Genomic DNA, 251513 nt, shown 5'->3' with positions numbered 1-251513 from the left:
GGATCTCATCAGCATTAATATCTACACCTTGGCCAGCTGCAGTGGCTCGTGCCTGTAATCCCAGCACTCTGGGAGGCTGAGGCAGGTGGATCGCCTGAGGTCAGGAGTTTGAGACCAGCCTGGCCAACATGGTGAAAACCCATCTCCAGTAAAAATAAAAAAAAATTAGCTAGGCATGATGGCACGTGCCTATAGTCCCAGCTATTTGGGATGCTGAGGCAGGAGAATCACTTGAACCTGGGAGGTTGAGGTTACAGTGAGCTGAGATCTTGTCACTGTCCTCCAGACTGGACAACAGAGCAAGACTACATCTTCAAAAAAACCCTATACCTCATTAACCTCTACCTGTTGGCTTTCCCATCAGAAGTCCGCTTTCCTTCAGGTCTTCTTGGGAATTCCCAGTGAGTATCTTGGGACTGCCACATGAGTGGAGTGGCCTCCCGCCCGTGCTGGGCTGTGGCCCCCGGAGCTGCAGCCTGTGGCTGGAGCCTGATGCTCACAGCTCTGCCTGGCTGGCTGTTCAGCCGGCATTCTCGGATCAAGGCGGTGCTTCTCCCAGGCCTCAGTTTTACAAGTACCTGTGTCGTCTGTGAAGGAAGACAACAGGAGGGTCTCCCAGCAACGCTGTTGGGATCTCGAGGGGTGATAGCAAATGAAGCCACTCCTGCAGTTCACCCACACCCTTTCTCCTAGGGGGCTGCCAACATGCCCCCATCAGCTGGACTTGGGGAAAAGTCCTACCACTCCTCGCTACCGCTTAGTTCTGGACCTGTGCCAAGTTCAGCTCATCTTGTCTAAACTTGTAATCATTCGTTTCTCTAGGGTAACAGAATGAAGTTTCTGAGGAGTCAGAGACGGATGGATGGATGGATGGATTGGAATTAGCTTACGTGATTAGGGAAACTAAGAAGTCACAGGATCTGTGGTCAGAAAGATGAAGACCCAGGAGAGCTGATGGTTTAGTTCTAGTGCAGGTCTGAAGGTATGAGAAGCAGGAGAGCTGATGGTGTAAATCCTGCAAATTCTAGTCCAGTGGCTGGAGAAGACTCAGGTCCCGGTTCAAGCAGTCAGGGAGAGAGATAGAGAGAGAGAGAGAGAGAGAGAGAGAGAGAGAGATTCTCTGTTTCCTACTTTTTCTTCCACTGAGACCCTCGGTGGCTTGGATGACGCTCCCACGACGGGGAGAGCTGTCCACTCCAGCTGGTCTTCTGACTCAAGTGTTCATGTCATCCAGAAACATCTTCACAGACACACCCAGAGTAATGGTTAACCAAATATCTGGGTGTCCTGTGGCCCAGGCAAGTTGACACATAAAATTAACCCTCACACAGCTCTTTAGGGACGACATCTCTGTCTGGCCCTGAAGTCTCTCCGCTCCCCCAAAAGTTGCCTTCAGTCAAGCCACTGTATTTCTCTAGACATGTTTATATATATTTGAATCTAAATCACTAGTAACTTGTTGTTTTGACATCTGTCCTTGAGCACGCTTCTGTGTCACGCCTGACACCATGTGCTGGGGATGGGATAGGTACTATGAGAGTGAGCTCCGTTGCTGCCAGGAGACCCTCATGGTGACAGAGGGTGCCAGTGAGCAAGTATAAGGATAAATAACAATAGAATCCGAGTGTGATTGATGTCAAGAAGGGAATAAATAGAGGTGGGAGGGGAGTGGTGGTGGGGCACTCACTCTACAGCTGTGGGCTAGGTGGGACGTTCTGGAAAGGAGGTGGCCATAGGACAGCAGGGGCACCCCACTTGCAGGAACTGGATCATACAGGGTCCTTGTATTCATCCACCTGGCCACCATCACAAAGTACCGCAGACTGGGCAGCTTCACCAACAATTTCCTTTCTTACTGTTCTGGAGGCTGGAAGATCAAGATCAAGGCACCAGCAGGGTCGGTTTCTCCTGAGGCTTCTCTCCTTGGCTTGTGGATGGCCGTCTTCTCCCCATGTCCACACTTGGCCTTTCCTCTATGCGTGTCTGTGTCTTCTTAGGAGGACACCAGTCCTATTGGGTAAAGATCCACCTTAACAGCCTCATTGTAACTTAATCACCTCTTTCAAGATCCTATGTGAAAAATGGTAGGTTAGATAGATGGGCCATAGCCTCTCTTAAAGAAGAAAGAACTTGCCAAATACGAGGAGAATACAAACCACCTAACAGTGCAAACCACAACCAGGGCTCCGTTTCCAGCAATGGTGTTGTGATCTCAAGGGGTGACAGCTAGAACGTCCTGCAGCAAGGAGGGAGAAGGGCAGAGGGGGAAATCCCCTAATCGATTGATTGATTGATACCATCTTGCTCTGTTGCCCAGGCTGAAGTGCAATGGTGCAATCTCAGCTCACTGCAACCTCCACCTCCAGGTTCAAATGATTCTTTCACCTCAGCCTCCCAAATAGCTAGGATTACAGGTACCCACCACCAAGCCCAGCTAATTTTTCTTTTTTGAGTACAGATGGGGTTTCACTGCGTTCACCAGGCTGGTCTTGAACTCCTGACCTCAGGTGATCCGCCTGCCTCGCCTCCCAAAGTGCTGGGATTACAGATGTGAGCCACCGCACCTGGCCTAAAATCCCCAAATTCACGTAAGCACAGAAACCCACGCTTAATGTCCTTAGGCTGACTTATGCTCGTTATAATAGTAACAAACACACCCCTAGGTGGAGAGTTAAGATGCTAATGAGAAGTGATGTATGTACTAGCATGTGTGCATGTACACGTGTGCATTTGGGGACCACCTAAAACACACTTCACAGCAATGCCTGTTCCTGCCCGGTCATCAGTAACCTTGTAAGCCTCCCATAAAGGGATTTCCCTGTGTCAGTTGGTGCTGTCTCGCATTTAAGGGGCCGGCTGTGATCAGCTGTCAGAGGGAACTTTCGTTTGGCAAGAAACTGTCTTTCCGACTTTGACTTTGGTCTTGTTTTCAAATTCTTTCGTGCGGTGAAGTCAGGAACCTGAGCTGACCCACTGGGAACACAAATACTGTCCCATTCTGAGGTCTTGGGGTTAGGGTTTCAGCATAGAAATATTCCAGAAAACACAGTTTCCTATAGGGCTTGGTTTAGACAGTGTTGGAATTCATCCTAGGTGTAAACTGATCTGAGAAAAATTGAGTTCTGTAGATTGACTGAGCTATGTGGAGTAAAGGCGAGGCTGTGTAACAAGGTGACCCAATGACATTTAGTGGCTTTAAGAACACAGAAGTTTATTCTTTTTTTTGAGACAGGGTCTTGCTCTGTTGTCCAGGCCAGAGTGCCATCATAACTCACCGCAGCTTCCACTTCCCAGTTTCAAGTAATCCTCCCACCTCAGCCTCCTGAGTGCCTGGGATTACAGGTGCACATCGCCACATCTGGCTAATTTTTTTTTGTATTTGTCTGTACAGACAAGGTTTCACCATGTTGCCCAGGCTGGCCTTGAACTCCTGAGCTCAAGTGATCCGCTTTGGCCTCTCAGTGCTCGGATTACAGGTGTGAGCCACCGCGCCTGGCCAGAATTTTCTTCTTCTCTCAAGTTTCGGTCCAGGTTTCTGTCTTAAAGCCTCACCCAGGAGCCCAGGCTAGTGGGTGCCATCCTCAACAAATGACATGAGAGTTACACATGTCGCTTTCCTCTACAACCCATAGGTGACAGCCGAGCCCCATGGGCATACCGGTTGCAGGAAAAATTGGGAGATTTTTGTCTCTAGCCATCCAACCCTGCATCCAAAAAAGCGGGAAGGAATAACTGGAGGCCACCTGGCTTGGCAGAGTCTGCCCCATCTGATTCTTTAGTAATCCGAGAGAAAAATACGCAGGTTAAGCTCCATATGATTTCCTCTGCTAATTTATTAACTTTTTCATGTGCTCCCAGGAGTCATCCGTGAAAGATAAATGTATTCCTGTTCGTCCAGGAAAGCCTTGGTTGGAGATTGAGGCTCTTGATGGGAGGGGATTTGCCAGGAGACAGAGCTTAAGACCCCAGCTCTGCTATGGAGGGCTGGAAGCTAATTGAGCAGAAACATGAGTTAGTCAATTGTCATTCGAGTCAGACCATGTGGCGGCCACACTATATCATCAAAGCTGAGGCATTCTGGGAAAGACTATGATTACCCCCATTCATTATGCTGGGAGTCTTTAGACACTTCAAACACGCTAGATTACAAAGTTGCTGGGGCGGAACCTGGAAAAGATAAAGTTATAATTGAAAGCTACTTACGTGGTATATTTTAAATGACTTCGACTTTCTACTTCTAGGCATGTAAAGAAATCTCAAATAATTGTTTCTGGCCAGAGCTAAATTTAGACCCTCTGAGATGGATGGCTGTGTCACGCTCTTGCTTAAGTCACGTTAATGGTTTCCTGTTGTTTTCTAAGCTGTCGCTTAGAAAACACGGTGCCTACTGTGTGTGTGCCTCTGACAGCCCCTTGAAATCATTTTCTTTAATTCCCATGATACCCTCGGATAAGGTTGTCAGATTTAGCAAATAAAATACAGGATGCTCCATTAGATTTGAATTTCATGTAAATAATAAAATTTTTAAAGTAAAAGTAATCCCAGTGCTTTGGGAGGCTGAGATAGGAGGATCACTTGAGGCCAGGAGTTTGAGACCTACCTGGGCATCACAGCAAGAGCCCATCTCTACAACAGTAAAATAAAATAAAATAACATTAGCCAGGCATGGTGGCAGGCGCTTGTAATCCCAGCTGCTCAGGAGGCTGAGGGTGGAGGATTCCATAAGCCTGAGAGGTGGAGGCTGCAGTGAGCTGTGATCATGCCACTGTACTTTAGCCTGGGCGACAGAGCGAGACCCTGCTTCTCTAAAGAAAATAACAACAAAAAGTAAAAGTGTGCACTAAATATTGCGTTCGACTGGCTTGCGCTAAAACAAAATTTGTCTGAAATTCCAACGCCTCTGGGCACCCTGCATTTCATCTGGCAACCCTACCTGGGAAGTAGGTGGTACCATCCCTGTTTTTCCGATGAGGAAATGGAGACTCAGGGAGTCTTATCTGGGGTTACGCAGCCAGTAAGAACGCAGCAGGGCGAAACAGCTTTTTGGATTTGGAAGGGCGTGGTCTCGCCAGCACGCCGTGCTGCCACTCAGTGACATGTGCAGCCCATGCCATCATCGCCAGCCTGCCCCTCTCAACCCTCCGGACCTGGCCCTAACACCCCCCGCCCCCGTTTCCTCTCCTCTGCTCTGCTTACATCCTCCAGGACCCTGTGCTGGCAGTGAAGGGGACATTCCAGTTCTCCAGAAGCTCCTGACCCACACATTGGGTCCTGACCCAATGTGGCAACACCGTTCACCAACGCTAAGCCTTGCCAAGTGCCTGCTGTATACCTACAGCCAGCTCAGCCTTTCCCACGTGGTCTCTGGCCACCAGCAGGTGATGCAAAAAACGATTTTAGGTGGAACAAGGTTCAATGTTTTTAAAATAGCAGTGTGTTTAATGAGTCACAGGAAAATCATAAGTTCCCTACTGGCTTGCATGCATCAGGATTCATGGCTGATTGCTCAGGAGGAGTAACGCATTGAGTCTGGCAAAATTGGACGGGTGGCCCACAGGTGACCCAAGCTGGAAGAAAATCCTGCATTCCTGCCCCAGAGCCCTCCAGACCTCAGCATCATCCTCTCTATCATAAGTGGGATGAACTCACAGTAACAAGGCTCCTGGCTCATGTTTATGGAGCATTTGTGTGGCTCCAGACACTCTTAAGGACACTCATGTACCCATTTTGCAGCAGAGAAAACTGAGGCTGGATGGGTATAGCAGCAAGCACAACCTTCTTGATTCGGTCTCGCTCTGTTTGATCTCACGCCTCCCACTCCAAAACAGTGCCTCTCACTGGAGGGGGATCCTGGGTAATGTTTCAAGATATTTTTGGTGTTCAAAACCGGGAGGTGCCATTGGCATCAAATGTGTGGCAGCCAGGAATGCTGTTTAATGTCCTGCAATGCCTGGAACAGCCCCCACCACCGAGAATAATCCAGCCCCAGATGTTGTTAGCAAAAGGCAGAGAAAGCCCTCTCTAAACCTGGGAGAGGAAGAGGGGCCACTGCCCCAGCACAGTGTCTTCCAGCACCCACCACTCTGCTCTCACATACCCATGCCCTGCTCAAGAACACTCAGTGGCTCCCAAGTACCCATGGTCTGACCTTATGTTCAAATCCAGTGACTGGTGCTGTCCCATAGGCCAGAAACACTGGGCTTGAGCTTCCTATTCCCATCACTCCTGACCTCCAGATCACCTTAAGAAATTAAAAATCTACTTTTCATTAAAAAAGCACAAGGTCCTGTTCAGTAGAGATCAGACAGGTATTGCAAGTTCTTCTAGCTGCATATATATCAAGTGATAAGTGTGGGGAGTTGAAGAAATCGTTTATTCTTCCTGCGAGGCTGGCAGTGCCTCATGGGGCAGATGACAGTCAAGCTGGGTCCAGAAAAACAAGCAGGGATCAGCAGAGGAGGAAGGGGGGTTCTTCTAGGCAGAGGATGGGAAACGGCGGGCTCCGTGGAGGGCTGCTGAGACTCTAGCCGCTCTGAAGCTGTGGTGCTCGGGCTTTTGTGAACCTGAGCATCACCTGGGGAATGTGTTTTCAATTCTGTCTGGATCTGTGTGTGGGTTCGGAAGTCTGCACTTAAATCAGTATGCAGGGTGGTCTTCTTTCTCTCTTTGTTTCTCTCTTTCTCCCGCTCTCCTCCCTCCCTCCCTCCCTCTCTCCCTCTCTCCTTTCCTCCCTTCCTTCCTTCTCCTCCCGCTCCCCTCCCCTCCCCTCCCCTCCTTCCTTATTTCTCCTCTCTCTCCTTTTTAAAGGCAGGCTCTCATTCTGTTGCCCAGGCTGGAGTGTGGTGGCATGATCATGGCTCACTGAGGCCTCAATCTTCTGGGCTCAGTTGATCCTCCCACCTTAGCCTCCTGGGTAGCTGGGACTACAGGCTCACACCATCATGCCTCGTGAATTTTTAAATTTTTGGTAGAGATGGGATTTTGCCATGTTGCCCAGGCTGGTCTGTGAACTACTGGGCTCAAGCAATCTTCCTGACTTGTCTTCCCAAAGTGCTGGGATTACAGGTGTGAGCCACTGCGTCCGACCCTTAGGTGATTCTGATGCGGGTGGTATACTCACAGCTCTGAGAATCAGGCTTCCAGGGAACTCCCAGGGAAGCTGAAAGTGCAGACTAGAGCAGGGGAAGGATTTGTATGCTCGGCTGAGGAGTTATGAGCTTATTTTAACGTAAAGACAAGTTTAGACTCTCTTAACGAAAGGTCAAAACATGGTCTCCCCAAATTAAAATAGAGGTGTTTCTGGAAGTTTAGCTTTGAAAAGATTTAAAATAATGAAATTAGAGCGATTTTAGCTGGATCGCTTGAACCCAGGGGTTTGAGACCAGCCTGGGAAGCATGGCGAAACCCCATCTCTACAAAAAAAAAAAAAAATAGCTGGGTGTGGTGGCACATACCTATGGTCCCAGCTATTTGAGGGGCTGGGGCAGGAAGATTGCTTGAGCCCAGGTGTTCGAGGCTGCAATGAGCTGTGATTGTACCACTGCACTCCACCCTGGGCGACAGAGCAAGACCCTGTCAAAGAGAACAAAATTAGAGTCATTTAGACAATTCAACTAGATAGGGTGTGATGGGAGCATTTCATCTATAAATCTGGGACTGAGATTAAATCCTAAGGATCAGCTGGAGACAAGGAAGCTGGCCAGCCGGACGTGTGGGTTGATGGGCTTTCAGAGGCTTCACGTCTGCCTATCACAGAGCTGGACCAAGCGCCATTTTTCTCTCTCTGGTGGAATACTTAGCTGATAGCATCGGAAAATTGGTGGATGATTCTTTCAGGCTGAAGAAACAAGTATGCTGCCTTCATAGCACTTTGAAAGGAGTTATCCAGTGGACATATTATCATAAGTGATAATATAGTTTCTGTTTTCTGAGTTACTCCTGTAAAAGTTTATTTTTGTTATAAAATGAATGCACATTTATTTACAAAATACAGGCAAACACTGAAGAGTAGAAGGGAAAACATCATTCCTGTTCTTATTTTCCAAACAAAATCCATTCCTTTTCTAGTTTTGAAATAGAAAATTATTTGTCATTTGATGTAGCTTTCATTTTGGACTGACTTGATACGCAAATAACCTCAGCTTATCTCAGAAAAGGTGACTTTTTTTTTTTTTCTTGGCACAGACCTGAATGAATGACCTTGTTGAAATTACATTCAGTTTGACAAATGCCACTGAATGCCTGCCATGTGCGTGCTACTGAGTTAGAGCCTGTGGTGATTACAAAGATTAATAAGACACAGCACTTCACGCGAGCAGGTTATACACTAGCAAGAGAGGCGGACCTGTGTGGAGCAAGATAGGGGGATAACCCCAAGGTCAGCAAAGACAGGAGCTTATTCCATGGGCTGTTGATGTGGAGGGTGGAAGTGCGAAGCATGAAAAAAAATGTTTTGAGAATGTGGCATTTGAGCTGGAACAGAAAGGGCTCCTTGGCTTTGGACTGTAGAATCTGCCGGGAAAGAAATTGAAGAGGTGAAATACATGGAACTTGACAAGGGTGGCTATTGCGGCTTGAGTATGCAATAAATGGAGAATTGATTCATCAGAAGTCGAAGTAGCTGCTCTCCTCAGTAGAAGAGGACTTGAAGAAGAGAGGGCTTTAGAAAGTAAGGAGAGTCACTGCCACACAAATGACAGCCAGTGATGGAAGAGGAAGTGCCAGTAAAGCAACATGGCAGGGAGGTAGGGAACTGTGTGTGTGTGCATGCATGCCCGTGTGTGTGTGTATGTGTGCATTTGTCTACGTGTGAACAGGTGTGTAGGCACGTCTGTGTGTGTGTGCGCAAGTGCATTTGTATATGTGTGATACGGTTTGGTTATCCGTTCCCCCAAATCTCATGTTGAAATGTAATCCCCAGTGTTGGAGGCAGGGCCTGGTGGGAGGTGATCGGCTCATGGGGTGGATTTCTCATGGGTGGCTTAGCACCACCTTCTTGGTGCCGTCTTTGCGGTAGTGAGTTCTCATGAGATCGGGTTGTTAAAAAGTCTGCAGCATGCCCCCCGCCCACCTTCTTGCTCTTGCTCTGGTCGTGTGAAGTGCCTGCTCCCACTTTACCTTCCACCATGAGTTCAAGCTCCCGGAGGCCTCCCCAAAAGCTGAGCAGATACCTGTACTGCTTGCTGTAGGGCCTGCAGAACCACGAGCCAATTCAACCTCTTTTCTTTATAAATTAACCAGTCGCAGGTATTTCCACATAGCAATGCAAGAACAGCCTCATACAATGTCCGTACATGTGTGTACATGTATATATATGTGTGCCTGTGTGCTGTGCATGTGTGTATATGTGTGAAGACAGGGAAGGGGAGAGACTGACTTTTGGCAGTTGCTGTAACTGAAAAGTAATTGATAAAGAGAGAGTCCAAAGAGGATTCTAGAAAGCCTTTTGTATGACACACTTAATAAAATTCGCTCCTTCTCATCTTTTAGATTGTCCTTCAAGAGTTTGCTGTCGGGTTTTGGATGAGTTGACAGGCAGAGTAAGATGGCCCAGTTATGGTCTGACTTCTATCTAATTTTTAGTAGTGGGTCCTGCAAACTTTTCAATTAATGAGATGAATTTTTATATCCTCATTCTATCACCCTGTATCAGTTACCTGTTGCTGGGTCCAAAGCACCCGGAACTCTGGCTAATCAGAACTATTTGATAGCTTATGACTCTATGGGTCAAGTATTAGGTTGGGCTCAGTGGGTTCAGCCCTCTGCTCCAAGCGCTGTCACCAGGATCACCTGGGCTAGAGGACCTAGTGTGACCTCCCTCGCATAGATGGAAGCTCGGTTTTGGCTGTCCGCTGTGACATCTTGGGTCTCTTTCCTGCGGCGTCTTCCTCCCCAGGGTCTCTCATCCTTCAGGGTCTCACTGTCCATGTAGCTCGTCCATCTAACAGGAGAGCTTGGACCTCTTTACATGGTGGTTGGGCAAAAAAAAAAAAAAAAAGGCCGGGCGCGGTGGCTCAAGCCTGTAATCCCAGCACTTTGGGAGGCCGAGGCGGGTGGATCACGAGGTCGAGAGATCGAGACCATCCTGGTCAACATGGTGAAACCCCGTCTCTACTAAAAATACAAAAAAAATTAGCTGGGCGTGGTGGCGCGTGCCTGTAATCCCAGCTACTCAGGAGGCTGAGGCAGGAGAATTGCCTGAGCCCAGGAGGCGGAGGTTGCAGTGAGCCGAGATTGCGCCATTGCACTCCAGCCTGGGTAACAAGAGCGAAACTCCGTCTCAAAAAAAAAAAAAAAAAAAAAAAAAAAAAAAAAAAGAGGAAATGGAAGCTGCAGGCCTCTTAGTGCTGGAACACACACAGTGCTGCTTGTACCACATTCGGGGGACCACAGCAAGTACCAAGCCCAGTGCAGATTACAGAGGCCGAGAACCAGATACCTCCTCCTGGCAGGAGATGCTTGAAAACGTTATGGCCATGATTTCCAATCCACCAAACATCCCAATGACATTCCTGGGTTCTTTCTGGTCCCAGGCCCTGCCCTCTCTGGGAAAGTCTCCCTGCCCGAAAGCACCCAGCCTCTCTCAGCTCCACGGCTGCGCCACAGCCAGCCTGAGCCGCCTGTGGTTGGGACAGGGCATGGGGCTGGGGCGGTCCCTCATCAGTCTCCACGGACTGCCTCTCTCCACCTAGGGAAAAATTCAATTTCCCAGAGAATTGGGATATCCACTCAATTTAGTTCAACACTAACTTCCTTCCAGTCTGGGACCGGAAACGAGAGAAGTGCTTCAAGTAGGTGAAACACTGGAGGAGGACAGGCTGAAAGCCAACACTGCAGAAGGGTCTCTGAACGTATCAGCAGAAAACCAGCCACGACTTGCTTCTCCTTAAATGGGAAAGATCTTCACGTTTCCATTTGTAATTTGCCACTATACGTTTTTCTCATATATTTTACAAAGTTTATGTTTTCTGATTCTAGAAATAATCGGTTATTTTTTTTAAAAGAACTTAGACCATTCAGAGACTTATATGGGAGAAGGAAATCACGTCTAAATCTTACTACCTTGAACTGGCCGCTGTTACTATCGAAACTATCAGAGGGAGTATTGGATCATACAAAATGATATTTTTAACTACATATTGGCTATGACATATAATAAAACAAACACTTGTGAGTCTGCCACACAACTTAACAACTGGGGCGTTGTCACATCATGTCCTCTATGTTAGGGGTCCCCTGCCCCGTTGGGAACCAGGCCGCACTGCAAGAGGAGAGCGCCAAGCACGTGAGCCAAGCTTCGTGTGTATGAACAGCCGCTCCCCATCCCCAAAGCGCCACCTCCTGTCTGATGAGCAGTGGCATTTGATTCTCATAGGAGTGCAAAGCCTATTGGGAGCTGTGTGTGCGAGGGAGCTAGGTTTCAAGCTCCTTCTGAGAATCTAACTAGTGCCTGATGGTCTGGCCGTGTCTCTCGTCACCCCCGCATGGGACCATCCAGTTGCAGAAAAACAAGCTCAGGGCTCCCACTGAGTCTACGTTATGGTGAGTTGTAGAATTATTTCATTATATATTACAATGCGATAGTAATAGAAATAAAGTGCGTAATAAATGTAACGTGCTTGAATCATCTGGAAACCATCACACTCTTCTGTTCATAGAAAAACTCTTTTGGCCGGCTGCCGTGGCTGACGCCTGTAATCCCGGCACTTTGGGAGGTTGGGGTGGGTGGATCACCTGAAGTCAGGAGCTCGAGACTAGCCTGGCCAACACGGTGAAACCCTGTCTCTACTAAAAATACAAAACATTGGGCTGGGTGTGGTGGCTCACACCTGTAATCCCAGCACTTTGGGAGGCCAAGGTGGGCAGGTGGCCAAGAGATCAAGACCCTCCTGGCCAACATGGTAAAATCTGGTCTCTACTAAAAATACAAAAATTAGCTGGGTGTGGTGGCACGTGCCTGTAATCCTAGCTACTTCACCCACCCTGAGTGAATCCCAGCAGTACCAGCTGGTGGAAGCACGCTGCAGCAGTAGGAGCCACCTGCATGGGTGTTCAGAGGCACAGGGAGCGTGGTGGGTGTGGGAGCTGAGAGGCTGGTGGGTCCAGAAAACAGCAAGCTGGGGAAGAAAGAGGCTTGAGGCCTTGCAGCCGTGGCGAGCAGTCTGGGTTTTGTTGTGAGCGGGTATGGAAGGGTTTCAGGCAGGGGAGTGAACAGTCCGATTTGCATTTTTGTCAGGTTCACTTTGCTGCCCACGCAGAAGGGATTGGAGGGGCTTTGGAAATCATTGACAAGTCTCTGCCGTTTCTAATTGAATTTTTAATCTGTTCATTCAATCTGACATCAGATGGGCTTTGACTTCCGTTTTGCTCAGAATTAAAACTGACTTTTAAATGTTATCGCGGGTCTGTCTGTAGCTTCTAATAGAAGCACATCGCTTTTACTTATCTCCCTCTACTCTTCTTGGGCACTTACGTGAACTCCTTCTGGTTGGTTCAGAGAGGTGCAAAGACCCCAGCCAAGGTGGGGGCTGCAGATTCCTTCGGGATGGAGAGGAAAAGGAAGGAAGTGACAGCTGAGCAATTTGGACTTCCCCATGGACTTCCCCGTGGTATGCAGGTCGCCACCCGAGGGAACTGGAGTTGGCATTCAGCTTGAAAGCTGTGTCAAGCAGGTAGCCTCTGGGGAAAAGAGCCAATGCTCTCAGGCTTTGAAATCAAGCAGACTGAAGTCAGTGTGCCTGGACCCTACACATTTGCTTTGAGGGCTTGGTTTGGATCAGACCTATAGGCTTTGTGGCGGATGAAGGTGAACAAGTCATTATGGGGCCAGTCCCAAGCTGGGGATTTCTTGGAGGGCTCCCATTGAACTAAAAATATGTACAGATTTCCACACTTTGAGCCATAGCACATCCGCGTTTTGTTTTCATATCCGCATGCTTTAAGCTGGGTCTCTGGAGCACAGCTGGTCCTGTTGGCCTTTGACTTTGTGTACGTGGACTCAGAGGCGTGTATGCCCTGGCCTGGACTTCCGTCAGTTCTCGGCTTAACCTCACATCCTCCTTGAAGCCTTTGCTTCGCCCCACCCCACTCCTGCCCCTCACGAGTTCCTCTGATCTCCTGCACTACTTCCTAAGACGACACAGTCATGCTGGTTTATCTTCTATTTTATTTGATTATTGTTTTCAGGGGTTGGCGGTAGGTGGAAATTGTGCTGTTGGAACGTCTGTCTTCCTCTGCAGGAAAAGCTCCAGGAGGATGGGCGGTTTGTTCATCTTGATCATTCGCTGAAGGTTCCCTTTCCTAAAACAGAAGCATCGACCTGTTTATGTTTATCTTTGTTCATTCGTCTTAGGACCTGGTCTGTCTCATTGATCTTCAGACCCCAGGGGAGAGTCATCACCTCATGACCTTGTGAGCGAGGGCACAGGTGTCATGAAAGGGGCAGGTGACAGTGACAGGTTCACGTGCCTATGCATGGGTCTCAGCTCCCCCCTCACAATATGGGGACCTTGACCAAGTCTCTTGGAGCCCTAGTTTCTTTATGTGTAAAAAAAAATAATAATAAAGATAGTCTAATGACGCTTTGGGGATCCCTGTGGGAGTCGGGAGAGTTAGTCATTGTAAAGTGTGTGCTTATTTTTGATGTCCTGCAGCAGCCGATGCTCCCGTCTCCCGTCTTACGGTGTGTGGGCTCCTTGTTGGGAGGGTGTTATGGCGACGCTTCTGTCCTCATCCTGCGGAGAGGCTTCACCTGCCAGAATCCGATCTCTTCTTCCCCAGGGACTTCACAGTTGGCCAGTCTCTCCACCCATCTTTTCCCCTAAGGGGGCTAATTTTCATATCCTTCAAAGACGTGAAAATTACGTCCCTACGAATTGGGGGACCCCTACATGAAGTCTTGTGTTGTCACAACCTAAGGGGAGTATTTCCCCTGTGGGAGGTGTCCTAGCAGCTGTCTTAAAAATAGCTCTGAGCTGGCCCAGTGCAGTGGCTCATGCCTGTAATCACAGCACTTTGGGAGGCTGAAGGGGGCGGATCCATTGAGGTCAGGTGTTTGAGACCAGCCTGGCCAACATGACAAAACCCTATCTCTACTAAAAATACAAAAATTAGCTGGGCATGGTGGTGCAGGCCTGTAGCCCCAGCAGTTTATGAGGCTGAGGCAGGAGAATCGCTTGAACCTGGTGGGGCAGAGGTTGCAGTGAGCCGAGATCACACCATTACACTCCAGCCTGAGAGACAGTAAGACTGTCTTAGAAAGGAAGGGGAGGGGAGGGGAAGGGAGCGAAGGGGAGGAAAGAAAAGGAAAGAAAAGAACAGAAAATAGCACTGAGGTGTGAGGAGTGACTGGCTTCAGTTTCTATTTGTTGAGTATTTTGGCTCAGGAAGCACATGCTGGTGAGTCTAGTGCTCTCAGTCGCTCTGTGAGCCTGGGGTCAAACTTATCTTCATTTTACAAATGAGAACACAGGTTGCCCTTGTCCTTTCCAGGGGTCAGGAATCGATAGAGCCCGGTCCTCCGCTCCCAAAGCCCTGACTCTGCGCTACGCACGTGGTTGATCGTGAAGCATTGGCCTGAGGGACCTGGGGCTCGCCAAGGTGAACTGGCCTTATTCCCAAGTTCATCTGATTGAGCCACACAAAGCATCCGTGGTTTCATTCTGGACTTTTGACACCCTGCCGCTTTTTGCTGATAGTTTGCTTGGGCAGTGATTCTGCGTGGGTGGCTCTTTTTTCTGAAAAGCCCGGTGTTCAGGGTTGTCCCACGAACTCAGAAGGCTCCTATTGTCTTTGGGAAAGTGAGGTAGGGATGGAGTGAACTGGAGATCTCGGCCACGCTTTTCCTCATCTGTTGCAGCTTCTCTGCCATCCAGGCCACTCTATGCACAATTTGTTCCTTCTTGGCTCAAGATACAAGAAGATTGTATCAGTTAGGGTTCTCTGAAGAAACAGCCAACAAAGGATACTTATCTTTCTCTCTCTCCCTTTTCCTCCCTCATCTATCCATCTATCATCGGTCTAGCTATCCATCTGTCATCCATCTCTCTACCTACCTACCTATCTACCTGACTACATTGATTGTAAGGAATTGGCTCCCACAGTGTGGGCGCTGGCAAGTCTGAAGCCGCAGGGGAGATTGACCGGCTGCAAATTCAGGTGAGTTGATGTTGCAGTCTTGAGTGTGCATTCTGCAAAACAGGCTGGCAACTCAGGTGAGGTTTCTAGGCTGCAACCTTCAGGAGAGTTTCTTCCTCTCTGGGAAGAGATTGGTCTTTGCTCTTAAGGTCTTCAGCTGATTGGCTGAGGCCCACCCACATTACCACAGGTAGACTGCTTCACTGGACGTTGCTGATTTAAATGGAATCATATCTACGAAATAACTTCATGGCAACATCTAGACCGGTGTCTGGTCAAACAACTGGCTGACATACCAAAGTAACCATCTCACAGTGAATGTGGGACTCAGCCACCCCAGTGTCTGCGGCCACCTCCCGTGTGGGTCTTCCTCGCTCCCTGCCACCTGCCAAAAAATTCACTCATGTTTGGATGACTCTTAACTTTGTCTTCTCGTTCCACAATAATTCTGGGCACTGTCTCAGGCTTCCACGCTCTTCTTGTCACCTCCACTTGCCCACCTGTCCCCTACGAGGCTGAGGCTGCTCTAAGTTGGACCAAGTATTCGAAGATGAATCCCTCTCTTGGCCATACTTATTCAAACTTTCTCTATGGACTTTTTTTTTAGAAAACCTGAACCAAGCAAATCATCTTCCCAAAACTTGTCCAAATGCCAAGAAGGCAAGGAAAATTTAGTATTGATTTGACGTTTATGATTATGGCCAATGTATTCATGGTAGATAACATTTATGATACAGCAGAATTGTACATCCATGTATTCATATCTAATGGAACCTCTCTTTTAATTAGCACATATAGTATATTTATAGTATATTTATTCCAAGTCTTGCATAGATTGTTCTGGTAAGGAATTTAAGAACTGTTTTATAGATGGCGATATGGTTTGGATTTGTGTCACCGCCCAGATCTCCTGTTGAATGGGAAGAGGGGCCTGGTGTTGGTACCTCTTGGAAGGTCTTGAGTGTGAGCTGAGCAAGTTCTTGGGGTGTTGAATGAAGAATTGAACAAAACACACAAAGCAACAAAAGAACGAAGCAACAAAATCACAGATTTATTGACATGGAAGTGCACTCCACACAGAGGGAACATGCTGAAACAAGCAGCTCCAGAGCCCCAGTTGCAGCATTCTTTAGGGTTTGCATTAGGCTAAAACAATCTGGTAACACTCCGACGTGCCCTTGAGAGGCCTCGGTTGGTTACACCCTATGAAGGACGGGTCCGTGACCAATCAGAGGCTGAGGTGGAGACCAGGCCTGTGGTCAAGAGACCTTCAATCAGAGACTGAAGTGGAAACTTCTGTCTTGCTATCACAGGAGCCAGGAAGTGGCCTGTGTGCGGCTCACTCTTGCCTGGAACTGGCTGCACCTGCCCTTCTGCCACGTGTGCGTTAACCCTTGGTTACCCTAATTCCCTATTCTCCTGCCTCAGTGGGAGGTGATGGGATCGTAGGAGCGGAGCTCCCCCTTGCTGTTCATGCACTAGTGAGTGAGTTCTCGGGAGATCTGGGTATTTAGCCGTATGTGGCGCCTCCTGCTTCTCTCTCCTGCTGCCGTAGGAAGATAGATGTGCTTGCTTCTCTTTTGCCTTCTGCTGTGACTGTGAGTTTCCTCAGGCCTCCTGGTCACGCTTCCTGTTAAGCCTGCAGAACTGTGAGTCAATTAAACCTCTTTTCTTTATCAATTACTCAGTCTCAGGTAGCTGTTTATAGCAGTATGAAAATGGACTAATACAGATGGGATGTCTTCGCTTTCAGTATATTTACGGTGCTGAATCAATTTCCAGTTACAATGTTATTTCCACGAGGAAACGACAGGCTGTTTTATGACCTGCTTTATGAAATAGTTTTCCAGAGTTCATCTTGGCCAGTGTGACAGTGTCTAGTGGCCTTTGACCCCTGACCTTCTCCCTCCCCTCCTCCTCCTTCTGCTCTGCTGTGCCCCAGTGTGCTGGAGGGTGGCACCCAGTTACCTGTGGTGTTGAGAGGGAAGTACACATGTCTATTTTTAGGTCTGTATCCTGAGAATCAGGTTAAATCTATTAAAATGGAATGTTTGCTTTGTAAGAAGGAATTTGGGTGTATGTCTGTCTTGAACTAACATCCCTGCTTATTTTTGAATGAAAAAGAGTCTTCAAACAAATCCTCTAATTTGATTTTCCAGCAAAAGCCCCAGGTACTGGTTTACTGATTTATTTGTCAAGTTTTCCAGTGGGAACGCTTTGTGGCAGGGTGGGAGCTAAATCTTGGGGGTGGGAGTGGGGCGGGGGACCAGCTGAGGCCAATTGATTAATGACACGAGGGCCCAGAGGGTTTTGAGGCACAGAGTTAGAAAATGGGAGAGTCGCAGTTGTCTGGGAGGCTTCAGAGTGGAATAAATTGGCCTTAAATAGGCAAGCTGGTTACAGAACTGAGCTCCCCGGGTCCGCTTGCCCGTGCAGAAAGTCCGGAAATCCCCACTGAGGTCGCAGGGGTAGAAAGGAAGGCGTTTATTTGCAGGGCACCAAGCAAGGCAGACGGAGTATCTATTGCTCAAACCCTGACCTTCCCCAGGGCTCCCAGGTGCTGCAGGATAACAAAAGCTGTAGGCAGAATCGCAAATCAGCACGTGGAGTTGACAGTGCTTTTGGCCTAAATGGATGCAGTATCTTAAGGTGGGGGCTTTCCGGTTATGGGTAGAGTCAAAGATTTTCTGATTTGAAATTGGTTAAGGAAGAGAAGTTTTGTCTGGAAACTTGGGACCTGGTGAAAAAAAATGTTAACTGGCTCCGAATGTGACTCTGTCCAAGCCCCTCAGGAAGAAATTAGAGCAAAGAATGGAGAGAACCAGAGTTGAGTCCTCCGTTTCCTCTTACCTGAGGTCTACGTGCCAGTGCGTCCATACGTAAGTGGGGTTTCTCTAGGGGAAGCAGACATCTCTAAATTCTAACTTCCTTGGCTATTGTTTTAGGATACTGTGATCTTGTTAGAAAGCTGTGTATTTGCCTGTCTGGGCCAGGGAGCTGCCTGGAGTTTCCTTTGAAGAAACTCAGAATTTTTCTTTCTTTCCATGCTTGGGGCAGTGGAGGTTGGGGCATGGGCCCTTAAAAAGGGGGTTCCTGCTGGTCCCGAGCTGAGTTTGCCTGGAGAGGAGGGGAAGGGAGGGAGGGCTGGAGCTGAAGCTGGAAGGCAGACACAAGGTGGCGGCGGCAGAGCTGGGAAGTGAGCCCGGGGAGGCGGAGGGGGATTGTGGGAAACGCTCCACAAGGAGCCACAGGCTGACCATGCAGAGAGGTGATGGTCAGATGGCACGAGCTGGACACGATTTCTTTCCAGCATCAGGGAAGAGGAATCAGAGAAGGTTCTTAGATAGCGAAGAAACGGAATGAAATTCGTGTTTGGGAAGAATGAGTCTGGATGGATGGCGGAGGGGTGGGGGTGGAGGGGGGCCAGGAATACCCTTTATTTAAATTAGAAAAATTACCTCTGTCCCTTCGATACATATTGTTGATGAAAGGAGTCACATTCTGTAAAATATTTGAAGTGATTTATTCTGAGCCAAATATAAGTGACCGTGGCCTGTGACGCACGCAGCGTCCAACAGGAGAAATTCTCGCCCTGTGCAGGGTTAGCCTCGTTCCACCCTGGGAGCTTCCGTCTTTCTAGTCAAAGAAAAGCCAGGAAGCCTGGATTTTGGACTCTTCTATCATTTAGCTCTGTATTTTGTCCAAATTATTTAGATTTCTTTCTGTTTTCTATTTTTTTTTTTTTTTTTTAAGACAGAGTCTGGCTCTGTCGCCTAGGCTGGAGTCCAGTGGAACAATCACAGCTCACTGCAGCCTTTACCCCCAGGGCCAAGCTATCCTTGCAGCTGAGCTACCCGAGTAGCTGGGGCCACAGCCATGCCTGGCCACTTTTTTTTTTTTTTGGTGGAGAAGGGGTCTCACTGTGTTGTCCAGGCTGGTGTTGAGTTCCTGGGCTCAAGCGATCCTCCTGCCTTGGTTTCCCAGAATGCTGGGATTGCAGGCATGAGCCACAGCACTCAGCCCAGCCCACTCTTCCTATCTTAACTGAAGACTGGTTAAGTTAACAATCATATGAAAGTGCAAAGACATGCTAAAGTACCAAGGACTCTGTGAGTGAAGATGGTATCAATTTATCTGGGGATACACAATCCTTAAGGAAGGGAAGCTAATACACACAGGGCCTCGAATGCATCCGGCCTTCATAAGCATCCGCTCATTTAATCCAGTCTGACTGCATCCTTATTTAACCCTGGGAGGAAGGAACCACCTTTAATACATGATGAACCTAAGGTCCAGAGGTAGAAGTCATTTTCCCAAGTCACACAGCTGGCAAGTAGAAGACACAGAATTGTAGCCAGGGGTGAGTTGATGCTGAGGCCAAGCGACATGCATGTTAGTACCCTGTGGGGCCCTTCGTTGGACCTAGCTTGCTAACAGTCAAACCTTTAATGGGGGATTCAAGTTCAATAGAGGTTGGAAACAGTTGCTCAATGCCACAAAGAAAAACTGGCACTGAGCTAAGGATTTTTTTTAGCAATGCAATTTTTACTTCCTGGACTACAGGAAGGGTACTCTCACTAATGATTTTGCCGCGAGAGTACAGCGAACAAAGGAAAGCAGATATGTTTATTCCTTACGCATTTGGGATCGTCCTTACTGCTGTGTCTGATCTCCATTGCCTGGAGCCAGACCTCACAAACTAAAACCTGACTGGCTAACAACTTAAAACTTTTCTAAACAGGTAAAAGCAGTGGAAAGCTGGGACATGCCTGTGAGTATGTCCAGCACAGATATCTTGGTTAAAGTACAAGGACATAGAATGTATTAGGTGCCTGTAAGCATGGCGTATCTAACAGCTACATAGGATAGGGCTTAACAAAGAGTTATTAGCACACTTATGATTTATTCTTTAACAAGAAAGGAAACTTTAAAGGGGAACTTTTCTACTTCCCACAATGTATTAGTTTGCTCGGCTGCCATCACAAAGTGCCACATACTGGATAGCTTCAACAATGGATATTTATGTTTGCATGGCTCTGGAGACTGGAAGTCAAAGGTCAGTGAGCCAGGAGGGTTGGTTTCTCCTGAGGCCTCTCTATTTGGCTTGGAGATGGCTGTCTCCTCCCTGTGACCTTACTTGGCTGTGCATGTCTATGTCCTAATCTTCCTAGAAGGACCACCCTAGTAATTTCATTTAACTTCAGTTACCTCTTTAAGATGCCTACAAACACAATCCCATTCTGAGGAACTGAGGATGAGGGCTTAAACATATGAATTTCAGGGAAACACAGGTGGGCCCGTAACACTAGATAAATTTAATTCCTTGCTTCAATCAGTTTCAGTTGCTGCAATTCTGCACACTGGCTATCTAAAGCGGGGGACTACTTTGGCTTTACAGTGGCTTTTCAGATTGCAAGCACCTTACCATCTTGAGCCTCATTTAACAATGCGGTGAGGCAGATGGAAGAGATGTTAGTGATCTTCTAAAGAAATTGAGGCTTAGAGATTTTATATGACTCATTGATGGGCAGATTAAGTCGGGTGTATTTTTTGCTCCTCTGGCAACAAAAACTGAAACCTGGTATTTGCACATGGTGATAAAAAATATTGAAACAGTTGGCACAATGCTGTCCTAAAGGCCTTAGGCAAATTATGAAAGACACAGTGAAAAAATAATGGTTTTTAATTTTAGGAAACTAAGTTCTCTATAATTATACTCCAAATAGTTCTTTTCAGTTGTGTATGCTCTTTCCCTACTGTGCCCACATTTTCACATAGTTGTAATTACTGTATATATCCTCTCGTGTTCTGTGTTCCACCACATTTTGATTTTGAGATAACTGTGATTGACAGGCAATTGTAAATAATACAGAGAGATCCCATGTTCTCTTTACTGAGTTTTCCCCAATGGTCTCATCTTATGGAACTACATTGTTACAATGCAATATTAGAAGTGCAGTATTACAACCAGAATATTGACATTGAAATAGTCCAGATACAGAATATTTCCATCACTACAAGGATCCCTCACGTACCCCTTTTGTAACCGCCCCCATCCTCACTAATCTTCATTCCTATAGTTATTTTCATTTCAAAATATATAAATACATAAATGGAACCATACAGTGTGTAAACCTTTGAGTTAGCTTTTTTTTCCACTCATCATCATTCTCTGAAGATGTATCCAGGCTGTTATTGACATCTATCCATTGTTTTTTCCTTTTTAGGAACAAACAATTTGTTAGTTCCTTTTTATTGTTTCTAGTTTGTTCCTTTTGATTGCTGAGTAGAATTCCATTGTATAGATGTATCATAGTGTGTTTAACCATTCACCTGGTAAAAGACATTTGAGTTGTTTGAAATTTTGTGTCATTACAAATGCAGCTGCTATAAACATTGTATGCAAATTTTTGTGCACATGTAAGTTTCATTTCTGTGAGATAAGTGCCCAGGAATGTAGCTGTTGAGTTGTATGATGGTCATGTGTTTAGTTTTTTAAGAAACTTCCAAGCTGTCTGCTAGAATAGCTGTGTTATTTTACTTTCCCACCAGTAATGTATGAATGATCCAATTTCTCTGCATCCTTGTTAGCGTTTGGGGTTGCGACTACTATTTTTAAGTCATTCTCATAGTTGTGTAGGGCTCTCTCACTGTGGTTTTAGTTTGCGTTTCCCCAGTGACTAACGGTGATGAACATCTTTTCATGTGCATATTTGCCGTGTGTATATCTGCTTCAGTGAAATGTCATTTTATGCCTTAACCATTTTCTAATTGAATTGGTTGGTTTTTACCGTTGAGTTTTAAGAATTCTTTATATATTCTAGTTACTAGTCCTTTGTTAGATATATGGTTTGCAAACATTTTCTCCCACTCTATAGCTTGTTTTTTCATCCTCTTAATGGGGTCTTTTGCAAAGCAAAAATTTTCCATTTTGATGAAATTCAGTTTACAATTTTTACAAATAGATTGTGGTTTTGGTGTCAAGCCTAAAAACTCTTTGTCTAGATCCTGATGATTTTCTCCTCTATTTTTCTAAAAGTTTAATAATTTTATGTCTTTTAAGTCTGTGATCCATTTTGAATAAATTTTGTATGAAATGTGAGGCTTTGGTCAAGATTCTTTTTTTTTTTTTTTTTAAACCTATGGCTGTTTAATTGCTCCAGCACTGTTTGTTGAAAAAGCTGTCCTTTCTCCATTAGATTGATTTTGCACTATTGTCAAAAAATTGTTGGGCATATGGGGGCTTATTTCTGAGTTCTCTATTCTGTTTCATTCATCTGCATTTCTGTTCCTCCACCAATATCACACAGACTTGATTATTGTCGCTAAATAATAAGCTAATTCCTCCAAATTTATTCTTGTTTTTCCAAATTGTTTTAGCTGTTCTAGTTCTTTTGTCTTTCATATAAATTTTTGATTGTTCTCTAAAATTTCTTGCTGAGACTTTAATAGGAAGTACATTAAACCTGTATATTAATTTGGGGATAATTGATAATTTTATTATGTTGAGTCCTCCAATCCATGAACATGGTATTCTTGAATTATTGGTATGTATTTTTGTTTATTTAGATTTTTTTTTTTAGCATTTTGTAATTTCAGCATATAAGATCTGCATGTGTTTCATTAAATTTATACCTAAGCCTTTCCTTTCTTTGAATGATTGCAAATGGTGTTGTAATGCAAATTTTTGTGATCCTGTATTTATTGCTGGCCATGGGCAAAAGGAATAGAAAGAGGGAGGCAGACAGGGCAGCCAGCTGGAGAGGGCTAGGCTACAACTGTATATTTAGCATGTGGGCAGAGCACTGGTGGTACCAATCCAGAGGCAGGTATAGCATGAGCTCTACAGCTCCGGGATACTTTTGCCTTGATTTCTGCAGGTGCTCCTCATCCAGGTCTTGGATGAACTAGTGTCTATGACGTGGGCAAGGATGCTGAAGGAAACTGACTGGCCTGTCCCAGGCCATGGTGTCCAGTCCTTGGTATTCTCCATCAACCACTGCTTGGTGGCATCTGGGACCAGCAGTTGGAGCAGCTGTCCATTCTGCTGTGGTGCACTGCCAGCGGGTGGGGGTGCCCTAAAGGGCCAGGCCATCTTGTTGAGGAAGGTGCTGGACATAAGCATGAACTGCAGGGGGCTTGTGGCAGGAGCTAGGACTTCCTGTGGTTTGTTCTGAACTGGCTGAGACCCAGGCTGAGGCACTTTATGCAGGCTCAGATCTTGTTCTGGGCTTTGATATAGGTGAACTTTCCTGCCTTCTCACCTTTGATGCTGAGCACCCAGTCACCCACAGCTACACCAGCCTGCACTGATTTGTCTCCAGGAGTGAGCCAGGAAATGGAGAAGGGTACATTGAGGTCCTTGCCCCTTGCAGCCAGAAGCCTCAAGGTGCTGACCCCTCCAGCAATGCTTTGAAGAAATCAATGATGCTAGCCCCTGCTTAGCCCACTGGGGAGCTGCTTGACATCAGACTCCAGGGAGCCACATCAGGATTGGGCACCCATGTTCTTAAATTTTTTAAAAATTTGCTGAAGTTTGTTTTATGGCCCACGATATGATCTATCTTGGTATATGTTCCATGGGCATGTGAAAAGAATGTGTACTCTATTGTTGAATATAGTGTTCTACAAACGCTAGATCCTGTATTGTCAGGTATTTCTGTCTCCTTCCTGCTTTTCTATATAGTTCTATCAATTTTTGAGAGAAGGGTGTAATTATAAGTTACTTCAATTTTCAGTTTTTGCTTCATACATTTTGAAGCTGTTGTTAGGTACATTCAGTTCAATGTGCTTTGTGTTCTTGGTAGACTGACATTAGGTAACATTTCTTTCTGTATCTGGTAATTATCTTGTTCTAAAGCCTATTTTATCTGATGTTAATATAGCAACTCTAGCTTTCTTTTTATTAATGTGTGCTTTATATTGTTTTTCATCTTTTTACTTTTGATCTGCTTACATCATATATATATATATATATATATATATATATATATATATATATATACACCCCTTTTTTTGTTTTTTTTGTTTGTTTGTTTTTTCAGATGGAGTCTTGCTGTCACCCAGGCTGGAGTGCAGTGATCTTGGCTCACTGCAACCTCTGCCTCCTGGGTTCAAGCAATTCTCCCTGCCTCAGGCTCCTCAGTAGCTAGGATTACAGGGGCCTGCCACCATGCCTGGCTAATTTTTGTATACTGTATTTAGTAGAGCTGGGGTTTCACCATTACATCATTATATTTGATGTGAGTGTCCCGTAGACATCATACAGTTGGGTCATTTTTCTAATTGACTGTGACAATCCCTGTCTTTTGTTTGGTATATCTAGATCATTTATATTTAATGTAATTATTGTGTTAATTAGGGCTTACATCTTTCATTTTATTTTTTGTTTTGTGTTCTGTTTTTGGTTTCTCTGTTATCTTTTTCCTTCATGTGGTCACTTGAACATTTTTTAGAATTTCATTTTGATTTATCTATATCATTTTGAGTATATATCATTTCTTTAGTGATTGCTTAACTATTATATTGTCTATATATAACTTACCACCATCTTCTGGTATCCACATTTTACCAGTTTATGAACTGTAGAAACTTTCTCTATATAGGCCTTTACTCTCTATTTACAATATAATTGTCTTTAATATTTCTTCTACATACATGTAGAACCACATCAGATAGTATTATTATTTTTGCTTCAGCCACACTGAACGTAATTTAGAAAACTTAAGTAGAGGAAGGTCGATTATATTTAACCCCATTTTTGTTTATCATGTTCTTTCTTACTTCCTGATGTTCCCAATTTTCTTTTAGGTTGTTTCCTTTCTGTCTGGAGAATTTCATTTAGCTATGATAAATCCCTTGTAATTTGAATTGTTTCTCATTAAAAGTAAGGTGTTATATTTTTCTTGATGTCTTAAAGATTTTAAGTTCTAGAAATTTGACTATGATGTGCCTGGGTGAGGATTCTTCTGAGTTTATCTTAATTGGGGTTTCTTATGTTCTTGAATCTGTAGACCATCATTTGCTTTTCAGCTATTATTTCTTCAAGTAGTTTTTTAATCCAATATTTTTTCTCTTCTCCTTCTGGGACCCCAGTGATACAAATGGTTAGATAATTTTAGTTCCATAGGTTCCTGAGGCTCTGTTTGTTTTTATTTTCAGTTTAATGTCTCTTTGTTGTTCAGATTGGGTCGCTTCGACTGTTCGATCTTCAAGTTCGCAGATTCTTTCCTCTGTCCTCTCTCTTCTGTTGTTGAGTCCATCCAGTGAATTTTAAATTGGGTTATTTCATTTTAAGTTCTATAAGTTTCGTTTTTATTTTTGTTTATATCTTCTATTTTTTGCTGTGATTTCCTAGATTTTCATTTGTCTAATATGTATTCGTACTTGCTACTGGAATCATTTTCACCATGATTGTTTCAAAATCTTTGTCAGATAGTTGTCACATTTCTGTTATTTCTGTGTGGTTATCTATTGATTTTTGCTGGCTTGGTCCAACACCCCTCCAGCAGGAGAAGGGAGGATACGGTGTTGCTCTATTACCAGGTGAAGGGGAAGGTCCAGGTTCCCTTCTCAGCCTCTGTCGATACCTCAGTGGGGAGTGGAAGGGGTTCCTTGTACTGCTGGATAGATACAAGAATGACTAAGCTTCCACTAATGCCAACTGGACTGGGAGGGGATTGAGTAGCCTGTTACTGCTCCTCATGTAGCCATCACGAACACTTACTATTTTCTGGGGAGAGGAAGCTGCTCTTGTTGCTGCTGTCTGGTGCTGAAAATTTTGACTTTCCATCAGGCAACCTCTGACACCACCCCACTGGGGTGAGGAAAGGGTACCTCATGGCTGCACCAGGGTGGGGTAGAAGTCCAGGCTTCCGGTGTGGTCTCCACTGACACCATAGGGAGGTGGTGGTGATTAAAAAATCATTAACACCTGGAACATGCTTAAAGTCTTGGTCTGTCCTCAGCTTTCTCTGGCACTGCCTGGTTTGCAGGGCATTGGGGTACCTTGCTGTAGCTGTAGCGAGGGGCGAAATCTAAGCTCTGCCCTTGGCCCTGGCTGGCATGGGTGGGGATGGGGTCACAGTTTCTTTGGTATCTGGCTGGAGTAGAGTGGTTGCTGTCTTCTCGGCTGTCCCTTTCCTGTTGTTTGGCTGGAGAGCAGGATTTGATTGGGGCTTTCCTGGTTGGCATCCATTTGTGTTTCTGGGTTGGCAGCTTCTTCAGTCCCAGGTTAGCAACGTGTGGAGCAAAAAGAAAACCCAAGGAGCTCACCAGCAGGTTACTTGGAGACCACAGTTCCTACGTACTTGGTCTTTTCTCCACCTCTTAGTGTCTTCTGTTTATTTTACCTTCACTGTCCAGGGTTTAGTAGTACCTAGCGGAGGGATAGAGAAAAGTGTCTACTCCCTCAACACAGAAGGATAGGTGCCCACTGTGGATTGTACCACACAGTACTTTATCTTTCCATGTAGTCTTCGTAACCTGAACTTACCTCTTCCCTAATTTTTAGTTTCCGTTATACTTATTACAATGTAATTGTTTCTGTATACTAAACGAATGCATTACATACCATATGACAGTTACAATGTACTGAACAAATGCACTACATGCCGTGTGACAGTAACAATGTACTGAACAAATGCATTACATGCCGTGTGACAGTTACAATGTCCTGACGAATGCATTACATACCGTGTGACAGTTACAATGTCCTGAACGAATGCATTACATACCATATGACAGTAACAATGTACTGAACCAATGCATTACATGCCGTATGACAGTTACAATGTTCTGAACGGATGTATTACATGCCATATGACAGTAACAATGTACTGAACCAATGCATTACATGCCGTATGACAGTTACAACGTCCTGAATGAATGTATTACATGCCATATGACAGTAACAATGTACTGAACCAATGCATTACATGCCGTATGACAGTTACAATGTCCTGAACGAATGTATTACATGCCATATGACAGTAACAATGTACTGAACCAATGCATTACATGCCGTCTGACAGTTACAACGTCCTGAATGAATGCATTACATGCCGTGTGAAAGTTACAATGTCCTGAACGAATGCATTACATACTGTGTGACAGTTACAATGTACTGAACGAACGCATTACATACCGTGTGACAGTTACAATGTACTGAACGAATGCATTACATACCATATGACAGTTACAATGTACTGAACGAATGCATTACATACCATATGACAGTAACAATGTACTGAACCAATGCATTACATGCCATATGACAGTTACAATGTCCTGAACGAATGCATTACATAGCATCTGACAGTTACAATGTCCTGAACGTATGAATTACATGCCGTGTGACAGTTACAATGTCCTGAACGAATGCATTACATACCATATGACAGTAACAATGTACTGAACCAATGCATTACATGCCGTATGACAGTTACAATGTCCTGAACGAATGTATCACATGCCATATGACAGTAACAATGTACTGAACCAATGCATTACATGCCGTATGACAGTTACAACGTCCTGAATGAATGTATTACATGCCATATGACAGTAATAATGTACTGAACCAATGCATTACATGCCGTATGACAGTTACAATGTCCTGAACGAATGTATTACATGCCATATGACAGTAACAATGTACTGAACCAATGCATTACATGCCGTCTGACAGTTACAACGTCCTGAATGAATGCATTACATGCCGTGTGAAAGTTACAATGTCCTGAACGAATGCATTACATACTGTGTGACAGTTACAATGTACTGAACGAACGCATTACATACCGTGTGACAGTTACAATGTACTGAACGAATGCATTACATACCATATGACAGTTACAATGTACTGAATGAATGCATTACATACCATATGACAGTTACAATGTACTGAACGAATGCATTACATACCATATGACAGTAACAATGTACTGAACCAATGCATTACATGCCATATGACAGTTACAATGTCCTGAACGAATGCATTACATAGCATCTGACAGTTACAATGTCCTGAACGAATGAATTACATGCCGTGTGACAGTTACAATGTACTGAACGAATGCATTACATACCGTGTGACAGTTACAATGTGCTGAATGAATGCATTACATACCATGTGACAGTTACAATACTGAACGAATGCATTACATACCGTGTGACGGTTACAATGTACTGAACGAATGCATTACATACCATATTACAGTAGTTCCCCCTTGTCTTCATTTTTGGTGTTTGTCATTTCAGTTATTCATAGTCAACTTCAGTCTGAAAGCAGAAGTGGAAAATTCTAGAAATAATTGATAAGGTTTTTCTTTGAGATGGAGTCTAAAAACATGTACTTGAGCCTGTCACCCAGACTGGAGTGCAATGGCACAGTCTCGGCTCACCACAACCTCCACTTCCCGGATTCAAGTCATTCTCCTGCCTGAGCCTCCCAAGTAGCTGGGACTACAGGCACGTGCCACCATGCCTGGCTAATTTTTGTATTTTTAGTAGAGACAGGGTTTTACTATGTTGGCCAGGCTGGTCTTGAACTCCTGACCTCGTGATCCACCCACCTCGGCCTCCCAGCGTGCTGGGATCACAGGTGTGAGCCACCACGCCAGGCCCATAATTCATAAGTTTTAAGTTTCACACTGTTCTGAGTAGCATGATGAAATCTATGCCATCCTGCTTTGCCCCTTATTCCTCACAGAAAGAACAGTGACTACTGTACAATAAGATAGTTTGAGAGGGGGAGAAGAGATAGAGACCACATTCACGTAAATTTTATTACAGTATATCGTTGTAATTGTCCGTTTTATTAGTATTGCTAATCTCTTACTGTGCCTAATTTATAAATTACACATGATCACAGATGTGTATTGATAGGGAAAAAGTAGTATATACGAGGGTTTGGTGCTATCTGCGGTTTCAGGTACCCGCTGGAAGTCTTAGCACGTATCCCCCATGGATAAGAGGAACTGCTGTAATGAAAACTCAGTTCTAATGTAGCAGGAGCGGCCGCGGGAAACGGATCTCACGGACGCCAAATATTGGAGGAAGGAGTTTATTCGGCCGGGAGCCAGGTGGCATATTTGCCTAATATCCAAGCTCTCCTAACAAAGGAAGGTTCCTTCTTTATATAGGCTTGTACTTCAGATGCTACACTTGGAAGAATCTTAGGTTGATAACTTAACATATGAAAAGGGTCTCTGTTGACAGTCTTAGGAATTACATATGAAAAGGGTTTCAGTTTACAGTCTTAGGAGTGAAAAGGGGAAGTTTACAGTCTTAGGAAAAGGGAAGTTGATCTGAGATGCCTGGGTCTCCCTCTTCACTAACATAGTTAGGGTTCTAAAGAATCCTTTTCAATGTCAGATTTCTAACGGTCTGAGGGGCTGAGAAAAGTTAATTCGTTCTGGGGACTGACCCTGGATGTTACAAAAGCTGGAGTCTGTCCAGTGAGAATTTCCGTATGAACTTCTCTTCAAATAATTTTTTACATTTTATACATTTTTAAAGCGTTTTTGTAGCCCATCTTGCCTCTCTTTGTGTATGCTTTCTTTAGCATGAAAGTTCCTTTCACACAATGGGGTTAAGTTTCTCCTGCCACCTGTCCCTGGAAGCCGCCTCTCCCTGCTGGGCTTCCGCGAGGGTCTGCACCTGTGTCTGTTTGCTCACACTGTTCCTGCTTTGTCATTTCTGTAATTCACATTTCTCCTGCTAGACTTCATGCCTTCATGCCCCTTCAAGGTAGAGACCACTGTGCCCTGTTCGTCTCCTTGTGCCCCGTATATATTACTGGTTAAACATAGAAATAACCTAATTTTTTTTTTTTTTTTTTTTTTTTGAGATGGAGTCCTGCTCTGCCACCCAAGCTGGAGTGCAGTGGTGCAATCTCGGCTCACTGCAACCTCCGCCTCCCGGGTTCAAGCAATTCTTCTACCTCAGTCTCCCAAGTAGCTGGATTACAGGCACCTGCCATCATGCCCAGCAAATTTTTGTATTTTTAGTAGAGATGAGGTTTTGCCACCTTGGCCAGGCTGATCTCGATCTCCTGACCTCAGGTGATCCACCCTCTTCAGCATCCCAAAATGCTGGGATTACAAGTGTGAGCCACTGCGCCTGGCCTAACCTGATACATGACTAAATTATTTTATTTGACCCCTCCATATCTCATGGCTTGTGATGTATACACCTTTCTTTCCCAAAGGGCTACCCACACACCCCTTATCTATTTGACTTTGGGGAAATGTCATGGGGTCGAAGGACCAGGGCATTTGGAGTCAGAGACGTTTGTGTTCCAGTCCTTGCTGTGTGTCTTACTGTGACCTCAGGTACTTTAACTTACTGGAACCTCATTTGCCTCATCTGCAAAATAGAAACAGTAACATTCAACTCTGAGGATTGTTCAGCGGGTTAAGTGGTATATCATTTATTACTTTCTGTTCACTTTGAAGCCTTCACACTGCATACTTTGCCATCACTTGGGAGATTTCTTGAAGACTTAAAAAAAAAACTAATTCTTTATTCATTTCTTCCACTCTCCCCCAAACTCCCCAGAGAGAAGATGCTGAGATTTGGTGCTCCTAAATAGCCCCTGTGAGGTTCCTGAGCCTCCACAGATAAGGCAGAGTCTCTCTGTATATTCCCAGAGGGCAGAGGTAACAATAGGTTCTATTCACGATGCTACTGTCAAAATGCTATGTTGTAAAATGAATTTCCTTGTTACTCTAAGACAAAGAACAGTATCTCTCCTTGACTTTCTAAGTGTCCCCTTCCCTCTTCAGCCATCCTCGCCAGTGTGTGAACACTTTTTTACAGTGGAAAATGGGCTTTCTTCTCTTTAGTGTATCTGATTCCCAGCTTGGCGTTAGTTAACCAGTTGGATGTCGTCCTGATAAGTGGTTTACTTTTTATTTTATTAGGAAAATGCAAGCGAGATCAGTTCTTTGGCTCTAAGACTGTCTATTGGTTTTTAAGTTGTCTGACCTTGAGCATAGCTCTGGCTGAAATGAGCTCGTGATGTTGAAATCCACACACTCGCTACCGCACTCTCTGAGGAGATGAGCTGTAATTTACACCCACAGGCCACAGGAGAACTGATCTGATCGGTATGCTCTGTGTCTATAGCCGCGGGCCATGTTTCTGCAACACGGTCCCTACAGTGCTTCTACGTGGGGAAGTCTGGTTATTGCCACTGTCTCTTTGAGAAGTTGAGGATTGTAAAGCTGTATACTTCCCAAACAGTCACGGATGTGTTCTGTTGCCAAAAGTGTGATGATATATTAATGTGTTGTGGCTGCTGCCACCAATGATCATAAACTTGGTGGCTTAACACAGCCGAAGTTTATCCATCAACAGTTCTGGGGGCCAGAGGTCTGAGATCCAGCAGCCTGCACTCCCTGTGGGGGCTTCAGGGGAGAACTCATTCCCTGCCTCTTCTAGCATCTCCTGCTGGCATTCCCTTTGTCACTGAATTTAGGGCCGACCTGGATAATCCTCCTCTCAAGACCATTATAACTCAGTCACCCTCTGCAAAAAGCCTTCTGCAAATAAGGTCACACCTGCAGGTTCCAGAGATTTGATGGGGATATGTTTTTTGGAGGAGGGTGCTTTTTGGTCTACCAGAGAGGAATAAGAATGACTTCTAGTGGAGCAACTTGCAGATATGTTCTCTCTAGTTTCATGCCTTGATGTTTGGAAACACAGAAAGGTTTTTGTAGACTGGGTATACTAGATGGTTCCTAGGGGAAAATGTCGAATTGGCTATGTGCCTCTATCAGTGCTATAATTCTGGTTTTTTCTTTAATTTCAAAAGTGAAATCTCCAATAGTTGAAATTCTAATAGTTAAATATTTTGTAGTGGATATGATTTCTAAGGCTCAGATATGCAAAAACAAAACCCTTAATTGTTTCCCTACAATTTCCATCTCAAGCTTCATTTGCCTGAGAGTAAAAACTCGAGTCCCTTTTTTTTTTATTTGAGACAGAATCTCACTCTGTCACCCAGGCTGGAGTGCAGTGGCATGATCTCAGCTCACTGCAACCTCCACCTCCTGGGTTCAAGTGATTCTCCTGCCTCAGCCTCCCAAATAGCTGGGACTACAGGCATGCTCCACCACACCTGGCTAATTTTTTGTTTCTAGTAGAGATGGGGTTCCGCCGTATTGGCGAGGCTGGTCTCGAATTTCTGACCTCGGGTGATTCACCTGCCTCGGCGTCCCAAAGTGCTGGGATTATGGGCATGAGCCACCGTGCCTGGTCTCAAGTCACTTTTAAGCAGTCTTCAATAATTGGAGTCCTTTTCCGTTTAGAGTCAGAGGTTTCCTCTCTTCTCCTATGCCTCGACCTTTGCCATGGAGTTCTACAGTCCCGGTCCAAGTGGACTGCATAGTACAGTGGTTATAAGCGAGCCCTCTAACCTACACAGCTTGCATTGAAAACCACCTCCTCTACTTTTTACTTCCTAATGGGGGATCTTAGTGTTGCGGGTTGCCTTCTTGGGAAGCTGAGTATGGAATGCAGGATGTTGGCCAAGGAATGTCCTTGGGATCAACTCCGCAGAAGGAGCAGGAAGGTGTCCGACCGTGATGCAGGCCCAGGGACAGCCTTGGCCCAACCCACGGGCGCTCTGGGGCTAGGATGGCCCTTCGGAGTTGTCCCGCATCAGGTTGCCCTGAGAAGTGATGTGATCTTGGTGAGGCAGCTCTCTGCCTCGAGGCAATCCCTCAAAGGGCTGACAACCCGTGGCCGTCTGCTGACAGCTCCTGGCAGCAGCGGGTCTGGGCGGCGCACCCAGCGTCCACTACACTGCACCGTCGTGCTGTTTGGATTCGCTTCTTCATCTGTGTTCTGGGAGCAGCTACTCCGGGATGCTAGTGCCCCTGTGCTTCCTGGGGGGAAATGTAGAAGAGGAGGATCGTGGGAAGAGCTGTCGTGCTCGCCTCTGCAGTGGGTCTCCTGGCTACCTGAGGACTGATCATCTTCCACCTCCATCCTCCATGCGGGATCCCTTTCCACCTTGGCTAGCAACTTTGCTGGTCCCAGTGGCTAACGTGTGGCCTAACGCAGGCTGTCACCTCTAATGTGGTCTGAACGCTGAGCACCATGCCCTGCTCAGGCTGGGACTCTTGTTATTCCTGGTCCATTTTCTGTCAAACTGGATAAGGGAGTGTGGAGAGGTGACCAAGCGGACCCCTCCTACTCCCACTTTGTCACAGCAGCCCTACTTCCTCCTGATGACCAGGGTCAACGAGCCCTGCTGGGTCGCTATCTCTTCCCTTTGGGTCTAGTGCCATGTAACAGTTTCCATTCAAAATGGAAATGCACGGTGGTATCCTTCACTGGAAAGGGTCCTTGTCAAGCTTTGGTGTCTAAGTTGTTATTGATCTGGCACTATTGCCAGCCCTATATCATCGTGGCTTCTGCTCCTACTAATCCTTTCAGTGTGTCTTCCCCCAGCCCTGGGTGATTTCATCACACGTGTGTATTGACCAGTGTGTGCTGAGTACTTGAGGGGACGCTACGCAGAAATCCAGAGTTCTCCTCCCGTGCAGTTCTCTCCTTCAAGCTCTGGCCTCCTTGGTCCCTCCAGAGCAGGCGTCCCCAAACTATGGCCCACGGGCCGCATGCGGCCCCCTGAGGCCATTTATCCGGCCCCCCCACTGCACTTCAGGAAGGGGCACCTCTTTCATTGGTGGTCAGTGAGAGGAGCACAGTATGTGGCGGCCCTCCAACGGTCTGAGGGACAGTGAACTGGCCCCCTGTGTAAAAAGTTTGGGGATGCCTGTTCCAGAGTCTGGGATCTGTCTCCCCAGCTTACAGAGTTGACCAGGTTCCTCCTGGGGCCCTGTCTCTCTCCTGGAAACCCTCCCCAGGCCTTGCCCGAGGCCATCAAAGCCCGGCTCTTGTTTGCTTCTCATCTCTCGGGGATCAACTCCGTCTCTGCTTTACTGCCCCTCTCATGAAAACCACTTCACATCCATGTTGTCCGGCTGTTGATTCTTTCAGCATAGAAGGTAAATCCCCGTGGACGCAGCATTTGACTGGGGCTTTTGAAACCCAAAGGTGGTTTTTGTTTTTTTTTTTCCCTCCTTAGTTTCTGCTTGACCTCTCTCCCTTTGGGGCAATGTCATCCTCGAATTTCCTGGCCTGAAAAGCAAAGGGTCACAGGTTGAAGCAACGACAGGAAAAGCAAAACCAGAAATAAATATTCCTTCACAATGTCCCTTTCATTCTGCCAGAATTGCGAGCCATACCATTTCTTTCACCTTGATCAAGTTTTATGGTCTTCACTGAGGAAGAGACACAGAGGGTTCCGTTGGTGTCTGAAGTTTATTCTTGGTTTTATTTTGTGGGGGAAGTTGCCGACCTAAGCACGGGAGTCCCCTGAGAAACAAAAGTGTCCCATTTCAGAAACTTGAAGAGCTGCCTAAGCCAAGTCCATGTGCCCCGCAGAATTCTCCCCATGGTGGCTAAGATCATTTCTGCTCGCTTTAGTGCTGACGGGCTTGGCTTTGGTCGGCGTGTCTGGATCTCTGGCCTGGCTCGGGTTCTTGGCCGACATACCTTGCTGGTTGCGGCGGAGAGAGAAACACGGCCCCTCCCTGCAGGAGGCCCGTAGATTCTGTTCTCTGCGGTACCCTGGGGAAAGTGGAGGGAGAACTTGGATTTAGACCCCTGTTAGTGTCCAGCTCTGTAGTGTCTGATAGGCTTAGGAAGGAAGCATTAACTTTGGAGGCGCGTGGGGACTTGGGTTAAGTGGTCTTCACTGAGGTCCATGGAATGTTCGTTGCAGTTTGATCTCTAAATGGCTAAATGTTAACATTTAACATTCAGCTCAAGCTGAGGCCACGGCCAATTATCACCATCAAAGAAAAAACTTTCCAGATACAAGAGTGAATCTGACATTTTAGTAAGAATCGAATCTGTTACTGTTGCTTACAGTGGAAAACATACATTTACTATGCGTATCCTCCAACACAGCCATATGCAAAGTCTTGGCATCTTGGTTAGACATATTTATACCTCCTACACAATTACAATTGTGTAGAACATAATTTAGCTTTCGAGAGTACATTTAAAAAAAAATCAGTATGAGTAAGACTGTATAGAATTCAGCAGTCTAAATCAGGTAAAACAGTACTTAATTTAGGTACAATAGTAAAAATTAAAAAGTAATCCAGCTCGTAGTGAAAGATATTTCTATTTTGTCCTTTCATACTATGATCATCCAGGGCTGCTTTTTTTGGCGGTGCAATTTTAAAGCAAAATCATCTCAGCAACCCAGGTATCTCCTGCTGTAAAGACAAAGACAAAAACACGATAAATACTATCATTGTGATTAATAGCTTAGTTTATTCACTGTGTTAATAAAGTAAAACTTTATAGTGAAAATAATGTACTGGAAGCAGCTTTTTTATTTTTGATGACGTGCTTACAAAATGACAGGTGTAGGCGAAACAAATCCTCAGTAATGACAATACAATGAGCCAGTCTACGGGAAGCGAAGCTGAACACCACGGAGACAGGCTGGCCGCTTCAAGTCAGATTAGCTTCTTAGTACCATGGAGGTCGTACTTGGAAATCATTCCAAGGTAGTTTCTAAGTATCACTGGCCTCAGTTTAATAATGCAAAAATTTCACCTTATCAGCTATTTTACACTTTCGGAGAAGAATTCTACCCCCGCTTTTTGATGGCTCTTCCTTCTCAGGGAGGGTCTTATTATATCACCCAATGTAAAATCATACGGTTCTTTTATCCAGGAATTGTCATGGAGGAAGTTGTCATCTTCCTCACTAGTACAAGGCTCTTCCCAGGAATGTTGGGGAAATCTTAATGTTCATTATGAGAGCCCACGTGGAGGTTAAATAAATTCAGGGGCCCACAATACAAGTATGTTTCATGTGATGCAGGATTTTTCTTGGTTACTTTGTCAGCCAGGGACCTCTGGCCGCCAGTGCTTCTACCTGGGCCTTGCTGGGGCATGCTACCTGCCGTAGGAGGCCCCCCTACCCCAACTCAGACCACCCAGACTGGGTCTGGCTCATGCACTGGCTTAGCCCATGGCTGGACCTGGTGTGGTGGCCCAGGCCACCTGTGTTGTAGCTGGTACCTGCATCCAGCAGGTCCCGAGCTCTTGTACCACATCCAAGAAGGAGGAGGATGTGCTGACAATGGAAGGGTGAGGAGGGTGGGGAAGAAATTGATTGAACAGCGGATCAGCTCTCAGCAGAGAGGGGATGTGGGAATGGTCCCCTATCCCCACAATCGCATGGTTTCTTCCTCCGTGTGACTGAGTCTGGGGCTTTTACGGGCTCAGAATACAGGAGTGCATGCTGATTGGTTTATGAGTGTGCAAAGAAAGGCTGAAGCAAAGGCTCACCACTCAGAGGTGGGCACAGCAGCATGGAAAACCAATTAGAAAAGGGTAGGGATCCGCTGGAGAAAAGCATACCAAATGTGAAGACACGTTTTCAGTCCGGTCTGTAGATTTGACTTGTAGCTTGGTTTTCAGGCTTGAAACAGTGTCTTCAGCTTGGAGTTGGGGTTTTCCCCAGAAATCTGCCCCATCTTCCCAGGCGCGTGGCTACCTCCTGTTGCTCCCAGTGTCCCTCTAAGAACATGTAAAGTTCAGCTAGAAGATGTCCAGAAACTGGATGCAAATCTGGAATAGGTAAGGTACTAGTATTGCATAAACCAAAGATTGAATTCCCAAACGTAGTACATTGTGTCAAAAGTGACCTGAGTCACAGTATTGATAATTTGTAGATAAGAGATTGGTTTGGGGTTCAAGAACAGAAGTTGAAAGGCATAAGAGAGAGGTGGAAGAATAACCCATATGATCTTTCTGAAAATGGTACAAATGGCCGTCCTTCAAAATCAGTAGGAATATCCACAGCGGTACCATCACTTCTGAGCTATCAGTGATCGTTCCATGTGATACCTCTTAATGGGAATCAAATGTAGAACCCCAATAGGAAAACTAGCAAACATTTTAAACCACAATTCCATATAGCTTTGTAGTGGCCAAAGGTATTATTTCAGGAAACCTTATGAATAGCCAGAGTCATAGAGTGGTTAACGCAGCTACCAAAAGCACTTGCCCAAAATCCGACCCATTTCCAGTCCAAATCTTCTACTAAATAAACGCAACCAACTGGGTGGGAGCCATTGTAGTTACAGTTCACACCAAGTTGGGATCAGGTTTCACTTAAGATTTTGTCTCTGGCTACCTTGCCAGGATCTCCTGGTACCAATTAACGTGGGCTGATGGGTACAGAACCTGTAGAAGTCTTCTGTATGACATGGTTCCCCATGGAAGTGGTGGCTCACGGCTTCGGATTGGATGTTGTTTATTTAGATGCATCGTGAGTTCTATTAAACATAAGTGTGCATTTTCAAATCCAGCATTTGAGATGTACAGTGTCCCTGTACACAGCTGAGCTGATGATGCCAAGATGGGCTTTCGTAAAAGGTGTGAGCAGAACTGCTGCCAAAGTCCTGGATTTTGTGCAGTGGTTCCATCTTCTACTTTGATGACATCTACAAAACCCTTAAGGCACAGAAATTTATGGAGTAAAGGCCAGGTCACATTCATTTAGCGGCTGAATCAGACGTGTAATACCACGATAGTACAAAAAACCTGTAAGTGATTATTCCAAAATGTGTCCCAATACAGAATGTTCCAGGCTTGGGAACAAAAAGGAGAAAGATGCCTGCTGGGAATATTTGTTTCTCTTTGTGAGTTTTATATGAGGAAAATCACTAAATTACTTTGCCTGCTTTCCCTAATGATGATAATTTCAGAAAGCCCACAAATAAACAGAGCTTCCCAGTTAGTGGCTCCAGGTGATGTTTGATGCTCGTGGGTGCTGGCTCAGGCTATGTGTAGTGGCAGCAACATGGATCTTTGTGCAAAACACATTTGTGTGCCCTGATTAAGGTCTTCCAGACAAGCTCTACTGGGCATTTACAAACACATTTTTGGCTACATTTCATTCCAAAAAGATATTTTGGCCAGCTCACGCCTGTAATCCCAGTAGTTTGGGAGACCAAGGGGGGAGGATGGCTTGAACTCAGAAGTTCAAGACCAGCCTGAGAAACATAGTGAGACCTTGTCTCTACTAAAAGAAAAAAAACATAGTGGGATGTGGTGCATCTTTGTAGTTGCAGCCACTCAGGAAGCTGAGGCAGGAGATCACTTGAGCCGGGTGACGGAGGCTGCAGTGAGCTATTATCTTGCATTGCACTCCAGCCTGCATGACAGAGTGAGACCTTGTCACAAAAACAAACACCAAAAGTAACCCCAAAGAGATTTTATGTGACTGCAGCTTTAAATTATACTTAGTAGTAAAATAAATTCTACTCCTGCAGCTAAATACCTGATCAAAACACCTCTTTCAATTATTTGAATAAACTATAGGATAAAAATGAAAGTGATTTCTGTGAAAATATCTGGGTGGCAAAGAAAATAATCAGACTATATTCCCAAATAAAAATTTTAAAGAGAAACAAGTTGACCAACCTCTGAAGGTCAGACAACATTTGCTAGCTATAATCCTGTTCCCCACCAGGCTGCAGTTGAGTCACATCGTTTTTGTTTTGTTGTTAGCATCTGTCAGGATATTCCTCACGGGCCGAGGGTTTTGTCTTGTTCTGATGAGAGAAGGATTTCCACAGAGACCCAGATTGCTAGTGTGTTAATCTGCTAGGGTTGCCTTAACCAAGTATAGAGACTGTAACAAGTATAGAGACTTTAAACAACAGAGTATATTGTTTCACCATTCGAAAGGCTACAAGTCTAAGATCAAGGTGTCAGCAGGTTTGGTTTCTTCTGAGGGCTCTCCTTGTCTTGAGACAGCCACCTTCTCCCTGAGTCCTCCCATGATCTCCCCTGTGTGTGTCCCAAGACAGTAGAATATACATTCTTCTTATCTGCACATGGCACATACTATAAAACCAACCACACAATTGTCCAGAAAACATTCCTCAGCTAATTCCAAGAACCCGAATCACACCAAACACACTCTCAGACCACAGCATAATAAAAATAGAAATTAATACTAAGAAAATCATTCAAAATCAGACAACTACATGGTAGTTAAATAACCTGCTCCTGAATGACTTTTGGGTAAACAATGAAATTAAGGCAGAAATCAAGACATTATTTGAAATGAATGAGAACAAAGATACAACATACCAGAATCTCTGTGACACAGCTAAAGCAGCATTAAGAGGAAAGTTTATAGCACTAAATACCCACATCAGAAAGTTAGAAATACCTCAGATTAACAAACAGTACATCTAGAGGAACTATAGAAACAAATGCAAATCAACCCCAAAGCTAGCAGAAGACAAGAAATAACCAAAATCAGAGCTGAACGGAAGGAAACTGAAATGCAAAAAAACCATGCAAAAGATCAACAAATCCAGGAGTTTGTTCTTTGAGGGAATACGATTGATAGACCACTAGCTAGACTAATAAAAAGAAAATCCAAATACAATCAGAAATGATAAAGGGGTTATTATTACTGACCCCTTAGAAATAAAACCATCAGAGACTACTACAGACACCTCTGTGCCCACAAACTAGAAAACCTAGAAGAAATGGACAAATTTCTGGAAACATACAACCTCCCAAGATTAAACCAGGGAGAAATTGAATCCCTGAACAGACCAATAATGACTTCTGAAATATAATCAGGAACAAAAGCCACCCAACCAGAAAAAGTCTAGGACCAGACAGATTCACAGCTAAATTCTGCCAGTTATATATATATATATAAAAAGCTGATACCATTCCTACTGAAACTATTCCAAAAAATGGAGAAGGAGGGACTCCTCCCTAACTCATTCTACAAGGCCAGAATTATCCTGATACCAAAACCTGGCAGAGACAAAAAAAAAAAAAAGCCTTAACTCCAATATCCTTGATGAACATAGATGCAAACATTCTCAGTAAAATACCAGCAATCATATCCAGCAGTGCGTCAATAAGCTAATTCACCATAATCAAGTAGGCTTTATTCCTGGAATGCCAGGTTGGTTCACCATACGCAGATCAATAACTGGGATTTAGCACATAAACAGAACTAAAAAAAAAAAAATCATCTTAATAGATGCAGAAAAGACTGTATAAAATTCAGTATCTGTTCATGTTAATCCTCAACAAACTAAGCGTTGAAGGAACATACTTCAAAATAATAGTACCTATGACAAACCCCTGGCCAACATCATACTGAACGGACAAAACTGGAAGCGTTCCCCTCGAGAACTGGAATAAGAATGAGGATGCCCACTCTCACCACTCCTATTCAACAGTGTGTTAGAAGTCCTAGCCAGACCAATCAAGCAAAGAGAAATAAAAGGTATTCAAATAGGAAGATAGGTCAAACTACTCTCTCTCTTTGCAGATGATTCTATACCTAGAAAACTCTGTAAACTCTGCCCAACAGCTCCTAGAATTGATAACCTTAGCAAAGTTTCAAGATACAAAATCAATGTACAGAAATGAGTAGCATTTCTATATACCATTAACATCCAAGCTGAGAGTCAAATCAAGAACACAATCCTGTTCACCATAGTCACACACAAAAAATAAAACACCCAGGAACACAGCTAACCAAGCAGGTGAAAGATCTCTGCAGTGAGATTACAAAACACTGCTCCAAGACCTCAGATGACAGAAATCCACATGAAGAATCAACGTTGTTAAAATGGCCATACTGCCCAAAGCAGTCTACAGATTCAGGGCTTTGCTAGCTAACTACCAGTGGCATTCTTCACATTCTTCACAGAATAAGAAAAAAAATATTTTAAAAATCATATGGAACGCAAAAATGAGTTGAAATAGCCAAGACAGTCCTAAGCAAAAAGAACAAAGCTGCAGGCATCAGCTGTTACCTGACTTCAAACTATACTACGAGGCTACAGTAACCAAAACAGCATGGTAGTGGTACAAAAACAGGCATATAGACCAATGAAACAGAATAGAGAGCCTAGAAATAAAGCCACACACCTACAACTATCTGATCTTTGAAAAAGTTGACAAAGATAAGCAATGGGGAAAGAGCTTCCTATTCAACAAATGATGCTGAGATCACTGGCTAGCCATATGCAGAAGACTGAAGCTGGATCCCTTCCTTATATACAAAAATTAACACGCGATGGATTAAAGACTGAAATGTAAAACCTAAAGCTATAAAAACCCTAGAAGATAACCTATGAAATATCATTCTGGACATAGGAACTGGCAAAAATTTCGTGATGAACATGCCAAAAGCAATGGCAGCAAAAACAAAAATTGACCCTGGGACCTAATTAAATGAAAGAGCCACACAGCAAAATAACTGATCAACAGAGGAAACAGATGACCTACAGAATGGAAGAACATTTTTCAAACTATGTGTCTGACAAAAGACTAACATTCAGAATCTATAAGGATTGTAAACAAATTAACAGTAAACAGTCCCATTAAAAATTGGGCAAAGGACATGAACAGACACTTCTCAGAAGACACAGATATGACTAACAGGCAAATGAAAAAACGCTCAGTGTCACTAACCAGGGAAATGCAAATCAAAGCCACAGTGAGATGCTATCTCACAGCCGTCAGAATGATTATTATTAAAAAGTCAAAAAAGAACGACGCTGGCGAGGTTTTGGAGAAAAAGGAATGCCTATACATTGTTGGTGAAAGTGTCAATTATTCACCATTGTGGAAGACAGTGTGGCAGTTTCTCAAAGGCCTAAAAACAGAACTACCGTCTGACCCAGCAATTCCATTACTGGGTATATACCCAAAGGAATAGAAATCATTCTTTCACAAAGACACAGGCAAGTGTATGTTCGTTGCAAAACTGTTCACAATAGCAAAGACATGGAATCAACCTACATGCCATCACTGGTAGACTGGATGAAGAAAAGGTGGTGCATACCCACCATGGAATACTATGGAGCCGTTACAGATAATAAAATTCTGTCTTTTGCAGGGACATGGATGGGGCTGGAAGCCATAATCCCAAGTGAAATAATGCAGGAACAGAAAACCAAATACTGCATGTTCTCATGTACAAGTGGAAGCTGAACGTGGAGTACACATGGACGCAAAGAAGAGAACCAGAGACAGTAGGGCTTACTGGAGGCTGAAGGCTGGGAGGGAGAGGATCAAAAACCTACCTACTGGTGCCAGGTGTGGTGGCTCATGCCTGTCATTTCAGCACTTTTGGCGGCAGAGGCAGGCAGATCACCTGAGGTCAGGAGTTCAAGATATGCCTGGCCAACATAGTGAAACCCCATCTCTCCTAAAAATACAAAAGTTAGCCAGGTGTGGCGGTGCACGCCTGCAGTCCCAGCTACTCAGGAGGTTGAGGCAGGAGAATCTCTTGAACCTGAGAGGCGGAGATTGCAGTGAGACTTTCCTAGCAGGTATCATGCTTACTACTCAGGTGACAAATAATCTGTACACCAAATCCCTGTGAGATGCAATTTACCTATATAACAAGCCTGCACATGTACCCCAACCCTAAAATGAAAGAAAAAAAAAGAAAATTTAGAGTATTTTACAAGCATGCCACTTTCATGAAGGAATAATATTGCCACATGCTCGGCAGTTAGATTGTTCTTGCTATTGCTACATTGCACATTTGCAACATTAAATAGTGCTTGCTTTTAATGGCATATTAAAGAAACATAATTAATCCTCTGTGCAGAGAACAAAATAGCATTTTAACTAGCATGTATTCTAGATGTACCTGGGTACCAACGTTTCAAAGCCTGGGCAGATCTGAAAGCCCTTTCAGCAATCTTTAATACAGCATTCTACAACAAACATGCCTACACGTCCTTTGTTTAAAATTTTAGCCCCTTATACATTCAAAAGTATATGAAATTATCTTACAGTATTCTTAAGTCTATTGTTTTGAATTTGATTCGTAAAAACAAAATGTGTTTTTGGTATTATTTTTCTCTATCACAGTCTTAATTTCTTATGTTTTACATGCTTTATGTCTGAATCAAAGGTGATTTATCAGAAATATTTAGTCTAGAATGTGTGGGATTTTTTTTTAATACCTAGGGTCTTGCTCTGTGGCCTAGGCTGTAGTGCACAGGCACGATCATAGCTCACTGTATGTAGCCTGAACTCCTGGGCTCTAGTGATCCTCCTGCCTCAGCCTCCCAAGAAGGTAGGACTACAGGTGCATACCACTGTGCCCAGTTTTTATTTTGTTTTGCTTTTGTGGATGTAGGGTCTCACCGTGTTGCCTAGGCTGGTCTCAAACTCCTGGCCTCAAGTGAGCCTCCCACCTCAGCCTCCCAAAGTGTTGGAATTTGAGGCATGAGCCACCATGCCTGGCCCCAGTATTTGGTTTTGAAGTTTATCTTCTTAAGAAATTTTGAAAGCCCAGAATCTGAACCACACATGTAGACATTTCTTGGGAACACAGGTTTAGGAATCTGAAGTTTGTTTCGACAGTCATAGGCTGTGAAGGCTAGGCCTGAATTATTATTTTTTTTTCCTGGTGGCAATACAATCCAAAATACTATTTCAACACATAGCCAATACAGAATTATTGATGAGCTATTTTACATTTGTTTCATAGTGAGTCTTTGGAATCTGGTGTTTATTTTACTCTTAGAGCACGTCGAAATTCAGGCTAGACACAGTTCCGGGTGCTCAGTCACCACCGAATCGGACAGCATAGTTCTGGACGTAATTCTCAACCCTGCCTTGTTTCCTTCCTCACACTCAAGGGTTTCTTTTTCAACTGAATGAGAGCTGCCTTGTCAATAGCGATCCTAAGCCGATGCTTGCTGCAGTACTGAATACCTCTGAGTAATTAAGAAACTGATGGAATGTTTAAACTTTGATCCCCAACTTTCATCCTATATCTATTTCCTTGTATCTGTTTTCAGACCAGATATTTTTTTGCCTGTGCGCAGTTCTTGGTAATACCTGCTAAATGCTGCAAATCGAAACTGACAGATACTGATGCTCTGGCTAGCCACCCATTTCCTTACAACTATGGGCTCCAGCAGGTCTACCTTCCAAGTTATCACATGCGACAGTTTCAGCTAATGATCTGCCACGTGCTGGTTTGGCCTACAAAATCTATTTTCTTGCAGCTTGCCACTGACAAACTATGGTCATGTTTTGGGATTTATTATGGCAACAACTCCCTTCAAAATATCAGCCTCTGCTTCTGTAACAAACAAACCCTCCAAATTTCCATGATTTTCCACAATTGGAGTTTATTTTCTGCTCATCAAACAATCCAGTTGGTGGTGATCAGATTCCTTCTGTCCCTGTGGATCTAACAATCCTCTGCATCCAGCCAGCAGACAGGGTAAAAGAGTGTAGAGGAAGTTTGAGGGCTCATTAAGAAAGCATTGGCCTTGAACTTGCACACATCACCTCTGCTCACGTTTCATTAGTTAGATCAAGTCCTCTGGTCAAACAAACCACAAGCAGGGCTTGGAAATATAATTTCTATGCCCAGGAAGAAGAGGAGAGCGTGAATTGTGTTGAGCAGCATGCATTCCTACCATAGTTTTAATATATGAGTGGGATTGGCCTGTAACTTTCCAGTTTTAGACATGCCTTGTCCGATGTTTGATATTAAGGTTAGACTCAGTTATGCCAGTTATAAAAAGATATAAATTGGGGAGTATTTGTCCTTTTACTTTCTTGGGAGTGTTTGGGTAAGACTGAAATTTATTACTGAAATGATGAGTAGATTTTCCCATGAAAGTCTGACTGCTGCTTCGTAGGAATATTTTTAACTGTTGATTCAGTGTGTTAAGAGGTTATGAGATGATTCAGGTTTTCTATTTCTCTTCACTTTGGTAGGCTCCACTTTTTAAGGAACTTGATCCATTTCAACTAAGTTATCAAATTTAGCAAACTTGTTTATAATACATCCCCCGTATCTTTTTTTATTTCTGCATTGGCGGTTAGGTTTCCTTTTTTCTTTCTAATATTATTTATCTACCTTTCTTAGGAAGTTACTTGAGGATGTTTTCCAGCAAATCCAGAGGGTAAGATAGCAAAGCGGAAAACATGGAAATTATAGATTTCAACTCTAGAAGGCAGGGCAGGAAAGTTCTGAGAGACAGCCGTGTGGGTGACTTCCGTCCAGCTCACAAGGTGGAAGACAACCAGAGGTAGAATGAGAGTATGAATACAAGGTTGGGAAAGAATTGAGAATATAATGACAAATATAAAGAAAATTAGAAATTTAAGGGAAAAAAAATACATGAGAAACATATAACCCAACATAAAATGTGGTATTTTTTAAAGGACCATTATAAGGTGTCATTTTAAGGAAATGACGGGATGTCAAAATACAGAATATATTTGTCCTTGATACTACAGATACTCTCTTTAAAGTGGTCTGGTGTGGTGAAATGAAATCCATAGAGAAATAAACATAATTCCAACACATTATGCAGCCCAGCATGGAATAATATTTGCATAGTCGCAGTAATAAAATATTTTTTGTTGGTTTTAAGTTTCAGAGTAATCATATGAATGGAAAAGACTTAGCTGAAGGAAAGAGGCAAAATTTAATAAGCCTTGAAAATATGTAAACATAAACACACAGCTATCATCATAACATATATCTTTATACATATGTTCAGCTATTTCCTTAAATTCCCAGGGGCCAGATGGCTGCAAGTCTGGGTGCCCATTTATAATTAATATTTGGCAAAAATAGCATCCATAGAGTACAGCAGGTAAAACTCTCCCAGTATGTTTCCCTGCTCCCATCTGCTTCCGTCCCTCCAGGAAATCCTCAGTGCTACTGGCCCATTTGTGGTAGGTATTTGCCAGTCCTACTACAGATATTTCCCCCGTATTAATATTTATTGGATCATTTCAGAATATTTTTGCACTAGAGGGGAGGTAAAACATGTGCCCTCAGATGATCTTCAAACCACTAGTCCTCTACCAGATTTCAAAAATATTGGCTGGGCATGGTGGCTTATACTGTAACCCCAGCACTTTGGGAGGCCAAAGTGGGAAGATTGCTTGAGGTCAGGAATTCAAGACCAGCCTGGGCAACATGACATGACCTTGTCTCTACAAAAACAAAAAACAAAAAACAAAAAACAAACAAACGAATTAGCCTGGTGTGGTGGCGCATACTGTAGTCCCAGCTGCACTGGATTCTGATATGGGAGGATCATTTGAGCCCAGGAGGTCAAGGCTGCAATAAGCCATGATGATGCTACTGCACTCCAGCCTGGGCAACACAGTAAGACCCTGTCTCAACAACAAAAAAGTATACACACACTCACACACACACACACACACACGATTATTTCAAAAGATTTTGTACTAGATGAGAAATAAAGCATGTGATCTCAAGTTATTGTCTTGAAGCAAGGAGTCTTCCAACAGATTTGAAAAATAGAAATGTTGTCCAGGCACATTGGCTCATGCCTGTAATCCCAGCACTTTGGGAGGCTGAGGCGGGTAGATCATGAGGTCAAGAGATCAAGACATCTTGGCCAACATGGTGAAACCCCATCTCTACTAAAAATACAAAAATTAGTTGGGTGTGGTGGCACGCGCCTGTAGTCCCAGCTACTTGAGAGGCTGAGGCAGGAGAATCACTTGAACTGGGGAGGTGGAGGTTGCAGTGAGCCTGGCCACTGAACTCCAGCCTGGTGACAGAGCTAGACTCCATCTCATAAATAAATAAATAAGTAAATTTTCTTCCTGATTGTAAAAATAATGCATGTTTATTGTAGAAACTGCATGCAGCAAAGAGAAAATAGGTAGCACCTGTCAGCTTCAAAAAGGCACAGACATGAAAATCTCAACCCGAGCAGCCTGCCTTACAGAGAGTAAGTCAGGAGCCTTTTGGAACCTCTTCTTCCAGGACTGAGAAACAGAAAAAAAAAAAAAAAAACCCCTTTCTTCTTGTTTGCCAAAGATGTTAAGAGATAAGGGTCGTCCTTATTTGCTTTGTAATTTTCCCAAATGAAGCAGCAAGGTTTTATTTGGGTATTTTTGTGTTGTCAGTGATGCTCTGAAATTTCACTTTCTTCAACATCTTTTCTCTCGCCTCACTTCTGCTGCTGCTGAACAATCAGTCAATAACCTGGAACCCCCACCGGCCGTGCCTGTTCCTTCATGCAGTGAGAGCATTCAGCTGGTTAATTTAGAACTGTTAATGACTTAAAAATCTATATGAAACGTATGCTCCATCAGTCTGTGCTACCCAATTGCCCCCAGCATGGGGAAAAAAAGGAACTCTGCAAAGCCATTTAGATCCAGGCTTGATACGTCAACACCGGATGTCACCAGGGCTCCAGCACCCCCTGGAAGTCTGGCTGAACTTTACGCAAACTCCTCTCCACCACCTGGGATGTTAAGCTTCCTCGCTCTGGCTGCCCTGGCTTTTCTGGTCTTTCTCCGACGCTCCTACTTCCACGTCAGCAGCCCTGATCCACAGGCATCTGATCAATTTGGTGACTGAAGATTCCTAGGGAGCAATTGTCTCAGCCACTAGCTCGCTTTCTGACCTGGCTCTTGTCTCCTCAACTTCCTGCCACCTTTTCCGGTTCACACAAGTGACCCCCATCTTCACTTGTGGAAAGCCACCCCCTCCAGGCTCTTGCAGGATCTCTTGCCAGGAACAACCCCTCATTATATCAGGCTGCCTATCCCAGCCTTGCTGAGATTTGGTGGATTAAAATGTCTCCATCTTGGATTAAAGACTTAACTGTAAAACCTAAAACTATAAAAACCCTGGATGACAACCTAGAGAATACCATTCTGGACACAGGAACAGGCAAAGAGTTCATGATGAAGATGCCTAAAGCAATTGCAACAAAAGCAAAAACTGACAAATGCAATCTGATTAAACTAAAGAGTTTCTGCACAGTATAAGAAACTACCAACAGGGTAAACAGACAACCCACAGAATGGGGAAAATTTCTTTCCAAACAATGCATCTGACAAAGGTCTAATATCCAGCATCTATAAGGAACTTAAACATTTATAAAAAGAAAACAACCCCGTTAAAAAGTAGGCAAAGGACATGAACAACACTGTTCAAAAGAACATACACATGTGGCCGAAAAGGAAATGAAAAATCTCAACATCCCTGATCATTAGAGAAATGCTGATCAAAACCACAATGAGATGCCATCTCTTACCAGTCAGAATGGCTATTATGGGGTTATGGCTATTATGGGATTATGGGGTTATGGCTATTATGCCATCTCTTACCAGTCAGAATGGCTATTATGTATTAATGACTAGAGATGGGGTTTCACCATATTGGCTAGGCTGGTCTCGAACTCCTGACCTCAGGTGATCCGCCCACCTCGGCCTTTCAAAGTGCTGGGATTATAGGCTTGAGCCACCGTGCCTGGCCGGAATCTGCATTTCTAAATCGGATGACTGAGCAGCGCACACGCAGAGAGTAAGCTATCCTGTGACAGGTGCTCATTAAACCCATTTATGCTGGAGGCTGCAATTTTTTGAATTTCTGCCATTAGACCTTGGCGATGATCTTGAGCAGTAGGACATAAGTACCTTCCACATGTTAAGCGTTCCAAAAATGGAACATTAGGAATAAGTGGGTTTTAAGCGCCAGCAGAGCCACCTAGTCCTAGGCCACCATGGACAGCGCTCTGCTCTCGCCTCCACGACCCTCAGCCTCCACGCCGGCCTTTGCTGTAGACATCATCCCCCATAGAGCACCTCAAGGCTGGCCCAGGCCTGGTCACCGTGTGGCTGTGCAGGTCCACCACGTGGGCCGCGACCCCCGCGCTCAGAGCGCCCCATGTACCGGGGTTGCCGCAAAAAAAAAAAAAAAGAAAAAAGAAAAAGTCAACAAAGAACAGTTATTGGCCAGGTTGTGGAGAAAAGGGAAAGCTTATACTCTGTTGGTAGAAGTGTAAATCAGTTCGGTCATTGTGGAAAACAGTATGGCAATTCCTCAGAGATCTAAAACCAGCACTGCCATTTGACCCAGTAGTCCCATTACTGAGTATATACCCAAAGGAATAGAAATCATTCTGTCATAAAGACACTTGCACACACATGTTCACTGCAGCACTGTTCACAATAGCAAAGTCATGGAATCAACCTAAATGCCCATCAGTGGTAGACTGGATAAAGAAAGCGTACACATACACTATGGAATACTATGCAGCCATAAAAAAGGATGTGATCATGTCCCTTGCAGCAACATAGATGAAGCTGGAGGCCATTATTTTTAGCAAACTGATGCAGGAACAGAAAACACTGCATGTTCTCACAAGTGAGAGCTAAATGCTGAGAACACATGAACACAGAAAGGGGAACAACACACACTGGGGCCTGTCGAAGGGTGGGAGGTGGGAGGAGGGAGAGGACCAGGAGAAATAACTAATGGTACTGGGCTTAATACCTGGGTGATAAAATAGTCTGTACAACAAAACACGCATGATACAAATTTACCTAGATAACAAACCCACCCATCTCCCCTAGAGCTTAAAAGTTAAAGTCTTCATCTTGTGATTGTACCTTAACAGCTTGATCAGAAATCACCCCAGTGATGATTACTTTTGTATTTTGGCTTGACGAGGCTGTAGCACCTAGTTATTTGATCAGATATGAATTTAGGTATTGCTGGGAGGGTACTTTGTAGATATGGTTAACACCTACAGTCAGCTGACTTTGTAAGTACAGGAAATTACCCTCGATAATGGGAGGATGGGGCTTATCCCTTCAGTTGAAGGCCTTACGATCAGAAACAGGTTCTTCAGGGAAGAAGAAATTCGGCCTCATGGTTGCCTGAGTTTCCAGGTTGCTCTCTTGTTATGTGGATTTCGGGTTGGCTAGCCTCACAATCAGGTTAGCTAATTTCTTAAAATAAGTCTCATTGTGTGTATGTGTACATGTAAGTGTGTATGTGTGTGTGTATATATATATATATATAATATATATACACATACGTATACACATACACATATATACACACATATACATATATACACATACACATATATATACACACACATATACACATACACATATATATACACATATACATATATACACATACACATATATATATACACAGACACATGTATCTACACACATATACATCTATACACATACACTCACATGTGTATATACACAATACACACACACATAACTATACAGGTATATATCCTATTCTGATTATACAGGCTGAGTATCTTTTAAAAAAATCTCATATTTGCATATATACACAGACATATACTCACATATTTATATACACATAATATATAAACATACAGGTATATATCCTGTTGGTTCTGTTTGTACATATCTATTACAGCCTGAGTATCTCTAATTGGAAAACTGCAATGTTTCAAAACCTGAAGGTTTCTGAGCATTAACATGCCCCAAGTGGAACATTTCACAGCTGACCTCGTGTAGTACATCACTGTCAGGATGTAGGGGCACAACCCACAGTCCCCAAGGGAAATAAAGACCCTTCCAGCCCGGTTCAGCTGTGAGACCATTTTTCCTCAAATGCCGAGGCATCAGCGATGCAAGCACATCCACAAAGGATAATACAGTGGCCCATGTGCAGGCTGGATGTGCACATGATTCTTTAAAATACTGCATAAAATTACCTTCAGTCCATGTGTATAAGATGTATATGAAGCCGGGTGCGGTGGCTCAAGCCTGTAATCCCAGCACTTTGGGAGGCCGAGGCGGGTGGATCACGAGGTCAAGAGATCGAGACCATCCTGGTCAACATGGTGAAACCCCGTCTCTACTAAAAATACAAAAAATTAGCTGGGCATGGTGGTGCGTGCCTGTAATCCCAGCTACTCAGGAGGCTGAGGCAGGAGAATTGCCTGAACCCAGGAGGCGGAGGTTGCGGTGAGCCGAGATGGCGCCATTGCACTCCAGCTTGGGTAACAAGGGCAAAACTCCGTCTCAAAAAAAAAAAAAAAAAAAAAAGGTGTATATGAAACATAAATGAATTTCCCGTTTAGACTTGACTCCCACTCCCCACTTACCTACTTGTTATGTATACGCAGATATTCCCAAATGCCCCAAAATCTGAAATCCAAAAAACTTCTGGTCCCAAGCATTTCAGGCAAGAGGGATCCAGCCTGTATATCCTACTGGTTCTCTGTGTGAGTCTGTGTGTCTGCTTGTGTATGTCTCTCACTGGTTCTGTTTCTCTGGAGACCTTGACTTTACCTACCCTATATATTTGTTTGAATTATACAAATAAGTGTTTATTTTAGAAAATTGGAAATTACAAATAATCCAAAAGAAAAATCTTAAGAGCAATTTCACCACCACAACATAATCACTATTAACCTTTCAAGAGGTGTATGCAGGTATATATTTCAAAAAGGTACACTTAAACATTTTTGTAAGTAGATTTTCTACTTAAGATGTTAATAGCTGCATCAGTAGGTTCAGATCTGCATAATTCCCCTCCCCCCAGCTTTTTTTTTTTGAGACAGGGTCTCATTCTGTTGCCCAGGCTGGAGTGCAGTGGCGTCGTGATCATGGCTCACTGTAACCTCGAATTCCTGGGCTCATGGGATCCTCCCACCTCAGCCTCCCAAGTAGCTGGGCCTATAGGTGCATGCCATCTTGTCAGGCTGATTTTTGTATTTTTTGTAGAGATGAGGTCTTGCTATGCTGTCCAGTTGGGCTCAAGCAATCCTCCTGCTTTGGCCTCCCGCAGTGCTGGGATTATAGGCATGAGCCACTGTGCCTGGCGGGAACTGCATAATTTTCAATGACTGCCAAACATTACATCCTTTAATTACGCTGCAATTTGTTTAATCCTTCCCCTACTGTTGAAAAGCCATTGCTTCTGTATTTCACGATTGTAAGCAATGCTGTAAAGAACAACCTGGCCTACATCTTTATGTCTGTGTCGATTGTTTTGCGGGGTAAGTTCTCCCGCCTCCTTCACTCTCCTACACACAAAAGAAGATATTTTCTAAAACCAGCAATTTCCTTGGGCTGTTAGTTTCTGTAAATGGGGTTCGTGGATTGCTCAACCTGGAAAGGCTAAGGATCTAATCAAATCTCATCATTCTACACATAAATGCAGGCAGGAGAGGGGAAGTTATTTTGCCAACTTTCCCAGTTGAGAGCAGATCAAGGCCGAGAAACTAGCACTCATGACTGTGCTTTCAGATGAAGAGATTCTACTTCATTCAATTGCTGATTTTATCTCAGGAAAGCATTACATCTTGCCCAGATAATATCCTTCAGTTCGCTAAAAGCTGACATTCAGAGTAAATGCTGGTAGCATTTTTGCCCCTCTGAAGCCAGCCTAGTGATGGATGAAAGAGAAAAATTTGAGCCCTCAATTTCTTTGTTTGATTTTTTGATGAGGTGAGCTATCGCGCTGGCAAGGTGGCTGGTTGCTGCTAAACCAATATTTAGATAAATTGAACTGAGAAGTTTTAAATATTCAGAGCAGTACAATGTCTTTGATTGGAAAAAAGGTTTTGCATTATGAAAGTAATAGATAGTCTTTAAAGCTGGAATTTTGAACAGTAGGAAGAGGGCAAACTATTCATAGTTGCATTATGCAAAGGTGGCCACTGTCCATGCTTTATTGAAAGGGAAGGTTTGGACCTTTTAAGTCACAAATTAACAATCTTGCTTGCATCAAACTCTGTTCAAGAAATGATGATGCTTTGACTAGATGTCTTAGAGTGGTACCTAGAGTGAATCTGTCTTTTTTTTTTTTTTTAAGTGAAGAACGTTTTTAGTTGGCTTTTGCTTCATAACAAAACCAGAATCTCAGTGGTGTCTAAACAAACATTATTTCTTCTCCCTCCTGGGTCTGTGAATCAGCTTGAGTAACTGTGTTTCAGGCCAGCAGGTGTTGAACTGGGCTCTGGACTGTCGGAATTAGTTCTGCTCCATGTATATTTTCATCTTCCTTGGACCAGTGGTTAACTGGAGTCTGTTCTTTTCCCTTTTTTTTCTTTTTTTCCAACTTTTATTTTACATTCTGGGGTCCAAGTGCAGGATGTGCAGGTTTGTTACATAGGTAAACACGTGCCATGGTAGGTTGCTGCATAGATCAACCCATCACCTAGGTATGAAGCCAGCATCCATTAGCTATTCTCCCTGATGCTCTTCCTCCCTCTACCCTCACCTAACAGGCCCCAAGGTGTGTTGTTCCCCACCATATGTCCATGTGTTCTCATCATTCAGCTCCCATTTGTGAGAATTATTTGGTTTTCTGTTCCTGGATTGGTTTGCTGAGGATAACGGCTTCAGCTCTATCTGTGTCCCTGCAAAGGGCATGATCTCGTTCCTTTTTATGGCTGCATAGTATTTCATGGTGTATATGTACCACATTTTCTTTATCCAGTCTATTATTGATGGACATTTGGGTTGATTCCATGTCTTTGCTGTTGTGGATGGTGCTGCAATGAACATATACATGCATCTATCTTTATAACAGAATGATGTATACTCCTTTGAGTATATACCCAGTAATGGGATTGCTGGGTCAAATGGTATTTCTGCTTCTAGATCTTTGAGGATTTGCCATACTGTTTTCCACCATGGTTGAGCTAATTTACATTCCAACAGTGTAAAAGTGTTCCTTTTTTCTCTGCAACCTCTTCAGCATTTTTTATTTGTTGACTTTTTAATGATCGCCATTCTGACTGGTGTCAGATGGTATCTCATTGTGGTTTTGATTTGCATTTCTCTAATCAGTGATGTTGAGCTTCTTTTCATATGTTCGTTGGCTGCATGAATATCATCTTTTGAGAAGTGTCTGTTCATGTTCTTTGCCCATTTCTTAATTTTTTTTCTTGTATATTTGTTTAAGTTCCTTGTAGGCTTTGGATATTAGACCTCTGTCAAATGGATAGATTGCAAACATTTTCTGTAAGTTGTTTCTTGTGCTGTGCAGAGGCTCCTACAGTTGATTAGATCCCATTTGTCAATTTTTGCTTTTGTTGCAATAGCTCTTGGAGTTTTCATCATAAAATGTTTGCCCATGCCTACGTCCTGAATGGTATTGCCTAGATTTTCTTTTAGGGTTTTTATAGTTTTGGGTTTTACATTTAAGAATTTAGTCCATCTTGCATTACTGTTTGTGTAAGGCAGGCGTCCCCAAACTACAGCCCACAGGCTGCATGAGGCCCCCTGAGGCCATTTATCTGGCCCCCCACTGCACTTCAGGAAGGGGCACCTCTTTCATTGGTGGTCAGTGAGAGGAGCACAGTATGTGGTGGCCCTCCAACGGTCTGAGGGACAGTGAACTGGCCCCCTGTGTAAAAAGTTTGGGGACGCCTGGTGTAAGGTGTAAGGAAGGGGTCCAATTTCAGTCTTTGGCATATGACTGGGCAGTTCTTCCAGCACCATTTATTCAATAGGGAATCCTTTTCCCATTGCTTGTTTTTGTTAGGTTTGTCAAAGATCAGATGTTTGTAGGTGTGTAGTCTTATTTCTGAATTCTCTGCTCTGCTCCAGTGGTCTGTGTGTCTGTTTTTGTAGCAGTACCATGCTGTTTTGGTTACTGTAGACTTGTAGTATAGTATAGTTTGAAGTTAGATAGCATGATGCCCTAGCTTTGTTCTTTTTGCTTAGGATCATCTTTGCTATTCATGCTTTTTTTCCGGCTCCATACGAATTTTAAAATAGTTTTTTTCTAGTTCTGTGAAGAATGTCAGTGGTAGTTTAATGGGGATAGCACTGAATCTATAAATTACTTTGAGCAGTATGGCCATTTTCCTATTCATGAACATGAAATGTTTTTCCATTTGTTTGTGTCCTCTCTGGTTTTCTTGAGGAGTGGTTTGTAGTTCTCCTTAAAGAGGTCCTTCACTACCCTTGTTAGTTGTATTCCTAGGTATTTTATTCTCTTTGTAGCAATTGTGAATGGCAGTTCATTAATGATTCAGCTCTCTGCTTGCCTGTTGTTTGTTTATAGGAATGCTGGCGATTTTTAAACATTGATTTTGTATCCTGAGACTGCTGAAAATGCCTATCAGCTTAAGAAGCTTTTGGACTCAGAAGATGGGGTTTTCTAGTTACAGGATCATGCCATCTGCAATCAAAAATAATTTGACTTCCTCTCTTCCTATTTGAATATGCTTTATTTCTTTCTCTTGCCTGATTGCTGTGGCTGGAACTTCCAATACTATGTTAGATTGTTGATTTAACATCTTTCTAGCTTTTTCATATGGGCACTTAGTGCTATAAATTTCCCTCTTAACACTGCTTTAGCTGCATTCTAGAGAACCTGTTACATTGTCTCTTTGTTCTCATTAGTTTCAAATAACTTCCTGATTTCTGCATTAATTTCATTGTTTACCCAGGAGTCATTCAGGAGCAGATTGTTCAATTTCCATGTCGTTGTGTGGCTTTGAGTGAGTTTCTTAATCTTGAGTTCTAATTTGATTGCACTGTGGTCTGAAAGACTATTATGATTTCAGTTCTTTTGTATTTGCTGAGTGTTTTACTTCTGATTATGTGATTCAATTTTAGAGTAAGTGCCATGTGGTGACGAGAAGAATGTATATTCTGTTGTTTTGGCATGGAGCATTCTGTAGATGTCTATGAGGTCTGCTTGATCCAGAGCTGAGTTCCTGCCCCAGAATCTCAGTCTTTACTGAGTCTCAAAATGACATAAGAATAACAAACCTTGTAGTTAAGGACAACAGAGCAATACAAGGCAGCAGCAAGGTCCAACATCGACATGTCTTCTTGCTGAAGTCACTGCAGTGGGGGGCATAAAACTTAAGGAACTTCTGGGTCTTACTGATATGGACAATTGGATTAAAAGCAATAACTATTAATTAAAAATGGACTCAATCACAAGCAACCCAATTAAAAAATAGGCAAAGAACTTGAAGAGCATTTCCCCCAAAAAAAGCCGACAAGCATATGAGGATGCTCAACATCCTTAGACATCAGGGAAATACAGATCAAAATCAAGATGAGATACCCATTTATACCCACCAAGGTGGCTATAGGAAACATCATAATAACAAAAGATATTAACAAGTATTGTTGAGGATGTGGAGAAGTGAAACTCATTGCTAGCAGGAATGTAAAATAGTGTAGTCACTGTGGAAACCAGTTTGATGATTCCCTAGAAAGCTAAGCATAGAGTTACCATAGAACCTAGCAATTCTGCTTCTAGGTACATACCTCTAAGAATTGAAAACATAGATTCTAACAGATCCTTGTACACCAGTATTCATTGCGGTGTTATTCATGATAGAGCCAAAAGGTAAAACAAGTATCCCTCAAAGTGTAAATGTATAAACAATGTGGTATATTCCTAGAGGGGAATATTATTCAGCCTTAAAAAGGAATGAAGTACTGGTACATGCTACAGAGGTGGATGAGCCTCAAAAACAGGCTAAGTGAAAGAAGCCAGTAATAAAATACCACATATGATTCCGTTATATGAAATGCCCAGAACCTTCAAATCTATAGAGACAGAAAGGAGATTTGTGATTGCTTAGGGCTGGCAGGGATAAGGGGGTGATGGCTAAAGGGTATGGGGTTTTTGTTTGTGGAGATGAAATTTTTTTAAAATTGTGGTGATGGTTGCACAAGCCTCTGAAGATACTGAAAACCGTTGAATTGTGTACTTTAAATCGGCAAATTATATGGTGTTTGAATTAATCCCAATAAAGCTGTTTTTTAAAAAAGAAAAAATTAGGACCAGGTGCAGTGGCTCATGCCTGTAATCCTAGCACTTTGGGAGGCTGAGGTGGGTGGATCACAAGGTCAGGAGTTCAAGACCAGACTGGCCAACAGTGAAACCCTGTCTTTACTACAAATATTAAAAATAACCCAGGCGTGGTGACGGGTGCCTGTAATCCCAGCTATGGGGGAGGCGGAGGCAGGGGAATCACTTGAACACGGGAGGCAGATGTTGCAGTGAGTAGAGATTGAGCCACTGCACTCCAGCCTGGGCAACAGTGACAGACTCCATCTTGAAAAAAAAAAAAAAAGAGAGAGACAAAATTACTATAAATATATTCATAGCTTACATTCCAGATTCAGATGGTTGGAACAAATCCAATATTATTAGTGTGTAACTCTGTGTATAATTTTACAAGAGTAAATAACAAGAATATTTTAAGGAAACAGAACAAAAAGTTATGTGCACAACTTGCCATCCAAGAAAACATACCACCTGGCATTACATTGCAATCATTTTGCTTATCAATATGATAATGATGAAAACTGAAAATATTTTATTTTGCATTTTGGCTAAAGGTACATACCCTGGAGACCTTTTTCTGATCTTTTCCTGTATACATGAGTGTGTATCTATGCATGTTATGCATATACTTTATGCATAATAAATACCTGAGATGCTTACAAATAGGTAACATATTTGACTGCATATTTTAGTGAGATCTGTGCTATTTGCTGGCCGGGTCCTTTTTCATCCCCGAATGGCTGCACTTGCTCTGTTCACTTGGCCTTGGATGTGTGAGTAATCCGTGCCTGACCCTGTCGAGGTGTGTAGCTGGGCAAGTGTTCAAATGTGCAGCTGGAGTTGGAAGCCTTTGGTCCTGGGTGCCCATCAAGACACGAGCAACTGATGGGCCTGGCGTGGGGCCTTATTCCACTCAGCATCCGATTCCTTCTGAGTTCTATCTTCTGTTTCCCTGCTGTCTTTTACAGTCTAGCTAATCCACTTGTTAATTCAGGCAAAAACAAAAAAAACTCGTGATAAAAGTTTACATCCTGAGACTAAGCACGGAGCCTATTAGAATGGAGAAAGAACAAGGGAAAAATACAAGGAGAAAACCCATTGTTCGCACAGCACTGGCTGTGCTACAGGTTGATGGTTTGGTCTCAAAGGCTGGGGCAGGACACACGCACATTCCAACAGGGCCAAAGACAGGGTCCAGATGGAGCCTGGGCTGCCTGGAGAGTGGCTTCCCTGGCCTGGGCCTGGGCCTGAACCTGAGGGAGCCCTGTGGTCGTCTCTTGCTGGGATGTGCATTTGGGGTTTTGTTGGAAATACCAAGGACTGCTTAGGACACTCATTCTTTTAAACCTGGCATTTTGCTGTTAAATTAATTGAACATGGTAAAGCAAACAGGAATCTCTATCAGCCCCGCCTGGACCTGACCAATCCCCGCTCTGCGTCCCCACTCCTTTATCCATGGGGCATCTTTCTTTTTTTTTTTTTTTATCACATGACCTTGAGTATTAATTTATTCTTTTTTAAAATTTTTCAGACAGGGTCCTGCTCTGTCCCTGAGGCTGGAATGCAGTGATGCACAAATAAGGGGGTGATGACCAAAGGGAATGGGATTTCTAGCTCAACACAGCCTCTATCTCCTGGGCTCAAGCCATCCTCCCACCTCAGCCTCTGAGTACCTGGGACACCACTTTCAGCATTTTTTTTTTTTTTTTTTTTTTTTAGTAGAGATGAGGTCTCAATATGTTGCCTAGGCTGGTCCCAAATTCCTGTGCTCAAGTGATCCTCGCACTTGCCTCCCCGCCCCCCGCCAGAGTGCTAGGATTACACGTGTAAGCCACTATACCTAGCCTGATTTATTCCTAAAGAATTTTCCCTTATGATTCTTAAAATACATTTTATTTTTTGGAGCAGCTTTAGGTTCACAGCAAAATTGAGCAGAAAGCAAAGAGAGTTTCCATATTCCCCTGGCCCCTGCACTGACAACCTTCCCCATCCTCAGCATCCCACACCTGAGTGGGGCATTTGCTGTAATTGATGAACCTACATTGACACCTTCATTATCACCAGAGTCCATGGTTTACATTAGGGGTCTCACGTGGTATGGCAGATTCTATGAGTTTAGGCAAATAGATCATGACCTGTGTCCACCACTGTAGTATCAATATAGAAGAGTTTCACTACCTTAAAAAGCCTCTGTGCTCCATCCGTTCAGCCCTCTCTTCGCACTAACTTTTGGCAACTGCTGCTGATCTTTGCACAGTCTCCATACTTTTGCCTTTTCCAGAATGTCATATAGTTGGAATCATACTATTTGGTCTTTTCAGATTGGCTTCTTCTACTCAGCAATATGCATTTAAGCTTCCTCCACACCTTCTCATGGCTTGATAGCTCATTTCTTTTTAGCACTGAATAATATTCCACTGTCACATATACCGCAGTTTATCCATTCACCTACTGAAGGACATTTTGGTAGCTTCCAATTTTTGGCAACTCTAAATAAGGCACTATAAGTATTCATGAGCAGACCTTTGTAAGGACATAAGTTTTCATCTCATTTGGGTAAATACCAAGGAGCGCGACTGCTGGAAGGGATGATCAGAGTGATGTTTGGTTTTGCTTTCCCATCTGCCCATCTGCGGTGAATAGGAGTTCCCGCTGCTCCACATCCTCATCAACACTTGATGTTGTCAGTGTCCTGGATTTTGGCTACTCTAATAGGTACATATCTCATGGTTGTAATTTTCATTTCCCTAAAGATGTAATGTGAAGCATCTTTCCACATGCTTGCTTACCATCTATATCTCTTCTTTAGTGACATGTGTCTAAGTTTTTGGCCCCCTTTTTATTTTGAGACAGGGTCTTGGTGTCACCCATGCTGGAGTGCACTGGCATGATCATGACCGTTTGCAACCTTGACCTCCCAGGCTCAGCCGATCCTCCCATCTCAGCCTCCTGAGTAGCTGGGACTACAGGCGTGTGTCATTACACCTGGCTAACTTGTTAATTTTTTTTTAGAGATGGGGTTTCATCATTTTGCCCAGGCTGGTTTCGAACTCCTGGGCTTCAATGATTCACCCTCCTTGGCCTCCCAAAGTACTGGGATTACAGGTGTGAGCCACCATGTCCAGCCCAGCCTGGCCCATTTTAAAAATTAGGTTATTTTCTTATTGCTGAGTTTGTTGTTGTTGTTGTTGTTGTTGTTGTTGTTTGTTTTTTGTTTTTTGTTTTTCTTGAGATAAAGTCTTGCTCTGTTGCCCAGGCTGGAGTGCAGTGGCATGATCTTGGCTCACTGCAACCTTCACTTCCTGGGTTCAAGTGATTCTCCTGCCTCAGCCTCCCAAGTAGTTGGGACTACAGGAGCACACCACCATGCCTGGCTAAGTTTTGTGTTTTTAGTAGCGATGCGGTTTCACCATATTGGCCAGGCTGGTCTCGAACCCCTGACCTTGTGATCCACCCACCTCAGTCTCCCAAAGTGCTGAGATTACAGGTGTGAGCAACCGTACCCAGCCTCTATTGCTGAGTTTTAAGAGCTCTTTGTATGTTTTGGACGTACATCCTTTATCAGACATGTCATTTATAACATTTTTCTTCCAGTCTGTGGTTTTTCTTCTTACTCTCTTGATAATGTGTCTTTAACAGAGCTGAAGTTTTTTGTTTTAATCAAGTCCAGTTAATCAATGTGTTCTTTCATGGATCTTTGTCTCTGGTGTTGTATCTTAAATCATTGCCATTCTCAGAGTCATCTAATGTTTTCCTCTAGGAGATTTACAGCTGTGTGCTTTACAATTAGGTCTGATCTATTTCGAGTTAATTTTTGTGATGGGCATAAGGTCTGTCTCTAGTTTCAATTTCTTCTTCTTCTTTTTTTTTTTTTTTTTTTTGCATGTCAATTGCTGGGCATTTTTTTAGACAAAAACATATGTCTTAAAGGAGCGTTACATTTCCCCTTTGTGGGGACCTTTTCAAAGTCACAACATTCAAAATTATTCTTAAACAAGTTTCAGACATGGTTAGAGAAAGGTTTCTTCAGTCTCAGTCAGGAGCATGAACTTATTATTATTTAGAAACAGCGTGGGCCTGAGCCAAGCACAGATCTGTTCTCTTGTTGATCTGATTTTCTTTTGTTTCATGGTAGTTAGTAGCCAGGCCAGGCAAGGCATTTATCAGTGACAGCCAGTTTCAGGTAAACAATGAGTCGGGGAAAAGGTTACTGTGGACTTCGGTTCAGCCAGCAGCCATTGTATGAGGCCACAACCACAGAAACAGACCTGAAATTGTCTCTGGAAGGGAAAACACAAAGCAGAAACTACTGAGCGGGGTAGGAGGGGGCATCAGTGACTCAGTGCTTTATGGCTCCTTCCCTGTGAATCATCAAAGAAGTAATTTTCTCTCGGGGATGGTAAGAACAGTTAGAGACTGGGGCCTGGTAAGTTGAGCTGAGTCGAATTCTGTAAAGTGAATAAACCACAGGGAAGGTGGGCTAAGTGGCAGCCCCCTGGCCTCAGGTGGTTGGGCTTGAATGAATGGGCCCCCCAGCAGCAGGTGGCTGGGGACTTTCCCACAGGGGGCTGTGGAGGGCTCATCAGTGTCTTGATGGAGAGGGGAGGAGAGTGCCAGGTAATCAACGCCATTCCCTCTTCCCCATGGCTTCCATTTTCCCCTCCCGGGCTCACTCCATCTCTCCCCTCTCTTTTCTTGGCTCTTCCTTCTCTACCACTCACTTGGTTCCCACCCTTGCTCTAGACCAGGGTTTTGTCTGAGCCTCCTTCAGATCATATCATTGAGTGTCTGTTCTGAGCACAGACCCTGCCTGGACAAGCACTGGGCCCAGGGGCATGAAGGCGTTGGAGAGCAGAGGCGCAGAATGTGTAAGACCTCGTCCCTTTTACAAAGAACTGGAGGGAAGTGCGGGACATGTCAATGTCGCCATGTTGACATCAGGATAATTTTTAATATTTGTGTCTCAGTCATCATAATGTCAGAAAACACAAGTGCACTTTCATCTTCAAAAATATCAGCGTGTGTATTGATATGCTTGACATTCACTGGATATAGACACTGAAAAGATAAGTGGATGCCTTTGGGAGGGGCAGCGTGGTAGCAGATGGGACATAAAGGAGACTGATTCTTCATATGTCCTTTCTCCTTTCAGAATTTTGTCCCACGTGGATGCATGTTTGATTCTGTTTAAAATCAAAATAGTTAGAGATAGAGAAGATCAAGTGATGTACAACACAGACCCCCTCCTCTATCCCCTGAGCATTTGCGAGGTTGAGGGATAGGGATAGAGTTGAGGGTTAAGGAGGTCTGTGGAGGATATTTTCTGTCAATTAAACGTAACATAAAAACCTAAAAGGCAAAAGTACCTTTACATTTTTATATGACTGGATCCACTTTAAAACATTTTCCATGCCAAAAACTTCCATCAAGTCCATGCTCTACGGCAGCACGTACCACCCCCCAGAAAAGAAGGTACCAATTTGTACCACTGCGGCGCTAGGGAGTAGCATCAGCAATGCTCGCAGGACCATGGTGAGCCCAGATGGCCCCGGAGGGGAGGTGGGAAGGGGGTAACTAAGTTGTGTTTTGGGGCACAGGAGAGGCACGCACTGGACATCTTGCTGACGTCAGTTCAACCGAGCAGAGATAGGGAGGTGGGGACATGGGAGAATGCAGTTCATTTTGTAGGCAATGGGGACTTCCTGGGTCATCCTCCGATGGACATCCTAGCTGTTGAGCAAGCTACTTAACCTCTCTGTGCTTTGCGTTTTCTCATCTATAAAATAAGAGTAGGTTGAGTGCAATGGCTCACGCTTGTAATCCGAGCACTGTGGGAGGCCAAGGCAGGTGGATCACTTGAGGTCAGGAGTTCGAGACCAGCCTGGCCAACATGGGGAAACCCCGTCTCTACTAAAAATAGAAAAATTAGCCAGGTGTGGTGGTGTGCTCCCAGCTACTCTGGGGGTTGAGGCAGGCGAATCACTTGAACCTGAGAGGCGCAGGTTGCAGTGAGTGGAGATGGCACCACTGCACTCTAGCCTAGGCAACAGAGCACGACTCCATCTCAAAAAAATAAAAAGTAACACCATCAGTTTTTCTGTTGAGAATGTGCCTCTATGTAGAGATCTCAGAACAGTGCCTGGCTGGTTCTAAGTGTGATAAATGCTGCCTACTGTTGCTTTTATGATTGTGACAGGAAGGTTAATCTGACAAGTTGCATTAAAGGAGAGAGAAAATAGAGGCAGACAGATCAGTTAGGAGGAGCAGGGAGAGACTTGTTAAAGGATACAGAATTCCAGATAGATAGGAATGTCGTAATGTTCTGTAGCACTGCGAGATGACTTAGTTAATACAGTTTCAAGTAGCGAGGAGGAGGATATTCAGTGCTCTCAGCGCGATGTTTGAGATGGTGGATATGCTAATTACCCTCGTCTAATCACTTACATTGTATGCATGGAAACATCACTATGTACCTCTAAACATCATGACTATTGTACATCAAAAGAAGTGATCAAGGCACTGACAACTCAGATGAATATTGGAGAAAAACTGTAATTAGCTAGATAGGCAGGGTGAGGAAGGGAGCAAAGTCCAAAGTGGCTAAAAGCCGGGAGTTTGTGTGGTTGGGAGGATGCTGAAGCCATTAACAGCAGTCCAAGTCCAGAAGGGCAGTGGTTTTGGTGGGGATGGAGGGAGCGGAGTTTAATTTTAGATGACTTCGAGGCAACAGTGGGACATGATGGCAGAAATGTCAGCACCGCGAGTGGAAATGGGTGACTGGTGCCCCTGCAGAGGGGATATGGTTGTCACGAATAGATTCACAGCTGAGAGTGGAGTGTGTCCATGTAGGAAGGAGAGAGGAGGAGGAGGAGGGAGGCTGGACTGTGTAATGTCACACAAGCCAAAGGGAGGGAGGCACCGTCACACCCCTGGGCAAAGGGGCCCAGGAGAATAAACACTGGGAACAGGACCGGGAGGGTGAAGCAGGAAGTTGATGTGGACATTTTGAAACACAGAACACTTACTAGTTAAGACATGTCATGCAAAATTTTAAAAGCAGGTTAGACAGTACGAAGCTGCTTTGCTTACTTTTGTGTTGGGCAGGATAAGTCATAAAGAGAGACCACACAGAAGCAAACATCGGCCGGACCACAGGATGCCCTCTCCTGTTGTCCTGCCCACTGACTCCTCGGCAGCCCCGGGAATGTGGGCTGAGAAGAGACCTTCAGTTTCTCCATGCTGGGACCTCTCTGCCCCTCTGTGAAGCCCTTCTGGGGAAGCCCTAGACACCCCATTCTGGCTTCTTCTCCTGCGTGGCTCAATTGTTTCTCTTTCCACATCTGTCAGCATCAGGCAAGCTTAGCCTTTTTTTTTTTTTTTTTTTTTTTTGTGACAGGTCTCTTACTTCGTCACCCAGGTTGGAATACTAGAATGCAGTGGCTCAGTCATAGCTCACTGCAGCCTGAAACTTCTGGGCTCAAGTGGTCCTCCTGCCTCAGCCTCTCCCAAATCACTGGGACTACAGGTGTGTGCCATCCCACCTGGCTGATTTTTAGAAAGTTTTTGTAGTTACAGGGTCTTGCTATGTTGCCCAGGCTGGTCTCAAACTCCTGGGATCAAGCAGTCCTCCCACCTTGGCTTCCCCAAGTGTGGGGAGTCACTGTGCTTGGCCCTCCCCTCTCTTTAACGTGAATTAAAAATGCACAGATAGAGCTCCAGGTGGAAGTAATACTAGACGGATGTGTTCCATCCTCCCTTTGAACCCAGAAACTTCCATTCTTGTCTATAACAGTAACTCCGAGAGTTATTCAGTTTCAGTTTTCTATTTAAGCAGATTGATTTCTTACTACTAGTTTGTTCTTTCCATATTATCCCTATTCACCAGTGTTTTATTTGAATGTATCTGTTGGCTTTATTTCTGTGCTTTTCTATCAAGAGGATTTTTAAGAGTCCACTGGCAGCTATGCCTAGAAGTAGCCTGGAGCAGGTGGTGGGGGGCAAACTGTCCGCCTGGCTGTGTCACTTCAAGACAAATCCTTCTTCAACCCAACTGCCAGCCAGAAACTCTTTGTTTTAGGAATTCTAGAGGAACCACTGCTCATAGGTATGCGTCTTTGCAAGTTTGCAAATGTCAATTTGTTTTTTTCAAACGGGGTCTTGCCGTCACCCAGGCTGGAGTGTAGTGGCACAATCACGGCTTGCTACAGCCTCCAACTCCTAGGCTCAAGTGATCCTCCTGCCTCGGCCTCTGTAGTAGGTAGAACTGTAGGTGTGTACCACTACATCTGGCTAATATTTTATTTTTTAATGCAGAATGGGGACCCACTATGTTGTCCAGGCTGGTCTTGAACTCCCGCCTCAGCCTCTGAGTGCTGGGATTACAGGCATGAGCCACTGTATTGGCCCAGTTTGTTGTCTTCACACTCATTTCTCTGACTAGCTCTGGGGACTTGGTTAATTTACTGACCTGTTTTGAGACTGAGTTTCTCATTTGTGAAATGGGGACCTTAATTCCTCCCTCAGAGGACGGACCATTGTGGGGCAATACCAGGCGTGAGTGTTCAGTGCATTTGTGGGTAACAGGTTTATAACATCGGGGCAAATCCACACTGAGACAATGGATCACTCAGCAAGGCTAGTTCACTTCCTGCGGTTAGGGTGCAGCTCGCCGGCAGTGTTGCCAGGAGAGCATGCCTGAACAGGGGAGACAGGGACATTTGTAACTTTCATAACCTGATGCAGTCGCCCTACTGCTGTGTCGTTTCCATTGGCTGGAACGGGACCTCACATTCTATGCTTGACCCAACTGGCTAAAAATCTGGAAATTTTCTAAAGAAGTAAAGGCAGAGAACAAAGAAAAAGAGGAAGTCACCTGAGGATTGCTTAGAGAAGTGGTAACATTTCCGCATAAGGAAGGGGAATAAGCTTTGACCTAAGGCTTGCCTGGGCTTGTCCGGGCATGTCAGGGTAAATATCCAGGTTAAAGTGGAAGAACTAAGTACATGGGAGGCGCTTACTTCTTTATTGTAACTAACAGCTACTTTAAGATTATTAGCAAAAGCTTGAAAGCAAATTAACCTTTGAAGAAACTACTGTTTATTTGTATTGAACTGAGGAAAGCTTTGAAGAGGAACTTTTTATTTATTCTTATTTCCTACAACATTATTTCCCGTTCTTCCTCCCTCTCACCAAAAGGTTCCTGTCCTTTCTTCCCTTAAGGAAGACGCAGATAGATGATCCTTTGCTTGCTGCCTGGGTCAGGTGTGGTGACCCAGACAGAGCTGTCTGGGTCCCTGCAGAGATGGACAGAGGCAGAAGCAAGCCTGGAACCCAGGCGTCTCAACGTCCCGCTGTTCCTTCTTGGGAGCTGCAAGTGATGAGAGCCCCTCTGCTGCCTGCCCCGATGGTGACAGCAGCTACCGTCAAGTGTCCCTGGTACTCACATTTTCTAGCTGTGCAGACAAGAGGATGAGCGTCTCTGCAGGGCTGCCACTGGTGCAGGGCTCTGACTTGACGCAGTCCCTTACATCAGGGGAGAAAAGACAGGGCACAGTCACCTCACCTCAGTAAAGGGTGTCACGCTCCAGTGACTTTCAGTGAGCAGGCGGCTTGACATTTTGTGTGATGAGATTCGTTCATGACCAAATGTGCTGCTGCTCTCTGGATGAGGAAGGCCACGTGCCAGCAGGGAGGACTTCCCCGTTATGAGTGAAGGACTGAGAGGCTTGGCGGCGGGACAACCAAGTCATGAAGAGCGCCAGCCATGGAGGAGTGAATGCTTGTAGAAAAGAAATGAAAGAAGTAAATCTTGGTATGGAGTCAGCAGATTTATGCTTCACACCTGATTGTAGGTCTTGTGGCGGTGAGAACAGGAGATCTGAAAGCCCTGCTGAAATCAACTATGCACCTGCAGACAGGGACCACTAGGTAGCCATTGCAAAAGATGGAGTAGCTTGAGCCCAGGGGTTCGAGACCAGCCTGGGCAACACAGGGAGATCTTGACTCTACAAAAAAATAAATTAGCTGGGTGTGGTGGTGCGCACCTATAGTCCCTGCTACTTGGGAGGCTGAGGCAGGAGGATTGCATGAGCCCAAAAGTTGGAGGGTGCAGTGAACCAAGATGGTACCACTGCATTCCAGCCTGGGTGACAGAGTGAGACCTTGTCTCAAAAGAAAAAAACTGCCACGAAGCAGATCTCTATTGAAATGGAAAGTTGCTTTGTGTTTTGTAGAGTAAAAAAGAAGCAACATGCACAATATGACTCTTATAGGAAACCGATCACGTGTCTGTGTGTGCAGATAGGCGGCTAGACAGACATTCATCAGTGTTAACCACAGCTGGCACCAACGGTGGGATTTCAGGTTATTCTGTGCTTTTCTGTCTCATTTCCATTCGTTATAATGAGCATGTATAATTTTTAGAGCCCCCAAGTGCTATTTTCATTTAGATGAAAAGAGCAGGCTCTTTCTGTACTTTGCAGTCTCTCGAGGAAATCGTTCACATCCACTCCCGCCAGTCGGAACTGCTGGGATGCTGATAATAGGGCTTCTTGCACAGGCTGCCGTGAGGGTGAAATTCAAATCTGAAGGCACAGGTTTGGTGCCCAGGCCTGCTAGTGTCCTCTCTAACATAAGTTGACTGGAAACGCTTTCCCCTCAAAGAGGAGGAGTGGGGCCGGGTGGAGTGGGGAAGGCTGAGTCACTGACTCAGGCTCCAAGCCTGCATCTCAGCATTGAGTAGCTGAGAACAGAGCCGCTGCGCTGGGCCATTCTGAGGTCCTATTTAGACTATAGTACACATGATCACCAAACATTTGAGGAATGACACTGACCGCACCTGCGTGCCACAGTGGCTTTTTGCGATGCCAGGGTCAGAGGCGAAGACACCAGCCTGCCTTCCTCAGTTAAGTAGTGGAGACAAAGTCAGACGCTGTGGCTCATGCCTGTAATCCCAGAACTTTGGGAGGCTGAGGTGGGAGAATCACTTGAGCCCAGGAGTTGGGAGATCAGCCTGGGCAATACAGTGAGACCCCTCCTGCCTCTATAAAAAATAAAAAAAATTAGCTGGGTATAGTGGTGCATGCCTGTAGTTCCAGCTTCTTGGGAGACTGACGTGGGAGGAGTGCCTGAGCCTGGGAGTTTGAGGCTGCAGTGAGCTGTGATTGTGCCATTGCACTCCATCCTGGACAGGAGAGTGAGATCTTATTTAAAAAAAAAAAAAAAATAGTGGAGACTATCCACAGTACCTTATTGTCCTTGAGGACAGCAGGGGCTGGGGGGACGTCCCAAGATGAAGAAGGTGAAGAACCTGAGGCAGAGTCCAGGACCTGACAGAGGCTCAACAAATGGTCCTTTGTTCCCTTGAATGATGAGAAATTTTCCAGGTAGACAAGAGGGGAGCTAGGGGTGTAGAGACAAAGGAGATAAAGCTGTGTATCTGGGGTAGCGGCAGTTAAGGCAGGATAGAGAAAAGCAGCCAACTGGCAACTGTTTGACAGGCATCGATTAGTCTACATTAAAGTCAGTTAGTTTCCTGAAATATCATTTTTGGAAATGGCTTCACAGAATGAAACAAACGTGTTGCTGGTGTACACAACTGTAGTATTTAGAAAGCTTCCCCCCGCACAAGCCCTGCCACAAACAGCTGCCAGACTCCCTAAGTGGACAGTCACCAGCTCACACAGGGGCCGGCAACGTGTGCTGACACGGGACAACTTTCCAGGAAGCCACACCCACGACAGTGGCATTTCACAATGCTGTTTGCTGTTGCAATCTCAGCTAGGATCTTGGCCCTCAAGAAATGGATTTGACAATGTGCAATCCTAGACTGGTGTGAATAAAATAGACCAGAGGAGGAGGAGATAGGGTACTGAACATTAGAGATACTACTATTCTGACAGGTGCTTCTAGAAAAACTTAGATTCTAGCAAAGAATCCGAAATTCTATTGTCAGCAGAGAAGCTCCCTCATTGAAGAAAAAAATGGACCAATGATTGCCCTTGTTAGAGACAGTAACGAAAGCAGGTGCATCTTTAGTATGTGTCCTGTTCTAAGAGCCTGCAGACGCAGGCTTATGTATTCCTCACTCCCATTTTACAGATAAAGAAACTTGCAGAGTTGACTTGCCCAGGTCACACATCAGCAGAGAAGCCACTTCATTAAAGGCAGCAACAACTATCAGCATGTGTCCTGGTTTATGCAGTCTCTCAAATGCCACATCTCATTCTCACACTTGCTCCCCCGACCGATGTGTGTTTACAAATAGGGAAATTGTAGCTCGAAACGGGACGGGGCCTTGCTCAAGTTCATGGTTAATGAGAAACCCAGGTTTTCAGATTCCGGATCTCGTGGTTTTTGTTTTTTGTAAACTCAGGGGTCTGTGAGTTCTTTAGGAGCAAAATTTTGTTTTCAGTGAGATAATCTTGAAAACAAAAAAGCCAAAACCTCATTAGCAAGGAAAATTTGCAACCTGAAAGACACGTTAGTGGAACAGGCTTTGGTTTCTGAGCTGTCTTTGCTGTAGTTTTGGGTTCGCGGAGATAACTGGAAAAGGGGTTTGCTTGTTCCAAATGAGAGGAAGCATGAGCTCCAGGCCCTTTCACTTGGTGATAAGGTATTTTAAAAAACTCATTTTCTCTTCAAATATATGTCGGGTTTTGATAGTACTTGAATTGAAAAAACACAAAACAAAAAACTCCTCAGGTGATTTGGCTAGTTAAGCGGAGCTAAAAGCAGAGCTTCTGGGCTAGAGGTGGTTGCTAAGGAGTCCTTCCATTTGGATGGGATCAGGCTGCAGCTGGGCTGCTTTCACACTGAGGTCAGTGGGATCGTCCCCAACTGAGCTTTCTTTTTTACATATATTGCGTTTTAGGTTTTGGGGTACGTGTGAAGAACATGCAGCGTTGTTGCATAGGTACACACGTGGCAATGTGGTTTGCTGCCTCCATCCCCATCACCTATATCTGGCATTTTCACCCATGTTATCCCACCCCGACTCCCCAGCCCCTACTGTCCTTCCTCTAGCTCCCCCCGACAGACCCCAGTGTGTGATGCTCCCCTCCATGTCCGTGTGTTCTCATTGTTCAACACCTGCCTGTGAGTGAGAACATGCGGGATTTGATTTTTTGTTCGTCAGTTTGCTGAGAATGATGGTTTCCAGGTTCATCCATGTCCCTCCAAAGGACACGAACTCATCGTTTTTTTTGGCTGCCTAGTATTCCATGGTGTATTTGTGCTACAGTTTCCCTGTCCAGTCTATCATCGATGGGCATTTGGGTTGGTTCCAAGTCTTTGTTATTGTAAACAGTGCTGCAGTGAACATTCGTGTGCATATGTCCTTATAGTAGAACAATTTATAATCTTTTGGACGGGTGGTCCCCAGGGATCAGAGCACCCGGGCAGTGGGGGCGCCAAGAACAAGCCCTGGCAGTCACGGGAGAAGCAGAAGCTTCTGGTGGCCGAGGGCGGCAAGAGCGCAGACACCGGGGGAAGCGCCCCAGCTGCTGCAGTTGCGCACAGGCCACAAGATCCTCATGGCAAAGAGGGTCAGGGTGAGCTACAAAGAGGCGTTCTCGTGAATCCCAAGATAAAACCAGGATTCAGTACTAGCTGACAGCTGTCAGAAAGATGCAAGTTCCTGTTATTTAGTTTTAAATTCCCTAAATTGTCATCTTTTGAAGTGAACTTTCCATGTGCATGCCTTTTCAACACGTCACAAAAGCCCTTCTCGTATGCTGCGCGGCTTGATCCATTTGGGCACCCAGGACGGATGAGGTCACAGCCCAGAGGCTGTGTGTGCTCCAGGGCCGCGTGGGTGGTTCCATCTCCAGCAAGGCAGCTCTGACAGCCAGGGGTGTAGGCTTTATTAATTTTATTTGTATAAATAAAGCATAATTGAGAAGGAGCTAAATCCCTCAACAACACTCATGGAAAGCCGTGGTAGTTCCACAGCGTGCCCATCACAAAGCCACTGCCATTTGCCTCGTGGCAGTTTCATGAAATGGCAAGTAGCACCCAGGAGGAAATTAGTGCCATCGGTGGGAACTGAAACCTGCGCATCCACAGCAAATGTCACTGCATTTACAGGGAGAGAAAAAAAAAAAAAAAACAACACATGACTCTTCTTTGTATGTTAAAGACGTTTTATTTTCAGGCCCTTTCAGAGAAATCAATTCCTTTAAACCTTTGTAAAATGCCACAGAAGCCAAGGTTAAGCGATGCTCTTAACTTAGGAACTGACCCTCTCCAGGCAGAGTCTCCAAAGTAGATTACCTGGAAATTTCAAAGAGGCAGTTCTACAAGAGGAGCCTTTGAAGAAGCCAATCCTGTTTTCCATTGTTTTGCCTTCACACACGAGTTGAACTTCAACTCTGACCTTTTTCCATTTATAACCACCAAAATTTACCTTAAGAAATTAAAGGCCAGGCGTGGCCTTTATCCTGTAATCCCATCATTTTGGGAGGCCGAGGGAGGTGGATCACCTGAGGTCAGGAGTTCGAGACCAGCCTAACATGGTAGAACTCCATCTTTACTAAAAATACACAAATTAGCTGGGTGTGGTGGTGGGCGCCTGTGATCCCAGCTACTCAGGAGGCTGAGATGGAGGACGCAGTGAGGCGAGACTGCACTACTGCACTCCAGTCTGGGCGACAAAGTGAGATTCTGTCTCAAAAAATTAAAATTAAAATGCAGGGAATGGCTTCCGTGTAAGCAAATCTTGATTTAGGGTCTCACAACCTCAGACTCCACCGGCTCTGGAGAGATGAACAGGAAAAGCCAGACGCTCTCCGGGCTCCATGCCTGTGGCTGCCCACGCTGCTCTGCAGTTGCCAAGAGGGTGGGAAGTGGAGATAACTAACAGCAGGAGCGAAGCTCTCTGTCTGTCGTCCCGCCTTCGTGGTGGACTCCCGCCCGGGGAAGGCTGGGGCCGGCTGCTGCCAGGTTCACACCCCCACAACCGCAATTCCTCCTTCCCCGTCACACTGCTATTTCTAAACAGCGGCACTGCAATCAGAATGATTTCCATGAAAACAAAAGCTCATTTTCCTAACTTGCGCTCCAATGCGTATGTTGTTAAAGGCCCCAGATCAGTCTGGCGGTTTTCCTCTGTTTCAACCCGACGTTCTGTCCCTAGGGTATATAAATAACCTACTCCTAAGTTTGCTCCTCGAATGACAATCAGTTTTGTTTTATGAGTTACGGAGTCCAAATGAGTTGATTAATTTGCTTTTGTCACCGTCTGAGTCAAAACAGGCCACCTGCAGGCCTCATGCAAAATTTAGAAACTGGATAGATAATTTAAGCCTCAAAAACGGAAGAGATTTTTTGGGTGCACGCAGAGAGGGTGGATCTGGGATGCGGTCAGCAGATGACCAGCCAGAACCCTGAAGGCAGTTCCCAGTCTCGGCAGCTGTGGGATAAGGGTGAAGCCTCCAGCAGGGGACAGTTAGGCCTGTTTGCTCTGCTCAGCCTCTCTCTGTTGAGTAGTCAAGAAATCCTGATTATCCGTGTTCTGCAGGGAGGGTACTGCAGAAAGGTGGACTGGCGTGGCCATTATTTCAGCATCTTCACCATGTACGGGCCTTGTAATCTGTAGCCAATCTTTCTATAATAATTCCTGGTGCCGACCCCTGCAGAAAAATTGAAGGAAAAAAAGGAGTGTTCACTTGATTAATTCTCAAAATTAGTATGGGCTTCCCTCCGCCTTACACCCTCTCCCCCTCCTCCAGAGACCAAGTTCTCTCTCACATAAAGTCTCAACTTAGTAAGCTGGGAACATTGTTACTACTTTGAATTCAAGCTGCATTAAAATACAGAAGCTGCTAAGCAGAGAGAAGTCAGTCTCTTTCCCTGATTGCTAACTTAAGCTCAAGGTATGCGACACACACATTCACAGGCACAGCAAATGTGTGCACCCACGCGTCGGAGCCTGCAGATTCACTATCCTACTGGCAGCACCCAGCGCTACCTTAGGTGTGAATGAAGAGGGGGCTTACGGTCTCCGCTGCCTATGCTCCAGATGAGGCCAGGTGACAAAACGGTTTCCCAGAAGTTTTAGAGGGAACAGCAGGGAAAACATGGGCTCTCCACGCGGCCCTAGTAGCACGGGTACACTTGGGACTACTGTCAGAAGCGTTGGGAGTATACAAGGATTAACAGGAAGAAGCGTTTTCCTCGTTGGTTGGTTGGTGTGAAAGAAGCAGGCTTGCTGGAATGGCCCCAGCTCATGGAAGTGTGGTTTGCGGAGAGAAGTGCAGGTTTTCCACACCAAGCCACCGTCCAGTTCTGTTGACACCAAGTGCGTGTTCTACCATCTAACTCAATCTGGACTCTACCTATTCTGATGAGTGCAAGGCCCCCCAGTTCTGAGCTCAGTCCCCAGCCTGCCCCCAACTTCAGACACCAATTGTTAAGCAGAGGGTCTGCGGGTTGCCTACAACTTCTGTCCGACTTGGCTACAAATGGGAGGGGGTTCCTATAACCCCCCGTCAGATTTGGTCATTGGTCATAATGGCTCACAGAGCTCAGGGAAACAATTACTTATGCTGACCAGTTTATTACAGGACATGATAAAAGATACAAGTGACCGGCCAGGTGGAGATGCACATGGGGAGCTCTGGGAGGGCCCTGGGCACAGGAGTGTCCGTCCCCACTGAGCTGGGCTGCAGCACGCTCCTGGCAAGTGGCTGTTTGTGAAAATGAAAAGTTCTCTGAGCCCCATCTGGTAGGGATCTGTATGGAGGTTTCATCACGTAGGCACGATCGATTATTAACTCCATTTCCAGCCCCCTTCTCCCCAGAGGATGGAGGGCGGGGCTGAAAGCTCAACTCTCTCATCATGGCTTGATCCTTCTGGCGACAGGTCCCCACCCAGAAGCCCACCAAGAGTTGCCACATTAGAACTAAAGATGCCCCTTGAACCCCTATAGCTCAGGAAATGACAAGGGTTTTAGAAGCTCTACGTCAGGAACCAGGAACAGAGACCAAATGATTTTTATGATGTCTTAACATTCAAGGAACGTTCACTAGTTGGAGTCAGTACTAAGGGTCGTTACCCCTGCATACTGGAGGCGTTCCTCAAAGGGCCAGCTGTCTGTATCTGGGAGTGGGACGGCTGAGGCTGGGCGGGGAGAGCTATCAGCAGCACCTGCCATGGGTACTCCCTTGCTTTCTGCCACATCCCTGCGCTGGGCTTCGAAGAAGTGCCTCTCCTGAGTCTCTTCTAGCTCGCTGGCTGCCCTTCCTCAGTCTCCTTTGCTGGTTCCTCCTCACATCCCTAACTGAAATCACCACAATATGCAGCTCTACTGTGCATGCGCTTCCTGTGATACTGAGCATAAACCTGCGTAGACACAGGCGACCCCTAAATCTGTCTCACTCACAGCTCTCCCTGAGCCTCAGATTCATCTACAGCTGCTGCACGACCCACCTGAATGTCGAAATTGGCATGGCAGGTGTACGTCAAAAACCCAACGCCTGGTGCCCTGCCACCCAAGCTCCCTCCAGGAAGCTCCCTTTCTGTAAATGGCCACTCCACTGCCAGATGCTCGGGCCAACTGATTCCTTTCTGTCAATTCCCAAGTCAAGAGACTAGAAGAAAATGAAAGAGGAAGGCCTGAGGCTATGTAGAGGGACAGGATTCTAGGGAGCAGGAAAAAGAAATCTGAAAGCCCTGAGATGGGCGTGCGCTCGACTTACTCAAGGAACAAGGGGGAACCACCGCGCAGGGCTCGTAGGAATCTGGCTTATATTCTGAGTGAGATGGAAGAATGAGAGGATGCTGGTCAGAGGAGGGACATGATCTGACTGTTGTCAGAGAACAGAATGGAGGCTCCAGGAAGGCACGAGTTTTGTTTACTGTAGAGCTGCCAGGACCCAGAGCAACGACTGGCACATGTGAGGTACGTGGTAAATAGCTGCTCACTGAATGGATATGTGACCAAGGGCAGAAACAAGGAGACCAGGTAGGAAGTGATGGCAATAATCTAGGTGGGAGATGGTGGTGGCTTGGGCTGAGTCACAGTGGTGAAAAGTAGTCGGAATCCGGGCATGTGTGGAAGGCAGAGCCAAATGAATCTGCCGACGGATACTGGGTGTGACAGAAAGAGAGGGGTCAAGCGACTCCAAGGTATTTAGCCTGAAGAAAGGAAGAGTCTGGAAAAACAGGAGCCACCGTGGCGTGGGAGTGAGGAGAGTGTGGGAGGAAGCTGCAAGGAGAGTCAGGAGCGGGGCTCTGGTCAGGCTGCACGTGGAATGGCTGTGAGACATCTGTGCCAACATGCTAAGGACTCCGATTTTTTTTTTTGAGACGGAGTTTGGCTCTTGTTGCCCAGGCTGGAGTGCAATGGCTCGATCTCGGCTCACCGCAACCTCCACCTCCTGGGTTCAAGTGATTCTCCTGCCTCAACTTCCTGAGTAGCTGGGACTACAGGCATGTGCCACCAAGCCCGGCTAATTTTGTATTTTTAGTTGGGGTTTTTCTCCATGTTGGTCAGGCTGGTCTCAAACTCCAGACCTCAGGTGATCGGCCCGCCTCAGCCTCCCAAAGTGCTGGGATTACAGGCATAAGCCACTACGCCCAGCCAGCACTCTGATTTTGAAAGCTTTTCTTGCTCTTAAAGAGACACATGGAGTGCTACGGGTTACATATTTCTCCCTCTGAAACTCATGTTGAAACTAGACTACTGAGCGGTGGGCAACGGAAAGGTGACTGGAGTGTGAGGGCTCCGCCTTCTTGAAAGAATGAATCTACTCATGGATTCATGACATAATGAGTTCGGGTGGTTTTACAAGAGGAAGAGGTCCTGAGCTGGCACGTGCAGCCCTGCCGCTGCATGACACCCTGTGCCACTGTAAGGTTCTACAGAAAGTCCCCAACTGCAAAAAGGCCCTCACTAGCTCCAGCCCTTGGACTTTTAAGCCTCCATAACTGTAAGAAATAAATTCCTTTTCAGGTATTGTTACAAGCAACAGAAAATGGATTTAGATAGGCAGGGGTGGTCTCTTTTTTTGGATGTTGCAGGGACATTTCGGACTGGGGCAGTCACATTGCAAGGGGCTGAAGTGGCCGTGTAGTCGATGTACAGTGAGAAGGCCCAGCCACCTGGCTGCTTATTGAAACTGAAGCGTGAATTAACCAGTCCCAAAGCTTCTACGTTACAAAATATTTTCCATTTGGTTTAAGCCATTTCAGGGTATTTTTGATTATGTCTATACGGCTCAGTGTCGCTAAACACATCGACACTGTGGTACAATGATTATCATCATCCATCTCTAGAGCTCTTTCTTCATCATGTAAAGCTGAAACTCTACCCACTAAACACCAACTCTACTTCCCCTCCCCCCAGCGCCTGACAACCCCCATTCTACTTTCTGTCTCCATGAATTTGACTCCTGTAGATACCACATGTAAGTGCAATCATGCAGTATTTGTCCTTTTGTAAGTGGCTTATTTCTCCTCACACAATGTCTTCAAGGTTCATCCATGTTGAGTTTAAGCCTTGTCACTAAATTATCGTAACTGACAAGTAAGCTCGAGGACAGGAAGAGAAAACAAATGAGGTCAAGCCACCACTTAAAATCAGAATCCGGAGTGATTAATTCTGAGCACACTGTTCTCCAGCTTAGAATCACTGATGATGTGTCCCAAGATAAAGTTCACATTTCTTAGCCTGATCCACCAAGTCTTTGCTGGCCAGACTCCTGCCACATTGACCAGGTTCATGATCAGCAAACCAGGCCTGGCGTCACCATGCGGCTTGGCCTCAGAGGGTATTCCCGGTCACCCTCCCATTCATCCTCAAGGTCCCGCCTGGAGACCTTTGCAGATGCTTCCCCGATCTATCTACAAAGCTGCCAGAATACACAGTGCCCTCTCCCCAGGCTGGCTGTGTACCTTAATTAGAGTTCCATTGTTTCAGTAATCATACTGTGCATGTCTGTCTCCCTCCCTGGGATGTAAGCTCTTTAAAGTCAGTTGGTTCTATCATCAGTGTCTGGCATATAATCAAGATGCAATAAATGTTTACAGAGCTCTCATATGCTATCCAGCTATTCTTATGTTGAACATATACAAAGACACGTGGAAAAAAAAGCTGGCTCTATACTGGGGTTGGGTAATGGGAATGATTCAATACACAAGAGTTGAAGGGCAGGACTTCTTAACCTAGGTACGAATTTCCTACCTTGTTAGCTGAGAGATTAAGAGGCGGCTTCCTGACTTAACGCTATTATCTCTAACAAAAACTGCCCCAAATCTTTCAGAAACATTTCTGGCTTTTGATATTTCAATTTTACTTTTACAAAAGACAGTGTTTTCCATGGACTTAAAACAGTGTATCCTGGAGAATGTCAAACACAAAAGTGGAGATGACGGGCACTGAGCCTCCTGCACCCGTCCCTCCGCTTCCGCGGGGCAGTTCACCCAAGAGACTTGTAAAGCTTCGAGCTTTCTACTCACGTGAACTCAGAAAACATCTCTACCATTTCCTTTTGGTCCGCTCAGCTCAGTTCCTGGAGACATGTTTAGTTTTGCTCTTTTATATGTCCTCTGTCAAATGGAAATGATGGCCTAATTTTCAGATGGAACATGTGTAATTGTTGGTCAAAGTGCTTCACTTCCAAAAATATGCATCAGCCTATATCTGTCCACCATGAATGGCTGCAGAGGTGAGAGAGAAGAGTTCCTTACATCTAACACAGGACCAGACAGGCCTTGGATAACCAAAGTTCAACAATCAAGAGTGCCCTGATTTCTTAGGCATGCTGGTTAAAAGAGCCGCTTTACTGGGCACATCTAAGCATTTCTCAGGATTCCCACAGAGCTACAGGCTCCTTGGGCCTTCTACTTTTTCCTTTCTACAGGGGCTGTGCCCTAGAAACCATTACCACCTTGGGCAGGGGGCACTCAGGCCTCACGATGGGCCTTTTGTCCTGATTTTCAATAGGACACGGCAGCCCTGAGGTGGGACACTGTCTCCGGGCCCTCTGAGAAGTGCTGGCATCCAGGGCGGGAGCTTCACCTCTAGCCAGTCTGGGACTCTAACCTCTGCTCACTTAAAGGGCTCCATTTATTTCTGCCTCTTGTTTCTTGAAAGAAAAATGTCCTCCTGTTTTCACAACCTGCAGAACAGGTTGGGAAAGGCATAACCCCTGCACTTAGCTACCAGGGCTGGGTGAAGGCCTCACTCTTCTCTGCCCCTCTCCATGCTCAGCAGGGTTCCCAGAAAGTCCTCTGTCACAGTAACTTTCCTTTAGTTAGCCAAGAAAAAGCAATCACCCTTCAGAGCTGACGTCAGCCAGCCTCCTGGACTGACGTGTGCAGGCTGCCTGGGCTGTCTCTGAACGCTCTGCCTCCCGTAGAGGAGAGGCGCCCACAGGCTGTACGAGGAGCCAAGCGCTCCACCCGATGGCCTGCGTATGGTTCTGCCAAATCCCTGAGATGGGGAACGAGCAGGAACTCACTTCAGGGTGCCCTGCTACAGAGCCAGCATTAAGAATGAGGGGAATAGGGGGAGTCCAAACACTGGCTTTGTTTTGTAGCACTTTGGGTGTCTGAGGCGGGTGGATCACCTGAGCTCAGGAGTTCAAGACCAGCCTGGGCAGCATGGCAAAACCCTGTCTCTACTAAAACTACAAAAAATTAGCTGAGTGTGGTGTTGAGTGTCTGTAATCCCAGCTACTCAGAAGGCTGAGGCATGAGAATCGCTTGAACTGGGGAGGCGAGGGTTTCAGTGAGCTGAGATGGTGCCACCGCATTCCAGCCTGGGGGACAGTGCAAGACTCTGTCTCAAAAAAAGAAAAAAATAAAACAAAAATGGCAGGAGTAGGGTGAGCATAGGCAGCATAAATATTTCTGTCTTCCCCACCCCACTAGCAATGATGACGATATGCGTTCGGTGAAAAAAGAATGCTTTGCAAAGTGTCTCGAGCGAACCAGAAACAAGCCTGTTTATCCGTACATGAACTTTGCTGTATGCCACTTATTCAAATGACTTCCGCTGCACACTTCAGACCAACTATAGACCCATGGAAAGGGATTACATTAAAGGCAGAGGACTCTGCTTGGTCTGGGCTGGACAGAGAGGAGAGGCATTCCGCACTCAGCGGGAAAACCCTTTCCCAAGGATGCCCTCTGGCTGGGGCTCCAGGGCTGGCTGCTAAGAGCCCCAGCCTCCTCGTGGATCTCCAGCCCAGAGGACAGCAGGGGCAACAGGGTCTCTCTCACCCTTTTCTGAACCGAATGTCCTCAACTCCCTCATGATAGGAAAGAAATCCTCCGCTTTCTGCTTCCGCGTCCCTCTCCGAAAGATAACGCACCATTTAGCTTACTCTGCTAACTCGAAGGATTCAGGAAAGGCAGGAAATTCCAGGCAATGCATCTACCAAGGCCTGGGCCCCTGGCTGCGGGGGCATGCTCATCCGGGGTTGCTTAATGCTCTTTAGTAAAAATGGGAAATCAAACCACAAAACCTTAGAAAGACTAACCAAAGACCAAAAAAAAAAAAAAAAAAAAAAGGAACAAACCCAGATGTTTACTTAGATTCTGCTGTGATTCTATTTTAGAGAGAAAGAGCAGCGGAAAGAACAGGGGGTGGAGTAAGTGGAGTAAGCCGGTCTGTGTGGTGCCCGAGTTGGTTGAAAATAAAATCTTTGTTTCTCCAAGTTACCGCAGCCTTCTGTTCTAAGGGGATAGATGCAATACCAGAGTAAAGCCTTAGGACACTAAAAATACATGCACCTTTCCTCTAAAAGGGAAAATAAATCGCCAATCAAGAGCAGGAAATGAACCTAAGTGCTACCTAGCTTGTGATTCTAACTTCATCTCAAAAAACACAAAACAAAACAAAAAAAAACTACTTGATAGTCGAGTGACTATAAAGGTAGAGGAAGATTTAAACACCAGCCAGGCATTGCATTGCTAGAGGCTCATACCTTTAATCCCAGCACTTTGGGAGGCAGAGACGGGTAGATCACCTGATGTCGGGAGTTCGAGACAAGCCTGATCAACATGGAGAAACCCCGTATCTACTAAAAATACAAAAATTAGCTGGCGTGGTGGCACAGGCCTGTAATCCCAGTTACTTGGGAGGTGAGGCAGAAGAATTCGTTGATTGCGGAAGGCAGAGGTGGTAGTGAGCCGAGATTGTGCCACTGCCCTCCAGCCTCAGCAACAAGAGTGAAACTCTGTCTCCAAAAAAAGTAATTGAGAACCCATGGCCCAGAGCATTCCTAATGTGCCTGGCACCTGTGTGATGGCGTGTGCCCGCCGGACTCTGGTCTTGGACGTTGAGTCTGCGTGGGAAAGCACATCCCTTCTTTTCTGGTACAGAAAGGACTTGCCATTTGTCTTGATCACCCCGCCTCCTGTATCTGTGTCCAGTTTTTCAATGTCCTTTGATGAAACGAAAACATGGTGGTTATTTCCACTTTAATAATACAGTTTAGTAAGAAACAGAATAATAAACCACAGCAAAGGGTCTGATAACAGGCAGTTAATAAGAAACTTTGCAAACAGATTCAGCTTACACATACACGTGAGAATGACTGGCAAGGGGGATAATTTTCAGTAACAACTTGATAAACTGTGGCCACCATTTCTAAAATGACAAGAACGACAATACAGAGTTTGGAGGAAAAAAGTGACAAAGAAGGCTGGATGATGGAAGCTAGATCCTGGAGGCAGGGCAGAAGAGTCGGGAATATGTAACCTTAGACAGCAGATAACTTGAGGCTTGATTATAGCAGACAAAATCATTAACAGTAATACTCCAGTCAAAGACAATGAAAATATGTGGACAGAATTTAAAATGTTTCTGCTAGAAAAGTATCAGAGACTGTGAATAGCTATCAATTGTCAGGCTAAGAAAAAGGAGAAAGTGTGAGCTTCCAGAGGGGAGGAGAGGCTTTTGTGTCTTGAGGTGTTTGATTTAGGAAGGGCAGCTGAGATGCTGGGCGTGTCTTGCGGCCACCAGAAGCAGAGAAGCAGCATGGCTCCCTCAGCGCCCTGCTTACCCTCTAGGAGGTGCAGAAGCAACTGAGAGGCAGAGTTGCTTTAAAGGCTCAAGGAGAAAGAACATGGGTCTGAATTCAGAGCCTGGTGGAGACAGGGACCCCTGCAGAGCACCCCCTCTTCTGGACTGTATTCTGAAGTGCTCTAAAGTGGGAGGAGGGACTAGTGCAGTGGGGAAAGGAATCTTCTAGATAACCACAGCCCTGGCCCTAGACAAGTGGGACTCTGAGACGCCTGGCTAAAGGAAACAGAGATCCTCCTTGGAGGAAGCTGGCATCGCCCAGGTCTTGAAGCATTCTTGAAAACAAATTATCATATACAATGCTCAGCAAATGATAAACAATGACGAGGTACACTGTGAGGCAGGACAGGACAAGAAACAGCAGACTGCAGGGACTCCAGATGTGACATTTGACACAGACCATGAACAGGCGTGCTTACTAGGTTCAGTATCTAAAAACAACTGGAAACATAAAAACATGACATTATGGAATGGAAAAAGATACCAGAAATACAGGAAAGGTTAAAGTGTGAGACCAATGTATCAATGGATGGGTCTAGCAGATCACAGCTGAATTAGCAACTTGAAAGCTGAACTCAGAAGACAACAAAGCCCGGAGAAATAAGGTTGGTGGGGAAGAGGGTATGAAACAACAGTGGATACAATAAATAGGTCTAACAGATGTCTCCCTGGGGTCCTAAGAGATGAGGGAGCATGGGATAGCATCAAGATACACGTGTTAGAGACTGCAATTCACACAGAACTGATTTTAAAAACCACTAAACTGATCGAGGAAGCCCAAATGGCAAATCCACACCTAAAAACATCCTAGTAAAACTAGAGAAAAACCAAGACAGTAAAGACAGTCTGAAAGAACAAAAATGTACTTTTTAAAAAATCACAGAAGTAGCCTGAGGGAGTAGTCTCAAAGACAGCTGATTTGTTACCTGCAACGTTAAAAGGAAGAAAATAAGGGAAAGAGAGATGCAAAAGCACTGAAAGAAAATATCTGCAAACCCAGAATTCTACACGCAGTGAAGACATCCTTTAAGAAAAGGGTCGCCATAGGCCGGGCGTGGTGGCTCAAGCCTGTAATCCCAGCACTTTGGGAGGCCGAGGCGGGTGGATCACGAGGTCGAGAGATTGAGACCATCCTGGTCAACATGGTGAAACCCCGTCTCTACTAAAAATATAAAAAATTAGCTGGGCATGGTGGCACGTGCCTGTAATCCCAGCTACTTAGGAGGCTGAGGCAGGAGAATTGCCTGAACCCAGGAGGCGGAGGAGGTTGCGGTGAGCCGAGATCGCGCCATTGCACTCCAGCCTGGGTAACAAGAGCGAAACTCCGTCTCACCAACCCCCAGGACACACAGCATTTATAGCCACTCTCACATTATTGCTCACATTCCTGCCTGAGGAGATAACCACCTCCTGTCGGATCAGCAGCGGCATTAGATTGTCATAGAAGCACAAATACTATTGCGAACTGCACATGCAAGGGACCAAGCCTGCACGGCGCTCCTCTTAAGAATCTAATACCTGATGATCTGCCACTGCCTCCCACTGTCCCCAGACAGGACTGTTTAGTTACAGGAAATAAGCTCGGGGCTCCTACTGATTCTACATTATAATGAGTTGTAGAATTATTTCATTATATATTACAATGTAATAGAAATAAAGTGCACAATAAATGTAATGCACTTGAATCATCATGAAACCATCCCCCCAGGCCCCTCACCATCTGCTGAAAAATTGTCTTCCGCCAAACCAGTCCCTGGTGCCAAAAAGGCTGGGGCCCACTGCTTTAAGAATAATGCAAAATAAAGGCATTTATATACAATCATAACTGGAACAACTTGCTACCAACAAAAAATAAATTCGTAATAAAGAAGAACGGTATAAAAAACACAATGTGTGCAAACTACCCAAATTATCCATCCACAGTACAACAGATAAACTGTAGTACATCATGATGGAGTCCTACATGGCAGTAAAAATGACGAAAATGCTTTAAAGACACAGCAAACACAGAAGGGCAAAGAAAGTGCTAAAGACACAGCTGTCCTTGGCATGTGTGGGCGCTGGTTCCAGGACCACCCTTATATACCAAAATCTGCACATATTCAAGTCTTGCAGTTGGCCACAGAGAACCTGCATATTCACAGCCCACAAATACTGTTTTCAAACTGTGTTTGGTTCAAAGAAATGAGTGTAAATGGACCTGCATTTAAGGGTCAATCGTATCCGTAAATCTAAATGAATACTAACTGTATAATCTAAATGAATACTAACTATATAATAATGATATCTTGGCCGGGCATGGCGGTTCATGCCTGTAATCCCAGCACAAGGTCAAGAGATTGACACCATCCTGGCCAACATGGTGAAACACTATCTCTACAAAAAATCCAAAAATTAGCTGGGCGTGGTGGCACACGCCTGTAGTCCCAGCTACTTGGGAAACTGAGGTTGCAGGGAGCTGAGATGGTGCCACTGCACTCCAGCCTGGCGACAGAGTGAGATTCTGTGTCAAAAAAAAATCTTGGCTGGGCGCGGTGGCTCATATCTGTAATCCCAGCACTTTGGAGGGCTGAGGCGGGTGGATCACCTGATGTCTGGAGTTCGAGACCAGCCTGACCAACATGGAGAGACCCCGTCTCTACTAAAAATACTAAATTAGCCAGATGTAGTGGCGCATGCCTGTAATTCCAGCTACTCTGGAGGCTGAGGCAGGAGAATTACTTGAACCCAGGAGGTGGAGGTTGCAGTGAGGTAGTATCACACCACTGCACTCCAGCCTGGGCAAAGAGAGCAAAACTCTGTCTCAAAAAAAAAAAAAAAAAAAAATTGTGGATTTTTTAGGAAAACCGGTACACACATACACATACACATACACATACACATACACATACACATACACACACAGCAACCTCAGAAAGAGGATCACCAAATGGCCAATAAACACATGAAAAGGTAGTCAACATCATCAGTTATCAGGGAACCCAAATTAAAACCACAAAGAAATTGCCACTCATACCCATCAGAATGGAACAATTGAAACTCATACATTTCCCGTAATACTGAAAAATGTTGTAAAAGCATTTTAGAAAGCCACCTGGCAGAATCCTCAGCTAAATCTACGTACTCTCCACAACCCAGCAATTCCACTCTTAGGTATGCATTCTACAGAAATATGTTTTGATGTGTCCCAAAATACATATACAGTATTCATAAGACTAACCTGGAAACTACCCAGATACCCAGCAAGAGTTAAAACAGATCAACCGTTAACTATCTGCATAATGGAAGCCCATGTATCAATGAAAATAAATGAACTATTGCTACTACAACATCACAGCAATGTTGAGCTAAAGTAGCCACAACAAAAACATGCAACAAAACTAGATTACATAGTTAAGGGTTACACAGAAAAACAAGAAAGAAAATATCGAAAAAGTCAGGATGCCGGGAAGGAAGAGGAAAGTGTTTACGGCCGGGAAGGACCAACAGAGGAACTTCTTGGACGCTGGTTATTGACCTGAGTGGGGATTACAGCGTGTGATGGTCGGAATGTGTATCCCCCGCAAAATTTGTATGTTGAAATGGAATCCCTAATGCAACAGTATTAAGAGGTGAGGTCTTTGGGTGACAAGCAGGTCATGAGGCCACTAGAACTATGAGAAATTTCTCGTTTATAAATTACCCAGTCTAAGTTATTTGTTATAGCAGCCCGAGTGAACTAAGACACACAGGCATTGATTAAACAATTCATTCTTTAACATTTTATAAACTTTCCTATTTGTTACAGCTTACAGTCAACTTTTAAAATGAAAAAAGGCAAGATTAAATAATCTCAACTCTGTGACTGCTTAAACAGGGAATGAAATGAAATCAGTTCTTCATGTCTATGGAATAACAAGTGAACCAGGGTTGTGATCCCAACTGGACAAAGACCATGGAATTATTAATGTGATTTAATAGAGGAAGAAATAATGAAGTCTGCTCAGTATGTACTAGAATCCTGGAAATCGAAGAGTTTTATTTCTTGGAATTCTTTAAGAAAAACCTTGGCTTAATAATTTAAATGTTCTCATGTCGGAAGCAGGAAAAGGAATTACCTATATTAACAGGTGCATTCTTGTTCTTTGATGCTTACTTGTTAGGACATAGGCTACCCTTCATTGCTAGTAATGTGTTATTAGACTGAATTAAAATTGGGGCCACATCACACTTTCACAGCTGAACTTGTGAATCTGTCCTTTAAAGCTTAAATTTCTGATTTTTTGATTAGATGCAAAACATTGAGATAATTTATAATTGTTTAAAAGAAATGAATGAAATAAAAACAAATTAAAGAAACTGTTTTAATTGCTTTTGGGTTGAATTAATCAACTATTGACTACTTGATATATGTCTACCAACATTAATACAAGGAAATACATTCATTACTTTCATTCATTTGCTACTGACATGAGACGATTATTTCTCATTGATCTCATGGCAGGATAGCAATATTTTACTCTTCAACAATGCACACTAATATAAAAGTTGGGGGAAAGTTTTTATCCTGAATGTTTGAAAATGAACCTATTAACTATTCAACCCTAAATCATTAAGAATTTTTCCCATTGTATTAAAAAAATATATCACACAAAGCTAATAAAAGTTACCCATGTATAATCTTAGTTTTTCAAGTTAGTTGGTTATTACAACTCACACAGTACACATTATTCCCCAACACTGTGGAAACAGAGTATCTCGGGAGAGTCTCCTACCCAGCAGCCTAAAGGTGGTTCTATACATTTTGAAAGGTCTACCAAGATAAGAACAAAAAATAAAAATACGCAATTTACAAAGCAGGTATATACAATCTAAATAGACACTACCATGGTAATATGCTGGTGGGTTATCTTACAGCTCTTAGAAAGTTTTTTTTCTTAACAGGGAGTCTGGCCCATGATGTGACGTAAGATGGCCCACAATCATCTGATTCAAAAATATAGCGTCTCTATCAGTGCAGGATGTCTGCTGTGTAACACATCATTCTCACTTCTTTACTCATGTCAAAAATCATCAGTGTGTCTCTGCAGAAGTTAGACTGCCATCTTAGAACCTGTAGCAACAGGGGCCCTTCTATTTACAGTCTCTTTAAATACAGACTTCAAGAGGGAAAATGGCAAGGTAGGAATTTTCAGAGATTCATTCTTCTGCTAAAATGATGATTAAGCTGGAGAAAAATAATTGGAACCAACTGTTTTGGAATGCTGGAACTTAATAAGATACTTATAGCAACTAGGGGAGTGTTTGATGAGGAAGAGGCTGTCAAACTTCACCCAGGGAACAGCATGCTGAAGCCACCAACCATCCCTCATTCCTTAGCTCCACTGTAGCCACAGGGACAGTGAGCTGTTTCCTGGAGCAGCTGGCTGGAACTGGAGTGAGCAATAAGGACCGGGCCTCCAAATATTGGGGCTGTGCATTATTTTCACTTTGGAGGTTCCTGGAAGGACCAGTGCAGACACTTGTCTTTGTTTTGACCCTGTCTTGCTACCCTGGTGGAGTGTATCAAGATTTGAAGAGATACACATCCTTTCTTTTTTTGAACCAGACATTCAAGAAATTTCCTCTCAGGTCACAGGCTGATCACAGAAATAAGAACAAAAATTTCACTGACTACACACACAGTGAAGAACACAGACTTTCCAAATATAGTTTGAAAAAGTCACTAGACAGGGTCAGGCGCAGTGGCTCATAATCCTAGCACTTTGGGAGGCCGAGGTGGGTGGATCACTTGAGGTCAGGAGTTCAAGACTAGTCTGGCCAACATGGCAAAACCCTGTCTCTACCAAAAATTCAAAAAAAATTAACCAGGCGTGGTGGCACATGCCTATAATCCCAGCTAGTAGAGAGACTGAGGTGGGAAACTCGCTTGAACCCGGGAGGTAGAGGTTGTAGTGAGATGAGATTGTGCCACTGCACTCCAGCCTGGGTGAGAGAGCAAGACAGACTCCATCTCAAAAAAACTAAAAATAAAAAGCAGAAAAGTCACTGGACAAATGCATGATTACAGACCTCAAAAGCATTCCCTTAGAAGGAGAAGAATATGATCTCCAGAGTTACCACATTATACCAATTGTGTAGCTCTCAGTAGTTCTTAATATAAAGTATACAAAGAACAGGGAAGAATGGCTCATTCACAGGAAAAAAGAATTTGACAGAAATTATTCCTGAGGAAATCCAGACATTGGGATTACTACTCAAAGACATTAAATCAACTGCATTAATTATGCCTAAGGAGTTATAAGAAACCATGGACAAAGAAAGAATATCATGGGAATACTATTAAAAAGAAGAAATATCAATAGAAAATTAAAAAAAAATAGAAATCTGGCACAGAGATGTACAATAGTTAAAAAATTCACTAGAGGTGTTCCATGGCAGATATCGAGAGGCAGTAGACAGAATCAGTGAACTTGAAGAAAATGCAAATGAATTTATCTAGTCTGAGGAGCAGAAAGAAAAAATAGTGTAGAAAAATAAAAGACCTGTGGGATACCATCAAGCATACCGATATATGCATTGCTGGAGTTTCAGACAAAGAGGAGAGACAAAGGGTAGAAAAAAATATTTAAAGAAATGGTTGAATACTCCCCAAATTTGATGAAAGACATGTATCAATACATTCAAGAAGTTTAGCAAATTCCCAGCAGGACAGATTCAAAGAGACACATGATGATCACAATATGAATCAAGCTGTTGAAAACCTGAGAAAATCTTAAAAGCAGTAAAAGGGAAATGAGTTATCACATACAAGGAATCCTCAATGAGACTAACAATTGATATTAGAAACTATGGAGGTCAGAAGGCAATGGGATGGCACATTTAAAGTGCTGAAAGAAAAAAAAAAACCTGCCAACCAAGAATTCTATATCCAACAAGAGAAATTAGGACACTCCCAGATTAAGAGTAGCTAGGTAAGCCTATTACTACTAGACCTGCCCTACAAGAAATGTTAAAGGAAGTCATTCAACCTGAAGTGAAAGAATAGGCAGTAACTTGGAACTATATGAAAAAAATAACACTAAGATAATTACACAGGTAAACAGAAAAGCCAGTATTATTGCACTTTTGGTTTGAACTCTTCTTTTCTTCTTCTATTATTTAAAAGGCAAATTCAACAATAATTTTAAGTCTAGGTTAATGATATACAGGGATGAAGATGTAATCTGTGACAACAACAATATAGAGGGGAAGGGTCAGAGATGTATAAATAAATGTTCAATTATTCAGAAGATTTATATAATTGTAAACACATAAATGCACCTAACAGCAGAAACCCAAAATCCATGAAGCAAAACCTGACAGGACTTAAGGGAGAAATAAATAGTTCTACATTAAGAGTTGCATACTTCAATATCTACTTTCAACAATACACAGAAAAATTAAGACAAATGATCAGTAAGGAAAGAGTGAAATGGAACACTTCAAACCACTTAAATCTAACAGACATATATAGAACATGCTACCACTAACAGTAGAATGTACATTTTCCACAAGTGCATACAGAACATTCTCCAGGATAGATCATATGTCAGGTCAAGAAAACATGTCTTAATAAATTTAAAAAGACTGAAATTATATAAAATGCCTTTTCTGATCACAAAGAAGTGAAACTAGAATAACAGATGGACCCTGGAAAACTCATAAATACGCAGGAATTAAACAACACATTCTTAACCAATGGGCTAAAGAAGAAATTACAAGGAAAATTAGACAAAATGCAACATTCCAAAACTTATGGGATGCAGCAAAAACAGTGCTCAGAGGGAAACTTACAGCTGTGAATGCTCACGTTAAAAAAGCAGATATATATGCTCACATTTGGGATTTAGAAAGTAGATATATCTGAAATCAATAACCAGTTTAAGGAACCAAGGGGTTGGTAGGGGCTGGCAGGGGTGGGGGCAGGAAGAAGGGCAAACAAAACCCAAAGCTAGCAGAAGGAAGGAAATAGTAGATTAGAGTGAAGATAGAGAAGAGGGAAAAAAAAAAAAAAAAATCAAAACCAAAACTTCATTCTTTGAAAAGATCAAGAAAACTAGCAATGTTTACCTTAGATTGGGTTAAAAGAAAGAGAAGCCTCAAATCACACACACACAAAAATAAAATAAAAAAACAAAAGAGGGGGCATAACTACTTACTATACAGAAATAAAAAGGATTTTATAAGAGAATACCAACTGTACACCAACATGTTGGACAACCTAGATGAAAGAAATTTCTAGAAACATATAAAAACTGACTCATAAACAGTCAACATAAATCTATAATAAGAAACTGAATCAGTAATAAAAAAGGTCCCAACAAGAAAAAGCCCAGACAGATGGTTTTACTGGTAAATTATACCAAACAAAGAAGAATTAATCCCAATCCTTCTCAAATACTTGAAAAAACTGAAGAGGAAGCACACCTCATAATTCATTTTATAAAGCCAGCATTACCCTGTTACTGAAGCCAGATAAAGACACTACAAAGAAAACTACAGACCATCATCCCTTAAGAATATAAATGCCAAACTCCTCAACAAAACATTAGCAAGCTGAATTCAGCAGCATATTAAAAGGATTACATACCACAACCAAGTGGTATTTACTCTTGGAATGCAAGGAGAGTTCAACATATAAAAATCAATGTACGCCGGGCGCGGTGGCTCAAACCTGTAATCCCAGCACTTTGGGAGGCCGAGGTGGGTGGATCACGAGGTCAAGAGATCGAGACCATCCTGGTCAACATGGTGAAACCCCGTCTCTACTAAAAATACAAAAAACTAGCTGGGCGTGGTGGCACGTGCCTGTAATCCCAGCTACTCAGGAGGCTGAGGCAGGAGAATTGCCTGAGCCCAGGAGGCGGAGGTTGCGGTGAGCCAAGATCGCGCCATTGCACTCCAGCCTGGGTAACAAGAGCGAAACTCCGTCTCAAAAAAAAAAAAAAAAAAAAAAAAATCAATGTAATACACCACAACATAATTAAGGAAGAAAAAAAAATCATATAATCAGCAGCTCAAATGCAGAAAAAGCATTTGATGAAACCCATTCATGATAAAAACACCCAATAAATTAGCATAGAAGGGAACTTCCTTAACATTGTTAAGGCCATACGTGAAAAACTCACAGATAATATCATGCTCAATAGTGAAAAACAGAAACTTCTCCTCCTAAGATCAGATGCCATATAAGGTTGTCCATTTTCCCCACAGTACTGAAAGTTCTGGCCAGGGGACTTAGGCAAGAATGAAAAATAAAAGGCACCCAAATTGGATAGGAATAACTAACACTATCTCTATTTAAGATGACATGATCTTACATGTAGAAAATGCTAAAGAAGGCCGGGCGCGGTGGCTCAAGCCTGTAATCCCAGCAATTTGGGAGGCTGAGGCGGGTGGATCACGAGGTCAAGAGATTGAGACCATCCCGGTCAACTTGGTGAAACACCGTCTCTACTAAAAATACAAAAAATTAGCTGGACATGGTGGCGTGTGCCTGTAATCCCAGCTACTTAGGAGGCTGAGGCAGGAGAATTGCCTGAACCCGGGAGGCGGAGGTTGCAGTGAGCCGAGATCGCGCCATTGCACTCCAGCCTGGGTAACAAGAGCGAAACTCCGTCTCAAAAAAAAAAAAAAGAAAAGAAGAAAAGAAAATGCTAAAGAATCCACACACATCCAAAATTACTGGAGCTAATAAATTTAGGAAAGTTGCATGATACAAAATCAATATAAAAGAAAAATCAGTTTTATTTCTATATGCTAATGAACAATCCAAAAACAAAATTTTAAAAATCTCATTTACAACAGCATCAAAAGAATAAAATATCTTGGAATAAATTTAAGCAAGGAGGTGCAAGACTGGCACACTGCTAGAAGAAATCTCTTTCTGGCACACTGCTAAAAGAAATTAAAGAAGACTAAATAAATGGAAGGGTATCCTGTGTTCATGGACTGGAAGACTTAACATTGTTAAGATGATGATAGTACCTGAAGCCATATACAGATTCAGTGCAATCCCTATCAAAATCCCAATGGTGGTTTTTGCTGAAATAAAAACAGCCCTGTGAAAAATCATATGGAATTTCATACAGAATCACAAAACCCAGGATTGCCAGAAACAATCTTCAAAAAGAAGCACAAAGTTGGAGACACATACTTCTTAACTACTCCAAAGCTACAGTAATTAAAACAGTATGGTACTGATGTAAAGACAGACATACAGGCCAACAAAATAGAACAAAGAGCCCAGAAATAAACTTTCACTTCTCTTTTCAATTGATTTCTGACAAGGATAGCAAGAGTATTCAATGGGGAAAGAAAAGTCTCTCTCACAAGTGGTGCTAGAAAAACTGGATATTCACATGCGAAAGAATTAAATTAGACTCTTACGTCATAGACAAAAATGAACTCAAAATAGGTCAAAGATCTAAATTTGAGAGCTATAACTTTACAAAAAGCCCTTGGAAGAAAACACAGAGAAAAATCTTCATGTCTTTGGCCTTAGCAATGGTTTCTTAAATATAACACTAGAAGCACAAATAACAACAGTAAAACAGATAAACTGAACGTCATTAAAATTACAAACTTTTGTGCATCAAAGGAAAGTATTCAGAAAGTGAAAAGGCAACCCACAGCATGGAAGAAAACATTTGCAAATCACCTATCTTAGTCTAATATCCAGAAAATACAAAGAAGTCCTATAACTCAACAACAAAAAGACAACTCGGTTAAAAAATGGGCAACAGACCTGAATAGACATCTAAAGAAGATAAAAATGACAAAGACGTTCAACATCATTAATCGTTACAGAAATATAAGTCAACTCCACTCCCACAGAATACCATTTGATACCACTAGGATGGCTATTAAAAAGAAAAATTCTTAAGTGTTGGCAAAGACGTAGAGAAAATGAAATCTTTGTGCACTGTGGGTGGGAATGAAAAATGGTGCAGTTACCATAGAAAATAGTTGGTGGTTCCTCAAAAAATTAAATATAAGAGTTACAATTTGACTCAGCAATTACACTTCTGGGTATATATGCAAAAGAAATGAAAGCAGAACTCAAACAGTACTTGTACACCCTGCAATACTTTTGACAACAGCCAAAAGGTAGAAAAAACCAAAATGTTTATGGGACTGATGGAAGATAAGCCAAATGTAGTATACACATGTAATGTAATATTATTACACCATAACATAACATGGAAGCAAATTCTGAGACACGCTACAGCTCGGATGAGCACTGAAGACATTACGGTAAGTGAAACAACCCAGACACAAAAGAATAGATGTTGCACAACTCCACAGAGACAGAAAGTAGATTAGAGCACTGTAGAGGGAGCTAGGAGTTACTGCTTAATGGGTTCACAGTTTATTTACGGTGTTAAAAATTCTGGAAATAATGATGGTTGTACAACATTGTAAATGTAAATAATGCCATGGATTTATATACTTAAAAATAGTTAATATGGCAAATTCTACGTTACAACTTATCAACTCCCCAAATGAAAAAAAAAAAAAAAAATTCTTACAGTGCATACAATTTCTCCAGGTGTTTGTGTGGGAGAGTAAGTAGCTAAGGGTAGGAAGCCTCCAGAGGGAAACCATGTATCCTCAGCCCAAAGACAGGCTTCTATGTTCCATCACCTAGAAGAAAAATAAATGGCCAGCACATGCACCTAAAGCATCAGGTATAAAATAGGCTTGCAAGGGAAAACAGAGAGGCATGTCTTTGTGGAAGAGAGATGGCACACGAAGGGTCAGGTGCAGGCTGAGTTTTGTTGGGCCTGACCAAGCTCTGCCTAGGAAAGTGTGAGGTTTGACTGTGTTGCCATGACTGACCATATGAAAATCTGATACTAGGATTGGGTCAAGAACTCTTGAATTTAGGTCTGCCCAAAGGGTCTACCTTCGGAGAAGGCATCAGAGGTACTGGATGCCTACTAATCACAAAGCCATGGAGATGTTTTCTACCACTGCAGTTGACAGCATCCAAAGATGGCTGCCTTCTCCCTTACAGAGATGGAATTTACTTCCTCTTCCATTAAAGAAATCTAGCCTGGCCCAGTGACTCCAACCAAAAGAACTGGGCAGAAGATACATTGTGGTAGGCAGTCTCTAAAAATGACTTCCAAAGTTCACTGCCTAGGGTATTCACAGCCCTGTGTAATCCCTTACCCCTGAGGGCGAGGTGGACTCATTAACACACTTCTGAGATTAGGTTATAAAAATACTATGGTTGCCATCTTGAATGGGCACTCTCTCTCTGACCACTCCCACTGAGAGGGCAAGCTGTCACATGATATGACAAGCAGCCACGTAAGAGACCCACGAGGCATGGTGAGGAACCATAGCCCCAAGACCAACAGCTTGTGACTGATGCCTGTAAAAAACTGCACAGTGAACATGGAGGGGGATCCTTCAACTCCAATGGACCCTTGAGGTGATTATAGCCCCCAGCCCTGGCTGATACCTTGACTACAGCCTGGTGAGAGATGCTGAACCAGAGGCACCCAGCTCAGTCACTCTCAGATTCCTGCTATAGAAACCATGAGACAATAAATGCTTATTATCTCAGCCACTAAGTTTTCGGGTAATTTACTATACAATGATAGATAACTAATAAAGACATTCTAGGACTTCTAACACCGGGCCTTTGATCCTTCCCCTTAGAACCCAGCCATCATGTTATTAAGAAGCCCAAGCCATGTGGAGCAGACACGTGGACAAGAACCAAGCTGCTGATGTTGACAGCCCCAATCAGAAAAGAAATTCCAGACACACCATCCCAGCCAACTGACCGCCATTTAAGCCACCCCAGCTGAGGACCCTGACATCACAGAACAGAGAGGAACTGTCCCTTCTATGGCCTGCTGAGCTTCTCACCCACAAAATCATTATAATGGTTGTGGTTTAAGCACTAAAATTTGGATGCATGTTACATAATAATAAATAACGAAAACAACCACTAATTATTAGGATTTGCAGTGAGGCAACAGATCACACAGGGTAGAGATCTGGGGCATGGGGACTGCTCTACCGAACCCCAACAATTGATTCATGAATGGTGGCCAAGCGGAGAGTGTCCTGCTTAGGGAGTAGAGGATGGGGCGCATAAGGAAATTATCCCATGGTCACAATCTATCTCCAATTCTAAGTCCAACAGGCACTGTCTTAGAAACGTGAGCTGTTACTCAGAGACAACAGCTTAAGCCAGGCCACCTGAATAAGAAATTCCTTGCATGTGTTCTGTTGGAACCAGAGATCTGTAAACTAAAAGGCTTTACAAAACTAGTATCTTGGTTGCTACTAAGGAAGGCAGGACCAATATTTTCCAGCATTATTCAGTAAAACCTGTTCACCAAAGGAGAAGTTGCCAAATCCCTGCCTCTAACAGATCTAAAATAGAAAAGCTTTATCAAACTGAATGAATGAAGGCGATGTCAAATATTTAGAGAAAAGAACAGTTCTATTCATATTAAAGTGACATTGATCTAGAGTCAATGTCGCAACAAACTATGAAAACAGATTTTCTGATAGACAGCTGGCAGTGACCAGTGCAGGGCAGGCTGCTTTTGGAAAGAGCTTCCTTCCCCAGAAAAAAAGCCTGGCAACTGTTGTGAAATGTCTAATTTTAAATAAAGGTAGTCATTCATCTCAAAGCTCCCAGACCTTTCAGGAATGTTATCAGAAATCACATGATATAATCCTATTCTTCCTAAGCAAAAGTGTAAGACCATCATTCCCTATATCCATAAACTAAGAGGAACAAGAACGGGGACAAAAAGTCTATAAATGTGCTGTGTGTCTACATTAGCAAGGCTGGAGTTCAAGATCTCAATGTGCACACTCTGAAACATAAGAGGCTAGACTGCATGGACCTGGGATTAGCAACAGCATTTGCCAAATGCTGTTCTTCAAATGCCAATTAGCCACTCCAAATCAGTATCACTAGCTTCTGCCTGGGAAACTTCACAAAAAAATCAGTTGCTTCCAAGATTCAAACAGTAGAAGCTCATTAGTGGCCTATTCAATAATATTCAAAACATGTGTACTAATTAACAGTCTGTGATGCCAAGTGAGACCTGGTCTAATGCACTTGATGTGAGGTGTACTACATACTGGTACCTGATTCACGTACAAACAGAGTTAAATGTCAAGTCATGGAATACAGATTCCTGGGAGGAGCTATGCAATGATGCTGCCACAGTGCAGCTGCAACAGACACCAATTAGCAAACATTCAGCTAATTCATGATCTAGCAAAGTAGTATTTCATATCATCAATGCTAGTCTGACTAATGATGCTGCTGAAAAATAGCGTTCTTGTAGTAAATACTTTATATTGTATTGTCTTTAAAAAGATATTAATAATGATTTAAAAAATACTACTGGAACATGTACCAAAAGAGAAATGTATATGATCATTGTGAGAATACCAAAATGGAACAGAGGAATCTACAGAACCCAGAAAATGTACACTTAATTAGGGAACATTTAGGGGATAATTTGTCACAAAGACAAATGATGTAAAGGACTAAAGCACAGAGTACAAAAGGGCAAACGCTCTTTCCCTTCCTTTCCGATAAGTCCCGGATTAACACATGTGCAGGTGGCACAAACTGGTCTGCATTCGGCAGGCTTCCTGTATCCATTATCAAAGATATGCTACAATGAAGAAATACTTTTCCAGACATTTTGCTAAGGATTATGAATCTATTATCAGACAAACCTAGTTACAAATGTGCCTCTTTTAAACTACATTATAAAGCAAGGAATAAAACTACCTTCCCCTGAAACTGAGGGAGATGTGCAGTAGCCTGGGAGACAGGGTGAAGGTCCAGTAAGTAAATCTCAGCCATTTGTCGTTTAAATGTTTCAACAAAACAAGTGCTGTTTTCTGCCCACATACGATTCTATAAATCAGTGAATCTGGCAAACAAGACCACTAACTACAGTCCTAGAAAGCCATATTGGATTATATAAGGCACAGGTACATTTATTTTCTGACCAGGGGACACTGTGATGTAGTTTTGGGGTCATATAACTAAGACCGTCATGATTAAGGATGATCTTATCTCCACAGTGACTCGTTTACTCACCCTGTATTTAACTTCTTTTCTCCTCTCCCCTTCTCCGGCTTTTTAATAGATTTAAACAAAATGGCTATCGATCTCTGACTTCAGTGATTTCTGTCATCAACCATTCAGACCTTTTCCTCATTTCTCACCATCACTGTGCGATCCATCGGCCTTGTATGATTCTTGGCCAATGGCCATATTAATTTTCTACTTGAAAGGACACAAATAGAATAGTGCTTATGACGAAGGTAGTCAGAGGAGCCTGGGGAATAGCTGTGCATCTTGCTGCATAGCAATTAGCTCGGTAAACTGAAACAGTCACCCCATTGGCTCTGATACCTAGCCAAAATTGCCAGAAGAAAAAAAAACTCATTCTGTTGGGGGTGTTAAATGGCTTTTTAAATAGTGACTATCATGGTTGTATTTGCCCTTTTGGAAATGGTACGGGCAGTGTGACATCAGAGATGTCTGTTTCCATGGTGATTATTAGTGATGGCATTTCAGATGTTGTGGTTAGCTTCTCCAGTATTATTCCTTGCACTTTACATCGTGAGAGAGGAGAGAGAAAAACCACTCATCTTAACATTTTTAAAAGAAAGAATGCTGATCATCCAAGTAGATAAACATGGTTTTTAAGTAAATACAATTTGTCAACCTTGAACAGATGTGTGTTGACAGAAGATATATGGGCTAAGCTGGCAAATGATACCACTTGGAATTAATAGGGACTAATTAATTGCTTAGATATTTGGCAGCAATTAGCTGTTATTTCCTGCCTACACATTATTTTATAAACTGATGGTTCTTATAACACTGATTTGTCCATTTTTATATGTAGAAAAAGAATATTTTCTTACTGTGAAGTAATTAGTCTTGAGTGATGAACTAATCCGGAGTCTAAGTAGGAAGAAACTTATCTTCCTCTGCAGTCAAAGGCAATCAACGAGGGGAAGGTGAGAGTTTCCCAGCCCAACACAAAAATTCCCGCAGGGCAGGGCAACGCTGCAGCCAACTCTTCATTTGAAATGTGACCCCATGATACATGGTGATTTTGATGCCGATGAAATGAAACATTTCATTTTTGCTTTCATTTTCACATTTAGAGTTGACTGTTCACTTTCAAACGCAGTTCAAAGGAAAAAACAGAATAAACTTAAAGGCTTCTCTTTCAAGAGAAATTGCTTCGTTTGATTTTGATATACGAGAAAGTTTTCAATTTTCTCATGTAGCCATAAAGGGAGCTGTCTTTTTAAAAAGATAATCTGCTATAAAATACACAGTGTATACTTACAAACAAAATCTAGTGAAGTAACACAGATAAGAAACCAATTTGTTTTTAAATACGGAAAAAAGAATACCCAGAGTCTTCCTGTAGTGACTCAAATCAGATCTACTGTGTAGCTAATAATATTGTCTAGAGGCAGAATCCAACGTTATATACCCAAGTTATAGAGAAAATCTTCTGGCAAGATGAAGGTAAGTCATAATGAATCAAAATGCAATAAAAAAAATTCTACCTAAACGCATTACTCTTACATAAGAGTAACCAAAATGATAAATGATTCTGTCTTTCCCTTACTCAGGCTTACTAGCTATGCCAGGACAGAATATCTAGGCCACCACTGTGTACAATTTATACAGAAGCCTGAATAGCTGGAACAAGGATGGATTCACAAACTGAGGACAAAGTCAGAAAAAAAGGAGACTGCTGAGGTCAAACAGTGTCAACAGTTGTGACCTAAGTTAATACTTACTCACAGACCACAGGATTAACTACCTATGGGAAACCAGCACTATTTTCATCAGCAAACACCCAACCTACAATGAGACTGAGATCTATTGATGAAATTAAAGGGTCTCTTAATATGGCCCCAGAAAAGGACCCACCTACAGTTTAATCAAGAAAACGAAGTTGGTCATGTTGAGAACAAAGAAAGATTCTAAGGGGTAGAATTCAAGACGGAGAACTGGAAAGGACAGCCACATCCCCTTGTTTTCAATAAGGAAGTAAAGGCCTACGGCCAGCAAGTAAAATTATCCTAGATCACAAGAAGAGCTCCTGGCAGAGCAGGAATGGAATCTGGGCAAGCTGTCCTCCCCACAGCCCCCACATCAGTCCCTCTTCTCAGCTAATGTAATAAGGTAACTTTGACAAAATGCAGCCCACGGACACCATAAAGAGATTTTCATCCTAAGGATTAACTCAGAATAACTCTTTACAAAAAACGAAAACACAGGCACACACATAATTGTACTCACATCAGAAAAACCAAGGTCAAAACGCAAAAATCGGAAAAACACATTAATACCATGACAGAATAATAGGCTCTTCATATCTGCCCTCCTCAAAGTTCTGAATAATAGACTTCTCCGGCATCTGATTCAGAAACTTACACGGAACAGTAATAGATTACTAAATTGGAGAAACAGAAAGGCATCATCCAGACAGGTTCTTAAGTTCTTTCATTTGAAGGGTAACCAGAGCTTAAGTCAAACACAAAGTCAAGGCCTACGTGGTTTCCCCTATAGAGAGCAATGATGGGGCTTCGAAGCAGGGTAACAGGAAGTAATGCTTATGGCATCCTCCCTTCTGAACTCAGTAGAGTTCCAAGAAGGCATTACAGGGCTGTTCCTACAGAAACTCACTGGTCAAGAGAAACCTCTTGTGTAGACATGAAGTAGACCTATCGTACCAGCTGACACAGAGAAAGGTTCCTCCCTGTTGCTCTGAGCAAGTCTCTTCTTGTTATTTGAGAAACTCTACATGCAGTTGATCTGAAATGGAGCTATTATTTAGATGATGATAAAAAGCTAGGGAGATAGATATGGCAGAAAAAGGACAGATGCTGATTTCCACTTAGAAAATGGCAATCACCCCGCTCATAAGAAGCAGAAACTGAGGCTCTTAGGAGCAATTGGATCTGACCTCAGGCAAGTCAGGGGTCCTCCCTGCATGCAACATTCTAAAAAGACACAGATGTCATGAAGGCAGATGGAATGATGTAGAGCAGTGATAGAATGTGCACGCTCTTCCGTTTTAACGTTGATTAGGTTCCCACAGACACCACAAAGTCACATGACTATTACCAGACTAAGTGCAGCACTGCCAGGATCACAGTGTTGTCATTATCTCCGTGACTGAAAAGAATACGTTTGGAAGAGAATACTCAAGCCTTGCTTGTGTACAAAGTGCGGTGTGAAGACAGCATAGGTATCACGTGGGAGGTGGCAAGAAAAGTAGGCTCTCAGGCCCACCCAGGCCCACTGGGTCAGAGTCTGCATTTTCACAACATCTCCGGGTGATGTGGAGGCACACCAAAGTATCAAGCACTTTACTAGAACACTGACAGTGCTCTGGCACAAAGGACCCCGGGAAATTTCAGGTGTTCTCAACTCTACACAGAGGCATGTGCAGAAGGGGTTCCAAGTCAGTCTGGCCCTTGCCTGGTGGTCCTGGTCAACCACAGGTTAAACAGTTGAGAGGTAAACTGTTTTATTACAGGTAACAGTACCCATCAGGTGACCCTGATTTAGTTACCTCTTCTTTGAAAGCTAACAGAAAAAAAAATAATAAAGCTAGATGTTTAAAAAAAAAAAAAAAAAAAAAGCTTTAGGTCTCTCTGCAGAATGCCAAAAACCTCAGCCACACTAAATGATTATAAGTGAGACTGAGTCATTACATTTTCATAATTATCATCATTAAAACCTGAACATGGGTATTGATTTATTGACTGGCAACAACTTACTGATTTTTTTTTTTTTTTTTTTTTTTAAAAAAACCTCATTTCAACTTTCATTTTCAGAAGAGATGATTTTCTCAGAAGGCGTATTTTGGCTTTAGGAATGTACTAGCCTTATGGGAAACCAAACACGCTGGATGGAAAATAACCTCCGTTTTGATCCTGGCTTTCACCCGGTTACCTTCTTACTGGGAACAGCCATGTCTGTAAGGACACAGTATGAAACAGCAGATGTGAAGGGGGCGTCTACGTCACTCCTTGCTCCATTCACACAGGCTGCACCGAGTTTTCCTTTTCATGCCCACCCCCAGTGACCTGCTGTCCCAGATAAGAAATGGGGAAGCTCCCGATGGGGTTCAGAACACACTATCCCAAAACACGGTGCCTTGGCATACTGCCTATCTTAAGGTGAAGGAATCAGAAAATGGCGGATGCAGGAAGGACCCTCTGACCTTCCCCTTCCTTCTCTCCTGATGCAGGTCATGAGATGCTCATGAGAGAGATGCCCTCACACCACCTGGAGCAAACAGACACCTTCATTTCTGAAGGCGGAGGGGCACTTGAGGAATCTGAATGAACAGGCCTTGCTAAACGTCCCTGTTTATCACCCTTGGCTCTTACTCCTGTGTTCTGTCGTAACATAACAATCCTGTGTTCTGTCTTGCATAACACTCAGGTTTAGCCATTTCTCTAGGTCTTTACTTCCTTATAAAGGCTTCCCTGTTTCATAAAATGTATATGAAATAAGCGTGTATGCTTTTCCCCTGTTAATCTGTCTTTGTCAGTTTATTTTCAGACCCAGACAGGGACCCTAAGAGGGCTACGGAAAACTTTTTTCCCTAGTAGACTCCCAAACAGGGGAAAGATGTTCCCCATGGTCAAAGTCACCGAGAACAAAACTTGAAAGAGCAAAAATTTGGCCTTTAAACAGCTTGTACTGGCAACTAAGGTTCTATTTTAATTTCTGAACAATAGTGATAATCTCCACAATAACAGAAAACATCCATGATTTCCTCCTGTCCGTATCATCAAATTCCATTTCCTCAGATAGAGTAATGGGGCACAGCACGAGAGGAGGTGACCATGTGACAGAGAGTGCAGAAAAGGGGACATGGATCACAGGTCCTGACTCTCAGAGCGCTCGGAAAGCTCTATTCCACTAAACTGCTTTTGTGATTTTTGTTTGAGCACAAGTCCTTCACCAGTCAGCTCAGCCCAATTTTGAACATAATAACCATCAACAGCGGCAAGAGGATAGCAATACAGTTTTCGCTGTGGTGCCAAGTTCAAAAGGAAGGAATCACGCACTTCACCCTTCCCAAGTTACCTGATATCACAGCGATTTTCCCGGATCCATGTTCTTCTCTAGCTATTCTTTCTGCTTCCTCCATCAGCAGCATGCCAAATCCCTGCATACAGCAACAAAGGGGAATTAAAAAGGAAGGAAGTTCATTAAGAGGGGTCCATAAAACAAGAAGGCTATACTTTAGTAGTTGCTAAAATCTGTTAAAGTAAGAGTGATAAAAGCCCAATTTTGGGAGAAAGGAAAAAGAAACCAATCAAACCAAAGGTACACTGTAGCAGACAATTTAAAAAGGTGTAACTTTCGAACAAGAGCTACCAAAAGGTATTTTGTGGATGATGTAATCCACACACAGGAAGACAGTAATTCCTTTGAATAAGAGTTACCAAAAGGTATTTTGTGGATGATGTAATCTACATACAGGAAGACGGTAATTCCCTCTTATCTTTTAGATAAATTTGGCAATCTCTAAATGATGGAAGTCTTGGGCAATACATCATTTATTTATTAGTAATCTCTCTACTTTTTTTTTTCTTTGATACAGAATCTCCCTCTGTTGCCCAGGCTGGAGTGCAGTGGCTCAGTGCCTTGGGTGAGATCACTCTGGCTCAGTCTCAGCTCAATGCAACCTCCATCTCCTGGGTTCAAGTCATTCTCCTGCCTCAGCCTCCCGAGTAGCTGGGCCTACAGGCACACGCCACCACGCCCAGCTAATTTTTTTATTTTTAGTAGAGATGGGGTTTGTTTCACGATGTTGGGCAGGCTGGTCTCAAACTCCTGACCTCAGGTGATCCACCTGCCTCGGCCTCCCAAAATGCTGGGATTACAGGTGTGAGCCACCACTCCCGGCCACCACTCTACTCTCTAAACAAGTTGAGAAACCAGGCAAAATTATTAAATCATCCATTTTAGAGCTTATATCATATCCACCATTAGGTTTTAACTCATTTTCTGGAAATTTTACAAAGTTAATTATTAAAGTAGGTTGTCTAGGATTAGAATAGGGTTCCCCTATGTACAATATGCCTTAACCTTTCGATATTCCTTAAGTGCTTTCCCATCACCATCTAGCTGGACTCCACAGTAAGTTGACCCATATGAGATTGCCAGTATTAGACGTTCTTATTTTCAAAAATTCTAATTGCAGGCTGGACGCAGTGGCTCCTGCCTGTAATCTCAGCACTTTGGGAGGCTGAGGTGGGTAGATCACCTGAGGTCAGGAGTTTGAGACCAGCCTGGGCAACATGGTGAAATCCCGTCTCTACAAAAAATACAAAAATTAGCTGTGCGTGGTGGCGCACGCCTGCAATCCCGGCTACTAGGGACGCTGAGGCAGGAGAATCACTTGAACCTTCAAGGTGGAGGTTGCAGTGAGCCAAGATCACACCACTGCACTCCAGCGTGGGTGACAGAGCGAGACTCTCTCAAAAAAAACCAATTCCATGTGGTTCAATCCGATAAGTTCCAAATGAATGAATCTCAGTTTGTCCTTTCCTCCCAAAAGGGTACAATTTGAAAAGAAAACAGCTCCGAACAAAATTATTAAATCATCCATTTTAGAGCTGGCTCCTCTGTTTCTATGCTTCTCTTTCCTCTCTCCTCCTCCTCTGCCTCTTCCTCCTCTCTTCACCCCATGCCTTTTCTGTTTTCCTACTTAGGCAGTTTCTTAGACATCAAATAGAAAGGGAATACAGGATACCTGATGCTGAAATTTGGTAGGATCCCGGCTGCTCACAGGGACCACACTTCCATACACATGCAGCTCTCGGACTATGGAGACACCTCCCCCTAGTTCAAAACGGAAGGTTTCCTCTGAACACTTGCGTAATCTTAGGAGTCCAATCAAAATGTCTTGATCTGGGTCTTCGTACGACAAGAAGGTTTCCCAGCCACCATTTGCAACATAATCTCTCCTTACCAATTCAACCTATTTAGTAAAAGTCCACAAAAAATATTCAAAATTAAAGAAGTAAATTCATTTTTGTAATTGTATGTATTGATTTAGGCTAATATCTAGTTACGGATAAGGAATGAATAATCACTAATTATGTTTCTTTTTACTTGTCTACTCTCAAATAGCACCATGATTACAGTTCACACCTTATTCTTAGACTACTGTAAAAGGAAAACAACTGTATAATTTCACAAATACTTGAACTTCATTAACCTTGAGACTCTTACAGAGCTCCAACTCAGTAAAGGCTTCCACACATTCGACTCTCCATGAAGAGTCTCTAATGTAAAATTTCACTCCCGTCACATGTGTAGCTCTCAGGAGCACCCCTTTGCCTCAAACCTGTCAGGGGCTGAGTGGGCTGGGTTTCGTCTTCTAGTCCTTATCACCTCCACTGAAATATATCTTTGGGGAAGAAAAATGTGATGCTGGTCACTTGCACCTTGATGAAATTTCCAGGAAGTATGGCATCCCACAGGGCACTTAAAATATGCACAATTACGGGATTAACAGGTTAAAGAAAATACAACCATGGAGTGTAGCTTCTGGGAGGAAGCTTTGTGGTAGCAGTCTGCACAGGCTCTTGGCTCTTCAGCTCACTGTACAAATGGCTCTTGTACTTTGCCTAAAGAGAAGCCATATGTAACAATATGCGTGCAAAGAGAGAAGTATACACATGGACACGGCAGAAGGTAACCAGAGCAAGATGAACAATTCAGACTAACACACATTCCTTCTCAATAATGTTTGCTAAATAGCTGAACCGCACAAATTGTGTTGGGTCTACTTTTTCCCTCAAAAGGTCCTAAATGTGAAAAATGTCAACTAAATAATTCATGCTGAGAAGAGAAACATCAATGCAGAGATCATCTGATTCCAGCCTTTCTCAAATGGGGTTCTACAAGACAATCAAATCCTATAGAAAATCTGGCATACAGCTAGATGTTATACAAGTATAGGAGAGAAGTTAATTCACTGCATACCATGAATGCCTTAAGGCATTACACTTAATTCTTGTGGAGCCCCTGTAGATAAGGGCTGATCTATTCATTCGCTTATCACCACTGGGAAACCGTTGAACAAGTTACACATACAGAGAGAAGCACATCATACTATGCTTTTTCCCGAATGGAGTTTGTAGTCACAGGGGACTATTTACAATTAAATTAATTAAAATTAAATTAAAAATTTAAGGCCGGGCGCGGTGGCTCAAGCCTGTAATCCCAGCACTTTGGGAGGCCGAGGCGGGTGGATCACGAGGTCAAGAGGTCGAGACCATCCTGGTCAACATGGTGAAACCCCGTCTCTACTAAAAAAATACAAAAAACTAGCTGGGCATGGTGGCGTGCGCCTGTAATCCCAGCTACTCAGGAGGCTGAGGCAGGAGAATTGCCTGAACCCAGGAGGCGGAGATTGCGGTGAGCCGAGATCGCGCCATTGCACTCCAGCCTGGGTAACAAGAGTGAAACTCCGTCTCAAAAAAAAAAAAAATTTAGTTCCTCATTTGTACAAGCCACATTTCAAGTGCTCATCAGTCACCATATTGCATAGCTCAGATCACAGAACATGCCCAACACTGCAGAAAGTTCCACTGCACAGTGCTGGGCTAGAATGAGGTTCCGACTTCGTTTTCCTAACCTGGCTCTTCTAGAATTCTCCTATTTGGCTTTCATGGCTTGACACTGGTATCTAATCCTCAGTTAGTCTCTGTTCTTAGTTACTCACTTCTGGGGCTCTGTCCTTGATAAAAACATATGGGCCCAGGCTTGACAATGATACAAGGACAGGACCCGGTCCCTTACAAAATGAAGAGACTAACCTGGTATGGCCGTACTTTGTGATGAATTTCTTGGATTCCAACTTCTCTGGTTCTCACATCTCGACACTGTCAAAAAAAAAAAAAAAAAAAAACAAGTGGTGGTGAGGGGCCACAAATGTAAAACTGGTAACCAATTCAATCTTTATTTTTATTTAAACCTCTCTGCCAAACCCCGGGCTCAAAATTAAGTTTGCACATAACTTACAGTAAAAGAGGTAAATTTCAAAATAAAGCCACCTTTAATCAATTTGAGGATGGGGAGACCAGAGTGAGAATGTATGAAGTGGTATTGCTTTTAAAATAAATTTAGAATTTTTTTTTTAAAAAAAATCAATATATAATATAATCTCAGCAGTGAAGAATGTAAGTCATGAAAGTAAAAAACAAGTTTGCCTGGGGGATATAACTATCTAAAAGAACAATCCAGAAGTACGTACACAGAAGAGTAAAAAGTAAATTCCTAAATCTGTAAAACCCTTTCCATTTTATGGAAGTTAACATTTTTAGCATCGCTGTATTTGTATCATTTTAGGAATATCAAAAAAGTAAAAGTTGAAGATGGCTTTTTTGGTTTTTTTGCAAGATGGACACTGTGGAATAAAGAATGAAGGGAAGGGAAGGGAGGGGAAGGAATGGGAAGGGAAAAGAAAAGAAAAGAGAGAGAGAGAGAAAGAAAAAGAGAGAAAGAGAAAGAAAAGAACGAACCTAGAGCTATGTATTAGGTACTCTGAAGCACAGTCACAAATGGCTCTTTGAATATCTGAGGCAGCACAGAGTTACCTGCAGATGATGCCAATGCAATGCTGGTCTGCATGGCCAAGCATTTCTGATGTGGCTCTCACTTCTATTCCATAACCCACAGTGCGTGCTATGCTACCAGACATTTACAACAACCAATGCTTTTCATTATTATAAATCCTTGTAACTATTCAATTATATATCATATGCTATGGTGTTATCCCCCCCCCCCCCATAGAACAAACCATAAACATTTCTTCCAGTGAGAAAAGATCACTGTGGGAAATTTGATGATGTCATGTAAGCTTTTCTACTAAAAGTATATTTATGAAAGACTGCTATATATGTACAGAGTTCCAGGAGAAAAATAAGAGCTCATTATTCAGTTGTAGAAAACTAAAGCTACTTCCGTGCCCCAGGAACTAGCTCAAAATAATGCTTTGCTGATGTAGAGTCCATGAATTCCAGTAAACAAGAATTGTACAGCAGATGAAGATGAGAAATCTCTGTAATTATTAATTTACTTAATGTAGCTGCTGGATAGAACTATAGTAGTTCTATACATTAGCTAGCATGGGAATGTATCACTATTCCATGTTCTTAACACCTGCATGCTGTTTCTTTTCTTTTTTTGGCATGCTTTTTTAACAGCAGAGATTGGTGTGTGCTTATTTTCTGTTAAAGACGTTGCCTATAGAAACTAGATATCTTTTGGCTATGAGTGAATTCCAGCCTTTAGACTCAATCCCAGCTTACCTTAATAGAGACTAATAAGGCTTATGAGGGGCAAAGGTTAAAGAAGATGGATTGACAATGAGACTGTTGGGATAAGCAGGCCAGGTCAGTCACGTTGGCCTTCTTGAAGGTCAGTGGCCTTCTTGGAGGTGAGAGGAGGTGGACAACAGGGACAGCTGGAGCCTGGGAGGCACAGCAGGCACACAATCTTATTGGGTGCCATTAATTACCATAAATGCATTTGCTGTTTTTCTAGAACATAAAATTCTTCACCTTTTTTTTTTTTTGGTAGAATAAGCCAATCATGTTCACAAACTCTCTCTCGAACAATTTTCTGAAAAATTTTCTCCATAATAATTTGAGTGAGAGAAGAAAATGTCCACCAACACCTGTGTACAAATATGTAATCCTTGGAACCATGTCTTTCAAAGTGGGTCCACGTCTGAACTGGGCGTGAGAACCACATAACTAGTGCTGGATAAAAAAACAGATCAGTCAGTCCCATCCCAACCTACTGATCCAGAATCTCTGAGGGCAGATCTCAGGAGTCAGCCCTTGGTCTCAATACCACTTCTGGTTTATCCCTTCAGCAGCTCTAAGAAGTTCCTGAGCCCTGAGTTTCAAACCTTCCTATGACTTTAGAATCTCCCACAGAGACTGTTAAGTTGCAGGTGCTTGGGCTTTTTGTACATCCTGGGCCAGCAGAGAGGAGGTGCTTAGTAAATATCTGTGACCAAAGAAGGGACTTCAATGGCCAGAGCGACGGGAGAGTGGTGTATGTGGGGCCACAGGAGTCCTGGTAATTAGTTCATGCACATAATCTTTGTCTTTTCAAATGATCATTTCTTTTCAGGAATCACATCTCCTTTTTCTTCAGTCAAGAACTGAACACCTAATACTTCAAAAGAAAAACTGGTTTTAGAAACTGGAGTGGAGCATGCAGTTGGCAATCTGAGCAGGCAGAAGGAAGCAGAAGGGAATGAAGGAACAGAAGCAGCCTCTGTACCACTGGCTTTAGCTCCAACATGGGCCGGTGACGATGCCCTTCAGCATCTGGGGGCTTTCGGACCTGACCCGCAAGTCTAGTTTTAGGTGTGATAGTAGAAGAGTCTTCTGCATTTCAGATTCCGTTTTTTCTCTACAGCTGTGGCCGGACAGCCATATTTACTCTTACCTGTATTCCGAGGTCTTTCATTCTTGCAAGTGCCAGCTCTCTCAGGTTACCATGCTCTACTCCTGAGCTGACTAAAGGCATTGGAATATCCCTGTACAGGAGAAAAACATAAGCTATGGCAAAATAGAAATCATTCTCCACAGCAGTAAGGCAAGGATGTTAAGGAAAAAAAAAAAAAAAAAAAGAACAAAAACAAAAAAAGCAAGAAGCCTATGAAGCAGACCAGGACATCAGGGGTGAAGCTTCCCAACAGGGAGCTCCTCGAGGCCTCAGCTTTCTCATCAAGGAAATTATGATTTCCCCTGACCTCTTGCGGTTTCTGTGAAAGGCACCTGATGGAAATCACTTTATAAGATTATAGAGTGCTAAATGTCTGAATGCCCAATAACCATTTGTAAAGGTTTTTTGAGTAAAGAGACATTTGTACCAAGTAAATCAAGAAATAATTTTTTTTTGCCTTTACAAAATGTGTTCAACAACCTAGCTTACACTCTCCCACACAGCTGCCGAATGACAAGGAACTGGGATGCTCAAAAGCCTGGCTTAGCCAGCAACTGGTCTCAAAGAGTCAATCTTTTTTTCCTTGTTTCTCAGAAATCTAAGTTAAGAGTGACTGTGCAGTAGAGGAATAACAGCTTGCCTAAAGATAGGAGGAAATAAAATTTATTTCCTGGCATTAATACAGCATAAAGTGCCAGGCATCAACTTCCATCAACAGCTGAAGTTATGAGTTCCATTTCAGTTGCTCCAACACTCTCCTCTAGACAAAAATCAGTATCTAAAGATAAAACAGGCAACAAAATCTGAGGAATATGCTTGGCACATCTGCTTCCTATTCAAAGACAAGTCTCTAATTTGTCTCCTGCTTGGTTGATCAGAGGAAAGATGCGGAGAATATGCCAATTATCTTTTCTTCTCATTTTGCTTTTGAATCAACTTGAGTCTTTTCCCCCTCTTCACTTATCCCTTCAAATGTTAAATACAATTAGCTAATTCATCCATTTGATTTTAATAAGATATTCCTCTAGTAAAAGCATCAAAAGCCAATCAATTAGCCTTAAAAGCTATACAAATAAGTCTATTAGGCTCTGGAAGCCAGGAGAGTTGCCATAAAAATGCTGTAAATCTAAGATAAGTTAAAATTCTTTAAGGCGAAGACACACTGGGGGGTTCAAAGGGAGAGTGACATAAAACATATAAATTAGAGTGACCAGAGTTAGCATATATGGCTTACTTACAGTTTTCAGTAAAATAAACTTCGATCTTTGTAGCTATCATTTTCTTTAATATATTTTAAAATTAGTAATCAGATTAAACTAAATGAAAGCTATTAAACTAAAAAACATGGTTGATTTTGTCAAGGAACATAGGTATTTTTAAAAATTTTACTGTTTCAGATTGTACAAACCAAACGTAAAGTCTTCTACATGCCCTTTTTTACCCTAAAATAATTTATAAAGAACTCACGAATATGTGAATTATTAAATATATGGCTATACATAATATATATACACTTAGAGATATATAAAACAAATTTAAAGCATTATACACAGCACAAAATTAATCTGATAAAGTCAGTGGCAATCAATGTTAGTGCCTGTTACATGACAAATACATTTAATTCTTGTTATTCATGATAGTTATGCTGTTGTGAATACTCAATTAGCGAATACTAAAGCACTGTCCACAGGTGATATACATGGTTAGGTTCCTGTGAGCCCCTAAAACATTTTCTTCAACTGATCAATACATAACCTTGTTTTATGTATGTTTCTGTTTAAAGGCACCTTAGTTAACATATAGCTGATTCATTAACATGAGTTCAATGTTAATGAATCAGCTATATGTTAACTAAGGTGCCTTTATTTATAGTTACAGAAGCACTATATATGTAAGTTATATTTACAGTTATAGAAGCACTATAACTCATGCTTCAAAGCAGCTTACCTAACACATGTAATTTCTCTAATGCACACAACAGCCTTCTTTCACTTAGGAACACAAGATAGCATCTCAGGACTACACTTGGGGCTGTGTTCCTCTCCATGTCCTTAGTTAATTAAGAAGAAAATTAATGAAGAGGTGCAGGATACCATGGACGGCTGGACATGGGAAGAGAGCAGAGGCCTGAAGGCAGGGCCTCTGTGGGTTGAAGGATGACTGTATGTAGGAAACTGATCACTGAGAAGTTAATTACCTAATGCACCAAAAACAAATAAAAAAATCTCAAACCCTTAAAAGCAGCATCTATTAAACTCTCATCAGCTCTGTTGCCATAGGTAGAAAACACAGTTTTTAAGAGTCCCCTTTGTAGAATGGACTCAGAGGAGGTAATCCGGGACAATGATGTGTAAGAGACTTGCCCACGGAGCCTACCCAGCCCACAGAAGGGGCTGCAGAACCCATCTCTCAACCAACAGGGCAACTTCCTTCCCTCCATTAGCTCCTCAATCATAAACAGTGCTCTGTTGTCCTGCTCTTATCCTATTGCCCCCTCCCCCCATCGAAATTAAACTTCCCTCCCTGCCTATGAAGAAATTGATTTATTATTAATACATATGCACAGCTTTATACTTTCTCTTTTCACTAGCACACGGAAGTCAAAGAATGTTCTACTTTCTAAACAGCACACTTTGAAACTTGATAGGGACAGCTGCGGGCAGGTATTAAACATATGGAATTCATAAATGTGATGAGCAGCAAAGGTAGAAAACATTAACTGAAATTTCATCTAGACAGACTTGTAATTTACAATCATAAAAAGCTGAGGCACTTTGGAGCTTTAATTTGACATCAGGGAAAACAACCAGGCCCTTCTTTGGTAGTTTAAGTTTTCTGCTGGCAAACGACAATTTGGTTAGACAGACTCTGAGTCTGCCTCACTACAGAAACTACTGAACTTTGCCAATGACATCTAAACCCCAAAAGGAGTTTCCAGGTTATGAAATCTGCTACATCAGCATAGTCGGACCTACCTGGATGTTCAGTAATGGTTTCAAAACTAGGATATAAGACCTACACATTAAAAATCATTTATGGTGCTAAGACAATTCTAAGAGAAAATAATAGTCATTTTAACAAATAGGCAAAAGAATGAAACTGGACCCCTACCTCATATCATATACAAAATTAACTCAAAACGGTTCACAGACCTAAATGTAGTAAGAGCTAAAACTACACAACTCTTAGAATAAAACATAGAAGTAAACTTCATGCTCCTGACCTTCTTAGGACACCAAAGCACAAGTGACAAAGGACAAGATAGCCTACATCAAAATTAAAGACATCTGTCTGCAAATCATACCAATTAAAAAAGTGACAAAATAACTGAAAATATATGCAAATCATTTATGTGATAAGGGACTTGTATCTAGAATATATAACAAACTCTTGCAACTCAAGAGGTGTAAGACAAAGAACCCAGGTAAAAAACAGGCAGAGGGACTTCCAGTTTCTGGTTCTGCATTTCAGGAGCTTGAATGTTGCTACTCCACCCAAACAAGTAAAAGGTCAACAGACTGAAAAGTTAACACCTCTTCTTGGACCTGTATGAGAGTAAGACACAAGGCAAACTACTGCCCCTGTGGCTGGAGAGACAGACACACGAATGGAGGTGGCTGTAGCTTACCAAAGCAGAGACCAGAGACTCCTGAGAAGTCGCGGCTTAACAGAGCAGAGACTCCTGAGTGGAAACTGCTGTGAGAACCACATCGGGTAAGAAAACCTGAACTGTAACAAGTCTGAGAGTTCAAAACTCTGGACGGACCCAGTCACAGGCCAACTGCTACAATATTGTGAGATTTACCTCCAGTAGCTTGAACAGGGCCCACATTATAAACATCAGAGATAGAAACTCTTCTGTTTCTGGCTGGGAGAAGAGAAAAGAAAGCATTTTGAAAAATGCCCCAGCACTACTTTTCTTAACAAAGTCTTCTTCCCTCAGGAGAAACTAGTTAACCAGAGCCTAATGACGGGCGGGAAAGAAATATTCAACTCCTGCCCACTCTAGCCATCCTATCCTATCTAAGGGGGTAGGAAAAACCGAGAAACAACTTGTGTTCAGGGTCATAGGGTCCCTGAAAAACTAAGACCTAATCACGGGACTAGAGAATACTTTTCCTCCCGTGACATTTTACCATCAGATTATTATAGGCCTATTTATAGCAATTCCTTTTACCTAGAACGTTATATGTCTGCCTATTAAGAAAAAATTTTAAGGCATACCAAAAGGCAAAAGACACAACTTGAAGAGACAGAGCAAGCATAAGGAATAGACATGGCAGAGATTTTGGAATGATCAGACCAGGAAGTTAAAACAACTATAATTAACATGCTGAAGGCTCTAATGGAAAAGGTAGCTAGCATTTAAGGACAGAGGGGAATTTAAACAGAAAGGTGAAAATCCAAAGAAAACCTACAAAGAAATGCTAGATATCAAAATCACTTAAACAGAAATAAATGCCTGTGATGGGCTTATTAGTAGACAGACACAGCTGATAAAAGAATCTCTAGGCTTGAAATATTATCAAGAGAAACTCTGAAAATGGAAAAGCAAAGACAACAAAGACTGAAAAAATTGTACAGAATTTCGGAGAACTGTGGAACAATTACAAAATGTGTCACACAGGCTGGGTATGGTGGCTTATGCCTATAATCTCAGCACTCTGGAAGGCCACGGCAGGAAGATCATTTGAGCCTAGAACAGGCGTCCCCAAACTGCGGCCCCCTGAGGCCATTTACCCGGCCCCCTCGCCCCACTTCAGGAAGGGGCACCTCTTTCACTGGTGGTCAGTGAGAGGAGCACAGTATGTGGTGGCCCTCCAACGGTCTGAGGGACAGTGAACTGGCCCCCCGTGTAAAAAGTTTGGGGACACCTGGCCTAGAAGTTGGTGACCAGCCTAGCAACACAGTGAGACCACATACCCATAAGAATTAAAATGATTAGCTGGGTATGGAGGCACAGGCCTGTAATCCCAATTATTCAGGAGGCTGAGCAAAGAGGGCAGCCTGGGCAAGAGTGAGACCTTGTCTCTAATTAAATAAATAAAAGGTTTAACATATGCGTAATAAGAACACCAGAAAGAGAAGAAACAAAATAATATAAGAAATATTTGAGGCCGGGCACGGTGGCTCACGCCTGTAATCCCAGCACTTTGGGAGGCTGAGGCGGGTGGATCACGAGGTCAAGAAATCGAGACCATCCTGGTCAACATGGTGAAACCCCGTCTCTACTAAAAATACAAAAAGTAGCTGGGCATGGTGGCGCACGCCTGTAGTCCCAGCTACTCAGGGGGCTGAGGCAGGAGAATCGCTTGAACCTAGGAGGCGGAGGTTGCGGTGAGCCGAGATTGCGCCCTTACACACTCCAGCCTGAGTAACAAGAGCGAAACTCCGTCTCAAAAAAAAAAAAGAAATATTTGAACCAACAGTGACTGAGAAATTCCCAGAATTAATATCAGACACCAAACCACAGATCCAGGAAGCTCAGAGAACACCAAACAGGATAAATGCCCCCAAAACCTACATGTAAGCATTTCATTTTCAAACTACAGAAAATAAAAGATAAAGAACATTCCTGAAAGAAGCTGGGGGGTGGGGGGAGCACCTTATGTATAGAGAAAGATAAAAATTATATTCAACTTCTCTTCAGAAACCATGCAAGAAGAGAATACAGTGAAATATTTAAAGTGTTGATAGGTAAAAAAGAACCACCACCAACCTAGAATTCTGTACCCTAGGAAAGTATTCTTCAAAAGGATAATAAAAGAGTAACAAAGGCTTTCTCAGACAAACAAAAATTGAGGGAATTTGTTGCTAATAGACCTGCCTTGAAAGAAATATTAACAGAAATTCTTTAGGGAGAAGGGAAATGTTATGTCAGAAACTCAGACCTACATAAAGAAAAATGAACAAAAATAAAGGTAAAATAAAAACTTTTATTCTTCTTATTTTAAAATAATCTGAGTTGGTTTAAAATAATAGCAACAATGTATTCAATTATGTATGCTATAGATAGCTTATCTGTGTGTATATACATACATACATACAAATGCTTACTTATGCATGTATTTAACTGAAATGAATGACAGCAATGATACACGGGACGGGAGGGAGGAATCAGGATTATTTTGTTATTATAAGATATCACATTACCTGTGAAGTACAGTGTTATTTGAAAGTGAATTTAGATTAGTTGTAAATGCACATTGCAAATTCTAGGGCAACTACTGGAAAAAGAAGTAAAAAAGGAAACATAACTGATTATGTTAAGAGAGAAAATAGAATCATACATAATGCTTAATTAAAATCATAAAGGGTAGAAAAAGAATGGAAGACAAAAATAGAAACAAAGAACAAGGGCAGCAAAGGCAGTGCTTAGCGGAAAATTCATAGGCCTTAGTATCTATATTAGAAGAAAACTCTAAAATAAAAAATCTAAATTTCCATCTTAGGAAACTATAAAAAGAGGAAAATTAAATCCAAAGTAAGCAGAAGAACATAAATAAGAAGAAGCAGAGCAGAAATTAATGAAATTGAAACAGAAAATCCACAGAGAAAAACAATCAATGAAACTAAAAACTGGTTCTTTGAAAAGATCAATGAAAAGCTGATTAGCCACTAGCCAGGCTACGAAAAAAGAGAGGACAGAAATATCGGAAGTGAAATAGGAGACATCACTACAGAGCCCATGAACATTAAAAGGATAACAACTGAAGACTATGAACAACTCTATCCCCACAAATCTGATAACCCAGATGAAATAGATGATTCCTTGAAAGATATAATCTGCCAAAACTCACAAGAAGAAATATACAATCTGATTAAGACTATATCACTGGTGAATTCTACCAAACGTTTGAGGAAGATTATATCAATTCTCTACAATCTCAGAGGGCAGAAGCAGAGGGGAATACTTTTTAATACTCTTAACTCATTCTATGAGGCCAGGATCCTTAATATCAAAACCAGACAAAGAACTTATATAAGAAAACTACTGGCCGGGCATGGTGGCTCATGCCTGTAATCCCAGCACTTTGGGAGGCAGAGGCAGGTGGATCACAGGTCAGGAGATCGAGACCATCCTGGCCAACATGGTGAAACCCCGGCTCTACTAAAAAATACAAAAATTGGCTGGGTATGGTGGCACCCGCCTGTAGTCCCAGCTACTTGGGAGGCTGAGGCAAGAAAAACTGCTTGAACCTGGGAGGCAGAGATGGCAGTGAGCTGAGATCGCACCACTACACTCCAGCCTAGTGCCTGGCGACAAAGCAAGACTCTGTCTCAAAAAAAAAAAAAAAAAAAAAAAGAGAGAGAGAGAGAGAGAGAAAGAAAACTACTGTCTGAGTCTGTTCAAGGTGCTCTAACAAAATACCGTAAACTGTTTAGCTTATGAACAACGGAAATTTATTTCTTCCAGTTCTGGTGGCCAAGATTAAGGTACTGGCAGATTCAGTGTCTGATGAGGGCCCACTTTCTAACAGATGGTGCCTTCTTGCTATGTCTCATATGAGGGAAGGAATGAGGCAGCTCTCTGGGGCTTCTTTTATTGAGTGAGTAATTCCATTCATGAGGGCTCTGCCTTCATAACCTAATCACCTCCCAAAAGGATTTCAACACATTTTTTTTTGTGTGTGTGAGGGAGGAACAAACATTCAGATCACAGCAACTAGAGCCCAACATCTCTCACGAACATAGATGCAAAAATCCTCAACAAAATATTAGCAAATGAAATCCAATGTATCAAATGCATAAAAAGAATTACACACTGAAACCAAGTGGGATTTATCACAATTCATCAGACAATGAGCTAAAGTAGAAAAATCTCACCATCATATTAGTAAATATAGAAAGCACATTTGACAAAATCCAACACCCACTCTTGAAAAAGCTCTCAGTAAACTAGGAATAAAGGGGAACTTCCTCAACTTGATAAAGAGTGTCTAAAAATGTCTATCGATAACACCATACTTAATAGGATTCTCACTGGATGTGTCCAGTGTTTCCTTATGACCAGAGTGAGGCCATGAAATCTTGGCAGGAATACAACAGAAACGATGCCCTGTCTCAGTGAATCATATCGAAAGGCACGTTATATTGACCTGTTGTATCACAGGATCCGCTGGTCCAGACTGTCTGCCACTTATCTCCACCATGGTCACCATTTCCCCCTTCACATCTGAGAAATACTTCATGGGGAGAAATGTCAGTATCAGGACAACATCCTGTTCCTCATCAAAATTCCAACTACTAGTCTCACGTCGACTGATGACTCCTGTCTCTATCACCTTTCCTATCATGGTTGCCAGTGACTATTTCTACCATCTTTTCTATATTTACTAGTTGACCTTGTATGTAAGGAAGACTCTTCCCTTCTTTCTTATCTATTCATTTATGTGTATCGGTATAAACTCATGGATTCCTGTATTATACAAGTTATCTAATATTAACATTATTTTGATGCTGACATTAGATTTTGCCAGTGGGTATGCATGCAGGTTGGTTTCTGGGCCCTTCTGACATGACCCTCGTCATTCTTTGGTTATTTACTTACTCTTTGGAACAAGATGTTCTATGTTCATCCTGTATATTTGCTACCCCAGCCCTGGAAATGGCCATTTTTCCAAGCCCAGATTCCTATTAGTGGAAAGTGGTACTTAGAAACTATGGGCTGGGAATTCACTGTCTTCATTACTGCTGGGGTGTCATTGCCTCTACCACCTCTCAATATACACTACTAAGAAATATATGCACGCACACACACACACACAGACTTTTTTTTTTTTTTTTTTGAGACGGAGTTTCACTCTTGTTACCCAGGCTGGAGTGCAATGGCACGATCTTGGCTCACCGCAACCTCCGCCTCCTGGGTTGAAACAATTCTCCTGCCTCAGCCTCCTGAGTAGCTGGGACTACAGGCATGTGTCACCATGCCCAGCTAATTTTTCTATTTTTAGTAGAGACAGGGTTTCACCATGTTGACCAGGATGGTCTCGATCTCTTGACCTCGTGATCCACCCGCCTCGGCCTCCCAAAGTGCTGGGATTACAGGCGTGAGCCACTGCACCCGGCCTCAGACATGTATTTTTATATATAAACATATGTGCTATAACTATTTCTAAATTTAAATTTTTAAACCCACAAGTTCATACTGATAATTCCAATACTAACATGGTACCTTGGTGTTCTTTTCAGCTTTCACCTTTTAAGTGTTTGTTAATCCCTTCAGGGAGTGAAAAAAAGCTGGCTCTCCTTATCTTTTAAAACATCTACTCATTTGCTACATCAAGTAACTTCTTTGCTCAATGTTACCAATCTCCTAACAACTGCAGTTGCCCTCTCGGCACTCCGTCCCCTTACCTCTGCACGGGTCAGGTGCCAGGCATGCTGTGGGGGCACCGTCTCTGCAAGCAGTGGGAAGAGGAGATGGGAAGGCAAGGGGAGATGAGCTCTACAAATATTTTTAATAACAAACTGGTACTTTTAAAAGACATTAACATATTAATAAAAGTAAACTCTCTAGGGAAGGTTTCACATACAGTGTTGGTAAGCAGAACTATATGACAGAAAAACCCAGCAGGCTGCTACAGAATTTGTGGGGCCCAGTGCAAAATGAGAATGTGAGAATCCTTGTGAAAAAAATTACTAATAATTTCAAGATGGTGACAGCAGAGCATTAAACCAAGTGTAAGACCCTATGAGACAGCATGGGTCACATGTCCTTGAAGCTGGCCCTGATTACCAGAGAGCACGAGTCAGTGAGCACTTGGCAACGCAGGGGTTTATGCTGATGCTGACAGTTCACAAACGTCCTTAAATTTAGGTCTACCACTGCAAGAATGCAACATGGCTTCAATGGTCTTTGGTAGTATCGTGCCGGGAGAATACCAGATGGAAGTTTTTCCTCATTAAGGAACAGAAATGTGGTAATTGGCAGTTTCAGTGACAAAGTCTTTTTCACTGAAAATGAAAAGAGATAATTCTGTGTATGTTGACATGTTCAATGGACAAAGTACTGCAGTAAGCAATCACGACTACGTAAGCAGGCACTGTTAGAGTCTTCCAGGAGAGGAACCTAGGTGAGATTACTGACCAGCTGAGCTTGCTACATTCATCTAGGTAGGAGTTAAGATTATTTTCAGGTTTCTCCATTTGATGTAATCTAGTTCCACTTTCTTGGCTTGAAGATCAATTACATATGAGAATATTCACTGTTCTATGTCAATAGGTAACATTTCAAGCTTAGAGGTGCTGATATTTGCAGTTTGCCCACCAGAAACCTCTCAAGTGATATCTAGGCCCTTTTTTGTTGTTGTTGTTGTCTGCAGTTGCTCATATTTCAGAAACATGTTTTGGTTGCCAATTGGTATTCCTATTCTAATGTCTCACCATGATTTAAATATCACATCAAGGCAGACAGCTGTCAAATAGCCTGAGGGCAGCAACAGTTTAATGTGGCTCCATCATGTGTCTAAATAGAATGTTACAGTTAATCATTGACTGCACCCTTCAGGGCTAAAAGACAGAATCTTCTCTATTAGAATGCTGCTCCATAAAAACACCCTGTAAGATGTTACTGACTCAACTGTCATATAACTAAGAAGTATACATAATGTTTAGAAAAAGGTGATGGGTAGGGCAGGGTGGGGAAAATAACCAAATAAAACATCAAGTAATCTATCAGTAAAATACAGTAAAATTTAAAAAGTGTGGAGTGTTATGTTTTCAAATTATCTTCCTTTCCTCTGTTCTCCCTTCTGATACCTGCCTAAAAACAGTTCCTTGTCCACATAAACCTTGTAAGTTCAGCTTCACCGGTCAACATTGTGTTGCCTGTAACTGGTGGAAGCTGTCACTAGGTGAACCTCCACAGATAGAGGGTAGGCAGATTTTCTAAAGGCACAGAACAGAAAGACACAAATGATTTTCCTTTACAATACTTTAAAATAAAACAAATAAACTATAATTATTAAAAATCATCTGGACTAAATATCCCGGGAGGAGACCTTTCTCCTTTGCCAGTGGTTTCTTCCTAGCAAGACATAACTGATTAATACCAAATTAAACAGCGCCAGGGTGCTTAACTGCAGTCTGAGGCTACTAGCAATTTTCCACATTCTCAAAACTGCTCTAAAACTTTAAGGCTGAAGCTAGGAAAAAAAACACTACTGAGTAAAAACCCCATGACTCTCTTCCCAAATCAGAAAATTTCTCAGCCACTTGACATTGTATAAACACTGTTTATATACACATACATTTGCCTATAATGTTTAAGTTACCACTTAACATTTTCCTGAGCACTTTCATTTCAAAATTTTACATTTAGCTTTTGATACAGTTTTCTTTTTTCTTTTTTTTTTTTTTTTGAGACAGAGTTGCTCTGTCACCCAGGATAGAGTGCAGAGGCACGATCTTGACTCACTGCAACCTCTGCCTCCCAGGTTCAAGCAATTTTCCTGCCTTAGCCTCCGAAGTAGCTGTGATTACAGGTGCCCGCCACTACACCCAGTTAACTTTTTTTATTTTTAGTAAAGACGGGGTTTTACTATGTTGGCCAGGCTGTTCTTTTTAACTCCTGACCTCAGGTGATCTGCCCGCCTCGGCCACCCAAAGCGCTGGGATTACAGGTATGAGCCACTGTGCCCGGCCTGATACAAGTTTCTTTCTAAAAGTCCAGACATACCAAATTCTAGTTATATCTGAATATAAATTTTAAAACACTTTGAAATGGAATTTCAGGTTTAGTTTTGTTGTTGTTGTTGTTGTTGTTGGAGACAGGGTCTCTGTTGCCTAGGCTAGAGCGCAGTGGAGCCATCAAATCTTATTGCAGCCTGGACCTCAATGCTCAAGCAATCCTCCCACCTCAGCTACTAATCCTCCGAGTAGTCACCACATGTGCCACCACAACCGGTTAATTTTTAAAATGTTTTTATTTTTTGGTAGAGATGGGGTTTCACCATGTTGCCCAAGCTGGTCTTGAACTCCTAGGCTCAAGTGATCTACCTGACCTGGCCTCCCAAAGTGCTTGGATTATATACGTGAGCCACTGTGCCTGGCTAAATTTAAGGCTTTTAAATAGAGATAAGAAGCTGTTTCTCTAGAACACAGCTATCAAATTGTTATTATGTGCTAAGTGTCCTATATGAACATGAATGTGGCTTCTTGGTTCCCTAGTCTCCTATCTGTCTCGATGAGAGAAAAGAATTCAAAATGAGGCAACATTTATGAACTTTTTTTGAGCTTTCTCAATAAAAAGACAATATTTATTATCCAAATTTCATGACTGGCAAATTAAATATAAACAGACAACTGAAATAAGAAGAAACACAAATAACCAATTACAAGGGAAACTAGGAAAATGCAAATTAATACCCTTAATTAAATAACAAAAAAAACTACAAAGCATCCACTTCTGTAGAGGTTGTGATAAAACCAGTCAATGTTTACTCTAAACTGGTATAATCCCTTTGGAAAACCATATCAGTATTCATAGCAAAAACCATAACATTTATTTATTTTCCCCTTGTTTCAGAGAGGATTTAAGAGGTATAACAAAGAAAAGATGCTTAGATCCTTTACCATGGGTAATCCTTCTGCCAGATTATACTACTCTAAGAGATTACTTCAATAGCAGTAGAAAGCTCTAGGTACATGAATTTTAGCTGTAGTGGAGGCCAGGATAATGATTTTTAAAACAGGAAGAAAAAAATAAAGAAAGCTAGAAGCAGCCTAAATGTCTAACAATGCAGTTTACTGAATAAGACAAATTAAAATTGCAGAGTACTATGCTGCCATTAAGTTTATAACCATGAAGATTATTCTAAATCCTTAACAAGAAATGGAACATGAAAGTGGCAACGGCAAATCTGCCAGTGTATAAAATATACTGATATGTAAAGATGCATCCCAACTTTGTAAAAAAATTTTGGAAAAATAATGTTAACTTGTTACTAATAAACACATTGAAAGTGGTTTAGTAGGGTTATAGAGAACACATTATCTTGCTCATGTAAATAGAATATTTTACGGCTAGAAATCAGGAAGAAAACATAAGTTACGGATAATTCGTAACATTCTAAAGACTGTTGAGGGAAAAAGTATAAAATCACATGATCAAAAAAGAAGTATATGAGATCATGGAGCGGTGGTTCACAGCAGAAAAACGAAACACACTGAGTAGAACATGAAATCTCATATGCTACCTCAGTACTGTATAAACCTAGTCTAAAATCTCAGTGGTTTCAGTGGCTGTTGAGAATAAAAAGCAAGTTGCAATATAAAATAAATCTGCATCCTTTTTCAGTGTGGTATATACAAAGAAAATGTGGAGATAAGAATGGGTAAAAAGGAAGTAGCAAAATATAGTAAATATGAATGAATTCTTATGCAGGCAGTCATAGCAACAGTTTAGTAACACTCAATGCAAAACATAAAGTAACGTAATGTATCTCAAGGAATTCTCCCCATGCTTCCAAAAAAGTAAATGCTTTATAGAACCTCAGTCCACAGTAATCTACATTAAAAAAAAATAATGAATTCTAACGGAAACGTGCATAACGACAAGTATCAGTTACATATCAAGAGCACCAAAATACATAAAAAATATAAGAATAAAACAAAATGGAAAATACTATGAAGATATTAGTCTTTGTACTAAAAAATCTAGCAAATGATCATATTCAAAGTTAAATTATCAGTCCTAAAGAATAAAAACCTCATATCACAGCTAGAATCTGGATGACTCTCTTCACCAATGGCATTTACTGAGTCATCACTATCTTCAAACAATAAACTGTCCTCAGACTCACCAAGGACATTACTAATTCCACATTTTGAAAGAGATTTCACCACTGCTCATTTCACAGTAGTCCATTGTTTTAATCCACCCACATACACGTGAATCTTGAGCCTACATGTACCACTCCTCACTCACAAGCTCCGTAAGTGATGTACTGATAGAGGAATATAGGCGACAGTTGGGCCTCCCGGAATTAGAGCTCGTGGACTCTCCTATGGGCCAGTTCTCCCTAGGAGAACTGTGAAAGGGTCATGTCAGAAAAACTGAGAACAGCCCGGTTTCCTTAATGGGCCTCAATTGCTTATTCATAACGTCATGCCTTCCTTATCATATGATCTTTCAGTTACATCACATGCGTGTTCTCCACTCTTCCTGTCATCAGTCCTTTACATTTCTCCTATAGATTCTATCTGCTGCCCTTGTTTTCTTCAAGTCCTCATCTGCTCAGTTGGTGGTAGGCCAGGATAATGTCCCATAGTGGTATTTCATAAAGTCTACAAAATTAAGCTTTTAATGTTACAGCAGTGTCTTTGCTGCTTTTGACTCACTGGTTACAGCAGAGAGAAATTTCAAGCAGAAAGAAATTTCAAGCTGAAAACAGAGGGAGAAAATGCAAATTCTTCAACTGATTGCCTGTGTGATCCATGCCTTGTTCCTTTCGGTATTTCTGGATGTGAAATTGCTCTCTATTCTGTGCTGTCTGTTGCCGTGCTCTGCGGCTGAGAATCCACAGCTTCACTGCTCTCCGGTTTCTCCAGTCAGTTATAATACATGCAACGATCTTTTTCTTTTGTCTCTGTGAATGCTATTTACTGCATCTTTGTCTTCCAATGGATTAGATGTTGAAACAACCACAAAGTTACACAAAAAGTCCCAAGTGCAGTACAAATAATTATCTTCCTCAGCTATTTGAAAGTTAATTTGCAAATAAGATGCCCCAACGCCCTGAGCATACTTTAAATGCTTCCTACAAGGCCATTCTCTTACATAACCACAACAGAACAATCAAAGTGAGGAAGTTAACATGGATACTTCACCAGTGTTAACTCCTAGACCCCACCCGAGTTTCCCTAGTATCCCAGTAAAGTCCTTTCCAGCAAAAGGACCCAGTTCAGAACCTTACGTTGTATTTGTCACGTCTCTGTAGTCTCTGGCCAGTTGGAACTCCTTTCTTGATCCTGATACTTTTGAAGATTACGGGACATTTATGCTTTAGAATGTTCCTCCACTTTGTTTTGTATAACGTTTCCTGACTATCGGATTCAGATTGTGCAGTTCTAGCTGAGTAACACAGAAGTGACGCTATGTTCTCATATCCTCTAACAGGCAGCCTAGAACTGTGATTTGTCCTGTTACTGATAACGTTCACTTTGATCAGCTGCCAGGGTTTTCCCACCGTTAAGTTATTCTCTTCCACGCTGTGATTGGTAAGTATGGTAGCGGAGATACTCTGAAACTATGTACAGTCAGTAGTTGGTTCTAGTTCTGTCAGTAGGCAGTAAGTAGTCAGTAGGTAGTTACATTCTACAAAGTGCCACCAACACAGTTATATTGAATATTGAACAATTGCTCCTAGGGGAAACACAAGATTAGGTTCCTATGAAGCTCTGGTCACAATATTTTTGTCAGTCTATTAACACATAACCTTGTTTTATTTGTGTTTCTGTTTAAATACATCTTATTTTATACATTTGGTTGATTCATGAACACTGAACTCATGGCCAACAGCCCATCACTCACGCCCAAACAAAGCTTACATAACACGTGTTTCCTCCAGAAGGCACATCACAGCCTTCCTGCATCAGAAGCAATAGCCAGCACTTCAGCACTGTGCTTGGTGGCCACACTAAACTGCAAAACCTGAACAAACTGCACAAAACTTTGAAAAATGTGGCACAAAACAGACTGCAAAAAGGACACTGGCTCCCAGTGTGAGTGCTGAAACAAGAAGGCAAAACATCACCTGTCTTGAGCTCAGCTGGTGACATGCTGGGCAACTCAAATTTTTCACTGCTTTTCACATGTCCAAGAAAGACTGTGGAAATACCAGTATTGGATTTGAGTCACAAATAAATTTTAGTGAGTAGGAAAATTTGCAATAAGTAATCTGAGAATGATAAAGACTGACTGCAAATACGATAGTTCTAAATCACACTTACAATTGATTAATTTAATTATGTGCATTAGTATAAACTTGTGGATTCCTATTTTATTCAGTTGGTTATAATCTGTTAATATCAACATTTATTTTCATGCTAAAATTGTCCCAGATTTGGCCAATGGGAGCCCTTTAAGGCAGCTTCCCCTTTCTTCTTTGAACACCTCCTTACTTTCTGGCACAAGAGGTTCCTTTTAGTGGTGGAGAGTACTTAGAGATCAAGATCTGGAAACCAGGTGTGCTCACTGGAAACTAGGTGCACTCATTGCTATAAAACACACACACACACACACACACACACACACACACACACACACACACACACATATTTTATTTATAGTTGTCCCTTGGTATCCAAAGGGGATTGGTTCCAGGACTCCCACGGATACCGAAATCTATGGATGCTCAAGTCCCTTCTATAAAATGATGTGGTATTTGCATAGAACCTATGCACATCCTCCTGTATACTTTAAATCACCTCTAGATTACTTTTTGTTTTTTCTGAGATGGAGTTTTGCTCTTGTCACTCAGGTTGGAGTGCAATGGAGTGATCTCTGCTCACTGCAACCCCCACCTCCCAGGTTCAAGTGATTCTCCAGCCTCAGCCTCCTGAGTAGCTGGGATTACAGGCGCCAGCCACCACACCCAGCTAATTTTTCTATTTTTAGTAGAGACAGGGTTTCACCACGCTGGCCGGGCTGGTCTCGAACTCCTGACCTCAGGTGATTTGCCTACCTTCATCTCCCAAAGTGCTAGGATTACAGGCGTGAGCCACCATGTCTGGCCTCTAGATTACTTATTGATATCTCATACACTGTAACTACTATAACTAGTTGTTATACTGTATTGTTTAGGGAGTAATGACAAGAAAAAAATCTGTACATGTTCAACATAGATGCAACAACCACCCACTGTTTTTTCTCAATATTTTTCATCTGTGGTGGGTTGAATTTCAAGAATACAGAATCCGAGGATATGGAGGGCCAACTGTGTTGTTATTCATTACATTTACACTTATTTCTACATCTACCTATATGTTGGAAACCATGAGTTCACAGCAATATCTCCTATTCTGAAACACCACAGCACTCACACTAATTTTCTTTTTTCACATTTGTGACTGACTTCTAAGATAACAAAAAACTTTGCACCCATTATCCTTAATATATCTGCTGATTAGATTATTTCCATGTAAGTAACGGAGTTTTTCTTACTGTCTCCTCTTCTGCACATATCTGCAGCATACCCCTACAGGATGTACGGCTCTGACATCCTGTACCAGATCTGCCCTCAGTGAGAATGAATGCTCTTTTTGCTACATTCAGACTTCAACAGCCTGCACTATGCCTCTGCCTCCTGCAGGTGACACATTCTCACCCTACTCTGGACCCTGTGGCTCCCTGCCTCCTGCACGTTGACACCTACGTTGCTCAGCGCCACCTAATGTCTTTTGGACTGAATTGCTTCAGAAGGGTTGAACAACAAGGGGAAGGGCCATGCAAGCAATGTCCACAGTTGATTTTTCTATTAAAATCTCCTTAGTATTCTTAGGTGTATTTATAAAAATAGAGATCATACAGGCAATTTAGATCCTGGAGTTTGGCCAATGATTTAAAAACTGTGAGAAATTAGTATGCAGCACAAGTATCCTGTAAATGCCCTTTGACCTTCAAGCAAGGCCATTACTTTGTATCCTTGATAATTTTCCTTAAGTAGTTAATACTGCCTGTTTTCAGTGTTCACTGCTTTACATGATCAGTCACACAGTTTCTGTGCCCAGTGGAGGCCTGCTCTAGCATTTGCAGTCTCCTTCTGGCCTTACATTTGTAATATTGGAACCTGGGTAGTTTTTGGCAGGGTGGTGGGAATGTGCCTTACTTATTAGCAAATATAGGATTGGCTTTGTTAGGATTGCAGGTATACAGGTAACTTTATGGTTTCAAAAATTTTTGTTCGATGTTATGTTACATTTCTATTATATATGTATGTATGCATAAATAGGTAAATAAGGTTCCTGACTGCAAATGAGATCTACTTTCTCTTTCCTAGGAAGAAAACAGTTCAGATTATTTTATTTTCTTCATGCCATCAAAAATATGTTGCCTTTTCTCCAAATTTACATTAATATCTGTAAAGAATGACTGTTACTACTTTTTCTTTCAGAGGCTCTAGGACAGATTGCACACATGGCCACACTTCTTATGCTCACATCCATTACTGCATCTAGACGGAAGTAGACCTGGAAGAGGAAACGCTGATCTAGCCCATAAACTCCTCAGAAGCAAGCATCATGCCTATTTACCACTGTGACTGTCTCCAGGCTCATGAATGAATGGGTAGATGAATAAATATGATATTGGTAAAGTGGCTTAGACATGCTGTGATTTCCATCCCTCTCTATTTACAGACAGCATGCCAGATATCTTATTTCCATTAAAAAAATCAAAAGCCTCTATATGAAATCAGAGTATTTCTGATCTACCATGAGAAATGGTAAACAGACTAGTCACCGACTATTTTAGGAATAAAAGATAATACACTACCTCTGCACTCGGTACACCCGAGTCCATGGAGGCACGAGGGCTAGGATCCGAGCCACCAATTCGACCAGGTCACTAGGAGAATAACTCTTATATCTTCCTGATTTCCAAAGCTCATAAAGCCCGGTCCCACGAATCACCAGGGTAGGATAGAGTTTCAGACCATCGGGACGGAAAGCAGGATTCTCGAAAAACTCCTGTGAATAGAGAACAGAAAATAACTTTTCCATTACTTACGCAGAGATCACCCTGGGTGAAATCTCAACCCTTGGGCAGCTTCTCTGGCACTCCTGGTGGGCCCTGGGGCAGCCTTTGCTTCTGACCGTCTGACCGGGTAGGGCATACAGACAGAACAGAAACTCCTTGTTTCTGTAGCCTCACTGGAGTCAAGTGGGTGTGTGTTGGACTGCACCAGGCCCTCACCATTCCAGCCTGTCCCCTCCCCAATCTCATCTCACGCCACCCCTAACCACCTGGTCTTTCCAATGCAAAGGCAGTTTCCTTTGCTTGGAAAGCTCATCCGTTTTTCTTCATGCAGCTCATCTGCAAGTCTCAGTTTGAATGCCACTTCTTTAGAGGAGCCCTTGTGATCTTCAAATACTAGCTATCCCACTTAAAAAAAAAAAATTCCACTGACCCCTCTATCACCTCTTTCTTATCATCATATGACAATCTATTCAATGTCTGCTTTCACCTCTAGAGTATAGCTTCCTTTAATAATGGAATATGTTTAACTGTTTAAGTATTTCGACAGTGTGACAGATCATCTGGCTTATAAAATTTAAATGTTTAATATAGGGGCCTTTAGAGGCATAGTTGGCTGATCCCTGGATATGACTATTTTGTCCTAAGGCCAACTGGCACCGTTCCTATCCTGGCTACACGTTGTCCATTTGTTATCTGGACACTGAGCAATACATCGAACTCATCACCTTTTGGTACAGTCATGTCTTATACTATGTCACCTGCTTTCTTTATCTTGGAACGTAGCTATGAGACACCAGGCATCCTCCTTTCCATGACTTTGCACTGATAATTTGCTCTAATCTTGTTTTGCATAATATATTTTGGAGAAATGAAAGTGGACTCACACAGTCCCCTCTCACTCCCACCTTGGCGGGAGTATCTACTCAGCTGGCCGGGCTGTATTTTGTAAACTGTAAAAATACGTTTTATCTTAGCCACGTTATTCTTACAAAGCTCTTCCTTGTTTAACTCGCTTTACAAAGAAATGTCACGATAGACTTTTCCATCTCTCATCGACATCTGTCACGTTTTTAAACGCTGTATTCTTCATATACTATTTTGTCTCAGATATCTTCTTCTGTAATTGTGTGATTTTCCTATAACATTTACATTTTAAAGAATCATTAGGCCTTTAATAAATATTCTGCAGCCAATCAGGCGCAGTGGCTCACACCTGTAATCCCAGCACTTTGGGAGGCCCAGGTGGGCAGATCACCTGAGGTTAGCAGTTGGGAGACCAGCCTGGCTGACAAGGTGAAACCCCACCTCTTATAAAAATACAAAAATTAGCCGAGCATGGTGGCAGTGCCTGTAATCCCAACTACTCAAGAGGCTGAGGCAGGAGAATCGCTTGAGGCTGGGAGGCGGAGGTTGCTGTGAGCTGACACTGTGCCACTGCACTGCAGCCTGGGCAACAGAGTGAGACTCTGTATCAAAAATAAATAAATAAATAAATAAATATTCTGCAGTCATTCCACAAAAAGCATGTATTGAAACCACTGTCCACCCAGTCTGAATCCACATTTGAACACAGGATTTCAGAAAAGTACTTCTGGGGCTTGTATAGTAAGTTTAGGAGACGTATAAGCTGATACATTCCTTTGGAAAGAATGAAAATTAATTGGTTCTCGATTTTCAGTTACACCAGAGAATTAAAACGTGTTTGTTTTCTTTCCCTCCAAAACCAGACTAAAGTAACAAGAAAGAATTTTTAAAAAAAATATAAATCCCAAAGAACATAGAGGACAAGAAAGGAGGCAAGAGACCCACGATGGCGACAAATTCTTCAAAGACAGAAAGTAGGAAGGCTTGTGAACGACTTTGCAAGTAAAGAAAACAGCAAAAGGAGACAGGAACGAAAGGCCTGCTGAATCACACTGAGAGTCCCAAAGAGGCTCACCGATCAGAGGTACCAAGAACTGGGCAGGATGGAGGAGAGACATGGAGATAAAAACAGGGGCACTGGATCAAGTGTGTACACAGAGGGATTTATCCATGAACCCTTAGCCTTTCCTGAACAGGCAGATAAGAAGGTTTAGTCCCTGGAGAAACTGGAAAGCCTCTGGGCTCCGAGATTCCGGGTACAAAGGAAGGTCTCGGCGAAGACCAAGGCTGAAAACAAGGAAAAGCCAGCACACTGACTGGTGGACTCTCTGCCCCACTCCCTGGATGTCAGCAACCAACTTCCTGAGATATACTCGGGCCACTCAGCCCAGAGCAGGAAGTTGGAGAGTTCATGTCTGGATGAATCAAATGGGCCTACATAAGAGTTCACGATACTGACATTCAGGAATCCCCTATAGAAAGGAAAGCTCATTGCTAAAAGAACATCATTCAGTGAGGCATGCCTGCAAGGTAGGCACACAGGCCTTGCCAACCGGTTTTTCACTCTTCAAAGCATAAGAAATTGCTTCTGATCATTTGGCGGAAGCTCATCATAAACTTGGGGAAAGCCTAGAGCATGAAGGGGGCCAACCAAAACAAAAAAGGCACTTGGAGGAAACAGAGGCACTGCATAAAGAAAAACAAAATGTATAAAAAATATCCGTAATACTTTTCTCCAGAGAGATAAGATACATTACATCCACAATGCAAGATCAAGGTGCTTTAACAAACTAAGAAACCAACTGTAGTGTTAAATTTCGCTTCTTTGAAGATTAATTACTTTGAGAACTTTTTGATAGGTTTATTGGTTATCTGAATGTTCTCTTTTGTGAAATGTTTGTTCAGGCTTTTTGCCCATTTTCCTACGCAGCTGTTTGCCTTTTCTCATCAAGTTCTAAAGATTATTTCTTTTCAAACAATTTAATTTGTAGAGAAGTTTTCTCTAAAGAGAACTCAGATTTTTCATTTTAGTTCCCTTCTGTTGCTCATTTACTAGGATGCAGTTAGAAAAGAAATATGATCCACTCATCTTCCCTGTGGGTTTCCCTGATAAGATTACAAACAAACAAATAAATCTGTTTACAAGAAGGGTTGTCTTTGCATTATTATTACTGAACTATTATTCCTTATGTTGAGTACACCAAGGAAAATACATACCGAGACTCAGCTATTTGCTATGACTTGCTACAGTATGAAACATACTACTAGGTTTTTCAAGAGCACTTAAACTTCATGAGTTCTGGCTATCCACTGGTCTCCCTAGGAGCTGTGCTAAAGAAATGTGTGTTTCAGGTGCGTTTTTGGCGTGGTGTCTGAGCACCTGGCTATTAGTTACTGAGGGAAGGATACTAGACTCGCAATCTATTACACTGCCAGTGCGGGGGAATTACGAACAGGGATATCTGTGAACTAATGTTATCGTATAAACAGGTCCTCAGGCGCAGTTCACCGGCTTAAATAATAAAAGTAAACTTCTTGCGAGGAAAGAATTATTAGCTTCACAAATAAGACATGGTGAACTGCGTTTTTCTAAGCAGAACGAATTAAAAGTACTTTAATAGATGAAGTAACTTGACAAATATTGTCATCATGTTCACTAAAAGGATCTCCCTAGAACACACTTGCCCAATCTGAGAATGAAGAAAAAACAAAAGGTCTGACCAATCTCATTTCCCACAACAAAGTTCACAAGGATTAAGAAACGGTGAGAGTTAACAACAACAATAAAACAAGCCAGAGTTAAAATTCAAAGAGCTGAAAGGCAGTTCTAAGCTTAGAAGCATTTGAAGAAGAAGAAGAAGAAGAAAAAAAAATCAATTTAATGAAAGCACAAGTAAAAGTTCAACATAGGTTAAGGAAAATATTTAAAACAAATTTTTTTTTTTAAAAATGAGTCTATAATCTCCTTACTTAAAAAGGTCATAGAAACTAATATTTATTACAAATATTCATATTCCAATAGAGTAATGAGTCAGAGGACACACAATTCCAAAATGATGAAAGAAATGTAATTAGTAAATACAAATTTGAAAAATCTATGATTTCAACTTCAAAATACAAAATGGCACTTTTATCGATCAAACTAGCCAAGAGTAAAATATTATATGTGCATATGTGTATATGCAAGTGTAAGTATATACAGAAAAAAATCAGAAGAGAATTATTTGGGGAGAAAAACTCTGCTGAAATGAGTATAAATTGTTATAACTCTCTGCAAAGCAACTTAGTAATACAGTGAGAATCTTAAAATGTTTCTACCTTTACTTGATAATCCTACTCCATGGAATTTATTGTGAACAGATAAACCTAAAGACTGCAGAAAGTTATACACATAAAGTCATTTGCCTGCAGCGTTTTTAAAAGAATATAAAAAAACCAGTAATTTCTTAAATTTTGAAAATCTTGCAAGGGGTTAAGCAAGGTATGACATATTGAATTAAAAAGACGTTTAAATATGTTAACATGTTAACAGAGACCAGGCTACAATATGGATAAATGTTTGTTATAATGTTACGTGAAAAAGTTATTAAAATAATGTCCTATGTCATATATATTTGTATGTCTGTGCTATATTTGCATAAACAAATTCACCCCGCCAAACAGCCTAAGCATAAAAAAATCTTGAAAAGAATCCATTACAATGTTAAGAGTGTCATCTGATGGGGCTGTGGGTGACGTCTCCTACCCTACTGTGTTTCTAATATTCTATAATAAGGATGTATTTCTTTAACAGTGAAAAACACCTTCACTAAACAAGCAACAAGAGCACACAGGGGATGAGAAACACGCAGAGGCATTCTGAATGTGCCTGGCTGAAGCCACACTTACTATGAACTGTTCGATGTCTCTTTCTAGTCCCACATTTGGCAGGTCAGGCATCATATGGGCCACCACTTTGAAACCGGAATCTTTAGCCAGGTGAAATGACTCACACACTGCCTTCACGGTGTGGCCCCTAAGGAAACAAAATCACTATCTGTTACACAAATAAATGGGTGACAAACTTAACACAAGGACCGGGGGGAAACAATCTCTGAGACAGGTAATGTAAGTTCCACTACCAAAATCATATGGCTGGAGGAAAAGACAGCTCAGAAAGTCATTTTTTACATCCCTGCCTCTCAGGACACTTGGAAGTAAATAACTTGATTTCTGAGATATGTCTCAGAAATTCCCTCACCATCTACTCAAAGTCTTAAAAGCAAAGGATTGGGGTCGCAAGAGTTAATGTGTATTGAAATTATTTGGTTTAGCATCACCAGTCAAAATAAGCTTATAAATGTAAATATTAAAATATATTAAATGTTAAATAATCTATATTATCTTTGTTTATGAATGTAAATATTAAAATATATTAAAAACAAGAATGAGCTCAAAACTGCGCAGAAACAGCAAGCTGCTATGTTCCTTCCTTTAAATATCTTGTGAAATTATTTGTAGACAGAGAGGAAGAGTGAAACCTATGACACAAAATAGATTTCACTGGTGGGTGTGGAGGGTCCTTAAAAAAACTGTAGAAACAGAGAATGAATAACTTAGTGACAAGACACAGTCATTTGGGGCCACATGGATAAAGAATGTTAACTTGGCATTCTAGAGGCACATCAAGCAAGAAACAAGTCCCAATAATAGTTTCGGGTAACTAGACTGAAGCCTTGTGGCAATCCTGCCACCAAGATGTTCCCACTCTCCGCAGAAGGATCCTAGAAACACTCCGAATGCTCCCATCCATTTCCATGGCTTCAATTTCTAATCTCTTTTTGCTAAGGACTTCCCAATTCCTAGGAGGAGGTCAGGCCTCTCTCCTGAATTCCAAACCCAAATAACCAACACTTTAAAGCAGCACTGTTTAAAATGATAGCCACTAGGCACATGTGATTATTAAAATTTAAATTTAGAAGCATTAAAATGGAAAATTCAGTGCAGGCACAGAACATTTTGATCACTGCTGAATCATCTATTGCCTAGCCGTGCTCTACAGCAAACCTTCAACTGGCTATTCTACAGGTATCTTAAACTTAGTAAAGCCAAAATGAAACCCGTGTTCTCTCCAAGCCTCCTTGACTTCCCATTCTCTCCTATCCTCATTTCCAATCAGTCACCAAGCACCACCATTCACTTGTTTCCAGGACATCAGTATTTCCTGCTTAATTTCTGTGACAGCCTCATACTGTCTCCCTTCCAGCTTGCTCTTCTCTGACCTGCCCCTTACACGGTAACTAAGCAATCTTTTTAAGCTGCAGATATGCTCCAGCACATTGTAGCTGTAAGCCTGCTGGTGGCTTGCTCCACTGGATTACTGCCCAGCCTCCCTGCACTGAAGAGTCAGGCCCCTAATAATGAGCCCCTCTGATTGCTTTCCAGCCTCACCACTACCTCACATTCTCAACAAACCAAGCCACTCCAAATTCCCCAAATGTGCCAGGCACTCCCATCTCTAGGAGTTTGTTCATATTTTCTTTTTGCCTAAAACAATCTTCCTCTACTGTACCTGACCAATTCAGACTCTTCCGTGAAGTCTCAGCTCAGATGTCGTATTCTTCAGAAAGCTTCCCCGTCCCCTCCATCTGCACAGGTGTCTCTCTACCACAGCCCCTGAAGGCTGCAGCACTCTACAGTTTCCCTCGTTGAAGCCTTTTCCCACATAAGAGCATCCTATTCAGTTACTCTTTCTTAATTAAGCATAATATCCATTAGATTCTTCCCCTGCTGAAAAATATTCAATGGATCTCTACTCCTTAAGGGGAAATTCCATTCTCCTCAGCCTGGCATTCCTCTTGGTTGTTTCTAAGATGCTACTCAGTGCCTGTCTCCCTAGTTCCCCTTTGCTTCCCTCTCCTGGCACACCACCACTATGTGTACCCAAATCCTACGGAATAAAGGGGCCTTTAACAATCAACTCGACACATCCGTCCTCCACAGCCCGCGGTGACCATTCTCAGTCAATCATCTCAGCTGCCTAAGACACTCTCAATTGTCTCCCCTGCTCCACTCATTTAGCAATTAACTGTGAAGTTCCTTATACAGTTAACCTTTCAGGCCGGGCGCGGTGGCTCAAGCCTGTAATCCCAGCACTTTGGGAGGCCGAGGCGGGTGGATCACAAGGTCGAGAGATCGAGACCAACCTGGTCAACATGGTGAAACCCCATCTCTACTAAAAATACAAAAAATAAGCTGGGCATGGTGGTGCGTGCCTGTAATCCCAGCTACTCAGGAGGCTGAGGCAGGAGAATTGCCTGAACCCTGGAGGCGGAGGTTGCGGTGAGCCGAGATTGTGCCATTGCACTCCAGCCTGGGTAACAAGAGCGAAATTCCGTCTCAAAAAAAAAAAAAAAAAAAAAAACCTTTCACAGGTATTTTCTTTTCGATCAAAAGATGTATTTCTAGAGGGAACATAACTTCTTATAGTTCTACCAACTCTTATTTCCTTCTTTCCTTGCACTCCCAAATTTCTCAACGTTTACAACCACGGCATCACCAAACTTTTGCCAGCTGGTATCTGCTCCACAAAAATGAATCTCTTAAACCTCACCCTGACGTCGTTTTCATTCAAACTCTTCGTTCTTCTCTCCTCGGCCTTCTCTCCTGCTTTAAACTACTGACCTCAAGTCCTCTCCCCTGCTTTCTATATGGACAAGGCTGCTCAGGACAAGAGGGAGCAAGATGGGCATGTTTATGGCCTGCTGGAAAAGAGTCAATAGAGAAAGACTGAAATGAGGGAAAGGAGGGATGGAATTAAGAGCACAGACAGAAGAAAGAACTTTGAAAAGGAGGAATTCCCACACCTCTTTCCCTAAGACTGGTCAGAAGGAAGAAAGGATGGGGATGAATGCAGAGAACGCTGGTGGAGACGGGGGAGTACCTGTGCAAGATCACCCGCCACCATCTTACCTGTTGGTGTCTCTGGCCACATCTTCATAAACGCTCTGCACCCCGATCTCCAGCCTTGTGCAGCCATACGTCAACATGTCACTTAAATGCCGCTTCATGCAATAATCTGGTCTGGTCTCAATAGTAATTCCGATACACTTTGTGAGGCTTCTCTCGGAATACCTGTAGAGAAAATCTAAAATAATAAACCTGATGCAGGTTTTAGGACATTACTCCCTCTCAAAAGACTGCCTTCTCTGTCTTTTTAGTATAAGATCACTAGTGGTTAAGAGTGTTCGCTCTAGAGCCAGACTGTCTGAGTTCAAATCTTGGCTCTGCTACTTCCTAACTATGCTAATGGGAATGGTATTAACCTCCTTGTGCTTCGGTTCCTTTATCTGCAAAATGAGGATAATATAGAATCTACACCTCATAGGACTGAAGTGACTGAGCTAGCATAATAATGTTATTATCATCATTATCACTATCATGCTCCTGCAGTAAGCTGCAACCATCATCTCCTTGGAAGCAGTGATTTCAACTGTGAAAACCTATTTTTCAATTCCTAGCGACCATTTTTCACAGAAGTGAAAACCATCTGCATTATTTATTTCCCACTCCATATTTTTGAGTCATTTTAAATGAAAGGGAAACAAGGGGGAGGGTAGGTGTAATGATTACAGTAATATTTCAGATGAAAGGTCTTCTGTATACACAGAAGTCTTTTCACTGAGTCTATTAAACTTAGCAATAATTTACAAAATTACATACCATTTTTGTCTTTTGCTAAAATCACATATCAGAGAGCACCATTTTAGATTCCAGCTGTTTGAGCTAGTGGCCTTAATGCTGGCCAAAGATGCAGAGAAGTAAGTCTCTTGCTAGGAGGGCTGGTGAAGTGAGGTCATAGGAGCTCGCATTTGCAGAGGCCGTTGTGGGCCAAGCTCTGTGTCATATACGCTAGTGCTGAATCCTCCCACCAGCTCTGTGAAGTGGGTCCTATTATCTCCATTTCACAGGTGATGAAACTGAAGTTGAAAAGGAGTAAACAGCTTGTTCAAGGGCACTGAGCTAATAAAATCAGAGTCAGAATCTGAAGTTGGGTCCATCTGACTTCAAAATCCTTGCTCTGTATTCCGGCTACCACACTGCTTAGACAACTCAGCGTGGACTCCAGATGTCTCTGCTTTTCAACGTCTCTCAATTCTAGTTTTGTTTTGTGTTGTTTTGTTTTGGATGTGGGCTCTCACTGTGTCGCCCAGTCTGGGTTCAAGTGATTCTTGTGCCTCAGCCTCTCAAGTAGCTGGGATTACAGGCACACGCCAGCAGGCCCAGCTAATTTTTTTGTATTTTTAGGAAGAACAGTGTTTCACCATGTTAGCCAGGCTGGTCTCAAACTCCTGACCTCAAATGATTCACCTGCCTTGGCCTCCCAAAGTGTGTGGATTACAAGTGTGAGCCACTGCAGCCAGCTAACATTTCTCAATTCTTAGAACCCAATAATTCTTCTCAGTGCACCCTTCTACAATGTTTTCAATTTTGGGGGGAGGATGAGAGAAGCCTTTTTTTAAAAAAACAATTTTGCCATTTATTTTCCTTCTTTCTGAAGAAGTTCATCGCTCTTTACTGAAAGGCAAAAATCATAAAATTTCTGTAATTTTTATAACTAATTCCATGAGGTTCACTCTTTCTTTCTTAATTGTCAGTAATACTGACTTATTTGTTGCTAAGAGTAATTATTAAGAAAACTAAGAATCACTGATCTAGAGGACAAATTCTGAAGTCTTCACTGTGGACATTCAAACTCTTCTGCACTGTTTATTTCTGTATTCCACGAGGTTTTAGGTAGAATTACCAGAGGCAACGGGACTAAAGGTGAACAACTGGTCCAAAGTCACTAAAAGCTGAACTATGAGACAGAAAAGGGCTCAGATCTTATCAAATCCTGCCTAAGACAGGATTCAAACTGATTTGGCTTCCCTGAAACAACAGAATCATCGGGTCCTGTGCCTTTCCAACAGGTGGGCACCAAGGCATGCAGTAACAGGAGGTTCCTGCTGCCACAGGCGAGACATGACACACCTTCCCCTCCAGCATATGGAGGAGGCAAACCATACAGAGGCTGAAAACAAAAACAAAACAAAAAAAACAAAACAAAACAAAAAAAAACCCAGAAACAGAAAGCTCTAAATGATGATGTTTTTAAAAGTCAATGAGAATATCCTAGAATGAGGCATTCCAAAATTGTACCATAAACCCTCCTATTAATTGGTATTTTTTTAAAAAACCTGCAGTATTTCTTCTAAGTGATACCATTAAGTTAGCAAGCGTAGGGGCGTAATAGTAGCTTACATCACTGGGAAAAACCAGAGGGTAGGCAATTACACAAATGGGAATTTCTGCAAAGCAAAGAGAAAACCTATTAGCTAGTCTTTCTATTGCTCAGAGTGTCAAGGGCCCCATCAAGGGCATACTGTGGGCACTGCTGCACGAGGCCTCTTTCCAAGTCATCAGAATATAGTGCAGCCCGTAGAAGGAAACCCTATTGTCAAATAATAATTTAACTCCATTTCAAAAATGTCTTTCCTCAGGGAGGAAAAGTCATTACCTTTTGCAGCAACAAAAATGGAGGAAGAAAAAAAACAACTCAAGTTTTGAAAACTCAATATTCTATATTTATAAAAAGGCTTTCACTGCATTTCCTCTTTCCAGAATTATATTTTCATTTGAAAAGCAATTAAACAAAAATTTGTATCAATATGAATAACAAAATGAAGGGAATCCTAAGGAGCAGCCTAAACAAGAGTATATGGTAATTTTCCCCATCAGCTCACTGTATTCTCATGAGGATTTTTTAATATTATACCTAATCCTACATCTCACTAAATCTCATTTTTCATTTAACAGAGATGCAAACATATCAACATAACTGTTCTTTAATATGTGTATATGCACATACAGGTGTTCAACTTATCTGAGCTGATATTTTATGGCCTGCTATTAATATAATCCCCCGTATTATTTAGGTCGCTATCCAATAGTGCCATTTAGCCATCCAAAAGAAGAGTTCTCCTTCAGTACCTAGTTCAACTCCCATACCTCCTGGGGGCTACAAGTCCTTCCGCACGCAAGAACTCTGTCAGCTTCTCAGAGACAAAGCCAGGATTCAAAAGGGATCCTTTGATTCCAATTCCACTGCTCTTGTTGTGGTATTACAGGTTCATTTTAAGCCTGAACAGCCCAATGATGTGGGCTCTCTTGAATCCTATGCTTTTCTGTATGCCATAGGAGTGGCATCAGCTATAAAAGATGCTAATGTTCTCTGTGAAGCATAGCTGAAGCCAAAAACCTTATGTTGACAGAACTTTTAAAAGCTGTAGTGCAGGGGTGAAGAGAAATGGAACGATAACCCAGGAATTTAAAAGCAAACAAAAACCAAATGCTACCAGCCTTCAAAACAGCTTAAATGCACTTCTCAGTCCATGACATCTTCCCAGAACCCCTCCACCCTCAGCAAGATCTGAGTGCTCCCATTCCTAAAGCACCCTGTCTACACTACAAGCAGTCTGCCTTGTTATTTGTGGTATCTGTCTCTCCATCTGGACAGGAAGCCCCTGAAACCTGGCAGGCTCAAACAAACACATCTACAGGCTAACAGTCTTCAACACTAAAAATTCTCCCTTGGTTAAAGAAATTACAAATTTGAAGAAGGAATAAACGAATTAAGCATAACTGGGAACACAGGAGGTCTCTCTTCACTCTCACAGCAGCCTCCAGATAAATCTACCAGTTACCTTCCTCTTGCAAAAAGTTAACCTTAGAAGGTGCCTAGCAGTAGGCCAGACATTCTTCAGAAAGTAAAAATATAATAGTTCTTGTCCCAGACATGCTTAACAATCTAGCTGGGGGGATAAGACATAAAGAAAAAAAATAAAAGGAACGACTACAGAACAAAAAGCTAGAAGTGGCAGAAATATAAATAGATTATTTCTTGGGAAGCAACTTTTATTTCTGGAAAGAAGAAAGTGGCATTTTACAAAAGCACTATCTATTATTACCATGCCCTTGCACTAAGGGCCCTTCCAGGGGGACGCTGATGGAAGGAAGACAGCACACTGATTCTGAAGTCTCTTCATTATCTTCTGGAAACTATCTTTTGTTTCACTCTAAGAAGCTGTGGTATCGAAGAGGGCACCTCTCATAACTAGTAATTCGTGGCAGCTCCTCTTTCAAAAGCTCTGTCCTTACCGCAACCAGACGTGCCTGATGCTTGCTGAAACACTCACAAGAGCTCAAGGCTCAGGTTCCTGAAAGACTTACAGAATATTCCCTGTGTGGACATCCCACAACCTCATACTCAACCTCCTTAAACCAGATTGCAAAGTAAATAACGGTACAGGAAAGAAATCCTCATTTTTGTTAGTCACAACATACAATCTCTTCTCTATCTACAGTCCGAAAACAAGTCAGTGAAATTACCCACTTCTTTGAACAGCCAAAGATTTGTTTGAATTGTCGATAACACCTCGAGTTATTAGTGTAATTCCTTGGCAGCAGCGCCATGAACAAGTTCTTCTTTTGAACTACTACTACAGTATCTTGAAAATACCTCAATAAAACTTGAAGTTCTGCCCAGTGCTGTGTTACTGATACTCTAGACTTGAGTTGGATGTTTGATGTGTTTCAGGATTTAAAAATAACGATTTCTCCAATCTTTTTTTGAGATGGTAGTCGAGTCTACTTCCTCGATACTGGTGGCTATGTTATGAGGTTCTACAAATTAACCACTGCCCAACAAAAAATAAAGTAACAAAGAACAGAATTTTGATTTAAAAATGAGTACTATCCATGAAAAACCAACCTGGTGCACTGTAGCTGACAGACTAATCAAAGACCCTTGTGCCCTAGCACATTAGCTGACAGCACTTAAGATATAGAGAAACAACCTATAACATTTTGTTTGGAGTTTGATTCTTTTTTTGGCTGACAAACACTATCATTTTGTAGTCCCCTCATCTAGTTAAAGAACCAGCAGTAACACATTATTAATAGAAAAGAAAAAAAAAATCACAGATACTGCATTCTTCTAGTATGATATCCACATCAAAATTTAGGGGCTATATACATAAAAACATTATAGAAAATGCTTGTCAGAAAGTGACTGCTAAGTGAAGAATAACTTATAAACATATCTTTTACATAAAAATTATCATTCCATTAGAAAGCTGCAAATCATAAATGACAGAGAAAGGTGTAATTTTAGAAATAATCTAGTCCTATCTCCTCATTTTTATAGATGAGAAAACTAAACCACACACACAAAGTGAGTGGATTAAACCAGGCAATAATGCAAAACAAGAATATAAATAAGTCTGGAGGCTGTGTCTGGTGATTCTTAAGGGATAGTTCTTTCCAACACATTCACTTAGCATTTACGAAGTACCAGAATTCTATGTTTAAGACATTGTACTAGATACAAGGAGTCCTCTCCCTTTCTCTTAAGAAGATGTTGCCTATTAAAGGATATAGGAAAAATACATTATAAAGAATTAGACCACAATAGTATTCATTACAACTATTATTCTTGGCTACTGAAAACCAAAATGAGGAGATGATTAAACTGGTAGATGTAAATCCAACCGTCAACTTAAACGGACGTATCAATAATTATATCAAGTGTTAACAGACTAAACACTCCAATTAAAAGGCAGACATAATCAAAATGGATTAAAAAAAAGAAAAACAAGACCCAATTACTGTAGACTTCTGTCTAAAGCAATGCACTTTCAAGATAAGGATCCATATGAGTGGAAAGCAAATGAATGAAAAAGATAACACAAAGGGCAAACAGTAAGCACGTGAGGCTGCGACGGCTCAGTTAACGCCAAGTCAACTGCAAGACCAAGGGTGAAGAAGGACATCTCATGACGATAAAGAGGTAATTTCATAACGGTGAAAAGCTCACACACCAGGAAAACATAGCAATCATAGATGTGCACGCAACTAGTAACATTTTCAAAATATATTAAGTAAAAATTAATATAACTGAAGAGAGACATTGAGAGTTCCTCACTCATAGAGATTTCAATCTCTTAGCAATGGACACAACTACAAAAGAATAAAAAATGAAACCCACCTCAACACCACTACCAACCACCTTGGTTTCACTCATATTTATAGAACATGACACCCTGCAACTAAGAATACACATTCTTTACAAATACACATGGCATGTTTACCGAGAGAACCACATATGCTGGGCCATAAAACAAGTCTCAATGAATTTTAAAACACTGAAATTACACAAAATAGGTTCTTTGGCAAAAATGAAAATAAATTAGAAATTAGTAAGATATCAAGAAAAATCTCATTGTATGGAAATTTGGAAATTAAACACCCCATTCCTATACATTCCATGGATCAAAAATATATATATATAAGGTATTGAGAAATATTTTGAATTGAATAATAATTAAAACACAACGTATCAGAATGTGTGGGATTCAGCTAAAGCAGTGCTTTGAGAAATACACTTACATGAGAAAAGAAAAAAGGTCTAAAATGATGGCCAGGCTTTTTGTTTTGTTTTTTTCCAAGAAGGAGTTTCACTCTGTCACCTAGGCTGGAGTGCAGTGGTATGAGGCTCACTGGAACCTCCACCTCCCAATTTCAAGTGGTTCTTCTGCCTCAGCCTCCCCAGGGGCTGGGATTACAGGTGTGCACCACTACACCCAGCTAATTTTTGTATTTTTAGTAGAGATGGGGTTTCACCATGTTGGTCAGGCTGGTCTCAAACTCTTGACCTCAGGTGATTTGCCTACTTTGGCTGGGAATATAGGCGTCAGCCGCCATGTCCAGCCAAACTTTTTTTTTTTTTTTTTTTTTTTTTGAGATGCAGTTTTGCTCTTACTGCCCAGGCTGGAGTGCAATGGCGCAATCTGGGCTCATTGCAACCTTCACCTCCTGGGTTCAAGCGATTCTCCTGTCTCAGCCTCCTGACTAGCTGGGATTACAGGTGAGCACCACCATGCCCAGCTAATATTAGTATTTTTAGTAGAGAAGGGGTTTCATAATATTGGTCAGGCTGGTCTCAACCTCCTGATTCCAGGTGATCCACCTGACCTGGCCTCCCAAAGTGCTGGGATTACAGGTGTGAGCCACAGCACCTGGCCCCAGCCAAGCTTTTATAATTTAAGTTACTAGAAAAAGACAAGCAATATAAACCAAAAGAAGGTAGAATAAAAATAAAAGCAGAAGTCTACAGAGTAGAGGAAATAAAACCAAAAGCTACTTCTTTGAAAAGAACAGTAAAACTGATAAACCCCTAATCAGTATAAACAAGAAAAAAAGAGAGAACACAGATGATGAGTATCAGGGTTGAAACAAGGCTGAACACTAAGATCCCACAGACGTTAAAAGCCTAATAAGGATATATGAACAACATAATACCAAAATGTTAGACGAAATGAATGAAACAGACAAATTCCTTGGAAAGCATAACTTACTAAAATGGACACAGATGAAACAGAAAATATGAATATATCTATTAAATGAACTGAATTATCTAAATTATCTAATTAATTATCTGTATCTATTAAATGAACTGAATTAATTATCTAAAATCCTTCCATGAAGAAAATTCTAGCCCCATATAGTTTCACTGGTGAGTTCTAGCAAACACTCAAGGAAGAAATTACATTCATCTTACATTAACTCTTTCAGAAAATAGGGGAGGGAACAACACATCCTTACTTGTTTTGTGAAGCCTGCCTTACACTAATACCAACAACTAATACCTGACAACAAAATTACAAAAAAAGAAAACTACAGACCACCACCCCTTATGAACAGATACAAAAATCCTCTATGAAGTATTAGCAAGTTGAATCCAACAATATGTAAAGATGATGATACATTATGACCAAACAGGGTTTATCCTAGGAATGTGAGGTTTAACGTTAAGAAAAATCAATCAAATGATTCATATTATCACAATGGGGGAAAATCATATGACCCTTTAAATAGATGCAGAGAAAGCATCAGATAACTGAGTCAATGATAAAACCTCTCAATAAACGTATTCAATCTAATAGAGGTATCTACAAAAAAACTATAAGCAACACTGCACTTAATATTGAAATAAAAATGTTTTCCTTGTATGACTGTAAACAAGACAAAGAGGCCCACTCTCACCACTGCTGTTTAACTGAAGGTCCTAGGCAGCGCAGTAAGGCAAGAGAAAGAAAAGCATACAGATCCAAAAGGGAAAAAATAAAATGCACTGTATATTGTTTAGGAAGTAAATATTAATGGATTTACAAAAATAACTTTTTGAATAGTGAATGTGGTAAGGTCTTATGATATAACATTAATATATACAAATCGGCTGGACATGGTGGTTTAGGCCTGTAATCCCAGCACTTTGGGAGGCTGAGGTCAAGAGACCGAGACCATCCTGGCCAACATGGTGAAACCTTGTCTCTACTAAAAAGACAAAAATTAGCTGGGCAAGGTGGCACGTGCCTGTAATCCCAGCTACTCACTCAGGAGGCTGAGGTACAAGAATCGCTTCAACCCGGGAGGTGGAGGTTATAGTCGGCTGAGATCATGCCATTGCACTCCTGACTGGTGACAGAGCAAGACTGTGTCTCAAATAAAAAAAGAAAAAAAAAAAACACAACTGTATATTTGTTAGCAGAAATTTACAGCCAGGCATGGTGTGGCTCATGACTGTAATCCCGGCATTCTGCAAGGCCAAAGTGGGTGGATCACCTGAAGCTGGGAGTTTGAGACCAGCCTGGTCATCAAAGGGAAACCCCAATCTCTACCAAAAATTAAAAATTAGCTGGGCATGGTGGCAGATGCCTGCAATCCCAGCTACTTGGAAGGCTGAGGCAGGAAAATGGCTTGAACCCAGGAGGTCGAGGTTGTAGTGAGCTGAAATCACATCACCGCACTCCAGCCTGGGCTGGACAGTTTGAGACTCTGATTCAAAATAATAATAATAAAATAAAATTTAAAAATTAAATTTGTATTTACTATAGCACCACAACACATACAAATATTTTGGAAATTTTTTTACAAAAGGCTTACAAAATCTCTACAATGAAGACTGCCAAGAGAAATTAAAAACATACGTACACAAGGACAGATATTATGTTCATGAATTGGAAGATGCAATAAATTGTCAATTCTTTCCATTGTTCTATAGTCTTAACACAATTCCAAATCCATTACACTTTTTAATAGACATTGGCCAGCTGATCCTAATTTTACACAGAAATGCAAAGGACCTAGAATTTCTAAAGCAATCATGAAAAACAATTACAAAGTTGGAAGACTCATGCTACTTGACTGTAAGATACATATGCCAAAAAGCCACAGTAATCAAAACAGTGTGGTACTGGCATAAGGACCGAAAAACAGATCAATGAAACAAAAAAGGGCCCAGCCTCACATCTATAGAGTCCTTCGATTTTTTAACACAGGTGTGATATAATCCAAATGGCAAAGGAGTTTTTAAAGAAGTGATGTTAAAGCAACTAGATGTCTATATGGAAACAAAGGAACGTTGATTCCCACCTCATATTACACATAAGAATTAATTCAAGATGGAACATAAACCTGTATGTGAAACCTAAAAAGAGGGAAGTACCTTTGTGCCTTGGGAACGTGCAATGGTTTATTAGAGACACTATGGAAAAGCAATAACCATTGCTGAATTAGACTTTATCAAAAAATAATTTGGCTAAAAGATACCATTAATATAACAAATACCCAAACTGCAGACTGAGTTTTCATATTTACAAAATATAGAGCTGACAAAGAACCGGCAGCTAGGATATACAAACACTCAAGAAGAAATGGGCAGAAGATTTTAACAGATACTTCACAAAGGAAAGATACTCAAATAGCATAAGCACATACTCAAGTGTTCAACATCGTTACTCATCAGGAAAAAGCAAATTAAAACCACGAGATGCCATTATACACCCACTAGAATGGCTAAAATTAAAAAGACTGACAACACCATATGTTGGTGAGGATGTGGTGCAACCAAATGCTCGCACACTATTGGTGGGAGTACAAATAGTAGAGCCATTTTGGGAAAATGACTGGCAGTTTCTGGTAAAACTAAACTTATATAGCAATTCTACGTCTATTTATTCCCCAAGGGAAATAAATACATATAGCCACAAAAAGACTTATACAAGAATGCACACTGAAGTTTTATTCATAATTGCCACAAATGAAATAGCTCAGGCATCTATCAATAGAAGGATGGTAAACAAACTGTGATCTCTGCATACAATGGAATACTACTCAGCACTAAATAGGTAAAAACTCATGAACCACCCAACAACATGGATAAATCTCAAAACAGTAGGCTCAGTGAAAGAGGCCTTATGCAAAAGAGTATGCTATATGGTTCCATTTTGACGTTCTAGAATAGACAAAACTAATCTGTGATGGGGAAAAAAATAAGAAGAACGGCTGCCTCTGGGAGGCACAGGGGAGGATTTACCAGGAAGAGGGATGTGTGAACTTCCTGGGATGACAGTGACAGTCTGTATCTTAATAAGACTTTGTAGCACAGGTACATGCATTTTCCAAAAATAACCAAATGGTATACTGAAGATATGTATGTTTCACATAAATATATTATGCTACAAGTTGTTTTGTACTACATGTAAATTTCCTGAAACGGTGCAAACAGTGAACACTAGTCAGTGATATGCATGATGAAGTATCTGGGGAGAAGTGTACTGAAGCATACAACTCTGAAATGCACCAAAAAAGAGAGCAAGCACGTGCTAGAGACTGATGAATGGATAGTGGACCTGACAGATACATGATAAAGCAAGTATTGTAGAATCCAGGTGATGGGTATGTGGATGGTCATTAAAAACTGTTTAATCTGTGTTTCTTGCAAATAAAATGCAGAAAGAAAAGCAGTATCAACTCTCTTAAGGTGACTACAACTGTATCCTAGGCTCTCCACCCAATGTTAAGGATCCTGGTTATGTTCGATACAATGAACCCCCAGTTTCTCTTCAAAGAGTCACTGTATGTTTCAGCTCTTATTCTCTATTTTAAAGTTTAACTTCCTCGTAGTTTAAGTAAACAACCTTTTCTACCAGTTCTATCAGTAGCTCACATCTGTTTCCCCGGTCCCCTACCCCATCCGGACTCACTCCAGTCACCTGCTCTGACCCCTGACTATCTGCTCTGACCTGCCCATAACCATCCTTTCCGCCAAACTACCCACCCCACCACTCCAGCTCATACGCCTGCTCCCTTTAAAACAGCCAATCAGGATTAGTCTAGACTGTGCAGTCTAACCCTAGCCAACAGGGGAACGGCACAGCAGTAGAGGCAACCCGCCATCAGGCATAAGTACCCTTTTCCCTCCCTCATCCAGGTGTGTGAGCGCCATTGTTCCATCTGTGAGCCACACCCTTCTACAGAGGTAAACTGTCTTGCTGAGGAAATGTATATTCGAGAGCTACTTCGTTTGCAGCATTGAAAATTCTACTTATAACAGTCACCATCTACGGAAATCTGGGTGACCAGAGGAGAAGGTTAAATGGTCAATATAAAAAGTGAGAGGTAGGGAGTATCAGAGTCAAAGCCCAGAACTGCAGAAGGTCCTGAGGCCTGCCAGAAATGAGGCCCAGAGCAGCAAGGCAACAGTCAGTCACTCTCAAGCCTCTGGAGGTTCCTTTTGCTTACTTCGAAGCTCTGCAAGTCTAGGAAAGTGTCTTCTGGGCCTGGTACCTAGCATTACCTAGCACTTCAGCTTTTCTAAGACAGGTAAGAACACAGTTGAAGGATTTAAAGTCATTAATGGGGGAGGGGGAAGAGGAAGGAACGGAAATGAATTTAAAATTCCACAGGGAGAAAGTATGACTCACCCACTTCTTGATGGGTAACTACTCTTTTAAATTGCATCTTGTGAAAACAGCCAAGGAGCATTAAGTGATTGAATGTAAAACTGCTTCTGGGCAAAGCTGATTAAAAAGGAATAAAACTATTGTAAAAGGTTGTTTGGAGTTATTTGGCAACATTTGCATTCTAGTGAATGGGTGACTCAGACCCCACTACCGGTCCTTTTCATCTGCAAAGCCTGATTGTTATACGATGACAGTCACCAGTAATTGTTGCTCTCTGGAGACTACGGAAGAATCCCAGTCCAGTTGATAGCACTGAGTGATTAGCACTTTGCTTGATTTAATGAGCCTTCACAAAAGCCTTACCTGCTCTGTCCTTGAACTCTCTGTTCACTTACCTTTCCAATTTTTCCATCTGCAAGAATATAACACACTGCTTGCTACTAGCTTGCCATACATAATAACCAGGCTCTGCCTTCTGGGGCTTTTCTTTACCGTAACTCCTACTCTTTTAAGAAGCAAAACTTTAATCAGGTTCAACATATGAAAACCTAGCAGGGACACCTGAGCTAACACAGCAGCACAACTTGATCATAACATAAACAGACCATTAATCTTCAACACTGCTTGCTGACTCAGCGGTCACAATATGTCATTTTTAACCTAATTTAAAATTAATCTTTAAAAAAAATCCCTGATAAGCTAATGAAAGTCAATTACAACTACGCAGTTTGCAAGCAAAAACAAAAGTAAAATACACATGTCACCTTACATCTAAAGAGAGGCGGGCTGCGCTGTGCTAACCAACCCGTTTTCACACATATACTCCACGCAAGGTGAGAGGGAAGGGCAAGGGAAAGTCCAGACCTTTCCAAGGGACACATTACGTCAAAACCACAATTTCTCTGGCCTGCTTTTTATTTCACAACGACGCCATTTGAAAATACGTTCTGCCTCTAGTTCTGTAGCACAAACTAAACTATCATTTCTTCCAGTGCAAAGTTTCCCTCAAAACAAATACCAACTCTATTATGAGGAGTTTGTAGTAAAACTTTACCTCACCAAAGCAACAATTCGCCACAAATCGGGTCTTTTCTTTTGTTCAGATTATCTCACAGAAGTACAGAGACTGAGAGAAAACAGCAAAACATTTCAAGTGTGCGCAGGCAGAACCCAGCATAATTGATGGATGGCTTTATGGCTCCCAGATTGCACTTTTATTACTTCTCAAGAGCCTTCATGAGATGTGCTGCAATGAAGACCCAAACCATGTATAAATTTTATCTGAAAATAAAGTGTTTGTTGCCCTCTTGAGGCAAATTCAAGAACAGAAACAAAACAACACAGGCCCGGCCTTGGCTATGACTGGAAGTTGCTCTCTCTTGCACAGGGCTTTTTCTACGAACACATCATGATCTGCAGAGAGCTTGCTGTACCAGACAACCCCATTTTCAACCCAGTGACAGACAACTTACATTCCAACACCACTAGGCACTAGAACATTTTTGCAAAAATAAAACATTACACCAAGATTAGAGCACAATTTTTAGTTTCAACTGATGAAAATGTCAAACTAGACACACCCTAAAAATTCACTATGCAGACCCCATTGGCCTGCTTCGTACACTTCGGGAAACTGCAGGCTCTGACAAACTTTGTGGCAAATTTTTAATGGGGGAAGAGAGGCTAGTCTAAGACATTTACAGCTCAATTCCACTTAACATGTAAGGTCTTCAGCATAAGAATAGCTGCACCAAGAGAGGAGCATAGAAGTATATAAGCTCACACAGAAAAACTTATCTTGATAGATGCCCCTGCCAGGGAATTTTCAGAGCTGAATGAATTGTGGTCAGCAACCCTCTAACAGAACGTTCCACTGCCATTCCTGTTTTTCCTCCATCACATCTTATCCAAGGTATAGTTTGATTTCTCAGTATTAAGAGTAATTAGTTGGATGGTATTATTACTCCTCTAATGTTTGAAGATTTCAGCATTTACTAAGGATGATTCATATTAATGATCAATTTTTTTTTGAGACAGAGTCTCCCTCTGTCAGCCAGGCTGGAGTGCGGTAGTGCAATCTCTGCTCACTGCAACTTCCGTCTCCTGGGTTCAAGTGTTTCTTGTGCCTCGGCCTCCCGAGTAGCCTCCGCCTGGGACTACAGGTGCCAGCCTCCACGCCCAGCTAATTTTTATATTTTTAGTAGACATGAAGTTTCGTCATGTTGGCCAGGCTGGTCTCCAACTCCTGGCCTCAAGCGATCTGCCTGCCTCCGCCTCCCAAAGTGCTGGGATTACAGGCGTGAGCCGCCACACCCGGCCTCTTGATCAGTTTTGAATGAGCAGTAACAATACAGTCACCTGCTACTAAGGCCCCTGCAGGAGGAAAAGATCACAATGCTACAAGTCCAGGTTCACAGACACAGAATTCACCTGTTACAGTCCCCAGAGTCAATCAAATAGAAGAGGGTTGCTGTCCACACAAACTCTCCCTGCTGCCGAACCTTTCACATAGGCTCTTTTAGCTACCCTTGGTATTGAACTTCATGAAAAAGCTCCTCTCTCCTTTTGGCTTTCACAAACCCAAGGAGAACAAAGGAAGTTAGGGGGGTTGGGGAGTAGGGAGGGCACAAAAAGATCTGACTGTCCCCAATTTGGAAAGGCAGCCCTACCCAGGTCATCAGCTAACTGACCATTCATTCAAAATTAATTCACATATTTACCTGTGCTTACTATGTGCCAAAAGTGCTTTACTTACAGGGTAATAAAAACCACCCTTAGGTCTACTCAAAATTTGGTCCTACACAAAAAATCTTAAGAGGTGGCACTAGTTGAACCACCATATAATTAACTATATAAAACCCCCACCCCATATAAAAGAGAAACCAGACAAAAGCCTGAGGGTGGTAGAGAAGGGAGGCAAGGAAAAAGAGGCCACGTTCCTCCCAATATCTTCACGCTCTGGTATCTGCACGCACATATAGACACACTTATATTTTGATAGCCAGCACAGCTTACAAAGTTAGGCTCTGAAAGCAAAGCTACCTGGGATTCATATCACACTCTATTACCAACCACCTCTGCAACTTGGAGCAAACTGCTTCATCTCCCTGTGCCTCAGCTTCCTCACCTGTAAAACAGGGATAATCTGAACAATTAACTCAAAGGCTTATTATGAACATTAAATAAGGGAATATTAAACACCCATGACAACACCTGGCCCACTGTATATGGAGCAAATGTAAACCTCCTCCTTCACTCCCACTCCCCATGCCCCTTCCTCCTCAGCTCTGAGGTCTATGGTGACCATTATTCTACCACCTTTTCTATGCATTTATATACAGATGTGTGTGTGCGTGTGTGTGTGTGTGTGTGTGTGTGTATGTGTGTGTGTATGAACACACAGATAATGGGATCCTACTATAAGAATTGCTCTAGCCGGGTGCGGTGGCTCATGCCTGTAATCCCAGCACTTTGGGAGGCCGAGGCGGGTGGATCACGAGGTCAAGAGATTGAGACCATCCTGGTCAACATGGTGAAACCCCGTCTCTACTAAAAATACAAAACATTAGCTGGGCATGGTGGCGCGTGCCTGTAATCCCAGCTACTCAGGAGGCTAAGGCAGGAGAATTGCCTGAACCCAGGAGGCAGAGGTTGCGGTGAGCCGAGATCGCGCCATTGCACTCCAGCCTGGGTAACAAGAGCGAAACTCCATTTCAAAAAAAAAAAAAAAAAAAAAAAGAATTGCTCTAAATATTGCTTTTCACTTAGTATACCTTGGCAATCCAAAACTCTCCCATGAGGTGGCCTCCTCCTTTTACAGGGCTGGCAATCTTACCTATGAACTGATAATCCTCTTTTGTACCATCAGCCCAGAGTTCTCTTGTATTCAAAGGCCACTGACATCTCCACCAGAATGTATCACAGGCACTTCAAACTTCACACACCCCAAAGAGAACTCCTGATTTCCTCCCACTGAGATTGTCTCTGCTGTTGCCAATGAGTTTTACACATCAGTGGCCCTACCCTACCTTCCTACCATTTCTGGCAGCCAGAAACTTAGTGTTCGGCTTGACGCCTTCCTCTCTCTCACCCGCCATCTCAATCTCCTCTCCAACACCATTGCCACCGCTCTAATCCAAGCAGGGATGCAGAGAATCAGATGGCCCCCTATCTGGTTTCTCACTTTCACCCTTATACTCCTCTAATCCATTAGCCAGACAGTAGCCAGAATGAGCCTACCTGTTAACCAGAAATGCCACTTCCCAGTCATCTACTTTCGACTGCATTTCAAATAAAACTTCAACTCCTCGAAAGCATGTGTAACTTGGCCCTTACCTCACACTTCAACCCCATCGCATGACATTCTTTCTCTTGTTCACTGGGATCTGACATGCTTTGGGCGTTGTCCCCTCTGCATCTCATGTTGAAATGTCATCCCCAATGTTGGAGGTGTGGCCTGGTGGGAGGTGTTTGGGTCCTGGAGCTGGATTCCTCATAAATAAATGGCTTACCACCATCCCCTTGGTGATGAGTGAGTCCTGCTCAGTTGTTGCACGTGAAATCTGGTTGTTTAAAAGAGTGTGGCACCTCCCCCCACGCCTGGCATGTGATGTACTGGCTCCCCTTCACCTTCCAACCATGATTGGAAGCTTCCTGAGGCCTCACCAGAAGCAGATGGCAGCACTATGCTTCATGTGAAGCCTGCAGAACTGAAGCCAATTAAACCTCTTTTCTTTATAAATTACCCAGTCTTAGGTGTTCCTTTATAGTGACACAAATGGTTTAACATAGGCTCTAACCATGCTGGTTCCTCCGTCCCTAAAACACGGAAGCTGTTTCCCAATTCAGGGCCTTTATCTCATCCTTTCTGCTGTTGGCCTAACCCATGCTTGTACTTTGGGTCTCAGCCTGAGTATCACCACTTTACAGTATCTGAAACAGTACACAGTATCTAGCGGGCCCTCAAGAAGGATTTGGTAAATAAGGAAAACAGTGACTACTGAGGTGTTCCTACGACTCTTGAAAACAAAAACTATTTTAACACTTTCACTTCTTAAATCACTGAACTACATACAAAACTGTAGTATTCTTCCTGCTAAAAGCAAGGTGTCAAAATAATGCATAACTTTGTCAACTAGAATTCAGAATGAGTAAATGAACTTGTTGTGGTTTGATTGGCACGTGATTTGACAAACATGAGTTTGTCCCCTCTAAAACTCATGCTGAAATTGTCAATTCAACAGTATTAATAGGTGAGACCTTTGAGAGGTGATCAGGCCATAAGGGCGCTGACCTTGTGGGTGAGATTCATGCCATTATAAAAGAGCACATGTGTCTGCTTTTTGCTTCCCTGCGTTTTGCCACGTGATGATGTAATAAGAAGGCCTTTGCCAGATGCCAGCACCTTGACACTGGACTTTCCAGCCTCCAAAGCTGTGAGCCAATACATTTCTGTTCATTATAAATTACCTAGTCTCAGATATTTTGTTACGGCAGCACAAAACAGACTAAGATCCTAATCACAAACAGATAGTATTTAATAATTAGAAATCATATTGTCTCTAAATTAAGTTTTTAAATAACAGTACCTTGTTTTGCTGATTTTACAGCAGCTAAATGTTTCAAATAAAGAGTACTCCCAGTCCCCTTCTTTCAGTGAAAATAATCCTTTCCCATGAAATGAGAAAGACCATGAGGAGAAAGAATGTGGATGCAAGCAGAAGGCATCCTGACAGGCTGCTGCTAGAAGCATAAACTGACAACCACTTTGGAGACTATAATAAAATAAGAATTTCTTACTTGACTGCCTCGTAAATATTGTTGGAAGTATGTCCTGATAAGGCATCATGTAAATTTCGAATAAAATAATCTCTGTATTCTTCAGGAAGGGCCATAAACGTTCCGCCCATCACAATAAACTCCACTTTATCCACACTATGACCAAGCTGTTTTAACTGAAAGACAAATTCATTAGCATTAGAATGATATAAGCATAAACTACTACTGTAAGAAGGCATTGCAGATCTCTTATTTTGCACTGTTTTATCAGTACAGTTTAAAAATCAAACAATGAAACACATTTAGCTAGTTGTATGGATAAAAAATAGGCTCAAGTCTGAAAGAAAAAAGGTGAGAAGAACTCCAACAAAGAAGGCTAATGAGACTGTAAAATAACAAACAAGAGGCTTAACTTGAATACTTACAAAGCAGAAATTTAAAACATGAAGAACATAAACTGGAAAGCAGTAAAGACAAATATAATACAATATGCAAAATAATAAGTATTTATTGATCATGTATTTTATGCCAGACTTGGTGCTAAGCCGAGGAAACAAAAAGGCAGCATTTATGGTCAACAACGATACATGAATGATTACGTAGCATAATAAAGACTTGATACAACAGAAGGAAAAAGAATAGATTAGAAAGAAAAATCAAGACAGCAGTCTAAAATAGATGGATGATTCTGGGCACACATCTCATGTCTGCTTTCTAAAAAAAGTTAAAGTCTGATTGATTAAAAATGAAACATTAGGGCCGATGCAGTGGCTCATATCTGTAATCCAATCAACTGGGAGCCCAAGGAGGGTGGATCATCTGAGGTCAGGAGTTTGAGACCAACCTGGCCAACATGGTGAAACCCCATCTCTACTAAATATACAGCAATTAGCCAGGTGTGGTGGCGGGTGCCTATAATCCCAGCTACTCCAGAGACAGAAGCAGGAGAATCACTTGAACCAAGAGGCGGAAGTTGCAGTGACCCGAGATTGTGCCACTGCACTCCAGCCTAGGGTAACAAGAGTGAAACTCTGTTTCAAAAAAAAAAAAGGAATATTAGGTCTCCTCTACTAGGGGACAGAATGATACAAATTTTTCATTTTGTTGACTACAATAAGCCAAGATTCTAATTTTTTAAAATAGGCATTGAAATTAACAGTAATTCTGAGAACGGCAAATAATTTATAGAGAAAAACTATAGATATGCCTGTGTGTATATCAACACTAAAAGAATACTGCATTTCTAGATCTATGGTTGTTTACAAGGAACACTCATCAAAATTACCCTGGTAGCTTTTTGAAATGTCTTGCTAGCACCTTAAAGCAGACTGAATCAGAACCTCAAGACATGACGATCTGACACACGTTTTGGAGAAGTTACTCAGGTAATTCCCGAGCATTTATATCTAAGGAAAGAATCACTGCTCAATGTCAGTGTCTAAATCTTATAAGCTATGCTCCTTTTTTGGTAAACATACACATTTCATGCGCAATTAAAACATTATTTTACATTTCAAATAAATTAAATATCATAGCTCAAGAAGAAATTGAAGCAAACGTCAGTTTAGAACCCACTTTTTGGAAAAATGTGGGCTCCCCTAGGTGGGGTCCTCTCCTGTCACTGGCAATCCTGCTCCTGACATGCTTGGGTAACAGCAAAATGTAAATTAAAACAGAACAGTATTCATCAACAAGCCCATAAATAAAACTAAAGATAACTTACCCATGATGGCATGTATTACTATCGACTTTAGACTTGATGTGCCTACTATACATTACTGTTACAACTATGGGGACAGTGCTTTACATTTTTTAAAATTGGACAAGTTTAAAATAAACTTGTAAATAAAGAAAATCTGTATTAATGTTCAGATTTCTTGAATAGTGCAAGGTCATGTACATACTACTTGTTTTTAGTCAGCTATACTGAGGTACAATTTAAACACAATAAAATCCACTAACTTTAAGTGTACAATGGATGAGAGTTATGTAACCACCACCATGATCATGATACAGAACAATGCCATAACCCTCACAAATTCCTCGTACTCCTTTGCAGGCAATTTCCTATTTCTACCCAACAAATCTGTCACAGTACTTCTCTTTTTGAGACAGGTTCTTGCTCTGCTACTCAGGCTGAAGTGCAGTGATATGACCACAGCTCACTGCAGCCTCAACCTTCTGGGCTCAAGGGATCCTCCCACCTCAGCCTCAGCCTCCCAAGTGGCTAAGACTTCAGGTGCACACCACCACGCCACACTAATTTTGGTATTTTTTGTAGATGGGGCTTTGCTGTGCTGCCCAGGCTGGTCTCAAACTCTTGGGTGCAAGCCATCTGATGCCTCAACCTTTCAAAGTGTTGGGATTACAGGCATGAGCCGTTCTACCTGGCCAGTCAAAATACTTCTTAATTTGACCTTTGGAAGTTAAAAGTCAACACATCCACCTATTGTTTAAGAACTTTCATACGTCTTCATTCTATAAACTTCATACTACAAATGACTTTCTACAAATTCAGAAAAACTTAGAGAATATAAAACCCTTAAACAATAAATACAGTCTTTAAAGAAAGTACTGTTTTGACCTTACTAGGCAAGGTTAATTCTTCCTCCCTTACATAGATATTAAAAACTTACAAAGGGGAAAAACACCTTTTTTTCATTCTTATTTCAGGTTCAATTTGAATCAAGCAACACTGCCTTCTTACTAAGTATAAACAACTTTTTTTTTTTTAAATGTCTTTAAAAAATGTACCTGTTCTATTCGGTGTCTTGTCTGTAGGAAAGGATCATATCTGGCACGGATAGCTCTCATGGAGGTTGGCTAGAAGAGAAAAATATTCTGTTATGCCCACGTTTAATTAAAAATAAAAAGTAGTTTCAAAAGAACTGTATTAAAAAAAAAAAAAACTGTCTATGGTTCTGAACACTGAAAACACAGTGTGTACTCCCATTAACTTTTCTCAGTCTCGTCAGGGTTTGAAATAACGTCCTGAATAGCACCAGGCAGGTGTCTACTCACGCTGCCATAAGCACGTCAACAGCAGGACGTCCTTGGGTCGTATCTTTCTTTTGTATAAACACTTATGGAATCCCAGGGTCACCAAAGTGTTCTGCCCACAGACACAGATGTGCATATTCCAGTCATGTAATAAAGTAACTTTCAAATGAGCTTCTTAAATACCACACAGTTTTTAATGGCTACTGTCATACAGTGGAATACTCTACAGTCATGAAACAATGTACTGTCATAAAATGTTCATTAAGATATTGTAAAATCAAGGCACAGTGAAGGGGGATTCTGATACGCTACCTTACGTGCAGTAAGTCAGATAAAGAATACATCTGGTTGAGCATCTCTAATCCAAAACTCCAAAATGCTCCAAAACTCAAAAATTTTTGAGTGCCAACACGAGACCACAAGTAGAAAATTCCACATGTAAGTACTTAACACAAACTTTGTTTAATAAACAGAATTATTTAAAAATATATTGTAGAGAATTGATTCAGGCTAGGTGTACTCGGTGTACATAAACCAAAAATGAATCTCATGCTGACTTGGGCTCTACTCTCAAGATTTCTCATTATGTATACGCAAATATTCCAAAACCCAGAAAAATCCAAAATCTGAAACACTTCTGGTCCCAAGCATTTCGCAGAAGGGATATGCAACCCATGGCTATATTGGAAAATCGCCATAGGATGGGGAGGAAATAATAGAGAACACTAACTGGTAGTGGGAGGAGCAAAAAAGAGCGGCCAGGGGACAGGAATGGGAGGAAGCCTTTCACTAAATCATTGCTCTTCTATTTCAAAAAAATTTGAACCCTAGAAAACAGAAAAAAAATGAAAACATCTATGAGAATAAAGTCACAAGGTTTCTTGGCTTCTGAGCTCTTTTGAGAAGGATGACTCCTTCAACAGTGCCTCACTGGCCGCCTGCCTTCTTTCTGGTCCCCACTCTAACCGTTTCTCTACATGGCCATCAAAACCGTCTTTTAAAAAACTGAAATCGGAGGCATCATTCCCCTGCCTTAAATCCTAATGGCGTCTCATAACTCCTACACTAAAATGCAAACAATGCAAACTCCTTACCCTTGCTTACAAACCCCAGCTCATTTGCTCCCCAGCCTCACACTTCCCTCACTCTCTGTGCTGCACAACCACCGCCATCTTTCCTTCCTTGAGCCTTTTTCTAGTGACTTCTCTGCCTGTAATCCCAGCATTTTGGAAGTCTGAGGCGGGCATATCACTTAAGGTCGGTAGTTCGAGACCAGCCTGACCAACAGGATAAAACCTTGACTCTACAAAAAATACAAAAATTAGCTGGGTGTGGTGGTGCTCGCCTATAGCCCCAGCTACTCAGGAGGCTGTGGCAGGAGAATTGCTTAAACCTGGGAGGTGGAGGCTGCAGCAAAGGAGGTCATGCCATTGCACTCCAGCTTGGGTGACAGAGCAAGATTCCATCTCAAAAAAAAAAAAGAAGAAGAAAAAATGTAAATTCCAGAAGACAAACAGACAGTACAATGCAGTGGTGAGCAGCAGAGCTCTAGACCTGCTTGTCACTTACTAACAGCGTGTCGGGGCCAGCTGTTTAAGCCTGCTACGCCATAGTTTCCCAACCGGCAAACTGGGATAATGATAGAGTCTATCTTCAAAACATTGCAGTAAGGTTTACAGTTGTAAAGCACTTTGAACAGTGTCTGGGATACAGCAATAAGAAGTGCTCATGTAAGTATTGCTCTCGTGGCTAGAACAATATAGGGCACTAGTAGACACTGGTAAATATTTGGTGAATGAACAGCTTTTATCATTAGAACAGCAACGACCAAAAACAACCAAAAAAAATTGTCAGAAAGCCAGTACTGGTAAAAGCATGCCACAGGTAAAGTGTGAAGCAATACTTCATCAGGACGGTCTGAAGTTACTATACCTCATAGCCAGTGTAAGACTGGGTCGAATACTCAAAATCGGAATCAGGTCCACCAGGGCAGTATCTGCCAATACAGCAAAAGAACAAGAATGTCAGATACAAAATTTAGGTCAGCCATCTAGTTCCAAGCGTCTACTGTCTCCATAAAATCCTGACATTAAACGAGCTTCCTTTTCAAATCCCAACAGAAAAATCTAACTTTGTGGTGTCTGTAAATAAGGTATTTGCTGCCAACAAGTAAGTAAGATAAACATGTAAACAGACAATATCATACCCATTTTCAAAATGCTACAGTTGTGGTTATTTCAGCAGTTCAAGCTTTTAGGGGCCAATAACAGGAATGAAGTTTTCCCAAGTTTGGATCAATACTCAGTGTTCTCTTGGGAACCAAACTCAAGAAAAGCTTTCCCCCTTTTTATCTTCCTACTTAGAATCATGCAAACTCTTCTGCTAATTCTTTCAAACAACTGAGTTTGAGAAATCTAAAGGTTATGTAGAAGAATAATTTTTTACTTTGATATGTTTCTGATCCAAATTTATTTTAAATTTCTGACGTGGAATTTAGGCAGCTTATATTCCAATGTTTCATTTATGAGTTTCACAGAATGTACTGTTTTGAGTTCCATAACCTACATTTTTAAAACTGTATATTGCAACAAATTAAAATAGTCATATGTTTCAATTTTATTTATTTATTTATTTTGAGATGGAGTCTTGCTCTGTCACCCAGGCTGGAGTGCAGTGGCGTGATCTCGGCTCACTGTAACCTCCAACTCCCAGGTTCAAGCAATTCTGCCTCAGCCTCCCAAGTAGCTGGGACTACAGGTACGTGCCACCCCACCTGGCTAATTTCTGTATTTTTAGTAGACACGGGGCCTAACAGTGTTGGCCAAGCTGGTCTTAAACTCCTGACCTCAGGTGATCCGTCTGCTTTGGCCTCCCAAAGTGCCGGGATGATAGGCGTGAGCCACTGCGTCCGGCCTCGTATACTCCAATTTTAAAGCAGTAAAACATCTACCAATGGTTGCTTGTTTGAAAGGGGTAATCAATAAAACTATGAAGTCAAACTTTTAAATATTATCAGCATGTACTAATTAAGGGCTTGAGGGGACATAATTAAATTAAAACACAAGCACATAGAACTTAAAAAAATCACCATACTTACACACATATATTTCCTGTAAAACTGATGTGTGGACATCTGTGGGGTTTGCACATCACAGCCACAACAGCAATCTATAAAAGAAAGATGAATACAAAAGCTCTTATGGGATCATTAATACAAAACTCAACAGAGCGGTTATCCCTAGACGGAAGGAGAGGAATGCAACCAGTGGCAAGAAGGGCTTCAAAGGTATCGACAAGGCTGTATTTTTTAAGCTGGGCACTGGGTACAAGGGTGATCTCTGTTCAGTATGAATCATCTTTAAAATGTCCATATGCATTATATGTGTGAGTTTGTATTCCATTTTATAATCAATTAAGTACAGAATAACAAATTAATTGTTAAAGCCAGAATGATTCTTAGTCTTTCTCTCTCTGATTGTCTTACGAAATAGCCTGTAAGAAAAAAGAATTACTTTATGCAATTCTATGACATTCTATATAAACCTAACCTTTATGACTAAAACACCTCGTGAACACACCAGATCTCAGCATTTGCAGCAGGGACTATTAAACTGGCAGCTTCATGTTTCACAGACTCTGATGTAAATAACCTCAGAGGGTTCTGACAGAGTCTAAGTGAGGTGAGGACAGGAGGCAGTGGCAGAGACATAAGACTGGTTACATCTGGGGCACTTGGTGAAATCAGGCCATCCATGGAAGTGAATGCGAGCCAGGCTTCTCGCTGTCAGAGAAGCAGTTACAAACATGGAAAGGGAGAGAAGCAGTATGGATGCTGCAGACTGGGTGGAATTAAAGGTACTGTGGTGAATCAGAGTGTTCAACATATAGTAGACTGACAAGTAAATACAAATGGAAATGTGTTACCTGTATGTGGTGCATGTATGTACGTAGCTACACATACGTATGTCCTCGCTTGATCCACTGAGAGTCTGGCAGCAGCAACACCCTAGTAGCAGTAAGCACACCTAGTACACAGGTCTTAGTTTCTAAATATACTTCCCTGCTAAAAGAAACCAGGGCTCCTTGGGGAAATGGCTGATTCCAGGGCTGGAGCAAAGAAAGTCTAAGATGAGCCTGGAACTTTTTTTTTTTTTTTTTTTTTTTTTGAGACAGAGTCTCACTCTGTTGGAGTGCAATGGCATGAGCTTGTTCACTGCAACTCCACCTCCTGGGTTCAAGCAATTCTCCTGCCTCAGCCTCCCAAGTAGATGGGATTACAGGCATGTGCCACCATGCCCGGTTAATTTTTTTTGGGTTTTTTTTTTTTTTTTTTTTTTAGTAGAGACTGGGTTTCGCCATGTTGGCCAGGCTAGTCTCGAACTCCTGACCTCAGGTGATCTACCTGCCTCAACCTTCCCAAAGTGCTGGGATTATAGCCATGAGCCACCACGCCTGGCTGAGCCTGGAACATTTTCCTGCGCCAGAAAGCTGAAAACTGCTCAAAGAATGATGAGGACATTTTAAAAAGACATAGAAACCAGCTTCAAAAGGCTCCCACTGGTCAAGTCTGCAATAATTTGTGCATCAAAATAGTGATAGTAACAGATGACAACCCACAAAATAGGAAACCTTTAATTCCTTCATACAAACAAATGAGAAACCCCAGTGACAGGACAAACGGCACCTATGCACCACTGATGGGAGACGAGGGGAAGAACGCAGTGCCAATTCTGTGATGCACAGGCCGAAGATGTAGAACCTGAATCTCATGATGAGCAAACAGTCGATGAACCCACACTGAGGCACGTGCTACAAAATGACTTGCCTGAAATCTTCAGAAGTGTTAAGGTAATGGACTGCAAAAAAGGCAAAGGAAATGTCTAGACTAAAGAGATACGACCACTAAATGCCACAAGTGATTCTGAGCTCAGTTCTGTGCAACATTATTGAAATGGCTGGTGAAACTTAAATGAGGTCTGAGGGTTAAATGACAGTAATCTATCAGCGTTAGCAACCACGGTGTTTCAAGGAAAACAAACAACTGGAATACAAACTCAAAATGGGTTACACACCTCACTGTCTCTACTTAAAAGTTGTGCTCTGAGAGAGCCAATGAAAAGACCAGTCACAGACTGGGAGAAAATGCCTGCATAAAAGGTACCTGATAAACCATTTGCAGCTAAACTATACAAACAACTCTTAAAACTTAGTAAGAAAACACCCAGTTAAGAACAGGGTAAGAGATGTGAAGAGATCTCTCATTAAAGAAGATATACAGTGGCAAATAAGCACATGGAAAGATGCTCAGCCCCGTGTCACTGGGGAATTACAGACTAAACAAGGAGATACCACGGCTCAACTGTGAGAATGGTTGAAATCCAAAACACTAGCTGGGCACCATAGCTCACGCCTAGTAATCCCAGCACTTTGGGAGACCAAGGTAGGAGGATCCCTTGAGCCTAGGAGTTCAAGACCAGCCTAGATAACATGGTGAAACCCTGTCTCTACAAAAAATGTAAAAATTAGCAGGTGTGGTGATGCTTGCCTATTGTCCCAGCTATTCGGGAGGCTGAGGAGGAAGGATAACTCGAACCTGCGAGGCTGAGGCTGAGGCTGCAGTGAGCTGTGATCATGCCACTACACTCCAGCCTCAGTGGCAGGGCATAACCCTGTCTCAAAATAAATAAATGAATTAATTAAATAAACTCCAAAACACCAACAACTCCAAATGCTAGCAAGGACGTGGAGCGTCGGAACTGTCACTCAGTGCTGGTGGGAATGCAAAATGATGCAGCCACATTGGAAGAGTCTGCAGTTTTTTACAAAGTGAAATATAGTCTTACTCTGTGATCTACCAGCTGCACTTCTTGACAGTTACTCAAGGTTGACATAAAAACCTTCACACAGCTTTGTTTAACTGCCAAAAATTGAGATGTCCTTCAATAGATGAAGGAATAGGCAAATAGTGGTGCATCCATACAATGGACTATCATTCAGCAATTAAAAAAGAAGAATGAGCTGCCAAGCCACAAAACATGGCAGAACCTTAAATGCATATTGCTAAGGGGAAAGGTTGTATGATTCCCACTACTGTACACGACACTCCGGAAAAAGCAAACTATAAAGACAGTAAAACAATCAGTGGTAGTCAGGCTACATGTGGAGCATGGAGAGGACGAGGGACAAATAGGAGATTTTAGGGCAGCGAAACTATTTCGTACGGCACTGTAATAGTGGGATACGTGACATTATACATTGGCAAAACCTACAGAATGTAGAGCACAGAGTGTATTCTAATCTACAGGCTTTGGTTAATAATAATGCAGCAATACCAGTTCATCAATTACAACAAATGTACCACACAATGCAAGATATTAATAACAGACAAACTAGGATGGGATGAAGGCACCAGAGGAAGTATATAAAATTATATTTCTCTGTAATTTAAAACTACTCTATAAAATAAAGCACCATCAGAGAAACAGCAAGAATAAAAGCATGGAGGTAAGACTGGTAGTAGATAGAAAATGGCCACCAGCTGTGTCTTTCTGATACTTTCCATAGATCACTCTTGTGACACTGTTAAAGACAAATTTTATGCAGGTGGGACAAAGTAGATGAGTGAGGAAATGACTGAAATAATCTAAACAAGAAATAATAAAGACCAAAACATTCCTACCAGTGGCAGTAGAAACGGACAATGCATTTCACACTTTTTTGGAAACTGAGTGCATGTGGTACCATGAACTAACATGTACAGGAAAGATGAATAAGCAGGTCTGGTATTAGTTTTGGTTACATTATACATGAGGAGGTTCTTAAGCAGTCAAAAGACAGATGCCTAACTGACAATCTGACATGAGTCTGAAGCTCAGGGAACAGTTAATGCTGGGAGTCGGCATACAGCAATGCTAAAACCATCCAATGGATGAGGCTGTCAAAGAAAGCATGTACGGTACTGAACACAATGGGTCCAGGACAACAGACAAACCAACTTTTCAAGGTAAGCATGACAAGGGTAGCCCTCAGAGAAAGAACAGAAATGATCAGACACAGAAGGAGAAACAGGGAGGGTGGTATCACAGAAGTCTAGGTTTACCAGTAAGGCTGAAAAGTTGCTAAGCTTTTGTCGTCTTTAGTGGCAAGCCCACACATAATGCTTAACCCTAAAAAGTCGGCTGGGCAGTGGCTCATGCCTGTAATCCCAGCACTTTTGGAGGCTGAGACAGGCGGATCACTTGAGGTCAGGAGTTCGAGACCAGCCTGGCCAACATGGTAAAACCCCGTCTCTACTAAAAATACAAAAATCAGCCAGGCGTTGTGGCACATGCCTGTAGTCCCAGCTACTTGGGAGGCTGAGGTAGGAGAATTACTTGAACCTGGGAGGCAGAGGCTGCAGTGAGCCAAGACCATGTCACTGCACTCCAGCCTGGGAGACAGAACAAGACTCTGCCTCAGAAAGAAAGTAAAGAACAAGTGAAGACTTATCTATTATATGAAGAATGTTATTTAGGGATGTGGAAGTTAATGTTAAAGAAATTGGCTAACAATTAAAAGTGGTTGCCCTAGGGTAGAAAAAGGGAAGTGAGGGGCAAGGACTATCAGTTTTTCTTAACAAGCTTTTTAACTAGATAAAACAAACAAAACAAAAACACTTAAGTATAAAGAAGAGGATATGAGGCTTGGTGGTACACTGTATGTAAAAGTTTTAGGGTTTAATTAGCTGCACATGTAACATGATCCAGGAGATATGGTCACCAAGTCAACACAAGCACCGTGGAATATAAAATCCCAATTCAAATAACAGAATGAACTTGTGGGATCACCTTGGGAACAGAATTTGGGGACCGTATGTTAAGAGGGTCTTAATTCTATCCATTTCCCTGCATGTATCTCACACTCATATCTTTCATCCTAGAGTATCCATCCTAACTCGTGTTCTTAACACTGCACATTGAGATCATACCAAGAGTGTCTCATTTAGTCTTTCTGTCTCCAAACTACCCTGCATGTTGTATCCATATTAATTTTCTGAAAATCTACTTTGTTTATATTACCTCCTGTTGCAAAACTTTTGTTTCCTGTTATCTAGCTGCTTTGTCAGACATTTAAGATTTTTACTGGCTGATCCCAAACTACCTGTTCAATGCCCACTCCTGCTCTCCTGAATGAACTGTTAGCGCCCTTCGGTCTGGCATACCCACTATTCCCTGCATACACCACACCCTTCCCGTCATTTCTACCTCTGTGCTTTAGCTTCCTGTGTCCTTGCTCCCGCGACGCTTCGGGCCTGCTCCTCCTGGCTTATGGGTCAAGCAAGCTCTGTGCTTTCTACCCGGCCTTCCCAGCCCCATTTGCTGCAGGGACATCGCTGTCTTCTGGACTTCCACAGGACTCACAATGATAATATATAGAATTACTTTGCACCATTAACTACCTACCAAAAGTACCTTTTATAAGCATCAATTATACTGAAAGCTACCAGCTTAAGATGGCCAATATTTATCTATTGTGATTGTCACCAAGCCTAAATCTATACTTCTGAAGACGTCAAGACATCATCTACTCCTTTAATCACAATTTGTTTTCTTCCTCTCTCTGCTCTCCTCGCATTCCACACAAGTCTCCACTCCAGCACAGATCCTGACATGGGGCCTTCATTTGTTAGAACCCACCACTCCACCTTACTACATGGGTGTACACGGGGCAAGGACTTCTGCCAGAACAGATACCCAGTGTGTTGATACTCCATGAATCGAATCACTCACCCCACTGGCAGTTCTGATGGGTTTTGCCTTTAACTTGGGGACCAAGACCTTGCGATACTGAGGAGGGACGGCAGCAATGATATCCACCAGGCGGGGCTGGGCGGAAAGGCCATATTTGGCAGCTGTCTTGGTTTTCACCCTGAAAGCAAAGCATCTCACATTATCAAGATCACGGTATGTGAAGAGCAAGCTACCAAAAGGATGATCTATAAGCACTATCATTAACGAGTGTCATTTTCCTAACCCTTCACCACGTGACAAAAGTAGCTTTAAGATCTGTGAATACTGCCGGGTATGGCGGCTTACGCCTGTAATCCCAGCACTTTGGGAGGCCGAGATGGGCAGATCACCTGAGGTTAGGAGTTCAAGACCAGCCTAACCAACAAATAGAAACCCCATCTCTACTGAAAATACAAACTTAGCCAGGCATGGTGGCACATGCCTGTAATCCCAGCTACTCGAAAGACTGAGGCAGGAGAATCACTTGAACCTGGGAGGCACAGGTTGCGGTGAGCTGAGATTGCACCACTGCACTCCAGCCTGGGCAACGAAAGCAAAACTCAGTCTTTAAAAAAAAAAAAAAAAAAATCTGTGAGTATCAGGGAAACAGAAGAATAAAATTCATGAGTGAATGACTACTTCCTGCTCTCTAGTACCAGAAAGAAAACCAGAGGGCTCTGGAGGGAGAAGGGTCCCCAGACAATGACAAAATGTAGTCTAGGTCAGAACAGTGCTGCAGCTTCAAAGGACTATTCTGACTGCGCCTTTCTTGACCTCAGCACTACTGACACTTGGCACCTGACAGTTATTTGCCGTGGCGGGTATCCAGTGCATTGAGTGATGTTTGGCAGCAGCCTTGGCCTCTACCCACTACCAGCCTTCTTCCTGTCTCCTGTTCTAACACTCAAGAATGTCCCTAGACATTGCCAAATGTCCTGAGGAAGAAATCACTGAAAGCTACTGTCTTAGACAAAAAAAAAAAAAAAACCCAACAATTAAGAAAAAAAAAATCAAGGCTGGCTACACAGAACCAAATAGGAAATAAAGTATATATTTTTGAAAGTTTAAAAAACTCTTTTTACCAGCTTCTCTTTGTGCCTGCTAGCCAAATGCTAATAGTCACCCTGTCTTCTCACTTTACTCCACCTAGAAATATCTGTGAGGTGCTCACATTGTTGTCCGCAAATGCTAACTGAGTAGCTAACATGGACAGGAGACTACCTGAGTGCTTGGTACTCAGGACGGTTTTTTTTTTTTTTTAATATTTAAAAGAAGATTTAGAAGAAGGTGTAAGGCACAGTCCTTTCATGTTCTATGTTTAAATGTTTGCAGACAGGCATGCAAAAAAATTAATGTATAAATGATTAAAATATGTCATAACACACACACACACACACACACACACACACACACCCCAACAATGAATGCTCCCAGGGTTCAGAGAGGAATCTGATATGTGCTGGGAGATATTCATGGAAAAGGAGCACAGAAGCAAGAGTATGTCCCAGTCAGTAAAGACACAAAGATGACATGGAGAGCGGACAGGCTGATTTATGTGCAGATGCAAAAACAAGAATGCATATAGTTTAAGAAGTACAAGTAGACCAACTTCATAGAAAGCAGAAGATTTTCAATGTAAAGGTATAGAAGTTTAAAAACTTGGAAAAGCGGGTTGAAGCCAGACTGAGAGACCTTCCAATAGCAGGCTGGTGACATCTGAGGAGGGGCGCGTTTTAAGGAAGACGGCAGCTTTAGCTTTAGATGTGCTAAATTAGAGAGAACCACAAACACATGTAAGATGTAGAAATCAGGGATATAACCAACAGAAACAGAAAGAAAAGCTGTTAAAGACATGGCAGAAAAATCAGTAAAATATAATATCTTTATAGTCAAAAGAGGAGATAATTACTTGTTTATGTCTATAGCAAATATTTACTAAGCATGAGGATTCAAGGAAGGGGTAAAATATTGCAGCATCTCAGGTATCAGAGAATAGTCTAAGAAAAGGTCATTCCTGTATGCGGTGATGACCTGGGGATGGGGAGAGAACTTTTCACTAGGGAAGATCTACATAGAGTGAACATATATTGTAGTTTAAAAAAAGTAGATGCAGAGATGAAAGGCAACTCTTACTTGTGACTGTAGGAAAGTCCAAGCTGTACATGATTATGCAGAGGAAGTGGGTGAATGTGTCAAAGAGGTTCTGCAGCACGGAAGGGTTGGATTAGCCCAGGGGCCCTAAAGGGAGGGCTTTCCCGGCAGAAAGCTGCTGCTTTAGCTGAGACAGAAGGGAAGGAAACTAGGATGTGCAGTGATGGAGCACAGAACACGGGCTCTGGAGACGGCTGACCTAATTCCAAATCCCAGCTCTGCCAATTGCTAGTTAGTTACCCTGGACAAATTATTTAACCAGTCTCTGGCTCAGATTACCCACTTGTCAAATGAGGCTGTTATCAGCACCTACCTCACAGAATTCTCAGAGGAGTAACTATGCTAACACACACAATGCACTAGCAACGGTGTCTGGAATACAGTAAGTGCTCAATAAACATTACAAGCTATTAGCATTCTGAGACAATTTTGCCATTAAGAAATGAAAGACAAGGCAAGGCAGAAAGCTAAAATTCTCAACTAAAATAAAACTTGAGCTGGAAAACAAGTAGTACTAGATCATTTCATAAAAGAGATCTGCTAGCTAAGAAAAGCTTGCTCTCTTTTGAGATCCACTTACTTATTTAGATCGATGTCTTTCCCCTGCTCATGGGCTTCAATCAGCTGTTTAATAACGTCTCCTATAGTCAGCATCATCAGCTCAGCAGGGCTGAGATCTCCTGGAAAGTGAATATTCGACAATGTCAAAAACGGTATCATTCAAACCTGATTTTAAAGTCTGATTTAGTGGAAGTTTTCCTTCCAAAACCACACAAATATGCCAAATGAACAGCTCAGGTTCAGAAAACGCTAAACCTCTGTTCACAATTTGATCATACCTTCTGTACCTTTAGTTTAAACAAACCTGGCTCTACATATACATGGGAAAAGCTCCCTTTAGAAGCACATATACTATGAGATGATTACAGATAAATAAGGGAAACGATACAAGTAGGAGTAGAAACAATGTGAGGAGAAAGAACCTAATCATCCAGGAAAGGACCAAAGTAATTCTCTTCCCTTTATCTCCCGGGGTTGTAATTACTAATATTTGCATAATTCTTCAGAGTTCATAAAAAAGATTTAGATGTATGAATTCAGGTGATTCACAGGCAGAGAGAACAAGACTATGTACCTGTTACATAAAGATGCTATCAAAAAGTAAAGTTGAAACTCAAACCTAGGTTTGAGTTTCAAACCTGTCTAAGAATCTTAATGCATTTCTAAAATATCGTCTGTCCACCATCATGAACTTCTCCTGTCAACTGGGGTGTCCGATCTCATCCAAAGGCAACAGCAGAAGCTGACAGGTTCTTGTATGACCCAATCCACGCAAGCTCAGTTCAAGAACTGGTTCAAGGATGAGCATAACTCTAAGCCAGGCCAATGGGAGCTTTTTTGTTCAAGGCAAAAAATGCCAGTCTTTTTCCAGGGACAAAAGCTGTAGAGTATCAGCCTGGAAGCTGTTGGCAAGCAAGCTTCTTGCTGGTAGAGCAGCGGTTCCCAACCTTATTCGTACTGGGGACTGATTTCGTGGAAGACGATTTTTCCATAGACCAGGGGAGCAGAGTGGCTTTGGGATGATTCAAGTGCATTACATTGATTGGGTACTTTATTTCCATTATTAATGCATCGTAATATGTAATGAAATAATTATACAACTCACCATAACGTAGAATCAGTGAGCTTGTTTCCTGCAACTAGACGGTCCCATCTGGGGGTGATGGGAGACAGTGACAGATCATCAGACATTAGATCCTCATAAGGAGCACACACTCTAGATCCACCGCAAGCACAGTTCACAATAGAGTTTGGGCTCCTTTGAGAATCTAATGCCACTGCTGATGTGACAGGAGGCGGAGCTTAGGCAGTAACGTGGGTGATGCGAAGTAGCCATAAATACTGATGAAACTTCACTCCCTCACCTGCTGCTCACCTTCTGCTGTGCAGCCGGGTTCCTAACAGGCCATGAACCAGCACTGGTCCGTGGTCCAGGGGGCTGAGGACCCATACTATAGAGAAAGTTAAAAGATAAGGAAAAGTGTGGATGGAAGACCCTGGCAGTTATGGAACCCTCACATTTACTGTATCCCATTTGAACACTTACAGTAACACTGAAGGTAGGTACTGTTATCCCATTTTATAGATGTGAAAAATGAGGCTAAGGCAAGTTAACAAGCCATGGTAAACAGCACAGCCCAGAGTGAAGTCCATCTCTTTACCCCACAACTTCCATGCTTTTTTCACTGCACCACATGGTCTCTAACTTAATGAGGCGAGGCTAACACATACACAACAGGTTTTGAGAGAAATGAAGTCCGTCTATAATCATAGGCTAAATGCTTTCCAAACCATGTAGCTCAGCACTTCCAGGGTTTTACAGAGCTGCCTCGGGGGCCACATAATAGAGGCAGGACAGGTGGTGGCCATGGCTAAGGGGGAAGAGAAGAGGAAAATAAGGGAGGAGGGAACAAAAAGAGGGGGTCTCTCTATTTCCTGCACAGCAGCTCTGCTTTCAGCTGTTTATATATTGAGGTTCTTCGGAAGAATTTATTGGGAGGGTGAAAGCACATCAGCTGTTAAGAAGAGATAAGATTTGAAAACCACGTGTGTAGCTCGAGTGTATCAGGAACTGGAAGAGGAAATGAGTAGGAAAAGGCTTCATGGAGGAAAGGGCACAGGGATCTTTAAAGATAGGCAAGATCTGGACATGCAAAAAAGAAGGCAATCCAGAAGAAATAATGTCAGGCATAGGAACTGCCTATCTTTGTGTGAAGGAGCACAGCCTAACTAGAATGCAGCTTTCTAACAGGGTTTAGTAAAGAATCGATTTCAGGGGACCCTGGCCACTAGGCAAAGGCATTGAAATGGAATGCAATTGACAGTAAAGAATGAGATATTCTTAACTTTGGAAATAAAAAGATGAAAGTAATGTTTAAGGAAGGTAAAAATAGTATCAGCACAAAGAATGAATGATTCAGAAAGTGAAAAGAATACATATAATCTGGATGCTATGCAAATGGCTGTTGAAAAGCAACATTGCTTTAAAAACCCATCAAATCTAAGACAGGATCCAGTCTCAATCCCTACTGGCTTTGTGGGAAAGGAAAAGATCAACAATTTTTTTTTTTTTTTTTTTGAGATAGAGTCTTGCTCGATCACCAGGCTGAAGTGCAGTAGTGCAATCTTGGCTTATTGCAATCTCTACCTCCCACCAGGTTCAAGGGATTCTCCTGTCTCAGCCTCCAAGTAGTGGGGATTACAGGGCCTGCCACCATGCCCAGCTAATTTTTGTATGTAGAGATGGGGTTTCACCATGTTGGCCACACTGGTCTCCAATTCCTGACCTCAAGTGATCCACCCACCCTGGCCTCCCAAAGTGCCGGGGTTTACGGACATAGAGCCACCATGCCTGGCCGAGATCAACAACTTTTTAAGCATCTATTTCCTTGTCTGTAAAATTCGGATAATACATCCAAATTTCACAAAACCGTTCTAAGATGCAAATAAATAATGTATATGAAAGCTAAAACAGCATTCAAATATTAGTGATGAAAGTGGGTTAGGAGGTTGGCAGTCAGAATGAAGAGGAATAAACTATTCCAAGAGGCAATTTCTAAATAAGAACCAGCATCACTTGGTGAGAGAAGCAGCTGAAAGAAGCCTGACAGATTGAGAAGGAGCAAGTTAGAGTGAGCTAACCAATTAATTTAGGGCTTGCAAATGTGACAAGACCCAACCGAAGGTAACTTGGACACCTGGAATTGTTCCTTGGAAGAAAGAAAAACAGCAGTTAATGTCAAGAGGCATAGTGATGAACGATGTATTTATTTTTCGTTTTTATGTTTTTTGAGCTCACAGCCTAACCAACCAGCGCCACACCTAAGTATAATTTTTGGCTGGGAAAGTTACTTAACTTTTTGAATTTCAGCTTCTTCATCTGTAAAAGGGAAATGATACCGACTTCATAATACAGACTCAATAAATGGTAGCTGTTATTCTGACAACCATTACCATGATTAGACCAACCGGCCAAATCAGTGTACAGAAATATGAACAGAACCTCTGAAAGAATACTTAAAATTTGAATCCATCCTGTTGAAAAACCAAAGGTGGAACTGTTCTATGCCACTTCAGGCGGTAATAAAAATGGGAATAATTGCATGCACAACTGTTACACTGAATCCAAGGATAACTTTTTCATATTTCAACATAAAACTTCAAACTAAACTAACACGTCAAATGTGTCGTGAAACGAACCTTAACAAATGAAAAGTCCCACAACGTTAACTCCTCGGAGGGCATATCTTGGAATAAAGGTTTCTCTACCATTCAAGCAAAGGATACTAAGTGACTGCTAAAGCGGAAGAGAGGAAAGGCAGAGTGCTTCAAAAGCACAAAAGGAAAAACGAAAAGGCAGCGGTGAGGAATGGACAGACTGATCCTAGGGGGCGGGGCGACTGACAGGACTGGTGAGCGAATTCTCGCAGGAAAAGTTCCGCATCCGACCGCCTGGGCGTTCGCCCCTTTCGGACCACCGCTTTTCCACACCTCCTCCCCGTTTCGCACCTTTGCGCTTTTGCCTCATTTCTGCGCCGCCGCCGCCGTAGCAAGCCACCAGAGATACAAATGCAGGCACGGACTAAGAGACCACGGGGAAAGCTGACAGCCACAAAGCAACCCCGTCTGTCGTGAAACGCCGGTCAATGTATCGTAAAGTCCTTCCCGGAAGACGACGCGCACAGACGCCCGCCCCGCCCCTGGGCGCAAGCCGCCGGGAAGCAGGCGGCGGGAGAGGCTTCTCGGCTGCGATCCCGCACCGCGTCTCAGGGATGGAGGACAGGAGCGTCTGAACAGAGTGGCCGCTTGGGCGATACAGCTATGGGACAGAGCTCCTTGATTGAGGCTGCGCCAATCTAGTGAAATGGTGGAAGTGGGTGGTCTCTTATGGGGGGTGGCGGTGGGAGCTTAGGACCGTCACATCCGGGGAGGATGAGTGAGAACGTGAATGGGCGAGAACACGGAAGAGGAACCCTCCCCTGTTGTGGAAACTAATGAGGGTCCTAGAAAAGACCAGGCAGGAATCTAATGACAAACCGAGGTGCAGGCTCTGGGGCCAGGTGGGCCCCTTGGTCTTAGATGAATGAGTGGCACACATGATGAGTAACCATCGTGAAAGCCGTGAGTGCCTTTTCCGAAAGGAAAATAACATCTTGGGTCCCTAACCTTACTATGCCGAAGAAAACAGTTAAGATTGGGGCCAGATGCAGTGGCTGACGCGTGTAATCCCAGCACTATGCCCACCTCGAGAGGCTGAGGTCGGCAGAGCACCTGAGCTCAGGCGTTTAAGACCAGCCTGGCCAACATGGTGAAACCCTGTGTCTGCTGAAAATATAAAACTTAGCGTGGTGACACGTGCCTGTAATCCCAGCTACTCAGGAGGCTGAGTTAGGAAAATCTCTTAAACCTGGAGGTGGAGGTTGAAGTGAGCAAAGATCGTGCTACTGCACACCACCCTTGCAGACAGCGAGACTCCATCTCAAAAAAAAAAAAAAAAAAAAAAAAAAAGTTGCCAGGCCTGTAATCCCAGCTACTCGGGAGGCCGAGGCAGGAGCATCACTTGACCCTGGGAGGTGGAGGTTGCTGTGAGTTGAGATCGCGCCATTGCACTCCAGCCTGGGCGACAAGAGTGAAACTCCATCTCAAAAATAAATAAATAAATAATAAATCTCTTCAAGTGTTTTACAGTGTTCGACTCTTCGTCAAAATTTCCACGAAAATCTTTTATGATAGGGCCCTCCACTCTCTTGGTTTTTCTTCTCTTTCTTTTATGGACTCTGTCTCTGCTTCACCTCAGAATACTAGTGTTCCATGGGGGTCGCTCAGCCTTATCTCTGCAAGGTGATCCTCAGAGCACCACATATCTGCTGCCAGGTTTCCAGTCTAACCCCAGCTTCTCCATTATTTGCTATCTTGTTAGATTTGGGTGTCTAGTAGGCATCTTGAACTTAACATGTCCAAAATAGAATTCTGTCATTACTCCAGAACTGCTATTCCTTATCCAACAGCACCGTCCTCTGCCTCTTTCCTCTTTTACGCAGAGAGGGAGGGAGGGATGAGATGGGTGGTTATAGGTGTAATTTTAAATACAGGTCACAGAAGGCCTTATTGAGAATGTGATTTTTGAGCTAATACTTGATGTGCAGATATGTGGGAAAGAGTATTTCCGGCTGAGGTGATGATTAGTGCAAAGGTCTTAGGTGAGAGGATGCCTGGGTCCTAGATGAGAGGATGTTCAAGGACAGTGATGAGGCTGACATCATGGGAGCAGTGGGTGAGGCAAGGTGAAAGAGGGGTCAGAGGAGTGGGGCGTGGGGCGGGGACAGTGCAGCTCATGTGAGACCTTGTGGGCCACTGAAAAGCCTTTGGCTTTTACCATAAGTGAGATGGGGAGCCATTGGAGCTTTTAGCAGAGAAATGGTTAGATCTGATGAGTAATTTAAAAGCATGTCTATGCGCTGCATTGAGAATAGACTGTGGAGAGAGTTGGCTTAGAAGCGGGAAGATCAGGTGGGTAGCAGTTACCAAAGCCAGGCCAATGATTCCCAAATTTTGCTGCAATTGGAGTCAGCGGGAGAGCAGTGAAAAATCCCAGTACCCAGATGACACCCCACACCTATTACATCAGAATATGAAGGGGTGGGAGTCAGGCATGAGGATCTGTAAAAGATCCTGGGTTCTTCCATTGGGCAGCAAAGTTTAGGAACCACTGAATGAGGCCAGAGATGATTGTGACTCGAATCAGGGTAGTCAGCAGTAGAGGTGGTAAGAAGTGTTCAGATTCTGAATATAATTTGAAGATTTCAGCAAGACTTCCTGACAGATCAGATGTGGAATATAAAAGGCAGACAGCGACATCAAGTGTGACACCAAAGTTTTTGCACCAAGGGACTGGAACAGTGTATGATTATTGGCTGAAATGGAGATTAGGTGGAGAAGTGTCTCAAGGGACTGACGGGTTGCTTTGAATCTGTTGTATATTGGGATGACTAGTGAACAGGAAGACATGAAAGAGACTGACGCTGAATATCAGTCGAGAGCCATTGACATGTGAGTGAAATTGAAAGCTATGAAACAGGGTGGCTGTGGAAAGGAATGACACCAGAGGCAAAGCCTTGGAGTATTTTATTAACAGGTTGAAAAGCAAGTGAATAACCAGCAAAGACAGGGGCACTTCCAGGGAGGTGGGAGGAAAACTAGGAGCGGATATCTCAAAGGCCAATGTAGAAAGTTTGTCAAACAGAACGGAATGATCGACCAGGTCAAATGCTCCTGATGGCTCAAGGGAGATGAAGGTTGAAAATTGACCAGGATCACTGTGAACTTTGACAAGAACAGTTTTAATAGAATGGGAAGGGTGAAGTCTTGACTGGAATAGGTTTATATTCGCTTCAGAGGAAAGGAATTTGAGACGGTAAGTATAGATAACTCTTTTTGAGGAGTTATGGGGGTTTGTTTGTTTGGAGACAAGTTCTTGCTCTGTCACCCAGGCTGGAGTGCAGTGGTGCAATCACAACTCACTGCAGCCTCCACCTCCCAGGCTGAAGTGAACCTTCCATCTCAGCCCCTCAAGTAACCAGGACTACAGGCATGTGCCACCATGCCTGGCCAATTTTTATTTTTATTTTTTGTAGAGGTGGCAGGTCTCCTTACGTGCTGCGGCTGGTCTTGAACTCCTGGGCTCTCATCTCAGCCTCCCAAAGTGCTAACACCATGCCTGGCCTAGGAGTTTTGTCATAAAGAAGTGCAGAGAAATGTACTAATACCTGGCAGGGAAATGGAGGTCCAGGGAAGTGTTTGTTAAAATGGAATAAACGACATCAAGTCTGTTCACCGGTGGGAATAATCCAGTGAGGAGTAAAAGTTTGGTGAATTAAGAGAAGAGGAGGAAGTCGTCTACGTGGTCCTTCAGTTAGAGAGAGGGATGGAATCTGGTGCATAGAGAACGGTTTTGGCCTTTAATGGGCACATGGATAGTTCATTAGTAACAGGCTGGAGGGGAGAGCACCTGGTAGGTGGTTGGGTGTGATAATGAGACTCTGTGAACGTTTTCATTGCTTCAGTGTTTTCAGTGAGTTCAATGGAAATTCAGCCTGAGAGAATGGAGAAACATCGAATAGGCTTAGAATTCAGGTATCCAATAGCAGGTGCCAAGGACTACCGTAAAGAATCCCAGAGGCTGGGCCTGGTGGCTTATGCCCATAATCCCAACACTTTGGGAGGCTGAGGTGGGAGGATCGCTTGAGCTCAGGAGTTTGAGACCAGCCTGGGTGACAAAACAAGACTTAATCTCTACTAAATATATATATGTATGTATATATATATATATATATATATATATATATATATATATGCCAAGTGTGGTGGCATGCCTGTAATCCCAGCTGCTTGGGAGGCTGAGGTGGGAGGATCACTTAAGCCCAGGAGGTCCGGGTTGCAATGAGCCATAATCACACCACTATAGCCTGGGTGACAGAGTGAGACCCCGTGTAAAACAAACAAAACAAAAACAGAACCCAGGAAGCTTTATTTTATTCCACAGAGCCCTGAGACAGAGACTTGCTCTGTCATCCATGGAGTGCAGTGGCTTTACGTTGGCTCACTGCAACCTCTGCCTCCCAGGTTCAAGCCATTCTTCCGCCTCAGCCTCCTAAGTAGCTGGGATTACAGGCACGCGCCACCACACCTGGCTCATTTTTGTACTTTTAGTAGAAACGGGTTTCACCATGTTGGCCAGGCTGCTCTTGTACTCCCGACCTCAAGTGATCTGCCCACCTCGGCCTCCCAAAGTGCTGGGATTACAGGTGTGAGCCACCGTGCCTGGCCCCAGAAAGCTTTAAAAATGCTCAAAATTAATTTCAGTTATTAAGTAATTTAGTAGCATTCGCGGTTAATCACTGAAGCTAAGAAATAGCCAGTAGAGGGAGAGCTGAGCACATGTGACATGAATGTAAGTGGCAGGTGTGATTTTGCCTAGAGAGACCAGTATAAGGCTCAGCACCCAGGATGGCATTCATGGTGACTTTCTTTGTTTAGAACTTTATATTGGTGTTTCTATGGAGGAGGGACATCATCTTGCTGAAAGTTCAAAGCAGTTTTTAAGAGCAGTTTTTTAAACATTTATCTTCAATTATTTTCCTGTTCTGACCTCTATGCCTTCTGAATCCCCTCTTTGCACTAAATACATACCTGGAGTACTGAGGGTTGTCTTGGTGATGACTGAGTTGGCCTTTAATGGGAATAGACACCCTGAAGCTGAGGGTTCAAGGAACAGCTTTTTCCCTGTCTTTGGTTTGGGTTGCCAGACAGAGCAAAGTGAAGTGGGTTGTATTTTCGTCTCTTCCCTGCAGCACTTTAACATTTTTGTTTTCTGGGTTTATTAAAAATATGAATTTAAAATTAGCTGGGTGTGATGGCCCATGGCCCATGGCTCATGGTAGTGGTCCCAGCTACCCAGGAGGCTGAGGTGGGAGGATGGCCTGAGCTCGAGAGGTCGAGGCTGCAGTGAGCCATGATTGTGCCACTGCACTCCAGCCTGGGTGACAGAGCAAGACCCTGTCTCTAAATAAATAAAGAAATAAAATAAAAATATACGGCTTTAAAATGTAAATTCCAAAAAGAGATTTAAACAATATATCACTCATTTCTATATCCAAACAATCCAATGAATCAAACAACACTGGATTTACCAAATGTTATTTTTGGTGAATTTGAAGACTTAGGGTCAAGAATAAGTTTGTATTTATTATCTCATAGCATCCATCTCTCTCAGTCATGTCTTCCAGTTGGGTGTCTCAAACCCAGTGCTCTGTCTCTCTTGGACCTGGGGCATTTTTGCCCATCTGCTCCAGTGAGCCGGGTCTTCTGAACCGTGTTCACCCTCAGAGAGAGGATGCTTCAGGGGGATGCAGTGATGCGTTTGGAAAGCAAAAAAAAGACAGATCTGCCTGCATGTGGCAACATGGCAGAGAAGGAGGCAAGATCCCCATTTCATGTACCATTTAGATTTTTGTTTGTTTGTTTTGAGACGGAGTCTTGTTCTGTTACCCAGGCTGGAGTACAATGGCATGATTTTGGCTCACTGCAACCTCCACCTTCCAGGCTGAAGCAATTCTCTGCCTCAGCCTCCCGAGCAGCTGAGATCATAGGCATGCCCCACCACGCCCAGCTAATCTTTTAAAATTTGTATTTGTTTTGTATTTTTAGTAGAAACAGGGTTTCACCATGCTGGCCAGGCTGCGCTTGTACTCCTGATCTCAAGTCATCTGCCTGCCTCCGCCTCCCGAAGTGCTGGGATTACAGGTGTTGGCCACTGTGCCTGGCAAATTTAGATTGATGTGAAAGGAGAAGACAACATAAATCAGTATCTGTGGGAGGAGACCGTGGTAAATAGTCCCCGGACAGCAAGTCAGTTTCACTTCTGCTGTGTAAACGTGGCTTTGCGATTGTGGCCCCAAAGGGCTATGTACTCCAGCTGGTTTGAAATACCTGAACCAAGAAGCTGCCATCAGCTCCTTTGTGGACTCCTGTAACCAACGCAGAGTTTTCTTCTGTTTGTCTTCTTCTGTTCGGTGACGTTTGGTAAGTTGTTTCTTTTATGTAATTTATACTGTAACTTGTGGTTGATTTTTTTTAAATGGACCTTAAGTTTTAGAACACTTTGGAGTTTACAGAAACATTGAGAAGATAGTTCAGAGCATTCCTATGTAATCCCCACCCAACTTCCCCTATTATATTAGTGTCGTACGTTTATTACAACTGATGAACCAATACTGATATGTTATTGTTAAATTGAAGGCTGTACTTGATTCAGATTCTTGGTTTTTATCTAATGTCTGTTTTCTACTGTAGAGTCCTATTCACGATAGCGCATTACATTTACTATATTCCCTTAGGCTCCTCTTATCTGTAATTCTGTGTCTCAGACTCTCCTTGTTTTTGAGGAATATGACATTTTTGAGGGGTCCTGGTTGGGTGTTTTGTAGGATTCTTCTTTACTGGCATCTGTTTGACGTTTTTCTTGTGATTAGACTGGAGTTATGGGTTTTGGCGAAGGAGTCATGGAGTTAAAGTGCTGTTCTCATCACATCATACCAAGGGTCCATATCGTCAAGGTGATTTAGGACTGTTGGTGTTGACCCTGGCCACCTGGCAGAGGCGGTGCTTGTCTGGTTTCTCTGCTGTAAAGTGGCCCTCTCCTCGCTCCAGTCTCCGCAGTGTTTTTGTTGGAAAGAAGTTGCTATGCACAGCACACACTTAGGGAGCATGAAGTTCTGTTCTCCCTGCCTGAGGGTGGAGGAGCTACATCAATTATTTGGAATTTTTCTGTATGGGACACTTGTCTCTCTTCTCTCTCATTTGACTTTCTTAAAGCAAGTTATTTCTTGAGGGAAAGTCAATTTGACTTTTCCGTTTGTCTAAGTGAATTTTGGGGTTTTTGTGTGTTTCTGAGGCCTCACTCTGTTACCTAGGCTGGAGTACAGTGGTGTGAACATGGCTTACTGTAATCCTGACCTTCTGAGCTCAGGTAATCCTCCTGCCTTAGCCTCCTGAGTAGCTGGGACTACAGATGCATGCTGCCACGCCCAGCTAATTAAATTTTTTTTTTTTTTTTTTTTTTTTTTTTTTTTTTTTGTAGAGATGAGGATCTCACTTTTTTACCAAGGCTGGTGGTCTCAAACTCCTGGGCTCAAGGGATCCTCTCATCTCAACCTCCCAAAGTGCTGGGATTACTGGCATGAATTACCATGCTCAGACTGTTAAGTGAATTTTAAGGTTGTGAAAAAGGCCAGTGATTTAGGGCTAGAAATTGGGAGAATCAGGTTTTAGTTTGAATTTTACTGAACAGTGTGATGTTAGGCAAGTCATTCATCATTCTTCCCAAAAGAAAACAGCTATTGCAGAAATTGCTGACAGGTGCATGAATTCCTGATAAGGACGGAAATGTCATCTTATGCCTCATTAGCTTTAACAATCTTGGGAGAGCAATATGAGAAGATCCAACTTCGTTTCGCTGGAATCCGCTAAAGTACATTATGAAAATAATCTGCTTATTTTGCTTACCGCTTTACCTAGGGAAGAAGGATGGAGAAAAACATGTCATCTCAAAACCCCTCTTTTACCATGACTGCTTCTGGTGGCCACACTTCTAATGCTGAATGCATTAATCAGTGTGTTATGCTGAAAACATCTCTTTTCCTTTAGAGATTTGGAGGCCCTTGCTTGGCTTTTGCTTCTGAGCTAATGTGTTTAAATTGCTCCTTTGGGACATCCCTCGTTTGGAAGAGCAGTGCAATGGCCAGTGAAGTGCTTAGGAAATGCTGGAACACCATAGTCACTGAAACCTAAACCCAAACTCAAAGGGAAAGGAAATAAATTCCAAATTTCATCAACTTTCTATCATTTCATTTACAGTCTCCTCTTCTTCCTTCTTTCATTCTTTAGCTTGCCTTCTTGTGAGAGCAAGAAAAAACTTGACCAGATTCTTTAAGGAAGATGGTAGAGCATTCTCAATGTGCTTGATCGGTAGGGACAAGAATGGGAGCCAGGATCTTGGCTAAGGTGGCCTCTGTTTCCCAAAGACTAAACAGACATGGCCTGGGTGATACAACACTGACTTCTAGTTTAATGACCTTCACAAAATGTTCAAAAAATAACATCTGTACAGATGCGTAAGTGCCTGTAGAGCAATTATGCATTCATTATCACATTTAATTCGCACAACAAACTCTTTTTTTTTTTTTTTTTTGAGATGGAATCTCCCTCTGTTGCCCAGGCTGGAGTTCAGTGGTGCGATCTCGACTCACCACAACTTCCGTTTCCCAGGTTCAAATGATTCTTCTGCCCCAGCCTCCCAAGTAGCTGGGATTACAGGCACGCAGCACCACACTGGCTAATTTTTCTATCTTTAGTGGAGACGGAGTTTCACCATGTTGGGCCAGGATGGTCTCAAGCTCCTGACCTCAAGTGATCTGCCCACCTCGGCCTCCCAAAGTTCTGGGATTACAGGTGTGAGCCACTGTGCCCAGCCAGTGAACTCTTGATATAGTTTTTTTTAAAAAAATCATTTCTATCCTATATGTGGAGAAATGGACACTCAGACAGATCAGGTGATTTGCTCTATGTTGCATTAAAGTTTGAATTCAGGAGCAAAAATCCAGGCATTCTAACTCCAAATCCCCAGTAATTTTCACTCCACCATTCATATCTGGAATATGGAGACCCTGTGTTTGCAGATACCATGCCCTTATTGTTCCCTGCTGCACCCCCAGTATCTAGAACAGTGCCTGGTGCATCATAGGTACTCACAAATATTTGTTGAATGAATAAATAAAATAATAAATATACTTCCTGCTATTCTTAATATTATAGATAGATTTATCTATAGGTATAGATACAAAGTCTGGGCATAGTGGCTCATGCCTGTAATCCCAGCACTTTGGGAGGCCAAGGTGGGTGGATCATGAGGTCAGGAGTTCGAGACCAGCCTGACCAACATGGTGAAACCCCATCTCTACCAAAAAAAAAAAAAAGTTAACTGGGCATGGTAGCGTGCGCCTGTAATCCCAGCTACTCAGGAGGCTGAGGTAGGAGAATTGCTTGAATTCAGAAGGTGGAGGTTGCAGTGAGCTGCGATCACGCCACTGCACTCCAGCCTGGGCGACAGAGTGAGACTCTATCTCAAAAAAAAAAAAAAAAAATATATATATATATATATATATATATACACACACACACAAAAGATTCTATCATCTATCTATCTATCTGTCATCATTCATTCAACAAATAATTTGTTTAGTGCTTGCTATGTACCAAGCAATTCCCATATTTATTAAAAGTAGAGATTTTGAGAATAAGTGGTAGATGGAAATTGGAAATGTAATTCTAAAACTTACCTGGAAGAATATACAGTTGAGAAAAACAAAAAACAAACAAACAAAACAAAACAAAACAAAACAAAAGTAGAGAGTAAACCAATGCTAATGGTCAAAATGCTCCTTTGAGAAACTTTGCTAATTTAAGAATTTGAATTTTTTTAATATTATGCTGTTTTGGAGGAGTAGAACTGAAAGGAAAACAAGAATAGTGTTGGAAAGGGTTAATGATGCAAGGTGAGGTAGGGCGAAATGAGATTCTAACTAAAGGAGAATAACTAGGGGAAAGGAAAAGGTCATTTGTCCTTTGTAATAAACACATTGATTTTTGCATTGGACGCAAAAAATACAGGGGAAATGTACTCCTCTCATAGGCTCTCTCTTTCTCTCTCCAGCCTCTTTTACTTTTGAGGTGTCTTTGAGTTTCCAGGCAGGAAGGTTGGGCCTGGTGGCTCACACCTGTAATCCTAGCGCTTTGGGAGGCTGAGGCAGGTTAATCACCTGAGGTCAGGCGTTTGAGGCCAGCCTGGCCAACATGGAGAAATCTGTCTCTACTAAAGATACAAAAATTAGCTGGGTGTGGTGGCGGGTACCAGTAATCCCAGCCACTTGGGAGGGTGGGGCAGGAGAATCACTTGAATCTGGGAGGTAGAGGTTGCAGTGAGCTGAGCGCCCATGCCGCTGCGCTTCAGTTTGGCGACAGCCACTCATCAGCCTTCCTTATTGCCTCTGCCATGCATTTGAGGGAACCCTGCTTTGTGGCCGCTACTCCCTCCATTCCCCTACACCCGAGTTCCAGAGGGCTTGTTTAAATAGTGCCTGTTAGAGGTTGCTGAATGCGATGAAAAGAACACTGAACTTGCAGTCAGGAAACCTGAGTTTCAGTTCTCATTGCCGTAACCTTACTATGTGACCTTGGACAACTTTCTTCCCCTTCCTGGGCCTCAGGGTCTGGATTTGAGGAAGAAGGGACCCTAGCATTCTTTTTTTTTTTTTTTTTTTTGAGACAGAGTCTCCCTCTGTCACCCAGGCTGGAGTGCAGTGATGCTATCTCGGCTCACTGCAACCTCCACCTCTTGAGTTCAAGCGATTCTCCTGCCTCAGCCTCCTGAGTAGCTGGTATTACAGGAGCACATGCCATCACGCCCAGCTAATTTTTGTATTTTTAGTAGAGACGGGGTTTCACTGTGTTGGTCAGGCTGGTCTTGAACTCCTGACCTCGTGATCCGCCTGCCTCAGCCTCCCAAAGTACTGGGATTACAGAAGCGAGCCACCGCGCCTGGCCTGCATTTTTTATTTAATGCCATGACATGCAGCTGTTCTAGTACAGGAATGACCTGCATTTGTGTTGCTTCTGTGATTTTTCCTGTAAGAAAAAAGATAATAAGCAAACACAAACAGGAAAAGGAGAGTGAGAGAAGGAAGAATAACTGTGACAGTTATCATGATTTATCAGGAAACTGGTTCTGTGCTACCTTCCTAAGTCTAGCTGAATGTGCAGAGTCTTATTTAAAAGATGCTATTCTTAGGTTCAGTGCACATGAATGTAAATAAGTACTAAACGCAAGACTTCAGTGGCTAATGGCATCGCTGAAATGTAAGTGAAATAAACCACACAGGCAGAACCTTGCCTGTCTGAGCAATATATTTGGCTAGTTTTCAATTGCTTCTCCACAGAAACCAAATTTTCACAATGGACACCATCATTCCTTCCTTTGGGGAGAAGTGTACTGCAGGATGGCTTCGAGCAGGACTAGACTCCTGTGGCTCATATTCTCTTTAATACGATGCACTTGAAATCACAGTACTCGCAGTTGTTCTGCTCTTGGCCACACAGAATCCCTAATCATTAGTACAGTCTCAGTTTCAATTACAGGTGACATTTTCCCAAGTTGTTTTTTTTTTTTTTTTTTTTTTTTTTTGAGATAGAGTCTTGCTCTGTCACCCAGGCTGAAGTGCAATGGCGCGATCTTGGTTCACTGCAACCTCTGCCTCCCAGGTTGAAGCGATTCTCCTGCCCCAGCCTCCTGAGTAGCTGGGATTACAGGTGCACAGCACCACATCCAACTAATTTTTATATTTTCAGTAGAGACAGGATTTCACCATGTTGGTCAGGCTGGTCTCGAACTTCTAACCTCAAGTGATCTGCCTGCCTCGGCCTCCCAAAATGCTGGAATTATAGGTCTGAGGCACTGTGCCCAGCTTGACATTTTCAAAGTGAGAATTTTTATCCTTTTAGCACTAATCTAAATCAGAGAACATTCACACTTTAAGGGCTAGTTCAGTCTTTGCCTTACACATGGGAAACCTGAGGCCCAGGGTCACCAAACGACTTGTTGGAAGTCCTCTGGCTTCATTGATTGGTGGCAAAGCCGGAGCTGGAAGCTTCCACACCTGATTTCTTCCCACCTCATCACTGAGTGCAACCCAATGACTATGTACTGAGTGTCTGGACCAAACTACCCCTATTTGCTTATCGGTTTTCCTTTTTAAGTACTTGGTGTTTATTTTCTTCGTCCTCTGAGCCTTTTTGTAAATGATCCCTTTCCATTTGCCAGTGTTTTTGTTTGGTCATCAGATGATCCCTTCCCGGCAGTCTTTGAACACTGGCCAAAGGAATTTGAAGCCCAATCCACCACAACCAAATCCACATCATTTCCAACCATTCCAAATTTCAGTTAGAGTTCACAAATGACTTGTATACGGAGGCCACAGATGCTGCTACAGAGGGAAGTATGTGGTTTTCTGTCTTCATTGCATGCAGCTAAACCCAACCCAACCCAACCCTAGCTAGTTATGTGCTAAGGGCCCTTGCTGGACACTGTGTACTGTTGATTTGGTAAATGAAGTCAAATGAACTAAAGTTCCTGTGATTCTGAAGGAAGCCAAAACCCCTACCCATATTCCAGAATTTGGTTACTACAGCTGCTTCTGCTCTAAACTGAAAGCCCTTTGATTTTGTGCCGTTAGTCCACAGCTCTCTCAATTGAAGGCCCTAATCTCAGCGTCTGTATGACCAGGACTCTTATCAACTTGGCCTATCAGTTCTTTTACACTTTATCTGGCTCCACTGTTTCCTCCTAGAATTTGAATTCCAGCACACCAGCTGTGCTGGAGGTCGACCCTGGATTTGTCGATGGGTTGGGACATACATTTTGTTTTGCTTCCAATGCTCACTGTGACAGTATGATGCGGAACATTTTGTGTGAGTCACTCCTTGAGCTGCTCTCTTTGGAAAATGACAGATCTTTTTCCTTGGGGTAATCCTAGTTCTGTATCTAATTTTTTTTTCTTTGAGACGGGGTCCTGCTGTCACCCAGGCTGGAGTGCAGTGTTGCAATCATAACTCACTGCAACCTGGAACTCCTGGGCTCAAGGGATCCTCCCACCTCAGCCTCCCAAATAGCCAGTAATACAGGTGTGCGTCATGACACCCAGCTGATTTATTTATTTATTTATTTTTTGGTAATATCAGGGTTTCACTTGGTTGCCTAGGCTGGTCTTAAACTCCTGGGCTCAATCAGTCTCCCAAAGTGCTGGGATTATAGATATGAACCATCACATCCTGCCTAAAATTATTGACACACATTATGGTATATTTACCCATTATATAACCTATCTACCCTTTTTTTTTTTTTTTTTTTTTTGACAGAGTCTCACTCTGTTGCCCAGGCTGGAGTGCAGTGGCACCATTTCAGCTCATTGCAACCTCTGCCTCCTGGGTTCAAGCCATTCTCCTGCCTCAGCCTCCCAAGCAGCTGGGACCAAAAATACCTACCACCACGCCTGGATAATTTTTTGTATTTTTAGTAGAGACAGGGTTTCACCATGTCGGCTAGGCTGTTCTCAAACCTCTGACCTCGTGATCCGCCCACGTCAGCCTCCCAAAGTGCTGGGATTACAGGCGTGATCCACCGCCCCGACCCATCTAGCCTTTTTTCCTCGTAACTCACCTAAGTTTTCATGTGTGTCAGCATTTCTGACTCAGTCTTCCAAACCAGAAATTGCTTGTGCCTCCTGTGAAATTCAGTAACTTCATAGAGTACTTCCATTACCAGGTTTCCTGGTGAAAATTTCAGGTAGGAACATAGAATCTTGGGATTTGAAGAAGGCTTAAAGTTTATCTAGCCCAGTGTCATTATCAGGTGGTCATATTAATATAGGTTGAGACACCTCTGGAGGCAGAAAAGTCACTGCTTCCTAAGGGAGCTCAATCCATTTTGGGTAACTCTGATTACTTGCGAATGTTAAGCCAAACTGCTTTCTTTACCTTCCACCTAATGGATCCAGTTCTAACCCCTGGGAACCCTAGAAAATATGCAGCACGTCTCTTTTATTTGCAGCCCTAAGGTAATGCATTTGAGGACCACCCTGAAGCCTCCTCCCCATCGTCTGCCTTTACCTGTGTCTTCCCTTCCTGACGTCAAGTATGCCTCATCCCTGTGGAGAGTCCTCGCTGGGAGTGCTGCTTCATTTGCATACTTTGCTATTTATTTCTACTCTTTGCTTTGATCTTTAAGCCAGGACATATCAAAAAGGAATTCAGGGCCAGGTGTGGTGGCTCACGCTTATAATCCCAGCACTTTGGGAGGCTGAGGCAGGTGGATCACTTGAGTCCAGGAGTTCAAGACCAGCCTGGCCAACATGGCGAAACCCCGTCTCTACTAAAAATACAAAAATTAGCCAGGCATGATGGTGCATGCCTCTCATCCCAGCTACTCGGGAGCCTGAGGCAGGAGAATCAATTGAACCCAGGAGGTGGAGGTTGCAGTAAACTGATATCATACCACTGTACTCCAGTCTGGGTGACAGAACAAAACTCTGTCACCACCAGACAGAAAATAACACATTTAGCAAACAAACCACCAGACAGAAACAACCCATTTAGCTTTTAAACATCCTTTGGTGTGGAATCTCATGGAAAGCTTCTCATCTGTTATGTGATCCATTCATTCAGCGACCATTACAGTCAGTCATTGCCCTTCTCGATAGGAATGCAACACCGAAAAAAAATGCAGTCCTCGAACCTCAAGTGGTTCAACCAGGAGGAAGAGACAGAAACAAAGCACAATGTGTACAGAGACACAGCACAGAGACGTAAACACAGCGCGTATGCAGCGGCGGGAACACAGGAGCAGAATGGCTGAGAACACGACATCATTTCCCAGAGGAAGCACTAAAACAGGATTTTGAAGAAAGAGCAGGAATTCGCCCGGGAAAAGAAGGGGTGAACACTGGTTTCCAGTAATGCTTGTATCTATAAGAGTCTAGGCCAGGCACGGTGGCTCACGCCTGTCATCCTAGCACTTTGGGAGGCCAAGGTGGTAGGATCACTTGAGGTCAGGAGCTCAAGACCACCCTGGCCATCACACTAAAACCCCATCTCTACTAAAAATACAAAAATTAGCAGGGCATGGTGGTGGGCACCAGCTACTTGGGAGGCTGAGGCAGGAGAATCACGATGTTCGGGTGTTCAATAGGATACCTGGCTTTAGAGAACTGTAAGGAGCGTGGGATGGTCTGAGAGTGGCTGCAGAGAGGAGGCAGGGAGAGGGAAAGAGCTCCACCCTCGCCTCGGAACCCTGCGCTTAATAGGGGCTCTCACCACATTCACCCAACACCCACCAATACCCAAGCCGTTTAGTCGGTTACTATATGCAAACCAAACTAAGAGTAACTGATGAATGGTGATTTGAATTTGGGGTTAATGTGTAAATGAGGCCCAGTATCCCTAAATAACGGCCCGTGGGTCTAGTGGGGGTTGACAGATCAGGAGGGATTTTTGCATATTTCAGAAGGGCTGGTGACCCTGCTCTTGAAATACACAGCTGAGTGATCCAAACAGAAACATCAGATAACAGCCAGTAAGCACGCTGGGCGCTCCCCACTTATGTTCCCCAAATTATTCTCTATGGCTGGAGATGAACCAGCTCCGGGCTAGCTGATTCCACCCTGTCTGGGCAGTGCCCACTGTTCTAAGCCGCTGTGGGTTCAGCTTTCCCTCCATGTCCAAGCCCTATCTGCCGGTGGACTGGAGAGCAACTGGATCTGTCCCTTGTTCTTTTGGACGCGGCTCTCCTCTCGCTCCTGCAGATGCTCCGTGCTGCCAGCTGCATGTGGAGCTCAGGCGCGATGTCCTCCTGGTGGAAGTTGCGATCGGTGAAGAAGGTCCAGGGAACCAAGTCACTGCGTCTCCCTCCTCAGTCAGCAGCCCCTGCAAAGCAACTCCAGGGAACTCTAGGAATATCTAATGTTCCCTCCACCTCCCAGATTCCTGCTGAGACTTGCTGGAACTAAGTATCACTGGCACAGGGTTCAAGGCTTGCCCCACTGGAGCACGAACGCCACCCAAAGCAGCGAAGCTATATAAATTCACCTTCACAGCTCTGGTCACCAGAGGCTTATTCTCATTTCAGCCTGAGTTACCCTAAAGCTCTCAGGTAATATTGGTTTAGACTCTTTTATTTTCTTACTCAAGACAGAGTCTCGCTTTGTTGTCCAGGCTGGAGTTCAGTGGTTCCATCCTGGCTCACTGCAACCTCCTCCTCCCAGATTCAAGTGATTCTCCTGCCTCAGCCTCCCAAGTAGCTGGCGCCTACCACCATGCGCTGCTAATTTTTGTATTTTTAATAGAGATGGGATTTTACTGTGATGGCCAGGCTGGTCTTAAACTCCTGACCTCAAGTGATCCTACCACCTTGGCCTCCCAAAGTGCTAGGATGACAGGCGTGAGCCACCGTGCCTGGCCTAGACTCTTATAGATACAAGCATTACTGGAAACCAGTGTTCAAACACTGATCTTTGTCATATTTCCATTAAGCGGTGTATTAGGTGTTGTGAGAGATTCAGAGATAAGTTGGAATGGGCAGAAACACTGCACAGGCAGATTTACACATCCTTAGGTTTTACCTTCTGTACTTTCAAATTCTGCCGTCCTACCTGTCTTTGTACTTTGTCTATGCAGGCTGGTTCTCCTAAGGAGAGAAGAGAAAGTGTTCACATAACAAGGCATGGCAGAAACGAAGGATGTTTTCGGCCAGGAACCACATCCAGGTAACATCTCTGCAGCATCTCCTGATGGAGAACATAGGAACTGATTACTGTTACAGGATAAATGGCAAATGGGTTGGGACTATATTTAACTGTTGCCATAGTTTAAGTAGTGAATGAGGACCAGTTATTTCAACAGTAACTGAAATAGCCTATTGACAATGAGCTCAACTGTTTCGCCAGCGGTTAAATAAATGTGACTTTCTTCCTTAAAAAAATAAATGATGTTCCAGGCTGGGCACAGTGGCTCATGTGTAATCCCAGCAATTTGGGAGGCTGAGGCTGGTGGATCACCTGAGGTCAGGAGTTTGTGACCAGCCTGACCAACACAGTGAAACCTCATTTCCACCAAAAATACAAAAATGAGCAGGGTGTGGTGATGCACACCTGTAGTCCTGACTACTCAGGAGGTTGAGGCAGGAGAATCGCTTGAACCCGGGAGGCAGAAGTTGCAGTGAGCTGAGATTGCACCACTGCACTCCAGCCTGGACCACAGAGCGAGACTCCATCTCAAAAATAATAATACTAGTGTTCCAGAAAGTCATCTTGGACTCTCTGAAGCTAGCCTCTCTTACAAGCCCCCTGGAATGATGTTAGGTGGCTTTCCTTAGGAGAGGTGTAGGTACCCCGGAGCGGCTCCTGGAAGGGTGAATCTCACTGGAGCCAGTGTGGGTGGCTTCCCTCCCTCAGAAGGCTGGTACAGGGCCCCGGGAGCCAATGAAGGAGCTTCCCAATAGGCAGTGACAGGGATGTAACCCCCAGGTGCAGAAAACAGCGGTGCATCACATCCTTTGTGTTTTGAGGACTGAAGAAGATACTTTTCCTCACTCCGAGGGGCTAGATTCCCTTAGGGGCAACGTGAACCAGTGTTTCTCGGTTGCGGGGTGAGGCTAACATCTGAAGCAAGCCTGAGCAGGCATCTGGGAAGAACTGCCACTTCAGGATCCCCTCAGTTAAACTTAACCCTGAGGAATGGGTTTGTTTTGCTTGAAAGGTTTCTGGCAGCCTCTGGCAATGGTCTGAATCATTGCCTGTAATCTCAGCATTTTGGGAAGCCAAGGCAGGAGGATCGCTTGAGCCCAGGAGTTCAAGACACGCCTGGACAACACAGCAAGACTCCATCTCTAAAAAAAACAAAGAGCCAGGTGTGGTGGTGAGTGCCTGTAGTCCCAGCTACTTGGGAGCTGACGTCAGAGGATTGCTTGAGCCAGTTGAGGCTGCAGTGAGCCGTGACCCTGCCCCTGCCGCTACACTCCAGCCTGGGCGACAGTGGAGACCCCGACTCAAAAAAAAAAAAAAAAAAAAAGAAGTCACCAATGACACTGCATCTCAGCTCAGGCTGTTGGGGGATCAGTTTTCAAAAGTGACACCTTGTGGTGGCAAGAAGGAACAGCAGCAGTGTGCTAGGGGACTGCCGTCATCCACCCAGAGAGCCTGGTTCCTAGGACAATTCGGTGGAGAATTCTGGAAAGGGCAAGGAGGTGCTTGAGCAATAAACAGGGATAATAAGATCTGCGATCCAAGTTCATGCTGGTTTATTTTGGTTACAATGTAATATAAGTACTATGCTTACATGGCATAAATCAAGATGGAACACTTTTTCCTTTCTGGAGAGTTTTGCGTTTTAGAAATTGAAGAAAAGGTTTTCAACCCATCTGTGTTGGACTTCCTAGCCTTTGCTTTAGTTGAGAAATAAGCTTCCAGTCTCTTATCAGATTCGTTGTCAGTCCTTACAAGGTTGAAGTAAGGGCCCTGGATGTGTGGACTTAGCCCTGGTTTTATACACGTGGCTAACACATTAGGCAAACACTGTTTGCCCAAAAGAGTTCCTGAGTGACAAAGTCTACGTCCCTGACACCCTTTCCACGGACAGGCCATGGACACATCCCAGAGTTCTGAGAGGCTTTTTGGAGCACGGATGAAAGTGTTCTTCAGGTGGTAGCTGGCCTCGGGTCCTGACCAGCAGGCTCTTCGTTCTCTGCCTCTTCCTCTCCAGCTCCAGCTGTCGAGCCAGCACCCACTTGGTATTTAATTCTAAGGCAGTCCTCAAACTGACCCAGGGTGATTTCTTCAATTGGAGCTCAATCATCAGTTACAGTGTCTGAGAGAGAGGGGCCGGTTGAAGTGTAACCTCTCTCAACTCTCAGTTGCTGCAGGACTGTGGAGCATGAGGTGGCAGAGACTCAGGCCTTGGCAATTAGCATGGCTCATGCTAGAATATTCTTCGGGGTGTGCATGGGCTTCCATTTGTGCTGGAAGATGTAAGGTTGAACAGAGAGGGAAGGCTGCCTGGACTGTCTGGGAGATCTGTGTCTGCAGCTCCGAGGCAGAGACTGGGCCTTCTGTGTGGGCTGCCAACCTGGGGCGCGTGTGACGTTCCTTCTCTGTGGTTCTTCAGGGAATGACCTCAGAATGTCACACTATTTTGGAACCTCATGGCGTCCCTGTGATTCTTGGGGATCACCTCTTTCGGATCACCTCATGGCCATTTTGTAAGGCACAGGCCAGCCTCAGGAGCACTGAGTTAGGACCAGTTTCAACAACCGTCACCCCAAAGACCCACCTCTTGCCCCTTTCTAGCCAGGTAAACACAACCAAGGGGTGTTTTCTTTTTTTCTTTCTTTTTTTAATTTTTGAGTTGGAGTCTCGCTCCATTGCCCAGGCTGGAGTGCAGTGGTGCGATTTTGGCTCACTGCAACCTCTACCTCCGGGTTTGAGCAATTCTCCTTCCTCAGCTTCTCGAGTAGCTGGGATTACAGGCAGCTAATTTTTGTATTTTAGTAGAGATGGGGTTTCACCATGTTGGCCAGGCTGGTCTTAAACTCCTGACCTCGTGATCCACCCACCTCAGACTCCCAAACTGCTGGAATTAAAGGTGTGAGCCACCGTGCCCGCCCCAAGGGGTGTTTTCTAAAACCCCTCTAAAACACAGCATTTGGGTTACATCCCTTCCTTAGGCTGGTGGACCCAATCAGCCCTTCACTTCATAACCAGGGAAACCACTTAAGTGAATGAATCTCAGCAGAGTTTCGAAGATGATTTCTGTTCTCGCTTATGTAAGGAAGCAGCTGCTGATGTCTTCAAGTGAAGAAGGGAGAAAATTCCCCCGAATTTTGAAGGATTTCTGAATGGCAGCCATCCAAACTCTTGTAATGCACGTGTACTTTTTGGTCAGTTCTCTCATTTTACAGATGAAGCAATTGAGGCTCAAGGAAGAAATGATTTTTCCTGGTCACTTGGCCCCTATTTTCCTGTGCATTCTGTTTCTGGTCAATTTCTTTCCTAGTCTGAAATGACCTTCCAGAGGCCTTTGCTTACTACGCCCTTGACCCTGTCTTGAGGATCTCTCTACACAGTCTGTTGATTTCCTGAAACTTGGCATTTGGTAAAGAATATCCAGCCACTTTGGCTTCTGAGGAGTAGCAAATAGAAACTTTTTATCTGGGGAGATAGATTGAACTCTACATTTTGTAACTAAATGCAGACAGTCTTGTGACTCTGAGAAGTAGAAACCAAGCTAGAATGATCCAACAGTGTTTTTTCCCAAATGAGTTTATGGGCTGACAGAGCCAGAAGCAGTTCCTCTTTTTTGTCGTTGCTGTTTTTTTGTTTTGTTTTGTTTTTTGTTTTTTTTGAGACAGGGTCTTGCTGTCACCCAGGTTGGAGTGCAGTGGCAAAATCACAGCCCACTGCATGCATCCTGTAACTCCTGGGCTCAAGCGACCCTCCCGCCTCAGCCTCCTGAGTAGCTAGGACTGCAGGTGCGCACCACCACACCTGGCTAATTAAAAAAAATTTTTTTCGTTGGCTCACGCCTGTAATCCCCGCACTTTGGGATCCCGCCAAGGCGGGTGGATCATGAGGTCAAGAGATCGAGACCATCCTGGTCAACATGGTGAAACCCCGTCTCTACTAAAAATACAAAAAATTAGCTGGGCATGGTGGCGCGTGCCTGTAGTCCCAGCTACTCAGGAGGCTGAGGCAGGAGAATTGCCTGAACCCAGGAGGCGGAGGTTGCGGTGAGCCGAGATTGCGCCATTGCACTTCAGCCTGGGTAACAAGAGTGAAACTCTGTCTTTAAAAAAAAAAAAAAAAAAAAAAAAATATATATATATAAAATTTTTTTTTTTTTGGTAAGTTTGAGACCAGCCTGGGCAACATGGTGAAGCACTGTCTCTACAAAAATTTGCCAGGTGTGATGGTGTGTGCCTGTAGTCTCAGCTACTTTGGAGGCTGAGGTGGGAGTATCACCTGAGCCTGGGAGGTTGAGGCTACAGTGAATCGTGATCATGCCACAGCACTCCAGCCTGCTTGGCAACACAGTAAGACCCCTATCACTACCAAAACAAAAAACAAAAAACTTTTTTTGAGACAAAAAGATCTTGCTGTGTTGCCCAGGCATGTCTTGAACTCCTGACCTCAAGCAATCCTCCCACCTTGGCCTCCCAGGCATGTAATCCCTCATGCTTCTGATTACAGGCATGAGCCACTGCACCCAGCCAGTCTGTTAGACTCTTTGCATTTGTGTGCTGATAGAGGTGAGGCAAGAATACCATGCCCCAACACCTACAATCTTATATAACCTCTGTTTATCTCTAGTTGAAGATGATTTCTATGAAGAACCAATGAGAAAAAGAAGGAAATCAGATCGAGACCAGCGGTTCCGAGCGTTTCCCTCCGTGGAGCAGAGCTCCCTTAAGGAATGTGAGTGCCCTGAAACTGTTGTTTTAACATGGTTCTGTTCTGTTCCAAGTATGTTAAAATGCTCAAAGGAAGAGGAGGTTAAATTGTGAAGCTGGATGAAACATCTTCAAATGAACCTGTTCCGGAAAGAGAGGGCTCAGTGCGTCTGCAGCGGCACGCGATGAGACAATTTATCTCCACGCATCTCTGGGCAGGAGAGTTGCTATCAAAATAACTTCTTCCTGATTGGAACAAATGATTAGGTTGGTGCTTCGGTGGGTGTCAACATGGTGTCTATCCTTGGACTTCTTTTTTTTTTTGAGATGGAGTCTCACTCGGTCGCCAGGCTGGAGTGCGGTGGTGCTATCTCAGCTCACTGCAACCTGTGCTTCCCCGGTTCAAGTGATTCTCCTGCCTCAGCCTCCTGAGTAGCTGCGACTCCATGCCACCATGCCCAGCCAATTTTTGTATTTTTAGTAGAGAGACGGGGTTTCACCATGTTGGCTAAGATGGTCTCAATCTCCTCGTGATCTGCGCACCTCGGCTTCCCAAAGTGCTGGGATTACAGGCATGAGCCACCTCGCCTGGCTGCATTTTTTTCTTTTTATGACCACAGGCAGGAAGAATCTAGAAGGGGCTGAAGCCCATGGCAAAGCATATCATAACTTCTGTTACCAGAGTTTCAGAGCAGCCTGGCTCTTTGGAGATTTTCAGAACCAATGATCGCTCTCTCCTGTGAGCCACCATCTCTAGCTAGTGTGAGATAGCTTGCCATCTCGTTTAATCGGCTTTTCATTTCCTTCTCTGCAATGTTCAGCAGACACCTCCTTTGGAGATCTAGTACTTTATCCCTACCAGGTACCTACAGGTGACATCTCTCTGTTAATTCTAGATGAAAAACTGGAATCACGGACCAGAAGGGTTTTGAGCAACACTTACCAGAAACTTATTCAGTCGGTCTTCCTAGATGACAGTGTCCCTAATGGAGTCAAGTATCTCATGTGAGTCTGAAATCCACAACCCTGAAATGTTACGTCAATGTCTTTCGTTAGGCGATTATGGGTTTTTTCCTTCAACAAGGAAAGGAGGTATTTAATTGGAAACTAAGCAAAGAAGGATACAAATTTCTGTAGCTATTGGATAGTGGCCATTCACTGAGCTGTAACTGTTAAGTAGTCTGCTTTTTATATGTCAAATATCACTTAATCCATTCAACACTCCTATAAAGTAGGAGCTGTATGATCACTTCCTTTTTACTGTAATTGTGGCTCAGAGAGGCCCAGACTTGAACAAAGTCACACTGGTGGTCAGTGAGAAGGTCCAGAATTCACCCCAGGCTGTGTGACTCCGGGCTCATGTCCCCAATTATTTGTGCCCTGCCAATGTGAAGGACTTGAGTGGTGCTGAGGGTACAATTTCTCCTGCTCAGTAAGACTCTGTGTTGCTCCAAACACGATTAATACTTCACCTCTGTACACATGGTATTTCTAGGGTCAAGAATATGCCATTTCTGTCCAGGTGCAGTGGCTGACAACTGTAATCTCAGCACTTTGGGAGGCCGAGGCAGGTGGACCACTTGGCAAATATGGCAAAACCCGTCTCTACACAAAATACAAAAAAATTAGCCAGGCAGCATGGAGCATGCCTGTAGTCCCAGCTACTTCAGAGGCTGAGGCGAGAAGGTCACTTGAGCCCCGGAGGTTGAGGCTGCAGTGAGCCATGATTGTACCACTGCACTCTAGCCGGGGTGACAAAGTGAGACCCTGTCTCAGACACATAAACGAACAAAAAAAGAAATACGCAATTTCCAGGGAATACAAATAAAGTTGCCTCACATCTATAAAGACATTACAGGGATTGTGTGGAATTATTATTACCAAATATTTTTGCATAATCTCACTTGATTCCCTGGCAACTCCGTGTAGTAAACAGGGATTGATATTCTCCTTTGACACAGGAGAGAGCAGAGACTCAGAAGCTTGTGGTCACGTGCCCAGGATTAGAATTCAGTTCCTTTGCATTCTGTTTCAATGCTCTTCAGTCTAAACTTTGATGATCATGACAATGTGCATTTTAAAATTCATCCAGAAACAGGCTCCTTGCTTTGATCGAAAAGCCGACATCGGACCCAATCTACATTGGGTTATTTGGAAGCACCGGGGCTGGGAAGAGCTCCCTGATCAATGCCATCATCCAGCAAGCAATGTTTCTACCAGTGTCTGGAGAAAGCATATGTACTTCCTGCATTGTACAAGTGAGCTCTGGCTGCTGTGGACAGTATGAGGCCAAAATCCATCTTCTCTCTGACCAGGTAAGTGTTCCCTCCCTCCCCCTCCCTCCCTTCCCCTCCCCTCCCCCTCCCTCCCCCTTCCTCCCCCTCCCTCCCCCCTCCTCTTCATACTTTCTCTTCCCTCCATCTCTCCCTCCTTTCCTTCTTCCTTCCCTTCCTTTTTTCCTTCCTTTCCTTCTCATTGTCTCTCAGAGACATTATATTCCATGCCTTTGTTGACTGAAAAGAGCCCATTCCAGGAGAAAGTCAATTTAGTGGGCTGGAGGGGTCTGGCCTGGTCCTACATTGTTATGAGACTTGGGGCAAGCCATTTCCCTCTTCAAGACCCCAAAGTAGATGTCCTAGATTTTCTGAATATGCAGGCACCTGGTCTTCCACAGGGGGCGACGGACCCCTCTGTCAGTGTTCTCTGTATCTGTGTCAAGAGGGGCTTGGCCCTACTCTGCCTTGGCAGGAGTGGAGGGAGGAGCTGAAGAACCTGACTAAACTCCTGCACAGGACGGAGGAGTTGGGTGGAGAAGAGGCGGATGCATGGAACGGGGATGAAGCAGCGGAGGAAGCCGCCCGGAAGCTACAGATGGTTTATGGAAACGGGGCGGAAAGTAAGAACTATGAGGAGTTGCTGAAGGCGAAGCCCAAAGGGAAGATCCCCACCTGCAGAGTCATCACCCTCAAGGCTGAAGAGGTAGCGTCCCGTTCGTACTTTCCTTGATGTCATCCTGGGTCTCAAGTCTAACAGTTGAATCTGCTCAGGGGACTGGCTCCTGGTATAGTGTTTGTATGAAATAAGAAATAAGTTGCTACCCAAATTAGAAGTATCCATAGCCCAAGTTCTCCTGATTATTTATGGCTATCAAGTGGGAATTCTTAATATGTGAATGGAGGACTTACTGTGTACAAAAAAAGACTATTTGCAGTTACTCGAGAATAATTAGGGATACTGTGGCCTGCCAGTGGTATTTTTTTTTTTTTTTTTTTTTTGAGACGGAGTTTCGCCCTTGTTACCCAGGCTGGAGTGCAATGGCGCGATCTCGGCTCACCGCAACCTCCGCCTCCTGGGCTCAGGCAATTCTCCTGCCTCAGCCTCCTGAGTAGCTGGGATTACAGGCACGTGCCACCATGCCCAGCTAATTTTTTGCACTTTTTTTTTAGTAGAGACGGGGTTTCACCATGTTGACCAGGATGGTCTCGATCTCTCGACCTCGTGATCCACCCGCCTCGGCCTCCCAAAGTGCTGGGATTACAGGCTTGAGCCACCGCGCCCGGCTGCCAGTGGTTTTTTAAGAAGGCATATAGTGGCTTAAACAAACAGGGATTGAGTCCTTTTCTCATGTAAGAGGTCTGGGGGCAACAGGGGTCAGGTTGGTCTAGTGGCCCAGCAGTGTCAAGATCAGCCTCTCTGGTTCCCCTGGTCTTCCACCACCCCCACTATCATGAGATGGCTCCCGGAGTGCCAGACTTCACGCTAGCCTACTGGAAGGAAAAAGCGGATAAAAAGTTGGCATCAGCCACATCTGCCCTTTCATCAGAAAGTAAAAGCTTTCCCAGAAATACCTCTGACAAATTTCCATGTAGATTTCAGAGTTCTGAACTGAGCCACATGGCCCTTGCGGGCTGAAAGGGAGTCCAGAGAAAGTGAAAAGCAGACTTGTCATGACTGCCTCAGACCCGTCTCACTGCATTGCCTCCCAGTCAGACAGATCAGCATTCTGCTGGTACAAAAGAGGGACAGGATGGAGACTGGACAGGCAACTAGTAGAACAATAATCTTGTTTTTATCAACAATTTTCATTTTAAGATTTCATTTCTGAATTAAAACAAAGTATTTGTGGAACTGATGTTCAATTTAGGAAAGCTATGCATTTAAAAACCTAGTTTTTCCTTGTATCTCTCACCTTTAAATACACCTTTAAAATATTGCTATTCTATTTGTAAATCTAGTGATTATTGGTAAAATGGGTACAATGTTTGTACGTGTCCTAAAGTTTATGTTCAATTATCTCTTGATTAACAAAGCAAATCTCCCTTAACTATTTAATGCTACTTACATAATCAATCATACTTCTTTAGGCTTTTTGCACTACAGTTAAAGTTCAATGTATTTGAGTCTCTCAAAATGTTTTAAATACGTGACTAGGCACACTTAGAAATCAAATGAATGCCATCTCTTATATAACTGGAAAATCAAACAAATATAGTTCCCATTTCTTATAGTTTTAAGATGAATATTACTATTAAAATGATTACACTTCTAATATCTAAAACATAGGCTGAGCATATGTAAGAAACACAATGATTACAAGTCTAGTTACTTTATCTGAATACACACAGCTTACACAAGGGTATCAATGTCTTTGGCAACTCTGTGTTTGGAAATACTCCTTCGCAGCATCATAAATTTACTCATTGAAACAAGGTCAGCAGAATCACTGTCTCAATGACTGAGCTTACAAATTCAGGGTTTCCACTGGAGATTCTAGAATCTGAGTTTGCCTTCTCTAATGATGTTTGCCCGGAACCAGTTTACGGGACTGAGACCTCTTGTAGAAAGGGTCTTTTCAAGCCCATCCCGTATCCTGGACTTCTCTCTTATGATATCTGCTCTATTTTAAAATGACAATATCTTTAATAGCTTTTATTTCCTTTTTTGTGGTTTATCATTTGGTTGATATTGATGAAATCTGTTACCAGTTACCCAGATTGTAATAAATCCAGTGATTTAATTTAAACTCTCTTAAGAGTTGACATTCTAGGCTGGGTGCGGTGGCTCATGCCTGTAATCCCAGCACTTTGGGAGGCCGGGGCATGAGGATCACCTGAGCTTGGGAGTTTGAGACCAGCCTGACCAACATGGAGAAACCCCATCTCTACTAAAAATACCAAATTAGCCGGGTATGGTAGCATGTGCCTGTAATCCCAGCTACTCAGAAGGCTGAGGCAGGAGAATTGCTTGAACCTGGGAGGCAGAGGTTGTGTGAGCTGAGATTGCACCATTGCACTCCAGCCTGGGCAACAAGAGCGAAACACTCTCTCTCTCTCTCTCTCTCTCTCTCTCTCTCTCTCTCTCTCTCTATATATATATATATATATATATATATATATATATGTATATTTATATAAAGAATTGACATTCTTATCTTTCTTACAGTACTATTCTATAGAAATTGATTAAACAATGACTACCATACACTGAAGTGCCCCATTTGAGATTCGCTCTTGTAGTTGCTGGCATGGATGGGTCATTGTCCCAAGACACGTTTAAGCAGAAACCGTAGTCTAAGAACTATTCCCTCTCTCATCCACCATTGTTAAACTATCCTAGAAATGCCTACATCTCAAGGTATTTTTTGTATTCGGAAGACAAATTTTAAAACTCTTTTTAAGATCCAATTTTAGATCAATTTTCAATTTGGAAAATATGGTTACCATATCACTGTCAATTTTCTATAGTCATTGCTAGCTTTCTGGCAGTGCAAATGTCAATTACATATTACTTACGTTAATTTTAGAGCTCAGTGTAGTTGAGAAGATAAACTTATTATCCAGCAATGTTATAACTTCCCCAAGGTTCCATCTGAGCTAACGCTGGTTTTTGTTCCATCTGTAAGGTAAGGAGCTTGAACTTCCTGATCTCCAGGGTCCTTCCTGGCTCTCAGGTTCTAGGTCCTGCGGACCTGATTGCAGGCCTCCTGACGCCCCTTGTTGGGTACACTTCTTACCCTTACTCGGCATACCTACCGTGAACCTGCTTCACAGCCAACCTGGGAGAACAGAGCTAGGAGCATGGCTGGTGTGTGTGACTCTGCCCTTCTTCTTCAGGCAGAAGAGCTCTCCAACAAGCTGGACCCCTACATCCGCATGCAGAGGAGAGACTGGGATGGAGAGGCCGCTGAGATGCACATCTGGCCCTTGATCAAACATGTGGAAGTGACTCTTCCCAAATCCGACCTGATCCCAGAAGGGGTCGTGCTGGTGGACATCCCAGGCACAGGCGATTTCAACAGCAAGAGGGACGAGATGTGGAAAAAGGTGACTGTCTTTAGTAGGCTTAGCTCTGTCTTCCCTCAACGCCTCTATCTTTTCTCAAGCAACAAAGAATGCTGTGCTTTCAGCTTCGGGGATTTTATGAGTTCACTGGAATTAAATTCTACTAATTTATTTATTTATTTATTTTTTGAGACAGAGTCTTGCTCTGTCACCCAGGCTGGAGTGCAGCGTTGTGATCTCGGCTCACTGCAACCTCCGCCTCCTGGGTTCAAGCTATTCTCTTGCCTCAGCCTCCCGAGTAGCTGGGATTACAGGTACCCGGCCACCATACCCAGCTTATTTTTGTATTTTTAGTAGAGACGGGGTTTCACTGTGTTGGCCAGGCTGGTCTCGAACTCTTGATCTTGTGATCTACCTGCCTTGGCCTCCCAAAGTGCTGGGATGACAAGCGTGAGCCGCCACACTCCGCCAAATTCTTCTAATTTCTATGTTCTAAGCCTCAGGGCCCTGGCAGTATATGAGCAGCCAGAGAAACTGGGGAGGGAGGAATCACAGGCTGTGATTGTTGGAGCCGGGATAAGGATGTGTGTGATGTATGAGAAAGATCAGCAGTACAGTGGCTCAAGTCAGCAGAGTGCTGAAGGACAGAGTGGAATGGGGAGGTCAAGCTCTGGGGACAAAGAAGCTGCAGCCAGTCACCAAGAACTAGGAGGCTGCAGACTGCGTTGGCTATAAGGAACAGAAACAGCACTGATGCAGCCCCAAGTTCAGAGGGATTATCAAAAGATTATCCAAGGACCTCATGAGACACAGGCAGGCCTCAGGATGGGGGGTCAGGATGGAGGCAGTTGCTCGCGCTGTCATTCTCTGCGTGGTCTCTTGTGCTCCTGCTTCTTTTGTGGATCACTTCACAAAGTCCTGCCCCTCTCCCAGCTTTCTCTACTAAGCCATTGGGAACCACAGTGTCTAAATGACTGACTTCGCCCTGTCTCTAAATGACCTTGCGGTTCATGCTCCTCCCAGTGTCTGACTATAGTCTTTATGTCTTTATTTATTTATTTATTTATTTATTTATTTTTTGAGACGGAGTTTTGCTCTTGTTACCCAGGCTGGAGTGCAATGGCGCGATCTCGGCTCACCGCAACCTCCGCCTCCTGGGTTCAAGCAGTTCTCCTGCCTCAGCCTCCTGAGTAGCTGGGATTACAGGCACGCGCCACCATGCCCAGCTAATTTTTTTTTTGTATTTTTAGTAGAGACGGGGTTTCACCATGTTGACCAGGATGGTCTCGATCTCTTGACCTTGTGATCCACCCGCCTCGGCCTCCCAAAGTGCTGGGATTACAGGCTTGAGCCACCACGCCTGGCCAGTCTTTTTTTTTTTTTTTTTTTTTTTTTTTTTTGAGACGGAGTTTCGCTCTTGTTACCCAGGCTGGAGTGCAATGGCGCAATCTCGGCTCACCGCAACCTCCGCCTCCTGGGTTCAGGCAATTCTCCTGCCTCAGCCTCCTGAGTAGCTGGGATTACAGGCACGTGCCACCATGCCCAGCTAATTTTTTGTATCTTTAGTAGAGACGGGGTTTCACCATGTTGACCAGGATGGTCTCGATCTCTCAATCTTGTGATCTACCCGCCTCGGCCTCCCAAAGTGCTGGGATTACAGGCTTGAGCCACCGCGCCCGGCCAGAGGTTGAGCTGTTTCTAAGAATGCATCTCCTTGTTCATTTATTTTTCATGTATCAAACACATACACTATACTCAGCACTGAGGGTGCAAAAATTGTAGCTATGCCTGCCATCCCAGCACTTTGGGAGGCTGAGGTAGGCAGATCATTTGAGATCAGGAGTTCAAGAACAGTCTGGCCAACATGGTGAAATCCTATCTCTACCAAAAAATACAGAAATTAAGCAGGCTTGGTGTTCCACACCTGTAGTCCTAGCTACTCGGGAGGTTGAGGTGGGAGAATTGCTTGAACCTGGGAGACAGAGGCTGCAGGGAGCCAAGATCGTGCCACTGCACTCCAGCCTGCGTGACAGAGACCCTGTTTCAACAAAAAGATCATAACTAATAACAGCAGGCATTTGCTGTATGACTTTGTGCTAGGTGCTGCTGTAAGTGAAGTAAGTTACTGCTAGTAACACTGGGGTTTTAACCCAGCCAAGATGCCTTGGGAGCCTCTGTTCTTAACTTCTACTGTATTTTACATAGTAGAACGAACTCGATGGAAAGTGAATGCGGAGTTGCAGAGCATGGCCTGTTACGTTAAGAAGCTTACATGTGCATGTAACGTTTATAAATGCACAGCGGCAGAAAGCCCCTGCCTTCTAGGCTACATACCCAACAGCTGACAGCAGTTTCTGTGTTTATTAACACTTTTTACTACATACATCTGTGTAGCGTTTGCCTATTTTGTAAACACATGTGTTGCTTTTACGAATAAAATGTTGAAGGCCGAATAAAACAATGTTGAATGAGAAGCAGAGCCTTCCCGCAAGAGTCTTAGCGTCCCCTAATAGAAGAGCTAAACCCCATGGCAGAAAGTGATGGATGAGAGGTAGGAGAGATTGCTTTCCTTCAGCAAACACCTGCTGATTATCTGCTTAACTTTGTAGTAGCTTTTCTAGGGACCAAATCCTAGTGCTTGTGAGTTTCATCGTCCATAGTCATTAATAAGCCATACCACTTTTAAAAAGGGAGCACAAAGTGACTCATTTCCATACAGAGGTGGGTGGGGCCTCAGAGAGGACACTGATGCTCAGCCTCCCCCAGGCAAACCAGGAGGTTGCCGTTGAAACCTCTGAGCACCGCTGCTGGCCAGAGAGCAGCGTCAGCGTAGAGCTGGAGGGCTGAGGAAGCTGGCCTGGTGGGGGCAGGAAGCGTCTTCCTGGGTGAAGGGAATGAGTGGGGGGTGGGTGGAGGAAGGAGGCTATGGAAGACAGGCCTGGAGAAGTTCCGGGGTCTTTAGCTCTACTGCAGCAGAGTTTGGCTTTCTGGGAAAACTTGCAGAAAGATGGGGACCGGGGCCCGTGATTGAGAAAGGGCTTGGTAGACAGAGGCGCTCTGGCCCGCAGGGTGGGAGGAACCCAGGAGCCCCGGAGCTGGAAGAGGACTAGGAGTAGGGACCGGCATCAGCGAGTTGTGAGCAGCTCAGCAGCTGCCGAAGAATCCAGTTCCTGAAGCTCCGAGGTTTCACTGTGCGCCAGGGAGCTTGGTGACCACGGCTTCCCGTCACGATCTAGGACAGGCTCCAGCCTCTGCCCTGATGGTACAGATGAAGACATGAAGGCTCAGAGAGGGGAAGTAACTTGTCCACGATCACACAGCCTTGAACTGGAGAGCAGGTTTTCTAACTTCCCTGCTGGGGCTCTGTCTACCCCTCCCGCCCCAGGGCACACTCTGTATTATACACTCCTCTAGGGGAAAGGCAGGCCCTGTGTCCTTGCCCTTGGTCAGTGCCCCAGGCCTGGCCTTGTGAGCCTTAGTTTCTGCAGGGCCTCAGATCCTGGGGTGGAAATCTCCAACCTTGGCTAGTTCCAGGCTCAGGCAAGGGAGAGACGGCCCAGGACGGCAGCCAGGGCCTCTCACTGGATGGAGCCGCGGCTCAGCCGGTTCAGATACACTGGGCAGCTCATCAAAGCCGGCAGCTCTGGCTCAGAAAACGTGCTCTGAGGAGGTCCGGCTGAAGCAAGGGGTGGTCCCCAGCATGCTCTGCCTGGCCCGGCTCTCCTGCATTCTTGCGGGTTTTTCTGACCTCCTCTCACAAGAAGTTACTCAAGACTCCCCTCTTTGCAGGGAGAACAACGCGGTGCCCCCCCACCCCACCATGTCTCTCAGGCTGCAGGCTTGCCTTCGCTAAACCCCGGTATGAATTTTCAGAGGTCCCTGAATCTGATCTGCCACTTAGAAGTCATGTGACTTGAGACATGTCTCGGAACCCCTCTGAGGCGCATTCTCCTCGAGGGGCCTGGGGAGATGCAGATGGGGTGGTGGGGTGCCGTCTCAGCTGCTCCTAAGTCCAGCTGTTCTGGTTTTATAGAAATGCTTTTTTGTTTCTTCGGCACCACTGACTGGCGGTGGGGAGCTTCGTGTGGGGCCTGAAATGCAACCACTGCCCCCTTCATGGTTGCTGTTCTTTTCTCAGCACCTGTGTCTTCCCAGAGCTGTTGAAATGCGCGCTCGGAATGAAGAGACCCCCCACCTCTCCCCCAAGCAGGCTTTCTGTGCCCAGCATGGCTGTTTATTCACCCAGGTGCGGTGGGCAGAGTCCAAAAAGAGTCAGCAGGGGGAGGTGGGATAGGAGTTGGTTGTATAGGTTTGGGGTAGGCAGTGCAAAGTGACAGAAGGTACAGTTTAGGGCAGTTTTTGCAAGCTGCGAGGGGAGGGGATCGTAGGGTCTGGAGTCACGAGGTTGACCAGGGTCGGTTACACAGTCCAATGGCCTTATCAACTGAGGAACAATAGAGAATGTCTCAAAGTTGATTAGGCGCAGGGCTGGAACATTTCCTCTCCTTTTCATGGTCTTCCAGTGACTTCAGATTTTCCAGGAACTTGTGTAGAGTGTCCGTGCGGGTCACAGAGGTCACCATGGCATCCATGGTGCTGTTAGTCAGCCTAAAAGACTTTACAAGGAGCATGGGGAACATGAAGGTGACGGAGGCCCTGCCGCTGAGGAGTACCCAGCCTGGCATCCTAAAGGCCTGCCACTTGCTGGACTGTTCTCTGCCCACTGCTGACACAACAGAACTGGAAGCTGCTGCCACTTTTGTTTTGTTGGAGACAGGGTCTTGCTCTGTTGCCCAGGCTGGAGCGCAGTGGCACAGTCGTGGCTCACTGCAACCTCAACCTCCTGGACTTGAGCACTCCTCCTGTGCCAGCCTCCTGAATAGCTGGGGCTACAGTGCACACCACCACGCTTGGCTAATATTTTTTGTAGAGATGAGATTTTACCCTGTTACTCCGGCTGGTCTTGAACTCCTGAGCTCAAAGGATCTGCCTGCTTCAGCTTCCCAAACGAGCATGAGCCACCACATCTGGCCCAGAGCCCAAAGCTTGATTATAGTTGATTATAAGTTGATTATAGTTTGGAAAGCAGAAGGACCGTAATTGTTTTTATTTCTTGCCTAAATCAAAGTCTGTTCACATATAGAGGAGAGTCAGGATCCATGGTCGTGTGGCCCTGCATGAGTCTCTTCACCACTTGGGCGTCATTTACTTCCCATAATCCAATGAGTTTGTCTAACTCGAGAAACTGATGCTTTTTAAGCAATGATTTATGGATCCAGAAGGTTTATGGACAGAGGGTAGAGGGCATTGAGCAGATGGTGGTTCCATGTCTTCCACTCCCAATTCAACCAGAACAGTTCTGCTTTTAAAAATCAAGTTTATTTTGGGAGGCTGAGGTGGGCAGATCACCTGAGGTCAGGAGTTCGAGACCAGACTGACCAACGTGGAGAAACCCCCTCTCTACTAAAAATACAAAAAAAACAAAAATAAAAATTAGCAGAGCAAGGTGGTGCACGCCTGTAATCCCAGATACTCTGGAGGCTGAGGCAGGAGAATCGCTTGAACCTGGGAGGTGGAGGTTGTGGCGAGCCGGTATCACCCCATTGCACTCCAGCCTGGGCAACAAGAGCAAAACTCCATAAAAAAAAAAAAAAATCAAGTTTGTATGTTGGAATTCTAACTAAGATTTCATTTGAAAAAGGCTCCCCTGCTAAAAGCAAGCTGAAACTCACTATCCAGGATCTGGGTTTCTTAACCTCTTGACATTTTGGGCTGCCAGATAATTCTTTGTGGGATGGGGGTGGGGGTGGGGCTTTCCTGCACATTCAGCAGCGTCTTCAGCCTTTACCTGCTAGTACCCCCGAGTTGTCACAGTTAAAACTGTCTCCAGACATTGCCAAATACAGATGCTCATTGACGTACCATGGAATTGCATCCTGATAAGCCCACTGTAAGCTGGAATCATAAATCCAGCAATCCTGATTGTCTTAGACTTACAATTGTTCAGTAAGCCCATTGTAAAGTTGTAAAGACAAATTGTAAGCTGAATCATCACAACTTGGAGACTGTATCTTCTGGGGCACAAAATCTATACTGGCTAAAAACTATGGGTATGAAGCAAAAATGGTGATTTAGTTATCACGTCACAAATTTGTCACCCCTTTATATGCAAAGCACTGAGGAACTACAAATAAACTCAATCCCTGAGTTGAACCAGATTTTCATAATTTATGTGGCGTTAAGACAAAAGTAACAATACAATTAGAGAAATGTCACAGGCTATGTATGACTGTCATGTGAAAGTTGCATTTTTAACAGAGCAACATTTATGCCATTAATGCGTTATTTCATGTTCCTTGGCTTTTGCAACTTGTCAAATGGTTTCTGGCTTCCTGCTGCCATCTGGTGGCATTGCACTAAACATGCAGGCGCAGTCAGACATCAAAATGATGCCGCCAGGTGACAGCTTGCAGGTAGGTGCACCACCAAATCTAGGTCTAGAGAAACAAGAATCTCCTCCAGGGGACAACTGAGATAAAGCCAGCCAGTGATGGATCTGGGACTGGGACTGGAGGGCTGATTTATGGAATTCTGTCAATCTCTAATGCCGCAAACTTCTGTGAAGCCTCTCCTGTGTGGTAAGCTCTGGGTTTAAGGTGAGGTGGATCCCAAGAGGAAATTTCGGTGCATGCAGATGGTTGCTTCCCACTGCCGGGTGGAGAGCAGACCTGGTGCATCACTGTGTCTGAAAGGCGCTGCAGAAGGTTAAGTCCAGATGTTACAGGATGCAGAGGCTAGCCCATGCTCGAGGGGCCCTCCAGTCTTGAGGGCCAAGTTGGGCTAGGCGGAGGCTGTGGCCAGGGAGTTAACAGAACAAGGCACATATGAGAAATGGCTCATAGCTCAATTTCTATCTCTCTACTAGTTAAAAGCTACTGGTGTAAAGCAAAATGATGATTTAATTATCAAGTCACAAACTTGTCACCCCTTTATATGCAAAGTGCTGAGGAACCACAAATAAACTCAATCCCTGAATTGAACCAGATTTTTATTTATGTGGAGGTAAGATAAGAGTAACAATACAATTAGAGAAATGTCACAAGGCTACGCATGACTGTCATGTGAAAGTTGCATATTCAATAGAGCAACATTTATGCCATTAATGCGTTGCTATTTCATGTTCATTGGCCTGCTGGTGCACAGAGTGTGGAGGGGAGCAGTGAGAGGTGGGACTGGAGGGAGAGGCTGAAGCGGTACATTAGGGAATCGGTCCTCGGTAGCCATGACTCCATTCCCGTGCTGACACACGGTGTGGTCATGTTTTGCAGACCATTGACAAGTGCTCGGTGATCTGGGTGATCAGTGACGTAGAGCGAGTTTCTGGAGGGCGAGCCCACGAAGACCTTCTGAATGAGAGCATCAAAGCCTGCCAGCGGGGCTTGTGTAGGGATGTGGCCCTGGTGGTCACCAAGACGGACAAACTCCACTTGCCAGAATACCTAAGGTATTGTGCTGGGCTCTCGGGGATGGGGGTTCCAGCCAGGGTCTTTCCTCTGTGGGTCCTGATTACAGTAGCATGGAGCTTGACTTATAATGTGGTGAGCATCTTGGGCTTCAGGAAGTGACTGTTGGGGATGAAAGAAGAGGCTGGTGACTTCCTGGGACATCAGGACTTTGGTTGGATTGTCTCGGGAATCTGAACCTCCCAGCGTAACTGCTTAGTGCCAAGCTGGTGTCCCCCACATAGCTGTGGCGGGTGCCACTCACACGTACCAGATACAGGTGGTACCTCCTGCACTGTGGGATGTGATGGTCCCACCTGCCCCACAGATGTAGAAAGTATAGATGCCCCGTAACTAGGAGGTACAGCCCATAATCCTATTTGGCAGGGTACAGCTTTTTTCTTTGAGACAGAGTCTTGCCCTGTTGCTCAGGCTGGAGTGCAATGGTTTGATCTCGGTTTACTGCAACCTCTGCCTTCCGGGTTCAAGCAATTCTCCTGTCTCAGCTTCCTGAGTAGCTGGGATTACAGGTGCCAGCCAGTACGCCTCACAATTTTTGTATTTTTAGTAGAGACAGGGTTTCACCATGTTGGCCAGGGTGGTCTTGAACTCCAGACCTCAGGTGCTCTGCCTACCTCAGCCTCCCAAAGTGCTGAGATTACAGGCATGAGCCACTGTGCTTGGCCCAGGGTACAGCTTTGATGTTTCAGATTTTTGTACTCCTGAGCATTCTAAAAATCATTAAAACATTTAAGTTTTTATTTTTTATTTTTTTTAAGTTCCAGGGTCCATGTGCAGGAATGTGCAGGTTGGTTACACGGTAAACATGTGCCATAGTGGTTTACTGCACAGATCAACCCATCACGTAGGTATTAAGCCCAGCATTCCCAGCCAGAGACTCATGAGCTTTTTAACTCACTTGCAACAGGTCCTTAAAGTTTTAGAACTTCAGGCGAAGGTAGATGCTTTCTCTAAGAGTCGTGTTCTAACAAATAACAGTGAAAAGTAAGCATTTTAGGGCTTAGTAGATGTGGATTTCCATGGAGAACTCTGTTGTCCTATAGTTAGGAAGACTATAACTTACCTTCCATATTGGGACATTTTCGAGAGAGAGAGGGGGAGTGATTAGTCCTTAGAGGGTATCAGTGGGTATAAACTGGGCTTTCCTGGATCCATGGGGTGTGTGCTCCCGGGATGTGATGTCACGGATGCTTCTCACCTCCAAGAGCTGCGCAGCCCCTCCACCCTTTCCTCTATGCCCACTGAAGCTTAGGTCTGACTGTTGTCTCCAGGAATTCACTTAGTCTCATGGGTTGGAATTGCAGCTTCATTTTTTCCCTCCAGCATTTTTCCCTGTCTCACCCCAGCATAGAATAGTATCTCTGGCCCTCCCTTTCCAATGCCAATGCTGACATTCACATAAGTAAATCTGATTTATTAATAATAAGCATTTATTGAACATGGGTAGGGGCTGTGGATTCAGAGGCACATTGCCTAGTCTCTGAGTTCATTGTCTGTAAGAGGGTTAAAGGTTATACGTGAAAGGACGAGCCAGGTGCTATCGGAACCCAGGGTGAGAGGGCTGTGTTTTTGACTGGGACGGGGAGTGAGGTCACAGAAAACGTTCATGGTTGAGAAAACGCTGACTAGCCATTGAGAAATGAAGGCACTTTTTTTTCAAGTGGATGCCGGAGGTGGGTCAGAAGAGAGAGCATCGGGTCAAAGAAAGACCTTATGAAAAGGCACAGACACAGGGCAGTGTGTGTTACTTTTGGGGAACATTGAAGGACTGCCATGACACATTGTAAAAGTTAAGTAATTGCTACATTTTTCTAATTACGTTTCAGGGAAAGAAAGGCGGGAAATGTAAGTATGAACTAGTTCTTTTTCTTTTTAAATTATTATTATTATTATTATTATTTTTTAAGACAAAATCTTGCTCTGTCACCAGGCTGGAGTGTGGTGGTACGATCTCCACTCACTGCAACCTCTGCCTCCTACGTTCAAGCGATTCTCCTATCTCAGCCTCCGGAGTAGCTGGGACTACCGGTACATACTACCACGCCCAGCTAATTTTTGTATTTTTAGTAGAGATGGGGTTTCACCATGTTGACCATGCTGGTCTTGAACTCCTGACCTCAGATGGTCTGTGCATCTCCGCCTTTCGTATTGCTGGGATTACAGACATGAGCCACCATGTCTAGCCTGAACTAGTTCTTTTTAAAATAATACTTTTTATGACTGATATTATAGTTGACCCTTGAACAACTTAGAGGTTAAGGTGCCAACCCCCTGCTCAGTCAAAAATCCACACATAATTTTTGATTCCCCAAAAACTTAACTACTAATAGCTCACCCTTGATTGAAAGTCTTACTGATACAGTCAATTAATACATATTTTGTATGTTATGTGTATTATGTTCTGTATTCTTACAATTAAATAAGCTGGAGAAAAGAAAATGTTATTAAGTAAATCATAAGGAAGGCCAGGTGTGGTATCTCACACCTGTAATCCCAGCACTTTGGGAGGCCAAGACAGACAGATCATCTGAGGTCGGGAGTTCAAGACCAGCCTGACCAACATGGAGAAACCCCATCTGTACTAAAAATAGAAAATTAGCCAGGCATGGTGGCTGCTTGGGAGGCTGAGGCAGGAGAACCACTTGAACCCAGGAGGCAGAGTTTGCAGTGAGCTGGGATTGTACCATTGCACTCCAGCCTGGGCAACAAGAGTGAAACTCCCTCTCAAAAGAAAAAAAAAAAAAAAGAGAGAAAATCATAAGGAAGAGAAAATACATTTACAATATGGTACTGTATTTATCGATACTGGAAGTTTACTTCATCTGTTTACAAGATGAATCATACATCTGAAATGACAGGCAACCACAGGTGCAGACCTCAATCTACAGTTCATATGAAGCAATTCAACTTTTTCTTATAACGTCATGGCTTTTCTTTGCTACTTGGGAGCCCTCCAGGATCACTGGACTTCACATGGGTCCCATGGTGTTATTCAAGATTTAGGGTATTGCACTAAGCAGGTTGAAAAATACATAAGAAACATAAGAACTGCAAGAGATCACTTTTTGTATGCAATTTGCCAGAGCGATGAACCGCTCACGTGGAGATAATTAGCATCACATAGTGTTTGGCGTTTTAAGTGGATATTGGCAACACTTGAGCTCACCACAACTTCAAAAGGGATGGCTCTGAAGTGATTGCAGTAGTATAGTGTGTACCACAGTTAATTTTATGCAGTTATAATTTAATGTTGCATCTTAATGTTTGTTGATATTTCTCTTGACTGCAAATGGTGTCATGTACTGTCTGTAGGTATTTACAGAAGTTTTGATAAATTTTAACTTTTTATAATGAATCGTGTGCATTTCATGGTAATACATGATTGAATCTGAGCTGTGATCTACGTCTATTTTATGCATTCATGATATGCCTTTTTCTTAATTTTTTTGATAGTTCTAAGCTACAGGGTTTGTGAGTTTTTTTCAAATTGTTGCAAATCTTCAAAATCTTTTTCAGTATGTTTATTGAAAAAGAATCCACGTATAAGTGGACCCACGCAGTTCAAACCTGTGTTGTCCAAGGGTCAACTGTATATAATTCTGATACAGTACCTGCATATTTGACTGTCTGGACCAAATGAAGATCTGCCAAAAACACGTGCGTCTTACCATCTCATCACTGTTGATAACGCTGCTCTCTGCATGCTTCTGTTTCCTCTCACAACCTAGCAAGCTATTCAGAGTCAGCGAGAGGCTGTTTTAGAAAGAAATGAAATGATAAAACTACAGAGGACTAGAATTCTCAAGGAAAAACTGGAGGTGAGTTAACAGGTTTCCTTATGTGTTTTTCTGTATCCAAGCAACCAGATTTTGGGAAGCAAACATATACCTGGTATTGTGTAGTTGCAAGGGCAAAAGCTGTGGAACAGACTGTTTTGTTTTGTTTTTCAGAGGGGGGTTCTCACTCTGTTGGCCAGGCTAGAGTGCAGTGGTGTGGTATGATCTCAGCTCACTGTAACCTCTGCCTCTCAGGCTCAAGAGATCCTCCCACCTCAGCCTCTCAGCTGGGACTATAGGCATGCACCACCATGTCTGGCTAATTTTTATAGTTTTTGTAGAGATCGAATTACACTATGTTGTCCAGGGCAGTCTCAAACTCCTGGACTCAAGTGATCCACCTGCCTTGACCTCCCAAAGTGCTGGGATTACTGACCTGGAGTAGACAGTTTGGGTTTAACTCAGTTCCACTGCTTCGGTTACCTCTCTAAGGCTCCATTTTCTCATTCTTAAAGTGCGGAGATGATAATTCCTATCTCCTGTGCTTGTAGGAAGGGTCGAATGAACATGTGGGCCACTGAGGCATAGGCCCAGGAGAGTCTGGGGTCTCCATACAGGGAGGAATTCTGGAGTGCTGCGGGACATGGAGGAAAGATGCCAGGTCACACTGGTGACAGGGGAGACGGGACTAGGGAGGTGTTCAAGGGAAATGCAGCCTCTGAGCAGAATTTTATTTTATTATTATTACTTTTTAAGACTGAATCTCACTCTGTCACCCAGGCTGGAGTGCAGTGGCACAATCTTGGCTCATTGCAGCCTCCGTCTTCTGGGTTCAAGCAATTCTCCTGTCTCAGCCTCCTGAGTAGCTGGGATTACAGGCACATGCCACCATGCCCAGCTAATTTTTGTATTTTTAGTAGAGATGGGGTTTTACCACGTTGACCAGGCTGGTCTTGAACTCCTGACCTCAGGTGATTGGACCGCATCAGGCTTCCAAAGTGCTGGGATTACAGGTGTGAGCCACCATGCCCGGTCAATTTTATTACTGTGATTTTTAAAGACAGGGATTTTACTATGTTGCCCAGGCTGGTCTCGAACTCCTGGGCTGACCAACATGGTGAAACCCCATATCCACTAAAAATATAAAAATTAGCTGGGCTTGGTGGCGGGTATTTGTAATCCTGGCTACTGGGGAGGCTGAGGCAGGAGAATGAGCTGAAGTGATCCTTCTGCCTCAGCCTCCCATGTAGCTGTGACTACAGGTCGGCAGGGACCACAGTGCTCTGCTGATGAGAATTTTAAAGAACCTGTAGTCTTTAGTACGGTGAAAAAGTTGAGCAGGCACTTTTGAGGCAGAAGCAAGAACACCAGTGATAGAGGCTGCTGTGCTCGGTGAATGACAGGCGAGTTGCTTGGAAAGGCGCAGAGAGGGAGTGTGAGAGGGTGTGGACAGGAATAAGGCCCGAACTGCACTTAGTGTTTTCTTATTTTTTGCTATTTTGTCACTAAAATAGGTACAAATATACAACTCTTTACCAGAATAGTCTGTTTTCCCTTTTCTTTTGAGATGGACTCTCGCACTGTTGCTAAGGCTGAAGTGTAGTGGCTTGATCTCGGCTCACTGCAACCTCCACCTTCTGGGTTCAAGCGATTCTCCTGCCTCAGCCTCTTGAGTAGCCGGGAATACAGGCACCCGCCACCACAACCAGTGAATTTTTGTATTTTTAATAGAGACGGGGTTTCACCATGTTGGTCAGGCTGGCCTCAAACTCCTGACCTCGGGTACCTCCCACCTCAGCCTCCCAATGTGCTGGGATTAAATGCGTGAGTCACCATGACTGCCCTTTTTTTTTCTCTTTTTTTTTGAGACAGAATCTTGCTCTGTCACCCAGGCTGGAGTGCAGTGGTGCAATCTCAGCTCACTGCAACCTCTGCCTGCCTGGTTCAAGCTATTCTCCTGCCTCAGCCTCCCGAGTAGCTAGGATTACAGGTGCCCACCACTATGCCCAGCTAATTTTTGTGTTTTTAGTGGAAATGGGGTTTCACCATGTTAACCAGGCTAATCTCGATCTCCTGACCTCAGGTGATCCACCTGCCTTGGCCTCCCAAAGTATTGGGATTACAGGCATGAGCCACCGTGCCCGGCCTATGATAGTCTTATACATCTATAAAACTAAAACCAAGTTTAAGGCAAAATATAAACAAAACAACATGAGGGATGTATCAGAGTAAGTACAATGTGATGATGATATGTTTGGCTGAAATGAAATCTTTGGTATTGGATTCAATAGTAAAAACATTTGGCTGATGTCCAGCTCTATATTCAATTTCTGTATTTTACCTTCATTAATATTGATACAGAAAACATCTGTTGTACAATGCAGAATTGAAAATTTCAAAGCTTTTGTTTCTAGTGCTGTGCCGTGACATTAGGCCTCATACTTAAGCCAAATCTTCTACCAGGCAATTCTTGAATGCCAGTTTTAATGAAGCAAAACTTAGTCAAGCTGGTCTTAGTCTCCTGAATTGTTCTTGTTGGCATTAAAGAAATATGTATTGTATGGGTGCCTAATCATATTATCCCTGGAAATGGAAACATAGAATACTTCAACACACAATTCACAACTGTGTTGATTGCCAATAAGCGTGCCGAATTGGTTTGTGTACGTTAGGGCCTGGGCAGAGATACACCAGCCTGCAGGGTTGCTACAGCTGTTACTGTTTGGTGCAAGTTCTTTGAGGCTCCAACCCACACCTCCTACAGCAAGGTTTATTTCACTTTATTTCAGTTTGAATTATTGTGAAACCTTTATTTGTGCTACATGCCGTCATTTGGAGCATTTTTTTTTTTTTTTTTTTTTGAGACGGGTCTCACTCTGTCACCCAGGCTGGAGTGCAGTGGTGCAATTATAGCTCGCTGCAACCTTGAATTCTTAGGCTAAACTGATCCTTCTGTCTCCTCCTAGCCTCCCAAGTAGCTAAAACTACCGGCATGCACCACCGCATCCAGCTAATGTTGTGATTTTTTTGTAGAGACAGGTTATGTTGCCCAGGCTGGTCTCTGATTCCTGGGCTCAAGCAATTCTCCTGCTTGGGTGTCCCAAAGCACTGAGCTGTGAGATTACAGGTGTGAGCCATAGCACTTGGCCTTGGAGCAAATTTAGTTGTAATGACAGAAAACATGAAACTCAAGTTCCTTATAAGGCATTCTTTGAGTTTCCATCTCAGCACTTTTTCTGTGTGTGTGGAGCATGTGATAGGCAGTCAGTCTGTGCATGCTTCAGTATCAAAACACAGCCCAGCTTCATCTACACGTGGACATCTGCCTTTCCTAGGTCCCATGAAGCACTTAGGTGTTGCTTTGCAAGAAAATCTGGAACTACTGTCTAATCCACCAACCACGCACATTTTTTTCACTAATATCAAATACACGCCCCACGTTTCCATTTCCACGAAAGGCCTGGAAAACGCTAAATTTTCAGTGCTGAATCATAACATAATCTTTTTTTTTTTTTTTTGTGACGGAGTTTCGCTCTTGTTACCCAGGCTGGAGTGCAATGGCACGATCTTGGCTCACCGCAACCTCCGCCTCCTGGGTTCAGGCAATTCTCCTGCCTCAGCCTCCTGAGTAACTGGGATTACAGGCACGTGCCACCACGCCCAGCTAATTTTTTGTATTTTTAGTAGAGACGGGGGTTTCACCATGTTGACCAGGATGGTCTTGATCTCTCGACCTCGTGATCCACCCGCCTTGGCCTCCCAAAGTGCTGGGATTACAGGCTTGAGCCACCGCGCCCGGCCAACATAATCTTTTAGAAGACATATTAAATGGCAATTAAGCAATGCATACAATTTGTTAGAAGGAAGGGCAACGTGAACAGCTGTGACCAAGTTCGCCCATGGGCGGTGTATGAACCTTCCAAGCACCACAGCTGATTAGCCTGGTGTAAGGGTTATTGCCGAGTTTAAAATGAGGAAACTGAGGCCAGTATAAGAACAATTAAATTCCAATTTATTCAGCTCCCTGGCGAGGTTCTATGGTCCGGGAAAGGGGGGCCACAGAAGTCGAGCTGACTTCCTAAGGCTTAGGGTGTTTTTAGCTATAGCGAGCGAGGAGGAGCAGGGTGCTCTGATTGGTTGTTGGGGGAGCCGGACGTGGATGGGGCAAGCTGCTATTGGTAGGTAGATTGTGGGGCGGGATTTCCCTAATACAGGATCCGGCTTGGGTTACATTGGCCGGATCCTTCCAGGAGAGCATGTGCTCCTGCGGTAGGTTCTGGGCGCAGAGATGTGACGTCGATTTCCGGCGCAGAGATGGGTGGGTGTGTCCGAGCGCCTGGCGAGGCAAGCGGCCTTACAACAGAAAATGATTCTTTCCCAGTTCTGGAGGCTGGAAGTCTCCAAAGTCAAGGTGTTCGCAGAGCTGTGCTCCCCGTGGAGGTGCGGGGAGGATCTGTTCCAGGTCTCTCTCCTTGCGTCTGAGAATTCCTGGCTTGTGGGGGCACACTCCAGTCTTTACGGCATTCTCCTCGTGTGTGTCTCTGCATCCCAATTTCCTGTTTTAAAAGACACCAGTCACATCGGATTGGGGCTCACCCTCTTTCAATGTGACTTCAGCTTAACGCATGCCGTCCTCAATGACCCAGTTGCCAGGTAAGGACACGTTTTGAGGTAGCGGAGATTAGGACCTCAACATGTGAATTTTGGTGGGGATACATTTCCGCCCATAACACGCAGGCAGTGACACCCACTTCGTGACTGCCACCTGGCCTAGAGCGGTTGCAAGATGCATCTCCATTTCGGAAGCGAAACAGGGCAGCAATGTACCTCTTAGTACTGATAAGCTGTGGTCACTCGTCAGCTGAAATTCTTTGGTTGAAGGTGGGGCATCCCGATATGGTTATGGATTTGGGTTATTAGTTTGAGATTCAGAGCTGAGACACGGGCACTCGGATCCTTCCGAGATGCGTGATTCGGGCCCCATCCCATAGTAACGCGGCATTCCAGCTCCACACCTTTTCGTATTACCTGGTATGTTATGGTTCACTTGACCTTCCCTTAAATTTTGCCTTGACCCAGTTTTTACTATCAACTCTCACACAACTTTTTATTCTAACCTAATTCACAAAGTTTTACTGCCTGATTTGACCGGATGGGATTTTTGTGCCCCTGCAAAGACTGTTAACATTCTTTTCAATAAGTTAGGTAAACTTTCAGGACATGCGCAAGTGGAATTTACAGACTGAAAATTTCTTTTTAAAAATTTTTAATGGTGTCTTGCTCCGTAGCCCAGTTTGGAGTGCATTGGCACATTCTTGGCTCACTGCAACCTCTGCCTTCTGGGTTCAAGCAATTCTCTTGCCTCAGCCTCACAAGTAGCTGGTACCACAGGAGTGCACCACCATGCCTGGCTAATTCTTGTATTTTTAGTAGAGACGGGATTTCGCCATATTGGCCATACTGGTCTTGAACTCCCGCACTCATGATCCGCCGTCCTCGGCCTCCCAAAGTGCTGGGATATCAGGCGTGAGCCACTGCACCTGGCTACAGATGGAAATTTGACAGTCTCAGGCATATTGTTTGAGCTGGTGAATGCCTTTACTTTAACATACCTTATTTTATGTACTCAGTTTTAGGATCATAATGAGAACTATTGTGTTCTTTCTGATGCTTAGTGTGTCACTTTTTGGCTACTGGGAGCCCTTTAAACTGGCTCTGTTTAGCATTACTCCCGTCAGCATTCAAAAAACATTCTTGCCGTGTAGCCACAACAAGATACTCAGGTCCACTTTATTTTTCCCTACCCCAAGACATGGACCAACTACTCTCCAGGAATCTGGGGTTTCTTTTAGTGAGAATAATATTAAAAATAATAAAAATTGGGCCTGAAGCGGTGGCTCACACCTGTAATTTCAGCAATTTGGGAGGCAGAGGTGGAAGGATCGTTCGAGGCCAGGAGTTCAAGACCACGCTGGGCAATAGAGAGAGACCCTATCTCTAACAACAACAACCACAATGAAAGAGTGCTAGGGGTACAGATCAAATTATTTTATACAAGTAAGACAGTGGCACAGCAACATCACTGCAACATAGTGTTCATGACAAAGCTAGAAAAGGTAGATTTGAAAAAATGGGTCATGATTTATGTTACTGAATTCAGGTAGATTTTAAAAAATTGAGTCATGATTTTTTTTTTCTTTGAGATGTAGTCTGGTTCTGCTTCTCAGGCTGGAGTGCAGTGGTGTGGTCTTGGCTCACTGCAACCTGTGCCTCCCAGGTTCAAGCCATTCTCCTGCCTCAGCCTCCCAAGTAGGTGGGATTTCAGGTGTGGCCTCCATGCCTGGTTAATTTTTTGTATTTTTAGTAGAGATGGGGTTTCACCATGTTGACCAAGCTGGTCTCGAACTCCTGACCTCAGGTGATCCACCTGCCTCTGCCTTCCAAAGTGTTGGGATTACAGGTGCGAGCCGCCACACCTGGCTTCCCTTCTGGTTTCAGCTTCCACGTCATCTCATATACAATATCTTTCTACAAACTTGAATATATTGTGTAACGTTTTATTATGACAAGCCATGTGTTTAAATGACAACAGTGTCTACTCTTTCTGTGGCATAATTTGATGGATACCTGCTACCATCTTGGATTCTACCCTCCAGCTGTAACTGTTCCTGCTTCTCTTATGCAATAATATGAACCCGTTATGCTAGAGTCACTTCACTGACACTAGAAAAACATTTGTTTTTACTGCAATTAAAAAGCATAAATGTTAACTAATCTTCAATAATTTTTAGAAAAGTTATACAAGATTTAGGTTCAGATTTTAAATAATGCAAACATCTAGACGCAGCTAAGCACACTTCTTTCTTGGAACTGTTTAAAAACCCTCCTTAAATTTAATTCTACATTAATTTCATCTCCCAGTAGAAAAATAGTTTCAGCTTTCCCTCAACTTTTTCCTAGAGTGAAAACTCTGTCTAAGCAAAATCTCAGCAGATCGTTTGTACAACATCAGCTGACTCTATAAGGGGCGGGTGGGAGTGGGCTTCTGGCAGTCTACACAGATAGCTGTATTCCAGTCTTAGCTACAGGTGCTTATGGCTTGCCAGGGACACAGCTTCTCACCAGTCCCAGTGGACTGCAGGGCCTCTGCTCACTCAGCTCTTTTCTATCTTTGCATCAGGAAGAGATTTATAACTCTCCACTGTTTTCTACCTCCCTCAAATACTCACATAAGCACATACACATTCTACATGTGAATGTTTTTTCTCTTTCTAAGTGAAAAGAATGAAAGAATGTGGAATACAATTTCTGTGTAATGCTAGTACAATTCTCCATGATAATATTTTTCTAAGCACCAAAAAAGACTTTGTCAAGTAATTCTTAACTGCTTGACCTTTAATATTATAATTTGTTTCAACATGAGTCAGCATTAAAATGTTTATGATTTGAAATATATCACTAACTGCTTGGCTAAGCAACTGTTGCTTTTATAGGATCTTAGCCCAGTTTGTTGTGTTGTGCTTGTAAATGTTTAATAACGAGTTCTTTGTTAAAAAAAAAAAAAAAATCCCGGTTGAGCACGGTGGCTCCTGCCTGTAACCCTAGCTCTTTGGGAGGCCAAGGTGGGTGGATCACAAGGTCAGGAGATTGGGACCATCCTGGCCAACATGGTGAAACCCCATCTCTACTAAAAACACAAAAATTGCTGGGCGTGGCAGTATGTTCCTGTAATCCCAGCTACTCAGGAGGCTGAGGCAGAAGAATTGCTTGAACCTGGGAGGTGGAGGTTGCAGTGAGCCAAGGTCGGGCCATTACACTCCAGCCTGGTGACAGAGCTGACTCTGTGTCAAAAGAAAAAAAGTGCCCCAAAACAAAAAAAACCCAAAAGGCAGATGTATACATTTTGCCAATTCCTGTGGTTAGGACCTGAATGTGAATTTTGGAAAGGGATACATTGCAGCCCTTAACATGCAGGTAGTGACAACCACCTTGTGGCTGCCACCTGGCCTACCACAGTTGCAAAATGCCTCTCAATTTCAGAAATATTAAATGGGGGAAAATGTGCCTCTTAGTATTGACAAGCTGTGCTCACATGTCAGCTGAAATTATGTGGTTGAAGATTGGGGATTACAACGTGATTATAGATTTGGGTTATCGGTTTGCGATTCAGGACTGAGACAGTCCCACCATTGTCAATTTCAAGCTACCAGTGTGACGTCACTGAATGCAGAGTAGGGAAGGGACGTGTGCTGTCGTCTTTCAGGAGCTGGCACAAGCCGGCTGCGGCACACCAGTGCCCATTCCAGAGACGTGCTGCTTTTTCGCGAAGGGATCCTGGTATTATTCACCCTCTGAACATTGAGATACGCCCTTCATCTATTGTCGCTACACTTTTTCTTCTAAAATTGATATTAACTCCCAAGACGATAGTTTCTATGCAGCAGTTTCTCATAACTTCTGACCTTGGTAGGAGTGGACAGATGGCAACACCAGGCATTTAGAGTGTTGTCTGTTCCCAGTGGGGCTCATGGAGAACTGGAAGTGAATGAGCTGAAATTGGCTGAAGGCTCTTGTGCATGATTTCCTGGGCATGATTTCCTTTGCGTGGTTTGAGTTATTCTGTTTTCTGTGTGACTCTTTCACTTCAGAGAAAACTGCCGGCTGACTTCAAGGTTCTGGAAGCCTCAGATCTGGTGTATACAGTCAGCGCCCAGGAGTACTGGCAGCAGGCTCTCCTCACTGAAGAGGAAACTGGTAATTTATGTTTTTTTAATCTCCATCATTAAAATTCTCAAGATCAAGTTTGGCACTTTGAATTTTCTTCTCTAGAACTTCTTGTGCCTCACAAACATTTTTTTTTTGCCAACTTGCCTCAGCTTCAATACCAATCGCAAATAAAGATTATTTTCCTCTCTGCATTGTTGTGGTGCCAGAGACCACAATTCCTCTTGCCTCCAAATCTTACTGTGGGTTGGCAGAGGTCAAATAATTGGATTGCTGGGTGTAGTGGCTCATGCCTGTAAACCCAGCACTTTGGGAGGCCAAGGTGGGTTGATCGCCTGAGGTCAGGAGTTCAAGACCAGCCTGATCAACATGGCAAAACCTCTCTCTACTAAAAATAGAAAATTAGCTGGGCATGGTGGTGAGCGCCTATAATCTCAGCTACTTGGGAGGCTGAGGCAGGAGAATTGCTTGAACCCAGGAGGCAGAGGTTGCAGTGAGCCAAGATCGTGCCATTGCACTCCAGCCTGGGCAACAAGAGCGAAACTCTGTCTCAGAAAAACAAAACAAAACAAAAAACCAAAAACTAATAATTGGGTTATCATTTCCTTAGTCGTCTCCCACCCAGCTACAGGCATTAGAATTATTTTCTGAGCGACTATTATATATTTTGTCTGCGAGGCAGGGAAAGCATAAGGCATAACTCTTCGCAGAACTTGAAATCTGGATAAGGAGCTAATACTAACTCAAGTGCAAAAATTGATGTGAAAATAAGCCTTAATTAGTTGTTGCTGACTGTGAGTGCAGTAGAAGCCCAGAGAATCTACAGCTAGCTCCCTGTGCATTAGATGCTCAGTGGAAAGGGTGAGCAGGCAGGGTCAGGACTGCACTCTCGTCTGAACTTGATGTGGCTTGCAGTGGGCATGCATTTTACTAGATGTGTAGATATGTGACTGGAAGTTAGGGAGCAGAAGCTGTGAAATGTTCCCAGAAATGGGGGAACTGCTTGATTAAGGGTATAAAAGACAAAATTGGCTGGGCACAGTGGCTCCTGCCTATAATCCCAGCATTTTGGGAGGCGAAGATGGGTGGATCATGAGGTCAAGAGATTGAGACCATCCTGGCCAACATGGTAAAACCCCATCTTTACTAAAAATACAAAAATTAGCTGTGCATGGTGGCGCCCCTGTAGTCCCAGCTACTTGGGAGGCTGAGTCAGGAGAATTGCTTGAACCTGGGAGGCGTAGGTTGCAGGGAGCTGAGATCACACCACTGCACTCCAGCCTGGCGACAGAATGAGACTCCATCTCAAAAAAAAAAAAAAAAAAAAAAAAAATTAGCATGGTATCTGGAAGGAATATAATATAGAGACATTGCCACATATAAGAATAATGGGGAAAAGGTAGAGTGGCCTCTATTTTCTTGTGACTCACAACGAGTAGGATGTGACACGCATGTCAGAGGTTCTTGTTTCTTTCTATAGCAAGCATGGGCTCTTGTGGTGCTAATGGTTAGTTGCCATAGATAGAAAAATCTAGGGGGAGCGAAGGGCTGAGATTCTAGAATTGTGAACATTTTGGTTTACCTCTGCAGGTGATAGGTGTCCAAAGGAAAGAGCCTGGGTTTTCAACCAGCCTGTATTTTCCATGTAGCTTTCTTTATACAGCTAAATAAAATGAATATGCAATACTGTTGATCTACCATTCATCAGTCATTGATCCTAGACGTGGGAAAAGTGCATTTCAGAGAGGTTGCTTCTGTAGGTGTCCAGCCCACTGGGGATCTCATCTCCAGTTCATTCAGACTGCCATCTTCATGGTTCAACTTTTACGGATTCTCTTGACCACACACTTCTGGCCTTTTACAATGGTTTGTGCTGCCTGTGACTTCCAGAAATCCCTAAGTTAAGAGAAGACATCAGGAAAAGTCTCTTGGTCAAGAAGAAGAGGACAGTGACCAAGTATGTGACCGAAGCCTTTGGCCTGTTGCTCCTCACGGATAGTTTCAACTCCACGCAGAAGCTGCCGGTATGGAAGACACTGGGCTTTTGTATTCTCTCCCACTTGAGCAGAACATTTCCTTTCACCAAGTTAGAGAATTCACTTACGATATTTTTTTGCTTTTCCTATTAAAGGAATATACAAAGTTCAGAGAGTCTGAGAGGACAAAAAGATAATGAGAGGGTTAAAATCATCACATTTGGGTAAAGGAGAAAGAAATACTGTTTTACCTGAGGCAGATGGACTGAGAGGAAAATGTCAAAATAGTAGGTATTTTCCCTCCCTCCTGAGACTTGAACAAGGCGGAATGTGTTTAAGCGATGGCAGGTGTGATTTGGCTGGCTTCTAGTGGAATGCAGACTCTTTTTGGTTTTCCTGGAGAGGTGTGTTTATGTATACAGCCCCAGAATGTTTCATCTGTCTCTGGATGCCCTGTGTGCTCTGGTGCTATCAGAATCTCAGGCTCAGAGGAGCACAGTAAAGTAACGGGAGAGGATAGAAGCTAGGAGGGACTTTCAGTAGAGTTTTGATACTTATCTTCCCCGGCAAGAATGCAGGCATTCTGAACAAGTAGTTACAATTACTTTTCTCATAGCAATTGATACATTTATCTCTTTTATGGATGATTTCTTTTTCACCCTAAAATCAGAGGGATAATCTGCTAGATTAGAGACTCGGTGGGGTGGGGAAAAGTCCTCTTACTGTCATCAGTCACCAGCTGTATTGTCTCCTTATGAGAGATAGAATATACAGAGACAATGGCTGGACCACATGTAAAAATAAATCTCTGACCCACAACGTGTAGCAGCCTGCCAGAAACCAACCTCTTATCTACAATAAACAGCCCAGGAACCCTTCTGTCTGTAAGTCAGACTTGCAGGATGTTAAACTGCTGTCTCTAATAACAACCCAGGAGGCTGAAGAATAACTGTAACAATCAGCACCAGATGGCCGGGACTTGATGAATAACTTCCCTAATCTTTGTCCCTGCTTCCAACTTACTACCAATCAGGGTATGTGTTTGGTATGCCTAACCAACGACATTGACCTCTCTGCTTTCAGCCAGCCCATCTCTAGTGTCCCCAGGCCAACAGCCTCCAATCAGGGCACCCCTAAAGCCTTTTTTGTCCACCGTGAAGCTTTTCCACTCCTCTACGTGCTTTTGAGTCTCTGCTAAATTCAAATGATGGTGGCCGACTCCCTTGCTGTAGTGAGCTCTGAATAAACAGCCTCTGCCTGTTGTCATCTGGTTGCTCTTCGTCTATTTCGACACTTGCCTTCACCCGTCAGATGTGCACAGTTGTTTGTCTTCTTGTTATACTAGAACAGGGAAGGGGCAGAGGAACATGAATAAGGCTCTGTGAGTGGTCAGGGAGCTGGTCCTGAAGATGGGGAAAGTGGGCCGAGACTGACCCTGCAGGTTGGCAAGGGAGGCAAATACTCGAGACCTGACTTCCATGTGGGAGTAAGCAGTGCCACCCAGAGCCTTTGGTAGTATAAAGTCTTTAGTGGTGTGGGGCCTTTCTTCTGCATAAAAGGGACATATAGAGCAACATTCAGTCTTTTAAAACCATATTTCTTGTGGCTCGTTTTGGTCTAGTTGTACAAGAAGAAAAGAAAACAAAACTCTTGGAATCTGAGATTTTCTCATTTGACTTTTGTCCGCCGAAATTGTTGGTGAAGGGTTTGACCTTCCAGCTTCCCCAAACAGCTCTTCAGGGTGAAATCTGTCTGTCTGCACAGCACAAGATTGCTTTTGGAAGTGCTGATGGAAAATAAATCTGATTTGGGGCTGTGTGTGGTTGGTGTATTTCACAGACATAAGGGCAAGGCATTTTGCCATCAAGGCCTGAAGTGCTCGCCCCACATGCTTTTCTTTGCTGATATGGAAGTTCAGCACTCAGAGGGGCTCAGATTCACCTCTGGAGCCAGACTCCAAGTGCTGGAAAATAGAGGACAAGGGGCTGGCTGGCACTTCTGTGACAGCTGTTAGGGAGTTGCTGGCAACTTTGTTCAAAATTCCTTGGCCTTAGATATTGGTCTTACTCTCAGCTCTTTGATAGAAAGTTGGAAGGCAAGAATTTGTGAGTCCCTTTGAATTCTGAAAAATCAAATCTACTTTGTGTGTGACTGATTATTTTTTTCAAAGATGGTCACTGAAACCCAACATTTAGAGTTTGAATAGTTAGTGATTTTAAGTGAGCACTCATTATTTTTTAAGAATCCATAGTAAGTTGATGATGACATCTCAATGGCTAATGAAGTCGGCATTTATTCATACTAAGTGCCAGCTTCTCTGTTTCTTATTGTTCTTATATTCTCAGCTCTTCCCTTTCTTACCGTTCTTTTGTTTATTCAACAGACATTTATCAAGAGTGAGGCATTGTGAGAATCGTGCCCATAGCTTTTCTTTCCATGACTTCTTTCTTCTTTCATTTTCATAATTGGCGACACCACAAATTCAAAAGAATCTGAAGGATGCCCTGGGGAAAAATATGCCTTGTAGAATTCTTAATGGTGAGAATGAGGAAAGTTCCCAGAGTGTACCAAATGCTACACAGTCTCCATACATTCTAAAACTGATTTACTCCAAGATTCACAGAGTTTCAGAGGGGGGTTGTTTTCAAGGTGATTCAACCCAATTCACTTACTGTAAAGATGATACAGTTGAGAACCAGAGAAGTTAAATCACCTATATCAGGTCACACATCAATTTCAGAGCTACTTCTGTCTATTTGGCGTAGAATTTAAAAGCCTGAATTATCTAGCAGTTTCTCTGGGCCACTCATTCAACCCCCAGGTGTCTATGGGTTTTGCTGTCTGTGCTATGCCCTGGAATAAAGGAGCATGAATGCCTAGTAGCCTTTTGCTCTGGCAAGTTCCTATCCAGGGAAGGAGACATACGGAACAAGAGAGAGACATCATACGACAGGAGACACACTGTGGCGCAGGACGGTGGGAACTGTGGTGGGAGCACAGGACAGGGAGCCCCACCTCTACCTGGGGACTCAGGGAAGGTGCCTCATGGGAAGGACTTTTGAGCTTTGTCTCTGAAGTAACAAAGATGAAATCAGCAAGGCCCAGAGGGCACAAGATGGACAGCATGTTTGGGGAATGGCAGCAAGTCCAGGGGTAGCTACTTGGCAGGACATGTTGGGCAAACAGGTGGTGGTGCTGGCGAGGTGGGGTGAGTTCTGGCTATGAAGTGCCTTAAGGGCCAAGCTGGGGAGTGTGGCTCTGTCTGCTCCAGACACTGTGGGGTCCGCTAAGGCTCCCAGGCAGGGAACAAGGCTGCGAGTTCCCAGTTTGCCATTGTATTCGTCTGGTTTCATGCTGCTTATATAGACATAAGCAAGACTGGGTAATTTACAGAGATTTTTTTTTTTTTTTTTTTGAGAAGGAGTCTTGCTCTTGTTGCCCAGGCTGGAGTACAATGGCACAATCTCAGCTCGCTGCAACCTCCACCTCCTGGATTCAAGTGATTCTCCTGCCTCAGCTTCCTGAGTAGTTGAGACTATAGGTGACTGTCACCTAATTTCTGTCAGCTAATTTTTGTGTATTTAGTAGAGATGGAGTTTCACCATATTGCCCAGGCTGGTCTTGAGCTCCTGACCTTTTGATCTGCCCACCTTGGTCTCCCAAAGTGCTGGGATTTACAGGGGCGAGCCACCACGCCCAACCAAGAAAAAGAGATTTAAATGGATTCTCAGTTCTTTGTGGCTGGGGAGGCCTCACAATCATGGTCGAAGGCAAAAGGCATGTTTTATATGGTGGCAGACAAGAGAGAAATGAGAGCCAAGCAAAGGGAGTTTCCCCTTGTAAAACCATCAGAACTCGTGAGACAAAATTCACTACCATGAGAATGGTATGGGGGAAACCAACCCCGTAATTCAATTATCTCCCACCAAGTCCCTCCCACAACACGTGGAATTATAGAAGCTACGATTCAAAATGGTATCTGAGTAGGCACACAGCAAACCCTATCAGGCACCTAGGGGTCAAGGCTTTCTCGGGTGGTCACTTCCTTGTATTATTTGAATACATGTTTTCTCCCTGATGAGACTGTATTCTTTGAAGACGGGAGCATGGATTTATTTTTGTGGTTGTGTAGGTTTGCTATGCAAAGTGTGGTCCATAGCCCGGGAGACCAGCATTACCTGGGGACTAGCTAGAAATGCAGAATCCCAGGGCCTCAGATTTCGGATTTTAAGATCTTCTGGTGATTTGTACGCACGTTAAAATTTGAGAAGTATTATACGTAAAAACTGCTTGGTGCAGAGTCAAAGCTCACGAAATGTTTGTTGAATCAGATGTCATTGGAAAAATCTGTTTCAACAGCAATTGGATTTCTGCGTGGATAGCTACTTCCCCAAATAGTCTGATGCATTGTACATCTGAAATAAGTTGCTGAATAAGCAGAGACTGTGATTTTTAAGAAATGAAACAAGTCGTACCAGGCAGGTATTTGTTCTGTTCTGTAACCCCACAAAGCCTAGGGGTTTCTGTGCACTGAGTGAGGCCATGTGGGGACAATAAAGAGAGGTCAGCTCTGAGTGACAAGCTGAATCTGGAGCTGGTGACAAGCTTAAAGGAAGCAAAGCTTGAGGAGAAGGTGCTCTGAGGGAGTGGGTGGCCTGATGCTTTTATGGTCTTTGTCCCTAGAATGAACACTTGCATGTGAGTGACCTGTGGAGATTCACAGAAGAGAAGGTCGAGCTGCTGGAAAAGGCCATCACACAGTGCTTTGCCTGCATGGAGCGGCCTCTGAAAGAAGGGGTCAGAACTGCCAGGACCTCCTACCGCTGCATCCTCAGAGCGTGCCTGGTGGTGAGTGACCACCAGGGATTTTTCCTTCAAGGGAAAATCCAGGGATATTCCAGGAGGCCTGCCCACTCCCCAGGCTCCTTTTGCACGGTCCCATCCCTTTCAAAAGAGATGAAGAGCTAGAGGAGGGTAGGAGCAAGTGAAAATTGCACATAATGATTGTTCATCTGTGTCTCGGAAGGACCCAGGAAGATACACGTGCATGGGAATCTGGGATCTGAAGATCTTGGCTGGAGCACCAGCTCCACCAGACAACCCCCCTTGCAGCCCCGGGCAAGATCCTAGACCCATTTTTTTTTGGAGGATGTAGCGTTGATGTCAGTATCCATTAGCTTATGCAGTAAGGAAATATCTTGTAACCTCTCCTTTGGCATACAAATTGTGATTTCACTTCTTAATTAGTTGTGTAGAGTTTCTGAAGGGTGAAAATGTAAGTACAAGGCAGTATTTATCTAAAACTAAGGGGTAAAAAAAAGAGGCCCATTGTGTCCGTTTGCTTGGGCCGCCATAACAAAGTCCCACAGACGGGGCGGCCTCAACCACAGACATTGATTTTTCTGGAGTTCTGAAGGCTGGAAGTCCAAGATCAAGGTGTCAGCAGGGTGAGTTCTTCTGAGGCCTCTCTCCTCTTCTGGAGAAGGCAGCCTTCTTGCTGTGTCCTCACGTGGCCTCTTCACTGTGCACACACATTCCTGGGATCTCTCTCCCTTCCCAGAGGGACGCCACACCTGTCAGATCAGGGCCCCACCCTTATGACCCCTTTAACCTTAATTACCTCCTTACCAACGTTGTCTCCAAACACAGTCACCCTGGGGGTTAGGGCTTCACATATGAATTCAAGGGCGCACTTCAGTTCGTAGCATCCATTAAGGGGAAGATGTGACGGACAGCACTGCTCATGGAGCAGAGATGACTTGGTGTCCCCCATGCTGGGAGAAGTGCATGGATGGTGTGTGGTTGTGGTTTTCAATGGGCCTTGGAAACGTGGAATGTGAAAAGGTGAGTATGATGAGGTGGTTAGCTTCCTGGAGGCTTTTCTATGTGCACAGATGATACCGGATTTCTAGCGCATGGCCTCTTCTGGGTGTTGCTGTCTGTGTGCTTTGTGTAAAAGCTTGTTTAAATGTACAGATGAGGCTGGGTGTGGTAGCTCATGCCTGTACTCCCAGCACTTTGGGAGGCTGAGGCGGGTGGATCACCTGAGTTCAGGAGTTCGAGATTAGCCTGGCCAACATGGTGAAACCCAGTCTCTATTAAAAATACAAAAACTAGCCAGGTGTGGTGGTGGGCACCTATAATTGCAGCTAATGGGGAGGCTGAGACAGGAGAATTGCTTGAATCCGAGAGGCAGAGGTTGCAGTGAGCTGAGATCGCATCATTGCGCTCCAGCCTGGGCAACAGAGCGAGACTCCATCTAAAAACAAAAAACGGGCCGGGCGCGGTGGCTCAAGCCTGTAATCCCAGTACTTTGGGAGGCCGAGGCGGGTGGATCACAAGGTCGAGAGATCGAGACCAACCTGGTCAACATGGTGAAACCCCGTCTCTACTAAAAATACAAAAAATTAGCTGGGCATGGTGGCGCGTGCCTATAATCCCAGCTACTCAGGAGGCTGAGGCAGGAGAATTGCCTGAACCCAGGAGGCGGAGGTTGCGGTGAGCCGAGATCGCGCCATTGCACTCCAGCCTGGGTAACGAGCGAAACTCCGTCTCAAAAAAACAAACAAACAAACAAACAAACAAAAAAAACAAAAACGGTCTAGATAAGTAGGTGTATTGCTGCAATCTGGATGAAAGGGAAGGAGGAGGCACCTCTAGCACAAGACCAAGGATAAATGCTGAAAGAACCAAGATTAAAGGAGGAGATGAGTCGGGGTGATTCTGGGGTCACTGGGGAAAGTGTCCGTGTGTGGACACCGGAGAATGACAGCTGGAGTGTGTTCCATGCAGTTGGGTGTGGGTAGCCAAGTATCCATGCGTGTAGTATGTACGTGTACGTGCACTCAGTTGGGAAATACGAGCAAAATGCTGACTGTGGAACCAGATACTGCACATTATCCGATCCTCACAACCATTCTGTGAGGCAAATGCCCTTATTATTATTTTAATTTTCAGCCTTGGAGAGGCCAAATACCCTTTCCATGGCCCTACATGGACTCCACATCTAACGCAGGCCTGCCTAGCTTCATAATTGGACACCCAACCCCTTGCTGCACTCACCCGCTGCTTCTCCTAAACTCTCTGAAAACGAGGGCAGCAACTTGTTCTTGCCAGCCAGTAACATAGTTTAACATCTGTAAATCCCCATACAAGGAAATCTTGCTGCATTCGTTCATTCATTCATTCATTCATTTCTGCACGTAACAAGCACTTTGGAATACAAGGCGTAGTTGCCAAGAGGCAGCATATCCCACATGGGCTCTGATTTGGACCTCAGTGTCCCCATCTGCCAGCTGTGTGACCCGGGACAAGTTATTCAGTCTCTCTGTGCCTCAGGTTCCTCTGTGTAAATTGAGGACCATGGTACCTATGTCAGAGGGTTGCTGTAAAGATTACTTGAAAGAATGCATGTAAAGTGATAATGCTAAGTTGACTAATTCACTCAGCGTATAGAGAATGACAAGTCAACTGTTTTTTTGTTTTGTTTTGTTTTGTTTTGTTTTGAGATAGAGTCTTACTCTGTCACCCAGGCTGGAGTGCAGGGCATGATCATGACTCACTGCAACCTTCACTTCCCGGCTTGAAGTGATTCTCCTGCCTCAGCCTCCTGAGTAGCTGTGATTACAGATACGCACCACCATGCCCGGCTACTTTTTGTATTTTTAGTAGAGATGGGGTTTCATCATGTTGGTCTGGCTGGTCTCAAACTCCTGACTTCGTGATCCACCCTCCTCGACTCCCAAAGTGCGGGGATTACAGGCCTGAGCCACCATGCCTGACCATCTGTTTTTCTTACTAGATTTCAGGGATAGAAAGATACATTCCTGGTCAGAAGAGTTAAGAGAGCATTTGTGGAACTATAATAAAAGGTAGCATGCTGGTGAGGACCACGGGACAGCCAGAAAGTTCTCCAAATGTTTAGAGAAGGGAGAACATTCTGTTGGGAGCTGTGGCTGGCTGGAATCTTTTGGCTGCAAATCAGAGTCCCTAACTGAAGCCACTCTTAGCTATGAGGAAGTATATTGGCCCATGTGTCTGAGAGCCACAGGAAGAGAGGGTCTGGAGGATGAACTGAATCCAGCGCCTCCGTGGGCCCCATTCTCAGGCTGCTTCTCTCATGATGGCAAAATGGCTGTAGCTGTTCTTGCACTCAAATCTGAACACCATGAGCTCTGGAGGAGGGTTTTTAACCTCAGTGTGATTGACAGCTGGGACCAGATCATGCTTTGTTGTGAGAGGCTGTCCTGTGAATTGCAGGTCGTTTGATTCTTGGACTGCACCCGCTAGGTGCTGGTAGCAGCCCCCACTCTTCAGTTGTGACAAAATCACTCCCAGTTGAGAATCGCTGTCTAGAGGGGCAGGGGGATGGCTGTTTCCAGGCTGGCATTCAGAAGACTGGAGAACCTTTCTTAGAAACCTCAGCAGAGCTCTCACGGTTTTATGGAGGTGGAATATCTAATGCAGTGATGGAAATGTGGAGCTGGAGCCAGGAGAGAGGTGGGGCTGGAGGCTGTGGCTGCCACTTGCATGGACTTGATGCACATATACCAGTGAATGGGTTTGAGGAGGAGTGGAGGGAAGACAGTGATAGGATATCACCTCATGCAAAGCACTGTTAAGGAAGCAGAAGAATAAAGAGGGGCAGGGGAGGGCCAGAGAAGGCAAAGCCTGAGAGGTACCAGGAGAAGGAAATCGCGTAATGCCTATTTTCTTATCTTTATGCTTGTTTTTAGTGTAATGCTTAATTTCTTATTTTCCAGTGAGAAAACTGGAGCAATAAAGTTTGTTAAGGCTGAGAGCAGTGGCTCATGCCTATAATCCCAGCACTTTGGGAGGCTGAGGCAGAAGGATTGCTTGAGGCCAGGAGTTCAAGACCAGCCAGGCAGCATATCAAGACCCTATGTCTAACAAACAGACAAACAAAAAGTGGGGCTTGGTGACATGCCCCTGTAGTCCCAGCTTCTCAAGAGGCTGAGGCAGGAGGATCTCATGAGCCCAGGTGTTGGAGGCTGCAGTGAGCTATGACTGTGTCACCGCACTCCAGCCTGACTGTCAGAGAGAGGCCCTGTCTCTTAGGAAAAAAGGAAAAGTTTGTTAAGAAGGAGAACATCACCTGCTCCTAAAAGGGGAAAACAAAACAAAAACAATCAGGGCCATTGGATTTGGCCTTGTGGGTTTCACTGGTGACTGTGCTAGGCAGCAAGCAAGGTGGCCCCAGGGGTCCTCACCTCCTGGTATTTGTGCCCTCATGGAGTCTCCCCCACATTGAATCAGGGCTGATTTCTGAGCAGGAGAATGCTAGACAGGTGACAGTATGTGGCTTCTGAGGCTAGGCCATCAAGGGCCACAGAAGCTTGGGTCACTTTCTCAGGGGAATGCCTTTGTGTACTGAAGTTGAGCCACTGTGTACAGAGGTCACATGGAGAGCAAAGGCCCCCACCTGGGTCCAGGAGCCAGCACCAGCATGCAGCCAGGTATCCTTGGAAGCAGATCCTCCAGCCTCACTCAGAGCCAGCACCCAGCCTTACTCAGCCTCACCCAGGAGCCAGCACCAGCGTGCAGCTGGATATCCTTGGAAGCAGATCCTCCAGCCTCACTCAGAGCCAGCACCCAACCTCACCCAGCCTCACCTAGCTGATGTTTCTTTGAGATCAGAAATTTGGGAAGACATTTATACACTAACATCATACCATTATTTAACATAGTAAAAATAACCTAAATGTTTAAGAACGAGAGGTAAAATGAATTATTTTTCTTCCATATGATACTATATTAAATGATTATTAGTGCAGTTTTTGGAACTTTTTTTTGAGATGGAGTTTCTCTCTGTCACTCAGGCTGGAATGCAGTGGTGCCATCGCAACTCACTGTAATCTCCGCCTCCCAGGTTCAAGCGATTCTCCTGCCACAGCCTCCTGAGTAGCTGGGATTACAGGCGTACACCACCACAACTGGCTGTTTGTATTTTTTTTTTTTTTTTTTTTGAGACGGAGTTTTGCTCTTGTTACCCAGGCTGGAGTGCGATGGCGCGATCCCGGCTCACCGCAACCTCCGCCTCCTGGGTTCAGGCAATTCTCCTGCCTCAGCCTCCTGAATAGCTGGGATTACAGGCACGCGCCACCATGCCCAGCTAATTTTTTGTATTTTTAGTAGAGACGGGGTTTCACCACGTTGACCAGGATGGTCTCGATCTCTCGACCTCGTGATCCACCCGCCTCGGCCTCCCAAAGTGCTGGGATTATAGGCTTGAGCCACCGCACTTGGCTGATGTTTGTATTTTTAGTACAGATGGGGTTTCTCAATGTTGGCCAGGCTGGTCTTGGAACTCCTGAGCTCAGATGATCTGTCTGCCTTGGCCTCCCAAAGTGCTGGGGTTAGAGGTGTGAGCCACTGTGCCCAGCCTGGAACATACTTACAGTGATTTGGGGATATTCTCATGTTGTAATCCTAAGTAAAAAGATCAGAGAAGAAGAGAATTATACCAGTTGTACAACACTATGTGGCCATTCCTTTAAAACATATATCATTGATTAAAAATCACAGCGCCCTTTACTAAAATTTTAGCAAACACATTTTTATTCACTTTACAAATGATTACCATCTGGCTGAAACTGATTAATGTCTCTCATAGCTCTAGCTTTATACTTTTCTTTCCTGTCATTTGTGCATTTATTTCTTTGGGAAAAAATATCGCCAAGACATACAAATCAAATTGTATTTCATTAAAAGTTCAACAAAAAGTTTATGAAATCTAAGGACTATCCTTAGAAAATTCAAGAAATATACTTACTATTGGGTCATAGCACATTGTCATTCATTCATTCATTCATTCAGTAATTGCTTATTTAACAAATATTTCTTGGCCAGGCATGGTGGCTCATGCCTGTAAACCCAACACTTTGGGAAGCTGAGGTGGGTGAATCACCTAAGGTCAAGAGTTTGGGACAAGCCTGGACAACATGGTGAAACCTTGTCTCTACTAAAAATACAAAAGTTAGCCAGGCATGGTGGTGGGTGCCTGTAATCCCAGCTGTTCGGGAGGTTGAGGCAAGAGAATCGCTTGAACCTGGGAGGTGGAGATTGTGGTGAGCCAAGATTGTGCCATTTTACTCCAGCCTGGGCAACAAGAGCAAAACTCCATCTCAAAACAAACAAACAAACAAAAACAAATATTTCTCAAATACTGCTTAAGTTGTTGCCAGATGTTGGGGACATAAAGATGGATGAGACACTGTGCCTGCTCTCAATGAGCTGATGGCCAAGGATAGTAGCTAGACACAAATGAGTAAATTAGCACATTCAGAATCGCTTGAGAAGGATTGTGCTCAGAGTGAGCCCAGGGCGCTTAGGAAGCTCTTGGCAGGGCCCCCCAGACAATCTAGAGTCGTGGCCACTGGCCCCCCTCGTTCAGTTTAATCATCAGTTTAAAGAGCATGTCTCTACCCTTTCCTGTGATTCTTGGTAATGACCTTTGGTCTGGGAAATGCAATTCTAATCCAGTGACCTTCTAGTTAATACCTGCTAACTCTGCTAATTTCTTGTTGATTTTCTAGAGGAGTAAAGGAAACCAAGGTTTTCATCAGACCCTAAAAGCTGTTTGCCTGAAAAATGGCGTCTATGCCTCCAGGACTCTGGCAAGAATTGATCTAAACGAAGCCCTCACTCAGCCCATCTATGACCAGATCGACCCTGTTTTTGCAAGCATTTTTAGGTAAAGAATCTATCATCTTGCTCCTTCAGGAACAAACATCAGGAGAATGTTGAGCCAGAGTCTTTAAGAATTTAGAATTTGGATCTGGAAGTGTAAAGAGTAGCTGTAGCTAGAGGAGGAAAGCTTAGTCTTTGGCAAAACACAAAAGGCTTCTTGGTCTGGTTTACTTAAAAATTTCCCATGCTGACCTGGACACAGATTGAGATGCTGCCTTCAGACTAGTATTATGATTCCCATTATTTTTCAGATATCTCACACATGCAGCAGGGGATACATTTTCTTAGGGATCTGAGCCGAGGACAGGCTATTTTGATTGGAGAGAGTGGAATTAATCAAACATACACGGCCCTTAGAACTTTCTTTCTTTCCTTTTTAAAACAATGAGACAGGGTCTTGCTCTGTTGCCCAGACTGGAGTGCAGTGGCGCAATCCTAGGTCACTGCAGCCTCGAACTCCTGGGCTCAGACAAGCCTCCCGCCTCAGCCTCCTAAGTAGCTGGGACCACAGGCATATGCCATTATGCCTGGCTAACTTTTAACAGATATATATATATTTTTGTTTGTAGAGAGAGGGTCTTGCTATGTTGACCAGGCTAGTCTTGAAATCCTGGCCTTAAGTGATCATCCCCCCTCAGCCTCCCAAAGCGCTGGGATTACTGTCATGAGCTACCACATCCCACCTCAGAGCGTTCCCTGAATGCACTGAAGACACTGTCTGTTTCAGACACTGCCTGCTCACATACATGACGTGGGTTTGAGGAGTATATCTCCCTGGTGATCCCTCCTTCCCTCCTTCCTTGACCACTAATTCTTTACTCCACTAACAGAAACAGAATCTCCCAGTCCCCAGTACAGCTGCCCATCCCCAGTCTCTGTCCTTCCTGCTGGCATTTCACATGGTTGCCAACTGGTGGCTGTTCAAACCATTCTCCAGCCTTTGCTTGAGTCTTACTCAGAGCCCCCATTCCTGCCCCACCTTTCTGTTTTTATTCTTTTTTTTTTTTTTTTTTTTTTTTTTTATTGAGACCTAGTTTCGCTCTTGTTACCCAGGCTGGAGTGCAATGGCGTGATCTCGGCTCACTGCAACCTCCGCCTCCAGGGTCAAGTGATTCTCCTACCTCAGCCTCCTGAGTAGCTGGGATTACAGGTGCCTGCCACCATACCAGGTTAATTTTTGTGTTTTTAGTAGAAACGGGGTTTTACCATGCTGGCCAGGATGGTCTAGAGCTCCTAACCTCGTGATCCGACCGCTTCAGCCTCCCAAAGTGCTGGGATCACAGGTGTGAAGCACTGCACCTGGCCTTGCCCCCTGTCTTTAAGCATGTCTTGGTTTATGTCATTCCACCAATTGCACCCCTGCTCTGTTTACAATTCTGTGGGCTAAACTTCAGATTCCTTAGAATGCATTCAAGACCTTCCACCTGCCTCCAGCTTACCTTTCTAACCTCTGCTGTAGCCCGCCTAGCAGGTGGCAAAGAGAGAGTAGCTACATGTCCCGGGTACCAGTGCTAAGCACTTGGCATGCATTAAGTCATCAGATGTTCCCAGTAACTCTAAGCAGTGGCTTCTGTCTTTTTACATCTGCACAAACTGAGGTTCAGAAAATTGTGGAACTTTCCCAGTGGCACCCAACTCATGAGCAGCGAGCTGGGATTTAAAGCTTGTGCCCTCTCCTCTGCAGTCCCTCACTTCCTGTTTCTGGGATATTCTGAAACCGCTGTGCCCGCGTTGTCCCATGGGGAGTAACTTCTTCTTTCCAATTCCTCAGATCTTACCCAACTTTTAGGTATAAGAGTTCAAGTTCCACCCTTTCAAGTGGACACATGTTGACCGGGGAAAGACTGAGTTCTCCATTTAAAGCATGAAACTAGCTGTGTCCTGCTATTCATTTAAGAGAAGGAGGATGAGATCCAACAAACAGCTAGTTTCACGTTTGTTTCAGTCTCACAGCAGCCACCATTCTCGTAAGCTTCTTTGTCACTTTCTTCTGTAGGACGGGGAAGCCCGCTGGTTTGGCTCTGATGCCTCACCTTGATGCTTTTAAGTACTCCCTGCAGGAGAAAATGATGGAAATTGGGATAAGAAGTGGCTGGAAATACGATAGCTGCAAAAAAAATTTCCTGATCCAGGAGGTAAGTTCCTTATACAGTGAGGAGAGCAGGGAGGTTGGGCGTGGCTTTCTTCCCAGGCTGGTTTTGTAGGTTGCGGGTGGGTTCCTGCTTGTTCCCTGGAGTGTCTGGGGTCTGGGAGGGCCTCTAGGAGGTGCTGTGAAATACAGAACGCAGTGGGATGTGGGGAGAGCAGTGGGCCTGAGACTGCCTTGGAGGAGGTATGAGACCTTTGTTCCACTGTGAAGCAACGGAGAGCGGAGCGAGGTTGTAAAGTTTGCTTAAAGTTTGCTCAGTTTCCAGGAAGAATCTATAAAGAAGCTTTAGTTGTATGGAACTTTGCATCAACTGGAAACATGTTCGCTAACCTACTGTTCTCACCAGTGTTACAAAGTAGCATCCAACGCGGTGAGGCTTAAAGAAGTCATTTTTTTGTTGTTGAATTTTAGGTCAGTTTTTAGTTTTGAGGCGTCAAGACTCTTGTCTGTGACTCACTTTCTTCCAGTGCCAGCCCAAATTACATGGCGGTGCTAGTGAAGGAACTTCTATTTCCTCTGCCCCCCGGAGAGGGACCATTCCAAGACCTTGCCTGTGCCTGAGTTCAACTCAGGAAATACTTACGGAGTCGTTTGTAGGCGCCAGTCACCATGGGAAGCGCTTGGGTTATAGAGATGCTTAGAACAAAGCTCCTGCCTGTGAGTAGCTCTCAGCCTATTTGTGGAGGTGACAGGCAAACTGCCAGGCATCGTATAAGGAGGGGGAATGGTGGCCAGGCACTGGCACACCTGACCTGCTTCCGTTGAAGGAATTGCCACCGATGGCCTCTGTTGCTCTGTCTTCCTAGATAAGCGCCATCCTCGGGGGCCTGGAAGACCACATCCTCAGAAGGAAGAGGAGGATTTATGAGTCCCTGACCGCCTCTATCCAGAGTGACCTGAAGCTCTGTTATGAAGGTGCGGGCCGCAGGGAGCAGCATTTCTGCCTGTTCTGGGACTTTCTGTCAGCGCCTTTTGCATCCTTTTGTGCGGCTCCTTCAAACCCCTTGTCTCCTTGCACCCTAAGTCTTTTTTATTTTTATTTTTTTGAGATGAAGTCTCACTCTGTCTCCCAGGCTGGAATTCAGTGTTGCGATCTCGGCTCATTCACTGCAACCTCCGCCTCCTGTGTCCAAGCGATTTTCCTGCCTCAGCCTCCTGAGTAGCTGAGATTACAGATGTGCACCACCTATTAGCCCAGCTAATTTTTTGTATTTTTAGTAGAGACGGGGTTTCACCATACTGGCCAGGCTGGTCTCGAACTCCTGACCTCGTGATGCACCCGCCTTGGCCTCCCAGAGTGCTGGGATTACAGATGTGAGCCACTGTATCTGCTGGCACCCTAAGTCTTCGCGGTACTCTCAGTCCACACATTGCAACCACATGACCGCAGGTGTGGGGACCCTTCTCTGTGTTTTCCAGCTCTTTCTGTCCACTCTTGGTCCAGACACCCTGCTTTTTACCCTACAGCATCCCAGCTGCTTTAGCTGTAAAATGCAGTGTCCAGCTCTTATTCTTGTTTCCAAGTATTTGCAAATACTTGGACCCACCTGTGAACTCACTTTTAGACTCTTCCTGTTTTGGTGGCTCCATTGTTTGAGGGGTAGGGAGTGATTTTGCAAGCTTCAGCCTAATTCAGTCCTTAGGTTTTCTGAATGCTGGTTATTATCTAAATATTGAAAATGTTATTTTTATATAAATGTGTGTGTGTGTGTGTGTGTGTGTGTGTGTGTGTGTGTACTTTGTTGTTGTTGTTTGTTTACTTGGTTTGCTTATTTTTCTTTCTAATGCTAAAGATTTCTTTCTTTATTTTTTCTTCTTTTTCTTTGAGATGGCATCTCCCTCGCTCTGTCGCCCAGGCTGTAGTGCAGTGGCAGCAGTCTCAGCTCACTCCAACCTCCACCTCCCGAGTTCAAGTGATTTTCATACCTCAGCCTCCCAAGTAGCTGAGATTATGGGTGTGTGTGCCACACCCAGCTCATTTTTGTATTTTTAGTAGAGACGGGGTTTCACCATGTTGGTCAGGCTGGTCTCGAACTCCTGACCTCAGGTGATCCGCCTGCCTCAGCCTTCCAAAGTGTTGGGATTACAGGTGTGAGCCACCGTGTCTGGCCATGATGCCAAAGACTTCTAAGCAGGTCCTAGTCATGGTGTGACTGTGGCTTTCATTTTTGCCAGAGGCAGCTCAGATCACGGGGAAAAAAGCGTGTGAGCGGATGAAAGATGTCATCAGAAGAGGAGTGGACCGGCAGGTGGCCGAGGGCATGTTTGAAAGGGCCCAGGAAAGGATGCAGCACCAGTTCCAGCAGCTGAAGGTACTCTATGCCCACAGCGCAGATCTCAGACCGCGGGGGGCCCTGGGGGAGGAGGGGAAGCGGTCGCAGAAGGTAGAAGACGTAGGAGGCATTTGGACCCACGTGGAACAGACACTTTCTGGGGCTTCGACTTGAGAGCTGCAGCTCTGCCAGCACTCCCCTACACCCCTCCTCCCTCCTAAATCACCAGTGGCACCGCGACTGTGGGAGCTAGACATGTGCTCAGCATTTACAGACGTTGGCCTGTTTAATCCCCAGCAAGTCTGTGAGGCAGGTACTAGCATTGTTCCCATTTTATAGAAAATTCCGGCAGCGAGAGGTGTGTCAACCAGCCACACAGCCAGGGAGGTGCATGGCTGGGATTCGGGACCAGGGAGCCTGGCTCCAGCAGGTCCAACAGCAGCATGATCTCAAAACAGATTGTTTAAAGAGGGAAATGTCTTGTCTATGCAAAATGTCGATAAGCAAATAGCAGTACCGTACTCAAGGCCAGTGACGGTACCTAGCACACATTCAGCTTTAGTTTTATCTACCCCAGAAGACAGTTTCTGATGGGTTCCTTGGACCTAAATGCTTCTGCCAAGCCTACTAGGACCACCTTGCCTCTGCTCTGGGCCTTGTGGCTTGCCACCCTTTTTCCCACAAATAGTGGAGATCCCTGGAGTCTGTGCCACTGTGGCTCCCTCCCTGGCCATCTGAGGCTCCACATTTTCTGCCTCAACCCAGGCTGGCTGCTCCTGTCTCCGAGGCCCTCAAGGAAGCTGGCCCATGGCTGTCTCAGTCCACCTCAGAACCAGCCTTCTCGAATTACCTCCAACCTGTTTCTGCCCAATTGTCTCTCCTCTACCAGGACTGCAGCTTTGGAAAATATCTTTCTTTACAATTCAAAGCATGTCTTTCCCCTTGGAGTAGGCTAAGAGGTATCTTGTTACCAGCAGCAGTTCAGTTTCAATCCTTTCACGTGTTACCACAGTCTACAAATCCACGGGCAAGAAATTGGCTGAACTCCACATAGCCGGTTCCCATTTCCCCATTGAATACGTAGATACTGGATCTTAAGACTCCCAGGAAACAATGTCACTAAAAAAAAAAAATGTGTATGTCACTTAAAAAAATGTGTATCTTAAATTATATAATTTAAATTACAGATGTGTCTTAAATTACAGAAACGTAGGAAGTTAAAACTGGCGAGATCACAGAGTGTTCCCATTCCGTGTTCTTTTTTTTGTTTTGTTTTAAGAATGCCAGTTGGCTAGGTGTTGTGGCTCACACCTGTAATTCCAGCACTTTGGGAGGCTGAGGCGGGTGGATCACAAGGTCAGGAGATTGAGACCATCCTGGCCAACATGGTGAAACCTCGTCTCTACTAAAAATACGAAAATTAACCGGGTGTAGTGGCACGTGCCTGTAATCCTAGCTACTCAGGAGGCTGAGGCAGGAGAATCGCTTAAACTAGGGAGCCAGAGGTTGCAGTGAGCTGAGATCATGCCATTGCACTCCAGCTGGGTAACAGAGCAAGACTCAGACTCCATCTCAAAAAAAAAAAAAGAATGCCAGTTAACTTTTAATTGTTGTTGTTTAAAATATTTTAGTTCTATACAAGAGATGAAATTTACTTTTATACGTAATGTCTGAAGATTTACTGTTTTTTAAAAAATTACCTCTTTGCAATAGTCCTATAAGTTAAAGAACAGAATACCATTTCGTTGAATATCTGTATAGTCTCTGATACATTGATCTGTAATGTGGCTTGCTGCTCACTCTAGAGTGAGGTGACTGCCTCTCCTGGCTTAAGAGCTGTGAATCTCTCATTCCCTGATCTTAGAGATGAGGAGACAGAAACCTAGAGGCCTTGAGTTACAAGTTCCAGGCCCACGGCTAGAGCTGAGATGCTGGAATCTAGAATGTTAACAAAAAAGCCCGGGAGATCCAGCTTCCAAACTAGACTCTGCTAGGCTAGAGGAAGGAGCCTGACATTTTTTTCAAAGGGAGGCAAGAAACAGAAGAGGGAAGAAAGGGATTTTACTTGATAAAGGGACTAGGAGTAGCAAGAAGACACCTCTCAGGCAGTTGGGAAGAACCAGACATGTATCATAAGGTGAGTGGCACAGAGTAGGTGTCCAGCAAACATTTCCCCAGGACAGTGGGAGAATGGCCACCTCGTTCCCTCTTTTTCCATCTCTACGGTTGCCCTTCTTCTCTCCCCCATGCCTCCGGGCTTCCCCATTAGCTCCTGATTTCATCAGCGGGCACCAGAGCTTCCATCCCGCACGAGTCTGTAGGCGAGGAGGGCGATGCTGTCCAGGGGGTGGGAACCCACAGAAATGTTATCTTGCTGCTTCCTGGGCCTTTCGGTGTCCTCGAAAGTCTGTACCTTCCATGGCTGGGGAACTGTGTGGGGTCCTTTTGATAAGATCCACTTTCCCTTGGGCTGCACCGTCCTAACAGAATGAATGTTCTTGTCATGTAGGCTGGGATCGTGGAGAAAGTGAAAGGCAGCATCGCCAGCATGCTGGCCCTCGCCTCGTCCCAGGGGGATGGCCTCTACAAGGAGCTTGCAGGTAAATACACCAAAGCTTTGCATGCAGGCTGATTGTGCAGACGGCCCTGGCTGTGGCGGCTTCTTCCTGAATTTAAAGGTATTAAGTTAGAAAGAATGACCAGGGCAAGGAGTGGAGATGATGATGATGATGATGATGATGATGATGATGATGATGATGAAAATGACAGCCTCATCCTTTGCTGAGCACCCAACTGAGAGCAACCATTATACTCGGGCTTGTGCTCATGGTCTCACTGCATTCTCACATTAGTTCCCTGGGATAGATGTTACTGCTCCATTTTGCAGATACAGACATAGAGACTCACATTAGGAAATGTGTCAAAGGCCCCATAGCTGGAAAGCCGCTAATTTAAATCCCCAGCTCTGCCCTGCGGACTCCATAAAGCATTTCTTTCAAGTTGATGCCTCCTTATGAAAAACTTCTTTGTCTGGCAATGGTGCAGAAAAGCTTCTCTTAAGCTACCTGGGGCCTGGGGATGCAGCACCAGCGGTGGACCTCGGGGTAGGCAGCCGTGTGCCTTTCAGACCCTGGGCTCCACCAGGCCCCCGGTATAAACTGGAGAGTGTAAACGGGTACAAAAGGCAATTGGGTAATTTCTAGCCAAATTTAAAATGCACGTGTCATTTGGTGCAGCCATCGTACTTCTAAGACTTTACCCTACAGATATCCTTATACGCGGGGAGAGTGGCATATAGACACCGTTGTTCAGAGTAGCATTGTTTCTAACGTCAAAAATTGGGACAACTCAAATATCTGTAAGTAAAGCACTGCTTAAATTAAATTAGAGACACGGCTAGTGGAAGGCTAAGCAACCATTAGAAAAAGAAAGCTGCTTTATAAGTAATGGTATGAAATGATCTCCAAAATACATTACCAAGTGAGCAAATGTGTATGATATGTTGCCATTTGTCAGAGGGGAAAGAAGGAAATACCTATGGATATGTTTGTATGTGCATAAAAATCTCCGTGGGATACACAGAACATTGGTACTGCTGGTTGCCTCTAAGGAGGGGAACTGGAAGGCTGGGGGGAGGGGAGGAAACTTGCTTTGCCCCCTCTATATTTTGTGTCTTTTATAGATGTATAATTTTTTGAGACGGAGTTTGGCTCTTGTTGCCCAGACTAGAGTGCAATGGTGCGATCTCAGCTCACCACAACCTCTGCCTCCTGGGTTCAAGCAATTCCCCTGCCTCAGCCTCCCTGGGTGGCTGGGATTACAGACATGCGCCACCATGCCCAGCTAATTTTGTGTTTTTAGTAGAGAAAGGGTTTCTCTACGTTAGTCAGGCTGGTCTTGAACTCCTAACCTCGGGTGATCTGCCGATCTCGGCCTCCCAAAGTGCTGGGATTACAGGCGTGAGCCGCTGCACCCGGCCATGCCATTTATACTTTATTCCACATCTGTAGTTGCCTGCTGAAATGAATAGATCTGATGCTGCTGAGTTTGCCAGGGTCAACGTAGACAGAGCTATTCCCAAAGTCAAAGCCACAGCTGCTGCTTCTTAACATCATTCTGCAGTTCATCTCTCTGGGAATCTTTCTGCCCCATTTATGGCTGGTTAGATGGACCTCTGACTTGCTCCTAACAAACTCCAGGGGAGGAGAGTCAACACCCTCACACTATAATGTATTGGATTCTCACGACCTTCTTTCAAGGTCTTTATAGGTATCTAAGTTTTTTTTTTTTTTTTTTTTTTTTTTTTTTGAGACAGAGTTTCGCTCTTGTTACCCAGGCTGAAGTGCAATGGCGCGATCTTGGCTCACTGCAACCTCCGCCTCCTGGGTCCAAGCAATTCTCCTGCCTCAGCCTCCTGAGTAGCTGGGGTTACAGGCACACGCCACCATGCCCAGCTAATTTTTTGTATTTTTAGTAGAGACAGGGTTTCACCATGTTGACCAGGATGGTCTCGATCTCTCGACCTCGTGATCTGCCTGCCTCAGCCTCCCAAAGTGCTGGGATTTACAGGCTTGAACCACCGCGCCCGGCTAGGTATCTAAGTTTGTTTTTTTTTGTTTGTTTGTTTGTTTTTTGTTTGTTTTTTTGAGACGGAGTTTCGCTCTTGTTACCCAGGCTGGAGTGCAATGGCGCAATCTTGGCTCACCGCAACCTCCACCTCCTGGGTTCAGGCAATTCTCCTGCCTCAGCCTCCCGAGTAGCTGGGATTACAGGCACGTGCCACCATGCCCAGCTAATTTTTTGTATTTTTAGTAGAGGCGGGGTTTCACCATGTTGACAAGGATGGTTTCGATCTGTTGACCTCGTGATCCACCCGCCTCGGCCTCCCAAAGTGCTGGGATTACAGGCGTGAGCCACCGCGCCCGGCCCAAGTATCTAAGTTTTAAGATGATAGTCATTCCAGTGTGCGTCTTTAAAGAACTCCTGCTTGCCAGAGCTCCTGACCAGGTCTCACAGACAGATCGTGTTCCCCTCAGTTTGATGTCAATTGCGCCTGCTGTAATTTAAGCCTATTTCCTTCTCTTCACCATTGACAACGAATGTACGTCCCATCAGGGTGGCTGCGGCAGGTGCCCAGGTCATAAAGAAATCTAAAAGGCAGTCCCTGTTGACAGGGCCTTACCTGGTTGGTAAGACAAGTTATGTAAGAATGTGCATTTTGAGACTGGGGAGTTTGCATTCACTCAGCAAGCGATTCTGTCACCTCCTGGGTGCTGAGGACCCAGTGGTGACCAATACAGGCAAGAGTCCCTGCCTTCACAGAGCTTGCAGCCCAGTGGGAGGAAGGCAGGCAGTAAGCAAACTAATTAAGTGAAATATGTGGCAGGGAAGCAAAGCAGAGTCAGGGGGAAAGGGATGCTGGGGTAGGGGACAGGGTGGTCAAGAAAGGTCTCCCTGGGAATGGGACACTTAAGCAAGGCCCTGAGGGAGGGCACCCACTCAGACTTCAGATCATCATTCTTGAAGTCTAGGAGATAGTGGTTATTCAGGGCCGGGACGTGGGAAGCTCCACTGAAGCTGGGTCCTAGGGGAAGCCTCAAAGGTTAGGTTGATTTCAGAGACAGCAGAGAGAAGGGAGGCCTTCCAGTTATGAGACAGGACAAAAAGACTCAGGGTCCTAACTCCCCTCCTGTTTGTGAGTCCCGTCCCTGGCCAGGCTCAGGGCCAACTAGCCTGAGTCACCCTCTGGGGCACAGAAAGCCAAGGGGGTTTGGAAAGGCATTTGGCGCTCAGTCTGAAGTGTCCCGTCAAAGGGGACCACGTTAGGCAGCATCCTCCAGATAAACAGAACCAGTAGCATGTGTGGATAGTCAGAGGAAGAGATTTATTTTAAGAAATTGGCTCACACGATGGTGGAGACTTGGTTAGCCCACAGGCTGATGCAGGGAGGCCAGCAGGATGGAGACTCCAGAAAGAGTGGCAGTTCGAGTCCAGAGGACATCCCTGCAGATCCAGGCAGAGCCGATGTTGCAGACGAAGGCCCCAGGCTGTCACTGGAGAATCCCCTCCTGCTTGAGGGAGGCCAGCCTTTGGCTCCATGCATGTCTTCAGCTGGTTGGTTGATGTCCATCCACACTGGAGAGGGTCATCTGCTTTACTTGAGGTCCACTGAGTTAAATGTCGATCTCATCTAAAAACACCCTCCCAGAGGCATCCAGACTCTCGTTTAACCCAGTGTCTGGGCCCTGTGACCCAGAAAAGTTGACACACAAAACTAACCATTGTGAGAACATGATTTGATTGCAGATCGTGGGATGAAATCCTGAGATGCCAAAGAGAGAGCATTCACTGAGAATGGATTGTGCCGGGAGCATAGGGATGGGTGAGAAAGGAGAGGGAGCCGCCTGGAGAGGACTTAGGGGAGGTGTTATTGTGCCACGTGCTTTGTATATTACATGCCTGTGAAGGCTTAATACAGACCTAGTGACTTCTCAGAGTTTTTCTTATGGGTAGGGTTGTGTTTCTTTCGAGGGGGACCCCATGCTGTCTCCGCGTTCTGGTATGAGGAGGAATACCTGTGTTGATGTCTGATCTGTAAGCGCCACTCCAGATCTCATATTCTGGGACAAGCGACAGGATTGTTGGGGGATTTGTCTTCTGGAGACGTTTCTGCAAAGGACGTCAAGTCCTGACGTGCGCTTTCTGCTCTCCTGTAGATGTCGGGAGTGAATACAAGGAGATGGCGAAGCTGCACAGAAGCCTGAGGGAGGCCGCGGAGAATGCCCGGCTGAGGAAGGGCATGCAAGAGTTCCTCCTACGGGCATCCCCCCGCAAGGCTGGCCCCCGCAGGACGCCACTGTAATTCCCAGGGCTTAGTCCCAATGGATGCAAAATCAGCCCAGAGCCAGACAATCAGAATTACTTTTTTTGTTCTTTTTTTTTTTTTTTTTTGAGATGGAGTCTCACTCTGTTACCCAGACTGGAGTGCAATGGCACGATCTTGGCTCACTGCAACCTCTGCCTCCCGGGTTCAAGCAATTCTCCTGCCTCAGCCTCCCGAATAGCTGGGATTACAGGTGCCCGCCACCACACCAGCTAATTTTTTGTATTTTTAGTAGAAGCAGGATTTCACCATGTTTACCAGGGTAGTCTTGAAATCCTGACCTCAAGCAATCTGCCCACCTCAGCCTCCCAAAGTGCTAGGAATACAGGCGTGAGCTACTGTGCCCGGCCATACTTTTTTGTTCTTAAGAGACGGGGTCTACCTCTGTGGCCCAGGCTGGAGTGCAGTGGCACCATCACAGCTCACTGCAGCCTCGAACTCCTGGGCTCAAGTGATCCTCCAGCCTCAGCCTCCAGAGTAGCTGGGACTACAGGTACAGGCCACCACACCTGGGTAATTTTTTAATTGTTCGTGGAGATGGCGTCTTGCTCTGTTGCCCACACTGGTCTCAAACTCCTGGCCTCAAGTGATCCTCCCACCTCAGTCTCGCAAAGCACTGGGATTGCAGGCATAAGGCATCATGCCTGGCTCAGAATTTTCTGTTTTGTGAAATCTAACAGAGGACATTTCCTAACTATTTGGACTTTGTATGCAATATAAAACTAGGATGTTTGCTGCATTTTATTTTATAGCCAAAAATAGTCATCTTCAATACCTAATGGAGTTCTAAAGCGTTAGGACAAAAAACTTTTGCTTCCTCAAAAATATCAAACATCAGGCCGGGCGCAGTGGTTCGTGCCTGTAATTCGAGCCCTTTGGGAAGCTGAGTCGGGCAAATTATGAGGTCAGGAGATTGAGACCATCCTGGCTAACACTGTGAAACTCCATCTTTATTTAAAATGGATGTGGTGGCACGCCTCTGTAGCCCTAGCTACTCGGGAGGCTGAGGCAGGAAACTCGCTTGAACCTGGGAGGCGAAGATTGCAGTGAGCCAAGATCACGCCACTGTACTCCAGCCTGAGCGACAGAGCAAACCTCCATCTCAAAAAAAAAAAAAAAAAAAAAAAAAAAAGGTAAACATCGAAAAACTTAAATATTTTAGAAAACAACATTGTAAGATATAAAATAAGTCATAAAAAGAAATTTATCTTTCAATGAAGAAAAATATCTAAACATTGAAAAACTTAAGTATTGTGGAAAACATTGCAAAATAAAGCTTTTAGGGACCCAATTCTCTTTTTCGTTTTAATACTGATGAGACTTTGGGGAAGGAGGCAACATTGTGTCATGGAAACAAAATGGGTTTGGCAGCCAGAGGAACATAGACCCGCTTCACCACCGCTCAGATGTGTTATTTAAAACCAGCACTTCCTAAACGTTTTCATCTCAGGACCCTTCACTTTTAAAGGACCCTAAGGAGCATTTGTTTGTATGGGTTATAGCTGTTCATATTGACTGTATTCAGAATTAAATAGGAGAAAATGTAAGTAATTATTTACTTTTTTAGAAGTAACAGTAATCAACCCATTATGTGTTATTAAAAATAACACATTGTTATGTAAAAAGCTATTTTCCCAATAAATAAATAAATGTACTGAGAAGAGTAACATGGTTTTCTACTTTTGCAAATCTCTTTATTCCCTGGCTTAATAGAACACAATTGGATTCTCATGTCAGTTTCTACATCCACTCTGTTGCAATATGTTGTTTTGGTTGATGTATATTGGAAAAACTCAGTCTCATACAGACCTACAGTTGGAATCCAAGGAAGTATTTTAATAGGTTTTTCAGGGAATTTGGGGATATTTTTTGATTCTACAAAGGCAGATGGCAGTTTCTTAAAAGTTAATTGCAATGTGAGATCTGAAAGCATGTTGGTGAACATTTTTCAAATCCTATTGCATTAAAATGCATTGGTTGATTTTGTACTTTGAATGGATACTTTTACTTACGTATGATTTTGTGGTATCAGGCATTGCTCATCTTGAAAATACTTATTCACTGAGTTAAGCAGATCTTCCAAACGTTGCTGCATTTTATTGTATAATACCATGAAATCATTTTGTTCGTGTCTTCACCAATCTTATCAGGAGAGTCTTGAAGTATTGAAAAGCTGTCAAGCTCACAGTGAAAAATATAAGTTTTACAAAATTCCATTCCCCCCCCAAACGCTCATCTTATCATTGACAACAAATATTGTCAGTTGTTTTCTTTGAAGAAATAGATTCTTTTTCTTCATTTTTGGGAAAACGTTTGCCATGTAACTGCATATGATGAACCACAGTTTATCAGTAATTATTTCAAATAAAAAGGATTTCCCAAGAAAAAAGTGTCCAGTTCAGCCTGAAACTCAAACACTCGCGGAAATGCCTTTCTTTGAGGCAGCAGAGGTGCTTGAAGTCTACTTCCCATTTTGTCCCACTGAACAATAAAATGACATCTACTTGGATGTCAATAATTAATACAGTTAATAACATAAGTGTTACATTAAGAACATTTTTAAGTCCAACTGGCTTTTTACAAGCCCCGCGAGTTCCCGATGGTGAAAAAGACAAGAGTTTTGAATGCAGTTTGGTGCCACTGCTTTGGGTCATGCCAAAGTGCAAGTCGTTTTACCCACCTTTGCTTTTATACCTTTAGTACGAGTGTCAACGTGGTAGAAAAGGCAAATAACATCTTAGTATTATTGTAAAAATAGTTTAACCCAGCAGACCCCAGAGGAGAGTTTCAGGGACCATACTTTGAGAACAGTTGTCTTAGACAAATAATTCAAACTCTCTGAGATTCAGGTAATTTATCTGTAAAATGGTGACAATGGTAGTGCCTACCCCGATACTACTAGGGTTGTCAGGAAGTTTAGGATCATGTCTACAAAATACGGACATGTTGTACTTAATGGTACTTGACAAATGGTCTCTATCATTTAGGGGCAGAATGGAAATAACATGGTTTAGTGGCTTGTCTGTTGGGGGACTTGGGTTCTGATCCCAGCTGTGGCCAACACTAGCATGACAATTCCTTAACACCTCTGAGACTTCATTTCCTCATATACAAAAGGAGAGAGATGGACTGGATGATTAGAACATCTTTTGCTCTTTTGAAATCTAGGATTTAAAATGCTTCTCTTTTTGTTGTAACATCTTTTGCCTAAGTAGGATAAAAAGAGATTTAGCCATGTAGTGAGGTCTCAGTGGTTCTTTTTTCATATTAAACTTCTTCCCCCCCTCCCCCATGGAACGGGTACGCTTCTCCTCAGTATCGTGTTAAACTTCTAAACACATAGCCTTCTGTTGCAGTTTGTACAGTTCCCTTTTCGTATTTCACAGGAGGGATGTAGAGGACCTTCACCTCCAGCCACGGTGGAGTAACAGGACCAGATTCACCCTCTGGTGAAACAACAACAAGCAGCCAACAAAAATTACGAAACAACAATTTTTAGATCTGGGGAAATAGTGTACCACAGTCATCCCTGAAAGGAGGGAAGGAGATAAGGTGAGGCCCACACTGCTCTGTCTTGTGCCTTGGGTGAGTTTCCAGGCCACAGCACAGGGAGGGGAAGTCCCAGAAGAACTGCGTGGTCTCCCTGAGTTGAGGGGACAGAGATCAGAGTTTGAAGAGTCCAAGGTGATTAGAATTCACAGGATAGATTACCAAGGAGAAGAGAGCTGGACACAGAGCTCCGGAGATGTGAAGTGGGTCTCCTTTGATTCTTTATTTGAGTACTGATTAGCATATCCTGTGAGGAAACTACTAAAAATGAGGAAAGAACCCCTGGAAAGAAGCAGGCAGAAAAACCCCCAAAGCTCAGTTCAAGCTAAATGAGCCATAGTGGAAGACCTTACACATGAGGCATCAAGTAGGCTGATCCGAAGAGTATCGCCTTAATCGTGGGGTTAAATTAGTCCTAGATGAAAGGCTGTTATACATCCACCAATAAAGGTTTTCAAAAAACTGCAGAAGCATCATACTGTTTCCAAGTAACTTAACTGCATCCCAGAACAAAACACAAAAACATTTAGGAATAAAAACCCCAGCACTCAACAGTGGAAAATTGACAACATATGGCATCAAAACAAAAACATCCAGGCATACAAAGAAGCAGGAAAATATGAACAATAATGAAAAAAATCAGTAGAAATAGACCCAGAAATAACACAGGGGATAGAATTAGTAGATAAGGTTATTAAAATTGCTACAATAAATTTACTCCAGATGCTCAAGAAGATAGAATAAAGCATAAACACAATGAGAAGAGAAATAGAAGAAATTTAAGACTCAAATAGAACTTGTAGAGATTTTTAAAAGCCTCACTGTCTACATGGGATTAACAGCAGACGAGATGGGGTAGAAGAAAAGACAAGTGAACTTGACGACAGAGCAATAGAACTTATCCAAAATGAAACAAAGGAAAAAAATGAACAGTGCATTAATAAAACATCAAACAGCCCCTAAAATATTTGTTACTAGAACTGCTAGAACCACAATAAAAGTAAAGAGCTGGGGATATAGGAAAAAAAATATTTAAGAGAATGATGTTTGAGATTTTTCCAAACTTGATAAAATCTATAAACTCACAGATCCAAAATGCTCAATGAATGTGAAGCAAAAGAAAAATAAGAAAAATCACATTAAGACACATCATAATTAAATTGCTGAAAATCAGTGATGAAGAGAAAATGTTTTTTTTTGTTTGTTTGTTTTTTTTTTTTAGAAAAAGAATAAAGAAGAGGAAGAAAGAGAAAGAGGAAGAGGGAGAGAGGATGGGGGTATTGCTTTATTGCCCGGGCTAGAATGCAGTCTAAATATGGGTATGCCTATAATTGTCCTTAATAATGGAGACATGAAAGAAAATGAGGGAAGAGAATAACAAACAAGGAGCCAGCCAACATTTCATTTAAACTTCTAAGTTCATATGATGTGGTGCTGATAAGAGTGTATATTTTGTGTATTTAAAGTGGATAGTTCTATAAATGTTAATTATATTTGCTTGTTCCAGATCTGAGTTCAAGTCCTGGATATCGTTGTTAATTTTCTGTCTCATTGATCTGTCTAATATTAATGTTGAAGTCTCCCACTATTATTATATGGGAGTCTAAGTCTCTTTATTAGTCTTGTATGTCTGGGTATTCCTGTATTGGGTGCGTATATATTTAGGATCTTTAGCTCTTCTTGTTGTTGCATTGATCCTTTTATCATTATATAATGTCCTTCTTTGCTTCTTTTGATCTTTGTTGCTTTAATGACTATTTTATCAGAGGCAAAAATTGTAACTTCTGCTTTTTATTTATATATTTTAGCTCTCTGTTTGGTTGGTAAATCTTTCTCCATCCCTTGTTTTGAGTCTTTGTGTATCCTTGAATATGAGATAGGTCTGGGTGCAGCATACTGATGGGTTTTAGTTTTTTATTCAAATTGCCTGTCTGTCTTTGGATTGGGGGATTTAGTCAATTTAAATTTAGAATTAATAATGATATATGTGAGAAAATCTTTCCAGCCAGGTGAATGGGGAGTGAGGGGGAGACTGCAAAGGCAGTGACAATACATACAAAGGAATAAAAACAAGAATGATGGCAGACTTTTCCTCAGAAACAATGTAAGCCAAAAGTCAGTGGAGAGACCTCTTTTAAAAATTGAGAGAAAAAATGTTCATCTAGAGTTCTCTATCTAGCAAAAAACACTTTTCAAAAATGAAGTGAAATAGACTTTACAGACATACCAAAGTAAGTAGCAAAAACAGTAAATATGCGGGCAAATATAAAATACTTTTTCTTATTTTTCTCAAATCTATTTAAAAGATTAACACAAAACCAATAACAATGCATTGTGTTGTTTATAACATGTAGAATTTAAATGTATGACAGCACAAAGGCCAGGAAGGCAGAAATGAAAGTATGTTGTTGCAAGATTATCATACAATATACACAGTTATATAATGTATAAGGTAGACTGTGATAAGCTAAAGATATATACTATAAATCCTAGAGCAATCACTAGAAAAACATGAGAGTTATATTTAGCAAACAATGTAAAGAGATAAAATGTAATATTAAAAATGCTCAAATAATCCAAGAAAGGAAAGAAAAGAATGGGAAATAAATGATAGAAGATACAAATAGAAGACAAATAGCCAGATAGTAGATTTAAACCCAGTCATACAAATAAACATATTAAAAGTAAATGATCTAAAACACAAATTAAATAAGGCAGAGGTTACCAAGTTAGATTTTTTTTAAAAAAGCCCTCCGTATATGTTGTCTAGTAGAAACCCACTTTAAATATAAAGACATAAATATGTTAATAGTAAAAGGAAGGAGATAGATATTTGCAAATGCTAATTTAAAGATAGAGTTTCTATATCAATATTAGACAAAGTAAATTTCAGAGCAAAGATGATTACTAATGATAAGGAGGATTACTGCATAGTGATAAAGTAGTTAATTCGTTGAGGACATAATCCTAGTTTTGTGCCTAATAACAAAGTTTCTAAATGCACAAAGCAAAAGCTAGTAGAACTCAAAGGAGAAATAGCCAAATCCACAATTATAGTTGGAAATCTCAACACCCCCTCTTGATAACTGATAGAACAAGTAGAAAAATTCAGTAAGGATGTAAAAGACTTGAACGTCACATCAACTTTACCTAATTGAGATTTATGGAATACTCTGTAATCAACATCAGAGTGCACATTAATTTCTAGTGTACATGGAATATTTCCCAAGATAGACCATATCCTGAGTCATAAAATAGGTCTCAATAAATTTTAAAATATGGATCTCATACAGAGTGTGTTCTCTGACCACAGTGGAATTAAATTAGAAGCTAATAACAAAAAGAAATCTGGAAAAGTCTTCAAATATTTGGAAACCAAATAACACACTTCTAAATAACCCATGGGACAAGTGAGGGCTGTGGACTAATGTTGTGTTAGGTTTATATCTCTCTGCTCCAAATCTTAGCCTTCAAATAAAATTACCTCCTTCGTATCAGAAGCCAAGGAGTTAACTCCAGCCGGAGCTTAGAAAGTCAGAGCTGGCATTTGCGGTGGGGCTGTGTGTTAACTGCCAGAAGAATGCAACCAAGAGCTGTCCGGTCAGGAAGGCTGCACTGGCAGAGTGGAACAAGAGGGGAAGAACTTGGGACAGCATCTTGAGTCCTGATAAGAGGCTTCGGGCTGATTGTGATATAGATTCCGGACAGAAATTCAGACTGAAGCAATAAAAGAAAAGCCAAGGGTAGGATCAAGAGGATTCATGAGATGTTGATCACCACCTACGGAGGTCTGTCCTGCAGACCCTCACTTAACAACTGGATGGATGCCTGCACTCCCACACCCAGTACAGTGATTTCGAGTCGGCTGGAGATGGTCATCAACTGCTTTCAGAGTGCGATTGCAGCTCACCAACCATGCCTCCTCACATGTATTCAGTATAGATTTAATAACAGAGGTTCTAAGTCAACATGCTTGTGGATAATTAACATGGTTAAAAGAGTGGTTTTATGAATGATAAAAGGTTTTGGTTCCAGGGCCCAGGGTAAACACCATTCACAGGTAATTCCCCTTCAACCCCACCCCCGCCGCCGCCCCGAGAAGACCATACAGCACGAAGTTGACATGAGCAAACAAGTTAGAGACAAAGGGATGTGGGGTAAACAAGCTTAACTGGGGAAGCTTTTGTTGTCCCTAATCTTTAGCCTATGACTTAATACTCTAACGTAAGAACTGGCTGCCTTCAGCCCATTCCATTAAAACCTTTTGGCCTTCCAAAAAGCTTGAGACTATAATCTTCTAACTTTTCCTAATATTTCCCTAATATTTTGCCAGCAACCCCAAGTGAAATCCAGCAGATTCAGGAACCAGAAGCAGGAGATTCAGGAACAAAAGCTGCTGGATCAGTAGGTTAAAATTATGAGCAGAAGTCTTTTGTTGTGATCCTTAGTGTGCTGTAACCTCCATGATGAGCTTGAAGTCCTAGCCGGCTCATCTCCCCAGGAAAGAGGAGACTGGCTAGAGCAAGAGAACATGGGAGGCAGAGGTTGTGGTGAGCTGAGATCATGCCCCTGCACTCCAGCCAGAGCAACAGAGCAAGACTCCATCTCAAAAAGAAAAAAAAAAATCTCACTTTGACCCCACCTGACCAGTCAGTACCCCCACTTCCCAAGCCCCTTATCTGCCGAATGATCTTTTAAAACACTGATGTCGGAATGCTCAGGGAGACCGATTTGAGTAATAATAAAACTTCAGTCTCCCGCACAGCTGGCTCTGAATGAATTACCCTTTATTGCCGTTCCCCTGTCTTGATAAATTGGTTGCGTCTAGGCAGCAGGCAAGGTGAACCCATTGGGTGGTTACGGTTCAAAATCTCTCCTCAAAGGTTAGCCCTGAAGCAGTTTTCAGTGATGGTGGTAGAGGCCAGGCCTGGCTCAGGCTTTCTTAGAGGTTGAAGTGGAAGCAGAGAGAGGGGAGAGGGAGGCCTTTACTCTGCCCTGCAGACCTTCAGAGAAGTGGGGTACCCCTGGTGCCCCTCCCCATCCCTCCCCCATCACTGGCCACTGGCAAGAGGCCCCCTCTTTTCCCTTCCTGTTACCTAGTTACCAACTTCATACCTAGTCAGGAAACCTTTAATTTAAATTCTGTTAAAATAACTGGTGAGATTTATGGCTCCCCAGTGACACTGACTGATTCCTTGGGTAACAGGGGCGGGCAGGAGATTTGGCATAGGAGGGAGGGTGCTGGGTGTAGGTCCAGCCCCCATGGCCTGATGGGAAGACACCCTGTAACTGCCCGGTGGGTTCTTCCTGCCTGCTGCACAAACAGAGGACACAGCATTGCAGTAGAGAAAGAGTTAATTGACGTGAGTCAGGGCATGCCCCTTGGGAGGTGGAGTTATTACTCAAATCAGTCTCATCTCATCTCATCAAAGTTGTGTGGTTTAGGAGTTTTTCAAGGGCAGTTTAAGGGGAGGAGTGGGGGTGGCTAGGCAATGGGTACT

The 251513-nt window shown here is 43.4% G+C and overlaps 2 protein-coding genes and 1 long non-coding RNA gene across 10 annotated transcripts; 2 read left to right on the top strand and 1 right to left on the bottom strand.

The window, feature by feature from the left end:
- Positions 1-17334: 17334 nt before the first annotated feature.
- Positions 17335-88902, top strand: LOC141580874 (uncharacterized). The gene is made up of 2 exons (XR_012513282.1): positions 17335-18014; positions 84646-88902. It is a non-coding gene; the product is annotated as an uncharacterized LOC141580874 (long non-coding RNA).
- ELP3 (elongator acetyltransferase complex subunit 3) lies at positions 70947-170283 on the bottom strand. 4 transcript variants are annotated; one of them, XM_003937211.3, is made up of 15 exons: positions 170076-170283; positions 166087-166186; positions 163356-163494; positions 157685-157755; positions 156520-156583; positions 154342-154410; positions 151609-151763; positions 133937-134098; positions 130874-131000; positions 125918-126111; positions 107422-107512; positions 104775-104840; positions 102701-102928; positions 101026-101107; positions 70947-72455 (listed from the first exon to the last, which is right to left on the bottom strand). In XM_003937211.3, the coding sequence occupies exons 1-15, from the start codon at positions 170092-170094 to the stop codon at positions 72379-72381; spliced, it is 1644 nt and encodes a 547-aa protein (XP_003937260.1). In that variant the 5' UTR covers positions 170095-170283; the 3' UTR covers positions 70947-72378. The 4 variants fall into 4 exon arrangements, with proteins under 4 accessions (XP_003937260.1, XP_074240207.1, XP_010346083.1 ...); XM_074384106.1 differs by lacking the exon at positions 170076-170283 and adding an exon at positions 169767-169857; XM_010347781.3 differs by lacking the exon at positions 163356-163494.
- An 11-nt stretch (positions 170284-170294) lies between these two features.
- Positions 170295-246015, top strand: NUGGC (nuclear GTPase, germinal center associated). 5 transcript variants are annotated; one of them, XM_074384102.1, is made up of 20 exons: positions 170295-170439; positions 175773-176147; positions 186405-186493; positions 191090-191194; positions 192066-192174; positions 193262-193484; positions 193918-194148; positions 197283-197492; positions 204779-204954; positions 206800-206818; positions 208702-208791; positions 217398-217503; positions 219364-219497; positions 224133-224297; positions 231005-231162; positions 233155-233293; positions 234114-234222; positions 235483-235619; positions 238090-238180; positions 242297-245833. In XM_074384102.1, the coding sequence occupies exons 3-20, from the start codon at positions 186451-186453 to the stop codon at positions 242440-242442; spliced, it is 2391 nt and encodes a 796-aa protein (XP_074240203.1). In that variant the 5' UTR covers positions 170295-170439; positions 175773-176147; positions 186405-186450; the 3' UTR covers positions 242443-245833. The 5 variants fall into 5 exon arrangements, with proteins under 5 accessions (XP_074240203.1, XP_074240204.1, XP_074240206.1 ...); XM_074384103.1 differs by having other exon boundaries at positions 170383-170433; XM_074384104.1 differs by lacking the exons at positions 170295-170439; positions 242297-245833 and adding exons at positions 171883-172980; positions 245850-246015.
- The last annotated feature ends 5498 nt before the right edge of the window (positions 246016-251513 follow it).

This window comes from Saimiri boliviensis, chromosome 13, assembly GCF_048565385.1.
Source record: "Saimiri boliviensis isolate mSaiBol1 chromosome 13, mSaiBol1.pri, whole genome shotgun sequence".
Lineage (NCBI taxonomy): Eukaryota > Metazoa > Chordata > Mammalia > Primates > Cebidae > Saimiri > Saimiri boliviensis.
The sequence above is the reverse complement of the archived record's forward strand: the minus strand, read 5'-3'. Positions and strand labels throughout refer to the sequence as shown.

Bases quoted from the DNA above. Each gene is read 5' to 3' on its own strand.
- ELP3 (XM_003937211.3), bottom strand. The intron at 163,495-166,086 runs GTAAGTGGATCT...CTTTGCTTTCAG, and splicing joins AAAGACATCGATCTAAATAA to GGTGAAAACCAAGACAGCTG. The intron at 126,112-130,873 runs GTAAGTGTGGCT...CTCTATTCACAG, and splicing joins GAGACATCGAACAGTTCATA to GAGTTTTTCGAGAATCCTGC.
- NUGGC (XM_074384102.1), top strand. From the start codon at position 186,451: ATGGCAGAAACGAAGGATGTTTTCGGCCAGGAACCACATCCAG. The intron at 191,195-192,065 runs GTGAGTGCCCTG...TGTTAATTCTAG, and splicing joins GCAGAGCTCCCTTAAGGAAT to ATGAAAAACTGGAATCACGG. The intron at 233,294-234,113 runs GTAAGTTCCTTA...CTGTCTTCCTAG, and splicing joins AAAATTTCCTGATCCAGGAG to ATAAGCGCCATCCTCGGGGG.